At 42.9% G+C, this 288,358-nt stretch overlaps 2 protein-coding genes and 1 long non-coding RNA gene across 11 annotated transcripts; 1 reads left to right on the top strand and 2 right to left on the bottom strand.

Annotated features, from left to right (window-relative positions):
* Nucleotides 1-80,339: 80,339 nt before the first annotated feature.
* CDK5RAP2 (CDK5 regulatory subunit associated protein 2) lies at nt 80,340-186,760 on the bottom strand. Of its 8 annotated transcripts, none has more exons than XM_090022380.1 (38): nt 186,455-186,755; nt 186,298-186,365; nt 183,343-183,410; nt 177,171-177,281; nt 174,832-174,908; nt 173,239-173,362; nt 168,413-168,558; nt 166,223-166,385; nt 164,578-164,631; nt 164,054-164,173; nt 163,347-163,439; nt 161,097-161,315; nt 154,908-155,078; nt 154,023-154,196; nt 144,436-144,533; nt 140,271-140,401; nt 138,637-138,752; nt 136,505-136,633; nt 129,930-130,025; nt 127,695-127,885; nt 124,021-124,483; nt 118,594-118,870; nt 117,040-117,156; nt 109,995-110,598; nt 107,777-108,009; nt 104,326-104,374; nt 102,837-103,024; nt 101,512-101,637; nt 96,952-97,068; nt 94,589-94,778; nt 94,255-94,376; nt 92,228-92,488; nt 90,762-90,842; nt 90,358-90,617; nt 88,043-88,189; nt 85,750-85,888; nt 81,332-81,378; nt 80,340-80,439 (listed from the first exon to the last, which is right to left on the bottom strand). In XM_090022380.1, the coding sequence occupies exons 1-38, from the start codon at nt 186,505-186,507 to the stop codon at nt 80,380-80,382; spliced, it is 5,883 nt and encodes a 1,960-aa protein (XP_089878506.1). In that variant the 5' UTR covers nt 186,508-186,755; the 3' UTR covers nt 80,340-80,379. The 8 variants fall into 8 exon arrangements, 7 of the variants coding, with proteins under 7 accessions (XP_089878506.1, XP_089878507.1, XP_089878511.1 ...); XM_090022381.1 differs by having other exon boundaries at nt 124,021-124,480; XM_090022385.1 differs by having other exon boundaries at nt 124,021-124,333.
* On the top strand, nt 186,280-190,104 carry LOC149855448 (uncharacterized). 2 transcript variants are annotated; one of them, XR_016438526.1, is made up of 3 exons: nt 186,280-186,386; nt 187,263-187,345; nt 189,968-190,104. It is a non-coding gene; the product is annotated as an uncharacterized LOC149855448 (long non-coding RNA). The 2 variants fall into 2 exon arrangements; XR_016438525.1 differs by lacking the exon at nt 186,280-186,386 and adding an exon at nt 186,912-186,978.
* A 1,855-nt stretch (nt 190,105-191,959) lies between these two features.
* MEGF9 (multiple EGF like domains 9) lies at nt 191,960-283,910 on the bottom strand. The gene is made up of 6 exons (XM_090022387.1): nt 283,359-283,910; nt 229,355-229,556; nt 207,375-207,514; nt 204,023-204,166; nt 201,894-202,166; nt 191,960-197,521 (listed from the first exon to the last, which is right to left on the bottom strand). The coding sequence occupies exons 1-6, from the start codon at nt 283,744-283,746 to the stop codon at nt 197,067-197,069; spliced, it is 1,602 nt and encodes a 533-aa protein (XP_089878513.1). The 5' UTR covers nt 283,747-283,910; the 3' UTR covers nt 191,960-197,066.
* Nucleotides 283,911-288,358: the final 4,448 nt, after the last annotated feature.

Here is a 288,358-nt window from a genome sequence, read left to right as displayed (position 1 = left end):
CCAATGTGCTGGGTTGAGTAGAATGTCACTGGGTCATATTGCATTGAAAGATAGAGTGGAAAATACTGATCACCTATAAATCTCAATGACTGAGTCTAGGAAATACCACAGAACAAGAGAGAGTTTGGATGCCCAGCCTGTGAGATTGTGTCTCATTTAAGGGACGTTAAAAGGATGCCATTGATCCTGCCAATGTATTTCTTCTATCAGCTTATTCGGATTTTAAACCCAGCCTCAAGCTGTGATGTGTGCCTGCAGCTGTCAGTCCAGGACGCGGAAGGTTGTTGAGCATCTTACCAGATAAAACCTTTAAGATTTCTTCTTCAACTCACTGTAATATTTTCTAGCACTTGTGTAAAGCAATCCACCTTAGGTGCAGCTCCTGATACGAAGGGGTTAAGCGGACTCTGCTGCCTGTTGCAGGTGGCTCTTGACTGCACCTGGAAATAGCGGAGAGTCTCTAGGGAGACATGATGGCCAGGCAGTCCTACGGGAGTAACCCTAGGACAGCCCTGCCTGGGGAGAAAGCTGAAGGTGAACTTCACTAATTCACTGTTGATACCAGGAAGGGGTGAGGGGCCTGGTCTACACTGACAGAAGAGAGCAGTCAGACTTGTGTGCTCACTCTCAGGCATGCAAAAATGCTTGAGCAGGGAGTGGCTCAAAAGTTGCATTGTGAACAATTAACAAGATTAATGCAAATGGCTTTATAGAGTTATACAACATATATATGCCCTTCACACAATGACAGATACCTTCTGATACAATTTAGTTTGCTAGCAATCATCAGTAGCACTAATAATTAATCTTGGAGACTGATGAATAATACATAGCAGCATTCTGTTACCAAAACAAGTACTCAAATACAACCAGATTTTGCATTTTAAAAGAGCTTTTCATCTAAGCTAGCTGAGTTGCTAGTTTTTTGAGGCCTTAAAGCTACACTAGCATTGAGTCATTAAGGCACAAAGTATTGGAAACCATTTTTTTAAACCAGTAACACGGTACATTTTTATTTGCTAGTCACCCACGGAGAAAGGCACCAATCACTGTTCAAGATGGAAAAATGCTCCAGTAGTTAGGGCAGTAATTTGGGGCTCAGAAGGCATGGGTTCAGTTCCCTTCTCTGCCACAGGCTTCCCTAGTGAGCTTGAATAAGCTCATGGAGCATCTACACCATGTTGGCAGTGATTGCTGGCTGGGGAGTTCTTGACTACATCCTGCCCATCCACTTCCATAGGAACCCTCCAACCCTAAAAAGGCTCTTGTGAAGACACACTGGGGTGCTCCTCAGTGAGCAATCTCAGCACCTCTATCTCTGGGTGCTTCAGAGCAGCCTGTGTTGATATGGGGTCTGATTAGTGTATTTCTCATATGGAGTATGCAGGAATGGGTGGGTGGTGCTTGCTCTCTACCATCTCACATGAGGCTTACTGCTGCCATAAGCCACGTACAGACACCCAGTTTCTACTGACAGAATCACTGTTCTTCTGGTAGAAAACAAAAGTGTGCAGACATTCAAGCTCTTCCTCCCAGAGCAAAAATGCCCACTCCAAGCGAAAAATAACCAGGGTTCAATCACTCCCAGGAGAGTTTCTCCCAGGAAATTGAATGTCCATACACTTTCCCGCAGCTTAACTCCTCCTGGAGACCAGGAAGAGTGGAGCTGGGGGAAAAGCATCCATGTTTGCCCGAGACCAGAGTCACCCCGATCTGGAGAAGGCTTGGGGAACAGCTGCTCCCCTCCACCCATCAGCAGGAGGGAAGAGGAGGAGCAGTCCCAGATGTTCCCCACCTGCTTCTCACACCAGAGTCCCCAATATAAGACTCAGGCAGGGGCTCTGCCATGTGGCTCCTTCTGCTGGACACTTGGAACTGAGCCCAGGGAATACCGCCCCATGCCTCTTTCCCTTTGCCCCCTGCCCTCCCCCAGCTGAGTGTCAGGAGTGGTGATTAAAAAGCCTCCCAAGCCAGCTTCTAGCCCCACCAGCTTCTCCTTGCTGCCCAGCTGACCCAAAGCAGTACAGGGCAAGGCAGGCTGTTGTGCCCCCACAGAAGCAGCTGAGTTCTTGCCCCCTTCCCCACCCCAGCTCTTCCAGGTCAATTCAGAGGTGTGCAAGCAGGACTGTCCTCCTGCCCGGAAGAACCGGGAGGGTTCCCATCATGGGAGAATGCCCCCCTTCCTGCCAATCAGCTGATCAGTAGGATGGGGTGGCAGGGGGCATCCTCTCAGGGCATGAAGCCTCCCAGGGCTGTCAACTGCTGCTTTTCAGCAGATGCCAGTTGCCACTTGAGAGCCTTTCCTCTTTCCAGATGGGGAGAGACCAGGCTATCAGGCCAGGCGTGGGCTCCCCTGATGGCAGGAGTGGCCCAGGGAGCAGCCCTCTAAGTGCCCTCTGGCTGGAGAGTTTTCCTGTGAAGCTCTCTAGCCAGGGGGCTGGAGAAATGTCTGTACAGTGTAGCTCCCAGGCCGTTATTGTGCGGGAAGAGATTTCTTCCAGTAGAAATGAATGTCTGTACTCAGCTACAGGGTAAATAAGCCCCAAGGATCTGCTTTCTCTGGCCCCAATTTTTTAAAAGCATCTAGGCACCAGGAGAGGCAGGTCTGATCTACAATTAAATAGTTTGCTGAGATAGAGATGCCATCAAAGGCCCTCTTGCAGATGCAGTAATACAGACGGAAAAAAAGTCCTTTCACCAGCACAGTTTACTCCGTTCAGGGAACTGCAGATGACAGCACGTTCTGTTTTACTGCTGAGTTAGCATGGGGAGAAGGGAAAAATGCCTATTAGAATGTCCCTGCTTACACTAAAGTGCAATGATGTGGTCACTCTCAGACAGCCTTCAAAGAATAATTGTTTGTTAACCGGTCCTGTGATTGAATCATTACACAGAGGTTAGAGCATCTGATGCCTGAGTGCACGATACATCTGGGGGCTGAAAGAATAAATCATCCATTCCCGACTACAAAAGATATCCCATTACTGCAGATTCCTGAAAGAAGGAGCGCGGTGTAATCATGTACCACTTAGATTTAAACATCATGTCTCGAGTACGTTGTGCTGGGTCACGGTGCTGAGCATACTCTGTCAGACACTGGAAAGGTAAATGCTTCACACCCATTAGTTCTATGCATAGTTCATGTGGTGCATCCTCCCAATAGATGTACACTCTCACTGGGTTAAATCCTTATGCTTTTTGCTGCACGCTATATTCAGGAGCCAAGCGTATTAAAAGTCTAGTTGCCTGCAAGCTCATCGGGTTGGCCCGGTGAAAGACTAACAAACAAGACTCAGAAACACCTGTCTCCATCTCTGGGTTATAAATGCAGAAAAGAGTAAGCAGATTCAGTTCGGCCTGGATGGATCGGGACCCGGCACCAAATAAGTTGCAAAAACGTAAGGCATAGCCCTGTACTTCCAAAACATGTGCTCAGGAAACTCTGGGAAAGAGAAGGGCAGTGGTAAAAGAGTAGCTAACATTAAGCCTGATGCTAAAGAGCTGTGTCTCAAGAGCAAGCATAATTCTTGGTTTGGAACATAAGAAAACGGCCGTAGCACTTTGTAAGGTACCAGTGAGACTCTGTTCACAGCCCTCATCACCTTGTTGCACAACGGATAATGCAGAAATGGCAAAAGCACAACAAAGGGGCCCCCGGACACTACTGCGTATATCAATTGCTTGAAATGGTTAGAGTAGTTGGGTCCAAATTCTTTGGAAGAAAAGATTCAGAAGGTACCTTGAGATGGGAAGGAGGGGAAAGCAGCTACACGGGGCATTTTAGAGGGAAACTGCTGATAGGAATCTGAGCTGAGACCGAACCAACCAAGGCGAATTTTGTTTCTGTTATTCAGACAATAAATATACTAGGAAAGGCAACAATAGGAGCAACTAGTTTAATCAGTATAATCAAATACCACAGGGAAGAGCACAAGATAAATAACCCGATACCACAGCAATGAGCACGGCATGAATAACGCAATACCGCAGCAACAAGGCCAACATAAATAACTCAATACCACAGCAAGGAGCTCAGTATAAATAATCCAATACCACGGTGATTAGCTTAGCATGAATACCATGATACCATTGCAATTAACCAGGCATAAATAACCCAATACCACAGTAGTCGGCATGGCATGAATAATTGGAGACCATTCCAATAAGCATGGCATGAATAAGAGACGAGAGAGAGAGACAGGTGCAGGAGGAGTGAGATGTGTTTGTTAATTGTTATTACATACTTATGTGAAAGCCTCAGGGTATGTGACATTTCACAGCTCTTCTGCAAAGAGAAGATGAAGATTGCGGACAAAGGAAGAAAATAGGACATGGAGGGATGGGCGTTAAAATGGAGGTGACATGAGGTGCATTATTTTGTCAAGGAGCGTTATGCAACCTACTTGCCTGAACCGGAAACTGAGGTGAACAGAGAGGCAGTAGTTGACACCACAAAAAAAAAAAATCAATGGAGGAAAGTGAGGCAGAAGAAGCTGCTTTTAAGAAGGGTTATGTAGTTGGGAAGCAAGGTTTGGCACTTGGAGGATAGGGAGACCGCTTCAAGAAGGAGGCAGTAAGCATGAGCAGAGCTTGAAGGTGAGAGTGGAAGACGGAGGCCGAATCAGGGTTGGATTTTTTAAGACAAAACTCTGCTCCCGTTGAAATCTCTGGGGGCAGTTGGGCCAATTCCAGGTTTTCTGAATATCCCAGCGCAGTGTGAAATGAATCCCATGCTTTGGCCAGCCTGGAGATAGGAGGTGTAAACATTACCTAAGCCTTGTGCCAGCACAAAGGCAGCAACAAGGCAGGAAGGACGGGGCAGACTGCTGGGTAAAAAGAGTCTGAAACACAGGTTCGGGTGCTAGGGCTGGGAACGATGCATGCTTGGAGGGTTTGCAAATCTGGTCTGAAACAAGTCCATGAATCCCAGTTCATAGCCGTAGGGGATCCATCTTCTAGCAGAGCCTCAGAGACAGCTCAGTCTCTCTGCTGGTGCTTCTTATGCTTATGAATTTGGCAGGGTTCCTGCTAAGACAGTCCAGTTAAAACACTTAATATCTGAACACAGAATTTATATGCAAGTCACAAATGCGTCTTTTTATGCACTCTTAAATACCAGAAGCATAATTACTAAGGTCAATATATAATGTTTATTTCTTTTATAATAGACATTTTAATTTTACTTGGGGGGGAAGCTATGTGCATAAAAATAATGACAAATATTAAAGTCACCAAAATAATGGAACCAGATCACCCTCCTAATCCTAAATTTAAATGCATTAACGATCCCTGTAACATTAAAGGTCTGATAAGCCAAATTAGGTTTCTTGTAAGCATAATTAATCTTCTTTTTCAATGAAGATATTACAAGGGAGTTAATTTGAATCCCAAAGGCATTTCTAAAATTGAATTATATAGATAAAGCAAATATTTGACCTTTTACTGATAATTACTGTAAAAAAAAAATCAAAATGCAAAGAAGGCTTCTGCAAATCTCTCCCTGAGAATGGTGTTGGGGTAATGAAATTCTTTGTAACAAAACTAAGAATTCCTGGGTTTAAAAGACAGGTATCCCCTGCTCTCATTTATAATTCGGGAACATTAAATTACAATAGCAGGCCTTGTGTTTATTAACAAATAACTGAAAGGAATCAGGCACCGCTGATTATCTCAAATGCACAGATTATCTGGTTTCATTCATAGGTCGTTAAATTTAAAAGACTGCAAGTATTAGTTCACTTTCTCTTCTTAAATAATTTTTTACTGTCATTAAATGATGTTAACATTTATTGATTTAAATTACCCTCTGATGGGAAAGTGTTTTTTTCATACCACTGGGCCAGGGATTTTTTTTTTTTTTTTTTTAACGTCATCTCAGTTCAGCTCAGTAAAAGCTGCATTTGCTTCTCTGACTGTCACAAAGGGTCACTTCCTGACTAAGACGAGAACCCGCCATGTGTTTCCAGACTAGGACCCACTTGCAGCCCAGGGGAAGGTTTCACTGCAGATCATCAAACAGATGGTAGGATAGTCTTGGGGTCCTGTTTCTGCCGTGGTCCATGTTTTGTATCAAAACATGTATGGTGCAAGATGGGGACCGTGGCTTCTCTGGGTGTATGCAGCACCGCAAAGAGGCTCTGTTTGGAGTGACTAGCTTTCTTCCATTCAGTCGAATGCACACAAACACATAATCTGTAGAAAAAATAGGAAGTTCGGGCACAGTGTCTAAATCTGGATGCAGCAGCAGGTTTGTGGAGTAGTTTCATGAGAGGCAGTGAAATTAGGGGAACTCCTGATCCCACTGGACTCGGTGGGAATTTTTATCACGGACACGAACAAGACTGTGATGTAAACCTCACTCTGGATTCACACCGGCATAGCTGAAATAAAACCCTGGCTCTTTCGCCATCAGTTATCCAGCACCACTCACCCACAGTAAATGTGCTAGATAAAAATGTTTCAAAGGAAGCTGAAACAAAGGCATGAATTCAAAGCATTGTCTGGGTTACACTCTGGAGATTACAGCTTCAGCCTTCCAGTCCCTCTGACCATCCTCTTCTATACCAGTTTTACAGGGTTGCATCCCAATGGATTTGAATGCAGTCACTTCTGATTTTAATGAAGTTGCTTAAAATGTGTTCCCATAGGAGACCAAAATAATCTGTAAGTGTGTCATTTCTGTGGAATTAAGTGGGGAGAGGCCTGCTGAATCCCTGGGTTTTTTTTCTCAAGGCTAGTATATCACTGGATCATTATTCACTTTGCCGTGGTATATTCTTCAGATAACTGCTCAAAAGTTTGCAGCTCTGGTGTGCTGTAATGTGAAGGCTTATTTCCAGTCCTGCTGGGGCTGAAGTTTTCACAAGAATCCTGTGGCATACAATGGCTAGATGTGTTGCAGGATTTAATAAGGCGGATGCTGAAATGTTGCATAAGTTCACAGGAGCAGCCAGGAAGTGTCATTTACGGGTCGGTGAAAACTGGTGCCAACCACCAATTTGTAAAGCCTCATCGTTCAGACCCAGGCAGGGTTTCAAACGGGAATGGTTATTAACTTAATTAGAAAGGAAAAGCTGGTGTGGAGATATGGGTCAAAACCAAGGAGGTGCTGAGCCCCCTGAGGTTCAGTGGGAATTGTGAGCCCTCCACACTGCTCAACATTTAGGTCTACTTTGGAGAGCCTAGCAGCTGTGCCCCCAAAAACCCCTTCTGATAAGGTCCAGCTTCTTGCTGCTCTTCCTCATCACATGACGAATTTAAGCTCTTCAGCTTGACAGCCATCACACACGCATGACGGCTCTGTCCCTTTGTCCTTGTAATAGTCTGTGTAAGACAGCATCTCCTGATTGGGTTGCCAAGTGTTTTCTGTTTGGTAAGCAAGCTGTTTCTGGGAGGCTGGAATGAGCTACGGGAATGTGTCACAGTGACAAGGTCTTGGTGTTTCAGGAGCGGGGAAAAAATGAATGCGGTTTCACATGTAGGTCATTGTCGCTGGCCCTGATCAGCGTACCGGTTGCAAAGCAATAGCCCTGGCAGGGCTCTGGTGATCTACAAAAATTGAGTGAATCCTTTCACTTTTGCAGTGATTGGACAACCAAAAGGCTTTCTGCCAACCTGATTGGCTCACGTGCTGGCATTCAATGGGGCCAAGAGGTGGCTGAACCATTGAATTTCCTTCCCACACCTGCAGTGATACGTCCAAGGCAAGGTGGAGGCAGGGAGATGGTGCACTGCAGCTTGCACTACCACTAGTCAGCCTGTGCCTGTTGTATTCCTACATTAAGGACATCCGTATGTGGAGCTGTCAGTCCATAACCTCTTGCAAATAGAAAATTGATTTGAATGTATAAAGAAAGGGCAGTGCTTCACAGATCCTGGATGAACACCAGGGAGAGACAATGCATGTTGTAGTGCATGCAGAAATCCTTCCCAGTACATTGCCAGGTAGTGTGAGGATACATCCTGGGTGATGCATATCTCCTCTGGTTGTGGGCTGTGCCCCACAGATAAACTGGATAAAAGAGGTTTTCTTATCCAGGCCAGTGAAATGTGCTTTGCAGCTGCGCTGTGGGAGGAAGGGGGGGGCGGGGGTCACGACTCTTCAATTCTACTTTTGGCTTGGCTACTGATTAACCATGCGACTTGTCATTCAACTCCAGATTAACACAACCTCAGTATTCAGGTGTGTAACATATAACACCCAGGGTGAAGCACTCAGTGCTGGTAAACTCTGCTCCCATAGAAAGCTTTTTACCATGGTTTTCTGTTGCAAGCAGTTAGGCCACATCCAAATACTTCTGCCAGTCTCACCACAGCACGACCATGGCTGCAAAATTTTTCCTGCACAGTATTGTCCTCGTGTTTACAGCATCTAGCACAATAAGGCTCTTGCCTTTCGTTGAAGAGCCTCAGTCCCACTGTAAGTAATACAACTTTCAAAAGCACTAGAGGGTCTTAATTGTCTAAGTTACAGTTTCAAAACTGTCTTTGGGTGCCCACCCTGCAGTCATGGGTGGGATTGCAACTCCTATAAAAATAGCTTGGCTACCTTTGAGCTAGTTAGCTGGAGTGCCAACAGCCGTGGGTCTAGGGCAGCACCTGCTACAGCATAGGCTACAAAACTCACCCAGGGTCCTGAGTAAACATTCAGGTGGCTAGTTAATACTGAGCTCCAGGTTGCCATAGCTGTGTTGCTTTTAATGCCCAAGCCATCTTAGCAATATTCTCCAGGACCTCCCATGACACCTTCAGACTCCGAGGTATTTAGAAGCCTATATCTCACTAACTAATAGCTGTCTGGCTCCTAAATCACTTGGGCTATTTTGAAAAGTTTATTCGCTATTAACCATCAAAGAACAAGACCTTCACATGTTACCGGTACTGCTGGTGGCTTTTGTTAAAATAGTACTTTGAAGTGAATTCAGTGCTTTCAAGAACTATTGGATTGATGACCCAACATCAGCTTTTAATCTGTTCAAGGTCACCGGAAGCCTACAGACTAGTCATCGTTTCTTTAGAGAGAAGCTTTTCTTAGCTGACATTAGCGGCTCTGCACTATCTTCTGCCCCTAGCCTTTAGATATAATTGCTTTATTAAATGTCACAAATGCTCATTTGACTTAGATAGTTTCTCTCTCTCTCAAAAAGAGGGAGTGTTAATTTAGGCACACAAAATGGTCCATTTGCTGTTGAATTCAAAGCAAATACCCTGCCTCTGATTCTAAACACAGGCTCATCTATTGTAGTAAGGGACATTTAAATGGCCTGAAACAAAGTCATTTTCTTTGTCATTATTACACTGGAGTTTTCTATCTCTCCGATTAGATTAGAATTGAATCGGGATGAGAGAAATTGAATTTGTATATTTCCCTAATCATACAATCTTCAAACACTGAACTTTCTAGTACCAATTAGTCTGTCCTGATCTGAGCTACCTTCCGAGATGTCCCTATTGATGGGAACAAGGAATGAAGACTTGTTGCTGAAAGTGATGATCGATTGATAAACTGCAACCTGAATAAACACTCTCACACTCCCCTTTCCAGCTCACTGCATTTGTGGCATCTCCACAGCCTGGGTCTCTGAAGCTGCTTGCTATCAGCAGCCCTGCTTCCACCCTGTGTTCATGCAAAGTCTAAATCCTGCAGCCTTGTGGTCATTTTTATCCTAATAATGCATTATGATCTCCTACCTTTGATTCAAATGAGGTCTTAAATCCTGAGATCTTAGAATCATAGAAAGTTAAGGTTGCAAGGGACTTCAGGAGGTCATATCCAATTTCCCTTAGCCTCTCCCCGTAAGTCATGTTCCCCAGCTCCCTAACTATTTTTGGTGCCCTCTGCTGGAGTCTCCAATTTGTCTGCATTTTTTATGCAGTGAGGGTCCCAAAACTGGACACAGTACTCCAGATGTGGCCTCCCCTGTGCTGAATAGAAGGGAAGAATCACTTCCCTCAATCTGCTGCCAAAACTCCTACTAGTGCACCCCCGTATGCCACTAGCTTTCTTCACAGCAAGGACACACTGCTGGCTCATATTCAGCTTATTGTCCACTGTAATCCCTACATCCTTTTCTGCAGAGTTGCTGCTTAGCCAGTCAGTCCCCAGCCTGCACCGGTGCATGGGATTGTTCTGTTCTAAGTACAGGACTTCTCTTTATTGAACCTCATGATATTTCTTTTGGTCCAATCCTCCAATTTGTTGAGGTCTCTCCAAATCCTAACTCTGCCCTCCAGCATACCTGCTACTCCCCCCAGCTCAGTGTCATCTGCAAACTTGCTGAGGATGCATCCCATCCCATCTTCCACATCATTCATGAAGATATTGAACAAACGTGGCCCCAGAACCGACCCTGGGCACTGCACTTGAGACTGGCTGCCACCTAGACATCGAGCCATTGACTACTACACTTGGAGCCCAACGATCCAAGCACCTTACAGGTTTTGTATCCATCTTACAGCCCATTCATTCAGCCTGGACTTCCTTAGCTTGCTTGCAAGAATGTTGTGGGAGATGGTATCAAAAGCCTTGCTAAAGTCAAAGTATATCACATCTACTGCTGTTCCTACATCCACAGAGCCAATCACCTCATTGTGGAAGGCAATAAGGTTGGTACGGCATGACTTGTCCATGGTGAATCCATGCTGACTGCTCCTAATCGTCTTCTCCTACTCCAAGTGCTTAGTAATGGATTCCTCGAGGACCTTCTTCATGATTTTTCCAGTGACTGAGGTGAGGCTGACCAGTCTGGATCCTGCTCCTTCCATTTCTTAAAGATGGGCACTTTATTTGTCCGTTTCCAGTTATCTGGGGCCCTTCCCAATTGCCACATGTTTTCAGAGATGATGGCCAGCAGTTCTGCGATCACATCAGCCAACTCCCTCAGCATCCTCCGGTGTAACCCATCACTCCCAACTGCAGCTGCTGGGGGCCCCCTTCGGCAGGGTTGGGGTTGGCAGGGAGCCAAGGGTTGGGAGTGAGGGCCCCCAGCATGGCTCAGGGGGCACCACAAATCCCTAGAAACCCAATTTTCTTCCACTGTTTTTCCCCTGGTCCTTGAATGTCAGCTTCTAGCCACACCTGGAAATGCCTTAACAATATTGAGCACTTTAGTGCCTGGCTCACACCAAATGTCAAAGATCTTGAGCATTTGGTTTGTTGATTCTTATGTCATCTGCAGCACCACATCTGACAGGTATTCTTAGAGCTCAGATCAGGCACTGTGCAAAATGTAGTGGTCTGCGATGCTGTTCCCTCCATCCCTGCCCCTCTTCCCCCATTGTGCCCATGAATTTGTAACAGGGTCCTGACTGAAACCCTGTTACTAGAGGGTCGTGGACAGCTGAAGACAATTACTACTTAGGGGGGAGAAGGCGGGCCATACCCACGGAAAGCCAATGAGGCCTGGGCCCAAAGTATATGAGGGAGAGAAGGCAGAGGAGAAATTGCCTTCGGGCACTGCAATCCACGGAGACGCTGTGGAGGATGCGGCTACAAAGGATCCCAAGGGTGGACCCTAGACGCGAGAGTCCATACAAGGACGATGAAGGAATTCCGAGACCGGCTGCCCCTTCCCCCCCCCCCATACCTGGAGTCGGCACCGGCAAGAGTCGGAGAGAAGCGGAGCTGCAGCGCAGGAAAAGCCACGGCGTCGGGCCGGGACACGGCGAAGGTACCGGGAGCAAAGGGGAGTGGGGAACTCCCGACCTGACCCTGAGGAGGCAGGGATCCAGCACCCCACACCTGAAGAGAAGGGGGTCAGGGACAGGAGACCCCTAGTACACGGTGGGCCCCAATCCAGCAAAAGACACAGCAAGGGAATGCTAAAGGTGCCGCTAACAAACCGCTAATGAGATAATTAGTGGAGGATACTGGGACTTTGCATGGTACTTACCTATTGTATAAGTGGACAGGGATCGACCAGGAGGCCTGGGGGATCCCCGAAATCAGTCTGTCGGACTGTTTCCTCCTCCAAAGGGGGTGCCTGTAAATAATAGAAAGAAAGAGCTTAATAAAAGCATCTGTATCATAACCCGATCCAGCATGGTCCTTCCCACGGGTACTCGCTTGAGTAACACCTCCTTCCTCCCTATTTCTATTGAGATCAAAGTCATGGCAGGCGAGAATCAAGAGGCTTAGGGGGTACTCGGTGCAGACACGCTGACACTGGAAGAAAGCCTAGGGCCCAGAAACTTTCACTCCCAGCTGAGTGCCCTAATCACTTGGTTCTGGAGACATGTTCATTCACTCATTCTCCCTCTGTGTGGCCCAATGATTTTTTGTCTTCCAAGCTTCAGCAGAAGGAATGAACACAGCCCCTTACCAAAATATCTGGTAAAGATTAGTATATTCACTTGGGAAAGTGGGTTAAAATCTCTGTGAGTAAAAGAGGGAACTGAAGCCAGGCCTCCTAAATCCTGGGTCAATTCTATAGCCATTGCTCTACTGGATAAAAAGAGGGGAAGGGCATTTCTTCCTGCAGTCAGGCATTGTGGGAAAAGGACTGGCTTAAGAGAGGATTCAGGGTTGTCTGTGCAAGTGGTGAGAGGGGTCTAGGTCCCTGGGCAGGGATTTGGCCCAAGTCTAACCCTTCTAACTAGCAGCCTGTTGTGTAGAAAGCTTATGGGCTCCTTGCTCAGGGAGCTGCTTCTGTGAATCGCGTTCTTGGGCTAGTTGACTGCTCCGAGCTATGAATACTAGTTGGCAGGGCACTTTAAGTTGGGTGTTATGTTATGACCCCTGGGTCCTTCTTGGGATATAGCCTTTAGTTTTTCTTTGCCTCGGTTTCCCCAGCTACAACAAAAAGACGAGAATACTTCCTTTTCCTCCGCTCCATGTCTGTCTTGTCTATTAGATTGTACCATTTCTTTCTATATGGCACCTAGAAACCCTGGCTGCCGTTTGTCTCTGACTGTGCAAAGACCTATTGAAATACAAACATAACAGCCATCCCAAAGGGCAGGGAAGTTGCAAGCACTTTGCAGGGGGTCTGACACACTTTCCAGTAGAGGGCAGTGGTTTTGCAGATGCACATACATAGCCATGCTCCTATTGCTTGCTTTAAAATAATCTTCAAAGGCCAGCACTGTTTCTCAGTCTCGAGTTGCCTTCTGTTTTGAATGCAGAATCATTGGTATCATTCAGAGTGTGAGAGGTAGAGCGGGGGAAAGCTGTGAGATTGTTACAGATTATGGAGTTATTGATGGGAAGTTAATGGCACGTATGCGAGGCAAAGGAGATGGTTTCTGACAGCCAACCAGAGTCAAATGACTGCAAAAGTGACATTAAATTAAGCTGTTTTTGACACGGATGCATTTACCTCGATGCAAGCGGAGAATCATCTCATTCAGGTTGGGCTTTTTTCAAGGGAAGAGTGGAGATATTAAGACAGCGTTAGAGTCTCCCTGACTGCTCAGACGGAATATGTTTTTATATTGCAAAAGGTTGTTTCAAAGAAGGATCTATCAAAGGGGGGGAAAGGGTTTCTGTGGCAAGTGGAGATGCTGTCAGATCGGGACCTGAAAGATGAAGTACAGGATCATTGTTAGTGGAAGAGTAAAAATAAAATAAGAGCATTTCAGCTTTGAAACATTTGGCTTCATTACTCTTCATTTCTCAAACAATCAGAAAGTGCCTCGGGTCATCTTCACACCGCTTTTTTCTTCTTAAGCACTATTCCCCTGAGACATCCCATACTGTAGCTCAGATTTTGGTTGCCTTGTAAACCTCACTGTACATGTGGAGATTGTGTTATACCTGTACATCTCTCTCTTTGCTGTATGCTCACAAAATACACCTGTGACATACTGCAGGAAAGAGACATAAAGATCACTTCTACCACTATTGCTGAGATTAGAGCTCCGTCTAGGTAGCTGCATGCAGCAGTTATTTAGCAGTTCTCAGCTCAAATATACAAAAGCTTGAAGACAGGAAGGTAATAGCAAAATGACATCCTCTTTAAGCAACTCTGGGACGGAGTATTATTGCATGGAGTCTGACCAGGAAACTAGAGATGAGTTTAATGCCCTGTTCACCAAATATGTCTTGGAAATTTTGAGGAGCACAAGGGTGAGGTCACATTAGGGTTGCATCTCAGACTGCTTTGCTTGGGTTTCTGGTTCATTTCCAGCTCATGGCACAGAGTGCTGTTCCCATCGCTTTCTGGAGCACCCAAGGGTATGTCCCCACAAGCGCAAACATGCATTCCCAGGGAAAACTAGCAGTGGGACATACTTGTGCCACTGCTAGTTGACCCCAGGGAATGCCCCTGCACACATGCTCTGATGCACGGCAAGTTGCCGCAGGTTGGTAGGGGAGGCTGGAGCTAGCATCTGGGCTGGCTCCAGCAGCCTTACCTGAGGTTCTGGGGACCTCCTGGGACTCCAGCAGTGGCGATCTGGGAATGTAGAGACTGGCTGGCAGCCAGAGCATGGTTCTGGCTGGCCAGGCTCTAGTTTTGGGAGGTGCACGCTGCTGCCATGTGCACCACCCCACTTTTTTCTGGCATGGGTTTTTTTGACACTGGGCGATCCCAGCAACACGATGCATGGTACAAATTAGCAACATAGTGAATGCCTGCATGTATGGCATGTGTGGTTTGCAGTGCCACAGATGGGTCTGCAGTGCCACAAACTGCACATGCGTGCTTGTCTGGACATGCCCCAAGTGTTTTCCAGGAAGTCCAAGCACAAGCCTTGACAGATGTGGTTGGTCTGTAACAGCTGCTAAGATCACCGAATGAGATAGTTTGACTGATGTTTTTATTTAATGAAGCAGGCGTTATCATCACATGAAAGGACCCAGATTCTCCACCATTGCTCTGACTTGGACATTGCCCCTCCAGCATTGCAATGCAGCTGAACATAGTGAGGAACCTGGTCCCATGTTCTCAATGCACTGGGTGAATCTTTGTGTTCAGTTCCCTGTGAAATGGTTTTTTACCCTCCTTGGCTGTGTAAGCCTTTGTAGAGACAGAATGTCACTGCTACCCTGAGGGAAGGTGCTGTTAGACATCTCTCATATTGCACTTTGACCATGTTTTAGTGGTGGATGAAATGATCCCTGTGCATAGCTTGTATATTAGTGTCCTGAGATCCTTTGAGATGAAAGGCCCTATTTAATGCAGTCTACAATGATGGTTATTATGGGCATGAATTTTTTGCATTGTACATTGCTTTTTATGGTCAGCTGCTAAGACCGTAATGAATGTTCAGCTGCAGGAGGTGATTGTAAAAAGGTATTTTATTTGTCAGCTGTAGGCAAGAGTTGTTTTGTCTCTTTTTTTGCACAAACCCACCCAGGTCTTACAACAGTGGCTGCCATGTAAACTTGCCAAGTCACATGAATAACAAATGGTTCATTTAACAGCCGTCTGATCACTTTTGGAAACCGGAAATGCCTGGTCTACCATTGTCAGCTTTGGAAATTCTATAATTCACCAACCCATTGGGTATCCCCTTGAATAATGATAACTCATCTGCGTTCACATTGCTAAACTATCATATTTTATGGAAGGAGTTAATTAAATGGTGATTTGCACTTCCTCTGAACATTAAACATTTAATGCAGATGTTCTAGTCATTGCCTGAGCTCTAAGCTGGGGAATGGCTGCAAAACTTTATATTTCCTTAAGATGTTTAATGATGCCAGATAAGGCTATTTGCATACATACATATGGGGGCATATTTTATTCCAGCATTTATTGCAAACAAACTGAGCTCTTTTCTTACCACATTCTCCAAAAAATAAGTCAGGATCTACTGACTGCAACCCAAGGGTTCTATCTGAGGCTGATTTGCCCTAGTCACCATTAAATTAATAGGCTCATTAATGGGAGAGTTTCCAGGAAGGCTTTGGAAAGGAACAGTTATCTACTGCTGGTTGCTTCTCCTATAACTTAGAAGAAATTAATTGGTAATAAATTAGGAATTCTAAAAATTCATCCTTGTACAGCAGGAGAGGGGATTATATACACTGCCTTCAGCACAAGTGCCACACTGTAAATTCTTTCCAAAAGTAAATAATCAGTGAGGGGAAGAAGAGATTAATGGTAATGATCATCGAAGGGGACGTTACCGAGGTGAAATGTAAGCTGCACTTTTGAATCGGGCGTAGAATATGTTCCTCCTCGTTTTATTAAATATGAATCTTCACAGTTAGTAAAGCAGAGCACTGCTGGGCATCTTCAGTCCTTCATCTTGCAGCCTGGCCTAATGATATTGCAGTTCTGTTATAGCAATGGTTACAATAGCATTGCCCTGGCAGTGAGTCATATTAAAGGAAACATCATTGCCTGCTGATCAGGTTGGAGACAAAGCACCATACCATATTTGGGCTCATTTCTACAGTCTCTGTGATTTCGACAGGAATTTGGTGGTGGTGGTTTTGAGAAGGATTGCAAAAATGTGCTGAAACCTCACATTTTATCAAAAAAGTGGAGGGGGACACTTTTTTCACCATTATTTTTTGGGGAAAATATTCTCTTCTCTTGATTCATTTTCCTATGTTTATCCAGGAACTTTTGTGTCTTGCCAATCCATATTATCCAGAAAATCAACCCAGTGAGGAGACTATAATATTGGCAACCTCCCATATATTAGATGATCCATGTTCCAAGGAATTTAGGGCACCTATACACATACCCAACACCTGCTCTGACATGTTCTAATTAAATTAATTGTGTCTGCTGGAGCGTTCTAATTAGAATGCTCCAGCAGCCTCAGCAGCACATGTATTCAGTGTCCCCACATTTCAAAATGGCAGCCGGGCTGCTTTAATTAAAGCTCATTGAACAAGCTTTAGTTAAAGCACCCCGCCACCATTTTGAAGCATGGGATGCTGAATACATGAGAGACTGCAGGCATTTTAATTAGAGTGGCTCCCGAGATCCATTCTAATTAAAATGCCCCCCTTCCCACCTTGGAGCACGTGTAAAGATGCCCTTAGATTCTCAGGCCCTTGGTACAAGGCCTCTCTCCCTTTGAGTGAAGCCTATCAGTTGTGCTGAGGCTGGATGTCAAAGAACAAGTAATGTACCATACTCAAGTGATAGGTAGAGTGCATTTCCTCAAAAGTGGTGCATTTCCTCCAATTGCTCTTTTTTTCCAAAAAAATTTGGCCAAAAAATTGAAATTTTCCATTTTTCAATGAAAAGCCTAACAGCAAACTTTTCTGTTCTTGTTTATGGGGTTTTTTGTGCAAAGAGTTTAGGGCATTTTGAAAAAATAAAAATAAAAATAAAAACAATTTTCATAGTTTCCTGGGTGCTGTTGCTGTGTGGAAATTCTGAAATGCTTGCTCACCTGTCTACCCTTGATCGTAAAGACGCAAAGGTACTAATTATAATTCTTCTTGGATTTTTAGACCTTAACTTCTTTCAGGAATTGCACAATAAAGTCATTCTCAGAAAAAAAAACTTAAAGAAGTTATTGTGGCATATAATGAATGTACTTGAAGTACTAGATATGCATTAACGTTCAGGAATTACAGATCTGCCAGTTCTTTTCTGACTAAACCTATTTCTAAATTATTTTTAGACTAGACTATTTTTATTCACAGATATGCCACACACCAAGAAAGTAGATGAACATAGCTTTGCCTTCAGTTTGTTTTAGCAAATCATAGTTATAATGAGTATAGTGTAACACAAATTACTACACAGAGGATGCATCTACACGTCATCCTACGGTGACTTGGTTACTGGCCGTGCTTTAGTACTTGCTGTTGGCAATACTGCACCTGTACTGCACAATGTGCATGGCACATGGTTATTTTTCGCTGCTACTTTTCTGTAGCGGCAAACTAAAATTGGGGGAGTGCACCACTATGGCGAAGTAGCTGCTGGTCACATGTAGACCCATATGATCCCTATATCGCCATAACACATCACTACGGTGATGTAGGATGATGTGTAGATGCACCCAGATTTAGTGTCTGACAAAACTTTAAGCTAGTTTTTAAAGTATCACTAATTCTAAAAAAGGTTGAATCATCATGTTTTTGTTTAATAATTGTCAACTCTAGCATCATATTCCATCACACTTAACTCACATGCTGCTACCATACTGGCATCTTCCCAACATTTTTTCTACCTCCAGGTAGTGTTTTATTCCATGACTAATCTTGGCCAGCTCTTTTGGATACAGATATGCAAGGCCTTCATTGTATAACCCACCTATGAGTAAATGAACACTGCCATGTTCATAGGCAAATGCCTTCACCTGAGAAATCTTAAGCATCCATCACTACTCTCCAAGACTCGATGTCTCTCGCAAACAGCCTCAAATGTGAGCTGACCAAATAACCTTTGAAATAAAGTTTTGGTCAGATTTTTTTCCCCTGACTTCTGCCCACTTGACAATCCAACTGGAGCAAAACGTATCACTTCACCACAGGTAGAATCATATCATATCCAAAATCATATGCTTAACACTGGCTTGGGTTGGGTTCATTTCCTACAGGTCACAGGGTGGTAGTTCAGTCCCTAACTACAGGACTGAACCTGCCCTTCCTCCTCATTTAGGTGTGTGAATGTGGCATCCTGGTAATGACAGACCCATCTGGGAAACAATGGTCAGTCCCTTTTGTACTGGTTGGCAGAGGCAAGGACAATTATGACAATACTGCTGTGTTCCCTAGTGAGCTTGGCCACACCGCCTGGTGATGGGGAGGGAGCAGCATGTAGAGGTTTATCACTTAGAATGAGAATACCAAAGTGCATGTACTGACAGCGGTGGAGGAGGAAGGTCTATTAAACATGCTTGGCCATGATGAGTAATCTCAGTTCTACTCCCTGGAGGCTTTGATTTTTGTCATAGACCTGTTGCTGCTAGTTGTAACCACGACAGCTGGCTACCCCAAAAAGATCAAGGAAGGAGGTTGGGATAGGTGGCTGTTCCCAGTCCTGTAGGGAGGGCAGATTAGGTGGATCTCCTACTGTTTCATCTACTATAAAAGAAATTAGATGCTCAGAAGTGAATGTTGGTACACAGTGCTGCAAAGTGAAACAGCTGAGTTATGGAGACACTATTTATGCAGTGACCCCTGGCACCTCTGGCTGTATTAGTCTGTCAAGGAGATAGAGATCCAAGGCTTTCAGCCTGTCCAGCCAACTGAATAAAAACAATTCTTTGTGTTCATTACAGTAAAGACCCGAGTCTTCTGTTCTCCGTGACAGCCCTGCATGTGGGAAGCTGTTCCTATATAAAAACAAGTCTCTGAAATTTAGTCACCTCCTTTGGAGATATATGTGCTACAGAATAGCTTTGGTGACGGTGACCTCAGGAAAACTGGACAGCTCTCAACAGATGGCAAATTTCCAGTGCCAGACTTCTCACTGAGCCTTAAATCAAACTACTCATACTCTGTAACCTTCATTTAGCTCTTCTGATGAATGTATTAGCTGCTACATTATGTTTAATATATTGCTGTATTCAAAATACGCTTATTTCTTTCATGGTTTCCCCATACTTCCATTCAACGACAGCATCGCTAATCAGCTATTTTGTGCCAAAAGCTGTCAGCAAAGCTACCCAGCAAGAGATCTGCTGGGAAAATGCTCATGACGGCTGGTTAAGCCCTAAATCTAATCCCAGTCCTGCCGCTGGCTCCCTTTGTGAATGTGGGAGAGAGCCCCATTCTGGCCACAAAACTGAGAGCTAGTTTTCCAAGAGGCACCTGATGTTAGATACTCTGGACCTGATTTTAGGTGTGTGAAGCACCTACACATCCAAGTGACTTCAATTTGAGCAAAATCAAGTTGCAGATATATAAATGTAGGCATTTGGAATTGAAAGCCACTTGTAAAAATATTGCCCACACCCGTAAATGGAAGCAAGGGAACTTCCTACAACTTGAAAGTGTTATGAGGATTAGTACAAGAGGTCCAATTCAAGACACGCGGTTCTTTGGGTGAATGTGATATCTCTTGTTAGACCAACTTAAATAGTTGGAAAAACAAATTGCAAGCTTTCAAGTTTAAAAACAAACTACACCCCAGTTCAAGACAACATTGAATCATGTGCTTATATCACGCTGATTCCAGAGAGCAGCTTGATTTGCTTAAAGACAAAAGCTAATGTTCCAGGCAAGTCAAAGATACAGTCATTGTTCTTGTCATTACTTATTACCTCACTTGGCTACAACATGGCAGGTAGGTATGAATATGTTGGTGCCATCTTTCATCACAACTTTGTTTCCCCCAGTGCATACTATGGTTGCTCCATACAGCATAAGACCAAAAAAGAAGGGACTTTCTATTAAGGAGCTTAATTAGTTCATATTTGTAAATCAACTTTGTGGTGTTAGGGCATCCTCAGTCCCTAACCCTGAAATATGTACAGCTCTTAGACCGAAAGCTATACCCATATGGTGTAAAATATTTTGTGCAGTCTCCTAAAATGCACTTTGAAACCTATAGTTGTCAACGGTATAGAGTGGAGTCTTGAGGAGGGCCTCAGCACCAAAGGAATAAAGACGGGTTCCCAGACCTGGAAAAATCCTAGGAATCCCACCTAGGTTGTTGAGGGGGAGGACTCCATCACTACCCAGCCCCCCCACATTACAGCAGCAAGCAAGGAGACAGACTAGGGCAGGATTGGAGCAAAGGATGAGGAGGGTCTATAGCTGTTCATCCTTCATTAGGGATCCCAAACACAAGGCAGGTGAGATGCTAGTGCAAAGTGTGCAAGTGCTGCCTTCACCCAGAGTTTACAAGGTCAGGCTATGATGTTCATTGGATGCTACCTGGAATTGTGAAGCAAAGAAACAGCAAGGCCAGAAGGGAGGATTCCCAAGGGCAATAATGTCCTGATAACTAGCAACAGACTCCGATGGATATCTGCTAGGGTGCTGCTCTAGGCATGCAATACAGATGTCAGAGTTGAACCTGTAGCATTTAGGTCAGGCTCCTCTTTGGATCTGTGGGATGGTTGTGTCACTGAGGAAAATCTCTAAATCCTACATAAAGGACTCATTTTCCTTGGGTGGTGCCCCTTCTAAATGCACCTGACATGTTCCTCACAGTGCTGCGGGCTGCAGGCAAAGAGAAGAACAGCAGTGCCCACTTGCAGAGCAACCAGTTTGAGGGGATGTCACACAACTAGCTATTTCTTGCTGGGATGTGCTGCGCCCTGGAAAGGCCAGGTTCATACAGTGTCATACAAATGCTGAACACATTACTGCCTCTTGAAGTGGTAGGACTTGGGTGTTGTTGTAGCCATGGTGTTCCAGGAAATGTGAAAGCAAAGGGGTTTTGTTTGCAAAGCAGGGAGAGGCTTGTGGTATCTTTTACCAGACCTGCTGTATAATTGGGAGAGATGTTACACAAGCTTTCATGCACAAAGTGCCTTTCCTCTGCCCTGACCTCTTGAAATGAAGACACCTGATACAAAACATCACTGTAGCTGTGTAACAGAATTGGGTAAGAGCCATATCCCTTCCCAGAGACCAGACCACATGAAAAATAATGGTGTGTTACAGCGAACAGTTATCGGAGCTTAAGTGGCAGAGGCCAGTGCTGAAGTTAGCCGGTTCAATTTCTACCAATGACCCACGAGGGGGAGGCCATTACATCTGAAATCAATGGAGCTACATCAAGGATGTATTTAAAGTCCTATACATTTAGAAAAGGGAAGGGTAGAAGAAATGTAGAACTGCTCTGCCCAATCCATGAGGCTCCCTGAGTAAGCATGAGAGCACCACTAAACCCTTCTTAAAGTAGGCTTGGCATCCACTTACATTTAGTAGACCCTATTCCATTTTCACTATGGAAAAGAACAGCTAGCAGCAACCTCACCCTAGCATTTTAAGATTTACAAGGGGCAGATGAAGCTGGGTCCTAACTAGTTCATTATAATTAACAAAACTGGAATTGCACTGCACTGTGAGCTGTATATCAATGCTAAATATCTCATTACCGGCATTAAATATTGATGTCCTATAGTCCCTATCACAAATCTAGCCTTGCAGTTAGCATGTCCCACTTCAGAAGAGGAATTCCAAGGAGACAATAAGCTGTTTTGGTTAAAGGGCTGGGTGAAATTTTGTCACCTATCCCATCAGTGCTGGACCCGACCTCTAAAAAGAGGGCCACAAATGCACAGCCTGAGGTCATATGTCTTCAGTCCCCTATCGGCAGCCACCATACTTCGCTTTTCATGGGCCTTCCTCTTTGTCAAGCCAGATTTGTCCTTAAATTGGCACTTGCCAGCAGTTATGCACCTCTCCTAATTGTGATCAGCATGGGCTAGAGCAGCACTTAAGACTCCCATTCATTTCCTACCTGCTTCAGTGAGTCTGGAGAACATCTCTCTGGTGTAACCATCACTCCCTCCCAAGACTGCATAGTCCAGGTCATAGGATTTGGAGAGGTCCTCAGTGGGATAATATAGGATCATATGAAAGCCACCCTGGGAGGCACCTTACAAGGTCATCTAGTCCAGCCCCATGCTCAAAGCAGGATTATCTCTGACTAAACCGTTCCAGCCAAGTGCCTGTCTAACCTGCTGTTGAAAATTCACAGAGATGGAGACTCTACAACTTCTCCCGGTAGCCTGCTCCAGTGGTTGGTCACGCTCATAATCAGAAAGTTTCTCCTAACCTTCAACCTAAATCTCCTCTGCTGCAGCTTGAGTCCATCGCTCCTAGTTCTGTCCCACATGGCCGCAGAGAAAAGCTCATTTCCATCCTCTCTATAATCGCCCTTCAGGTATCTGAAGATTTATCAGATCTCCTCTGAATCTTCTCTTCTTCAAGCTAAATAATCCTAGTTCATTCAGTCTTTCCTCATAAGTCAAGCTTTCCAGGCCTCTAATCATTTTTGTTGCTCTCTACTGGACTCTTTCCAGTCTGGTGCCCAAAACTTGACACTTTGGGATACCTTGCTCCTATGCCCTTAAAAGTCCTGGACTCCTTTTCCCTTCAGACTTGCCTCCCAGGGGATCCTGCCTATCAGATCCCCGAGCTGGTTGAAGCCCGCTTTTCTTAAATCTAGTCTCTTTATTCCACTGCTCTCCTCCTTTCCTCCCCTTAGGTGGGCACTCCATCATTTCATGGTCTCTGTCATTTAAGTTACTTCCCACCTTCCCAGTCCCAACCAATTCCTTCCTGTTTGTGAGCAGCAAGTCGAAAAGAGCCTCCCCTCTAGTTGACCCTTTTACCATCTGTCTCCAAAGTTATTCCCCAAACGCTCCAAAACTTTGCTGGACTGCTTGTGCACTGCTGTGGTTTCCTCCCAGCAGATATTCTGATCATTAAAGTCCCTCGTGAGAACCAGGTCCTGCAATTAAGAAGCTTTCATCAGTTGTCGAAAAAAGGCTTCATCCACCTCTTCCTCCTGATTCGATGGCCTGTGGCAGATGTTCACCATGACATTTCCACTGCTGCTCTGACCTCTGACTTTTACCCAGTGGCTTTCAACAGGCTTAGTTTGCACTCTGTACTGCGTCTCAGAACATATGTACATCTCCTTCGTAGATAGGGCAATATCTCCTCCTTTTTTTTTCTTGCCTCTCATTCCTGGAAAAGCTAATCCCATCCATAGCAGTACTCCAGTCATGTGAAAATAGTGTTATTAGTCAATATAAAACCAAGATGCTCAATCTAGGGGATGGAGACAATTATAGAGGCTGTGTTTGTTCACCATCTCAGTAAAAAAACCCAACAACAACCAACCCCAGTTTATCTCCCGTATTACTTCCTCTCCTATTGGGAAAGACACTGCCTTTGTGAGCATGGCATTTGCTAGGTGCAACTACACTCTGGCCTCATATGCCACAGTAAAGATCTTGCACAAGCGCATGGAGTGAACAAGAAATACAGGCAATCCCCGCTTAACACTGTTTCGCTTAGCACTATTTTGCTATAACGCTCGTTTTGCATTGATACCCTATTCCACTTAGTGCTCAGCCAGTTTTGTTATAACACCGTCTTGGTTCATCACAAACTTCTGGTTTCGCTTAATGCTACTCTGCTTAAAGCTCAGCTTTTTGGGAACCAATTAAGAGCACCAAGTGGGGGTTGCTGTAAATACTGACTGGTCTCTATCAAGCCTTACATTACAAAGTTTATGTTCAGATTCTGATTTATGCTGAGCAGAAAGTGCCTGGCCTTCCTCTGTTGCTCTGTTGGTGAAAGCAGTGGATTGAGACCCAGAAGATCAAGAGCCATTCCTGTTTTTGCCATAGCCCCCCTCTGTGACCTCACACAAGTGTCATCTCCTCTGTGCAGTATAAGAGCAAGACAAGCTCAGTCCTGCCACTGAAGTGATGACCCAGATAACCTGCTCCTTTCCATAGGCATCACCCTCAGAAATGATGGTGGGAGGACACGGGTGCACTGCACTCAGGACCTGAATTTCCTGCATGCTCAGGTGTGGCAGGCTGGGGTGCTCCCAGGGCATCCTCACCACCTCATTTCCAAGGTTAGCAACTGCAGAGTAGTAGCAGGTCTTAACAACTCAGAAGCAAAACTGAGCACTCTGCTACAGCAGTACACATCTACCCTCTGCATGCTTCTGCTTCCCATGCGCAGCCTGGAGATAATGAGCCTGCCTCACTGCTATACTTTGTCTGTCTTGTCTTTATAGATTTTTAGTTATATAAAAGGCATGGACTATTTCTGACTGTGTACGTGCAGGGACTAGCACAGTGCAGCTCTGATCTCACTGGGACCTCTAGGCACAACCATAACACAAATAATTTTCCTCTCCACTGCATGTTAATATTATATAAAAACATAAGATATGACATGAGGCGAGATCAGGTAATGAAAGCGGAGATGCCTAACAAGAAATCAAGCAAGCATCAGGTGAGGGAAAGCCTGCTAGAATAGAATTTGCCAGGGAACAGGAGAAAAGGGGAAAGCAGACATGGCCTAGCAACACCAGCAACTAACAGAAGCCAGGCTGATGGATCACAAGTCCAGGTGACGTCTACTTTTGGACCCAAGGGAATAAAAGCCATGTGGGTCCTCAGCCAGAAGTGGAATTGGGCAGAGAGTAGTGGAAAAATGGAAACCGTCACCCAAACTGCTTTCACCAGTGAGCCCCTACACTATTTAGGTCACCTGAGTTTTAGTCTCTGAAAGCACATGCAGTTGTTGCCAAAATACTATTCTGATTGGGGTGATTTCCTACATTTCAATTAGCATTGTGTGTTTATGACAGTTTATTGGAAAATTAGCACCCCCTAGTAAATATGTATTAACTAAAATCTCTGTGAATTATGTTCCTAATTATCATTTAATTTACAGGGGGATTATATGTGTTATAATAGGCTTTGGTGTACTTATTATACCAAACACTGGGCGTGAGAATGAGAATGCTGAATAAATGAGCTAAATAACAGAGCTAATACATATGCCAGGCTGCAAAAATGTCATTGGATGATGAAGGTGAATTTGCTTCATTCATATCTTTGAATCCTTCGCTTTTCTGAAACACGAGATGGATTCTAGCAGGCTGTACATGCTTTTGTCCTGACCCTATCTCCCCTTGATTGCTATGTCTTCCCAGACCTCGTTTAATCCTTTCTTTGATTTCCTTCTCCCATACTCAGCTGTTGGTTTGACTTCCTCAGTCTAGCAACCTCTCTCTCTGCAGTGTAGTTAGTTATGTTATTACGACACTAATTTCTCTGTAGTGTGTCCTTAAATTTTAGAGGCACCTGCCTGCAAGCAGAAGCAGAGCAACCAGGATTCCCCACATACTGCTCCATCATCTAATACAGGACTGAGATAACCATGACTGGTCTGTGTGCATCAGGGGAAACAGAAGTGTGTCACAGGGGCTAGAGTGCCAGACTAGAAATATGTCTACAGGCCTTAGTCACAGTTGTGGCAAAAGTCTAGTATCACAGCTAATACACCAGCTAATTTGACACTGCCTAGCTCAACTATTGGTAGCAAGGATCTCAGCATATATTTTCTTACCCAGCTTCTTGATACGGATTCAGGAGATCTAGTTTTAGCCACTAACCTGCTATAGGACCTTAGGCAAGGTATTTCACTGCTCTCTGGGTCTTTGTGCTGTGGTGAGGATGATACTGGCCTGCTTTGTGAAACTCTTTGACGGGATCCAGAAGTGCAGGCATGTATGGTTTGTGGTGCCAAAAACCACACCCTTTGCATGTTAAATCTTGTGTGGTGCTGCTAATTTGCAGTGCCATGGCAAAATTTTCTGCTGGGATTTCCCCAAAGGAAACCCCAAAGAAAAAAGCAGCACAAAGCACACCAAAATGGCATGCTGGGACAAACAAGCTGCAGCGCCCCTGCACTGAGGCATCCTGCACCCCCGCCAGCCTCTCCCCAGCTGGCTGGGGCACAGCGTGCCTCGAGATGGGGAGCAGGCAGCCCTCGAGATGGGAGAAAAGGCTAGCCCACGCGCTGTGGCACCCTGTGCCCCAACCAGCCCCCCAAAGCACATGGAGCAACAGGACCATGTGTCCCACTGCAAAGGTCACAGGCAGAAGCATGCACTGCGGCACAGATTTGTGCCACTACTATCTGTACTGCTGCAAATTCACACCCCTGCTCATGTGCATGCAGCCTTTGAGATCTACTGACAAAAAGCCAGGAAAGAGGCATTATCAAATTTCCCCTTAACAGCAAGTCTCCTCTCCCCTTGCCTGCCTTTTGTCTTCTGTTTTGCGAATCCTGTCTGTCTTAGACTGCAGTCTGAGTGCTGTGTCCGATCTTTGTGAAGTGCCAACTTAATACTGTTATAAAAATGTTGTGTAACAATAATTATCTAACCCATTGACTCCTGTTCTTCTGGCTCACCTTTTAAAAATCATAATGAATGCCAAATTCTATGTGCTAAGAGCCTTCTGCTGCCTTTGATGCATTGGTGTCACCTAGTGCTGTGCAAAAGCACACTCACATTCAAGGCATTATTTATAATCTTAAGTAGCTGGAAAGCAGCTTTCTACATGCATCATACGGGGTGCAAGCAGGCTATGATTTCACTCGCACTACTAGGGAGTAAATGAACACAGGCTAGGCTCTGCTTCTGCTCAGCGAAACGTAGCCCTTGCACGTGTGTGTAAAGTGTTCCCTAACCCTAGAGTTCAAGCCTTTTTCATATGTTCAGGGCTCTCTTCTTTTGGTCTGTGAGCTAACAGGCGGTTGAGTGTTTCTCAGCACTATGCCTACGTGTCTATGCGAAAAAGCTGAGAGATACAGGTTCTGGAGCTTTCAGAGTCACCAGGGGTCTGGTTTTCTCTGATTTTTAAAAATCCTCAATTTCTGGTTTAAAAAAGTAACCCCAAATCCACATTTTTTTGTGATTTAAAGAAACCACCACTGGTAGTGTTTCATTTAACTCACAAAAAAATGTGGATTTGGGGTTAACACCACTAATATATGTCTATATATTATATATATCTATATATTAGGGGTGTTTCATTTAACTCACAAAAAAAAATGTGGATTTGGGATTAACACCACTAATATATGTCTATATATTATATATATCTATATATTAGGGGTGTTTCATTTAACTCACAAAAAAAATGTGGATTTGGGGTTAACACCACTAATATATATCTATATATTATATATATCTATATATTACTGGTGTTTCGTTTAAACTACAGAAAAATAGGGATTTGGGGTTACTTTTTTTTAACTGAAAGTAGGGGATTTTTTTCAATCGGAGAAAACCTGATAATCACGTTTAAACTTCATTCTGAATTGATGTTTCCCAGGACAGAGTTGTCTGAGTGAAAAGAAAAGTTTGGCTGAATCAGCTTTCCCCCTGGACTTACGTACACTCATTTGGTGTCGTTTCTTGTTTGGGACTCCAGTTTTCCTTTGCGTTTCTTCGACTCGGTGTATTCCCAGGGGGAGCCCTTTACGTTACGAGGGGACAGGAGTTGGTGGAGCCGTCTGGTGGGTAATGGGCCACCGATGACTACAGAATCTTTCACCCCAACAGTTTCACAAGTGCTGGGGGATGTTTTAATGGCTGGCTTTCCAAAGCAGATGCAAATCTGCAAACCGGTAAGTCTGTAAACTAAACCCATCAAACCTGATTATTGCCAATTTGTGCCCTGCCTCTGGCTTGGGGAAAGCTTTAGCCTGTGGTTTACTAGCACTTGTTGTTGTTTACATGTCTTATTAGCTTGTACCCAGCATATGCTTAATGACTCTTCTGCTTGATGTTTTGCTCTGGTTTTTATCTTTGTTTTTACAAGATGCCGCTGCCACAACAGCTGCAGCCTCTTTCTTCCTCCCTGCGTTCTGTTGGCCTTTAGCAAGAGGCCCCTTTGGTGCCTGGCTTTGAACTTTCTTGCTATTCTCGAGCACTGCTTTTGCCTACAAATTTCCGGAGGAAAATGGTCACGATCGTCACTGCTTCTTGTACTCCAGAGCTACTGCAGTGAGGGTGGTCTGGAAGTAAACATTAGCGTCTCAGAAGTGGTTACTAGGTTTAAGTACCTTGTGGTTAGATCTAAAGAAACAAACCAACTTGGGCCCCTTAAGTAGGACTTAGGGAGAATTTAGGCCCCCTGTTGCCAAGGCAGTGATCTTTTAAAAAAAAAACCCAACCCCCCCCACTGAACAGCCGTCTAACTCCTGCTCAAAACCAGTTTCTTGCTCTTAAAGGCATTACTCCAGGTACTTCTGCTTTGGCCCATGCACAAAAGTACTTTTGTGTCCATCTCATGCCTACATCCTATCATGAACTGAAAACTAGGAGCCTCCTCACTTAAGCCCCCACAGGCTAGTAGGTCTTCTCAGAGCCTGACGGGCAAGAGCAGGTTCCCTACAAAGCACAGCAGTGGTCCGAGGTGGAAGAGGAAGGGGTGCGTGCACGGCTGAGCCACTGGGCAGAAAAGATTTCTAAGGTTCGCTGGGCCAGAAAAAGAGAGCAGGGGGGAGGATAACTAAGTTGTCTAGTGGTTAGGATGTATAGAGATAGAAGTCCTAGGTTCTGGTCTCTGCTCCCAAAAGTGTCCATCTGTTCAAGCAAATGGCTGCTTCAAGTAAATGTGTAAGAAGTCCTTGGAGCAGGGCCCAAGTCTCCACTTCTGAGGTTACAGACACTGCATCTCATGCATGCACGTTTGTGCGTGCGCTCTCTCTCTTTCTCTTTCAAGGTCCAGTCCTCTGGTTTTTAAGGCATTAGGGGGCCTGGTTTGTAGGGCTGTGCGAAGCTTCAGTCCCTGGTTCGATTCAGAGAAGATTCGGCCTGATTCAGTGGTCGAACCTCCGAATCCAGACTGAATCAGGAAACACTTCAATCTCTCCAGATCAGATCAGAACCCTCCAAATTGATTCAGAGAGATTTGGAAAGATTCGGCAATTTGGACAGACGCAGCTTGAAATGTTTTCTCTAGGTAGCTGGTGGCTCACAATCGCTGCGATGCTGGGGTGCATGGAGTGTCCCACAGAAATGCAGGGGGCTCCCCAGCGTGCTTGGCAGCTGACCCAGAAGTGGATCAGAAACACTTCCTGTCCACTTCTGGGTCCACTGGGGAGCATGCTGGGGGGGCCAAATCTGAATCAAATAGGGCATGTTTTGCACACCCCTACTGGCTGGTCGAGATGCTGAGTGTATGAGTAGGGCTGGAGAAATCAGAGACCTAATTTAGGATGGTGCCTTGGACTTGGGTCCAGGAGGTGTGCAAATATACTTTCACATCTAAGTTTGTAGCAAGGGGTGCTCCTCAAGCTTAATAAAAAACTTTCTGTACCTCTGCCTATCATACCCCTTCCCCAGAAATGCAACTTAAGTCAATGGGAGCTGCAGAAGCTTAGCACTTCTGAAACTCAGACCCAACATATTGTCTCAAGCTGCAGCCCAAGTGAGTCATCCCAAATCAGATGCTGTTTTATAAAAAATGCAATGTGAATGTGCCAGCTTCACAGCTTAGCTCTGAGCCGGTCAAAAATCTTGGTTTGCCTATTCAGATCCAAGGGGAGCTGAATTATTTTTCTTTTAATGCTCATCCTTGAATGGCAATTTCAAGAGACGTTCTATATCTTAACAGGAAAACTGGTGCTTCACATTTTAAACTGAGTTATAAAAAATGCAAACTCTTCCTTTGGTGCCCGCTTTTCTCTTATGGGGCTACAGAAATGTTACCTTTGCTTAGCTGTTAGAATAGATAGATTCCATAATTCTTAGGGGAATTAATATTCATGTTATTAATTTTAACATATTGCTCTCAGTTCCACATCTTTTTGGTTTAACAAGCAATCACAGTCTTAAAAATGATGAGCTTGGATGAAAATGCTACACCGCTCTCGGGTCTGGGGATTGGTTTTTACCAATTAAAGTGGAAATATGTTTGAACTACACAGTGGAAAATCAACACCCAAATTAGTGGCATGTTGGATTAAAAACACTGTAGTGGGAGGGCCTCATTGCAATGCAAGTGCCACGCCTCTGGAAGAGGTTGTCTGAATCCAGGCTCCATCTGGGAGAATGAAGGGTGGGAGGGATCTCCTTGATAAATGAATTCCCATCACACAGAGGCATCCCAGAAACTAGTCTCTGACCTTGTCTAAGAGCAGCCCCTGAAGGCTGCTGTGCTGTGAGCAGTGCTGCCAGTGGATTTGTTCAGGAGGAGAAACTTGGATGAGGTCCTTGTAATGAATTCTGTGCTGTCAGACCCCTGTGCCTACATGGACCCTCACTAACATTAGCAGGACTCAGTCCGAGTGCCTTGGTCTCCTACCTCATCTCCTGTGGAGCTCATTGCAAGATCAGGTTCCAAGAGAAGAAGGTATTTCTCATCCCAGCTAGAGCTTGCAAACTGCTTCAAGAAGTAAGCAATGACATTAGCGCTCCTGGTTTTGCCTGGATGGTATTGGTGTTCTTGGTCCTGTATGATCATTTGCCATAAGCATTCAGGACATGACTTTCATGTTTCGCAAGGATGTTTGAGCAAAGGAGAGCTCTCAGATATGATGCTGGTGCCTAAACGTTGTGGTGATCCCATTTTTTATGGCATCAGTGATCTGTGGACAGATATACATTGAAGGCCCAAGCCAAAAGCATCAAAGGAAGTAGTTCTGAAACTTCTTTTCCAGCCTCCTAATTTATAAAACATTTTGGGCATTTATACACGTGCTCGGGGGTGGGGGTGGGAGAAGGCTTTAATTAGCACAGCTCCACTATTTTAATAGACAAATTAGCAATAGGCTACCTCTCGAAAAAGTTCTTCCTAATCCTAGGCTGTTGTTATTTAGGCTTTATGCCAATAGCTGAGAGGTATTAGTCATTTGGATACCTTCAAGAAATGCCTGGATGCTTATCTTGCTGGGGTTATCTGACCCCACTGACTTCCTGCCGTTGGAGCAGGGGTCTGGACCCAGTGATCTCGCAAAGTCCATTCCAGCCCTAATGTCTATGAAATCTATTTAGGTTAGGGACAGAAATGACACATAAACCAGATTAAGTAATCAGAAACCAGCTGAAACTTCTAACAGAAGTTCGGTGCACTTAAACTGCTTTCAAAATGGCCAAAACTGGTTTAAGATAGACCTGGATGGATGTAGTATCAGACTTAACTAATTTAGGTCAAGCCAGTTTATCAAACTGGTTGGACCTTGTCCCGGATCCCCTCCCAATTCAAGTTAAGTCACAGTCCCCCAGCATCTCAGGGTTGTCTGCCCTGCCGCTCTGCTCCCTAGCCAGAGTACTATCACTGCTCTGGTTGGCAGAGGAGGGGCGTGGAGGGAAATCCCCAGCACGAGACTCCAGCTGGGGTCTGCCTGGTGGGAGGAAGGCAGAAAGGAGGCCCTCGGAAGTCCTGTCCCCCACTTTGAGCAGAACGGGGAGGAGTGGCCAAGCCCTTCTCCCCTCAAGCAGGGAAGGGGAGAAAAGCCTCCAAGGGCTTTCCTCCTCCCTGTCCCATGCCAGGCAGTCCTACTCCATCAGGCAGACCTTAGCACCCCCGCCCCACCCCACCAAAGCCGGGATCAGAGGGTATGTCTCAATTGCTCCGGCAGGAACAGGGATTACAGCCTCTGCTCCCCCCCACAATATGTGCATGGAGCAGCACCCAGTTGGGGGTCCAGTAGGGGTAGGGGTGTTTTCTCCCCCCCACTCTAAAGTCTAATATTAAGTCTGATAGCAAGATGGGAGTCCCTTCTCTGCAGCAGGGCCAGGGCTGGGAATGGTTGGGGGGGGACACTGCCAGGGGTGGTTAATGACCTCCGAAGCTGGGGGACCCAACCAAATCCAAGCTAGAGGGACTGTTCCCCCCTGAGGAGGGGGCTGAAAGGTTTTAGGGGGCATGTATGGGGCAGCCAATCAAGAATAAGCTCCTAGCTACTGGTATGGGCCACTGCTCTGGTCTGGCTGCCTTTCCTGTTTCAAAAGTGAATGTCTGTTCACCTGCTTCTCAGTTCAATCTACACAGTTTAGACCAAGCTGCAAAGATTGAATCGATTCAGTCCGGGGCTTTTTGACTGTCTGTATCTAGCCATGTTATCTAAGTCCAGAAAGCACTCTGAAATCATGGCAAAAAATGGCATAAGAACCAAAGTACTAAGGCTGATCTCCTCAAAGAGAAGGTCCTCAAGGGATCCATTGTGAAGCCCCTAGAGGAGAACAAGGTGACCAGGAAGAGTCAGCATGGATTCAAGAGCAAACGTCTAAGTAATCTGATTTCCTTCTATGATAAGAGTGACAGGTATTATAGATGAGGGGGGAGAAGTGGGTGTGGGTGGTATACCTTGACTTTAGTAAGGCTTTTGACCGCGTCTACCACTATATCCTCATTAGCAAGCTAACGAATTTCAACTAGATGAAAATACTCCCTAGGTGGAGATGTAACTGGATGGATCATTTTACTCAGCAAGTAGTCCTTAAGAGGTCAATGTCTAGTTGGGAAGAGGTATCAAGTGGGGTCCCCCAGGGACCTGTCCTGGTCTGGTATTGTTTAACATCTTCATTAATGATTTGGATGATGGGCTCAAGTGTACACTTAGCAAATTTGTGGATGACACTAAGCTAAGTGGAATTGAGGACACTTCAGTGGGCAGAGCTAAGATCCAGAATGACCTAGATAGACTGGAGAAATGGTCCACAATCAACCAGATGAGATTCAAAAAGAGCAAGTGCAAAGTCCTACACTTGGAACAGAATAGTTACATGCACAAATACAGACTGGGGAATGACTGGTTTAGTTGCAGAACTGCAGAGAAGGATCTGAGGGTTACCATGAAGCTGAATATGTGCTAAGAGTGTGCTTTCGTTGCAAAAAACCCAACAGCATCCTGGGTTGTATCAACAAGAGTGTCATGTGCAAATCAAGGGAAATCAAGGCAAATCACTCTATTCAGCACTGGTGAGGCCTCACCTGGAGTACTGTGTCCAGTTTTGGGCCCCACACTTCAAGAAAGATGCGTGAAGTCTGAAAAGAGTCCAGTGCAGGTCAACAAAAATTATTAGAGGCCTGAAAAGCAAGATTTATGAGGAAAGGTTGAAAGAAATAAAGTTTATTTAGACTGGAGAAGAGAAGACTTAGGAGAGGGGTTGATAGCAGTCTTCAAGTACCTGAAGGGTGATAGGTTTTTCCCCGTTACTGTAGGGGACAGGGCTAGGAACAATGGTCTCAAGCCGTAGCAGAGGAAATTTTAGGTTGGTGTTTAAGAGGAACCTTCTGGCTGTGAGAGTGGTCAGGCATTTAAACAGGCTGCCTAGAGAAGTTGTGGATTCTCAATGCTTGGAAACTTTCAAAAACAGGTTAGACAGACGCTTGGCTGGTATGGTTTAGTCAGGGATGATTCTGCCTTGCTGAAGGGGCTGGACTAGATGACCTTGGGAGGTCCCTTCAAGCCCTACTTTCCAATGATCCTATGTTCTCCAGAATAAAACATTATCCTAGGTTTTTTTGCCTTAATATCACCATGTGGTAGTAAATTCCACTGGTCAATTCTATGATGCATTAAAATTGTTGCCTTCCGTCAACTTTACATAGGTGCTTTTCAGCTTCCTAATGTCAGCAGAGGCTGTGAGCACTTTGCCCCTGCCCTTCTTGACCTTGCAAGCCCTTCATTTTGGAAGCAGGACTCCTCCTTCTCACAACCCAGACACACACAGTTGCATAAGTAAAGAAACAGTAAGTCTCTCCACCTTTAAATCCAGGGAACTGGTGCATTTCAAATGCAGAAAACAGGCAACTAAGAGTCTTGCTAATTTTTACACTAATTTACACCAGAGGGAATAAGAAGTCTCTTAAATCAGATGCTAATTTTGTTTACTTAACTTCCTAGTCAGCACAATGACCTTTCATCCTCCAAGTAGGAACAAATTAGTACAAAAGTTCTTCGTGGGAGACTGGAAAGCTTGCCTTAACCTGATACTGAATAATACCCAATTAAATCTACTTCTAAATGACTGCCTTTCCTCCTGGAAGGAAGTTTCAGACAAAAGAACAGAATGATATGCCTTTTCTTTGTCACTTTATAAAATCTCTTCACGTAATGCAAACAACCCTAACCCTAGTGCATCTGATACAGGATTTGCTACATTCACAGTTATTGGTAAGAGAATAAGAGGCTTATTGCTGTTTATCGGGGAGAAGATAAAAGACTCCCTGTTCCCCATGCTACAAGGAGAATGGATTTCCATGTTTATCACTAATCAGGGAAAGGTGGGGGGAATATTTGGTGTCACTGCTGCAAATATTAAAATGACTTTCTGGTAGGTGAGAGAAGGAGCTTTCTTCATATTTGGTAAGAGGATAAGAGACGTCCTGTGTGCTTTTTGGTTAGAGGATAAGAAGCTTATTCTGAAGAGAAGATGCTTTCTGGTATCAGTGCAGAGTTTCAGAGGCTTCTGATGATTAGGAAGCTGTTGTGAAGCTACCTGGGGATTTTCCGATGGATTAAAAAAGGTTATGAAGGTTTGGCACAGGAGCTGCGAGCTTTCGCAACTTCAGTAAGAGAATGAGGCCTGGTGGAGAAAACTGTGCTATTTGGTGGGGGAGCAAGAGGCTTCTCGAGAGGTGGTTTCTGCCGTTACCTGTTTAAAGGATGGGATTACTGGTCCTTCCTGGGAGGAGCTCAGAAGACATGCATCTTCCTTGGTGGTGACAGGACCCTCTCCCCTCCAGCATCAAGGACACTTTTCAGACCACCGCCCACTGAGAGACTTCTGTTGCAGTCCAATGTCATTACATTTATTTACACGATAAAAATATGCTGTCCGAGCCAATGGTCCTAAGGAGAGAGGATTTCAAGCTAATCATGGAGTAGATGTGTTGTGCATAATATGATTGTTTTGCAATGCTCTCCATTTCTGGTGTGACGGACAGGTGAGGCAAGAGAGAGAAGCCACAAGAGGGGAAACCCATAGGACTTGGTGCAAACATTTCCCTCTGATATTGGCTTGTACCACAGAAGTGCCAAGGGGCCCCAGCGTAACGTGCAGGTCCTGCATCCCCTCTGCTCCCAGCCCTACCTTTGCAGCCGTGTTCAGTGGGACGTGCAGCGCAGGTGTTGTTTGTGCCCAGCCCTTACTCCAAACTGCACACCGTTGCCACGAATCCTGACGGTAACAGAAGTGCGCGTGACCGGGGACTAGGGAGGCATGGCCACTATGTGTGATTTTGGCATGCGGGCTGAGGGAGCACATAGGATAATGAGAGGAAAAGAAGGGAAAGACCCAGTTTGCCTAAGGAAAGAAAACCAGTGGAGCTAAGAACGGGAGAAGCAGAAGCTTCAGCAACAAGGGAGGATGCCGCAGGCTCCATTCCCAAGGTTATAGACCATTGGGAATCAAATGATAGAACAAATGTGTATTTAAATGTTCGTTTGTGCATACAGAACCCCATCCATGCTCCATGTATATAAATTAGGGGCGGGGGGGGCAGGTGTTTTACTGCGCCTGGTGTTATTAGTCCCCCTCAGTGCTTATTGATGAATCACCCCTCTCTGCCCTTGGAATTACATACACCTTCAGGTCTGTGTTGCAATGGCACCTAGCTTCATTAAAACTCCACCTCATGGGGCTATAGAGGGGAGGAATCACCCTCTTCATCCCCATAGAGTGGTTCTGTTTCAACACCCACAAACACTGAACACACCAGCTGCTTGACAGATATTTGCCTGGGTTGTTTCCACCTGCCAGTGCAACCATGATCCAAACTGTGTTCTCCATCCATCCTGCTTTCCTGAACCCCAAGGCAAGATTGGGGTGGGAGGGTGAGGGGCTTGTACTTAATAGGTGTGCTGGGGCGGGGGGGGGGGGTTGGAGAACCAGAATCCTATTAGCTACCCCAAGGGAAACCTGTCCCTTCCACTCTCCGGAACAAACTTTTCAGTTCCTTAGCTGTGGCTTTATTGTTGGTTTGATGTAAATTTAATATCCTTGTGTTATAATGACAGAAAACCAAACAATTTTCAGTCATTTGTCACACCGTAAATGAAAGAGACAACACGGCGGAGTGCAGAACGTTTGATGCAGTGAGCTGTAAAGGAAGCTGCCGGTAACACAACAGTCAAGTTCTTGTCTGGAAGAAAATTGACTGAAGCAGCCGGCAAAAGGGCTAGAATATTGCAGTGACTTTTCCTGGCAGCGCTCGGCATGCTGAATATTGAGATGCTCAGGTCTGGGGTGGGTATCAAGGGAAGGTCAGAGGCTAAAGGTACTTCAATAGGAAATCTGTAATGCGAGCCTGGTTTAAAATGGGATAGCTGTGTTATTGCAAGCTAACAGCTTGCATTATGTATAATGGCCTTCATCTGCAGCTGGAATTGGAAAGGTGCGACCTCGAAACCAAGAGATACAGTAGCTGCCCTTGCTGCACTGATGGCACACGATGCCTAACGCTTTCCTGAAGCTGGTTATATTGCCAGCAGCATCTCGTTTCCTTTACAGAGCTCACAGCACAAGCCCAGTGCAGAGCACAATTTCCCCTCTTGGTTCCCGTTGGAAGGATCTGTGAGACGCAGCAGAAATAAATCAATAGGGTGCCTGGGAGCTTTCCTGCTCTCCACACTGCAGTCCCCAGAAAGATGTTGCCTTTTTCAGAAATGCAGATTCAGACACAGTTCTCAGGCTGGGCCAGATGTGATGTCGGCAGGATCTCCTTGAGCTTGGCCACGACTGCTTCTTCTTCTGCACACAGGCACAGCTGGAATGAAAACGCATCAAAACTTCTTCACCATTGTTGGTATTGCATTCGTAGCGGTTTAGAAGAGCAAGTGCCAAAATGCTTCCCTTGCTGACCTGCATGTTGCAATGAAATTCGTGTTGTTGGCATTTGCTAAAAGTGATGGCATGGGTTTTCAAAGGGAGTTAGGCACCAAACTCCCACTGAAATGGAACGGGCAGTGGACAGCCTTTGAAAATCTGCATCAAGGACTTCGAGTTCACTGGGGACCCCTCCTCTCAGACCTGGCCCTGGCAACATAAGCATTTTCTGTCAGACTTCCAGGAATGCTTTTTGCAGTAGAGTAGGAAAGAAGGAGCCAAATCACAATTAAAACTGGCCTATTGTTTCCAGCAGCAAGTGGGAACCCAACTGGGTGCCTGATGACAGGGCCACTTGTTAGAGCCATTGCACTGTCCTTTGACTGCAGTGAGTCTCTACATGACATGGGTGATCACATGCAGAGTTTTTGGCGCCATTTATTGCTGAGATGCCGTGACACTTCCCATTGTAAGACCCTGTTTTTATTTAGTAATAATTTTGTCACGCTGTGATTGTGTTAAATTCTGAGAGTCTGCCTCAACTTCATGTCTGGGCAGAGGCCAGCATGAAGGTTATTCATCACATAAACCTTCCAGATACACTATGCAGGTATGTCTGCACCATGTCTCCAGTGCTCTTGCAGAGGTACAAACACATGCATCTCTTTCAGTACTTTCATCAAGTCTCATGTTCTGAAGCAAGTTCTTTACATGAAGCAATGGGTGTATTTTTTTCGCTCCTTTTGAGGAGAAAGCACCTACATTTGGCCAAACTTACAGTCCTTTGAAAAATTTCAGTTCACACAGTCTTAACAGAGAGTTGTTAAAGTCTGGCAGAAAGGCCTCTGAATATTTTGTCAATTGACGCTCGCTTTTCACCCGTGGCCACTAATTGCATGCTCCTTATTTTCTGGAAGCCTAATTTAAGACCCCAGCACCTGCTGTCCAGAGGTGCTGAGCGCTTGTAACCACAAGTGACAATTGCCCTCTCAAAAAAATCAGCTTAGACAAAGATCCTCCATGGAAAATTTCAGCCCAGACAACTTGTTTGGCAAAGGCCTATATAACTGAAAAATGAGATCTTATAAGGGATGTGTCAAGCAACCTTAACTATAGCTGTCACTATGTGGCCTGCCTATAATAAATCCCCACAGATACCCCTTTAGTTTATTCTCCCAACGGCAAAACACAAACTGTTTATTGATCTGCTTTTCTCTTGCAATGTGTCCTCTTCCATTAGGGATCAGGGACCGGCATGGAAACAGCCGTGGTGTCACACGGGGAGATGATTTTCCAGTTACTAGACACCCCTGCAGCACCCTCTGCTTTCTCTCAGACGCGCTTCTTTTGTGTCTCAGTGAAGGACGGCAGCAGGCTTCAGTGCCTTTAACACCCAGCTTGCTACGGTTTCATTTGAGACAGGCCTCTCCTGCATTTTGATATTTATATTGCAGCAATGCCTAGGTGTCAGTCAGGTCACGGCCCCATTGTGCCAGGCTCTGGGCTTTCATATTATAAATGGGATCCCCTCCTTGTGATCTAAATGCTTGAATCTATACCCACCGATTCCCTCTTTCCCCTTCCCATGCCCCCAAGACGCTGATCCAGGCTTTTGCCACCACCTATTATAGGGGGAAAGGCCAGCCGGAGGGATAGGTCTGGGTCCAAAGTTCAGGTCTTTACAGATAAGGATTTTAGGTTAAGCTTCTCTCCAGTTGGTCCAGGGAACAGATTCATGCTCCGCTTACCCTCCCCTGAACAAACCCTCCAGCTCTGAGGATAAGCTGCTAATATAGCTAGTTATCTCCGGGACCCAGATGCCAGCCAGTGGAGCATTTCTTTCTGGCAGTGACGGGCATCCAGGTTTGGCTTCTCCAAAGGCTTGGAATGGGAGTTGTGAAACAGGCTGTGCGGGGGCTGGCAGAAGTTCAGGCTGCTGGGAGATTTATTTATTGGTGGTGGCAATGTGTGTGCTGCGTCTATTGTGCACAAGCTCTTTTCTTCATGGGCATTGCTTTGGGACTCAAATGGGAATTTTTAGTATTGCAGAGCCACAAAATAATGTGTCTGCTGGTTTTATATAATGGTTTGGGGAGAAGGCAGGAAAATGCCCCCTGTCCCCTCCAGGCTATATTCCCTGAAGTTACGTGCATGCTGTTTGGCTGGGAAGTTGCCGCAAATGCCCTAGATTCTTTGTTTTCATGCTCGGTCCCAACTGTACGGAGGAAGAAGTTGGGAACATGGGGTATTGTGAAGCAGACAGAGAAAGGATGAGCCTTTTGCTGCATGCACCAAGGAGGGTGAAGGAGACTGGGGAATCACTGCTTCCCCAAGCGGTGCCATCTCACCCTCTTCCCCAAGAAGAGTTGGGGGTGATTTTCCACATGGCGGTGACAGCAACATTCCCCCTGTCCTCCAGTCTTTGTGCCTCTGTGAAGCAGGGAGTGAACATGGCTCACTTTGCTAGCTGGAGCAGAAGAAAAGAGTCCTGGCAATGCCTCCAGCATCTTCCCGAGGTGTCAGAGAATCGAGCACAAGAACTGTGGCCCTGGGTAGGAGGTAGGACTAAATTGGGTGACGTTTTGCCCTATTGTCTTGCAAATTACTGCAAGGTCAGTCCTGCCGTTTTGGGTTGAGACACATGCACCCTCTCCAGAAGAGAACGAATTATTGCACAAATAGGCTGGGATTGGCAAAGGAGCCTACGGGAGTTAGGTTTCTTCTCCCCAGGGCAGACATGCATCACCTGCCGAAAGTCCACCCGCCTTAGTCTAGGGGAGTTGATGGTCTGAGCACATCCCAGTATGAAGTTGTTGGTGTGTTTCCCTGCCCTTGTGCCTCTGGAAGGCGAGGGAGTTGACATATCCCAGTTCCAGATGAATCTGCCTCTCAGGAGTTTAACTTTAGCAAAGGAATGATTTGCTCGTACAGCCTGTTAATGAATTTCTGAAATAAGGAATTAATTACCGTCTGTCTAAATTAGAGTTGTCCTATCCTTTGAGATCCATCTTTTTGATTCTAATTAATTTTAAAAATTACTTTTAGAGTCTTCAGTAGAGATTCTAATTTATTTTACTTTAATATTATTTCTCTGATAAGCAATTTAATTTTTAGATCAGAATCCGCCTAATCTCAAATTTGTCACACAAACGCCACTCTCTAAGATACTGTTTACTGCTTTTTTAGATGATAGATCATGACTCAGGGAAGACTTTTAGAAATACCTGAATGTGTCTGCTCAGGGAAGATTAACTGAAAATGCTCTGTTGTCCAATGATTAGGGAGAAAAAAATAGTTTATAACTACAAACAAATACTAGTTTTAAAGCTTTTTAATTACACTTTTTATGGAGAAAATGCACGTCTAATTCACTTGTTTAAACTAACATTTATTTTTGCTTATGATTATTTGCTTGAGTTTGACACTTATTTATCTGGCTGTTTTTATTAGCTGCTTGTCTGAGCATCGGGTGCATTAGTAGCTGGGGAAAATTCAAATATCTTTTTATGTGCTTATCTAAGCTTCCATCTCACATACTGTGTAAATTACATAGTAAACTTCCTTCTCATCCCTGAATTTAATGCATTTTACTTTGGCCTTTTGGATTATTAATGCTTCTATAACGGCGGTGCCAAGAGGCCTCAGCTGAGTCCAGAGCCTATGGTGATAGGGCTAGAACAAACAGCTAACCAGAATCAATCCCTCTCTCAAAACGGTTACAACTTTGCATGGAATGGACTGCAAAACATAGAGGAGAAATTTGAGGGTAAAGTTACATGGTGCATGTGGACCATACTAAATTTGTGGAAGGTTAAGTGGTGCCAAAGTTAGAACGCAGTATGAGCAGTTGCATAGTAAGGGTTAACACTGTTTCTTGCTTGCACAGTTCTGATTTGCCACTAGAGGGCTGGAAAGCAGGGGCATAACTGGAAGTCAGAGTGCCTGGGCTCTATCTCTGATGGAGCTGGAGGGGGAAGGTGCACGGTGCATCCTGGGATGCTAGAGGACTGCAAATCACTCATTTTATGTCCATGGAGCTAACTAAGGTTACCCTAGCGCAAGCTAGATAGCGCAACCCATGGTTAACCCTAGCCTGAAATGGCGTAATTGTGAAACACTCAGGGCGCATCCAGACAAGTGCAGTCATGAGGTATGTGGTGCTGCAGACATGTTTGCAGGATATCCAGGGGTCAAAAAAAAAATGTAAAGAAAAAAAACCAGAACAGCACACACTCGGGCAGCAGGCTCTGCTGAAAAGTGGAACTGGTCCACCTAGAGCCATGTTGCAGCTGCCAGCCGGGCTCTGCCCGGCAGGATCACCATGGCTGCAGCCCCGGGAGGCCCCAAGAACCCCAAGTAAGGCTCCTAGGCCCAGCACCGTGCTGGCCTCAGCCTCCCCTACCAAAGTGCACATGGTATCAGTGTTCCCCCGAAACAAGTCACTGTGGCTCAAGGTGCACTGCTGTTACTTGTCCCCAGGGAACCAAACGTCCACGCACATCTGGACGCACCCTCAGAGGGCGCTTAGCACAAGTTAATGAGTTTTAATGTGCAGACGCTCATATTTTAAGTGCCCTTAGTATGCTCTAAGTGTAACTTCACCCTAACTTGATACAAACAATTGTTTTAATCATTTTAAATACAAACAATTTTTTGGTCTTAACTAACCAGCAACCAGAAGGACTGGGTAACATTCCCTGGCAGGCAGAGGCCGACATAAACATCATTCATCGCTAAAGCCTTTTGGCCAGAGCTCAGCTGTTACCAGTAGACACATCTCTCTACATGGTGTCCCCAGTGTTTTTTGGGAGGGACACACCCATACATGCCCCATTCACCTGTTCCCACTTGCACATGCCAAATCCAGAAATGCAGCAGGGAAGCCGCACAATCGGCACGTCACCCTGGTTGAGACCTCTGCCCCTGTGTGCTCGAGAGTGGCTTCTCCACAGGGTCTCTGGGTTTGGTGCGTGTGAGCAGAAGGGTGAGGCACGCTCAAACATGTCCCACCCCGAGAGCAAGGGCATGAGGTGTGGGCGCGCTCTAGATCTCGAGCTGCCTCCCCGCATGGAGCAAACTTCAGCCTGTTAGTATTTAAGTACCTCAAAGCATATTAAAATGCAAGTTATAAAGTAAACTCCCTTAGTCATTTTGGACAATTTTGTAATATAGTTTGTTTGGGTTTTTAAGCTCTTTCTATTTGTATTTTTTTTTCAATTCCCACCTGTGTATGGTATGGATCTTTGATTCGAAGAATCCCAGATGCTTAGCAGATGGTTAGCTTGAAAAAATAATCAAAGAGGCAGCAAAATTCTGTGTTCATGAGCTCCTATTTATTTCAATCTGGTGTTTTGCCTCACAACAAGACTAATAAGCAATTACTCTAGCATCTCAAATGCTTATGCAGTGTAAATGCATCTGTCAACCAGATTCAACATCATCAATAAAGCTGCCAAAGCGGTTCATAATTCAATGATATATGCTTTGAGCATCTTTTTCGAATATAATTTAAAGATTGCAGTCCTATGATTCTGACATTATTTCGTATGTGTTTAAAATACCTCCAGCTGGAAAGATCCATGCCTAGGATCCCATAATCACCTCTGCCTGTTTGGACTGGTAGAAGCCATGTCATTTGGCTTCAGTGCCAGTCTTCCTTTCTGGCTGGGCGCAGGCAGGATTCCCGCTAGGATTAGCATTGTGCTAGGTATCTTCCTGGGACTTACTGGAAGGAATGCTGCATTTCCTTAATCCCTTCCCTTCTGGTGAAATTCACCCCTGTTCACAGGCCCAGCAAAATGTCTGTGTATGGCCATGTTCCAGCTGAGCCCAAGGGATGCATCAGCTTTGTGCTGGACCTCTGTGCATGAGATGAATTTCATTCTTTTTGGGATCAGTGGCCTCAACTCTCTTGCGTTCGTTCCCATAACCTGCATCCCCACTGTTGCCTCTGTGCTGGGTTTCCACCTAATGCCGGGGCAATTCAAAATCCTTCAAATATGCAAACCAAAGCTTCCTCTTTACCTATATAACAAGTATCCGTTGACCTGGTCTGACAGCAACATAGTCTAGCACTGAACTGGGAGAGGTGGGTTCTTCTGCTGCTGCTGATCTGCTGTCTGGTTTTGGGCAAGAAATTTCACTTGCTGGCCCTCAGCTTCCCCTTTGTGTCTTTTCATATTACACTGTAAGGGTCCATCTCACTCTATGTGTCTATAGAGTACATTACTAATGAGGCCTGCATCTCTAGTGGGGGTTCTGGGACCTGCTATAACATGAATAATATGGCCTGCAAATGCAAACAGCATAACCAATGAGGCCTTGTCCTGGAAGAAGCAATGGTCTCTCTGCCATTGCTGGTTTGTGGGCTCCATAATTCTCTTGGGAGCAGATGAGGTGAACCTAATTGCTGGATCTTGGAAACCTTCATATCCTATATACACACTAACTCTGAATCCCTCATATTTCTGCCCTTCTCCCCCCAAAAAAGACATTTAAAAAGTTGAAATGTAACTGTAAGAAGGTACCAAAGCTATGTAGCAGTCCTGTTCCACCACAGCTCAGAAAAACATGAGATATTGATTGTTAAACATAATCTGATAAGCATTCAGTGGCCTGTAGGAAATGAGTTGCTGGATCTCAGTCCATGCTTCCATCAGGCAGATGTCCATGTTACAGAAGCCGGTGACATAACTTGTGACTGATATGGGTTGGCAGTCTTGACAAAGAAAGCCACTTCCTATTGGATTGATCCCAGAGATAAATCAACAGTGCCATGTTGAGGATGTCTTTTGGTTTAATATGTGTTTTTGGTCTTTGCATTTTGTTCTTCAGACTTACACATGTGATTTTGGTGCCCGTTTTTGAAAAGCAGAGAACTAAGAAGAGAAGAGAACTGAGCATGAAGTAAGAGGTAGAATAGTTGGGGTGGAACAAGTCAAGTCAGTCCCAAGGCTGCTGTGACCACTGGGGGACCTTAGATGCCGTGCATCATTGGCAATTCTTTGGGCAAAGAGTGTAACAAGGTGATTTAAAAACCATGGCGGCGGAATAAAACTGATGGAAGGGAAAATCATAGTGACCATTAGGTGGAAATGACCTAATGTTGAGAGCTGCTAGACACAGGAGTAGCCTTAACACTAAAATATGACAATGCTTGAGAGCATTCCTTGGGGAAGTGCTGTGCTCATGCAGCAAGCTGGGCTACATGTAACTTGTGTTCACTCCTAGTTCAAACCAGTGCACCAGTGGCATCACTATGGCAATTTCTACCTCAAGCTGGATTTTGGCATAAATGACTGAATGGGCTAAAAGGAATGAAACCTCTTATTCCTACAACAAGATTTGCAGCAGATCTAAAAAATAAAGCATAATTCATTGCAGGATGATTTCCATTCAAGTATAGTTCCACTATCCCATCATAGCAGCCACTTTTTTCTTCCCAGAGCCATCGCAGAACTGAGGATAGTAGCAGAGAAGCAACAAATAGCAAGAAATAAATGAGGGTGACGAGAAAGACGCAAAACCCAAAATAAAAAAAACTACAGCTTAGTGTATGCACCAAGGAGGCTGAGGGGTAGACTGCTTGCAGAGGTATCTAATATATGGGCTAGACTAGACAGCCCTTGTAAATGCTTCTAATCCAATGTCTCTCTGAAGTGTAAGCACTATAGTGGCATCAATCTCACTTTTGTGGCTTGTTTAGACAGGAAAGTGAATGCTCAATAAGCTAGGGGCTCCCCACAGGACCAGAAATTTGACAGCAAGGAGGTGGGCTGGATGACCTGAAACCAGGGGTCATATCAGGCCCATGAACAGAGGATTGAGCACTTCTGAGCTAGAGTGAAAATATACAGCGCACTAGCTATTCTGCACTGACTCCCCCCTCCCCCCCCCCATTTATAGGCTCTTAGTGCACACTATGACTAGGGATAGACATTCAAGAAGCCAGAGCCTGAACTGATTCAAACTTTTCAGGTTAGTCTAACCTGCCTAGGTTGAACCGATTTGCAACTGCACAGACATTCCCCCTGGACTGAGACACACGCCTGCAATTGCTCAGGCTAGGTGTTGGGGGGCGCTAGAGCACACCCTCGGGTGCAGGGAAGCTGTTCTGGGGTGGGTTTGGCCAGCCCGGGCAGTAGCCTTGGCTGGACTGGCCAGGGAAGGGTTTAATTCCCCACTCCTTGTCCCACTGGCAGGGACCGAGCCGGGGGCGCTCCCTCCTCGCTGCTGCAGCAGCAGGGCTGGGCATGGCCAGCCAGCCTGGCCCTTGAGGCAGAGGGGCAGGGAACAGGGTTATTCCTCCCTCTGCTCCCTCCCCTACAGCAGGGTCTGCCCACCCCAACTGTCACTGCCACTGCTCCATCTGTGCCCGGGGCAAGCGGCAGAATAAGCCCCCTCTGCCGGACGCTGATGGCAGAGGAGACTTATTCCACCACTTGCCCCAGGCACAGAACAAATGGCGGCAGCGGTCAGGGCAGGCAGACCCTACTGCGGTGCCCTGGGGGCAGAGTGGAATAACCCTGCTCCCTGCCCCCTGCCTAAGGAGCCCTGCTGGAGGGGGGCTGCACTGCACGGTGGGGAAAGCTGCTGTGCACCGTGGTGGCAGTAGCAGCGGCTTGGAGGGCTCTGAGCCCCCCTGAACCCCAATGCTGTTGCACGCACTTCGCTGCAGCTCTGCCCACCGTGCAGTGTGCTCCCCCCACATCTGGGAAGAGGCTTGCACTCCGCAGACACCATGACAGGAGCTTCTGCCCCCATCAAGAGTCCTGCCCCCTTGCTGCTGCAAGAACTGGGCAGAAGCTGGCAAGGCCTCTTAGGCAAGGAGGGTTATTCTCCCTCCCTGTGGTGTCTGGCGGAGGACCAGCGAGGGGCTTATTGCCCTGCTTGCACCAACCAGGAATCAAGCGGCAGCAGTTTGGGTGGGCAGACCCAGCTACTCATCCCCAGGAGGCAGTACAAGTAGAGGGGGGAATAATCCCCCTCTGCCTCAGCGTGCCGTGCAGGCTGGCATCTGGCTGTGCCTGGCCCTGCCATTGCAGCAGCAAGGGGGAAGCACCCGGCAGACAGACCTGGCTCGGGTCCCTGCCAGGGGGACAGAGAAGAGGGAATCTAAACCCGCTCCAGCCAGGTCAGCCAAGGCTACTGCTGGGGCTGGCCATGCGTCCGCCGCTGGAGCAACCAGCACAGAGAAGCGCAGGTCCATGCTGGTGGGACAGGGGAGGGAGGTGGGGAATAAAGGTCTTCCTTGCTCCCGGGCCAACATCCAGCCAGACCCCTGCCCCTGCCTGTCCCTGCTTGGCAGGGGAGTGCAGGGGCAGGGGCAGGGCCAGCCCTGCTCAGCTGGAGCACAGGGCCCAGACTAGAGAGCATGCCGGGATGTTGGGGGACTCCGGTTTAACTTAAACCAGGAAGGAGTCTGAGACAGAAGTTGCATAAACCGGTTTGAGCTCAGTTGGTTAAGTCTGATACTACATTCAGCCAGGTTTATCTCAAACCGGTTTTGGCTATTTTGAAACTGGTTTATGTCTGTTTAGTTACAGGTTTAAACCAGTTTCTGATCACTTAAACCAGTTTATGTGTAATGTGTGTTCCTAGCCTATAGGTATATCCAATCCATGGAGCGGTAGCACAAATGGGGAGCGCACCGTATATTCAAACCCTAGTTTACTGAGTTCTGGCTTCCCCGTGCAGACAAGCCCCAAGTGCTTTCAAGATTAATTAAACTATGACAGAGACAGGGCCTTACTAAGCAGGAGGGTTACAGTCCAAGAGCTTTAATAAACCTTGTAATATCCTACTGTGTGTCTTATAAAGGTAACAACGTTTTAATAGGAGACCTCTCTGCAAGGACATGAGCCATTAAATCTCTGTGGAGAAGTTGGGGAAGAGGGCTGCTCTTAATCAGTTAATGGGGTATGCAGATTCACAATTTGCTAATAAACTTTTTGTGAGGTAATACCTTCTTGTCCCTTTTGGCAGCTCTCTGCTTGACATCCTAGGTTTATAAGTTTTGTATGGCACATATTAGCTCAAAGTTCCTCCAGAGAGGTATCCTGGTTCCTGGGCTATTATTCCTCTCTCTATATAATGGCAGCGCTGGCTCAGATGCTAGTGGGAGAGACGGGGAAGCAGAAGTCCTGCCTGCTGCTGCAGCCTTATCAGTGACCTGCTACAGCTCTTGGCCAGGGTGTGATTTATTATATTACAGTGGTGCCTAGAGGCTTTGACCAGCAGAGTGCCTGTTGTGCTAATCACCGTACAAAGCTGTAGGAAGAAACAGTCCCTACCCTAAGAGAGCACATACATCCAGACATGAAGCAACAGGTGGGGGAAAGCTGGAAGCACAACGGGTGAAAATAATCTCATCTTTTTTCTTTTTTAGGTAGAATAGCTGTGAGCACAACTGGTAGATGTAATGAGCCAAATCATTAGCAAGTCGTCTTGGTTTGCCACCTGCCTACCCATTATTATTTGATAGTATGCATCCCATCGGGGTCTCTACCATCCAAATGAGAGCCAGTGGTAGACTCCTGTTCCCAAACCCATCTGGATGAAGCTCCCTCCAGAACATATCAGTGTCACTCTGTGCTGGCAAGAGGCTTCAACAGAGAGCACCACGATGCATATTCCTTATGAAGGACTTGTTGAGCTGCTCGGGCAGCCTCCCAAGAGCCAGCATTCAGATCTTCCTCCAAAATGGCACTTGCTGCCTGATTGCCACCTTGCTGCAGAACTGGGAGTCACACAATTCCCTACAGCAAAATGTGGCTGAAATTAGTAATAACTGTCGCCTGGCATTTGTCACGCTTCTCCCTGCCGGGTACCTCCCCCTTCCCTCCCCAACCATTCTGTCGATGAGGTTGCTAATGCTCAAAATCACCGAATCTTTCTGGATTTTCTTTCCCATCCCCCCAGGATGTGTCACGTTGGGGTTTTATCATTCTAGAGATTCCCGTCAGCTTCCCCAGTAGGTTTTCTCGCCGGGGTGCTGAGACCAACTTTTGTTGTTGTGTAACTGGATTATTGCAATTTGCTATTTGCTGGCTCTCCATCAGGCATTTGTCGGTGGCGCTTTGCTCTCAAGATGTTCACAATACTGCATTTTCCAAGCGTGTTACCACTGCGGTAACACACTCCTCTCCGGTTCTCAGCGAAATGGCTAATTCATTTCAAGAAACTGTTGCTTGCTACAGTTTGGTTCCTTCTTATCTCTGCTACCTAATTCACACACACCCTCTTGGACATCTGCTTTTATTTGAGCTCTGAGGAGGTATTGACTGTTCCTCCCATCAGGACGGTTTTATCTGAGTCAAAGTCCTTTGCTCATTTTTGCACATTCAGTATGTTAATGTACTCTGCTTCTGTTTTCTGACTACCCACTGTTGTGGGTTTTCCTTTCTGTTGTTTCTCATTGTGCCTTATGCCAGAGTGTTAATGGAATACAGATTTCTGAACAAAAAAGATCCCGATGCCTTTTTTTTTTTTTTTTTTGGTTGTTAAGCCTCCTTGTAAATAAGAATCTGAGTTTATGAAGCCAGGAGGCAATGCTACACAGTTTAATTTCTCTGCTCCCTCAACTGTGTCTGCTCCTGGAGAAATGTGAATCAAGGTAGCTAAAGCAAGAGAACCACTATCCAAATTTAAAACATGAAACGTTGGGTATTTGGAAAAGGCCTGTCTGAATTCTAGAGGTAACACAATAACTTTTTGAAAAAGCCTTATGGGTTGAAGTGTCTAAGGAAAAGGTGGATGTTTCAGGTTACAGGAGACTTCAGTTGTCCTCTCTGGCCTGTCTGAAGTGAGCCCTGCTCAAAATGGTTTTGTCCACATTGCACAAAAGCACCCTCCCAAGTAGCGCCACTTTACCTTGGGTAGATTCAGGCTAGACGTCAGGAGGCGCGACTTCACGGTCAGGGCGGCTAGGGTCTGGAACCGACCTCCAAGAGAAGTGGTGCTGGCTCCCACCCTGGGGGTCCTTTAAGACAAGGCTAGACAAACCCCTTGCTGGGGTCGTTTGACCCCAGCACTCTTTCCTGCCATGGCAGGGGGTCGGACTTGATGATCTGCTCAGGTCCCTTCTGACCCGACCGACTATGAAACTATGAAACCTTTTTACCGGTAATTTCAGCTCACAGCTACTCTACCTAAAAAAAGACAAAATGGACTGGGGGCTAGAAAAGACCAAAGGGACTCCCTTCACCTTAATCTCAAAGGATCTTCTGTAGAGATATTGCACAGTAGATACTAGTAGGTTTAATTTCTATCGCTGACAGCTCAGCATTTTTTCACCAGTGCTGTGTTCATTTTGAGAGGAAGAACTGGCTGGGCTGATAAGGCAATCTGGTAGAGAAACTCCTGCACTTGTTCAGATGACCTAGGAGGTCTTTCTAACCTATGAAAGCTGCAGACTCTAGCTCTTCGCATCTCTGAAGCACTGGATCTACCTGATGAACCTCTCATACGCTTTGTATGGCTTAATTCCAGGCAGAGCAGTCTTCCCGGGGACACTCTGTTAGCATTCATATCTCTGCTAGCATGCTGTACAAGGGTAGCTTATACTGTAACAGGCACATGGCTAGCCAGAGTTTCACTTCATTTATGGATATGCACCCCAGAGCCTCTTGGAGTTTCACGATGGAGAAGCCAGCTCTCTCCCATTCAAAGCCTACAGGATGCACAGGAAGGAGATTCCAACAGCCAGTCTGTGCAGGAAGGATTACCGAGACTCATCCAGCCCTCCGACTACTACCCCATGCTGCTCATCCATGTGGGCACCCGTGATGCTGCCAGGGGTGACCTTGAGCAGATCAGAAGAGATTGCAGGGCTCTGGGTGCAAGGGTGGAGGGCACAGGGACTCCGGGGGTGTTCTCCTAGGTCCTTCTGCTCAAGGGGAAGGGCTGAGGCAGGGGCAGACACATCCTACAGATCAGTGCATGGTTACACAGACGGTGTCACCAACAGAGCTTCAGCTTCTTTGATCAGGGGATGTTGTTCCAAGAAGGATCGCTAGGAAGAGACAGGATCCACCTGATGAAGAGAGGGAAGACTGGAGTTGTGCTCTACGTAAAAGAGCTGCATGATTGCTCAAAGCTCCAGTATGAAACTGGAGATAGGCCTGCTGAAAGTCTCTGGGTTTGGATCAGAGCAGAGAGCAACGAAGGTGACATCAGGATGAGTGTCTGCTATAGGTCACCAGACCAGGAGGATGAGGTGAATGCGGCTTTCTTCAAACAGCTAGTAGAAGTCTCCCAATCACAGGCAAAACAATCTCCCCTGGTTCTCATGGGTGGCTTCAGTCCCCCTGGCATCTGCTGGGAGGGCAATAGAGCAGCGCACAGGCAATCCAGGAAGTTTTTGGAGCCTGTTGGGGACACCTTCTTGGTGCAAGTGCTGGAGTGGCCAACTAGGGACCCTGTTCTTCTTGACCTGCTGCTCACAAACAGGGATGAATCGGTGGATAATGTAGAGGTGGATGGCAAGTTGGGCAGCATTGACCATGAGATGATTGAGTTCGGGATCCTGAGGAAAGGAAGGAAGGAGAGCAACAGAGTAAGGACCCTGGACTTCATAAAACAGACTTCGCCTCAGGGAACTCATGGGCACGATCCGCTGGGAGGCCAATCTGAGGGAGAAAGCTGTTCAGGAGAGCTGGTTGTATTTTAAAGAAATCTTACTGTGGGTGCAGGAACAAACCATCCTGATGCACAGGGAGACTAGCAAGTATGGCAGAAGACCAGCTTAGCTCAGCGGGGAGCTCTTCAGTGAACTAAAACACAAAAAAGAAGCTTATAAGTGGAAGGTTGAACAGACAACTAGACTTTAGAGACTATCGTTCTAATGTAACAACCAGGGCAGAAATTAATAGTGAATTAAATTCCTTTACAATAATGTGTGTTGATGGGCTTTATCAAACAACAGTTGTTTGACTTAATATGTAGGGTGTGAGAGCAATGTAAATTATTCTTACATTATCTCCATTCCCAATGCCGGATCCTAGAAACATATCCATGTATAGAGAGATAAGCCCATGGCCTGGTGTAAGATGCCAGTCTTGTCCTCGGAAAAACATGGTTTGTGTAAAGGCTACTCTGAGCAAACAGATGTTTTTAAGAAAATGATGAATTAGGCCTCTGAAACACGAAGGTTTTGCTTAAATGGCTTTGGTTTTTCTAGATTCTCTGCAAAGAGTGAAAGTTTTGCTAATGAATATTGGCAAGTGGTCAATGAAAAGGGGATATATATAGTCACTGTTTTTTTAATTCATCAACACTTGTGATAACCTCTGCTGTTTCTAGCCACAGTCATTTGGATTGGTGTTGATAGCATCTTCTGGAAGACTACAAAAGGGCTCCAAGTCTGGTCTAGAGATCTGAGTAGAAAAAAGACCTACAAACCTTGAGCTCCCCACAATATCCTTTGCTTAAGTCTATCAGATTAGCAAAAACAAACCTTTGCTTGCAAATACAGGAAGAAAAGTAATGAATCTGCAGAGGCAAGGTTGCAATTCCTGCTTTGTAGACTATGGCTGGTATGAGTCTGGAGATCAGACTAGATAAGGGTCTCTTTTACTAGGCAGTGGTGCCCAACCTTTTCCCCCCTCGGCCCAGATGGACAATGTTCAGTCCACAGTGAGCTGGATTTGGCCAGAAAGTCCAATCCAGTGCTTGGGATGGTGAGGCAGGGCCCAGTCCAGCCATGTTGTGGGGTTGTGGAGCAGCCCAACCCTAAATTGGTCACATGGGGAGGGAAAGGGATGTGGCCAGCCCTGACCCTCCTGCATGGGACTTGGGAATTTGGCAGCAGGGGAAGAATGGCAGTATTACTTGCCACTGTTCCCATGCCACCAAATTTCCCAACCCATGGGGAGCCCCATGGGCCAGATGCCATGGCACCATGGGCTGCACCCCTATCCTAAGGCACCATGGGTTGAGCGCCCCTATACTAAGGCTTTAATCTAGTAGTTTTTTTACTCTCATTATGTAGCTAAGTCAAGAGAGGTTGGGTGTGCTCAGCATATCAGGGAATCAGGCAGTGTACTGTGGTCCTTAATTTGGGGTCTGGTCTAGATGTCCAGTGTCAAGCATCCAATATGCTTACCATCACTAAATAAGATAGCCACACATGAAGTGTGTGATAAAATGCCACTACGCATGTCTAAATGACCTGTCTGCTTATTGATCACCATGCCATTTCTGCTATGACTGCTGCAAACATGCCCAACCTGCCAGCTACCTTGTATAGAAACAGTTATGCCTGCTTACTTGCATTTTTCCCAGAAGTGGCATTTCCATGAAACCTGTGCCGGTCCTGAGATTTAAAGCAGACAATATTCACTCCAGAATGACTAGGTTATGGTCCAGTGTCTTATTGGGACTCAAAACAGGAACAAATTAAAATGAGTCTTTGACTCTGCCGCTGCTTAAACAAGATACAACGTGAGAGATCAGCTTTTGAAACAGAGACACAAAGATGTAGAAAAAAATTCTTTGAGATAATTTTTAGAGGTTTCCAAAATGCTGTTAGTGGACGCATCTACATGAGATTCTAAATGTACAGTAGACTACTCATGGTGAAAGTCATGCTGTTACACTAGTGAGTAGTAGAATAAGTCTACTACTCGTTAGCGTCACTTAAAAGGCATGCTCCAGCACTACTGTGCAGTAGCACCTGTTACTGAACATTTAGTTAGTACCTGCTATAAGTTAATGCATAGTAACCACAGCACATTAGTGCACATGTAGATGTGCCCAGTTTCCCTTTTCTAGCAGGGTCTGTGCAGTTGAATGCAGTGTACATGGGCATTTTGGCCTTATTTCTGAAAGGATGCAAAGAATAATAACAATAGAAAAAAATCAAGCATGTAAAACTTTTACAGAAGAAAGAGGTGGCATATATAGACTGGTTAATAGTGCGATAGAAATGTTTTATTGGCGCTTGTAAGCAAGGCAGCCCCTACAAAGTCACTGTGATAAAACCTCTAGTCTGCTCTACATCACTGTGGTTTCCATGATCAAATCCTGTGCTCATTGCTCTGATAAATAATCCTGTAAGGATCAAGGGGGTTCCTCATAGGTATAAGCCAAGTCAGATTTGACCCTGCATAATGGGTGCCTCTAGAATGCTTAGCCTGATGGGTTCCCCGTCTGGGCGAGACATGCTGGTGCTACCACTTTCAGGACACATTAATCTCCATATTGCTTTGGTGTTACCCATTTTGGAAAGTAATTCTTTCAGAGAAGAGGTGGGGAGAAGGAGGAATGGGCACTGTAGCAAGGTCTTGGCTCTTTGGCTTTACTTATATGTAGACAATATTATTTGCATGAAATGAGGCTCACAGCCCTGGGAATTCCTCTTAGGGGTGTGCAAAGCAGGTCCTATTCGATTTGGATTCATCTCGAATCAGGGATAGTGATGCAATTCATTGATTCGGATCACTGTTCCTGATTCGATTCAGCTGAATCCAAATCTGAAGATTTGATGCTGATTCAGAGAATCAGTGATTTGGACGCAGACACAGTTTTAAATGTTTTTTCTACATACCTCAAGGTACCAGCACAGCTCATGGACGCTGTGATGCTGGGGCAGATGGAGAGTGCCGCAGGAGTGTGGGGGAGCCCTCCACGTGCTCAGCAGTGACTTGGAAGTGGACCAGAAGTACTTCCAGTCCACTTCCGGGTCCACCAGGGAGTGCACAGGCCCGCCTTCCCCGCATCCCCCGAATCAGCAGTCAGCCACAGGTGCCCCCCAGGCACCAGTTGTTGAGTCAGGGGATGCAAAGGGTCCCCCACGTGCTCCCTAGTGGACCTGGAAGCAGATTGGAAGTGCTTCTGGTCCACTTCTGGGATTGCTCCCCACTCCCCGCACCCCGCACGGCTGTAGGACGCTCCATGCGCATCAGCTTCGCAGCATTCACAAGCCCCACCTGCTATCTCAAGGTGCGTAGAAAAAACATTTCAAGCTGTGTCTGTGTCCAAATCACAGAACCTTTCCGAACCTCTCCAAATCAATTCGGAGAGATTAAAGGGTCTTCTAATTCATTTTGGATTCAGAGATTCGGCCACTGAATCGGGCCAAATCTCCACTGAATCAAATCAGGGACTGAAGCTTCGCACAGCCCTAATCCCTATCTACCGCAGAAAAGTTCATGCTTGTACAGGTGACCCTCGCCATTCGCAGGGGATCCATTCTGAAGATCCCCGCGAATGGCGAAATCCGCAAATACGGCACTGCATTTCATTCATGACTGTCACGAACGCAGCGCCCCCGGCAGCTCGGGGGGGTGGGAGGCACGGCTGTGCTGGTGGCGGCAGGAGCCCGGTGGCAGCAGCAGGAGCCCAGCGGCAGCAAGTGCGGAGCCCCCATGCAGCTCCTGAAAGTGTATTTAAGATGTGGGTTCAGCACGCACCAATACTTGAAACCGCGAATGTCAACCCCATGAATAGCGGTATATTCCTGTATATCAGTCAGACCGGCCTGTTGCAGACCACTTGCAGTAAGGCTGGGAATCTAAGGAGTTTAAGGGGGCTAACATGCAGCTCCCTGAGGCTGGGATCCCAAAGGAGCAGGCGTGCTCCGCTCTGCGGTGGAGGAGATGCCCCTAGGGCCCCAAGATACTGCAAGTCAGCAGGCTGAGAAAATACCTGCTGAAGGAAAAGCCTGGAGGGAAAATCATAACAGTGCAAGACCTTGAGGAATCATGGAGAGTAGATCATTAAGGTTTTTCTCTGGAGAAGAGAAAAGCTTAGCAAAATGCTTATGCTACCTCTCAGCTCCCCTGTATTGAATTGCGTGCTGTTTGCAGAGGTTACCAGGTCAGGTAACTTTATACCATTCTTTTTCTGCATTTGTGTCAAATGTAACTTAAAACAAGCATGGTGTGTGACTGTACATGAGTGTGTGTGTGTGTGTGTGTGCTGTAAGTAGGTGTTTGCTTATAAGTATGGATGATAGAGACTTAAAATTCCTTCTGTCGTTCTGGGATATTTCCAGTGAAGAGCACAGTGTTTCTGATGGTAGAAGTTGGTCTGACAGCCTGTGTCCTCCGTGTTTGAAGATGCTTCCTCCCTGAAAGAGAGGTGGGATTTTCAGGCTCTCGGACTGACTTTTGTATCTTTGCCTTTCCACCCACAAAAATAACCAGGCTGCAGTCAAAATTCATCCCTTGTTATCTTGACAGTTGCTGATGATGATGGATGGAGATGTGTTTAGGAGATCAAGCACAAGACAGTCTGTATCGCGTTTCAAACCACCTTGGACTTTTAAATGCCAGTATGACAGCTGGTGGACTCAAGAATTCAAGTCAGACTTTAAAATCCCTCCGCTTCCCCAACAGCCCCTATTTACCTTCTTCATAAATTAATAGATTTCTTCTAAGCTATATTAATTTATAATCCCACGTTTATTTTGTTTGCCTTTCTGATAAGAATGGACCACTGGGTGACATGATAACTGCAAGCTTCTTTTTTTCCCTTAACACCAGTATGGGTTTTTTTACAATAGTTCAAATGAGTTTTCTGCCTGGAGGAATTTTAGCAGAAGATAATTTTGAAATCTTAATAGTTCTTTAATATGACGCTTTAAGGGAAGTTTACTATATTTTTTCAGGATATAACGCATTCTTAAAAATAATGTATTCTCATGCAGAACAGAGATCCTACCAAAGACATTCAATGAACAAATTAGTGACGGGGAATATCACAGCTTCAGTGGGAACACATACCCATAGGCAGGCCCGGTGGGATGATACAAACGACTCTCCTCACTTCTTTTCCTCTGTCTTCAAGGCATGGGATATTAAAGGGATGTGAATTTAATACTGAGTTTTAGGAGGATAATGTTGAATGTATTGTTTGTTAAATAGCATATTGGGAGATTTGGGTGTCCTTGGAGGGAAATCACGAGAAAACAGGCTCAGCTTATGATCAGGGGAGCAAAGAACTTGCCTTTTCTGTTCACAGCATATAAAATGCAAGACTGGCACACAATGGAGTTGCCTAATTTCATGTCCTGTGGCTTCTGCAGGATGCATAATTTGGTTTGATTACTAGAAGCAAAACAGGTTGGTTTTTTTCACATCTTCTGTTAATATCACTGAAACCACCTACAGATTAAGGTCTAACTAAGTTTGGCACTCAGCCCAAAGATATCCACCCATTTTTTTTCATTAGCGTTTAATAAGAGTTATATACACAAGGCCTTCCCAGTTGCAAGAAATCTTAAACGTAAAAATGTAAGACAATGGCAGATTGGATTTGAAGAAGGCAGAGTTGGCGGCCACCTGCTCTAGAAAGAGGTTAGGAGCAGCAAAACTGGAACATTTGTTATTTGCTGACAATAATTACTCTCTGTTACAACTGGCAACTTGATAACGTGGCAGCGTTTGCTGTCACACAGCGGACAACAGGCAGTGTTTTTTATTTAGATGATTCAGTTCGTACTTGGCTTTTTAGAAGTTCCTAGATTAGCTTGTATTTATTTACATGCATAATTGCCTTATGGTCTTCAGAGATATCATACTAAATTATATCATGGCTAAAATTGAATGCGATAACAACTATCTCTTATGAAAACGGGAGGCTCTATCTGGAGCTGAATATCACAAGGAAAAGTCGGAAGCAAGAAACAAAATCAGGGACTTTTAAGGTTTCCAAAATCAACCGTTTTGTTTCCAACAGATACATTTCCCAGTCCAGTCTTCTAGTTTTGACCCATCCAAAGATCTGTTTTCCCCTTTATGAAAATAACCTTCTTGATAGGATGATTTTATTTTTCAGATAGTTTTGACAGGTGTGACGTAGGAGAGTCACACCTGCAAGTGAGGCAGCGCCATCTATGGATATGGATATGTCTTCAAGAAACAGTAATTTGATGTAATTGCACAGTTACTTAAAGAATATGGAGGATTTTTTGGAAGCAGAAATGTATTATTGATGCTCTGAAGGAATCTGCCAAAAGGCCATTAATGAATGGCATAGTTTTCCTTTGGCTTGAGACTGCCTGGGCCAGTGCAAACAAATTCATAGATTCATAGATGCTAGGGTCAGAAGGGACCTCAACAGATCATCGAGTCCGACCCCCTGCCTATGCAGGAAAGAGCGCTGGGGTCAGATGACCCCAGCCAGATGCCCAGCCAGCCTTTTTTTAAAGACACCCAAGGTAGGGGACGGCACCACCTCCCTGGGAAGCCCGTTCCAAATTTTGGCCACCCTTACCGTGAAGTTTTTCCTGATGTCTAGCCTGAATCTGCTCGCTGTCAGTCTGTGACCATTGTTCCTTGTTACCCCAAGAGGTGCCCTGGTGGACAGAGCATCTCCGATCCCTTGCTGCCTCCCCCCTAATGAATTTGCAGGCGGCCACAAGATCACCTCTCAGCCTTCTCTTGCAGAGGCTGAAGAGGTCCGAGTCCCTCAGTCTCTCCTCATAGGGCTTGTCCTGGTAAGCATTTTCTTTTAGCTTGAAATGGAAGAAAATGTTCAGCTTTTCGTTCCCATTCCTACTTTCAAATGGAGAAAGCACAAAGGAAGGTGGGCTTCCCTAGTCTACCTCAACTGGGTTCTGGCTATTGCTTCTACTGCAAGTTGTTTAACTCCGGAAAGGTTGCTTTAGCCAGGAATGATTTTTGCAGCTGGAATAGCATATAGAGTCTCCTAATGAATCATGAGAAATTGGCAGATCATATAAACAGCTATCACATATGGAGAGACTTCAAATTAGACTGAAGCAAGATCAGGCGATTGATAAAGAAAACCCATGCCAAATTAGTTCTCTGATTAGAATATTGGCAAGCCGTTCTGGAAAGTTATTTATGTGTGTATTTGATCAGGCTACACAGAATAGAAAGCATCCCGTACCAAGTTCAACGGATGAGCTTTAGTCATTCCTCAGTTGGAATGGGTACCGTTTCCTGGGGAATGCAAGCTGAAGACGAACAAATATATCGGACAAATTACCCCAAAGAAAGTGCACAATTATTACCTGGGCAAAAATAGTCCAAATGAAGTTATTCTCATTCTTGGGAACATGGTCAAGAAGGACATTATTTCTGCCCTGAAAGCTGCCAAGTATTATTCTATTATACTTGACTGCGCCAGAGACATTAGCAAACAAGAGCAGATGACAGTGATTGTTAGATTTGTTGCTACAGCAGAGCAACTGAAGCGAGAGATGGCAGCATTACAATCAAAGAACATACCCGTGGATGTTTGAACATGATAGATTCTCCTGGCTCTGCAATGAGAGAAATGTCCTTGAAAAGTTAAAAGAGATGGAAATCTCACTCGCCGATTTGAGAGGTCAAGGCCACAGCAATGGGGCAACTATGAAAGGCAAATGCAGTACTCGGAAACAATCTGGGTCTTAGTGAGGGTATGGTTTGTCCCATGCAAAGCCTACTCTTTGACACTCATGCCCAGTGATGCCAGGAGTCCTTGTACTAAAGTTAAGGTATTTTTAATATGGATCAAAGAGTTATACCTTTTGTAAACTCTTTACCGTTTGGGGATGTGATACATTATCATGTGACTGAGGATGTTCAAAACCCTTAAGTGGAACAGGATGGGAAAGCGGAATTGATGGGTTCTGCATATTTTGCTATCAAGATTCAGAAGTCTGTGATGCTTGATTTTCCGTTGCCAGTAATTCAAACCTAAAGGGACCCATGGGGACCAAACTCTGAAGCGACGCCAAATTGCAGGCTTGCAAAATCTGCATCTGTAAATTCTAGTGCAGGGCAATATTTTAAATTTATTATTTAAAGTCAAAATCACAGGTAAAATGTTTCAAGAAGCTGAAGTGGTTATCAAGCAAACTGCATCGGCTAAATGCCTCAAAGAAATCTGTAGTAAAGTACCATTCTGGTAAGGTATTCATGGGTATCTGGCTAAAGTTAAAGGACGGGGTGACAAACTGAAATTAAAACTACATAGAGGAAAAACCAATATATATATATATATATATATTTGACTACACAAGACTAGAGATGGGCCATTAACTAATCTATGAAAGACCTAAAGTCTCCATTTCCCTGTTATTTTTCAGATACTGCTATAGAGTCATTTAAAGGAAGATTTTTTACTATTTGAGCACCCTAAACTGCATGGGAATTTTGTAGAATATTCCTAGAATATTAAAGTTACCCTACAAAAAACCTCCACCAGCAGTGCGTTGCGATCAGCAACGCATTAGAAGATGGGCAGCATTGCAAAGAGACTTAAATGCTCTGGATCTTTTTAATGAACTTCAAACTCTTGGCAGGTGGCTGAAACTTGGAACGCACTCAAAATGCACAAAAATAAGCTTTTGTCCTGATTTCCAAATGTATCCATCACGTTCAGGAGTCTATTAGCCTTGCTTGGATCTGTTGCAAGTGGAGGGCACAGCTTTTAGAAACTTAAGCTTATTTGATTTACAGCAGACCTGGTGGGTGGGTCTGACTTCAATTTCATTGGAAAGTGAATTTGGGGGGGGGGGGGGTTGTCTGGCCCCTGGATATTAAAGGAAGAGAAGTGAACTCACCAAATACACTCCCTGCAAGTCTGAAATCATTGTGGGGGGAAAATAGGCTTTAAAGGACTTGTTATACTGGTAATGTTTCCACTTAGATTCATACACCTGCATTATCATCCATAGGCAAAAACGATGAATCTAATTGTTTTAGTATTCCACTGGGCAGTGAAAGAGCGATTGGGGAAAGACGGCAAAAGGATTCCTGTGTACTCTAGAATGGCGGTTCTCAACTTTTTTTGGACTCGAGGCACCCCTCAGAAAAAGCCAGCTTTTTTAGCTTTTACTTGTTTGTTGCCTATGGAAAAATAATAGAACAGTTCATGTGTTGCAAAGAGCTCAGAAAGAAAACAATGAGCTAGGAGGTTTCTTATTCTGTGGATTTCCCTTTGAAATTGCTGGGTTTATCTGACTACTCATGTGTAGATGCGTGCACCCCTCACATCACCAATGTGGTGCGGCACCCTTAGAAGGATCTCACAGCACCCCAAGGTACCCAAGCACCCCGGCTGAGAGTCACTGCTCTAGAAAATAGGCTTATGTTTGTCATCAAGTCCTTGTGCCTAGTCTTGGTGAAACACAAAGCGTTGTGCCAATTTGACCAGCAGGATGGCAAAATAGCAAACCCCCCCATCCAAAAAAAATGGCCAGTAAATCATCTCCGAAGCAGTTCACAATCAAAAGCAGGTTGGGTTCCCTTTTGAAGCCTGTCACTGAGAGGTGGCGATGCTTTATGGGGTTTGTGGGGTCCAGGTGCAGGACGAAGGATTTTGCCTTTTGAATATGAAACCATGTGAACGTCACTTGATTTCGGTGGTTTGACAGAAGTCCCACACAGCTCTGTTCAGCGTCCCAAGGTGGGATAAGGCAGGCATGTAATGAAATCTTGCTCACCCTACCACAGCTGTAAATGAAGGGAAAAATTGAGAAGAGGCCAGAGAGGGGCACAGCAGCAGCAGTTCAATTGTGCTACAATGTGATGCTAGTGCCGAGAACTTAGTAATCAGGAATGTGATGTCTCCACCTTTATTTGGAATTAGTGGATACTTAAAAACTAGCTTAAAATTTTGACAGACACTAAACATAAATCTGAATAATTCATGTCTCTGTAGCCTGCCTAAGAAAAATTGCAAAAATAAATTGATTTCAGACCTATATTTATTTACTAATTCAGTACAGGGCCTACTTGTGAATAACTTTGCATAGTTTAAAAAAAAAAAAAGGTTACTAGAAATAGGATGATGATTAGTTGTATTAATGTAGCTTCATGGCCGCATTGTGCTAGGCACTGTACCAACACAGAGCAAAGAGAGGGTCCCTGCTCCAGCTAGGTGCTCCAAGGGACATCATGGCCATGTCTACAGTGCCTCTGTAATGAGCCCAAGATTGCTGCTTCAAGGCACATCATGCCAACCCATTCCTGCACCATGCCTAGTTTTTGGACTTTGCGATGCAATACTGATGGCTTGGTATAGCTCTGAGACAAAGAGCCTGACAGCAGCTCTGGGCTGTGTGCTCAAGGCTATAGTAAACTGGCTATACTGCCTGACCTCTAGGCTTTGGCCCACAAGTGTGTCGGACACACTTCTCATCCCACAAGAAGGTGCTTCTTGGTGGCACCCCAGAATCACAAAGTCCGTGGAGATGTGCTCCAGATGGATAGAGAGATACAGATGAGGGAGTAAAGAAAACTGAGACAATATTGGCCAGTGTGATAGCGGCATCAGCACATGAGTGGCCAACCCACTGCCAGGTTTCGTTGAAGACATCAGGGGAAGGGAGAGTTTTCAGGACTTTATGGTGACGTGGCTTTGTAGATGCGTATGGGGAGCTGCTCCCAAGTGTAAGTGGTATCTTGGGGGAAAGCATAAAATTAAAGTGCGTTGAGGTCCTTGATTAATAAATGCCGCAGAAGCGCAAAGTGTGCGTATTTAAAAATAAAAGAATTAGCAGAATGTATTACTTTCGACTCCAAGCCTTAGGCAATAGGTGATCTGGATTTTCACAATGTGGAACTATTATTGGAAAAGCTAGGGAATGATCTGCAATGGAGTCATTAAATAGTCATCACAGCATCCCTATGAGGTAAGCAGATATATAGGATCATCTTCCTTTTTATAGTTGGAGAAAGCGAGGCAGCGAGGGGAAAAGAGCTGCCCAGGGCTGCACGGTGAGCCAGTGGCAGTCAGGGAGAGAAATCAAGACTGCATGGTTCCTCCCCAGCACTTTGGCTTCATTCTTCTCAGGCTTCAGCCTTCCTCTACCTACACGTAGCCTTGGCAATGGAGGCCGACGTCAGGAAACGACCCAGGCTGAGCGCATATAACACTTCTTTGCCAACTTAGTGGCATTTGCAATACCTGGAGAGGAGGAAATAAAGCCTCATTAACCAGCTATTTTGTGTTTCCTTCCCTGCTGAAGAAGGAGAAGGATGCACAGGGAAGTGGGTTTCTTTCCAGACACAGGAGTCTGTGCCTTTACGCACGGAGGAGTATATATCACAGCACCTCACCTTTTACAACCTGAGAAAGTTTCCCTTTCTATATATACCTACTCTATATAAAGTAATGATTTTTCCCTGTCAACAGAGGCGGTGTGGTAGCCGTGATGAAAGACTCGCCCTCGCCTCGTCACTACTTTCCACAGCAGATGTCCATCCCATTGATTGCAGCACGAGCGCTTATTTTTTTTCCAGTGCGGATATTAGATGAACACTGTGGTCAGCATTTCCCTTTCAAAAGAAAGGGCTCCTTCCTCGAGACTCCTTGCTTCTGGAGGAAACATCAGTCTTTCCGAGAGAGCATCCTCCTCGCACGCAGCCGCTTCCCCCACCCCCATTAGCTGCCCCCACTGAAGATCTCTCTGTCTCTGTCCTCACAGATGGACTCGCTTTCTCCCGGCTGCACGCTCAGCTCCGCTCGATAATATTTTATTGGCATGACAAGCTACACAAGTGTTGCCAAAGCGTGTGCGAGAGGACCCTAAGGTCTCCGACGGATGTAGTTACATCCACACTCTGCCTGTTTCCCCCCTTCTCTTGGAGCTAAATCCAGAGGCGAGACTGAAGGCTCATCTGAACAAAGGGATTGCGCTGCTTACACTTAATTGTTTCTGAAGCGGGTGCCTGCAGCCGGGGTTGCCCTTTTTATTTTGCCTCCCTTTTTAAGAGTGATTTATTTGCTTCAGCTTGAAACGTATTTATAACTGACTTAAGCTGAGTTGCTCTCACAGCTGGGTGCTGAGCGTGCGTTTCCATGCAGTGCTTTAGTTAGACCGGTGAAAACCTTTCTGTTTAAGCGAGGCCTGACCCCCTTCCACTCCCCGCCGCCAACGTGCAGGTCGCGCTAGTGGAGACGATCCGTAAGGTCTTCGCCTTTCTAGGTTAGGTTTTCTGGGCACAATGAGAAAGGAACATCCCCATTTTGCCCCCTTTTTGTTTCGACTGACAGCTTTTCCCACCTCCTTGCTGTGATGGTGGTTTGGCCCTCTGAGCCCTACACCCCCCAGCAGAGCCTGTGCCAAGTAATTAAAAGAGACTCGAGGCTACTAGTGTGGGGAGGAGGTAAAAGGATCTCAGCTCAGACTATGCTCTCTTTCCCCCACCCCAGTCTCCCTGTCCTGACCACATGCGCACAGATAACCATGGGTCCTGGTCTTTCAAACTCACTCCTGTCCTGCAAACCTGCCAGGATTTGCAAGGGTCAAGGCTTGGGCGGAGATAGCTAGTGACACTCCATTTAGATATGTCTGCCCCAAACCACTCTTTGGGATCAGTGGGTGTGTTTATATGTGCACTTGAATGCGCAGTTGACTATTTTACTGCGCATTAAAGTGCCACACAAAAAACTATGACATTACACTAATGTGCAGTGAAATAGTCTACTGGGCATTAAACGTCACTTTAAAACCATGCAAATGTGCTATTGTGCATTAGCACAGCCTAATGCACATTCCTTTAGTACCTCACATTGGAGGTACTACATTTTATGTGCATTAGAAAGTGCATTAATGCTCGAGTTGATGCGCCCGGTGAGAGGGAAGTGAGGGCCCTCGGGTGGACATATGAGGATTACCTCGGTATGTTCCTCCTGGGGAAAAGAAAGGCTGGGACACAAGTGGAGGAGGCAGGAAGAAGGGATGGAGAAAATTAGATCTGGGTCAGCCTCTTCAAGGGAGGGGCAGGCTGACTCCTCTTCCCCCACCAGGAATGGGGGTTTGAGGCAGGTACCCATTTCTCCTTCACTGCCACTAGTCTCCACCCCAATGCCACCAGCTCCTTCCAAATCCCATTAGCTTGCAACAGAGAGGTTTGCACGGAGGGAAGCACGTTTAAGAGAAGTGGAAGGTGCCCCATCTGGGGAGAAACAAGCCACAACATGCTTACAGGATCAGCAGTACTACACTTACCAGCACCACAACCAAAAGAGAGAGACCTGGGGGTCTTGGTAGACCACAGAATGAACATGAGCCGCCAATGCGATGCCATAGCAGGAAAAGCAAACAAAACACTAGCGTGCATCTACCGATGCATCTCAAACAAGTCCAGGGCTGTCATCCTCCCACTTTGCTCCACCTTGGTGAGGCCGCAGCTGGAGAACTGCGTCCAGTTCTGGGCACCGCACGTCAGGAAGGATGCGGAGAGGCTTGAGAGAGTCCAAAGGGGGGCTATGTATATGGCTGGAGGTAGGGAGAGGCTGAGAGACACGGGTCTGTTCAGCCTGGAGAAGAGAAGACTCAGAGGGGACTTGGTGGCAGCCTAGAAGTATATAAAGGGGACGCACATCAAGGACTGGGAGAACGTCTGTTCATCGGGGCTCCCCAGGGGAAGACTAGGACTAACAGTCATAAATTGCTGGCAGACCGCTTTAGGTTAGACATAAGGCAAAACTACTTTACAACTCAAGTGTCCAAGGTCTGGAGTAAACCGTGCCAGTGGTGGTACAATCACCTACTCTGGATATCTTCAAAAAACACCTGGATGCTCACCAGTCTTTCCCAGCAGTCTTTCCTGCCCAAGCGCAGGGGACAGGACTTGATGATCTTGAGCAGTCCCTTCCAGCCCCTGGCATCTATGACTCTATGTTTGAGTCTCTGGGGGCCATGGCATCTGCTTCGCTTAAATATTTGTCTCTCCAACTCAAGGAAATGGGAGGGGTATATATATGTATATGTATATGTGTATATATATATGTGTATATATATATGTGTATATATATATATATATATATATATATATATATATATATATATATATATATATATATATATATATATACACACACGTACCCTCCCACTCCCTCCTCTTTCTCTTGCTCTCTCGCTCATGGCTAGTATATAACAGGCATTAAAAACAACCCCAGTAGTTAGTAGGAAGAAATAAAAAAAATACTTTGTGTGTCAAAACATATTAATGCTTTATCTCTCTGTGGCCTAACCACTTGGGCACATGCTCCCATACAGCACAGTAATCATGAAGGATTGTAACCCGGGCAAAGAGCCCAACTAAGTCGCTGGGGACTCTTCTAGCTCGTTGTCGTCACCTCCCCTTCCTTTTTCTTTTAAATACCTGAAGTTTAAATTTCAGTGCATGTCATTTGAAGCAAGCTCTCTCTCGCTCGTCTCTTCCATTCTTAAGTCCCCTCAGAGAATCCCCTGAGTCCGGCAGATATTTGCTGTATTTTTAATAGAATTATTTTAAGAGTCGGTGTCTGATGGCTTCCGAGCAGAGCTTCTACTGGGGAAAATAAAAGCCTGCACTGGCCTCCGGGGGACTGGGCTCGGACAAGCGAAGACGTCGTTCCACTTCCCACGACTGCAGTTCTTTGATATGAATGACGTAAGAAAGGATGATCTTGAGATGACCCACCAGGCTCAGCCTTGGATACCTGAGCTCTCTTGCCCATTGTGCTCCACTGTGTGACCTCATGCTCATCACCTAGGGCCAGACACAAAACAAATGGAATTAGGCACCAAAGTCCAAGAGGACAACCCTGAAAACCCCTGCTCAGCTTCTTCCCATAAGCGCTTCAGTTAAAGTGCCCCAGACCCTTGGAGCCGTGCTTCTCCATGTACCCGGAACAGCCTCCGTCTTGACAAGTGCTGAGCTTGTTGTCAGCTCGCTCACACCCAGCCCAGTTAAGATCAGAAGTGCCCAGCTCCCCTGAGGAGTCCCTCCCAAATTCAAGTACCAGGCACTGTATTTTCCTTTATGTGGTGCTGTGTGCATGCCAATAAGCTTCACATCTCAGGAGAGCTTGTTGGCACATGCCAAGTGCCACACTGCGCTGGCTACACTGCTGTTGGTATGGGAGGCAGCACACGTGGGTGGGCATAGCATGGCCCAGTGCAGCACTAGCTGGGATGATCGAGAGTGAGCCATGCTCTACCACTCCCGATGTGCTGTGCAGCAAGCCTAGGCACCACAGTCAGGCTTTTGGATTACACCCAAGCAGCTATGCCCCTAAACATTGTGCTGCCTAACAGTCAGGCCCTTGATCACTCTGTGCCTCAGTTTTCCCATCTGCAAAACGGGGAGCTTTTGGTTTGCTTTGTCTGTATACATTGAGGATTAGGGACAGTGCAAGTGTGGTAGGTGCCTGGAAATCTCCCAATTTTATGATTCCTTTAATGGCTATTTTTCTTTTTCTTTTTTCAGTCTACTCAAATGCATTGGACATTGGGTTTTGAATGGGGTATGCTAATGCTCAGAGGTGCCTGGCGAGAAGGTCTTGCATTCCTGGCTGGGATCAAACTGATTGCCACATTTGGGGTCAGAAGGGAATTTTACCCCACAGCAGATTGGCAGGGACTGTGGGACTTTATGCCTTGGTAACGTGCAGCATGGTCATCCTCAGATCCTCTGTGCAGATCTTATCCAATTACTTCTCTGCCATTACAGCAGAAAAGCACTAACAGAGCCCTCGTCTGCCCTACATTTTACCTGTGGTAGGTTCAGGGTGTTCTTGGTTTTGTTTTTCAGTTTTGTGCATTTTGTAACTGTTTGAAGTGGACGACTTTTAGGCATTTTCGAGTAGACGGTTGCCTGTGAGTGCAGGGGAATGGATTCAATAACACCTTCCTGCCGTACGTTCTTAAATGCCTGGGAAACGGGTGATGTCTGCTATCCTGGCCAACACTGGAGTTTAAAGCAGAGCCCTCCAGGGCTAAATGCAGGGATCTCTGCACCTTTAAAGAGCTGGACTCTACGGCTGAGGCCGTAACTCTCTCTTCCGTGGATTGGCTGTAAAGAGGGACGTGCACTGACCAGCAGGCCACAATAGCACTTGGGGGGGCTCCATGCTGCTATGATTGCAATATTAATAAATAACAGCTCTCTTCCAAGCAACCTTCATGCTGGTGTAAGAAAATTGCCCTACATTGCAGGGAGAATTCAGAGTCCTTTATTATGAATGGAATAAAATATAATTAGGTGAGAAACTCGGACTGGAGGGCTGCAGGTAGTTAAATATTTCCACTTTTCTGAAGATTAATATAATGATTACTCTGTCTAAATAATGTCCAAGCCCTGGCCTTAATATTACCTATCTTTAAGAGCTAATTTATTACAGCGGTAAATCATCCTTAAGCCAAAGAATCAGAAATAATTGGCCTTATATGCTGCTATCCATTTTATCGTCTACTCTTTCCCCCTAATCCTTTGTCCTATTTTCTTTTCCCCTCTTTTCCACATCCGTTCTCTGGCAGGTCTCCTTAGCACCCATTTTTTCCTGTTCTGTTCCTCAGTAGAAACTGAGCCTTGGTTCTGCAGAGCTTGCTTTCCTTCTCCAGGAACCGCTGTGACAGGCGCAGCATAGAAATGCTCTGTATTGCAGTAGTGCTGTGATAACTTGTGGTCGGAGAGCAGAAGCCTGTGTTTCCCTCAAATAGCTGAGCTACCCACTACCCAGCAGGATAAGATCCTACCGTAGCAGTCTAGAAGAGGACTAAGTCCTTTACCAGAAGGATAAGAGGGTCGGATCATGCCCCTAATAGAGGGGACAGGGCAAAAAGGGAAAGGAAACCCCAAAGGATGGGGATTTCTGTGCAGTCTACCTCGTCGGCTGGGAAGTGAGATTTGCCCTGCTCTCTGTGGCATTTAGGAGAGCTGTGTGGCCCTTCAAACCTCTGCAAGTCTCATGATCTGTGAGGAAAAAGCTGAGATTTTAGGACACCCTGCAGAGGCCCCATTCTCCTGCCTCTCCCTGGCATCCGGACTTCAGAGGTTCTCCAAAAAGCCATTCCTGGTCCACGGGCTTCTTCCCCTGCTACTCCCTAAATTGTGTTTGCCACGGAGCCACAAATAAGCCATGGAGAGTTCATGCTGATGAGATTTCTCCCATGGTTTTGGAGTGGTGCAAGGCTATAAAGAGCAGCCATCCCCCAGCTTTATCTGCAATGGAGGGGAGAATGACACCGGATAGGTTCAAACACATTCAGTAAAGAAGTCACACCATTTTCAAGGGGCTTTCCTTGCTCTCAAGGTTGGGAGCGACTGCAAAAGAGGCCTTCAGAACATCAGGCTTTCCATGGAGAGCTCAAATAAAACCCCACCAAGTCAGGATAATGCATGGCAGTCCAGCAGTGTGACAGTCTCTACATTTCTGACCACGCGTGAGCTGTGGTAAGTGTTCATAACATCTCCGTTAGCTACAATTGGCCTGTCTTGGACGCCCATACGGGAATCCTCCCCTCAGCTGCATCCTCCCTGGTAGGAATGATGACGGCCCTGGGTGCAAGACAAAGTGACCGGGTCCTCCTAGCAATGGAGAGCTGAAGCAGCACCGGGTCAGGGCTGCATTCTCAAAATGGACTTAAAAATGGGGTGCACACGCTGTTTGGGGATTCGGGTGTTTTCTTTCGTCTACAAATAGATGCCTATGACCGAGAAATTTCATCCCAGGTTAACCTTCCTGCTTTATGACTCTTCTATGCAGTGTTTTGGGTGCAGGGGGGAATGGAGAAGGGCAGGGTTGGAGGGTCAGGTCCCAGTTGTATATAGGGGAAAGTATGTACTATGGGTTGTGGCGAAGAGATATGCCTTTCTAACAGGCTTAACTTGCTGTTCCCTTGGTCGTGTAGGTGCATCGGGTACGTGTATAGCAACCAGCTCTTTGGGGTACGTTCATCAATAGGATTTGTGTGCACTGGAGTTTATTTGTGGCCAGTCACTCTTCAATAACTAATTCAATAACTGAATAAAGTGGGCACAGCTTAGGAGCACGCGCTGCTCAGAACGTATAGGATTCAGAGTGCAGGGCTTTTTTCCTTTTAATAAACAGGCAGAATTTGTGGGGGTATACACCAGTGTTTGGTGTGTGTGTGTGTGTGTGAGAGAGAGTGAGAATCTAACCCCTTCCAAGAACGGACACCAGTGGAGTGCAAAATAAAGATTACATCTCATGAATAATGCATGCCACAGCAAACCGGTTTAATAAATTACCCAAGTACATTCTCCAGTCGGAGGGGGAAAAAATCATTACAAACATCTTTCTAAAGAAATGACAAGATAACCATATAAAAAATGGGCCTGAAGCGCTCTTATGAATAGGGGTCAATTTGAAATTAAAGATAAAGGTTATGCAGCCCAATAATGGCTGCGTATGGAAACGTAGCGTAATACAAAGTCCAAATACTGCCTACATTTACTTGATGCCAGTCAGGCCGGTCATACAGTTGTCAGGTTCGTCTCTGAGGTCTGGGTGCTGAGTGGGGAACATTTGGGATTGGGCAGGTGAGCTCGTCTGGGCGTGGACCTTCTCTTAGAGCACAGGTGTCAAATAAATGGCTTGCGGGCTAGATGTGGCCCGTGGAGCCCTGTGATCTGGCCCGTGGGTCTCAGGCTGACCCTGAGCAACTGCCGGGGGGCTGCAGAGTCTGTCTGACAGGACCTGGCACCGTGGGTGCTGCACATAGCACAGGGGGCTGGTCCGGGGGCACAATGCATGTAGCATCTGTGCTGAATCAGCCCAAAGCGCTGGCTCCAGGGCCAATCTGGATTGGGCCCCACACCACTCGTGTGCAGCAGAGTGCAGGGCCAGTCCAGTGGGGCACAACCTGAAACACCCCACACTGGCTCCCTGTGCTATGGCCCTCCATGCCACATATACCAGCTCTGGTCTAGGGCTCATCACTGCACATGGCATAGGGTGCCAGCCTGGGGCATATGCTGCCCTGCTGGGTTGGCCCTGCACACTAGCTGTGTGCATGGTCCTGATCTAGTCTGCAGACTGGTCCAGGGACCCTCAACCAGCCCATGGGGTGGGATGAGTTGAAACCCCTTTATTACAGAGTAGTGAGTTGCTTAAAACTGGCTGCCATCAAAATACGTCGGAGGTTCTGGGGTGTATCCTGGGCTGATGCTCCCATCTGTGTGTGTTAAATCCCCAGGGGTTGTGTTAGCCTAATGGCAAGTCCCCCAACCACTACTCTAAGCAGCTCCACAGTCCAGAATAAAGGACAGGATGCCTGGCCACTCTGTCTCCAGCTCTAGCTACGCTCATACGGCGGGGAGAGTGACACTGAACTATCCCTGAACTGGGGCTTTCATCTTGGGAAGCAGCTCCAAGAGCCATTCCACTTCCAGACAGGCATAAGTAAGTCTTAGTATGGGAGAAAATCTTACCCAGTGTATTTACTACTTATTCATTGCTAATGTTAAATTGCTCATTGGACTACAGATGTGACAATAGTTGGAATAGAAACTACATGAACCTCCTGATTCCGACAGCATCCCTCGGCTCCAAAAAATCGCTGAGATCTCCTCTGGAGTAGAATAACCCGTCCATTTTTAGTTCTGGATCCCCAGTGAACTAAAACTTTCCATTTTTTCGGAAGCGGAAAGCATCGTTGTTTGTGATTAGGTATCGTTCTCTTTCCACATCAGGGTGTCTCGTCTGATGAGGAAGTCATGTCAATAGTGCAGGCGCAAAGCACTTGCTCAGCGTTTCCACTAAAAAGCAAATCGCTCTTTGGTGGGAAGCCAGGTGCGTTTCCCCCCTTCCTCAGTGTCTGAAGCAGTTTATTTTAACAAGGCTATCTGAATACATTTCAGACTTATCTTTAGGATGATTCAGGATCCGTTTGAGGGGAAGAACAGATGGTGAGAGGAGCAACAGAACTTCAGAAAGCTCTCGACTAGATGAGACCACCCTCTTTCCAAGTAATTGAAGGAAGGGGTTGGTATCGCATCTTGCCAACTGGCTAGCGCTCCCAAAATGAGTCAGCTGTGGCTCTTACAGCCTGTTCTTTTAAAGGGGCGTGATGCTCAGGGCCGCACCTGAGCTGCAGGTAGAGAAGCAGAACAGCGACGCCTCCGCTAAGTCATCAGCCTGTTCTGCAGAGGTGATGCAAGCCCCCTGGTCAAAATCAGCCCAGTGTCATGCCCACCTTTGTAACAGCCGACCCCTGGGGCACAACGACTGCTGCTGGCTAACGGAGTTGCTTCTCAGCAGAAGCCAGCCCACAGTGGAAGAGGCCATGGGAAGCTCAGTGGTGGGCAATCTAGACCCCCTGCATAAATCCATTTCTGCATTCACAAAAGACAGTTTGGTACGGATGGGGGGCATGGAGAAGGGCAGGGTTGATGGTGGAGTTTCTCCATCAGAGGTGGGCAAAACACAGCCCAAGGGCCGGATGCGGCCCACCAGGCCATTCTCTCCGGCCTGTGGGGCCCCTAAAAAAATTTAGAAAATTAATATTTATCTGCCCCTGGCTGTCTGTCATGTGGCCCTTGAGGCTTGCCAAAAATCAGTAAGCGGCCCTCCACCCGAAATAATTGCCCGCCCCTGCTCTACATGGTGGAGCTCCATTGCTGGTATAGCGTGAGATGCTTGAGGGGGGCTTTGATACAACGAGGCTCCTTCTCTGGGGAGCTGAGCTGATGGTGAGTGCATTTGAGCAGGACCCCCAAATAGGAGCAGGGAATTAGACTGGACTTTGAAATGGTTGCTAATCTGCATATATATGCATCCCCTTCCCTACGAGCCCTTTAACAAAAGCCCATGGATCTGGGGCCCAACCTCGCGAAGAGGGATTTTATTGTTTTTTAATCTGGAGAGGAGCATACGTGGATGGGGAGTCAGGGTGCAGAGCAAGTCCACTGTGCTTGGGAATGTCACAGCAGGTTTTATTTGCTGTGTGAGATGGTGATCGGTACACAGCTTCATTTAACACCCTCCTTCGAAAGCTTCAACATGACTTTCTCAGGCAAGTGTAACGTGCTGTTGCCATCTAGCGGCTGAACAGGAAAGGCTTTCTGAAAGGCTAATACAACAGATGGAAACCGATGGGGAGTGGCATGAAGTCAGAGACATTTCGTTTTTTTAGGGAGGTGATGCCTGAGTTGGGGACCTGTGTCCTGTTGCGGTGGGCAGCATATGAATAAGTAATGACAAAACTGTTTTTTCTTTGGGGCATTTCCAGCCCACTAAGTCAAAGCAAACACCAAGTTTCATGTCAGTCTAAATTTTGGGTGCACGATCCATGACTCGGGAGCTTCAGAGTCCAGATTGCTGCGTGGTTCCTTACGACGTCATGCTGTGCCTGCAGCGGTCCAGCTGCTTTTCAGAACTAGCAAAGAGACCCCAAATCGTCCGCTCCTCCCCGGAAAAGGCAAGCAGATGTGTATGGATCCATAGCTCTTTTATGGCACTCGTTATCAATAGATTTATTGATAGATCGCAAAGCATTTCACAATGCAGATTTATCCCCACTTTACAGGAGAAAGTGAAGTACGGAGAGATGACGAGCTTTACTCAAATGAGAACTTGCTTGGTTTTCATAAAAGGGCCTTCTGTCATTGGGAGAGATTACAGTGTTTTGTGCTGGTGAGGGGTTTTTTGTTTTGGGGTTGTTGTTTTTTAAATACCCACTTAGGTGGGGGGTTTTTACTTGAAAACTCCTTCACAAACCAAGCTTTACAGCTTTTATAGTTTCTTTTGAACTGAAAACCTTTAAAATGTTAACGGAAGCCCTTACCATTGTCAACATTACTTGCAAAATAGAGCGGGCAGTTTTTTTTTTTTACCAGATTTCAATATCATTCATTTTTTTCCCTGTGCTTTAGTCCCTGTGATGAATGCCTTAGCTTTGATTTTGTGATACGATCAGCTACCCGCCTTTGTGAATTGTACTTTTGTTTGTTCCCCTCGCGTCCCTTCGGAGACTTTAATTATGAAATGGGCTTTTAAGCCGTTGAATGCAAAATGCCGCTGACGGGGTCTTTGCGGGAGTGGTCTGGAGGCAGACCCTAATAAGCACCACGTGGTACATGCAGGAAGCCACGGTGATCATTCAAACGACTTGCTGTACTGCAACTGATGGCAACCAGTAAATGCAAACTTACTTTTTACGTCGGTTAACTTAACCACTGCTTCTGCAGTGCGCTAGAGAGGACAGCGACAAGGAATGCTCCAGTTTCACAAGGCTAAATCATCATTATTTTTGTATTGCTTTACCACCTAAGCTGCCCCAACTGATATCAAGCCCCAGTTGGCCTAGTCAGTCCTTGAGCTGCAGAGTTATGGCTTACAGCCAGGGAGGGGAAGGAGACGCAGGCACAGAGAGGAGAGTAACAAGGTCGCCAGCAGAGCGGAGGACGGACCTAGGCCCTCCCGGTCGTGTCCACTACCTCATCCACTAGATCACGCTGCCACCAAGTCCTCTAACCACCTTGAACGAAAAACGAAAGCAAGACCAGAGCACATTAATCAGATGAGGCCCTCCTTTAAATCACTAGCTTATCCCTCCTTTTTTCCTCCTTCCCATGTAATTATTTTTAAAGAAAAATTAATTTTGCTTAATGGGAACAAAGTAAGCTTAACTTTCGATAAGCTTTGTCTGTTGCAACTCTCCATCTGGTAAGCTTTTTTAAAAATTATTTTTAAACTGGCCCAGTAAATTGTGTGTGCTTAAGAGGCACTTCTCATTAAGATGAAATACTTTGATCTCTTAGAGTCATCTCTTTTTAAAGAGGTAATGATATATTTAAATTTTTCTTCCCAGCTGACCCAGTTTCATCAGCAAATCCATCTCCCCTGTCAATGCTAAGAGATATGCACTTTTAAAAAAATTTTAATGGATGCGTCTCTCACAGCGGATCGATGGGAGTAAGGAGTGAAGAGGAATGTTCTGGGGATAAGCAAGAGGGAGTATTAAGGGGAAAAAAAGTGGCAAGGTGTTTTATTTGCCTTGCTTTTTTCCAGAGACAAATATACAGGTGGTGTGAATAAAGGCTATAGGAAGACCAAGAGCCATGGGTGCACTATATATAGATGTACAGCTGTTCCTTTCAGGTGTTGTAACTCAAAACCGTCGGATGATTAATTTTGGAAGTTGAAATGTATAGCAGATTCTGATTACATCTGAGTGTCTGTAATTTAGCTACTTAGTGAAATTAACTCAATGTTTTTAGTGCAGTGTGAGGACAATAACATGTGAAAAGCCTTAAGTGCAAGTTTAACTATATGCTCTTTTTTCTTCCAATTTGCAAAGTTTATTTTTAACTTTCGAAATATTTTTTTTTTTTCCCAACGTGTCTCCATCAACCCAGACAAATGAATTTGCTTCCCTCTGCTGTCAGCTGGAGTCAGCAACACTCTGTTCCCATTTCCTCGGTTGTGTCAGATTGCCATTTGGAGACAGATCCTAAAGACAGCCCGGCTACTTCTGGGAGAACTCGAAATAAGGAGCATTGGTTCGAGTCTCCAAAGCACCTAGAGTAAGCGACTTTAAGAGCATGAAAGTCAGTAGGGCTTTGTTCCTAAGTCCCTTAGATATTTCTGTGTCTCCCATCTCAAATTTTTCACAACTCTTCACTTAATGGACACCCTATGTTAGACTCCTTTGACAAATTGGGCCCCAGCTGTGAGCAGAGGCCCCCTCTAAAGAGTCTAGGCTCTCTTAAGAATCTTTCAGGTACATCTGCCGCTGTTGTCTTCCCATTTGCCATAGCTAGACGGCATGACCAATATTCGCCTGGTTTTAAGGATTTTAATATGAACATTCGAATATAATAAAAGGCTTAGTTTGTCTGCGTGTCTGTCTGTCCGTAATGCTTCTAGCCAACCGTGCATGTGCCGCCAAGAGGGTGGGCAGCAATTGGCTGGGCGGCCTGGGCTGCATGGGCCCAAGTTTGCACCACTGCTGGGGAAGTTTGGCAGTGGGAAACACACCCCAGCTGTCCAAGCAGCAGGGCTCCTTGCCCTCCTCTCTGCCTGAGGGCAAAGGAGGGGTTGATGGTGGCAGCACCCACCCAAAACAGCTGGCGGGGGGGGGGGGGGACTGGACACGAAGCAGGGGGGAGGGAGGTGCAGGGTTGGACCCAAAGTGGGGGGAGAGGGGAAAAGGGGTTGAACCCGAAGCAGCAGTGGGGGAGTGAAGTTGGACCTAAAGTGGCGGGGGGAGAGAGGGAGTGGGATTGGACCTGAAGCAGTGGGTGGGGAGTAGGGGTGGACCCAAAGCAGTGGGAGGAGATGGGGGAAGCAGGGCCAGACCCAAAATGGTAGGGAGGATGGGGGGGAGTGGGGTTGGACCCAAAGTGGGGGGAGAGGGGAAAAGGGGGGTTGAACCCGAAGCAGCAGTGGGGGAGTGAAGTTGGACCTAAAGTGGCGGGGGGAGAGAGGGAGTGGGATTGGACCTGAAGCAGTGGGTGGGGGGTAGGGGTGGACCCAAAGCAGTGGGAGGAGAGGGGGGAAGCAGGGCCAGACCCAAAATGGTAGGGAGGATGGGGGGGAGTGGGGTTGGACCTGAAGTGGCACGGGGTTGGGGGAACAGGGTCGGACCAAAGCGATGGGGGGAGGGGAAGAACAGGGCCAGATTTGAAGCATGGGGGGAGCATGGTCAAACCCAAAGTGGTGGGGGGTAGGGAGGGGAGCAGGCTCAGACCCAAAGAGGCGAGCGGGGTCAGGCACAAAGCAGAGGGGGAAAGAAATGGGGCTGGGCCTGAAGCAGTGGGGAGAGGGGCGCACGGTCAGATCCAAAACTGCGGGGCAGGGGATGGGACAGACCCAAAGCGGGGGTGGCGGGGTTGGATCAAAGTGGTGGGGGAGGGGACCTGGACCCAAAGCAGGGAGGAGAGGGGGAGTGGGGCCCGAACCGAAGCAACAGGGAAGGTGGGGTCAGGGAACCGAAAGGGTGGGAGGGAGTGGGGAGAGTGGGGCTGGACCGAAACGGCAGGGGATTAGGGGGGAGTGGGGCTGGACCCCAAAGTGGCTGGAGGGAAGCAGGGGGCAGTGGGGGAGTGGGGGGTCTGACTTGAAGCAGTGGGGGAATGGAGTCAGACTCTGTGTCTGAAACCACTCTCCCCCTCCCCCCAGTCACTAAGTGGCAGGGGGGTGAGAGGGAGCAGGGCTGGATCCAAAGTAGCAGGGATGGGAAGCAGGGTTGGATCCGAAGCGGGCGGGGGGGCAGAGTCAGACCCAAAGCGGGGGGCAGGAGTGGGGCTGGAACCGAAGTGGCAGGGGAAGCAGGGTTAGACCTGAAGTGGCGGGAAGGCGTGGGGCTGGACAGAGGTGGCAGAGGGGTGGGGGGGAGCAGGGCTGGAACCAAAATGGCCGGGGGGAGCGGGGTTAGACCCAAAGTGGTCGGGGCGGGGGGTGAAGTGGTTGTAGGCATGGCGGAGCGGGATTGGGCCTGAAGCGTCTTGGGGGGTAGGGGGAGTCAGGGGGGGTGGGAAGGTGTGGGGCTGGACCTGATGCAACTGGGGGGGAGTGGGGTTGGACCCAAAGTGGCGGGGGGAGGTGGGTCAGCCCCAAAGCGGTGGCAGGGGGCAGGGTCAGACCAAATCAGCGTGGGGGCACGGCGGAGCAGGGCTGGACAAGGAGCAGCGGTGGGGCAGAGGGTGGACTGGGCCGAACCTGCAGTGGCTGGGGGAGGAGCATGAGGCACACTGGAGGAGAAGGGGGGGTATGGGGTGAGATGTGGGATTTTGTCCCTGCTGTGCCCCCTTATCATTCTTGACGGGCTATTTGCTAGTATTTTCTGAAATTTGGGATTGAAAGTGCCTTCCGCCCCTTGCTTTATCCATGGGAAGTTAAAGGGTATTTTTGATGTTTAGTGCATTATACCTTAAGGCCCAGTACAGTACAGTATTTGTGCTGCTGGCTCCTGGGCGTGGTGAAGATGCTTTGTGCCACTCAAATGTGGCAAGAATCATATAAGTGCCATTGCAAAATACTGGCGAGGCCCAATCAGGCTGAATTGGAAGTGCTGGCATTATAGTCTAACTGGGGAAGAGATTTCTCCATCTTCTTGCCAACACACACGACCTCAGCCCCGCAACCCCCAGGACATGCATACAAATGCCAGCTGCACCAGGGCTTTAGAATGACTTGGAAGAATGACACTGGTGTCCTACATCGCCACTCTCTAAGCTACTGTTCAGCAACTCTAAAGGTTTTCTTCTGGTTTCTCGTGTTTCAGCTTGCACGAACTTGGCTGGCTGTCTTTCAAAGTACTGAGACCACCCACTCGGCATTCACCCTGAATGTGAATTTCTCCAGGGTTTCTGACTAAGACCCATCTCTGTTTACAAGAATTGAAAAAGGCCATTTCATGCTTGACTTCAACATTTCAATGTCCTGCCACCGCAAGGACAGGAAATTCTTTGGCCAGGTACGCTAAAGCGAGCCAAGAGGACCACAGCCCCTGCTATAAAGAAGGGCATTCCCCAGCCCCCCGACTTCTCTCCCCAGTCCATGCCATTCTATATCAATGAGCAAACACAGCATTAGGCATCTTCCAGCAAACTCCATCAGATTTTTGGTAGCTCTGCACAGCCTCCTACAACGCCTGCTGACACAGGATGAGCATTTAAGGCCCAGGCCAGCAAAGGATAGTGCCAAAATGGGGGCAGGGGAGCCAACAGCAGTGCCGCTCCTTGGCACAGGCTGGCTGAGTTAGTCCCACCCTTCTCAGCGTGCTTCTTTAGGTGCCTGTACCTCCTGGCTTGAGGAGGGCAGGTGCCATTGCTCCCGAGTAGCAGGTTAAAGGAGGGCAGCGAAGTGAGTGCTCTTGCTCTGGCTGTCAAGTGGGTACAGCAGCATGTGCAAAGACATTGTTGTTTGACTGTTCCATATAACACCATGTAGTGAACCTAATTCATTGATAAATAACACTAACTACATAGAGAAGAGCGAATACTAACTTAATTACATATATGAATTTATCTTTGGCTCAAATTAAAGAACACCTGTTGTTGCTTTAATTAGTATCAAATAAAGACACCATTCTTTAATTAACTAGTATCTAATTAAAAACACCATTCTTTAATTAATTAGTATTCAAAGACACCATTCTTTAATATTTAAGGAACTATTTTTTTTTATCTGTACTCTATTGTCCCCATTAATCTATAGAATGCCTAAAAGACCCTAGCTCTATCATTTCAAGCTTGAGCAGGAACTGAACTGCTATTACCTAGTTACATAAGAGCCCAATATTTTAACCACTACGCTGCCAGTGGTTTTAGCACCAAGATTTTCCGAATTAATATACCTCAATCTGTTGAAGCCACTTCTTTTAGTATTTGGTATCTAGCTCCCCAAAGAGCTGCTGTAGCATGGTGGTTCTAGTACTAACCTGCAGTGTTGGAGGCTGTTGGTTCTAAGCCCAGAAGTGGCACCTTGCTACTTTAAACACGAGCAATGGCTCCAAGTAAACAACACCAGGATTAACTTGTACCATGAGCTGCAGGCTGGTCTGGGCCTTTAGCAAGACTGAGTAGTCCTGCTAATACAGGTATGTCTCAGTAGAGGCTCCTTCCCTGGAACAGGCTGTCCATCTGGGCTCTAAGCAGGGGCTGGGAGGATGTGGGCTGCCAAGTACTCAGTGCCCCATGCAAGGAGCCAGAGCCATCCTGCACACACCTTCCCCCACTCAGAGCTGGGAGATGAACTCTTACCTGTTCAGGCTCCCTTATGTTTCAGCCTCTGCCCCATTAGCCTGTGGGTGCCAATAGAAGGGAAGACTGACACCTTCCGCTTCCCTCTCACGTGCCATGCAGGGGCATTTATGTCAGTGTGCCACCCTTGGGAAGCTGGCAGAGTCCTGGACAGCCCAGAGGCAAGGGTTTCTCTCAAAGCACTAGAAGTGACTATGGTGTAGAGGACATTGCCAAGGGCTCCAATTTTGCCTCACAACCAGCCTGGGCCTCCCATCCCTCCAGCACTGATGCAGCACCAGATCACCCCCTTAAGGAAAGCCCCTCACCTCTAATAGCCAAGAGGCCATTCCTGACCTGGCCTTGATAAGGAAAAATTGCTATTAAATGGCTCAAGAGACCTGGAGAGAAAGTGCCCTTGTACTCTTAAATTCTCTAGGCCCTTGGTAAAGTTATAAAACCAACAGTCCTACCCTCTGAATGCTGTGCACTGAGGTAGCATGGGAGTACAGCAGGGGTAGAGCTGGCACAAGGCAGACACAGGACCTCCCCAGCTGTGGCACAGGTCACGGGTGACTGCCTTGTGTACCAATAGGTTTCCAGAAGAGCTGGAGAGTTAGACCCTGCAACTGCATCACTCCTCACCTGTAGACTCCCATCCTCCTTGGAAAAGCCTAGCTCCCCTATGAACTAACTGAAGTATTACGACTGCCAGCTTCCACAAAGTCGTAACACAAAGATAGTTTGAGGAAGTCTTCATGGAGGGTCAGCTCCCTCAACTCTCCAAGAGCAGTGTATGCACTAGCAACTGGTCACGCATGTGCCATGCTAGTGCCAGGGCAGTAATGGGCCCTGATGGACAATGTGGGGACTGATGACAAAGACCACTCAACATCTGCACTCTTGGACTTCAGTTTCCCTGTGTGATGCTGCACTGGGCCTGGGAGCCATGAGCTCCTGCCTGTAGCAGAGAAAGGTGCGTGGCAAGCAGATATCGGGCTGATTTACTTCTGCCCAGGAACAGACCGGCGGGGGCATGCTGCCCTTCCAGCCCCACTTCATCTCTCTGCTCTATTGAGGGCAGCCATGACCTCACCTGCGAGTGGCAAGGACCAACCTCCCCTTGAATTCAGTGGCAATTCACAAGCCCCCCATGGGTATTTTTCCTTCCTGCCATGAAGGCCCTTACTAAGGGTAAGTGAGATGTCATGCTGCTCCACGCTCCTCCTCGAATTGCTGTCGTGACTGGAGATCAAGCAGCTCCCTGGAAAGCAGCATTCAAGTGGAATTCCTTAAAGATAGTATGACTGGCCTTCACGAGGCTGAACTGGGATTTGGAGCCTATGACTGAAGCTACGCCATCCGGTGGCTCTGTGCCTAACTCTCTTTGCAGCCCAACAGGCAGGCCTCTGAGACAATACACTCCTGTACTCAGAGCTTTGTTTGACTCAGCAAGCAGGGGCAATGATGGCCAGCCCTCTGTACTCTTGCCTCACAGGCCTGTTTTGTGACTAAGCTTGACTTAAAAAATAAAAAAAAAACCCCAACAACCACAAAGACTCCAGCATAACAAATAGAAAGATAAAGTTAAGACAAGAACAGTTTTAAAACTTTTCCAAATTTTTTCTTCAACACCTCCAGTACCCTGCATATGTAATAAATATTAAAAGGCTTCTTTACATGATAGAAAGTGTCAAATAACTTATTTCCCAATAGCTTGTTTTCATCAAAGGCTGACAGCACTACAAGAGCTAGAAGAACCTTTTACACCCATACATGCTAAGCCATAAAGAAACAAAAACAGTGATCGCGTAAGGGGATGGTCTTTATTAGTGGAACTGTCTCCTTCACAGAATCCTTTTTTTGTTGGTGTTCGAAGCTGCTTTTTGATTTTCATCTGGCTGAATCTGTTAAGAAAAGACATAGTTATTTACTATGCTGCTGCAGCACTTATAACAGATCAAAGCCTTGATCCTGCAACAGGTTCGGCAAGATGGGCCTTAACTCCAGCACAGTGATACGCTGAACACAACTGGTTTCCTATGGGAGTAAAGATCTTTTTGCACAGTCAGACTGTAACTTGGACAAGAATGAATCAATGCTGTACCTAGATAAGGATGAGTTTGAGAACTTGCTGGTGTTGAGGCTTACAGAGAAAGCATGCATGGAAGAGAACTGAAAGGGAAAAGCAATAGGAGATGTGAGAGGAAGGGTAGGGAAAGGTGACAGCAAGCATGTCATGGATCTCAGAAAGTAAAATCTAAACGTTCCTGGAGAAAATAAGCTCTGAAAGGAGAATGTCTAGAAACTGATGCTGGAAACCCTGCATTATCAAAGGCTTGTTTGCAGAAGCTTCGCCCAGCAGGGCTATAATTTTTTAAAAGCCAATTAATAAGATGTACCCAATAAACTAACACTGAATTAGAACCTTGGAGGTACAGAGCCAGATGATAAACTACTAGATTATGCCTTTCTGTTGAACATGAAATAATCAGTGAGGAAGAAGAAGATGCATACTAAACAATGGAAGGCATAAGGAGTGAGGATGGGGTTGAGCCAGTTACCCAATCATTAAATCCTAATTCTAACATAGAATTTAAACCTTAAATATTTAGTGATATTTATCTTAATAACTGGGTGTAACTATTCCCTTGCCAGTGAGAAATACAAACCAAACATAAAAGATGGCAATGCTGCAAGCTATATTAACACAGCAATATAGATTTCCAGCAAACAGACTTACTAAAGCATAATGATGTGTGCCACGCAGCACTTAATGTAACTAAAGATTTTACTTACTTCTAGGTTTCCTCTAGCCTTCTTTAAAACATCATGGGTTAAAGCCACTGCAAAGACAAGCCACAGATTAGACAGAACGGAACAGTACTTAGCAGTTTTATTTCTTTCTATTTAATTACACATGCTGTGTGCAAATTAAATAAAAGACACCAAAATCTACAATAACAGATAACTTTAACAATCTTCCCATCACTCAGCCTATCAAAGCTAATAATCCACCATTATCCTCATGACTTCAACTTTTCACCTTATCCCAGAAGACTGCCATCCTTTCAAGATACAGTGCAGTACACCTACAGACTACTCCTATACCTTAACAGATGGAAAAACAGCTCCAGAAAGCTGAAAGGCTTGCTCGAGACTCAGGGCAAATCAGTGGCCATGCCACAATTGGAACTCATAATTTTCTATTTCCCAGGCCCATGCTCAATCCACAACTGTTCTGCCTTTTACATACAAATATATATAGACAAAAAAATATTCTTCCCATAACAAGGCCTAAAATACAGAGAGGCCTAACTCCACAACTGTTCAGTCTCCACAAGAGAAGGCTGAGGGATGATCTTGTGGCCTGTTACAAACTAGTCAGGGGGGATCAGCAGGCATTGGGGGAGTCACTGTTCCCCCCAAGCACCGCCAGGAGTGACCAGGAATAACGGTCACAAGCTGGCAGAGGGCAGGTTTAAGTTAGACATCAGGAGGCGCTACTTCATGGTCAGGGCGGCTAGGATCTGGAACCAACTTCCAAGAGAAGTGGTGCCGGCTCCTACCCTGGGGGTGTTTAAGAGGAGGTTAGATGCACATCTTGCTGGGGTCGTTTGACCCCAGTATTCTTTCCTGCCATGGCAGGGGGTCGGACTAGATGATCTGCTCAGGTCCCTTGCGACCCTAGAAACTATGAAACTAACTGTATTTACATGGTTTATTATGTACTACCACAAATATGCATAGTTCTTTACATGACGAGGACCCTCTTTCCCAAGGAAGTGAATGGAAGGATTTAAGGGGAATCGACAGTCTAACTAAAATCATAGGTAGCGATACAAGTTAGCCAGCTCTTCCAGCAGGATTGAACCAGTACTTCAAGAATATAACAGCCTGCATACCCTCCAGAGAAATCATGTAAGTGGCTTATTCTTAAGGGTTCCAAGTTTTCTCGTTACGCCAACTAGCCGGCTTCTGTAGCAAGAGAACAAGACCCGAGAGCTAGGAGGGAAAGCATGAGGGAGGGGTCTATATAGAACTGATCTTTAGAAATGTCAAGTTAAACTGCGATTCTCTAATCTGTGTCAGCTCGGTAACAGCTGAAAAATAACGTTCACAAGTAGCAATTTAATATTCCAGTCTCAAAAAATAAACAATTTAGCCATAATAAACATTTTTCATTACAATAATAAGAACCCAACAATTCCAAGGGTATAGCTGTCATGAGATAATTATACCCCTGGCAGATTACAGCAATTTGGCACTGCATTGTTACATGTTTAGATGAGGTTTATCAGCACTGAGTTGTCTTGCCTTAAGAATGCGCAACAAAGATTGAGCCCAAGGAAAGTTCCTAGCTGTGTCTCTAAACGTATTTAGGAAGCTCAGGCAATAAGAATAATGGCCTGTGTATCCCCTAGCGTAGCTGGCCAGCTCAAAGAAATTTGGACTGGAAGATGAGATGGAAAGTAAGGTCACCCACTCAATCCCTGTGGTTTGTTACTAGCAGAAAGAAGGAAGGGGGGGAATCCACAACAATAATAAAAAAGGGAAGTATAAGCATGATGATACAATTTAACAGCTTCCTATGATTCACCTATCTTGTTGTATGCATGGTCAGGAATTTCTGTAGAGATGCAATTTAGAAACATTTGTGAAATTGCTCTTAAAGGCAAAGGTAACCTGACATCCATAATTCCCATAATCAATGAAACTTACAGAAAATTGTATCTAGATCTTTTTGTGTAAGAGAGAGCTCTCTGTTCATAAAGAACTCTGTTAGTAAATTCATTTTACCTGACAAAACTACATTTTTCTAAATCAAAAATATTAAATTCAGTACATGGGCAGAATGTAGAGAATATGAAACTAATAGTGACTCTGCTACTAGCCAGGCAGCATTTCGTATCAGGAGACTTCAGAATATGCCAACTTCATTTTATCAGGACCTAATTCAGAACAGTATGTGAGTTCCCTCTGCGTGTATATGTGGGAGAGGGGACTTAAGAGGGACAAGGAGGCAATTCTCTCAAAGGCAAATGCTTCACTGCTTTATAACCTGCACAAACCACTGAAATTGCCCTTTTAACCAGACAAAGTAGCTCTGATTTCAGAAAGGACTGAGCAACTGAACTTTAAAACTTGAATAAAACAGAAGCTTGGATTTAGCAGAATAAAAACCAACTTTAAAGTCGTTCGTTAAGATGCTTCTGATTGGACAGGACTACAAACTGTATAAATGCTGAATTGCAGGCAAAACACAGGTAACCTTTATTAAAATATATATTTTAGATTTTGGAATAAAGAAACATCACCATGTGTTTCATTTCAATGACTTAAGTAACTTGTGGCATTTATGTAAGGCCATTTCAATGTACATTTAGCTTACATAATGGATAACATTTAAAAATTCTAGATTAATTACTCATAAGAACATAAATGCCTTGCTGGAACAGGCCAGTGAGTCATCTAGTTCAGTCTTCAGTGGAAGTTAATGTAAAGCATTTCAGAGGAAGGTGAACAAATCCTCCCACGGTGCACCAAAATGTGCAGTGCTACAGCATTTGGGAAAGGAAGGGAAGGGGAGTGCTTCATTCTTGAGCTGAATAAAGCAGGCCCTGAAAGGTTGCATTCGTCTCGTCTAGGACAGCTAGAAGATAAACATTTTCTAATTCATTTTATCAAATGGTTAAGGTGAAAACTGACTGCTTCCATTAAAATATAACTTGGGACAAGGCAGGTTCCTCACCAATCGCATCATGGGTAGATGACATTCAAATCCCTTTAATTTAAAAAAAATCCAGTGGAATTGGTTGTAAATGTATCGTTTGGTAGCTGCACCAGATAAAAGCATTAGTGGGCACACCAAGGAGCTGCCATTTCCTTAAGCCACCAATAGTTTCTCTTTCTCTCTCTCCTTGCCCTGTTGCCTCTGTCTTTGCCAATCAATACGAGGTGCCAAAAGAGAAGCCACTAGTGCTGACCTCATCCTTTTGGAGTAAAGAGGCTTTGAGAACAAGAGGCAAGTTGCAGACACCCCACTATTTTCAAAAGGATGAGCAGAATGAAGCCACTGGCTTTTCTTGCAGTCTAATTGCTGCTGTTAACTGACAGAGGAAGGAAAGAAAAGTGGGAGGACAGCAGGGGACAGGAAGGAGGAGGAGGTTAACCACAAAAGAAAGGAAAAGAATAAGTAAGACTCAGGTAGTGTGCGCTGCGGCACGGCATTTGAAAGTTTCAAATAACGCACAGGCTAAGTGGTGCCGGATGAAGACTGTGCCTACTGGAAGTTGCCGGCTGGCTGCTGTTGCAATGCTTCCAATACAGGCAGATTTCCTCAATGGCTGTTGCACTTGTGTAATAGTTACAGTTGCTCAGTTTTGTACTTGACAGCATTTATTTGTTATAACTGCAGAATACACACTATGACCAATTTTCAGAAGCCACAGACAGTTAAATCAGGTAACTTCATGTTTCTTGTAATGCTCTGGATATGGCTGTTATGCTGTGAAATGAAACTTCACTTGCCCCAGTTTTTCCTATCCAAGCAGCCAAGTCTATTAGTACCCTTCCTTTGCCTATATGCTACTGAATCCCACCAGTTCTTCTGCATTCTTCCAATTTGTTCCAGAGACTTGGCATATCACCGTGATGCTCCTGCATGGTCAGTTATCACAGCTGTTGTGTGATGTGTGTGTAGCAAACATTCATCAGGAACTCTAAATGCCTAATCTCAGGTTAAACTAGGATTGAGGCAAAATCACAGTTTGAAAGGAGTAGTGGCAAAGTTCTGATGTCTCCTGAAAAAAAACACTTCTCCACGGTGAGCAACACTTGCAGGACAGGAAACTTGTATCAGACTGTAATAATATAAATGGAATAACTCAACAGATTAGTGAAGAAGGATCACTATTAACACCAAAGCAATTTCAAATTGTAGCAAATGACCTGCATACATCCCTTCACACTGCTCTTGTTCTTATACGATGCACAACACATAACCAAGCTTTATGCATTGGGGTGAATTTCTTCTTTGAACTAAGCTTCCAGCTTTATATTCTGTATAGTTTGGGTTCTATGAAGTATTTAATAATAATTACTGAGAACGTTACAAAGTGGCTACCAAGATAGTTTTTTTCCTTTCATTTCAGCTAGTTAACCATTTGCTACAGGAAAGATGGAAACTCAGAAGCAAATAATAAATATTCACTAACATTGATCAATGATGACTTTCTCCATGTTCTCCTTCAGTTGGTTTGTAGAGTGCAAACGTTTCACCATGCTGTGTAACTTCTTCTCCTGCTCAGACAGTTTCTTACGAAGTCTAAGTATTTCTGCTTTCACTCCTTCATCCTGAATTGAATTAAGAAAACACTACTTTAGAATCATTATATAAACTACAGTCGATATTAGTCAGTTGCCAAGCAGTTTAATACATGGGTGTCAAAGATGTGGCTCACAAGGCCAGATCCGGCCTGTGGAGGCCTAGGATCTGGCCTGTAAGGCTCAGACCAACGCCACATGTCCCATGTAGCACATGCCGGCCCCAGCATGCAGCAGGTGAAGCCGACCTGGTGAGCGCTGCATGCAGCATGTGGGGCTGGACCCAGCACTGCAGGTACTGCATGTAACACAGACAGCTGGTCCAGAGTGCGCACTGCATGCGGTGCCTGCACCAGACCAGTTGTGTGCTGACTCCAGGGCTGGTCCAGATCAGACCCGTAAACTCACCCATGCAGAATCAGGGCCCAGGGCTGGTCAATGCAGCATGGACTCCATGCTAGCTTTGCACATAAATCCCAGTCCAGGGTCAGCATGTGCTGCATGAAGCCCTGGTCCAGGGGACATGCTGCATGAGGTGCCTGTGCCGGACAAGCCCTGTGCCCTGGCTTCAGCATCTGAGGCCAGCCTGTGGGCATGATCTGTCGTGCAGATGGGTCCCATGCCCCTCATTCTGACCACCTGAGCTAATGCAACAGGCATTGATGCACCTGGGCTAATGCAACAGGCCTCAAACTTTCTCATAATGTTGACAACTTCTTAAGGGACTATCTCCCAATTTCAGCTGTACTGGCCACCTGCCTTTTGATTACAAAATATCCCAAAAGCAGCTACAGCAGTTACATACATGGAAACTAAAACCATGAAGTATTGGTGTATTTTGAGTCATCTATTTTTTTATTTAATCTACCCATCCTTTTCTTCTCAACTGGAAATCATAAGGACAGCCATTACCCTGGGCCCCAAAAGTGCTCAAGGACTACAAGCAGTCCACAGACCACAGTTTCAGAACTTCTGTATAACTATGTTCCTTTACAGGTAGTGTCCTTTAAATCAGGGAATCTAGAAGTGACAGGGCAGTTTTACTGCAATCTGTTTAAAATCTGTTCTCTTTAGGTAAATGTTTTATTTCAACAAACAATGCCCCAAATGTAATTACTATGTAACACTACTGAACAGAAGACGTATGGGAGCCTGTACCTTATGTGAATGCTCGCAATACACACTGATTACATATACATAGATGTCTATGCAGAAAAACAGCATTTAAACTCATTTAGAAACAGCACCAGCTCACAGCTTTCTCCAAGTACAGGATCACAACACAAGTGATTTCTACTGGGGAGCAGAGTTTATACCTTTCATTTCATTTACAGATACATTTTAGCAAAAGAATATTTTAACAAAAGAATATTATTAAAATGGTATATAAAATGTCCTTTTACCATCCAACACATTTTAATTTTAGTAATATCGTTTCCCTGAAAAACACACAAAAATACCTCAATAGAAAAAAGATGTAGATTTATTCTAAAGCCACAGTTTTAAACAGCTCATTGTTGAGTGGTAGTAGGATGACAGTATAGGTAATTCATTCTTCATTCTGTTTATATCAGTTCATTTGCATAGTGCAATGCATTTTTAGTTAAAATGTTATAAAACTCGTCTTGGGTTTCTGTTGCTCTTTTAAAAGGTATCTCATTTCATAGCTAAGGTGTCAAAGCAGTGAAGGTAAAATGTAGTCCCGTGACTATATCAAAGCCATGAGAAAAGCTGCTAGTTGCCGACAGACAATAAGACTTTTTTTTTTTTATTACTGTTTTAGACACAATCAGATTGACCATGTTTGTATAATGAAGAGTCCAAACATGAACTAGTTGAAGTTTACATTGAGTACTTGCCTAGATCTCAGAGATATTATGGAATACATTATAGCTTGTATCTTTAATACACAGATGAACCCCTGGTTACTAGAGGGCCCAGCATGCAGTGATAGTGACTGAGAGAGCAGACTGCCTCACATTAGGTCTTTTTGTGGTCTTGGTCTTCAGGGACTAAAGCTGTCTAAAAGTGAAGGTAGCTACAGCCTAAAGTTTGCCCGTTTTGGTTCACAACCTTCAAAAGACTGATATAGCCAACAAAAGAATGTGCAGGGCAAGTGTTTGTTTCAGAACACACCTTTAAACTTTTCACTGCTTTCAACTCCACCCCCCAAAAACCTAGTACCTGACTGTAGTGAGCAGTACTGTGGACAACTTTCATGGGAAGAGAAACTCTCCAGAGAAGCTTCAATAAACGTGCAGCCTCTTCTAAAATCTGCTGTACCGTGTGAATGTTTGCAGAAAAGCTATTCAGTGATGTCTGGGCTGGAACCTATATTGCAAGATCAGAAAACATGTTATATTTTATCTGAAAGACAGTATGAAAAAGTAAGCTTTAATTAACATTATAAATTTCCTTGCTACGAATTTCATGTTTAATACAATGAACTAGGCTAGTGTGTGCCAGGAAAAACTAATTTATTAGTTTAGAAAACCTGCTGAATTATACATTATTCAAGAAACTTGGGGTTGGGGGATTATCCTAATCAATAACAGTGATTAATAACAGGTTACATTTACTGTACCTGCTATGCCACATGGAAATACTTGGCAACTCTCTTCTTTCTCCATTTGCATTTCATGGCATGCTATTTGAAAGTCAAATGACTCCAGACATCAATTTAAGCAATATAGATGTTTCTTCCTTAGCAGACCCCTTAAACTGTTCCATTTAATGCTAAAATAACTATCAGGGCACATATAAAATGTTTTCCTCTGCTGACAGATGAGAAAACCAAATTGAAGAAATTGCATAAATGTGAAATAAAGGAGAGAAAGGAAGGAAAGAATGCATAGGGAGCAAATGAATTACCAAAGTGATGGTGATGGTGGGGGAGTGGGAGAAAAGCATTTGCTCTGCCTGCCCCAATTCAACATGCCATCTGAATGCTTATTTAGCATTGTTATCTAACAAGAAGCCTCTCATCATGTGAAATACCCCTTTTGCTAAGTAGTTTGAAACTACAGAAATGTAAAGCTTGGTAGTAGACTACAAATTGTGAAACGTATTGCTTTTATCTTTACACCAACAAAACAAGTTATAATCTTGCTGGGTGATTACTTCTTCAATCATCACTAGTGTCTTAACTAGGTCATCTGAAAATGGAAGCTACTTCAGAGAGCCTGGAGTATCAGGAAGGCATCACTGTCACAAAACAATGCTGTTTCCCTCCCCACCCCCAAGAATTGCTATGGGGGCTCCATATTCAATAGCTTTGCCAATTATAAAACAGGTAAAGAGTAGCACTGTAAATTTTAAAATGCAATTATCTTCTCCTATTTTTAAAGACCAACGGGAATTTTCCTATAACTTTTATAGTATAATGATCTCATCTCCTCCACCCCCCACAAAAATATTGCCAGACTACTGACTGTATCCAGTAATTGGTATGAATTGGGTAGAAGATTCTGCATAGAAAGACTACCTGCTGCTATCCAGTATATATAGCATCTTATTTCCCATTGTTCCCCTTGCTCGTGTCACTTGCAAAAATATATATGGAGAACACGAGGAAGGAGAACAATAGGAAATAAGATACTGTTTCTTTAAATAAATGTCTTTAAAATGAATATAAACTGGGACAGGCACCACTACTACACATCAATCACAACTGTGAGGCTTTTGCCTGGTGTTTCTGTAAGACAGGACAAAAGTTAATGGGATGCTTTAGTTGTGCATTTCCTTTCCCCTAGCAGGCCTGGATTTTTCAAGGTGAACTTCAGCTTAATTTTCTGAGTTTATCCCAAAACAAGCATTACAATTACAGAATACCTTATTTTACAGAGAGGCATTATTGATATCTAGTTTCTCCCTCTTTTAATTATGACATTTTTAAGTTTTCAAAATTCCAGACACAAATTCCCCTAATAAAAGCAGTTTCCCTCAGTTAAAGTCATGAATAAAAATGAGACTCTGCACTCTAGGACTAGCATTAGTTGACTGGCCACATCACATTAACTAGTTGTGCTCAGAAAAGCCCCAGCTTGTCAAGGCTGAGGTTCTTCGGCAAAGCCGCACCATTTGCTTGTTCCCTTGTTTATCTAAACCAGGGGCTGTCAACCTTTTTTAACAGATGTACCCCCAGTGGCTGGACACAGAGTGGGGCGGGGGTGGGGGTGCTGATGCACAGCTGGATGCGGAACGGTAGCCACGTGGGGAGGTAGGTAGCAGCTGCTGCACGCAACTTCTCCACCCCCCACCCTGCCCCTGGCCAGCCAGCCAGCCAGCGCCTGCATGGTCCGCAGGGGGGTGCCACTGCCCTAGCCTTTCCACCAGCCCTGCTCCTGGGAGGCAGTGGCGTGGGGTGGTGGGTGGCGGCACTCCATCCCCGCCCACGCGTAACTCTTAGGGCCTTCCCACATACCCCCGATTGACAACCCCTCATCTAAACCACACATATTAAGAAGATTCATTGCCCTCTAATCATTCTCACTGCTTACCTTTACTCCAGGCTCCATGTGTTTCATACTAGTTATCTCTATCAAAGGACCCTCCATTTCTGATAGCAGCTTTTGCCCTTCTGAGATCTGCTTCCGTAGGGCATTGTAATCCTCAATCAAGCCAAGGATATGGCGTCCATTTTTGTCTGCCCACATACGATGGCCAGGCACAAGGCGGGGAGTGCACGACGTACCAGTAGAGGAGATGCTGCTGCACTGTGAAGAGTTGTCTACATCTTCCTTACATGTTAGTTGGGTGTCTAAGGTAGAAAAAGTTGCACTTGATTTTTAAAGCCAGATCCTTTCAACGTGTAAAAAAAAAAAAAAAAAATAACATACACATACATATCTCAAACAGCAACCCTAGGATATGGGAGTTGAAACATTCTTGTCCTTGGATATACCTGCTTTCATTGATGTGTAATGTCCATGCTTCTGTAACTCGCATATATTATTGTCTGCTGCAGGGAATGTCTTACCAACTTCTACATGCCCAAAACAGAAGAAAAAAAAACAACTAATAAGTAAGATGGCATCATACTATTTATTTTTTTACTGAAAGATCTCCTTGACCTTACTTCTGCATGTCTTCGCTTCACAGATTTCACAGTATAGCAACAAAGGGACTCCCTATAAATCAGGGCCAGCTCGCTGGACGCCAGGTATTCCTACACTTTTCTAGCACATAGCCAGAATTCTGAGTACCTACCAAATCTATTGACCACTGGAAAAAATCTCCTTGAAAGCTAACAAATTTAGGTCTTAGCACACCAAGGAGGCTTCAGAGCTTTACATGTCCATTGCCAAGCAACCTAATCCCTCCCCACTCGCACCCTTCCAATCTCAACAACTCTGGCAGTATGTCAGCAGGAAGGAAATGGTGTATCAGGTAATCAGGTCCTTTACCATTTGGGGTAGTATAGATCAAGACCAGCACCTACATTCCACCCAGAAACTTACAGGAGCCAACACGATGCTTGGAGTGTCAATATTATACGCTCCTCACATAAGACCCAATATTGCCCAAATAAACCAGCTTACGCTTCTAAGTGTCCCCAAGTTGGCGCTGCAAAATGTAGAATATATTATGGTAATCCAGTCACGGGGTGATGAATGCATGGAAAAAAACAGCAACCCAAACAGTGTATAGACCATGGTATGGCTCTGCTGCATTCAGGCACTTCCTTCTCCATCAAGTGGAACAGAATTTGCACTGTTTGAGTAAATATCTTATATAAAACACAAGTCAAGTTGTGGTAGATGGGTCCACATGGGGGAAGGAGGGATGAAGCTCCCATTGTGCTTCAAGGCCTCCACAACAACCCACTGATCAGCACAGGCTATTTGATATGATGTGCCAGGGCATTTATGTGGGCCCCGGGAGAAGAAATGTGGATTCATGGCCCCTTGATTTGCTAGTGATTTAATAATGATGCAAATAAAGATAAAATATTTCTGAGCAGCGTAAAGGGGGCAACTGATTTATACAAAGATCGCCCAGCGCACTTAGTGATTGTTCTTGAGCAATGCAGTCACCTCTAACAAATGTCCTATAGTTGAGCATTAAATTGAGAACTTCCAGGTAAGCAAAATTTATGACAACTTAACCTGGCCATCTTTCCATTCCAACTGTCTGCAAACGTTTTGCTCAAATCAAAAGGAAATCACAGTGAGAGGCTCTGAGAAAGTGTGGTGTGCATTTCACCTCCGCATGAACTAATAACTTTAATAGGGAAGGGATTTGAACGGCTGCAGGCAGCTCCCAGTCACACAGCTGATATCATGCGTGGCATCAGGAAAAAAGGGAGGCATCTTTAAAGAACAGGGCACCACTTTTTGGAGTGTTATAAAAGCACATACTGCACACTACCGTTCATTCCTGTACAACGCTGCGATTCGTGTTTGAACAGGTAGTTGATATTCACAGCTGACACTGAGCCCACTTCCTCTCTCTTTTCTTTTGAAAGCTGCTCCTCTAATTTTTCATGCAAAGTCTTGTTCGTCTCTATGCTTCTTTCAAGCTGCACTCGCAAACTCTGTATTTCAGTCAATAGTTCATGTAAGTCAAGTGGATTATTTTGATCTTTTCGGAATTCTTCTGAAGCATCGTGTCCAGGATCTGAGAAAAACACTTAACATCTTTAACAATTAAAATAATGTTAACCATCATAAGAGTGCTGAACAAGTAAATTATAAAGTCAGCTTTATCCTCAATATTAAGAATTAACTACAAACAGTATTAAGATAATGGGTTGACAAAAAAAGCAAGTCTTAATTGCGTCTACCCTCAAAAGATTTAAAGAGCTGAAAATTATTTTTCACTTTGTCCATAAAAGCTAATAAAGTTGCATGCCAAAAACAAAATTGTAAGAGAGTACAATGAAAAGGATTTACAAAATCTGAAGTGCACAGTCTAGGGGAAGAAAAAGGAGCAGGTAATCCTGGAGCGAGGAGAAGGGCTGGAGTACTACAGAAAGTATAATTTCACAAGGCAAAAAGAGAACTGTGATCACCTGGCAACCAGAGAAACCAACCTGAGAAAACCTGAGGGTTCAGTTCTTCCTTTCATAAGGGGAAGCAGTACACAAAGCACTCCCTGTATTCCTGCACAATGAGATCCCAAAGTGTTCTTCAAGCAGTGGGAAAGGGCTTGCAATGGCCTGAGAAGGCAACTACTCTGACCCTCCAATTATGTGGAGACTTCACGTTCTGGAAGGAGATTCAGCTCTATCCCAAATCTGCCCACTCCATATTTCTTCTATCCCTTGGTCACATCAAGACTTTTAACATAACGATGATGGCGACAGATAATGTAGTAAGAATCAGCAGTTTTTTGCTAGGAAATGTTCTGGATTTTGAAGGAAGCATGCAATAAAGACTGACTGTTATCCAGCTTTACCCATCTCTCCCCACCCTACCTGTGTTGTGGTCATTTTGTCTGGCCTCTCTCAAACTCCTGAGAAATGGAGAAAACCCTCGTGCAAGTTTTACTTCCCCCCCTATCCACAAGGAGACAGGAGTTTAGGTATATAAAACATTTCAAGGGGCTACTTCTGGCAATTCTCTAACAGCATGCAGGAGGTGTTACCATGTAGGAGCTCTCTCTTGACAGCTACTCTGCGTTCAGGAAGGGTGGGTTCAACATAAGGAGGCACACTGCAGCTAGCTTCGGGAACACAAACAGTGAAGATGTGGTAGCCCATTTTCTGGTGCCCAAATAACTAAGACTCCCAGCAGCCTGTACTGCAACACAGGACACTGCATCTTCACTGCTATTGTTACCTAAGCTACCTAGATTAAAGCTTCCTTAAGGATGGCCTACTCAGGCTGCAATTGCATCCTTCATTTGCTGTGTAGCCATACCTCTACTTTTATTTATTTAGGGTATGCGGTTTCAGCAAACTCTTTCAACCTTCTCAAGGCAATGTCATCACCACTGTGAAGAACTTGAAGGCCACCAGGTAGAGTTGTAAATGGGCACAAGTCAACAATGTGGGACATGGTTTGAACTCGTCTATAAAGGCATTTGTTGTCATTGCGAAAGCCCCATTGGCACAGGTTTGAGGCACAGTGACCCTGTCCAGATCGAAAACAGTTGAGGAGTGCCCAATAATGGTATGACCAGCTAAATCCTAGTTGACTGACTGTAGGGTCAGAAATGATGTGGTGATTGATTGGTGCTTGTGCTGACCACACTAAGCTGACCTCTACTAAGAAGTAGTATTCTTCCTTTGCATCACTGCCCTCCTAGTTCCTGTGATAGTACTGGACATCTAAATAGAAGTAAGGAGCACTGATGCACTCTGACTCCTGCCTTAGGCAGCCTGACAAGGTCATAGATAGAGAAAAGAAGGTCTGCAGCAACAAAGAGTACAAAAACAATTGCCCACTTGATACCTGTCCTTCTTCTGCTGGCTTCCTCCAACTTTTCATACACTTTGAGTTCAATTCGGAGCGATTGCAGTAATTTGTCACTCTCACACAGCTGGTGCTGTTTTGAATTCAGTTCTGTTTGCAACCTGGTAAGTACCAATGGACGGGTAAATTACAGGTAGTGCATTCACTTATTCCATACTTTAAAATCTCAAATCCCCCTTGCCTTCACCATGTTCTCTCTTCTTGAGGGTACCTATGCAGCTCATTAATGTCAATGGCCATGGCCAAACGCTTGCATGTCATATTGACTATTTACTCCTCCAAATGAATGTCTAAACAGAGGCAGGACTGATACCTGTTTAATTCATTGCGATTGCTGTAAATCTCATGAGTCAGATGTCTGTTTTCGTCTTCCTTTTTGCTGATCTGTTTTTGCAGCCTTTCATTTTCTTTCTTCACACAGTCATAATCCTTGTGGAGATGCTCAATGACTGCACTCTTCTTGGAAAGAGACTCCCTCAACTTTTCATTTTCCTTTTGTTTATCTGAAAGCAGAAGAAATGCAAGGTGTTTGCAATACCTACAACATACTTAGGCCATGCTGCTCATCATCAGCTTTCTAAGAGCTGGCAGAGCAATAACAGAAATAAGATGCTCTTCTGCATTTTGTGATTGCCCTATTTAAATTTTTCTAAAGCCTTTTTGGTAGATAGGTTTCCTTGGATGCAGTGTCTCTGTAACCCTCAAAACACAAAAGGCCTGTTTCTAGGAGAAGTTAAGCACTACCTGTCATATGTCAAACACCCTTAGCCTCCTGTTGAAATCAGTGGGAGAGGGACTACTTAGCTACTTTCAGTAAGGCTCCAAAGAAGGTATATTTATCTTGATTACTCTTATTTAGTATTATACTGGTCTTGGAAGGAACGACGGAAGAGCTTGAGTAAAGCTACTACATGCCCTATAACAACCCCTCCCCCTCCATTCTCTCCACTAAAAAGTGAAGCATGTTGTCTTTCCTCGTATTACCAGTCTGCCATCAGCACCATGCTAACTCATCCCTCTCCTTGACATGCTCTGCCTTCCCCAGGTTGGCTCCTTGATTAAGAATTGTCACTAGAAGCAGTTGCTCTCATTGGAAATCAGTGTTAGATAGGAAGGAGGAATCATTCTGTCTCCCAAGAGTTAGAAACCCTTCTTTTTTAGCAAAGCAGCCAAGTTGAAAGTTTATGAAAATGGGTCCCAATCCAATCCATGGATCCTATTCCCTTTTGTCACAGGATTAGAATACTTCCCATTGAAGTCAATGGACATTTCATTGCAGCATGAGACTAGGAGGTCTAATCTTGTAGCCAGTGCCTAGAGTTTAATATCATTGGCATTTACTGGTCTTCTAGTTAATGTTAAAACTATTGAATGGCACATATTTTGACATGAGCCATAAGCAAATTACAAACACACAATATCGATACAACATGGTGAAAACAAATATAGGGCCAGATCAAAATGAGCTGATTTTCACCATGGAATGTGGGGATTACCTTTCATACATGTATGTGGTGTGACTGAATCTTTTTGATCAGCACTGAAAATATAGTGTAATTACTTCACAGATGATTTAGAAAGTGACAATTTGACTTCATCTAACACTGTAGGAGGAGAGGAAAAGGCTGAGACTGACCAGATTGACCAGCACTCAAGACCAAAGGTAGCCTTCCTTCTGTAGTCTGATTCTTAGGATAAAAGAAGAGACCTATGAATTCAAAGGAGGCTGGCTCTGTCTTAAACATAAAAGGCAACAATGCCTTGTTCTGATGGGCATCCTTTAGACATGCTTCTCACATAGCAAGCCCCAACATTATATACGTATTGCAGCGTAGCAACAGACAAAAACAAAAGCATCTCACGTTGGCCTAAAAAGTAAAACCTTGAATAAACTGATACACACCAAAAACCCCTATATCAGATGACAGAATAAATGACACGAGGGAAGTGCCTGTGTACTTCTGTTATACCGATAGTTCTAACACTGCTCTGCAAATAGACAGAACCTTATGACCTAAGGTTTAACCATACCTGCTTTTAAGAGCAGTTGGTTCAGAGGGGTCTGAATTAAGAGTATTTTGCTGCCTCGAGCACAAAGATGAGGAAGGCAAGCTAAAAAGTTGCAAAAGAAAACTGATTGCTCCAGGTCCTTTCTCTGTGTCTAATCAGCTTGAAGAGGGAAACTGAGTAGAGCTATCCAAGCTTCCCTGTGCTCTAGATTCCTTTGGGGAATGAGTCTGTTTTCATTTGCAGTCAGCTCCCTCTGGGAAGAAGTCCATTCAGAAGGAAACGGAACAATTGTAGTCAATTTCCCTTGGTCAGTTTCAGACACAGAGGGTCTCGGCAAGGAAGCAAAAAAGAGTTAGAAGGGAAGAACAAATAAGTACAAAAGAAAAGAGGAATCCACAAAAAACAGGGGAGAGGAAATGAACAAAGACACAAGAGGAAAGCTGTGGACAGGCAGAGAGAAAACAGGACTGCTACTCCAATGCCTCGCCTGGTATTAGCCCCATTGTGTGGGTTTTTGACTTGACACAACTACAGGAGTGAAGAGATCCATAAAGACAATTTGATGGAAGGACTGTAAATATTTTATTGTTTTCAGATTTGGAATAAAAATGAAAGGTGCTTTCAAAATTACAATCCGCTCCTTTAAAGCAAAGTTTCATACTTTACCTCTGGATCCTTTTGCCAGCATTATATTCAAAACCTGATTTTGCTTCCTCAGGAAATGAATTTCAGAAGTCAGGGAATTATGTTGCTCTGAGCCATGGATAAAAATGTTTGCAGAACCTATAAATATATACATAAAATATGATTTATGAGTCATCTCTAGGTCAGTAAAGATTAAACTTTCCCGACAAGAACAATTTAAACAATGCGGAAAAACATGTTATGAAAGATATTTATCCCCTATATATTTTTGAAGGTTATCACTACAGACTGAAAGGCAATTCAGGTAAACTCCAAGCCAACAAAAAAAACTCTGCATCCCAAGTAACTCACTCATTCTGCCAATGTCACCAAAATCGCTAAATGATCCTTGGTAGACTGGATTTTGAACTACAGAAGTCACATATAGCAGGCCACCAGCCAGATAAGGGAGCAGAACAAACTGCAGAAACTGGTAGTGTCCCATGAGACTGTCCTACTTTTACAAAGGTGTAAATGGTACTAAGGTTTACTGCATGATAAATCCCAGTACATCTCTGCTCAAATTTGGCTGTATATGTCCATACCATTTTAGGTGAGAGCCACTGAGATTCTACAAGTATTTGCCTGGGTTATTCTTTTTAGGAGAGGTCATTAAGGAAAACCTACAGTAGATGATGCTGGAAGTTGTGAAAACGATTCAGTTGATGATGCTTTTGCTTCTGTGGAGGACTGCAGTGCTGCTGTTACAGTCCTTTGAATCCACTTAAAACAAAGATCTTCCCTGACTGCTCTGGGTCATCTGAGATCCTGTGGCGCTTATCATATGAGCAGATGTACTAATCTTATGTCCCACCCAAATTCAAACTCAGGTACTCATTCTGTCCCTAACTTCCATGTACAAGTTTCAACAGCCTATACTGTTCTTCAGTGCCTAGCCTACACTGATGCACAGTGTTACAGTGTACTGTTAAAGTAGCTGTGTTCCACCCTCCAAGAGGCTGCATTTCAGTGCTGAATGAAGTAATTGCTACCTGCTTGTGTAAAATCTGCACTGCTGTTTACACTTGCTAAATGACTTCAGGGTCCACCGGAATTAACAGCGCTATTTAAAAGATATTTTAATTGAATGGTGGATCAAATATCTACTATTTTAGTAAAGATCAAGACAAGGAAACAGGTGCCAACTATTCAATTGATAAATAGAAAAATAACTGCCTGGCAAAGAATTAGCTGAATGCGTGAGGTAGATGCCTTTCAGCTATAGCAATTCAATTCAATTTGATGTGCTGTACTTTCTCTAAATAATCTCATTTTACTGTAATCCCAATTGAAGCTCTTACCCACTACCTAACTGGGATGCAGCGTGGCATGATATGTGCCTCTTGTCATTACTGAAAGACTCAAAAGGTACTAGAAGCCTGGCACTAATGGCATTTTACTATCTATATGTTAAAGAGTCAAGGTAGCTATGTGTACTCAAAGGGCTTTTGCCTTTCATATTTTTAACAAAGCAATTCAACCTGAAGTGGCAGAGCTTGATGGTCTCATCTCGATCACAATATAATTTATAGCCCATCACCCAGCCTCACATTATTTGACAGGTTATGCTATCAGAATTTTGTTGAAGGGCTTTTGAATATAACTTACGTAAGGGACTGTGCAGCCCTGATGTTACCAAGGCCACAGTCCTGCCATCAGACCCAATACTGTGAACTTTTGCATCCATGCAAAGCCCCACTGACCTCAATTACACTCTGCACAGGTGCAGGACCCCAGCTACCTGACTTAGGTGCTGAACCGGTGCTTATGATTGCAGCTGTTCTGATGAATGTGTCAACTGTTGTAAAAGTGAATGCAAAAAGGAGAGCCATAGAGGGATTCAATAAGGTGACTGATGGGTTGTAAGCACTATAATAGCAGCAGCCAGAGTGAAGTAAATATTACAAATATTTATTCTCAGTCAAAAAAAGTACTCTGAGGGTGATGGCATGTAATCAGTAATATAAGGGTTAAAACACTTGCTTTCGTTATTTATATATAGAAAGAGCAAAGCAAGCATTCAAAGCCTAGGAAAAACAGAATTAAAAGGTTACATTTTATTTTGAAGTCTAACATTTGAAACAAGCGGAAAAATATTTTAGTTCTGCTTTTAGTGCAAATTTCAGCTCAGTGCTAATGATGCAGTTATTACCAGCACCTCCATCAATTATAGGATGCTGGGAGCCCAGAGACTTTTGCGTACTTAGGATGATCTAAATATTACAAATAAAATAAAAAATTGTGTGTGTGTGTGCACGCATGTGTCTACACACATATAAAATATTTACTAGAGAGACTAGAGTAATTCTTTGGATTAGATTCCCATGAATAAACAACTCGATATAAAATTAATTTAACTGACTGTCACTCATCAACTAAGTATGTTATAACTCAGTTTTTAAAGAAAACAAAATAAGGATATTAAATAAAAAGTTTAAAAACATCTGCTTAGAAAATACAGCCCCAAGGCTAACATCTATTGCCGTTCCAGCCAAGAGTTTGTTTTACATCTGAATTCAAAATTAACACACAAAACATCTAGTGGGGGAAAAAAAACCCTTGACAAAAGTGGCTTCATTATTATTTCAAAACATGAAACAGATCTTGAAAGCAATACAAATATCAAATGCTGGGAGAATACAGTAAGAAGAGGAGCTTGTTGTAATGCATAGCTAGTTTTCCCTTTTCTCTCCAAATTTTCCATCCATGCATTGGTAGATCTACTAAAGTAGCAGGAAGACAGATGGAAGACATAAGACAGTTTATAAAGAGAATATACTTTCACTGCATTAATGGATGCCCTTTCCAGAATCTTTATGAAGCTGTAAAAGAGTTGGAACTGTTTCAGTGTGGTTATTTCATGAGAGAACAGTGTGCCTTTCCAGCAGCGTAAATACTTCATGAATGAAATGGGTGCCTTTTATACACCTTTCCATCAGCGTAAATTATTCTTGAAAGCAAACTGCCATTTGGAGGTAGTATCCATTAGACAACAACAGAAATGGATTGTAGGGATGATGTAAAACATAATGAATCTAATTCAAGCATTAGTGAAACTGAGCAAGAGGACAGAATGCAGGTACCCGTTCCTGCTTCTGATGTAACGCTGCAGATTAATCAATCGCTCTACGGAGAAAGAGTGGGAAGAAGAATGAGAAAAAGCAAAGTGTGGAAAAGTATGCATTGTATCATACAGTTTGAAAAGGTCCTATAAAAGCCTACTTAAAAGGTTGACTGATGCCTCGTGAACAAATTGAAATATGCAAGGCCTGGTTTCCAAAGGTGCTTAGCACCTACAGCTCCCTTTGACTTCAGGTTTACCTACATATTTTAAGAATTTTCCATCCACTACTTGGCATTAGCAATTGGAATGACAATGGGCTAGTTGTGGAAATTCCCATCAGTTTCTGCTACTTAAAGTTACTGTGATGAACAAACTTCTCATAGCAAGCAAATCTAATGACAAGCTGAACATACTAACCCAGATTCTTCATTCCACTTTTGGGCCCCCATAAAAAAATATTCTGGCTTTAAATCAACTACAGATTCCCAATAGGGAATGAATGCCTCCTCTGTAAGGGGAATCTCTACTGGTACACCATTAGCAGAGGCAGTACACCCCCCTCATGGATGGTATATCCATTAATAGTTAGTAAATAGAAAAGTAAGGGATATATCCTCAGCATGTCTAAATTAACGTCAGTAGATGCCAGGAAGGGTATGAGAGGGGATGGAGCTTTCTATACATACCCTGTTCATATGCTTTCCCTCTAAAGGATCCACTTTTGCCACTGTCAGAGACAGCATATTGGGATGGATGGACCATTGATCTGACCCAGTTATGTTCTTACCTCCCATGCCAACCACTCCCCCACAAATGGGGAGGTGAATTAGCTCCACTATGCTCAAACTTAAATTGGCATGAGGGATCTTATCCCATCAGTGGCAGCAGCATAAGTTAGACAGGATCCCTTCTGTCCTAATTATACTGGGGCTAGGAAACTCCAAAATTAGGAAGCCAAAATTTGTTCATCACATCTAAGCACACAGAGAGAACTCAGAGATGATATCTTAAAATCAAAGAGTCTCTTATGCCAACAACAAAACACAGACAACTAATTCATAATATCTAGGCTACTGAGAACAGAACTAGAAATATCTTTTTGATTCCATAGATAAAATTCGCCCATGCTAGAGAAAGAAAGCACAAAGACTTCCAGACTGCTTAAACCCACCTTTGCGAGCACAAGTGGGGATTCAAACACTTGGGACACCTGTGCACCACCGACAACTGGGGGCAGGTAAAAGGAAGAATCACAGTGTTTGTGCTAATTTACAAGAAGTGTACCACAGCTACTAACGCAGCACAGGAATAAAGGATAAAGTAGTGTTCCTGGTGGTGTTGTCATTACACCTACCTCATAGCCCTAGCTTAGCAGTGTGGTTTTACTGTTCCAGCCATACATATTTCTCCTGCAGAGCTCAATCACTCAGGCTTTAAACAGGAAAGTAGATTTCACTCGTGATGAAATAAGGTCTTACCCTGATCTAGTTCCACGTCTGTTACTTGTCGTTCAAGCTGCTTCCTCAATCTCTCATTAGTTTTAATGGAATCTTCTAAACGTTGTCTCAGAGTTCGAATTTCTTGCAGATGCTCCATTAATAACTCTAAATAAACCAAAAGGCCCCTTTTCATTTTGCGTAAACGACTGCATTCCTTTGCTCTATGTACTGTACCATAGGTAATGTATGTCAGGTGCTAAGAGCTAGAAACTCTAACAAATCACAATGATCTAGACTAAGTGCTTGGCATGCACTAACAGCCTTTTCAATACGCTATCCGGATCTCACCAAGTATTTAACATGGCGATTTAAAATGAAACATTCCTTTCAATGGAACTCATTATTCTATTTTCTTGCATAATCATGTGGCTGTTTTTTTTCTCTGCTAACTTTCTTCCATTTAAAAACAGCATAACATCACCCAATTTTCTACTTAAACTGCTCTATATATTTGGTAATGAATCTGAAGCTTTGTGATAACTTCGCTGCTAGACTCTGTGCACCAATTGTATACAATTCCCCGCATGACAACAGGATGTTCACTAGAGTAACTCAAGTATAAAATAAGACTTTGACTTAACACAATGCATAAGAATAGACTTCATGCCTTAATAAATAAGTCTGTTCACCCTAGTTTCATTACAGTACCTTTTCCTTCGTGCTTTGCCAGTCTACAATTTTTCTTCCATCTGCTGTACATTTCAGCATGAGTCAGGGACTTATCTGTTCTAACCGTCACTATCTTATTTGTCAGTTTGTCCATGTCATACACTGCAGGTTTATTCTGTAATAATTTTTTCCCTGAACACTGCGTGCTACTTCAGCTGTTAAACCTCCAGCTCTATCTGCAGCAAACTCCTCCAACCATTACTTGTGCTTAGTGAAACTATCCAGGTCAAATATGACACCACTTATTAATTATGCAACAGTTACAATTCTCAAGGAAACACTACACTGGCTTTTATAAAATTAGAAAATCGGTCTTTTTTAATGTAATAATCTCTTGACAATTGTCTGTTTCCACTCATAACTTGTCTGTTTAAAGACTGTCTGGAGTACTGTAAAAAATGACAGTCTAAAACAACAAAGGCACAAAATATCATAGTTAATTTTGTTTCAGAGAAGGAGGTAGCTTGCATCGATGTCATTTTTGTATGCATGATTACTGAAATTGCAATGATTATGTGAGAGACTAGAAAGCTGAAGCAGACATATCCCACATTATTTCTTAATTAGTTCCCTTGTGTCTTGTTTATCAAAATTCCCTCAATGTCTATTAAATCTTCAGCGGGAAAAAAAATTACCTGGGGGAAATTTATTTGGCAGAAGAGCCAGAGTGCCATGCTGTCCTTCCATCAGGTCTTGTTTAAGCTCAGGTGACCCAAGAGATGACTTTTCTGACATTTCAAAGTCAGAAAAACTATGAAAAGCAGATGGTACAGGTGACTCATCCTTAAGTTGCTGGTACATTGTGGTAGTCTTCTCATTGTCCCTTGTGTGTCAAGCAAAATATTTGTTAATGATTTCTAAGTGATTATTACCACTTGAGAAGCACAATGAATAGAGAAAGTGTGTAAAATTTATACAATACATGTAGGACAGCAGATTTTTAAGGATACCTGTGAAATACGGTGGTATGTCACAGTATAATTATCTAAAGCAGTGATTCTCAACCAAGATACCATGTCACCCTAGGGTGCCATGAAATCCTTTTAAGGGTGCCATGAAGTACCACTGTGAGGTATGCAAACACCTACACATGATCCACAAGAAAAACCCAGAGATTTCAAATAGGAATCCATAATGTCAAAAACATTCTGACTTGGTGTGGTCTTTCTGAGTTCTTTGCAACAAAACAATTCCTTTATTACCTTTCCTGTAATCAAGAAACAAATGCAAAGCTAAGAGCTGACCTTTTCCGAAGGGTGCCTCGAGTCTAAAAAGGTTGAGAATCACTGATATAAAACCAGAGATTTAAATCCTGACCTTACTAAACTCCATAGAAGTCACCAATGGACTTCAATATAGCTAGCATTCACTTGCCAGAAGAAATCTATCATAAATTCTCTTTGTGCCACAGGGACTTAAAGTTGCCTTAACAGGCAATTGAGGATTTCCCCAGTATGAGAATCTTGGCCTGGCATAAAACCACAATCAAAGAATCATGGAAAATTAGGGTTGCAAGGGACCTCAGGAGGTCATCTCACCCAATCCCCTGCTCAAAGCAGGACCGTCCCCAACTATGTCTTCCCACCCCAGGCTTTGTCTAACTGGACCTTAAAAACCTCCAAAACATGTTGTGTTACAGCACCTGCTCCACCACCTCCAGCATAAAGGCTACCTTGACAATAAGTTTGGAAAGAAATGCACACAGGTGATCCTGAACCAGTCCCTAGCTTTGTCCCAAGGTCAAGGGAAAGAGAAAGACAGCTATAAAAATACCTCTCCTATCTGCTATACTGAGTATACAACTTAAATATTTATGCTAATCTCTCTTAGTCTGCTGGTGAATGTTTTATAGTCACTAATGAAACTGATAGTCTTAGTAACATGAGGCCTCACTTGAAGCATCTCAACTGTTATACCTTTGTTAAGAAGTGGGGAGAGAAGGCTGGGTTTGTTTTCTATGAAAATTTTACTAGCATAATTGATATTAACGGAACTTGCGACATAAGCAAAAGCAACCACAAAGACTGTTGGAGTTCAAGTTATACTATAAAATATGCAGTGTCTTTATCACTTTATTACACAGCAACATCTTTAACGCTGGTCTTCAATCAGGTTTACTCTTACCTTTGTCCTAGTTCACAAAGTTTGGTAACTTCCATATCTATTAATTCTCCTGCAAAATAAAAATACCTGTTGAAACATTTCTGAAAAATTACTGCTTATCTAAGATTTCCTTGTGTGTTAAGTTACTTAAATATGTTAAATTGAATGAAAAATGGAATGGAAAATTGAAAAGCAGAAACTGGTACTAGCCTAAGTCAGAAATAAACTACCACACTATAGGGTGCTCACTCAGAAGTTGCCCACTTTGGATGTATTAATACCAAACCGTGTGCAGGTGCCTTGAAGATGTAACATGTGTACAATGGCAAGAGATAGGACTTTATCCCACAGTTGTACAGCAACAGAACAGTAATCCTACCAGGTCAAAAGAATGATAGGAGGAGTGACTGGCTATCATGCCTACTAGATTTCACAGCCTTTGCATCATGGTACAGATTCCTTAATGTTTTCTATGGTATATGGAAGGAGTATCCAACTCACAGCACATGTGTTACAAGAGGCACAGATAGCCTGTGAGTGTGGCACGCAGCAGATTCAGGAAGGAGCAAGGAACATAGCAACAGATAGGGCAAGGAGCAGAAAACAGTGCAGTAAATCAGACAGGGAGCACAACGCAGAGAGCAAAAAGCAGAGCAGCACATAAGACAAAAGAAGGGGATCAGAGTAACACTCAGGAAAGGTGCAGGGCTTATTTTACACTCGGGAGGTGCAGGGCTTATTTTGTGGCTCACCTGGTATACGATACAGCTACAGAATAAACACAGTGCAAGCCACTAACCTTTCAAATAAAAAGGTGGTGACAAGAACTCCACCCTTCTTGTCTCCTGGCTATCTTTAGTCTAATAAGAATGGCAAGGCAAGTGTGCTCCCCTACCCACAGTAGGTAAATACAGGATTTTGTCTTGAATAATCTACACGTAAATAGCTCAGTGACAGATTTTAATTTGGATAATAAAGAACAAGAATTTGAGGGTCTGACCCTGTTCACCCCACTTGTGCCCAATGGGCAAGTCCATGCAATTAAACCCAAGCAGCCGTCCTGGCTCAGGAGACACAGGACTGGAATGTCAGGGGTACGCGCTGAAGGTGAGAACTGAAGTGCAGAGATAGAAGAGTGTTTATGCTACTCCTTTACAGTCAATTCTTAGTAACCCGAATGTTCTTTATAACCCTACAGACATCATCTTATTTTAATGTGATTCAGTGCAACACCATTTTGTTAGATATATTGAATTGTCTTGCTTGTCAGTGACTTTTCATAGTATATAGGATACCATCTGTTGGTTTGGGATTTTTCAAAGGCATTTTAATGTTTATTCACTACTGAATCTTCTTATTTGTAATGCAAGGAATCTCCATATCCACTGAAATCACTGAATATACTCAATCTTTTGTTATACTGCTATGACACACTAGCTGTAATACCTTTTTCTCAGATATAGCCCCTTTATACGAGCAATCAAAATAGCAACATGCTGCTGCTTTCCTTGAAGACAGGTAGGACAGGGACCATTGTTTGATTGCCCTTGGAATGTTTCTCAAGAAAGGTGTCTTCTAGAGGCAATTACAGGAAGATGGAGGGGTCAGCGTCCCCATTTTAAAGGCTATTTCAAGCATTTGCTTGAAGATGATAACTTTGCAGCTGACACCTGCAAAAATATTGTCAGCCAAGTGGGTCAGAGACAGAACAGGAACAACTATCAGTGAGGAGAGAAGAGGGCTTTCATGATGCATTTTACTCCCAAAACAAACCTTGTCCTCTTTGCCATCACTTTGACACGCAATTTTCTTCAAGAACAAGGGGTGAAGGGAAGTACAGCATTCTCCTCTTTTGGGCATGACAAGTCAATTTCTGTGACTGGTTTTGGATCATTACTGCATTTTAAATCTCTGTTGTATAAATGTATCAATCGGTCTTTCACCCTGCTGCTGCCATGCTTGTGTCCCCAAGCATCATTCTACAATAAAATCCCAAATCTCAATAGTAGCCCTTCCTGGTTAAAATAATCTACAAATGTAAGGGACAAGTGATACCCAAGTGACAGCTTCTGCATCCTGCTTCTCAGACAGGCTCTGAGCCCAGTTGCTGAGTCCATGCCTCAATGCACCCTGGGTGCGTTCAGACTGAGATCTTTTGGCAACTAAGATAAACCCTTCAAATGAACAGACGTAGTTTTAGGTGCATAAATTCTCATTCTTCAGAGTAAAGTCAATATGCTCAGTGAAGAGGATTAAGTAAGTGTGATAACTCCCCTCTGCATGGGTTCAGACCCTAAACAAGTCTGGTGCTTTCCTGATAACTGGTTGCTTTCCCCATTGTAAGCTTCCCAGGAAACCTACAAGTGAAACTACTGTTCCTCTAATTTCAGAACTCATCTTTTCTTTTTTTAAGAACCATGACATTTTTATTTCAACCAGAGGTAAACATAAGAAAAAAAGGCCACTTGCAGGCCACTCTTTTCTTCCTTACATTCAGAGGAAAATCCAATTTTACAAGTGTTTCTTCTTCTGAATATCACTGTTGTCCCTTCCATCCATGTGGTTTGCCCCTCTTCAAAACCTACTGACCTTCTCTTCTTTAGACCTTCAGCCTTCCAACTGAGCTGTTTGGGTGGGGTTTCAACCATGCACAGGACGGTGTGCATCTATGCACCCAATGCCAGGAAGTTTGCATTTGTTGTTGAGCAAGGACACAACAATCAAACTATCTGCTTAATAACTTTTATCCTAGAAAATCACCTTTCATAACATACAACCCCAAACTAATACAGCCAACCCTCCATAGTAAGTGATTCCATTATTGCCCATCACTGGTATCTATTTGCACTGGGCACTCGAACAGGAACTGAACTTTCCTACATTGCTATGGAAAAGTTCCACATCTCATGAAATGGAAGTGGGAATCTGCATTAAAAGAATACAATTTGTAATTAAAAGAGTATTAAGCAAAATCTACATGTTTTAATAATTTTTAAATGAACTTTCCTGGCCCCAATCCAACTCTCACTGAAGCCAATGAAACGATTCCCACCAAAGACATGAGTGGAGGTGACCCAGCAAGGAGACATGATTTGAAGTCCTGCTGGGAGCTGGGGTGATTCCTAAAAAGCCTTGAGGTCCATATGCTGCTAAACTCATCATTAATTCAGCTGTAACCCTTGTGGCTTTAGTCTAAACAGTTGTGGCTGTCTGGTGCACTTACCTGAAAAGGTAAATTTGGGCATTTTATGAGCGTTAAAATTTAATTTACCATGCTTTGACAGGGACAACAGCTGCCTGCCTACCCCTGTGATCGAAAGAACTATCAGAAAGGTAACACTGAGTTACATGAAGATGGACAAGGAAAACGCATGCAAATGGTTTTCCAAAGTAAAGCCTTCTCAGAATTCTGCAGATTTCCAAAAAATATTTATGCACTCAAGACAGTAAACATGGAAGTATAACTACCTACCATAGAGAAACTTTTTTTCCAGCTTCTCAAACAGTTGCACACTTTGATTCAACTGTTCACGGAAGCCCTCGGCGACATAATAATCAACATCACTAGCTTGAAGCAGCTCTTCAAATGCTTTAATAAGGCTGGTCAGATGTTGATAGTAAGTGACAGAAATGCTGTGGATCTCTTTAATTTGCTGCCGTTGAAAGGAGAGTTCCCGAGCTTGGGAGTGAACTAATGAATCATAGCTGAGAAAATACAGTTATCCTTAAAAACAATTTTCTGACCGTAACTAACATTTATACAAAAATAAAAGGAATTAAAATTGCATTTCCTGGCTAAAATGTTATGTTTTCCTCTCAAAATACCATCAGCAACAATGACAAATATCTTCTTAAAATTAGGCTTTGCAATTCTGGAGACAATGCACAGGTTATTTTCCTTAACAATTAATTTCTAAGTCATGTTGGCACTGAAACTCATTTGGTTTGTCTGGAAATACCTGGAAATAATCTGATTCTGAGCATCTGATAAACATGCAAGTGAGGTGGCAGCTAAAAGAGCTAGAGTGAAATAAATTGGAAGAACATGCGAAGAGAAAGAAATGCATGTCCTCTCTACGGTGGTTGTCTGTGGTACATTACTAAGAGCCAGATGGGGTTTAACCTTCTTCTGGAGCACCGTGTATTGTTATCTGCCAGAGGCAGGATACTAGACTTTCCCAACTTAATGTTAGTATGACAAATTCTAGTTTTCTCCATATGCTTATTGCTACAGACGCAAGTATGACAACCAACCTACTGCCTAAACTCTTGTATTCACAAACCAGGATATAAATTTCAACTCAGATCAACTGCATTTATACTGCACTGGTGGATACAGATGTCCACTTTATATTGCACCTCTCAGTATCACTGACATGGACCTTTCTACAGGACCATAAACATCAGTGGGGAGACAAAAGAGAGGAACTGAAAAAGGGAAGGAGAGGGAAAAATGAACAAAATATGGGGTATAAATAAAATCTATGACAGCGTGGGTTGCTATAGCATTTTTATTGCCACTTGTTTCAGAAGAGATGCATAACTCACCTGGGAGTCTGTCACTTGAGAGTCATCATCCCAAACCCACGGCAATAAAAACTTTACAGCAGCCCATATCATTACATTTCACAGGTTACATAGTTTGGTCGATGTATGTCCTATGTAATATGTAGGATATTATAATAAAGGAATAATAAAGGAAGTGTATTTTCAAGGCAATCAAATTCTTATGGATTATGAAGCAGGAGAGTATTTTTCTGAGCTAACATTAAAGGACATACCAAGTGCCCATAATGTTAGATCTACTAGTACCAGCTACGTCAGTGGCTAGCAAATATCTCTCCTCATGGATTATGGAGAAACCTAAAGGTCTGAATACATTTTTATTCCATCTCTTACTGTCATATATTCCCCCAGGGGAAGATTAATCTTGCCACTACAGCAGAGGATTAGATATTAGAAGGCCCAGATTCTATGCCAGTGTACATCTGTGTGACATGTGAATACAGCATTTAATTTTTGCAGCCTCAGTTTTTCCATAGGTAAAAAAGATACCCTCAGCCTCACAAGGAGGATTCATTAGCTTCTGAGTTCCTGCTCTAAAGCTTCATTCTTCAATTTCCATATTGCTTTCAGATCTTTGAACAGAAGTCACTACTGTGCACAGTACTTGATCTTTATTATAATATTACCAATCCCTATGACTAGGGACACACAAAGCCAAAAAGATTTGCAGGAATTTGGTTACCAACTCTTCATACAAATGTGTCAGATTCTACTTCAGATATGATGCAGAAATATCCTTATCTTTTCCACAAAAGTTAAAGCACTGAAAAATTTCAGGGAGTGTGATTTTGGAAGTCAGTCCATCCCACAGAGAAACTGGTTTGCAAACAAGAGACTGCATCAAGCAGAAGTCATAGGCCTCCAAGGGAAAAGGGTGTGGGTGGCATAAAACCATCAAGGAGGTTGATATGGGCATTAATGAAGTAGCTTTTTGAATGTCAGTCACAATAGTGTGTACTTTAATGGAAAATGACTGAGTTTTAATAAGGGATTGCCTTAATATCAGTGAAACTTACAATAATGATGTGGTGGTATGTAAAGGAAAATGATCCCCACACTGGTCTCTTCACACATACTGATATTTCCACTTACAAGGGCCTGAAAAAAGCATCTGCATTACTCACTTGGATGGAGATGATTCTCTAAGCTTGGTCTGGAGGCAGTATACTTCATCAAGAAGACGCATATTTGCAATTTGCTCTTTTTCAAGTTCAGCCTCATTTTCTAATAGTAGCTGCTTAAGTCTTTCTGCTGTCTGTTCTTCAGGTGTCCCTGACAACTGGGAATTCAGGTCTTCTATATGGATTTCATAATCCACTTGCTGATGTACTGTAGAACACGTATTAAACTGTTGCCCTTCTGTATCCTGCATTTGTAAAACATCTCCTTCTGTAGCCAATGCTGCATCATTCGAAATGATATTGAAAATATCACTGGGTAAAAATTGTGTAGTAGGCTGCAAGTGAAATATGAACATTTTGTACCTGTCAAGCTCAGATTTCATATCCCTAATTCTCTGTTTCAATTCTTCTATGTCATCCATGACCTCATGGTCAGCAAATGCATCTGTACTTGTTACACTTAGTTTGTGAGAAAGCAGACTCTGGGAACCAGAATATGTTATAGCAGAGTCCATGTCCTCATTCTCCATGGAATCAATCTCTTCATTTAGCTCTTTCATTGAATGTTGGTTATTCGTGCTGCTTACGTTATGATGATTTTCTGTTTCTGAAAAATAAGAGGCTTGGATATGAGCATTAATAATTATTTATCTGGCATTCTGCTCAACAGCACTGGAACAAATTCCTTCACTTCGACAACAATGGAATAAAACATGGAATAATCGTGGAGTAAACTGCACTTGTTCTGTGCCTCTGACCACTAATCCAACTTACACTTCTACCATTTCAAGCCCCTAATCAGCTTTCAAATAACCAATTTTCAAAACATAAAATCTGCTTCTTTCCCAAGGAGAGATTTAAAATTACATTTGCTAATTTCAATGCTGGACCAATGACAATGCTAAATTCCCGCATCTTTCAAATACAAAGGTGAGTACCTCACATAAAAGGCATTAAAATAAAAGCATTACGATTCATAAGCAAGCCTGATGATTTTAGATCATTCTTTTTCAAAAACTTCTAAAAATTAATTTCATTTTTTCCTTATGCCATACAAAACCAACTGCAATGCAAAAGGAAGCAGGATTTTAAAAGATAACCAAAAATAGCAAAGTTGGAAAAAGAAGTTCCGATAACGTCTCTTCAAAAAGTGGCTTAAACAAAATCCATAGTGTTTGATCTTAAGCTTTCCTGCTGCTCACTTGGGATGCCCTACACAACTCATATTTGACTTCTCCAGTCATAAGCACTGCAATCACCCTAGATTAACGTCAGTAAAAACTTTATACCCCTAAAGTGTGTCGTCTATACTCGTAGTGTATCGAGAGGAGCGAGGGGTAAGTAGCAAGAGCAATAGTTGTGAGATAGTGCTTATGCTAAGCAAGGCCTAGCATCAAGAACAATGCACTAAAACTCCCAGAATGCTTCATGGAGATTGAGAAGTCAGCAACTGATATTCTGGTAATCACTTTCTGACCCTTAGATAGAAATGCTGACCTTCTGACTCTTGGACAATGATAAAAATAGCAGGCAAGCAGCTTATATTGTTAAAACAGGAAACCGCAGGGCTAAACTGCAATGACGAAAAACAACTGCATATTATGTCAGCCTTGACATTTTAACCCTGCTATAACCAGCAAAACATATAGATGTAAGAATTAACATAGGAAACATAAAAGTTATTGAGAATAAGCATAAGAAATATAAAGGTCATTAAAAATTAACATAAGAAGCGTAAAAATTATAATACAAAGCGTATCACCTGATATTATAATATAGATAAGTTAACTAAATAACCAATAGAAGTAAGAATTAGAAATGCATACGTATAAGTGTTATCATATATAAGTAATAGTAAAGTTATGTTAGATGCCTCACTGCCAACATGGGGACAGTTTTGTATCTTTTGTCTAAAAAAAGATAAGGGACTCCTTTTAAATGAGCTGTTGACCAGTTCTGAGACTACTGAATCAGGCAGCCGCACCTAGCCTCCAGGTTAGAAAGCAAGGGCTTGATTTGGGAACCTCGTGAACCAACAGACCTCCTTTAGCTTATGGCTTTGTGAAACAATAAAAGAGTTAAATTGAACATCCAGGTCTGAGCCTGTGCTTAATTCAGTCCTTATACAATTCGGCATTGAACTCACACAATAGTCTTCTCCAGTTACCAGGAAACAAAGTTCTTCTCTAGGGCTAGCAATGAAAAACTATCACTTGGTTAGAACTTCCTCATGTTCAACTTTGTATATTAAATAAATCACGATGACTGACCTGTCCCTGGGAAGCCTGTACAAACTCAACGTAATCTAGCCTGATTACGATATTTACTCAAATACAAGATGAGGTGTCTTCCACCGCCCCAAATGGCACGGGGAAAAAAGCCCCCTCATCTTATAATCATGCATACAACAAAATCTCACTAAATACACTGTCTATCATTAAACTGTTACTAAAAGCAGCATATGCTCAGCAATGAAAACCAACTGTGAAGTTGACTAAATGCAGCCAACACTGACCATGACTACAACTCACAGTCCACATTAGACAAACATGCTGATGGGAGCCCACTACAAGAATAGGTTAATGTAGCTCATCTGAACAAGATATATGGCAGTGCCCATTAAGTGCAGTCCCCTCACCACCGACTCTTTTTCAAGTCATAGTAAGCCACAACAGTTCACCCAGAATCCCTCTGTTGCCCCATCTCTCAGCCCAGTGTATATTAGTGTGGCCACACCCTCCATAAAGTGAAGCTGGGCCAGATTGTCCTGTGCCTCATTGTGGCAGGCTCATGCCCCACTCACTGCAGGGCCAGCATCCTGGTGGCTGGTCTGCAGGCAAGGTGACCAGGACTACATGTCTGGAAGAAGCACCTCTGGTTGGTCCAGCGCCTGAAGGCTCTAGGCATAAAAGGAGCCCAGGAGCCAAATGACAAGGGAGAGACAAGGAAGCACGGGCAGCAGAGCCAGATGCTTCCTCCACAGCCAGAAAAAAGCTGGCTTGTCCCTGCTGTGGAGCATGCCTAGAGAGGCAGCACCTGCCCATCCTGCTGATGGAGTGTGCAGGGAAAACCTAGACATGCAGAAACTGTTGGTAGCAAGCCAGAGGCTCTCCTTGGGGCAAAGCACCCTGGAAAGAGTGAGGACACCCAGATCGCCCAGACAGCACCAGAAAACAATCCAGGCAGCAGCTTGGGGTGGCAGTTAATAGGGCAAGGGGCCAAGACTCAACCCCACTCATGAACACCTGGGACTACTCCCTGAGGAGTGCACACGTCAGCTGGGGCTGGGAGGGGGCAACCCAGTGAGCACTACTGGGACCCACAGAGGGGAAGACCCTGCTCAGGAACCCCCTAATCCTGCCCATCTCAACCAAGGTGCTGCGGACCCAAAGCTTCCCAGCAGGGAGTTGGCAGATCCATGAGTGTTGCGTAGGGTGAAGAAATGCTCCGTAGGATACTCCAATATGTGGCCAGGTGGTAGCCGGCCCAAGCAGGTTCAACATGGGGGCACCTATGATGTGAGAGCACGTGGGAACAGGGTACACCTCACCTCAAGCACTGAAAGGAAGCACTAGCCACAGTGGTCATCATTGCCTTGCCCACCACATCATTTAAGCTGTTTGGTTAAAGTATTTTTCCATTACCATTTTTGTTAGTCTAAGAGGCTGCAGCCGTACCCCTGCAGGCAGCCGCAAGACCAGGTCTTAATGCAAGAGCAAATGACACCATCATCAAGCCAAGACACCATCAAGGCCGATCAATAACATCTGAGTGGAATGGGATGGGGTGTAGGGGAGGAGGACCCCCAAAGAAGAAGTGCTGGCAGAGTTGCCCAGAGTCATAGGGAGACCACGGAACAACATCTTGTTGTATGGGATTTTACCTGGAGAAGTTGTGGCAGGAAAGTACACCCTGGTGTGGCATAACCAAAAGGGCAGGGCACACCATCAGCAGTGCAGCAATCAAGAGTCTGTCACACTCATTCGCATATAAACTTCTGGAACATCCCAGAACTTATAACAAGATCACCCAGTTCTGGTCATGAATAAGGGTTAATTAGCGTATGGATCCTTTGTGGAGAGTATCTGGAGTATACATGCATACTGAGCAGCGTTGAGCTGTGGGGTCACCGTGGCTTGAAATACTGTTGAATTGGGTTGGAGGGTTGAGGAGGGGGAGGCCCAGTCCAATGAACTATGTGGTATATCATGAGCCTTTGGCTTTGGACTAATAACATGTGTAGTACACTCTATTAATACTCTTTTGAGCAGCACTTTGGCACCTACACTTATGTAGGTGCCAAAGTGCTGCTCAAAAGAGTATTAATAGAGTGTCTGTACTAAAACTTGCAGCAGTTTCAAAACAAAAAAAGGAAACACGCATCAATTCTGGACAAATGAAGTGCATGGGTACTACATACAAATTGCCATAGCCATGTTTAATTTTAAGGTTCTTGTTTTCAAATTTACTCCTTACTTCCATGTGCTCAGGGAGAGCAGGGTCTCACAGTAAGGAGAGGGGGAAGTGGCTGCCAGGGGAAAAACTGGAGGCGGCACAAAGCAAAGGGCTACTTGACACTCCTCCCCCCCTCCCAATTTACTTTTCTTGCTGTAATGGGAGACCAATTCAAGGCAAATCTCCAATAATTAGATTTTATACCTGGAAAATTACAACAAATTTATAAATTTTCCATATATAGAATCTAATTTTGGGGGGCTGTCTTATAATCAGAGTCATCTTCTATTCATGTAAATATGGTATTTACCTCCCTGTTTGGTGTAGCTGGAAGAGAGATATAGGGCCTTTCTATGGGTAGTCTACAAATCACCAGCTTTTCTTGCATACCACATACCCCGAAGTATAGCACACACCTTGCTGAAGGCAAAAATAAAGGAAAAAATGTATTTTCAGTCATGACCACAAGCAACATGGAGGCCACATGGAACAGGGACAGTCTACTCTTCATCATCACTTACTCTCTTCTTGCAAAATCCACAGCACGAACTTTAACCCAGTCACAGCTGCTGCTGAATTGGTAGCAGTTTTTGGCTGCTGTGTGAAAACCTGCTGCTAATTCAGTAGAAACTGTGACTGGATTAAAGCTTGAGCTGTGGATCTTACAAGGAGAGAATGAGTGACCCTGGGTTGCAGTCTCCACCCTTCTTGCTTGCTGCCAGGAACCCAACATGGAGCCAGCTCCTGGCAGCCATTCCAACACCCCCTCATACATCTGTTCTGGCACAGAAAACAGCTTCTCATGTAAAACAGGCCCCTAACTTTGAAGGGTGATTTTTGGGGAAAGGGTGGGTGCGGTATATGAGCTTATTATTACTAAATACGAGAATGACCATGTGCCAAAAATGATGGAATAACATATTGTGAAAGCCACGTTGCTTTAGGACTAGAACGTTCAAAATAGAAACATCAGGGCTTCAGTGGCCAACTGTCAGATCAAAATGAAGTAAGACCTAAACATGGAATTTACTGATAAAATAATAAGGAATTCTAAAGACTAGTGACAGACCAGATTCCATGAGCTTGCATCATGCTGAGAAGTCAAGCTCAGACAACGTACTTTGAAGACCGTATTGTAGTTACTTCCATTTATGGTACGAGAGCCAGTCAACCACTCATATTGGTCTGAGTCATCAGAATTTGTTTTCCTTAACTGAGGTGTAAAGCAGATTCAACAGTCTACCGACTAAACCTTTAAAAAGTTTGGAAACAGGCATACCAACAAAAGAAAAGGCACGTAAAGTACCAAGGCTTCCAAGGAAGAGTTTTCATTCTAATTCCTTAAGGGCTTGACCCTACAAAGTGCTAAGTACCTTCAACTGGCACTGCTCCCACAAATTTCAACAGCAGTTGAACATGTTCAGCTATCACACTTTAACTCAATCCAAAACTCAAACTCAACAGATTGCAAATAGATTGGTCTAAGGGAGCGGGATGAACATGGAGGGGCGAGTCAAGCTTGAGCACAAGAAAACATAAATAATTCTGCCATCTGAATCAGAGCATGAGAAAAATCACAATGTGCTTATCTATCCCATGCATACTGAAAAACAAGATGCTGCACAGCCTGAGACCTGGAATGTTACATCATTGCTTACGCTGGAGAACCGACTGTTTCCTAGTTCACTGCCTCCTCCTGCTTATTCTCCACCTGAAAGGCATAATCCCCTGACTTTGCAGTTGGTTGCTGTAATGATTAAGGTGTCACAGAAGGTTGCAGATTCAGATGACAAATAAACCGTGAGACCAGATGAACTCAAACTCAATAATCCTGCTCTCACACAAATGTCCCATATAATAAAAATGAGAAATAAAAACAGAAAATATGGAAGCACTGTTTCTAATTAGAATGCTTGTAATCGTTTTTCATGAGTCAGTAACTGCTCTTTAACTAAATGCATATGATTTGATTCTCCAACTCTTACTGACTGACTTCAGCGGGACTACTCACAAGTAAAAATTACTCACATGGGCAAGGGTTGCAAAATTAGTCTGATACTCAGTATTCTTCATGCAGCTAGATAAATAGGTCATTCAAGCCCTCTCAGAAAGACAAATGGATTATATAAAACCACATACTACACAGTATTAACCCCATTTACATTTTCATTAAATGATTCAGGTTTCAGGCAAGTCAAATGCCTTCATATAAATTCAGATAAGCAAAATGCTATCGTTCTATCGCTTCATCCTTGCATTTCATCATGTATGCAAAACCACACCGTAATGAATATATTCAGTTCGCAAAATGAATCAGAAGAATTGCGGACGTTTGCAGGAGAGCGTATAGGGAGTTAGGCATGCAACTCATTTTTACTGGAAACTGGTCATACATCCTTGTGACTCTTCAGAAAACATATCCCTTAAGATACTAACTTGGAATTCTTGGGGACAGTAATTCTGTACTAATTAAGTAAACGATACTGAAAGCCCCCCATACAGTAAATATGAAATCATCTACAATTTACATTTAAAATATTAAGCTTAGTAGCTTTCAGAATCCTGCTCTCATTATTTTGTTGTCATACTCTACCTTGCCTATCTCTCTGACTGTTGTTGGTTTCATTTTCATTCTTGTCATGGGTATCAAATCCACCATCCAAAGCATCCACCTGGACCTCTTTGTAGTCCAAAAGGATCGCTGACTCAGCTAGAAGGAAAAATAAAACAGAAAGCTGGAAGTGACTGGCAAAAGAGAGCCAAAAGTGGATAATAAAATAACCAATGGTGCAATAATTCAGAATGGCAAAGTCATCTAAATAAGAACTGCCATAGTAAATATTCGACTGATGTGAAATAGCCTATGCACACATTTTTAAACATGTGAATCAATTATCAGGATAATTACGAAGAATTTGAATGTCAAGGGCTTCTTACTCAACATGAAAACACCAAATGTTAGGTGGGACATCACCTGACGAGTACATACAAACTTTCAACACTCTTCACAATACAGCCAGTAGTTGACTTAAAGTGTGGTTCTTAACCTACTTTTGTGTCTATTTACAATAAAGATTCAATTAAAATCAATAAACATTCAATAACATTACTTATTTTTTAACAATATTTGCAACATCATTTTCTATAAACCTCCAAGAGCCCCTTAATCCCAGCATGTGCTGAATGCTGCTCTTCACTCAGGCACGTGTGCAGGGTTACAAGCAAAAGGATTACTGAAGCTCCAATAGGTAACCAACTATTTCAGGATCCACGCCAAAATTTGATCTGGCTCACTCTACAGACCACTGACTAGGTCCTAATTGCACTGAAGTCAGTGGGTGAAGTCCCATCAACTTCAGTAGTAGTTCAGAATCTCTTGTCCCCATCTGCTTCTTTTCATACTCACTTAAGTACAACGTATCCATCTCATTCTCCCAGTCACTGTTGGCAAAGAAGACTCATCCCTCTGAAGTTTGTGCCTTCTGGAACTGTAGACTCGGTCTTCCATCTCATTTCAGATCGTTAAAATATCTCTTTTCCTCCATCCAGACTTTATAACCCCCTCACTTATTCATCTTATAGCCAAAAGCATTTTTCACCAAACTGCATCTTTCTTTAATATATATTGTCCACAGTCTCAATCTGTAATACTTTGCTGATACAGATATTTTGTTTACTGCTGGATTTAAGTTAAACCCAGAACACTAGAAACAGACATCTGAGAACTTGATTGATCAATGGGAATGTTAGGTACAGTCACTTATGCAACAAAGGTAGTGCATCTATACTTTCAGACTTACACGTTTTCCATCAAATTCAAATTCTTTAAATGAATACTTTGGTTTACCCAAATATAAATATAAACATGCTCCAAAACTCATTTATTATATATTTATGCCAGGTATACCATGTACCTTTATTGCCTACCAAGCTGCATTACACTACAGCTATAAAGATAAATTCAACTTGAAAATGCCACTAACGTATTCCAAGACGTATTTGTCCCCAAGCAAACTGTAAGATTAAGCAGTATCATATGTATGTTAAAGTGATCTCCCTTTTATTTCCACTTTAAGAAAAGAAGCTAATATTTCAAGCTATACAGCATGTTATTCTGTCTGCTCTTTAAATGCAAATGTTTATTTACCTCTCACTGATGCTCTTTTCTGTTCAGGAGGCGTCTCTTGAAAATTTTCAATTAGAGATTTGCTCAAAGATAACTCTTTGTCTCTTGTTGTTTGTTGCTGAAGTTGGTCATTTTGCATTTTACTTTCCTTGAGACCTTCATCAACAGCCACGATCCGGTGTTGTAAATGCATATCTGGCTTGTGTGTGCAGGAGGCTAATGGAATGTTTCCTAATGATCTAGATGACTTTAATGGAACGGGTAGACGGGACTTCTTGGACAGGTAAATGGAATCACTCTGAAACACACATTTAATAAATGTGGGGGTTGGCCATATGTAGTCAACATATGGCTTAGCCAGTAATAAGCAGGTTCTCACCAGGAAAAATGCAAATAAAATGTTATGCATATGAGTTAACTAATCTATTATGCAGCTTTGAAAATATGATGGTGATATCCTTGCAAAGAAAAAGAGCATTTGTAGGGAACAGAGATATCCTCCTAGCCTAGTTTTTATGATTTTCTAAAAATAACGGCTGATTGTGGATCCATAGCCCTGGGTCTTCTGGCTTCTAGTGGTGGAATTAAGACAGCAGATTGACTGTCTATGCACAAAGACTCATAATCACCAGGTATGTTAAGTGCATATGCCTTAGAGGGATACATTTATATCTCCCGTTTTGTCTAACCAGTCACTCACTTATTCAAGAGATACCATGAAGGATCTTTGAGCTTAGTATCTTAACTTCTATTCCTCTTTCCCCCCACTCTAAAGGACCCTCCTAATTCTTCACACATTGCTGAAGGCATTACCTTTGCTTCTTCCTCTCTTCATGCAAATAGATCCAGCCTTTCAGCAACCTCCCCAGGCCTCCTCCCGACCCCCCCACCTCAATCTTTCGAGCCAACGAGTGCCACTTGTTGTGTCCATCACAAAGGGACACTAGTGCATAGGGATGGTTTCTTCTGTCGCACACCTAAAAGATGAACAACACTGCCTCTGACGGGCTCCAATTTCCTATATTTATGATCACGTTGCATCTCTCTTTCTAACAGTCTAATATTATAAAAACCAACGTCTGTCTGTCTGTAATACTTCATTCGCACTCTGACTGGCTGATGGAAACAACCAATCAGAGTGCTCCAAGTGTGGGGAAGCGCTGCCAAGGACCGGATAGAGGGTGGGGGAGCTGAGGCCAGGAGCGAGGCCTTGGCTCCCCCACCCCGCTCCCTGCAAGAGGAAGAACAGCAGCAGCATGGGGCATTACGTGGCAGCACTCCATTCCAGCACCCTCCTCCCCTGTCATTCTTGACGGGAAATTGGCTAGTTTTATCATAAATTGTAAACCACCAGGGCAAGGAAAATCGGTTAGGGGGCTGGGGCACATGTCTTATGAGGAGAGGCTGAGGGAACGGGGCTTATTTAGTCTAGAGAAGAGGAGACTGAGAGGGGATTTAATAGCAGCCTTCAACTACCTGAAGGGGGGTTCGAAAAAGGCTGGAAATGAACTGTTCTCAGTGGTAGCAATGGGCAGAGCAAGAAGCAATGGTCTCAAGTTGCAGCAAGGGAAGTTTAGGTTAAATATTAGGAAACATGTTCTCACCAGGAGGGTGGTGAAGCACTGGAATGGGTTACATAGAGAGGTGGTGGCATCCTTGGAGGTTTTAAAGGCCTGGCTCGGGTTATCTAGTGGGGGACAGTCCTGCTTTGAGCAAGGGTTGGACTAGATGACCTCCTGGAGTCCCTTCCAACCCTAATTTTCTATGATTCTATGATTTTAGCCTGTCCCCTTTTGGGAATTTCCCAAACAATAAATACATTTTAGTTGTCAACATTGTAAGACAGAAAGAATGAGATCTGTTTTCAAACTCACACACTCTGCTGACAAGAACTACAGTACTGTGTGAAATAATAATAAAAATCAATATTATCCTCTTCAAATAAACCTAGTTTACACCTTCTGTTATGTATTTGCTCCACTAAGTGTGTCACGAGTCCTGTAATTTCTTCTACCATTTAATGTATTCTGAAGTACTGTTCTATATTCATTTCCTAGCAATTATAGTCTTTACACAATTTAAAATAATAAAAAGCAAGTTCCATTTTTGCTAATGACATACTCAATTCCTTTGGTACATATGAATGCAGTATCATTTGAAAGCTGGAAAATAAATCCAATTGTGGTAACTTCCTCATTCTTTCATTAAAACGTGCTTGAAACTATTCTCAGATCCATGTTAGGGCTATGGTATGACACCTGTTAGTCTTAACTGCCCAGTGTGCAAAATCCAACTCAGCCTATTGCATAACACTGTTTATACAAAGTTAGCCAAAAAAAAAGTTAAAAGAAATGCTGAATTAGTGCAAACAGGAAAGATTTTTGATGCAACTAAATCAAGAGTTGTGACTGATCAACAAGAGGAAGATGAAATTGGAAAATAAGGAACCACAATTAGCGTGTTGGAATTCAGGCCTAACTAATGAACGAGGGTACTGAAGAGGCGATAGATCACTCTAGACATCAAGTTCAGTGCTCTCCTGCTAAAGGATCCACTGCTGCCATTATCAGAGACAGGATACTGGGTAAGATGGGCCACTGGTCTGATCCAGTATGGCACTTCTTTACATGTTCCCTCTCAGCTTTTTGCCTGCTCCTGAGACCAGGTGCACTTGATATGGTCTGCCACAGCATTCTTGCAAGCAAGCTAAGGAAGTATGGTTTGGATGACAGGACTGGAAGGTGAATAAAAAACTGCCTAGATCATCAGGCTCAAAGGGTAGTGAATAACCAATGGCTTGATGTCTAGTGGCAAGCCAGTATCAAGTGGAGTGCTCCAGGGGTCAGTCCCAGGGCTCGTTTTGTTCAATATCTTTATCACTGACCTAGAGGATGGGATGGAGTGCATGCCTCAGGAAGTTTGCAGATGATACCAAGCTGGGGGCAGTAGCAGAAATTCTGGAGGGTAGGGCTAGGATTCAGAGAGACCTTGACAAATTGGAGGACTGGAGCAAAAGAAATCTCATAAGGTTCAATAAAGATCAGTGCAAAGTCCTACACTTAGGACAGAATAATCCCATGCACCAGCGGTACAGGCTGGGGACCAACAGGCTAAGCAGCAGTTCTGTAGAAAAGGACCTGAGGGTTACAGTGGGCAATAAGATGAATTTGAGCCAACAGTATGCCCTTGTTGAAAAAAAGGCTAGCAGCATACTGGGCTGCATTACTAGAAGCATTGCCAGCAGACTGAGGGAAGTGATTATTCCCCTCTATCCAGCACTAGTGAGGCCACATCTGGCATACTGTATCCAGTTTTGGGCCTTGCACTACAGGGGGGATGTAGAAAACTTGGAGACAGTCCCGTGGAAGACAACAAAAATGATTAGGGGGCTGGGCCACATGACTTCTGACGAGAGACCAAGGGAACTGGGCTTATTTAGTCTGGAGAAGAGAAGACTGATTCAATAGCAGCCTTCAACTACCTGAAGGCAGGTTCCAAAGAGGATGGAGCTGAACTGTTCTCAGTGGTGGCAGAGGACAGAATATGGAACAATGGTCTCAAGTTGCAGAAAGGGATGTTTAGGCTAGGTATTAGGAACATTTCCTCACATGGTGGGTAGTAAAGGACTGGAACAGGCTACTGAGAAAGGTGGTGGAATCTTGGAAGTTTTTAAGATCTGGATAGACAAGGCCTTGGCTGGGATAATCTAGTTCGGGATGGTCCTGCCTTGAGCTGGGGGTTGGACTAGACTAGATGACCTCCTGAGGTCCCTTCCAAACATACGTTTCTATGATTATATGGTCACCAGCATGACAGCATAAGATGGCACATGGACTGCTGCCCAGCCTGAGAATGACCCGTAAAGGAGAGGGACCCTACCAGACTAACCTGATAATGCCCTGGACCAAGAAAGAAAGTCAAGGTCCACAGCAACAGCTGCTGTAGCTCACTTGCCCGCCTTACGCATACACATCCACGGCTGACTAAACACCGCTTAGCATCTTGAAAATTAACAAAACTTTTTAATGCCCTACCTCTCCTCTCCTTTTGTGTCTGCTCTGTAAAAAAGCAAGAAAGGTAACACCATTCTCACAGTGACCAACTTGAAACTCACCAACAGAGTCAACCAACCTTTTCCTCTCCACTAAGAAGGATTAACAGAATAAATGACTAATTGAAAAGCTTCTCTCTCACGAAAGCACTTATATTTTGATCGCTGTTCCTGTTTAACTGCTCAGCTTCAGTTTCTAAGGGCTTTATGTTTTGGTTCTGATTCTTTTTCTCTTACGTAGCGTAATCAATTCATTAACGAACTTGGGCATGTTTGTTTATATCACGCTTGCCATGAAATGAAGACGACCAAAACCTTTAATCACATTTGACTCATTAATACTTTACAGTGACACGGTCATAGGAATCTTTTTGATTCTCTGAGCCCAGTTATTCTATTGAAATAAAAGGCATTAAAGGTTTTGAGAGAAATACTTGATGTTGGTGATAATCTACTACTGTTGATACTGCTGGTCCATACAGAAAGCTCTTTCTGTCTGTTGATACTGCTGGTCACAGCAGCTCCTCCTTATTCGGAGTGGACTACAGTCCCCCTTAGCTGTTCAGCATCTCAAAAGCAGAGCTCTGTCCCTCCCTGTTCTGCAGGAGCTAACGTCTTCAGAGGGGCTTCCACCCAGATTCTAAAGAGACTGTTACAATTATAAACGCATGTTTTTTTAGGAGAGGCAATGTTTCATACCAGGTTTTAACAAGCATTGTTGGGGGCCACTAACCCCATCCACGTGCAAATCCAGCAGTTACATGCCAAAAAGCTGAACTTGAACAAAAAGTCTATAATCTGCCGTCAAATTAGAGTTGTAGCAATGTTATATACCAATATGGGTGTGCAAAAATGTAACAAAGAATTGGGGCCACTTTTCAAGATTTGGTCTTACTTGTCTAAGAATAAACAGCAATGGTAAAACTTAATGAAAGGAATTTAGGTAAGGTGAAATATATTTCTAACTCTCCAGTGGCTCACTGGACATTAGGCAAACAGCAGATTTTTCAGAATTCATTCTCAGACTGACATTGCCATTTCAGAATAGTATGCTTTCAGACCCATTTTACTCTCTTGTGAACAACTATGGCAGATTTAAGGGAGTAAAGAATCAGGCCCTTGGACTATAATTTATCCATCTGTCCAACAGTTATAATATTCACCCGTATCTACTCCAACTGAGCAGCGAAGCCCAATTAATTAATGTTTCTTAGGCACATTGAAGTATAGGATGAAAGGCATTGAATAGCAAGTATAATTAATCTGAAATATATTTGGCAGAAACCTCATCAACTGATTTTTAAAATTACACAAAACCAAGATACACTTTAGAAATAAAGCACTTTGCTGTATATCTATCCCCTAAGTGGTAAAGAGAGAATCTTAAACAAACTTACTTTATTTGTTCTACTTGCACAAGAAAGTCTCTCATGCTGCTCATCTTCCTTAAACATGTTTTCTTGCTGGTGTTCTTTTTCTGCATTTAATCTTGAATATTTTTTTTCTTCTAAGGCTTCTTTTTTGCCTTCATGTTTGAATCTCATGACATTACCCTCTATAGTCATTGTTTGTGTAGCTGTGTCTTTCAGTTCCACTTTCAACAATTCGATATCCTTATTAATCTGTGGCGCTGTATCTGGATAAAGCTTCTCTTTCCCATCAACAGTTGACTTCAGTTCTTCTTGCTGCTTTAAGAATTTATTGACCTGCCTGAAATATTTGAGTTCAGTTCTTAGTTGAATAATCATTTGCCTAAGATCTTTTTCATCCTTTTTCTCTATTTCTTCAATTGAACTTTCTTCCTTAGTTGTATTCAGATGATCTAACAGTTCACTTACAATTTTCATTTGTTCTTGTCTGCTTTATTCAGAAAGGAAAAAAAAAAAGCCTTTTGTTTAAGAAAACAAGAACACTGAAGAACCACTTTTGCAGAGCTTGGACATAACCGTATACTCCTAGGAGATTCCATTTTACCTCCTAATAGATTAGATCACAGTATCTCAAACCATATCTTGGTATGGACCATGCCAGAATAGAGAGATCACCTTATGGATGATTCCCCTTTCCATTCCTGATCTTGGAGACTACATCCCTTCCTCCCATTCCTGATTATCTAATTAGCCTGTGACAATTACAGCAATTGTTTACCCCAAACAACACAATTTAGGGTCAGTTTTTCAGAAGAGTTTACCCTCCCATTTGGAAACCTTAATGAAGTGGCCATTGAAAACACAGGAACTACTAAACGTTGGAGTCTATTGTGAAAATTTGGCCTTTCAGATACTTCAGCTGTCTTTTAACAGAGGGTAGAAACCCGAAGCACAGAGAAGCAGCCAGCAGCATGCGCCAAACTAGCTCTGCAGACCCCCATCGTATGCGCCACAGATAATCGTGGTCCATGGGCCACATTTTGAAAAGCAATGTTTTAAGAGTAAACGTAAGTTAAATAAGGGACATTAAATTATACACAAGGCCTCAAATTCCAAGGCTGATTTAATGAGTCCAATAAAGAACTGTTTGAGGCACTACATATATAAACCGGCATTTAAAACAACAGCATTTTTGTATCTGGCATTTGAAATGGAAGATGCTAACTATGCTTTTTATATCTTTTTTTCTGCCATCTAATATCATTAATGAGAATTAAGTTACCCAACAGTGGAGACTCATCACCAGTCAGTCTGGTAATTTATACTAGGACACAGAAAAGATTACACACTAGAGTGCTAAAGATGATGGTGATGGAATTGCTCATTAGCAGACTTTTAAGTAAGGTTAAGAAATAAAACAACATTATATATTCATCTTTTAAGACAGTAATATCTCCTCATCTGCCACTAAGTATTGTCTTGACAACTAAAATCATTTATACTTCTTGGCTAGCTTGAATAATAATGGAGATGCATAGGACTGGTTGAGTAGTTAACTGCAGAAGGCAAAACTAGAGCTTTTGTAGCTACACAGAGGCAGAGTAATATCTTGAACAGGTGAAACAGAGATTGGGTCTCGTATTCATGGACCTGCTCAAGATGCTTTACACAGAAGATAGGTTGTGTAACCTTCCAGAAGCCCCTGTGGCTACCTGAAGAAATGAGGCTGATGAGTACCAAAAGGAGTCACACTAACCTGCAATCCAGGTCATGATAACCTGGACAGAACCAATAGAGGAAAAAATAATAGAGGACTCCACAAAGCAGTGGAGAGAACGTAATTCAGTATCCTACAGCCAGATGCTTTAGTCATTTAAGTAAGGACTTATGATGCAAAACTACTTGGTTCCAACTCAACCAGGGACTTGCTATGTGCGGGTTGCTTAAATTGCTTAGCACCCCAGTTTCCCCAACTATAAAGTGGGGATAATAATCCTTATCTATTCTACCAGGTGCTGTGAACCTTTATCTGTTGTACTCATAAAAAGTGTTTTGAAATCCTTAGGTAAAGTGCACTATATTATCAACAGTATCTTTTTACCACTCTTTCCGGATGGCATGCTGGGGAAGAAATAATTATTTCCAGAAATCTTTTGTCAGTCTATTATCCTGTAGGGCCAACTGCAGGCAAAGGATAGCATGGACCATTCTACATACAATCATGTAAGTGCCTGGAGTAAATTCAAGGCTGTAATTCATTTGAGGAACAATGTTTAAAATGAACTGCACAAGTGCAGACTGAGCTGCCGATGTTCACCTCAGCTCTGAGAGCAAATACAGCCAGAGAACACTTGGGGCCATCTGCTCTTACTCAGAATTAGAATTACTTTTCAAACAAATATAATTTATTTCAAAATACCCTCTCCTAATACCTTAACCTTTTGTGTTTTTTAAAAAAAGATTTAATGCTTGAGCTTAAAAAGCTCATGTTCTGTTGAAAAGAAACTACAGTTCTAAACTTCCTTTTTCAATGATGTCAATAAAAACAAGCACTTCCACAAGCAAACAGGATAAGCTTCCCAGTCAAGCTATGGGAGAGGGAGGGCTTTTGTAGAAAAAGGCTTTATTTTATCTCCCACTTTACCGACTTTCAACCCAGAGCCACAGAAGCTAAGGAAATCCCATTTTTTAAGAGGCAAGGAGACTGAGAATCAAGACTGCTAAAGGTTATAAGCAGCTCTGCAACTTCTGTATGACCTTGGGCGGGTCATTTCTTGCTTCCTCAGCAAACCACACTATAAGTTGTTATGCTACCTACCCAGCTTAGATGGGTGTTATGAGGTAGCCTTTAGTCCTACAAACTAATCTCAACAGGCAGAGAGCACCCATTTCAAATGGACAGCATTTGAAAACAAGCATCTCTTGAAACAGTCAGATTGCAAGACTGCTCCCAAGCACACCATGTGAACATGCGCCTAGGACTGCAGCACACTGAGCTGGGGCAGAGCAGCCCTAGCCAGCAGGGGATTCAGGGGGCCAGCCTGCCAGCCCAAGGCCACTCCCCCAGGCTTAATGTGCTGCGGAGGGTCTGGCTGGAGCACAAGGGTGCTCCAGGGCAGGGCTAGCCAACAGGCAGCCCCCGCACTGAAGCACCCTCATGTCCCAGCCAGCCAGCCAGCCAGGACAGCATCTACACATGCAATGCTGCACAGAAAAAACTCTGCAGTGGAACAGTACTTGTATTTAGAGTTAATTAGTTTACTCCAGCCTAATAGGGATGCAGGTATAGATACAAAATGTTTACTGTTGAGCTAATTAGTATATTCTGCAGTAAATGTCTTGTGTAGACAGACTTTCAAATACCTGGATTCAAAAAAAAAAAGTGAAAAGCATTATTTTTCCCACTTTATTCCTACTAGTCCTTCAAGCTGAAGAAGATGAGTTTCTACAGTGTGGCTCTATACACAGATACCTTTGGAGAAACTTCTCTTGAAATGGATTTTTCATAAGGATTTTTTCTACTGATAGTATGTTTCCTAATTACTTAATTGCATGATAGACTGAAATGGTTCTGAAGGAGCCTTGCCAATCTCTCAGGTAAATTAGACAGTGCCATTATCTAAATTCACTTTAGCAAAATTACTTTATTCTCTCCTCAAATAGAAATACTGTCAGAAGCAGTTTATAACCCTCATGCTTACCTAGATTCAAGTACAGATGTTCCATTTTCATTCAAAAGAGATGTGAACAGGCTCATCTCCGCTGCTTCATGTTCGCTCATCTCTATTCTGCCAAAGTGTTTGCCAGCTCTATCATGTACAACCTGAGGCTTATTTAGATTCCTATAATGTCTATCTTTGCAGAAACCCTCTGAAGTGTCTGCAGGAGTTATCTGTTAAAAAAATTGCAAATATTTTCTTATTAGGCAGGTATGCGGGATTCTATTATGTTCAGGCCTGTAATCTTCTTGTAATCAGGTTTTGTAATTTTTGATAGTCTTAATCTACTTTATAAAGCATACACAGACATTCTGCTTACTGTTTATTAATATAAAAACTAACGAACATCAAATTGGATACGGTTAATTCATACAGATCAGCTGTTTACCAGTTAGTAGATTTCCCTGAAGGAATGACATTCCTGGGAGGTGGCCTCTGACTGGCAGCCAGCTCCATGACGGGGTCTTATTTGAATCACCTGTCTTTAAGAATTAAATTGTGCTCTCAGATGCTAGGTACAAACCCTTCTTGTAGGGGAACAGTCCCTCTACACAGGGCATTTATACACATACTTTTCTGTCCTACGAAGCATCAGAGATCTCCTGTTTTGAAGCAGACGCGATTAATCAACACGCAAGCTAAGGCAAACTGTACTGTGCCGTGTGCAGTAGTGTAAGTGGAGAAATTTGCAACAGGATGCAGAAAATGGTGGCAGTGCACTTTTGAACTAAAGCACCTCCAATGCATTTTAATTCAAAAACACGACACAGCCGTTTTCTCAATTTTGTCACTTAGCACTGCGACGCTTGCAGTTGTACAAGTGCTTTTCAAAGCACTCAGCGGTGCTTGCACGTGTAACAATGCCCATAGTGTCTCCACTGGTTCATGCTGTCAGTCCAGCTTTTATCACTAGCCACAAAACCATGAAAAGCAACAAGTGCCATTAGACTACATCGATCACCTATCCAAATGAGATCTATAAAAGGCTTCTCCAAACTTCCATCTCCAATTCCTCTCCATTCAACAGAGTCCATGTAGGAGATGTGTAGCCAAAGGGTCATTGTGAATCTGCTGAGGCACTTTATTTACAGCACTCAGCAAAAATGGAGCGAATAAGAGTTAGAGATTTGGTTCCATGAGTCTTCAGGGTATGAGAAAGGAAAAACTGACAAGTATTAGATAGCTTTCCATAACTACAGGCTCTCAAAAAAGGCACCATCAAAACCTCACTCATTTAAAATGGCCCTGCTTTTTACTAGGCATGGCACAGAAACTACACTTAGGATCAGAAGGGGCAGCTCTATTATTCTCTATATAAATAACCTGCACAGATGAAGAGCATACCTATGGAGCACGATGCAACTTCTATTTACATCAATGGTAGTTCTTCCATTGGTTACATTAGGGTTTAGACTGAGCTCATTTGAATTTACTAACTCAGGAGACATCATCAGTGAGAAACTTAAAAGTGTGTATTATAAGCTTGTAAACATAACTGAGAGACTATTTATACTGCATCATTTACAGGCTTGTAGAGACGAAGATGAAGCTTCAAGGACAACTGAGAAGTGTACCTAGGTATATATGGGTATGGAGAAATTACAGACTTTAAAACATATCACACGGTATTCTTTTAACTGAAATTTTTGAAAAGAAAAGGTAAGTTTGCATTTGTTTTTAAACATTTTCCATGATATAACATCTCTCTTTTTAATTACACATAAGGGGATGGCATATTCTAGGACTGAATAGGAGTGCAGGTTCTTCTAGTGGTTCACTATGTAATTGTTTGAACCCTGAACAAAGATACTCAATGATTTTTGCTCAGAGATGACAGCAGATGGATATTACTATGAACCTGATTGCAATGGCCACCTATTTTAAGGGGCTTTACTTTAAGGCCCTGTAGGACTGGTTGAGTACCTCTCTGATACAGCAAGAAAAAGGACTGAGGCAGGGATTTCTGAGTATTCATGCTAAGGATTAAGTCAAATACCAAGAAACAGTTAAGTGTGCATGATGTCAAGAGATACTACATTCACAGTAAAGAAGGACTCCACCTATTTACAGAGAGCTTCAGAGGTTAGTCTTGCAAACTAGAAATACAGCAAGAAGAAATGTCTCTTGAATATATCAAGTTAAATAGCTGTAATTGTGCAACCAAAGCATGTAGCCCACCAGTAAAAATTTTATACAATCTTTTTGACATGATCCTACCTCACTGGTCTTCTCAGAAGGCTGACAGCTCTGTGTATTCTTATCATTTTGAAAATCTTCAGCTGGCGTCATGGTCTCTTCTGTTCTTTCAAGAAACTATATAAAGTATGGAATGATGTGAAAACGGAGCACAAAAAAAAGCATGGTATGAAATGTGCATAAATAAGTCAGTGACATGTCTTAAAAGAAAACTAAAAAATGCCTGTAATACAAAGTAACAAACAGTAGATTAGCTTTCTCCACTAAGATCAAAAAGGAATCAATATAAAGAACAGGAATAATTCATACTGGGTACACAAAAATGTGAATTTTGTGTGTTGACTCACCACTGCACATCCCTCTAAATTTTACAAAATTTCTCCTTTTATCCCTTTCTGCAACAACCCATGCCCAAAGCCATATTCTCATTGCGCCTATTTTATTTTGCCTTTTAAAATATCTTTTATAGCCTAACATTTTATGCTTTTCTTCAGTAGACAAGAAAAAGACACTTTGCTAAGCTGTCTGCTATAATAAAGACAATTATTATTGCTCTGAAGGTTAAGTTCTGCCCTGTGTTACGTGGATTTGTCAGGGAAGGCGATGATACCAGAATCATCTTTCCCCAATTCCCCACCATCGAAAGAAGTCAGGGAACGTGATGCCACAAACACTCCTGGAGCAGGGAAAAGGAAGGAAGAGCCACTAACTAGCATGTCCAGTAGCACTCCAAGCCTCACTAGAAGCACAGGAAGGGATTGGACTTTCTGAAGCAGCAGTGAAGGTGTTGTTGAGTGCACATCACCTCCGGGCATAACAGCATGGGTACTGTTTGCCTCTCCTCGACAGTTCAGCTCCCACAGCCAGTGTGCTTCTGGCAAAAGAAGTCAGAATTTAACCCTCTCTGTAGAGGCAGCTAAAATTGTTCAAATAAAAACAACACTAATTAACAAATGATTGCTCTGATTACATTAAGGGGCCGCATTCTGGAAAAGGCGCTGAACATAGACCACGCTTCGAAAGCCTTCACATAGCAGCTGGAGAGTAAAAGAGAATTGTCTACCCCTCAGTTTGGCTCCCTGACAACTCCCAGAGAAGCAGATCCACTATTCTTCTGTGCTCGATGCCTCTGAGTGGGATTCCAGGCAGAGGGCTCAAGTCCGTGTGTTTTTGTTCACTAACAACAAAGCATGTTTTTAATTCATAAACCCCCACACCATTTATTCACATTCTGGGCTAAAATACTGGGGTGTTGGAAGAGAAAACGGAAGCCACTGCTAAGCAGATTACAAATGCAGCTTTATATGGCTTTAGCAAGACACACAGCAAATTTTGTGGGCATTTCAGCAGTGAACAAGAATTTGGTCTACAATATGTATACATGGCATCTCATTCTTATCTAAGGCACCACCTCTCAACTCAGTAAAGACCTATTTGTTTAGGATCTTTGGTGATAGAAGCTCATTAAGAAATCGCAGTGAGATGGAAGAGAATTGCTTACCCACAAACAAACATTTTCTGAAGGTAGTAATGTCTGTCTAATCCAGCGGTAGGCAAAATGTGGCACATGGACCGGATCTGACCCATGGCGGGTCCCTTGGTCTCCTGGCCCAGGCACAATCCAGCCGTGGACTGTGTTGCCACCCCCTGGGCATACAGTGGGGCTGGGGCAACTCTGCAGCAAGTCTGCCTTTCTAGGCAGCCCAAGTAGCAGGTAGTTCCTTCTGGTTGCTGCCACTGCCAGCCCCACAGTATCAGCAGGGACCCACGCTGCACAGCCCTGACCCTGCACATGCTCCAGGCTTGCTCGCCCAGGCTGAGCAGTGGCAGCGCAAAACAGAAACTGTGGCTCAGTGCAGGGAGGAAGCCCAGAGCCCACGTGGGGCTACCCTGCATCTGCTCTGTGCTGCCACTCCTGCTCCGCAGGGTGACCCAGAGGCAGCGGTGACGGCAATGGAGATGCAGGGCAGCCTGGCCTGTGCTCCAGGCAGCTGCACCAGGAAACACCGGCAGAGGGAAGGGAAGGGGCTGTTTTCCCCCTGCACTAAGCAGCAGCTTCTGTCCTGTGCTACCAATGCTGAGCCTGGACAGGCGAGCCCAGAGCAGGCCTGGGGTGCACAGGGTCAGGGCTGTACAGCACAGATCCCCACCAGTACTGCAGAGCTGGGGTCAGTGGCAGTCAGAAGGAGCTACCTGCCACCTGGGCTGCCTAGAAAGGCAGTCCTGCTGCCAAGCTGCCCCAACCCTGCTGCATGCCCAGGGGCAGCAGGATGTGCCACGGGTGAGCAGTGCAGAGCTGGCACAGGGTTGAGGGGCCAGGTTGGGGCTGCGCGTGGGTTCCAGCTGATCCGCTCTGCTCTTGCCAGGGCCAGTAGATGCCTTGAAGGCAACAACGTTAGAAGAGTGTCTCTAACAGCCAAGTCCTTTCTTAGGGTAAGCTAAGGAAATATGGCTCTAACTCAAATAAAAAAATTTAAAAAAGAAAAAGCAGAAACTTGAGCAGGGTCAGAAAAGCATTAATGAGCTGAGAATGTGGACAATAAGCATCTGAGCTGATGCACTAGACGAAAAGGAAGCGGTGACCGAGGGAGTGTGGAATAATTGTAACCCGAGTTCATGCAAAACGTAATTCTAATAATTCTGAGAAGATAGAAAACTTCTCTCCCAATATCACACCATATCAAGGCCATGGGGACCCAGTCTCAAAGAATTCTGAGGACATCGTGGGGACTAATAAGTTTTGTCTTCTAAACGTATTGGATTAGAGTATTAGTGGGTTCCTTTCTTACTGTATATTTCTGTAACGTGCATGTGTGTCATAAGTGGTTGAAAAACTCAGGTTTGCCTTGTACCTTCTAGCAGTGTAGGACCCCCTCCACTGGTTTAAATATAAATTTTTAAAAAAATGCAAAACAAAGGGGAAGCTAAGTGCTAGCTATTAGCTTACTTCCCCTTCCAAATTTTGCTTAAGATTAATATTTGAATTATTGGGGGTAGGGGGGTTACTAAAATGCAGATTTTCCAGCCTACTAAAAAACTGAGATGGAGTGCCAAAACTAGGATAGCATGAAGGCTACAGATCCGGATGGTGGTGAACTGGCAAAGATCCGTATTAGAAAAGCCCATACTCTGATCATAGCCATTGATTTCATGAGTAACACGGAGCTTACTCACAAATTACTTTAGACAGAAAAAAGGAAGATATTAGCCATTTATCACATTCAAAACAAGACTGTAGTCCAAGCTTATTTTTTAAGCAAATTAAACCATCACATGCACATATCAACTGCCAAGTGGTTGTGGTTGAAACCACACAACCACTAGTTTTTTTTTTTAAGATTTTAACATTGTTCTGGTGCATCCCTTTTTTCAGACCAGTACCCAGTTTCATAAACAGTGCTGGTCACAATGAACCAACTGACGCAAGGTTCAGAAGACTGTAGAGTACATGACTGCAGCAATGGGCTGCAATTTGAATTTTTTGCTCATCAAGTCTTTGAGGTTGAAAAGAAAACTTTCTGTGCTCCAAGGAATACAATCTAATGTTCAACAAAATATTAAAAGAAAATAAGTGGCTTAAGGCCAGAAGGAAATCTATTGAGAATAAGCTGCCTATTTAAAATATTTCCTTGGAGACTGAAAACCTTGAGAATGTTTTTCCTAAATGAACCACTGATACGCTTGGTTTGCAAAGATCCCTGGAGCCTTGAAGGCTGGAATCAGTGAGGCTGCTTCTCTCAGAGAAAGCAGTTGTTCAGAGGACAGTGCAAAAACAACCTTTTTATCCCTCCCTCCCTTTAATTTAAGAACCAAGAAACAAACTATTAAAGGCTGTCAGGCCTTTGGGAGATGCTTTGCAGGGGAACCCAAGTGCAGACTTCTCTGGCTTGCACTCCAGCTTTGTTAAAATGCACGAGCCTTTCTTTTCTTTAAGAAGCACCTGAGCGGGCCCTACCTTGTTGCATCCTACCCAGTTTCACTTGGAGGATGCTGACAGGTAGGCCTGTGTGAAGCAGCTAGTATCCGTTTCGGATTCAGATTTGGACGATTTGGGGGACAGTTATTTGATTCAATGATTCGAATGACTGTCCCCAATGGATTCACTCAACTCTGATTCGGAGATTCAGCCATTGCCGAATCTCCAAATCGGACAGGCCCCATCCCCCAGCCCCATCAATGGCTGCCCCACCTGGCCCCAGCTTCTGGCTCTTTAAAAAAAAAAAAAAAAAAAAAAAAGCCCCAGACTTACCGGCTCCTGCCAGGCAGTGGAGTGATCTCCAAGGCATCCCACTGCTCCACGCTGCATGGGGGGGCTCTTCCATGAGCCCCCAGAGGCCCCAAGGCTGCTGCAGCAGCCAGTGAGTGGTGACATTTTTTTTTTAAAGCATCGGGAGCAGGACAACCATGGGAGGGGCTGGGAGAGCAAGCGGGGTCAGGGATGCTCAGGAGGGCTGGGGGAGTAGGCAGGGGATGGAACCTGGTGAGGGTCCCCCCATAGTCCCCTTCCCTCTCCTCCAGCCCCCCCTCCCCTAGCCCTACCCCCTACTTACCAGCACAGAGTCTGGGTCTAGCTCCCTGTGGCAGCAAGTGGGGACCTCCCCAATCTCCGGAGTTCTCCGAATCTTTTCCGAATCGATTCGGACCTTTTTATTGGTTTCCTGACTCGATGCAGATTCAGAGATTTGGCACCTGAATCAGACCGTATCACCTCCGAATCGAATCAGCACCCGAAGCTTAGCACAGCCCTACTGACTGGTGTCCTCTTAGCAACCCATGCCAACACATTCTAGCGTGGTACCAAGAGAAGCAGAATTCAATATTTTTTGCACTGACTTTCAATTTACAAAGTGCACCCATCGTAACCCAGAGCCAGAAAGCCATGAAACGGGCTGTTTACTGCCAGGATTAATGATATAGTACCTTTAAAACTAAAGGATTAGATTGCTGAGCCTTTAACTTTTGAGTTCAATAGCACCTTAATCATTCTGGCGCAGCTTTGAATATCGTGTTTTATTTGCCTCCTGACTTTACCAGAAATCGTGGCTTTCATTCACAGGTTATTTTACAAATTTCACTCTTGCCTGTTCGAAAGCTGGGTTCATGTAAATAATTCTTTACTGAATAGCCTTGCATGTTCCAATCACAGCAAGACAAGAGCAGGAAGGTGCAATGTTCTTGCTTTGATTTTCTCCGTGCAATGCCCTGATACCTCTGGAATCTGTGAGGGCACAGCAGCCTCTACAGGACTGCTAGGCAAATTGCTAGTAATATTCACATAGGCATCCTGCATACACTTTCTGCAACACAGATTTATGTACTACATTTTCAGTGCTAACCTAGTCTATAAATCTGTAACTTAACTATTTTAAGATATTGGACGTTATCCCAACAGGCCAAAAAAAACCTCCTTCAATCTATAATTAAAATATATGTGTAAAAGTAACATGAAAGGCCTGACTTGCATCCAGAAAAGCAAAAACATTTTGTATGAATTTTGACAATGGTCTTTATCCCATCCGGAGTACATATGATAAACTGCATCCTGATTTGGCCACAGGCTTCTGCAGCATCCAGTCAATACAACACCTACGCACAAGTAAATTAAATTATTTCATCATGTCATTGTCCTGTTCTTCACCACTTAAGCCTGATTTAGAAATTCAGTACAAAAAGTAAAGGTGGTGAGCTTTTTCTCTTTATGCTTGATCTCATTATCATTTAGTGAGTAGTGCATAGGAAAATTACATGAAAAAACAAAAGGTGCTAGCCACATTTAAAGTAACAATCACAACAAGCCATAAAGGTGCACTGGACAACTACAGTACTCCACTGAAGTACTACCATCATGTAGCATGTGACACGGAGGGATGCACCTAGAAATCTGTCCATAAATCTGTGGAGCTTCTTTGCAGTGGCTTCTTCAGCTCCACTGCTGAAATAGTCATTGTGTATCTTAGCCACAAGGAAAACAATAGAGGATCCAAGCATCAGTGAATACAACGGTCCCTTTCTTGCGTCTCTCCCATTTGACTAGGCCACAATACTGCCCCTCCATTTTACACGGCTCTGTGTTGCACAGAATGGGTGCACAGATGCCTAAAGCATTGTTCTCTCTCCTTTGTGCATAGTGGAACCACACCACTTCTGAAAGACAGAGAACCTTTGTGGCCTCAGAAGTGACAGCTTTGTACAAAGCTTTCATAGGACTACACACCACTCTGGGAATGAATCTCAACCTGTGGGATTTACAGGCAGCAGTAACTAAGGGACGTCTATATTTTATGGAGATGTACCTTTTTTGAAAAATAAAGGTAACTCCATGTTGCAAATATAAAAAAACACAATCCCAATTGATATCTTAATATGCGTGCTGCTTTCTTAAAATAATTTAAAATATTGTTGACTACAAAATATGCCGGTCTTGACTCTCAGTGTCTAACCTCATACAGCCATTTACATCTTTTAAAAGAGTAATTATAGAACAATGTCAGTCTGACCTAGCAGGGTTTCACATCCACTTGGTACCCATGTAAATGATTGTGCGAGATGTGCTGGAGCTGAAATTCAGGTCCAGTGTTTCAGCACAGAGATCCTACCTCACTCTCGTTAAATACTTTCAGAGTTTCTTCTCCCCGAGAATCAAATCTGGAGAATCCAAGTTGTTCTTTCTTCAGATCTTGATTAATTGACTGCAGGTCCTTTACCACTGACAGGAGTTCAGTAACCTAAAAAAAAACAGGAGAAACAAACAATCAGAAAAGGTAAAGCTCATCCTAATGTGTAAAGAAATGCAGCGAGAGAAACATCTTTCTGTAAAGCTACACAAAGTGTTAAACTTCAGAACTGTCATGTTCATTATTTCCAATAAACCTTAATGCTTTTGTCTCTGCCCAAGGGACTGTATATGTTTGAAACCAGCTCAGTTATATATTAGGAGCTTGTGCTCAAGGAATGCTAATTTGGAGGACTATAGTTTCAACTTCAATCATTAGGTTCAGGTTCCATAAATCACTTATAAGAAAAAAAAAAAAAGTCAAGGCCTGTCATACTAGCAGACTGATTTGGGAAGCAGTATTCAGTGCAAGCAGAAGTTGTATTATTAGGACAGGGCAGCAGCATTCACCAAGAAATATTAAAAAAAATCAGAAGTCTCATTTTCTCTCTCTTATACCCTTTCAATGCATTGTGGATAGCACTGGTACAAAAGCAGCATACCGGAGTGGCGAATCCAATCTAAAACTCTTGAAGTCATTAGCCTCCAAGACTCGCATAGTGTATCAAGTTTTGCTAATGAGTGCACCTAAATTTAGATAGGTGACTATAAATTAAATACAAGCAGGCACAGTGTGAGCCTAACACTAAGAGTCAATCTTGATGCTGCCACGGGCTTCCTGCTTGAGGTAGGGCAAGTCATTTTTTTTTGTTTTCAGTTTACTCATCCTAAAGGTAAATCTCACATTCACCTGAAGTCAGACATGAATGACAGGAAGCCATTGATGGATAGCTGACAAAGGGCTTTGATACCAAAAATGCTCTTTATGATGAAACTGTGGATGCATAACTAGCTAAATGCTAAAGCATGCGATGAGAAGTAAGGAGATATGGATTCTACATCATGACAGTTACTTGATGTGCAACCGTGGGCAAATCTAACTTGCGTTGTCTTAGTTTCTCCTTTTGCAGTACTGGGGTAAATTAATTTAGCTCATGGGATGTCATACAACATATCAAGTTTATTAAAGGCCATTTAGAACCTTTGTCTGAAATACACTATATTAGAGTGTCAAACATACAGCCTGCAGGATGGATCTGGCCTGTGAAGTTGCTCAATCTGGCAGGCCAGGCTTCCAACAGTCCACCAGAAATTGGGGGGGGGGAAGGGTGGCAGTGGCCTGTTGCATGATCTGGTGCCCTTGGGTCCCAGTACACACAGTGATCCATGGCCAGAGAATAAGCAAGGGCTGATACTATCCCAGTCACCCTCTAGCCACCCCACGTGCCATCACCGGTCCCACTGCCACCACAATCGCTGCATGCCCTCTGCCCCATGTCAGTCAGAACTGTCATCGCTTTGTTCCCTGTGCCAAAACCAGTGCTGCTGCTGCCACACCAGGCACATTGCAGTGACAGTAGCTCCAGCTCCAGCATGGGGCATGTCAAATGGTGGGAACCAGGGCTGCCACCGCCACAACCGCATGCACTGGGCCGGACCTGAAGCAACCACTGCTGCCAGAGCCATCTGCAGGCTGGATCCAGCCCAGAAGGAGCCCTGCGGTTCAGATTTGGCCTGGGCCACAAGGCAAATTTGATACCCCTGCACTGTAGCAATGCAAATCACAAAGCTACCAACTTCAGTATGATTAAGGATGGTAAGTCCTTGGTAATGTGTTTTTTAGAAATCTCACAGACACTAACTGTTCTTTGGAATCAATAATTTTGATACTGAAGGAATACATTACTGGGTCTTAAGTTTGGATCCAGATGTTTCAGTATAATAAAACTTTTTCTGCAACTTGGCTGTCCTTCAGGCAAGCCTGAAACTCATATATTGTAACAAAAAAGTCTACAAAACAGGGGATCACAAACTACACACACAAGAATTTTTAAATCCTTTCAGAATATCCCAACTCTATGTAAAAGATCAAAATGTTTGAGAGAGAGAAAAACAAATTGGAAATGTAAGGGAATTAAGTGATTAAAACATTAAATAATAAAAACAGAACAATACCTTTTTTTTCAGTTCTTCAAGAGACAGATGGTCTACCTGCAGGCTTAAAAGACTGTGCTCTCCTAGGCAAATACTCATGTAAGACGTTTGATCTCCACAATAAGATAAGGTTTCCTCTGTCAAAGTAAGCAAGGGCCAGTATTATTTCGGAAACATTACTCCTTTGTAATGCATAAAAATGTTAAATAAGGACTTTTAAAATAAGTATCTACTATTAAGACTGCAAGGAAATGTTTCATCTTCCTTACTAAGCTTTCCTGTTTAATTGAAAGAACTTTCCCCTTCCATTTCTTTGTGCTTGTGACATCCAGACATGCTATATGTTCTGTGGTTATCAGCACGCTTTGTGAATCTAATTCTGAATTATAATTTGCATATTTAGCATTACATTTAGAAATAATTTTCAGGGAGGATAAGTAAGGCATGAATAGTTATTCTGTTTTAGCCAGAATTTCAAGCAAATGAACTCTGTGTCTCAAGGGTAAAAGCCAGGTTAAATAAAGATACTGAATTTTATGTTGCTGTTGGCTCAACCGGCTATATCAACTGAACAGACAACAGCTGCTGCTTCTTTTCCTTTGCAATTACAGTAAATACTTGTTTCACTTGTTTGTATAAGCACCTGTTCATTTCTAACACGGATTACAAACCATACACATCTGAGTTCTATTTAGCCCTCAGACACTGGGCCTGGGGCAGTTGAGTTGCACGGTATTCAAGTGGCTGGGTGCCCCACTAGAGAGAGAATAACCTCTGAGAATTAGACCCAAGACTACTCCAAGCTCTTTTTTAGCTTCATTATTTCTGAAAAATCAGACCCTATGGGTCTTAAGCTCGACACCCTGAAATGGAGACAACCAAAACCTGTGGCCACATTAAAAAAATGTGAGCCTTAAGCTCTCTGTCTCACGTCTATATAATGAACAATAACAATAATGCCCATGCATTTATGCCTATCAGTTCCCTGTGGAAGACAGGTAGACAAGTTTGTGTATATTCAGAATACCATTTTCAAAGAAAACAGCTCATATTCTTCTTTCTTTACAGGTAAGTATCTGCTAACAGTCCCTTCTCAGAGATATATTAGAAACATTAATGCTATATATATTAAAAAGCTGTATCATGCTTGAAGTAAATTACAATGCAATAAAACTGTTGACTCTTTTCTTTTTCTTCTGAAAATGCATGTAGTATTAGGAAGAACCCATCCATTTCTCTAGACATTGACTGCTTATCAAAGTATTGTGAAAGAATTAGATCCCATGTCCAGGAAGTGATCCCATGGTCACAGATTTATTCAAAACCAGGGACCCTTGACTTCTGCAGAAAACAGTAAATTCTGAGAGTATGGAGCTGGAGGCAGCTTGAAATGATCACTGCAGCAGAATTGCCACAGAATTACTAACATTCATTGCTGCAGGGGAAGAGAAAAGCTTTCCTCCTGTATATCCTTGACTGCTTAAAGCCATTCAGTTACAAATCCCCCAAATGATCTTTACTACAAGAAAAAAGACGAGAGATCTTTTCACACACCTTTATCTACTTTCCAAGTTTTCAATGCATTTGCTAGAAACCGAGTGCAATAGAAGCAGTTAAGATAAAGGAAAGGGCCATGTTCCTAAAGATATACAGACCTCCTTTGTTTTTCGTGTCCTTAATTTGATCCTCCAGGACTTTCCGCAGATTCCGATTAGCTAAAATATCTTCCTCCAGTTGTTTTCGCAACAAAAAAATGTTGTTCAATTCTGCTTGCAGACTATTTATACTAAACACAGGGAAAGAATCAGAAATTTTAACAGACACCTTTTAGGTTTCAACTCACACATTCAAAACATTTTGCTGGGTACCTCAGTATCTTTTATACATCAAGGTTTCCATAAAGAGCCCATTCCACAGTAGCAATTGCAGTTTTTCATCACATACTTATATCATCTTGATGCACAGAATAAACAAATACCTACACAGCAAGATGAAAATAAACCTTTATGTATATGCCTCCTTTCTAGACGTTTGGAGGACTGTTACTTCTAAGTCAACTTGAGCATGATAGATATATTCTGCTGGCCAACTTCTGCATAATTCTTTTTCAGGAAAATCAAAATGACTAGCTTATGAAAAGTATGTCAAAAAATAGCACTACTGTGTTATATTGATGGCTTGCTGTGTTTCATCATATTGTGGCCATGAAAATGGTGTCCCCTTGCCACAGAATCATACTATAAAATTTAAGCCATCATTTTTTTTTTAAATTACGTTTCTGTTCCTTAGGGCTAAAAGATAACTCTGAAGACACAAACTAAATGTAAACTGATAGTGCTTTCTTTCTCAGTCTACAGACAGATTGAAAAAAATCGCTTCAAGTCTAAATTGTCCCATTTATCTTAATGGGGTGTTAATTCCAAAACCTAAAAAATGGCAGTTTAAGTATCAACATTAACTAATTTGTTGAGCATTTCAGCTGAAACATCAGCCTAACATGCTTCTTCTAGAATCCCAGATTGCCTCCTAAGTGCCAATATAGCCAGCTGTCCCCTACCTCACTGACAGAAACCTGCAGTTTCTCCCCTACCCCTCAGCAACTTTTACAGAGCAGTTATCAACAGTCAATCAGAAGGCCTCAAGCACACTGAAAACAGAATAGCATAGAAGAAATAAAATTTAATATTAAAGACAAAAAAGGTGTTGTGGCACTGATTTACTTATCTATTTTCATATTTAATTCATTCCAAACCAATACAAATGAAGCTGCTGCACAATTTCCAACCTACTCCACAATTGTGCCTGAGAATCCCAGAATTTTTTTTCAAGAGTTCAGGTCCAGTTTATTGGAGATTATATCAGAGCACGTGTCAAATAAATAAAACTGTTCTTTCAGCTAAAGTTATGCTATTAAGGATATGTGAATAAAAAGATTCCCATTCCATCTTGTGAAAGAATAATAAGGGGACTGCTGTTAGGATTTCTTTTACAACTACTGCTTTAACCAACTGTCCCTTGCTCAAGAATATCTTCAAAAGAGAAAGGTCTTGATACTATTTAAAACTCAGAAAAAAAGAACATGCTTCTAAAAGCTAAGTAAGCACACCTCCTCCTCATAACAACTTAATGAATTGACTAGAAAAAACATTGATTCCCTGCTGTGGAGAGACAAGGGATGTCTTGGTACTGGCCCCGAACAAGAAAATGTAATTGTTCAAATGGTTTGGAATAAATAATACCTTAAAAAAAGAGAGATACCAACAGAACTCAGGATATTTTCTTTATCAAAAAGTTTGATAATGGTGGTCATTAGATGACTAAGTTATCTGCAGGACTTGTTTATCAGCCCACTGGCTCTACCACCACCTCATTCTGTGATCTGTAAGTCATTTGGTCTCTGAGCTACCATATCCTAATCTAGAAAGAGAGCAGAATCAGAGCCATAATCTGCTATCTCAAGTCAACAGGAAAACTATTGGCTTGAATGGTGCAGGATTGGGACCCATGATGTTTCTTTTTTGTATGACACTTTGAGATGTATGAATTTAAGATACCCCAGAGCTGAATAATAGTTGTTGTTCTTGTTACTGCAAGATACTGGCATGAAATCCTGATATTGCAGTGTGGCAGAGCACTGTTGGGGTGCTCACCACTTGGAGGGCTGGTGCAGGCTGCAGAGGAGAAGCCTGGCAAGGGTAGCAGCAGAGAAACACCCCCCTTGGAAGGATCCTAAGGGGGGAGGTGTGTGGCAGCACACCTGTGGGTGCTTGCCACTTTAAGGGCCTTAGCAGGCTGTGAAGCAGCCTGCAGGTGACGGCAGAGCCAATTAGATGGTCACATGACAGCCACCAGGCCACCTGATTGGAGCTGGGCTGTAGAGCCTCAGCATAAGAGCAGGCCCTGAGGGGGCAGACCTAGCAGTTGCTGTTGGGATACTGCTAAAATAACATTGCTAGGTTGAGATCTGTTGCTCCCAGGACTATCTGGAGGTCTAGGGTAGGACCTATGGAGGTGGGGCCAGAGCCTAAAGAGGCTGAAAGTCCCTTTGACTTGAGGGGGGGGGGGGACACACAGGACATCACTGTCTAAGAGAAGAGCTGGATAGGAGGCGTCTGATAAGGGGTCTAAGCAAGATGGGGACAACAAGAGGAAGCCTTGAAACAGGCTGCAACAGAGGGCCCAGAAAAGTGAGAACAGCTCACCAGGAAAACCAGGAAGGTCCAGAGGGGTGAAGAAAGACCAAGGCCTAAATCAAAAGGTGGCCTAGTGACAGGCTGAGAGTGAAGTCCAGGTATGTCTACAGATGCCTGAGTGGGCAGTAGGCTGAGGGTGGGGTCCAGGCACATCTACAGACACCTGAGGCCCATGTGTTGTAAGGCTGCGTAGCCCCAGTGAGGGGTGGAATAGCAACTCTAGCGAGAGGTAGAGTGGAGGGCCTAGAAGCCTGCATATAGCCCAAAGTACATGTGGGAGTAGAGGCCCCAGAGAGGGGGCTCACTGCCAAGGTAAGTCTCTGGATGCCTGAGGCCGAGTATGGCCCAGCAACAGGGCCAGGGGAATTAGGAGTGATTTGGATGCCTTCTGCAAGGCATGGGACATGGTAAAGGGAAGGCTGGAGCTGTGTATAATACCCTAGGTATTGAGGCATTAAATGGGCAACAAAAAGCCCTTCTGAGCTCCTAAATGAATACTTCATGTGGGTAGTTCAGAAGGCTAATAGGAGCTGGGCATCTATGTGCAAACTGTATAGAAGCTCCAGGAAGGTTAGATCAGCCTATAAATGGCTGACCCAATCTAAGTTAACCTTACCTTGGAGGTAGTTCAACTTAGACTGGGTTGGCCATTTTTTTTTAAACCAATCTAAATTACCTGAACCTCTGTTCAGTTCCCAGCATATCCCCAGGGTTGGGAAAGCTGAACCACTGGCTGTAGTCCCAGAGCTGACCTTTCCCACCCACCCCCTGGCACCAGGCTATTTTTAGCCCCCCAGCACCTCACCCCTTTCCCTAAGCTGCTCCCGCTGCCAGTTTGATCAGCATTTGCCAATGCTGGAAGCCAAGGAAGTAAGTCCTGCTGGGAGGAATGGTTTGCTGTGGGGAGGAGAGGTGGGGAAGTCAGAGGACTTAAAATAGCCCCAAGTCCTGCCCCCCACCCCCATGGACCCCACAAGCTCCTCTGATCCTGCCAAACCCTCCCAGGCTCCAGCAACCTCCTGAAGTCCCTGTCTGCTCCCTTGACGCCCCTGTAAACACTACCTACCCCCACAATCCCTCCCACAGACCCCGCCTGCCCCCCAATACCTCAAAATCCTCCCATAGACCCCACCTACCCCCAATCCCTCCTGTGGACCCCACTTGCACTGCTTATCCTTCCTGCAGACCCTGCCTATGCCCCAGATGTTTCTGTTTTTTATAAACTTCTGGATTCCCCACTGAGCCTGCTTGCCTTCCCCCCCCCCCACAGATCCTCCAACCTCCCCCACTAGCCCCCATCCCAACTTACCTTAGATCAAGTGCCTATTTTTAACTCAACCTAACCTTGCCCTAACCTCCCTGAATGTCTGTATGCAGCCACAGTTACAATTCCCTTTCATTTCAAATGCTTGGAGGAAAACAAAGCGTTCACACAGTCCTGAAAAATTATCAGATTGGGTTATTTTTAAAATATGCTCGCTTATTTTTAAAGGAGATAAATCTGGGCCAGTTTAGGCTGAAGCACCACTCTACTAATTCACACTTGAATTGTGCCATCTTACACAGGTTTTGAATTTTAGTGATTTTGACCTTTTGCCTTTTTAAGGCAAGAAGATACAATATTTACCTGTCTGAATCTTTCAGGGCCTTCACTAGTGTAGAATAAATATGCTGCTCTTTTCTTAAAGCAAGAATAAGCTCTTCATATTCAGATTCCTTTTTCACCTGAGTTAAAAAAAATTAAAAAAAAACGGGTTTTTTGGGTCCATATAAGTTTCAGATTCTAGGTACACAGCTGTATTTGTAAACATGTGTTCCACAGAGATAATTACAACAGTCTCTCCCTTTAAGAAAAAGTGAAAGAATAATTAGTGATTACAAGTGCAGGAGCTGCAGAGTGAGACTGCCCATCACAAAATACAGTTGAGTATGGAAGCCATTCATGCTATTTAAAAGCAGCTATTATTAAAGGAGGCTAATAGTGCTCTGTTATTTACCTGCCATAAAAGAGTCACATCTCTAAGCAGTGGTTCATCATTTTTACCACAGTAAAAAAAGTAAGCTCTTTTCCCAGCGTCCTTGCTTCCAAAAGTTTACAAATTAACAGCCCAAGGAATGATCTGGTAGACAGGTATTTGAGGGGTTTTACACTCCAAGTAAAGACTTCCGAACATTGCTCCAAAAGCACTCTCTGTATTTTGGATAAAATTAACTTTCTATTTGCAGGGGTTCCAGCAACAAACTGTACTAATACCACAGGAAAGGGATGGTATAAGGCTGACAAATAACTGATGAACGTGTCAGACATATGCATTCATTGAGTCAAATTTCACAATAATCAGTTTGGTCAAGATGAGTCAGCTGGGGAAAGAAAAGTATTTATCTGCAATCCTTGCTCTCCAAAGGTATATTGTTACAATACATGTGCATGCTGGGTCTATGTCCCCAGTACATGACTGTCAGAAGTTTCTACAATTTTTAATCTCTAAGACAGAGGCTCAGCTAACCCCCTTCTGCAGGTGGCAGCGTTACTCAGATTTAAGTCAACATTTGCCTGAAGTGGTCACATAAAAGTATTTGAGTGATTAGCATGCGCAAACCAGAATATAACAGGAGTGGTTATAGGATACCTCTTGGCAAATTCTGATTTATTATTGGCAAGCACTGTATTTTCCATGCCTGTTTAGGGAGGGTAATAAGTCTTACTGCCTCTTATCATCAGTTTCTTTTTCTGACGCAGAGGTGGAAAAAAATATGTATCCCCAGTTCCTAGGGGAAATTCAGTGTGGATCTAGGATGGCAACATACCTCTAGAGAACACGACTTAAAGGTAATTCTATTTTCTCCATATTAGATCCTCAAGATTGAAAACTAAGTTCTCCAGAGATACTGTATCATTAGTGAACAGATCATTAACAGAGAAGAAACCTACACCCATGAGTTTCAAGCAGCTGTTAGTATTCTAATTGCAATCCCAAAGCAGAGTAACACAACAAAAACTCAGCTACAGTAGAACCTCGTTAATTCACACTAATGATGCGAAGACTCATTGTTAATCTGAAAAATTCAGCAATCTGCAAAGTAAACAATACAAGAAAAAAGACAACTGCAATTTACTTTTAATTATTTATGCTGATACTTCAAATAAGCTGGTAAACTGTACTATACAATATCTTGTAAAAGCAATGAAGTTTTGATCAAATTAGCCCTCATTAGAGGAATCTGCTTATCCATCCCTGCTGACAAGACAGGCAAGGTCACCTCTCTGCTGATAAAAAGTGAGAAGAGCTGGAAAAGAATCACCCCTTTGCATGCATTTGTTCTATGGCCTACGACAATGGTAGCCTTTTCCAGATGCAGGTCTTTGGGCACTACTGAAAAATTATTTTATGAGAGAATGACAAAATATTCAGATAAGGTAGCTCTTCTTAAAGAGGCATCCTATAGTTAATAAGGTAAGTAAATAGGTGTAGCAAAGGTGGCGTCTCAAACAAAACAGAGGATTCTAAACTAAAAAAAGGGTGAACCTCCACTTACAATTAGGGGTGCATCGATAGAGATTTTTTGGACTGATACCAACAGCCAATTTTTAAGGAGCCATATCAGCCGATACCAATATGCACCCAGGCAGATTTGAGAGCAACGCCTGGCTGGTAAGTCTGTTGTGGGGAAAGAGGAAAGGGGGAGGAAAGGGGTGTGGGGGGAACAGATCGAGGTCCCTATGGTGAAGGAGGGACTGCGTAGCTGGGGTGGAGCGCAGGAAGAAGCTGCAAGTGGCTCGTCAGGGGAGGGGGGCAGAGGGTATTGGTGGCTCCTGCTGCTTTATGCACCCCAGGAGTGCACAGTGGGGGGGTGCCCCCAGATCTCCATGTGTGTGAGGTCAGGCTGCTGCTGCAGGCCGCAGTGATGCTGGGCTCCTCTCGGCTGGAGCCTGGGCCGGGTTGCACTCAGGGTGTGTGGCGGCGGTGCTGGGAGGGAGGTTATGGGAGGCGGCTACAGCCATACCAAAATTCTCCGTAGCCCCCACTCCCAGCCTAGAGTACAGCCCAGCCCAGTGCCCTGCTGGGAAGAGCCCACTGCTGCCCCGGCCCCCTTCTCCAACCCACAGCAGCAACCTGCCCACCCCCACCATGCCCTCCCAGGGTGCATACAGGGACAGGAACCACCCTCCCTCCATGCCCCCCAAATGAGTTACTCGCAGCCCCGTCCTGTGCCCCAGGCATCCCAGCTGGGCAGCGTCTACCCCTGCCCCAACCCCACTCCCTTCCTCAAGACTGGGGCCTCAATCTGCCCCTAACCATGCCCCTTCTCTCACAACACACTTACCAGCCTGGCTGCTCTCCACACTGCTGGGCTGCACTCCTGGTTGCCTGCGTGCTGCACTGTGGCTGCACACATACACAGGGTACTTATCAGCGACATTATCAGCCACATCAGCCAGAAAAAGCCAACTGGTGATGTCAATTTTCCTTATATCGGTGCCAATCCGATATGGGACAGATGTATCAGTGTACCTCTACTTACAATATATTATTTAAAAATCTATAACAAAACATCATGTAAATCATGTAGGCCAATTTAATTTGGATAACAGTTCTGCATGGATAATAAACACAGGGTATGTACAGACATTCACTGCACCTGATCTACAGTCCCACCGCTTGGTTTACTTACTGTCCTGGGGTGGGGAGGTTCGGGGGACTGAAAATAGCCCACTCAGTTTTGGGGGAAGAATAGGAAGAACACAGCCCCAGGGCTAGGGGCGGCTAGGGGCACCTGTACTCCAAACTACTGCAGACATACCGAGCTAACACAGTCCTGACCTAACTTAGTTCTCCTCCTCCAGTGAACTAATTTAGATTGGGCTGACCATTTTTTGCCTGATTTAACCTTCCTGAATAGCTGCACAGTTCGGCACACAGACTGACCGAGGCCTAGTTTGGTCAAAATAAGTGTAATATCTGCAGGTACCCATTGTGATCAGACAATATTCAGACCATCATTTAAAGAAAAACTTAATTGCCAAAACAGTGCAGGAGGTAACCTGAATGAATATTCAGAAACTTTAACCTGCTGTAGGTAAATGTCTAAAAAAAGCATAATCTTGATTACGGTGGATGGCCACAAAATTTTGATAAATGTCTAGATAAATATTTAGGGACTTTTACACATCAGATTCTGTTAACACACGAGGGAAGGTTTTGCTGGATAGTGTATGGAGGGAAGAGACTATTCTTTGCTGAATAATCCTCTCTGATATTGCAACAATTCAAAAGGGAAAAGATTCAGTATCTGTGTTTGGAAGCTTCCTCACTCTATTGGCTGAGGACTTTGCAACCAACAATAAAAACTATTGTGACAACTGAGCTGTACAAATATGTGGGAAGTGCAAAGGAAAGGTTCATTAACTTAGTAGGACTCATCCTTGTTATTGACAGATTTCAAAAGAATAAAGGAATATAAAGCACAAGCCAGAGGGAAACTAAAATCTAGAAGACAGGTAAATTACTAACACAAAGTACTAGTAGAATAAAAAGACTTTTCATAGGTTGTGCAGATTTTTCTTGAAAACATAAAGAAGTACCATAACAGATGAACCAGTCCAAGTCCAAAGAATTCTCAGGTAAGACTCAAATTTCTTAAGGTTAGTCCAGGACCCTTTATTCCCAGAGTGAATATTACATATGACTTATGATTAGGCATTTAAAAAGGGATGAAGTCTCATTCAAGCAGTCCTAATCCCAAAATAATCCTGCGTATCCGTTACCAGGTGCCTACAGGTTTCTTCAGACATTCTTATTGCCAGATAATGGTAACGGGGTGACTTCTCACAGCTGAAAACCACACAACAGCACAGTTTCTCTGACAGAAGTTATATATTCAATCCTTATCTTTTTAGCCACCTCTGAACCTATATGTGCCTAATATGTCTCTGCAATATTAATGCATGTGATACAAAACTCTTTCCAAACTGAAAACTCTCTCTATGCCACTGCCAAATTACCGTCCTCCTGGGGGGAAGACAGTATACAAGGAAAACATGAGACTCCCTGAATGATCTGTGACCATTATAACCCGTAGCTCAACAGAGAGTTGTCACGTGGAAACACGCTTTGGTTCTATGAACACACTCATATTCATCTGGTATCAATATGTTGTGTCAAAATCTGTGTATAACATTGTTGATTTCAGAAATTCCTGCCAAATCTTCCTTTCCTGAATTACTGGAGGGCAAGGACTATTCTGAGCTACTTTTTCTTATACCTAAATATCTTGTGAGCAAAAGTTAGGACAATGGGCAGTTTTATTTGACCCCTAAATTCAACTAGCTAGCTAGAAGTTACTTGAAACTACGCAAAATTGTAAAAAAATGCTTTACTCTCACAGTATTTCTGAAAATCAACAAGGATGAAGAAACAAACAAGAACCATCATCTCTTTTTTGTATATTATTACTGTCACTCCTATATAAGGTGTAGGAGTGAATTATTCTGATCAACTTCCCACAGATTTACGAAAAAAAAGGCAGGGATGTAGCCTACATACACTGTAATGCTGTGGGAGTTAATGAAACATTAAACCTCTTGACATACAGTGTTAGGGAGAATGTGTTAGAGGAAATAACTGCTAGACGTATAGGGCAGTCTTGTAGTGAAAGTTTTATATTCCAATATAAGGAGGCAACCTAATCCATTACGGTCTGAATCTAAAGCCTGAAATTCTATCGCTAAATAGACGAGCTAGAGGACTTGGAAAGTTATTTCCACTTTAAGCTTTCTTAAATGGCAAGTGATGGAAGGAAAGGGGGTATAGTTCTATACTAGGTAAATCAGCAGCATAATTGAATCTGATTTGCTCATGCACGCAAGGCGTTTTCAACAACGTCTGGGTCATTTTGAAAATCTCTGTAGGTTTTAGGCAGAATCAGTGACTGGAGGCTAGAACCTAGACTTTCCTTTAGCCCCAGAATGACGTGGCATCACCGGTGTTTGGTAGCTTCTTCCAAACTTGCACTGAACTAAGAGTTCTGCCATAAATAGTCAGAAGCCCCTACAAGTGAGACTGCTAAATGTCACTGAGCCATGTATCTTAAAAAGAAAGGTAATATTGTAATAGTCCCTACTGGAGACTTTTCTTGGGATCTCTCTCTTCCACGGTTGGAGATGTTATAAAAATGATGGCTTTAAGCATAGTCCCCTGTTGCTGCTCTGCAAAGGAGGAATAGATTACAAATACATATCAGAGGTGCTACTTCACTGGACAAACTTCTTTGAGCAGAGGTTTCTGGAAGCACGTGAATGGTATACTGCAGGGTGTCAAACTCTTGAAGGCTATCGGGCTGTCCACAGGCCGGGTCAGGCTCACAGACCTGTCACCTACAGGATCCAGCATGTCTTGTACTGGCCCTTCACGTCATGTGCATGCCAGACAAGTCTCGCATGCTGCACATGGGGCTGATTCAAGACACACATGAACCACCGTGGGCCTCATTTAGCCTGCAGGCCAGATCTTTGACATCTCTGGTATAATGCGTTGGTTCTGCTCATTTCAGTCATAGGCAGGGTAATGATGAGCAAACAGCTTATTCTAGGTGTGTGGATGGCAAGGACATCAACCTCAAAAAGATGGCAGTTTTCAGAAATGATGTCAGCTCATCTAAACCAGGGACCAAGTTACTCCTCTGGATGCATGTTCCTGCATCAGTTTCAACAAGACTGCAAGATACTGATTGCAATTTAGTAGCTAGCATGCAGGCAAAAAAAGTCAACTGCATCACTTGCAACAGCCTCAGCAGCTGTGCGTATTCTGCATCAGTTTCAACAGCTGAAAAACGTCTGCAGTACTGCAACACATGCATCAGTCTCCATTCTCAGGAAACGTATCAAATGCAATGCTCTGGCTACATCAATATCTTTGGTGCACTGACTATAATTCTGACTGCAACAAATTAAACATCACAATCGTATGCACATAGTATGCTTCAATTCCCTGATCATATGGTATTAACTCCCTAAATATTGGAGTAATTATAATAAAAGGCAAACAATGTACTGATGATACAGGAATTGCAATGTGTTTTGTGTCTGCAGAGACACTGGATTTACCTTGGAGTGTATCAACTAACTGGATTTCTTATTTCAGCATCAAACACTGTATAAGGTTGCTCACCTCCTTGGAAAGGTACATTATTACAGAAAGGTTACACTGTAATAACTAGGACTTCATACAAAATCAATTTAGAGCCATAACAAATGCCACTAAGTTACCAAAGCATGTGCATTGTGTCAGTTAGCCTAAAGGACACAATAGGGCCCAGAATACAACTTAAAGACTGAGTAAGAGTGGGCTGTCTAAACTTTGTTGCTTTTCTTGGTACTAAAGTAAACTGCAAAAGGTCTGAACAACTCAGCTAAAATACATTTGTGTGATAAACACTCCCACTAAAAAGCTTGTTTGGAGAGAGTAATGGAAAAGGGTGTTATTAAGCACAGAAATAACAAGTTTTCTAAATTACAAGGCAGTCCACTGCACTTCTGCATTTACTAGTTGTAAAGCTCACGATGCCTCCTTCTGAGACTACGCAGATATCAGAAGAATCTAGCAGTCGCATGACTAACCCTAATTACCAGTGTTCATGTTTGCTCTCTCTAGCCCACTACTGTAGCTTGAAAATCCAAACTTCAACTAGAAAATGTTTTTTATTTCCTCCCCCCTGGCCAGTGCACCTGTAGAAATGCTTCAGATGTTGTTGCTTTTAAAATTTGTCTTCATATGAAAAAAGATAAAAAGGTAATTGAGACAGAAGATTCAGCACCTCCTGGTTCAGTTTCTTAAACCTGAATGCAGCAGATAAGCTAGAAGAAAAGATTTGGCTTCTTTGCTTTTGGGTGATGAGGTTCCAGCTGCGCATTTGCCGAGGTGGTACAGCACTGGAATGTCACCAAAGAGGCCAAGCCAGCCAATCAGAATGCAGCTTTAGGTAATCAGTGTCCAAAGGCTTATTATTAATATACCACTATGGGATCCTACAGGGCCTGAGGATGGTGGTTGAGCAGAGAGGACAATGAGTTGTGATTAAGTATTGTTCTCAGTCACTGAGTGAACCAGCACAAAAGAATGGATTGTGATTATAAATTAGGGGTGGGTTATTGCTATGCATGGCTCCACTTGCCACTGTTCTCATTTCAGGCTGTACACTTAGAATGGGAGGAAGGTGAAGAGAGGGCGGTTAGTTTTTCATCTTCATTAATTCTATGTGATTTGCCACTCCTGTAGCATCTCACTTTTTCATAATGGTAGGAGCTATGTGAATACGCTGTAGTTGATTTCATTTGATGACTTTCTTTTGGAGCCAGCTGAAGAGGCAAGCCCTCTTTAACTAATCTTTTACAGGTTTTACTTTCTCTGCATGTAAGTTGGGAACATCCTATATCAGTTACATAACCAACAGTGATGTTTCTTTGGCTGTGTGGGTACTAATCATCCAGTCTGTATCAATCCATGCTTATATGCTCCTGTTTCATTTCCTGCTGGGTTTGCCCGGTGCAAATAGCATTGTCATGTGCAAAGTAAATGAATTCAATAAGGCAAATGAATTCACCTCCACATGTGCTATTAATGCATGGGGTTTGCTGGTAGCTGCCCCACAAGCAGGACAACTGCCAGTGACCCCCCAAATGAGTGGGGAAGCAGAGAGCTCACCAGTCCTGGTGCTACTCAGGGAGCTGAGCAACGCCAGGCCCAGGGACAGAGAATTCCCCCTTCCTCTGTGGCCCTCTGCTGGTGTGGCTGACCAGGAGCAAATTTGCTCCCAGGCAGCATCTACATAAGTGCTACTGCAAAGCAACTACTGTGCGGCTAATCTAGTAACTGCATTTACACGTACTAATTTACTGCACAGTAAATGCCACACACATGTAGACAGTGACACTTAACTTTAGTCTACTGCACAGATTAGTCTACTGCACAGAAGAGAGTCTCATACAGATGCACCCACAGTAAGTTACATATCTCAAAAACAAGTACAAAACATGTAGCTTGTGTTGCTTGGTTAGCTGGCTTCTGGTTTATTGCTGGTACCAAAGTACTGCAAATTGTAACTTATGATAACTTCAGTGTTTTGAACTTGGGTTTCTCATGAGGTTTAATTCTTTTTTTTATTTATACTGTCATATGACACCCATGTTATCCACCAATATTCATGCTTCAATACTAATTTCTCCTTTTCTTTTGCCTTTAGTACACATTTCTCTTCAGTGCAACTCCTTTTTTATTTCTACCTCCATCTCTTCTGAAACCAGCTACACAAAAACCTTCTCAGTGTTTCTGTCCCATCCTCTGACTCTACTGTGTATTTTCTCTCCTTCCCTTTTACAGGTATGCCTGGCTCCCTTCTATAACTCCTTTAGAAATACCCATGCTTCTTTCTTCAGTGAAAATTTTCAGCCACAGTAACTATGCAACTATTTGTCTGAACTGTGTTATACAGTATTTTTCCTACTAGTGACTTCTGACTATAAACAGTATGAAACAGAACCTTGTAATTTCACATAATTCATTAGTGTACAATAAAATGTATGTTCATGGCACTACCCATGCCATAACAACATACAGTCTTAGGAAAAAGCAACCAGAGATAGTATATGATGAGATGATTAATAAAGCAATGTTCCCTTTCCTCTTCCTATTTACAAGTGGCAACTGTTATCCAAATCATAGCAATCCTGATTTGAGTTAGTTACTGAGTTAATGACAGATTCCATTTCCCCCAGGCCAGTGAATATAAATGTATAGGTCACAACTTCTGCAAGGAGTGGTCACTAAAGGCGATTAGGGGGTGCTCATGAGGCTTTAAAATACAGTTGTAACGAAAAGCAAAGGAAGTGTTACTTTGTTTACTTCTCCTAAGGTCAACTGGTGTTTTTCAGCCCATCAGAACATGCAAAAACAATATATATAGGCCTACTGCTATCAGTGATATATTTTCCACAACTACATAGACTATAGATACAACCATGATTTTTTTTTCATTTCAAATGAGGAACTACCAATCTGAAAGTTGAGAAACTGCCTTATGTTATCTGGCAAACGATAATAAAACACTTGGATCCCATCTCTTTAAAATCAAAAGGAAAAATTTTCACCAATTCCAATAGAAAGATCAGGTCCAGTGTTTGTATCTCATCTATAACAGCCAAGGTTAAATCAAACTCACCTCCACTTCTTTGACTATCTTGGCGATTGACCGTTCAGACTCAGCGGCACATTTTTCCTTTATCAATCCTTCATTCTTCAACTCAAGTTCTTCTTTCACTTTTAGAAGGTTTTTATAGTTATTTAAAAGATCCTGAAATTCCACCTCCTTTTCTTTAATTGTGCCATCAAGTTTCTAACAAAGCAAAATAAAGAATACAGAAAAAAATTCTGAAAACTTTTTTTAATTGTACTATTGTTAAAAAAAAAAAAAAAAAAAAAAAGAACAATAGATACAAATTTCAGAAGACACATATTTTGGGGTCATATTGTTCATACTCTTTGTTGTCTGGAGAAGTCCAGCATGAGACCAAAATAGAAGCAAAAAATAAAAAACAGTAGTTGCCTGCATCGATTATCCAACTACCTCAATGGTAGTTAAGCACAAGTTCCAGGATCCTGTCCGTTATCCACAGACCAGGTTTGAGATGCACCATAAGCATGCCACTGATTTCCTTCCAGTATACCTTTGCCCCATTTTAAAGGGAATCCTTTCTAAGGATGAGAAGGCATTTCACTGTCTAGCCCCAATCCTTAACCTCTAGTTTCCAGGGAACAAATTCCAGGCTGTGGATGCTTTGGAGCTTTCAAAGCATCTTGTTACAACAGCAGAACTTCTATGCAAGCATTGGATCCTTCTGCTCTATCACCCCCACCAGGTCCTAATAAGAAGTCTTGCTGAATGCCACATCTATGTAACTGTATATCTATTCGGTAAATACAGTATTACAAAAAGTGAAGGATTATCAGAGAAATCAACATTAATTTAAATACAAATGGGATTTTGTAATCGTTCTTCATATAAAAATCAAAAGATGTTTTTTCATTTTGGCTTGAGTCTACCTACCTGAAGCAATAGATCCTTTTGATTGACACTGTCTGTTAGTTGCTTGATAACTAGTTCTTGGCTCTGTAACTTCTGATTGCTTTCACTCAAAAGAATATTGTAATGATGTTCCACTGCTTTTTCTTTCTCAATCATTTCACCATGTAATTTCTCTAGCTGATTTCTAAGGTCCTACAAAAAGTGAAACTGAATATTTAGTAAATCAGCTTTACAAAAAATTTAAGATTGACAACCTATGTCATTAGCTTAACTTCCCATTGCTTTAAATTACTCATATCATTGAATGTTCTAAAGAATAGATTTAAGCTACTGTCTTCTTCTTGACACTTTAAGAATAAAGTTAAAGAAATGAAACTTTTAAATGAGGTGTCAATACTGTCCTCTATAGATCTATGGTATTATTGTTTTAATGCCTTTCATACAGAATGACTGGACTCCAAGGCTGCCGAGGATCTCTCACATACTTGCTTTGTCATTGTCAGTCAGAAGGAACGTTCGTTTCTGAATCAAAGCAATTTACTCCTTCACCAGAAATAGAGGAAAATTGCTTTAGTAGTAATTCAGGTTGTCATCTTTTCCTTCTCCTCTTATACAACAGGAATTCTTGCACTAAAATTTGTATTACTACTTGCCCTTATATTAACAAAAAGAACAGGAGTGTTAAAACCTTTCCCCTCCCCACTAACAGAAACTTTAAACTACCAACCAGGAAAAAAAGGTTAGCCTTGTGATTACAGTACTGGAAGGGGACTCAGGAGACATAGGTTCAACTTGCAGCTCTGTCGAATATTTCTTGCACAATCCTAGGCAAGTTAGTTTATTTCTTCATGCTTTAGTTTCCCCTTAAAAACACTTCTTGTCTATTTTTAAGCTTTAAGGTAGGCCCTCTTTTTATTTTATTAACGTGCAGTGCCAAGTACCACGGAGACGTGATCTGGACTAGAGCTTCTAGACACTACCATAATTCAAATAATAATATTCCTTATTCTGCAAGCTACATTTCTATTTAAGCCAATGCTATTTTCTTTCTTAACCCTTATACTGTTCCTTAATTTAAAGATGTGGCTTTATGTGGGGTAAGACTTTAGACAAGCTGTGCTTCAAGCAATGATATAATAATCCCTTCTTCAATGTCTTCTATTAACTGCTAATAGCTCAGATCCAATCATGAGGCCAAACAACATACACAGGGAGCATTTGCAGAAGTGAGCTCCTACAAAGTACCTCTTATTAACATTTAGATTCTAGTGACAGAACTGAGGAGAGGAGCATAGGGCAAGGAAAAAATTAGTAAGAGTAACTTCATTCGTCATAGGCTTCCTCTCCCCCATCGCACTTCTCTTTCATCACCTTTCATGGGTTGCTGCCACGTAAAAAAAAAAAAATCTATTTATTGTAAAAGACGGTGTAGAACCTCCATTACCGGGAGTTTTAAAATGCAGGTCTAGCATGGGTTACATAGATAGGTGTGTGCCTGGAGCAGGGAGTTGGACTAGATAATCTCGAGGCCCATTCCAGGCCCATTATTCTTTGATGTTAAAGGGGGAAGGGTGGGAGGCTTTTGTTTTCTGCTAGTTTTATAACCTTTATACTTCACAGTAGGGAGAACTAAAATACTTGGGATAAGTATTTTATAGCAGAAACTAAGCAGGGACTTAAGATAACAGAAGAGCTGACTAAAATTGAAGAGATATAAAGTATATACAAGAATGTGTATACAATTATCTTCTCATAAAAGTTGGCTTTGGATAAGTTTTAGGTACATTTGTCTTCCTTCCATTTCTAGAAGTAGCAAAATATGGAGTATGAGTTTCAAATGTTGTGTATATCGCACAATCAGTAGTCACAATTAAAGTTAGTATTTAACAACAGTGAGAAGATAGCATAGATGTCTCTGAAGTGTAGGGAGATATTACTGGTGACACTTTAATTACAGTCCCTTTACTGTTGCATGCTATTTTCTTGATTTTATGACTTTGCATTATGCAGGTTCACATCAAAGCCTTAACGTTATTTTAATTGCTTTGGTGTTTTACTTCTATTTGCTTCATCCAAATTGTCATTTAAACTGCCTTTCTCCATATGTTAAATGTAGTTTTATTACTAGTCAGTTAAGAAATCACTAATAGCTGCTTCAAGGTAAACAATTGCTACGACTGAAATACTGGGCAAACTCATACCCCATTTCTACAAATTAGTTAATGCAGAGAGTCCTGTGGAGAACAATGGGGCAACTTGCATGAGTAGAACTATCTGAATAAGACTTGCAAGGTCAAACCCAAACTTGGTCCCAGCTTAAGATACCATCTGCATCACTTGCATTTGGGGGATTGTGTATGTTTGTACTTTCATTTCATTATTACAGACTGCACCGTCATATGGAAACAGCACATTTCAGAGCTGCTTCAAGAGCCTTTGGTTCCATGTCATGGAGCTCCTAAACTGGGTCACATGTAGACCATGAACTGGAATTCGAAGATTAATTGAAATATGCTTTTCACTATACCTTCCAAGAGTTCCTTGCCTCTTATTTTTACACTAAGGCTTTAACAAATACATTGCTTATTTGACAGCTCAGACTTTAAATAGTTACAATCTGGCTCTTTTGTGTAACCCCAATGGAATCCAGCACTCCATATCTTTGACGAACACAAGTTAGAAAGTTTTATGGAGAGAAGCTGTAAGGATGCCTGGACAGAAAAAGAGATTGTGGTAGTAAAGATAATGGTACTGTTCCCTCCACAATATCAGCACCAGTATAGGTGTAAAAATCAGTCCTTGTGGAAGAAACATAGGGACTCCTTGAGTGACACAGATGTTAGGGCCAAGGAAGGGGGAAGGGGGGGAAGGGGGGGGGGAGGAATTGGACAGAAAAGGTGTAATCATTTCTAAAAACAGAGGAGATGAAAGATTCTGTGGGACAGCCATTTTATAGATACTTTGGAAGCCCTTGCTTTGCCTATGAGAGCCCCAAATTTTTGCCAGACTAAGCCAGGATTGGAACTGAAAATTATCGTCTTTGCATGAGTTAGTTTGCTGTAACACACAAAACTATCCATCACTGTAGCAGATGGCCAATTTGAGTGGTCAATGAGTTCAAGCAAAGAGAAAGCCTATCGGTTTCTATACATTGAGTTGCAAGGACAATATAATACCTATATGCTCTCGTTTATGCACTGACAGCATATTTTCGCAATCCTTTCTGCAACCTCTCAGGGGACTTTTCTATGATTCATGATAGTTGAACTAAGAAAAAATGAACGTGAAACACTATAATGTTAGGTGAAGACTGGAGCAGGTGCCTCCCCCTCCTTGTCCGATAGAAAAACAGATTGGTGAATAATTAAAGCTTGAAGTGCCAAAAACCTCCCTTTCCATATAACAGAGAGAGCAGATGAGGTAAATTCTGGTTAACAAGTTTTTCTTCATTTCCCAACTAACTAATATACCTTAATCATGAATTTAGGCCAGGACAGAAAAGCTCTGTAAGATATTTCATCATCAAAGGCTGAACAAATTCTTGGATTTTAAGTTTTACCGAAGAAATCCTGAGACCATGTTTCTATATGCATATGCAGCATTAGGCACACGTGGCATTTTAAATGTGCTGATCTTTCCTCCTAGTCAGTTCTATAGGAAACAGCTTGTTAAATAAAAGTTGCATCTCATCAGTTAGTAGTTTTAGCAAATTACCAGAACTGATAATGATGCTGATCTAAAAAAATGGCTCCCCCTAAGGAGATAAATCTATAGCTACAGAGGTGCCTGCAACTCTAAAGGGACTATCCGGGGGACAGGAAGGAGTGCGTTTTTTAAATAATCCTGTGAACAGCAGAGGTGCAAAACCAGGACAGAGTAGCCATTTTGACGAGAATAGTTATGCCAATTATTTAGGGAGAAAATTTTTAGTCCTGTATGTTGCCAGTGGTTTCAAAAATAGATCCCATCCAAACAGGCTTGCACCTACATTTAATTTAGCTTCTGCCCTCATTGGTAGAATGGGGTAGACTTGTGCAAAGTGGTGACCTGGCAAGTTCAGAATGGGAAAGCAGGGTGAAGGAACTTTGCTGGGTTTTCCTCTCTGTCACAGAACATCATAAGCCTGTCTCCCTATACAGTTCTGCACAGAAACAGATATCATTACAGTTATGCCGTGCAAAAGATCGTAAAAAAAAAAAATCCTAATAAAAAACTGGAAACAGCCGAGATGGCATCTAATTAAGGATTTGGAGGAAGAATGTCTCTGCCTTCCACAACCATTTTCTTAGGTTTAGTTTTATAGACTGATATACAGTTAAATAGACGTATCTGAAAACATTAACAGAACAGCATCTTTAAGGCTGTTCCCATATAAAGTTTGCATCAGATCACTAAAAGTGGTTTTCGATTTGTCAGAGAGCAAAATATCATAGTACATTTTTTACTCCCACATACCACCTATTTAACGAGTAACATTTCACAGGCACTGCTATATCCAAATGTACTTGCAGCTCTGAAATTGAAGCAGCCATTGTGCAAGGAATGGAAGATAGGTCAAGGATGTAATTTTTAGAAGATTGCTCATCTTTTGGCAGAGACATTTTTCCCCAAGGAATTAATCATTTACATGAGGAACTTGGACAGAACAGAGTTGAATAGACATTTGTAATGGCTCCAACTTTGAAGCCCCCTGAATCCTGCCTTTCCTATTTAGATTTATATGCTAGCTTCCTTAAAAAAAAAAATGAAAGAGGGTTTTGAATAGAAAAGAGAGTTAAAAGTAAAATGATGTAAATCAATAAAAGTATGCTTTTTATGACTGCTGTACTGACAGGAGTCATCTGCTCTTTTTCCTAACCTGAATACCCAGAAGAAATTTCAAGGAACAGCATGCATTAAGATACCATGATGGCAGCTTAACCACACCTGATATCCAACCAAAGCTGTAACTCAAATAACTAGATCTTGTTGGTGAAAATACTATGTTTGTAAGGAAACAGACCCCTCTACTGGATTTATGTAATATTGCAGGAGACCAACTGCAACTTTCATCCAAACCTAGTACATTGAGAGGTCCTTGCTTAATAAATAGAATATAAGGCTGAAAAAATAGCATTCGCCACCAGAAGTTGTTTTAACACGGAGCATATCTTAACAGATGCCCTCACGTGGTTAGCCTCTGCTAAAACACAACTCTTCTTGTAAAACTAACCATGATTAAATCTGCTTAATGAAATCTTTTTTTTTCTTTACAAGTATAAGCTCATTCTGTCTTATGTTATTCAACATGGTTCCAAGTAAATCTTATTTAAAAGGCAGTGCCAAAGCTGTTACAAGTCAACCTTCCCTAAGAGAGGAGTTCGGTTCATCCCTTTGGTTGATGCTGCTGCTACAGCTGAAGAACCTGGTCTTTGCTCAAACAGGTGGTGAAAGGACTTGAGTAAAATCCATGTGACAAGACACAGGGGAAGAGGAAAAAAGTGTGCTTTAAGACAGGCATTCAGTACAGCTCATCTTTAACGTAAAAAGAGGAAACCTGATCTTTCACCTTGCTGCCATGCTTGCTGAAGCTGAATGTGCTGATCCTGACATTAAAGAAAGGTGAAAGGTGCCAAACATCAAATAGAGAGCAGCAAAGAAATTAATGAACAGAGCTAGTACTTGAGGCTCGCTCTGTATCGTGACTAGCCAATCCTTTGCTCTTGAGGTTTTACAAGTAGGAACTGAGATTGAAGAGTACAGGGTTTACAGAGAACAAGGTGCACTAGTAATAGCAAGTGGGAGTTTGGTTCCCAATGGTAACCCCTGGCTAACTCATTCTGACATTACATCAGTGGTGGAAAAAAAAAAAAGTTTAAATCTGAGCAATGTCATTTAAGATAACTTACAAAATATATTTAGCCTGACAGGTATAGTATGATTGTTATAAAATATACAATACTAGAGGAGCTAGAGATTCCACCCGTAGCAAGACTGAAGTTGAACTTTTCCATTTCCTATTTTATGCAGGACTCAACCACAGGCCAAATTAAAAATCTTCAGAATGTGTTCCAGTCAGCTAGAACAATTTAAGGACAGGCAAAACACACACCACTTTTGGGCTTTATCCTTTGAACAGTGAATTAATTCATTACAGAGGAAAGGACATGCTAGAAACTGCATCGGCTCTATTAAAACTTTAAAAAGGTAGGGAAAAAATGTGATAACAACATTAATGGTTTTGTCGCATCTGCTCTTCTGGAGTTGAGCTTCATCCAATTCCCTTTCCATTTTCTCTCTTTCTAGATTCAAATCATTTAGCTCTTGATCAGTCCTCTTAATCCTCCGTTGTAGTTTACGATTCTCCGTGTCTTTTGTCAGATTTTCTGAACGCAACTCTGCTAGGAGGGCCTCTTTTTCCATCAAGAGCGCTTGATAATCTTCAGCCCCCTAGAATAAAAAGCAACATTCATAGTATATAGTTATTTCACATGGCTGGAAGCCTATACTCCTACCTACTTTTCTTCCTGAACTCCCTTCAATAGTTTCACCTTTAAACTGAAAAACACAGTGCAATCTCAATTTCCCAAACAACATGGGAAATACATCAAATAGTCTCTTGATTATCTAAAATAATGTGATAAAAGGACTCCAAATGAGATCTAGGATGGGATAACAAGAATTCTGAATAATTAATGTTTAAGAAATAAAGTCCGAGCTGCAGAAAGTACAAAGTGAAAATGAAATTATTTTGGGGGCTTAGGGAAAGAATAATAATGCATAAAGCTTTTCATCTTTACATCGCTGGTTTGACTTTGGTCAAGTGGTTACCAAGTTAAGAGCATGCTGCATATATGAAGACAAAAATATGGTCTCTGTCCGCTTAACATCATGCACACTATTACAGTCAGCTTCCTTACTGATGATCACAGCACTGAACACAGCAAAGGAGTGGGACATGGAGCCTGACCTACTCGCACTACTGGGGGAGGGCACAGGGGCTTCTAAGTCAAGAATGAAAATACTTGGCAGGATAATGAAAGGAGAAAGGCTTGGCCTGGCTCCCACTTTGCTGTGTTGGTTCTCTAGACAGGAGAATTTAGATTTCAATTCAACTTCGGACCTTGTAGAGAATAATGTGCATTTAAAACGGGAAGCGTGAGGGTTGTAGATCTCCAAATAAGACTTTACTTGTATAAAACTGAAATAATGAAACTCTTAACCCACCTATTTACTCAGATGCCAAGATTTAAAATGGATTTAAAAGACATTTTTTATTTAACCCTACTGATGGCGTTTTGTTAGTTTTCTTCAATTTGCATGGCATGTCTTTGATGCATCTATTCATAAAGCAATACTAATTTTAAAGCTGCTGTTCCAGTACACTACAACTGACACATTTCAATCCAAAAGCAATGAAGGAGGTAGTCACAATGATGCGAGCCATTCAGAAAAATCTGATGCACCGACATTAGCGCATCTAACATGTCCCATAGCTTTCCACTCTGCTCATGAAGAAGACCAGACTATCACGACAGAATGTCATCAACTTCTTCCTCTATAAATGTTATTTTAGTTACTCAAGTTGAAAAAAACACTAATAAATCATTATCAAGACAAATCCAAAAACACAAAAGCAAATACATTACTCAAGTTGTGGATTCCAATTCTCATTTTATGAAGCGCCTACTATTTCACAAAATAAGGCCTTTAGAGTGCAGAACTACCCTTCCTCCTCTGCCCACATGGAAGTGTTATTAAATCACTGTTTTCTAACAAATGTTCCGCTGTTTTCTAACAAACATTTCACATTATTACAAAAAAATAAAATAAAACCCAAACAAGTCTCACGCACCCACTCCCAGTCTGCTAATGAAGAAGAGACAGCTGTGTGCTGTCACTATACTTACGGCAATACAACCCCAAATGTTGCATTGTCTCCCCTAGTGGTCTCACATACATGGAGAGAAGCAATAATATAGCCCTGCAAAATCCCTCAAGAGGCATTTCCTGGTGGATGAAAAAGCCAGGAAAGAAAAAGTAATAAGAAAAGCCACTAAAACAACCTCCCCCATCATGGTACAAATTGGTGTCACTATGCACACTAAGTTTCACTCAACATTTCTGAGATCAACAAACCGAGTCTGAAATAGGGGTTTAAATTTTGGAGTTACCACAATAATGTTGGCGATTTATGAAAGTATATTCTTATTTTGCATTTAAGAGGTTCCCTCTCCCTCTGAATTATTTATTCTCAGAGATGCTACTAAGAAAAAAAGACACATGAAGAACACGATAAATAGTAAGAAATCTACTTTCAATAGTCTATCATTTAAGTTGAATTACTTTAGGCAATTTGCTTCACAATGAAGACAATAAAAAATTTTAAATTAGTTTTAATTTCTTCCTCCTTGCTGTTACAGTGAAATGTCTTTCAATATTTCCACGCAAAGGAAGTAATTTAAATCATTTGCATCTTACCTTGAACTTCTGGATTTGAGCTTTGTGAGTCGCTTCTCTTGCGTTAACCAGTGAAACATTTAGATCTTCAATTTCAGAACCAAGTTCTTCATTCTTAAAACAGAACAGAAAAAAGAATTCATGAACCCATGAATAGTCACAAGTAACACTATCAAAAAGCTCTCTCTAAATGGCCATGGTTCAATTATAAATTAAACTGCATTCTCCCTTCACCCTACTGAAAAAAACTACCCAAGAACTTCATAAAGCACTGAAAATGTCCAACTGAACTTGACATGTAAAGCAACAGTATTGTAACTGTACATAAACGACTACAATTTTCCATACACATCTGACCTTCATTTGAAGGTAGTCTCTCCTAATGCAGCTTTTATTAAGCTCATATTCCACTGGCACCACAATGGAAAGTGCATTCTTCATATTTTCTGCCAGCTCAAAAACTGTTCTTTTCTCATCCTCAAGACCAAGGCCATCAATTCAGCCATTTAACCTTTTTCCATAGCCAAACAACTAAATCTCTAGACAGCACACCATTTTAAAGTAGCAAGCCATTACATATAAGATTCCTCAGAAATGCAGATTTGCATTAAAGGACTGATTTTCAAAGCCTTCTGAAGTCAAATGAAAGACCTTAGTGACTTCAATAACATTTGATCAGGCCCTAAATAGCCTGACTTTTTTTTTTTTAAACAAACTAGTCAACATACCTCTTTCTCCTTTGTTTTTAATGCAAGCGTTAGACCTTGAATTGTTTTATCCCTTTTCAAACCATTTTTCTTTTCAACAGCAAGCTCACTCTCTCTCTCCTGCAGTTCTTCTTGAAGAGACTAAATTGGATTACATGGAAGCTGCATTATATTAGGCAAGTTCGTACTAAAATATAATGTAAATGCAGAGTTTCTGTTAAGCACACCATCTTATTAGTCTAGCCACAAAAACAAAATACAAAGCCAACTCTGCTGTCTTCACAGACTTTTGGAACAGAAATACGAAGGGAAGTTGATGTAGCAGAATGGCATGAGTATCAGACATGCCATCTCAATATCTAAGGAGTGCTGCTACTTACTATCCTGCAAACTGCTTGGAAAAAGTCTGAAGCTGCAGTCTGCCTCATAATGCAAAAGGGTTTTCTTTGTTTCAACATGAATCGAGACCACTCTACCTTTGAGTGCTTTACAAAAATGCTTTAAGTTGTAAAAGCTCAAATAAATAGGAACAAAATTTAACATACCTGGATTTTTTTTTCAGAGAAATTTCTCTCATTTCTAAGTTCCATTTTAAGAGCCTACAAGAAGAGAATAGCCGTTACCCAAGGTAAAATTACTCAAAGTATGCAGATTCAATCGTTAAGGATTAAAAAGAAGAAGAACGAAATAGAGGTTCTCTTTTAGAGCTTAAGAGGAGTATTCCTCCCAACCAGCTCTGACTGTAATATTTATAGTTATAGTACCTTCAACATTTTGACAAAAATATATAGCAGACTTCCAGGAAACAATTATAAGTCTGACTTCTACAGAATCATTGTAGAAAGCTTTAAAAAAAAAAAAAAAGCCAGGTTTCTTGATGAGACATGACAACTCTGCTTGACAAGTTAACAAAAATGCATTTTTAAGGAGCGGTTATCTATGACAACAGGATACACTTTTCAAGTAGATTTACTTGAAACTGCTCAAATTTAATTAAGACTCTTCCTTTTCTAGTAATTTTCCCCAGAAAACATAGAAACTTAGAGGCAAGAAAGGATACACATCCACACATCTTTAAAAAGAGAAGGGCAAAAGTTATTTATTGTTCCAACAATACTAGTAATTGTGAAGAGAAATCTGACATCTCAACAAGAGGATCCTTGAGGTGGACAAAGGCAAGGTCATAAAAGAATAAAAAGGTACCAACTTCTGCCTATTTCCCCATAAACTGATTTTAAAAAGATATCCCCCCTTAGGCTTTGTGGGCCTCAAAAACAATACTTCCCATCAACCAAGACAAGTTAATGAAAGCTTTCAATCCTTTCATTTCAGTGTGCCTCTGATCTTTTAATTCGTTATTCACACCAATCCTGAGAAGCGTTCCACTTTCCAGTTTTTGGCAAAGGAGGAGGAAAGGTTGCTTTTCTGAACAACATACCCAAAAATAGTATTTTGCGCACAAAAATGCAGAAACAAGATTTCTCAGGAGCTTTGACAGCTTCCATGATTTATTATCTGCATTTCATCGTCAATCTTCATTTATATTATTTGCAAAGACCCAGGGAAAAGATGGGGGAGGGAGGAGGAAAACAAGCCTTAAGTTCACTTCTGATTTTCAGTCTCCAAGATATCAGTCTTTTTCTTTACAGAGAAGTAAAAATAGACAGGTGCTGGTAAATCATTTTTCACTGCAGAATCTGGATCTACACCTTCCCTTTATTACAGGAGTCCTACTTATGCCTACCTCCATTATCAAAACCTCTCCTCCAGAACGTAATAGTGAAGAGACGCTTTAACTTTCAAAATGATTTTCTATGTTACACAGGGAAAATGATCTACTGAAGAAGAAAAAGTCTTAATAAGGACAGAAGCTTATTCATTTCAGTTTAAAACATTTAAGCAGATGTGTGTTTCTATTATATGATAATTAAACAAAAGCTGTAAATTGTGTGCAAAAAATGTAAAAATACAAAATAAATTAATAAAAACTATGATCTGGACAGCAAGGAGCAATACTGGCTGCCAAACCACAATATGAACAATGAATGGAGCAGGATGAAGTTGAGGAGTCAGGGACAACTCAGAGGAGATCTGTATTACAATAGAGTCACTTGTTTAGTGTTATGCTCAAGACCTTTAAAATCCTAGACCATGTGAGACTTGCGATGTACAACTGTTTGGTTTCCTCACCTCTATCTCACTATCTTTTTCATGCCTCAAAGCAAGAGTAAGTTCTCTGATTTTTTCTGCTGACAAGCTCCCATCAAAAGGTCCACTTTGAGACTTTTCCGCTTCAAGGTGCTGAATTATAGCTTCTTTACTTTTCAAAGACAGATTCAGTTGCTCTATAAGTCTAAAATTACAAGATTTAAATATTAATCGTATATCATCATCATCTAAAAATCAGATCTCAAGCCATTACAGTAGATTTTTTGGAGCACCTCCCAAGGTTCAAACTCCAAACAGCATTTCTCGACCATCAACCTCACTCCTCTCCCCCTGTACAATAACCGAAAAGAGTACCATAATTTATAGCAAACAGCTAAATAACAATCAAGTATTCTCCATTTTGTTTTTTTGGGAACAGCTTTCCCCAAAGCAGCCTGCTGCTTAAGCCTTTTCTTCTTGACATTTTCAAAGCAAACAAAACTGTACTTCAAAGCTTTCTAATACTTAACAACCATCAGCGCGGTTCACTTCCTGCCAATTGCCAACTTAATGCTGAACAAGCCACTCAAACATAACCTGAAAACTTGAGCAAGAGTCCCACTTCTCCTAGTTAAAGCGCAATAACAAAGCTCAGTGACAACCCTTCCTTTACCCAAGCACTCGTCTTGACACCCAAATCACTTCCACGGATAAAAATCACAGCAATCAACTTCTTGGCTTAATGAGGCAGCAGTTCCCAACTCATAGCCAGTTGGCCACCCAAGGCCCATAAAGTCTTTCCTATAAATATGCAAGAATGAAATTCTTTAAATGTCAAAATAATGAAGGAACTAAGACTAGAGGTCCAAGAGATCCACTCCACATATTACATCATAGTACAATGTACAAAGAACTATTGCTCTGTAGCTTAAATCATGGGTCACCAGCAGCGTTTGATCCTGTAAGGCTTTGAAATTTAGTTTACTGCAAGGACAGAACTATTCAGCGCTCTCGTTTTCTAGCCTTAAAAGCACTTACTCTGATCCACCATTGTCTAACCGTGGAATATCGTGGATACTGGATCACATAAATGAAGACATTCCTATCACCATCATCATCTCCCACACAAGCTACTCTCTGCTTGCTATAAAAGCTGCAGTTTAAAGTTTCCAAAGTAAATGTATAACATGACAAAGTATTTGTTTCCAATTCAAGTGACTTGGGACAGCGGCTGTTAAAATCATATAGGCAAAGAGAGGTATGGGCTGAAAGAAAGATGATAACCAAATGATTTATGCCATAGGAGAGTTCAGATCTACAGCTTTCAACACAGTTAATGGAATAGAGCACCTAAACTTGTCACGAGTCCCTTAGCACTCACCGTCCCTTTTGGGCACTACTCCGAACACAGGACATTTGACGTTTCAGACCAATGTAACTTTCCACCTACTACTATTGTGAAGCATCTGCACAGTTTAGCTTACAAAAATCCTTGCATGCCTGCAGAGAACAGGAAAGTGCACTCTTTAAGGATTGGTAGGCCCTCAAGACAGTTCTGAATCTACCAAACGTATGGAGTTGTGCTAACTGAATGCATCTTCCACTAATGCCAAAAGGGAAAAAAAAGGCACAGAGTGCAATTTTCTCTTCCAAAAGTTTACACACAAGTTCCAACTGCTTCTTGAGCACCAACTCACTATGCAGATACTTTTTCACCTACCAACAACTCACATCTAGCGCTCTCCAAAAAAACTAGAGCAAAAGCATTAAAAATCCTGCCAATTTCTCCTAAAATTATTAATTTCAATGGATGCATCAATTGGACTGAATAGCACATGAATACATGAAAGCAGCAAATGAATGCAAGCGTACACACTGCAATCCCCATTCAACAATGGCAAAATAAGCATTATTTGGGCACAAAAATAAATAAGAATAACGACCACCACAGCCAGCTATTTACTTAAAAGCATTTTTATATCACTTGTACATCCACTCTTCCATTTTCAGGTGCATTTAAGCTTCTGTTTTGCTACCAAACATGTAGCTTGTAAAACCAGCTGCTATATTTTATTCAATAACTGATTTAAAAGACACGTAGTAACATTCATGTATCTGAAGGTGTAGAGATCAAGGCTTTAAAAATCTATATTTTGTATCGACTGGTCTTCACACTTTTTTCACCGTGAATAAATTTCCATGGATCAGAAACATTATGCGGAAGCAGCTGACCTGTCTTTTTCATTTCCTGCAACTGTATCCAGATCCTTTAGATTTGAAACCAAAGAGAGTTTTTGCTCAGCAGCCATTCTTAGAACTTTTTCCCGCTCCGTCATCGCAAAGGCTTTTTCCGCTTCTTCTTGGGCAGCTTTAAGATTCTGTAATCAAAAACAGGCACGCATGATGCAAGTGGGAACAGTAAAACTAAATGTTTACAAAGCTTTTCCATGCTAACGTTTCCTCCCCAGCATTGTATGCTGTCAGTCCCTAATTAAGTTTAGCATCTTTCATATAATTTGTATTTAAAATATTTCACTAAGGCTCTCCAAATGCTTTAACAAATATCAGTGGATTAACCTTCAGGAGACACAAAAATCATGCACACTCTTTTGGACAAGCGCACATTATCTGCCTTTCTTAGTAATAAGAAAGGTTGAGCACAGAGAGGTGAAGTGGCTTGTCTAAGAGGCAACAAGTATGTGGAAACAGAACAAAAGTGACCTAACTCCCACATTTAAACAGTGAGCAATGCAGCCTTAGCCTATCAACTTTTACCTTAAAGAAAAAAAAACGTAAAAATCAAAGCCAGAATGGTTAAAGGGATCTTTATTTCAATAAAAGAACAAATAAATATTCATAACTACAGTGCAAAACAGGTGGAACACTTTCCATCATACAACACTTGTGGGAACTAGATGATATCACCATACATTGGCCTGCAATTTCTCTGCAACATAAACCAAAATTCGGGCAAGATGCAAAATTTAAGGCCAAATTCTTCTGACAACCTAGGTTGTCAGGGAGAACATACGTAGTCCAGACTCCACAAATAAAACCCATCTTTTTTAATGTATCAAAAATAGTTAATAGATATGCTGGATTACTTCTCATTTAGTAGACCTTGGTTTACCAGTATGAGTTGGTGACATTGTGAATTTCCAGGTCTATGCTCACACCCTCTCATGACTGGGTTACACAAGGCCATTTGCAGGCACCTACTCCTGGGAATTTGGACCATAACCATAAAGCCCTTTTGGCTAAGATCAAGTGCCTGCTACTCAATGGTGCCCTCCGGTACAGGAACTGCAACAGGAGGTGCCAACACCGGGGCTACAAAGCAGAGACTCTTGCCCACATGCTGTATACCTGCAAGCCCCACGCAAGAGCATGGTAGCTGTGCCACAACGCTGTCCAGGACCAACCGGCCTAGATCACCCTGGCCTCAGCGGGGACCGCATCTGTCAACCGCACCATTCCAAGCTACAAGAGCCAACTGCACATGGACATCATTGTGACCAACCAAGACAGCAAGCATGTCACGATGACAGATGTCACCATCGCCTCGGAAAACTGGCGACAAGCTTTCATTAAGGCCAGCGAACAGAAGCAAGAGATGTACCAGTTACCAGCAGATGTCCTAAGGAGCCGGGTATACGACATGACGGTCACAGTGCTGACTGTTGGGGTGCTCAGAGCATCGGACCCCAGCAACAAGAGTGTCCTGAGCACCTGCTGAATATCCCACTGCTGCACCAAGCTGATGCACCACCTCATGATGTCTGACACCACCTGCTGGTCCAGGGACATCATGAGACAGCACCAGTACACGGACCCCACCAGACTGCCAGCCAGAAGCGATGCAGAGGGGATTGCCTGACTGCTCCCCTGCTGCTACACCTAATGGACTCCAAGGACTTTTGAAATCCCACACTCTTCCCTACCCCACACTGTATCCCACATGTCATTATTTGTAATTGTGTGTGCGCTTTACGAACCATCTCCCTACTCAAATGCGATACTCTTGTGCGGGATCTCCTGCATGTTCTTTGCCATATACACATCACATCCTCTCCCCCTTCTTCCCACCCCTTCATCCCCAGGCTTAGTTGACTGCATGTTTTATATGCAACTTAGTTGTGTTCACACCCCTACACCCATCCTCTACTATGTAACCCCTGGCTCAGGTCTTCTGTATTTCCTTGTGCCTTGAACTTTGTCATCCTAAGCTTTAATATTGTCTAATAAATTATAAAGCACTTATTCCACACACCCTTCCTCTCTCTATACCCTCCCTACTCCTTTCAGTTTTGCACCTTTGTTAATATTGTTCCCCGTGCCCAGAATAACCTCCTTGTTATATGCCAACACAAGCTCTCCTTCCTTCAAACTACTATTTCAAAAATTAATTAATTAATTAATTAAAATAAAATAAAAACACTCTTTTAAAAGTAATTCTGCATCACGGTAATCACCAGGCCGTTTCTTAAGAGTTGCTCTGTATCTTTGTGCATCTGTATTAACTAAAAAAAATCTTCAGGACGGACAACATCATACCTAAGCTGCACAAATACACAGCACTACATAAACACACCTATTAATAACGTATGTCTGGTTCATGAGCATTAAGAAAATCAACCTCAAGGCCAACACTAATCTTTTCAATTTGTAGGAAAACACTGACTAGGTACTCTTCACATTATGGTATTTGCTCATCTGCTCTTTCATGAAGTTCTAGACAAACACAGGTCTAATAGACCCCTTTGGTGTAGAGCAAAGATTCTTTACACTCACCGGTATTAAAATGACTAACACCAGTGAATCCCAAGAGACAACTATCATGATCCTCATGTTAAAATTCCACCAAACAGAAAAGGGCAGAGTGATTTTTCTCCCACTGGAAAACCTCACTCCTTTAGGGGTGCTGCTTGATCTTTCTGGCAAGGAGCATTAGCCTCAGGACTATAGCAATAAATATTAAGAACAATTATCCCTTGTAGGGGTAAGCAAGTGCACCACCAACATACCAGTTGGCACCAAGTACCTTTTCCTATAGAAGAAAGCTCTACATTACCCTTCCTGTACACAAATAGCACCCACCCCCCAAAATCCATCACCCCCTGACAAATCACCCCAAATTAACCTTCCAGCATATTTTCAATACATGCACCTCTGAATCTAGGTACAAACATTCCCAGCAAAAGAAAACTGAAACATCATTTCATTTGCCAGGTGATGCTGCTGCCTCCCTCTTTTCTTAAAAGAAAAATCTTTCAACGTCTCTCCCTTTCCATACTTTCTCGCTCAAACCATGTGTGTGCATGTGCGTGCATGTGTGTCCCCCTGAATAGCAGATTTATCATGGATTAATTGGAAACTATACATGCCCCTGGTTAACATACCAGCAGCACCTCTGGAACCAATATTTGCCATAGGTAATCCCAATCATTGAAAACAAGTTATTCAAGAAAGCTTTACTCGGAGTTCTCTCAAAATAGTTATATACAAGTTAACATCTTCTCATGCTGCTGCAGACAATGCCTAGCATAAGCTGATTCTCTTTACCACTAAAGTAGGTATAGCAGTAAAAGGCAAGTTGGTAGAATACCAAAAAATACTTTTTAATCCAAATCCCTGGGAGCAAGTGCATGCAAATGCCTCTCATAATCCAGTCACTTCACAAAATGAACACTAACTGGGGGCGGGGGGGAAATCACCATATCACCAACTCATACTGGTAAACAAAGATATATAACTCCAGTGTGAGCAGGCTTGGGGATGGGGCAGGCGGCATGGACCATTACAGCATGGCTTCAGTTCCCTAAGTCTAGGAACAAACATTCAAAAAGCCTGAGCCAGAATTGATTCGATCTTTGCAGGTTAGTCTAACCTGCAAAGCTTGAGCCAGTTTGGAGGTGCATAGACATTCCCTTTTCATTCCAGAAAACGCCTGTCTAGGCATGCAGTGGCTCAGGCTAGAAGCCAGGGGGTGCTAAATCAGCACTCCCTTCCCTTCCACAGGGCTGAGCTGAGGCGGGGGAGGTGCGTGGCCAGGCCCCAGCAGGACCTCCGATGTTCCCCACCTTCCAAGCAGCCCAGCAGGTAATGTTTATCACCCCTCAGTGATAAACAGTGTTTATCAACCCATTAAGAAAACAAAACCTCTCTCCACTAGTTCAAACTCTTCTTAAGCAGCTTTTCCAAGGAACAACATTAAGTTGATTAGCTCCAAAAAGCCTGTCTACCTTTGTGGTCTCCCACAGCACAAACCATAGCCAGTATGTGGTCTGCTAGCTAATGCTGAGGTGTATGCATAAGGCAGAGGTAGGGGGAATAATCCCTGCTTAGCAGAGAGAAAGAAGGCAGACAGACGTTCTGTGCTTGCAAGTCTCTGCCAGAGCTCTGTCCAGGGAGCGGGGGCGGGGAGGGCCAGCTCTGCTGTGGAGAAAGCCCCACCCAGCCCAGACAGCATGCTGGGATGCTTGGAGAGTCTGGTTTACCTTAAACCAGCAAGAGGTCTGGCACAGACATTGCATAAACCAGTTTGACCCAAATCAGTTAAGTCTGCTACTACATTCAACCAGGTTTACCTCAAACTGGTTTCAGCCATTTTCAACTGGTTTATGTGCACTAAATGTCTGTTGTTACAGGTTTAAACACTTAAACCAGTTTGTGTGTAATGTCTGTCCCTAGCCTATGAACACACATGACTAGTAAAAGCTCGTAAAGCTTGCATTATTTCAAAGCCTTCTCTCTAAAGTCTAACTTGTTCTGAATGTACTTGAAAACGATTTAAAATACGAATCTGGTAGAAAACTGCCCACCTTCTACATTTATAGCTTTTAATAATATTGACAATGCCTCTCTCCTTCCATTGCATTTATCCTGTTCTCATTCTAACCACCTTTCCAATCCCTGCCACACCTCCCTTAAAGCTGAAACAACAGCTCCACAAGAAACACTTAGGCAGGTCATAATCCTGTATGCCCCAGAAAGAAAAATAAAGGCGCCAGGGTAAAAGCAATAATGAATTCAACCATGCACCAGGACTGGAAACTTGCCTCTTCCAGAAGGTTGATTCTGCTGGTAAGGATTTCTTCCACTTGCTCCACCTTCTTCCGAGCCGCTTCTTTCACACGCTGTACTTCAGTGTCACCTCCCTGAGCCAAGCTCTCAACTGCTTTCCTGAAAGAATAAAGAAGTTAAGACCAAGATGACATTTAAAACAAAGATAGTGAACAGTGCCGTTTCCTAATCTTGAGCCTTTCAGTTACGTAGAATAAACAGTTTAGTAGATAGTCTTCCTATTCTTGCACAAGTGACTTAAATTCACATGTAACAGGATATTGTGGCACATTATTATGGAGTTAAAATATGACTGTGTAAGCAAACAAATATACGTTATCTGTATCCATGTCACTGTATGAATTATACGACTGCAGATAATTATATAACATTATTTGGGTAGAGTCTGTTTGACGTAAAGCAACAGAAGAGCTACACAAGCACCTTGCCACTACTGTTAAGCAAGGGCCCTTTATCATTTTTTGTAACATAGTATTCTATACAATGTGGTATTCCCCTGAAATTTTTCAAACTCCAAAACAGTCTCCAGAAAACTACAATTCACAAAGAAAGCAATGCTACCAAAAAAAAAAAAAAAGGCATAAGCCAGCTGAATGTACATATACATATCCTGAGACTTCCCCAACTGTCTTTTCAACAACTGCCAATGCCTTGTGAGGAAAGAGTTAATTTTTTTTTTAAACATTTATTTTAGAGAGACGTAGCCACTCCTACCCATGATATACTTAACCTATTATTTCCCCCTCAAGCTGCCCTACAGTAATCCAGCAATAGACTTGGACAACTGCCTGGAAAGACCATACTGAAGAGTAATTCAATCCTGGCCCCATCTGAACCTTGGCCTCTCCAAGGCTGCTGGCAAGTGGGCTAATTAGTGATAATTCGGTGCTTTCTAAAGTGAACTGCAGAGAAGCCTAAACTCAAAGAGGGCACGTAGCAGCTTTTAGTCACTAACATGACAACCTAGAATGGTTATAAACCCCATCATTTTCTAACTGCTTCTTTTAAGCCAATGACTAGTGCTCAAAGCAATCTAGTCTGTCTACAGTATGTATCCTCTACAGCTCATACAGAAATGAAGTAGCATGCACAATTAAGAATTAAAAAAAATCAAGCTTATTAACAACTGAGAATTGTTTTTAAGCGAACACATGTGTTTAAATAAAGCAAGGGGCATACTTCATTCTGAATCAACATTCAACTAATGCCCCAGCAGTGTGGTTGGTGATATTTCAGGTGCTGTCTTTTGGAAGCCAAAGAGTGCCCTGACAAAAAACGCACCATTAAGAACCTACATCAACTTTATACAAGGAATGGGATGTTAACCTGGGTCCAGTTTAAGCAATTACATTCTCTCAAGCTGAAAATACCCATGTACTTGCGTTTTTATGTTATTCTTCACTGTCTAGCTTACAAGTAAATGTTACCGCATGCTTTTAAGAATTCATCCCGAAGGGACGAAAAAAGACATTTCTTGACATGCCGCGTGTAAAATACTCTGGGATTATCATATGGAGAAGGCATCAGAGAAACTCATGTTGATGGCAAATTGTTACAGTGATACTCACGAGGCTTTGATGAGCAGTTTTTCCCTCTCCTGCAGTTCATGTTTCAGACTTTGTACCTCAACCTTTAGCTCAATGTTCTAAAAGACAAAGTTCAGTAAGAAGACAGTTAGGCAAGATGCCAACAAAACAAAATTAATCCAGTACATTAACTACTCTTTTCTTCTTTTTACAGCCAATTAACAAATTAAAAAAACAATTAGAGAAGGATGAAAATGGGAATTTCTGACTTGACCTTCAAAAGAGTCCTTATTTTGCAGTTCTCCAACATCTCTAAAGCTTCTGAAAACCATGATGTTCAACCACAAATGTCACATAGTTATCATCTGTATTTTCTCAACCACACTTGCAATTAATTTTGTTACACTTCAAACCACTTCCTGCTTTCAGACTGAACTGGCAGTATTGTCAAAACCATGCAAACAGGAAAAGGTTCACAACTATAAAAAATAGTGGGCGAGATGCTGTCTGGGATTGTTGATCAGCAGCACCATATCAATTTTAAAAGATAACTGCTAAAAGATTGATAAGGGGAATTTCAGGATAGTCATGCCTTAGTCATATGCAGGACAGTCCACTAGGGGCACACTTTTGCTCCAATATAATGAAAACCCCTCCCCAGGTGCTGACATGTTACCTGCTTTGATGACTTCTTGGCCTCTGTATAAGCCTCTCATTTCTATTCTCCCAACTTTGGTGCAAAAGAACAAGACTAACAATTAGGGAGAAATAAAAAAGCTCTCTCTAGATGCTTATAATTAGGACCTACCAAATTCATGGATTTCCGTGAAAACTGTGAATGTGGTAGGTCCCCCGTGAAAAATCCTGGTCCCTGCAAAAAAGCAAGTGTGTGTGTGTGGGGGGGGGGGGGGCGGCAGGGTAGGCAATTCTACACAGAAAAGGGCAGGAAGACCTGGCATCCTCGAGCACACGGAGAGGGTGCATCTGTCAATCTCCAGGGAAGGACAGGACTTCTGGAACAACTCAGCCAGTCGGGGGGGGAGGGGGGACACAACCTGCCACATTGCCACAAAAAACAATGTCCAATGTTGCACCAGGACTGTGAAATTTGGAGGCAGCCTCTGTGAATTAGGTAAGTCCCTATTTATAATGAACCAATGAGCCACAGATGGACTGGCACAACGAATGTTTCAGGCAACAGATTACATAAAAATAAATAAATAAACAAACAAACAAACATTACTGATGAGACAGCATAAGACACCAGACAAGAATTTCAAGAATTAAATAAGCTTTTCCCAGGAACATTAGCAGAAGAAGAAGAAACACACAAATGTACACATGTTGCAGCAGCCAGGGAGCTTTCTAATAGTGTTAAAGGCACCCAAGGCAAAAGCAAAGGGCTTGAGTCCATCTCCCTGATGACAAGGATCAGTTGTTGCATCAGAGGTCTAAATCACAGTAACTTACTCCTTCCATTCTATTCAGGCTATAATTTAAATTGTGTCTGCCAAACATTCATACCCACTTGAAATGCAACAACCACCATCTCTGAATTTCACCCAGAATTGCAAATGTTGATAAAACTCATTCCCAGAGTGCGGAAGAAAGAGCAGCTAGCCTTTAGAAGAAGTAAGAAGGTGTAATCAGTGTATGTCTGGCTTTAAATTTCAATACCACTTTGATCGGTCTGGAAGGTTATATCATGAGCAATGACAACCATCAGCAAGACAACTAAATGAGAAGTATCCACTCACCACGGTAACATGCAATTTAAATTAAGCACTAGGAGGAGGAGGAAGCTCCAATTTATTCTTCTAGTAATTTGCTTTATGTTAGCTAGCACTGAAAAAACTTCAATCAAAATTAGTCTTTCACATCTTATAAAGGTTGTTTTAATCCCTTTCTTACCACATATAATTAGACGGGAATAAAATGAAATGGCTATATTGAAATTTCCAACACTAAAGCATGAATATCAAGCAGATCTAGAACTTGGAGACAGAGGAAACTATGGCAGGACTGTCCAACTGGCAGCCCACAAACAGTTAAGTTGCAGGCCCCAGCTCCTGCCCAGCTGCCACTCCCCCATCACTTGGCTGCAACAGGCTCCTCATCCCTCTTCTGGCTTTTGCTACTTGCCCCTGCAACAGCGCAGCACAGCACAACCAGGGCAACTGAAGATGACCCTGGAGATATGTGGGTATGTGGGGCAGCAGGGAGGGAGGAGGGGAGAGTGGGGGACATCTGTGTGGCATACAGCTCAGGGTTCACCGTGGAGCCCCTACTGGGCATTTGGCCCCCAGCTGCTTAGAAGTTTGACGACCCGGCATTACGGAAAAAAAGTTACACAAGGCCTCTAAACGAATTTAAATCCTTACAATTTTGTAGATGTCTTCAGTGGGACCATCAAATTTCTGCTGCATCCGCTCCTCTAGAAAATATATCCGAAGCTTCAAGTTGAAATTCTCTTTTTTTAGGTCAGTGATTTGCTGCGAAATAAGAGGAAAGATCAGTACACTATGCTACAAGTCAGGAGTGTGAAAATTGATCTTGCATTTGCTCATCACACTATAAAAGGCAAATAAGATAACAAAATTAACAAACTTTATAGTTTTATGACACAACAAAAAAAACATGAGTCCCCACTTAAAAAGGTCATCAGTGAAAGGGAAAGTTCAAGTCAAAATTAAGCACTTAGTCCCCTAAACCATCCTCCATTAGGCAAATTCCAACAACTTTCTAATGCTCCAGACAGCTTACAATCCTCTACTCCTCACTGCACATTGCCCAAAGAGACCACTCCTAATGTTTAAGCTCCTCTCCCTCTCTCTCCTACAGTGAAAACATTTTTCCGCCCACCTCAGAAAAGAGAAAAAAAAATTGGTCTAGCCTGGGACACTTGCTTTATACCTACAGTAGGCATCTAGAAACCTGACTTTCTTCTAATGGATACAGCATGGTGCAAGGCTGATTGTTTTAAGTCCTACCTAGCCAGAAGACACTAACCCTTAAGAAAAGAAAAGCAAGACAGTCACAGCTTTTAAAATTCATCATCATATTAACATAACGCTTTGCAGACAAAAGCATCTGCCCTAAAGAGCTCACAGAACAAGTACTAAAGCATCCTAGGACTAGTGACAAAATGATGCAAGAGTTTTTAAACTTATTTTTTTTTGAAGTAGGTATTCCCTTCTATAAAATGGAGCTTGAACAAAATACATGAAAATGTGTTGTGGCATGAAGGTTTTGTTGGCACAAACTTGGAGTGTGTGCCCGAATCATGGGGGGAAAAGACCCACATCAGTAAAGCGTATCATCTGAATCACACACCCATAAAAATGTTAGCCTGTGGCATCACACATTTTACAATGGCATCACTTGCACCAACCCCCCCCCCAAAAAACCTGTCTTCTTGCATTATTTGTCCTTCAATATGTACATCTTTTAACCCTCCTGATAGGAAAAAGATAATGAAATCAGCAATTATTTTAAAGAGAAAGAATCTCCCTCTAAATTTTTTAAGACAGCAAGCATGAAACATTCATTCAAATAAAACAAGTGTCCCCTGCCAGAGAAATCTAATGTTACCAAGCTACTGATGAAATATTTATAGAGGCTTCTGTAGGAAGACAGTATTATACCGCAGGTGGAAACTATTAACAATACATGTTTTTTTAAACGCTTGGTTGATGAAAACCAAGTAAAAGATTTTTAGACACTCCATGATCCTCAACATGAAACGTCTTCCTCAATCGAATTGCCCTTGTGAAGCAAGTAGCCCCATCCTTACCAACACAAGTGGGGACAAGCTAAGTGACCAGGGAGTTGCAGTTTTAGGCAGCAAGTTTGCACGTGTTGGAACAGGAAACCTACCTCCAGCAGGAGAGGAAACAGATACATCTCATTTATCATATTTTGGAAGCTTTCCCTCCACTACACCACAAGGCAAACTGAACGAGCGTGACGAGTAAGCTACCTAGGATGAGATATTGGGAGCACTCAGCTGGGTGTAAAATGTCCGTGTACAAAGTTCCACATGTTTAACTAAATCACCATACCTACCCTGAAGAACAAAAACTTTGTATAATCCAGGATGTGGTCTAAGACCCAAAGATGCAGAATGACAACTCATTCGTGAATTTATCTGCAGCCATCCTGGCAGTCTCACGTGAAAAGGATGCTGCAGTATTAAGCCCCAAGGGCCAAATACTGCTCATCTTATCCAAGTGATTTAAACAGAGACAATCCTGCCTTGAACAGGGAATTGGATAAGATGAGGTCCCTTCCAGCCATGTTTTCTATTATCCTATGAAAAGCTTGACTTCTGTGGACCTATCTGCATCAATACTGCAAGCAGGAAATACCACTTGCGTGCTCAAACTGTCACCAAACCAATATAAGTAGTGGCAATTTGTTTACAGGCAACCCCCACTTAACACTTGATTTTTCAGGAACGAATTAAGATGCTAAGCGGCATAGCGTTAAATGAAACCTGCTGCCAGATATCCGATGCCCGTGAGCATTACAATGAAACTTGAGGAGTGCTAAGTGGAATCGGGTATCAACGTAAAACGGGCGTTATAGACAAATAGCACTAAGTGAAACAACGTTAAGTGGGGGGTGCCTGTTTTCTTGCTGTCCAGCCTGATAAAAATACAAAGTTGTGTTACAGAAATATTTCTAATTCTGAATTCTTTAAATCTGTATCACAGTTCCATGTTAGGACAAGGATTTTTTGTGATATCTTTTATTGGACCAACTGTATTGTTGGCAGAGCAAGTAGACAAGTTTTCAGGCATCAAGTGCCCTTCCTCCGGCTCTCAAAAGTACTCAGATAGCATTGGCCTCACTATATTCCTAAGTCAACAACAACATTCCCAGTACAAGTCAAGGAGCTTTATGGTACAATTTGCAAAATGCAGGAAGCATCTATAACTAAATACTACACCAAAGACTTACAAAAAAACCAAAATGACATCCAGCTTCTCAGAGCAATTAAGTATGGCTTTGTAAACTATGAACTAATTAACACCGACTCAGGAATTTAACTTTACATCTCTCTACATCTATACTTAAAATTCTCAGTTTTAACTTTTATCCATGTTCAGACTTCAACATTTGGAAAAAAAAATGAAAAAGAGAAAGGGGGGGGAAAAAAAGTCTCTCTCAATACTGAGTGCACAATTCGAATATAATCTATGCAGGAAGACTGTACCACAGTTTCACTGCAGAAAACAGCTCTTGTCTAGATAAGTTTAATAGTAGTTTCATTTTTGCATAAAGCAACTTATGCAAAATGACATCTGTCAGCACAGGCTGTGGTTTCACTGCACAGCTTTTGCCAGCAGAGGCCATTTTACAAGAAAGCAAAACAGCAGTTAAATGGGTCAAACAGTATTCCTTATGCAATGTTGCTGGACACTCTGATTTTTTTGTGTTTTTTTTTTCTTCCATACACCCTTTAACTGAATTTTCATCTGTGTATCCACATTTCCAGGTACATCTGCAAAATCAGGCTTGGTTTAAAAAAAAAAAAAAAAAAAATCGTCGGCAAAGAAAGCAGGACACAAAAGCACCAACACTTCTACTTCTGTACACATTCAAACATCAGACTCCAGCACCTGAATCTCCTTGGGTGCTGCACACACTCTAGGCCTGCACAGAGCAGATCTTTGTGAGCACATCTCCCCATGCATAATCCGGTGTTGGCAGCTGCCTCTGCACTTCCTTTCCTCCCTTCAGAGTTAGTGTAGTTTCAAGACAAACACTCTTGCACTAACTTTTTGGTTGGGGGCAGGGGGGAGGGAATGACGGGGGTGGGGGCGGGTTACAGAGCACCTCTTCTAAGAGAGCAGTAACAGAAGAAGTCCTCCATAGCCATGTCTGAACTAGGCTTAAAACTGTGATGCACTCCAATCTAAACAAAGCCTGTAGCTGTTGGGAAGCCAGGGAGGTAGGACCAGAGAAAGAGCATCTGGGAGCCAAGCTGTAGGCCCAGACAAAGATGGCACTAACCTCTAAAACAGTGGTTACCAACCAGTGGATCTCGATCCACCAGTAGGTCTCGGAGCCTCTTGGAGTCCTTCTGAGGCTGGGGCAGGGGGCTAAGTGCCCGCGTGCACGCACGCACATGCCCCAGCCCAGCAGGTCAGTTCATGGGGGAGGGAAGGGGCAGGGGCCAGATCAAGGTCCCCGTGCAGAGGGGCAGTACTGCAGAGACAGAAGCAGGGGTAAGTTGAGCAGGGTCCCAGCCAGGTGGGACTTACCTGCTGGGGAGGTGCACCCCCAAATAATTTCTTCTCACTCTACCTTGATCAGCCCCCCCTTCCTTCCCCACAGACTTACCTGCTGGGCAGGGCGGTGGGGTAGCAGCAATACACAGTAGATCTTGGAGTTGCTTTTAAATGACAACAGTGATCTCCTACCTTAAAAGGTTGGAAACCACTGCTGTAAAAGAACCTGGGATCTATAATGATCTCGAGAATGGGGGCCATGGACCAGAAGGAGGAGGAAAGACTGCATCTCTCATGCCTTTCCTGAACGGAGAATACACTCATTCCTTTTTTCCACTCTTGGAACAAATCTGGGAGGCACTCAGCAAATTTTCCTCCTTCCCTACACCTTTCTTCCACATAAGCAAGCAATCTGATTTTTTTAAGAATTACTGAACCACACCAATCTTCACAAAGCAGATATTCCTCACTAAGGCTAACAAGCATCATATAAGACTTCTTAGTTCTTTAGTGTACTAAAAAGTAATGTTTTAAAGCAGTTTTTCTACCCAATGCAATATCTCAGGCCTCAGAGAGCAAAAGATACACACAGATAGTATAAAGTACCATTTGCTAAAGTTCTGAGAAACATTTCATCTTTGGATTCAGATCAAGCATGAGACCTTTCTGCTCTGAAATAAGGTTGAGCAGCTGAAATAAGGTTTTAGGACAGAGTGCTCCATTCAATCAAAACAATGCTACAAAACCAAACAGCAGCAAAGGAACTATAGTAAAAAAATAGGACAATTTAAATGGTAAAAGATATAACATCGTAAGCCACAACCTCCCTCCATAGAAAAGCCACCTTCAGTAGATATTAAACATGAGAAAACTTTAATCACTTCTTCCTTTAGAAGTTCTTCAAACAATGCTGAGCACTTCAGTTAGGCATTTAAAACTTAAGCGCACAGCGAGTGGGAAATTAGCTATCATTTCTGGCACCAAAGGGATAAGATACTTAATTGGCTTAAAACCATTCAGACAATAGAATCGTTAGATTTCCTGAATACAGGTAAGTAACTTCTCTGATTATAAGTTACCGATATTTGGGCAAAAGGGAAAAAAAAGTGAGTGAAGATGAAACCATTTTCCAGCAAGCTCCAAGACCATGCACTCTAGGCTAACTCTAGCACTAAGATTCTGTTTATGAGCTGTGATGCAATCAGGGTCGTCCTTAGGGTATGGCAAATTAGGGTGACCGCCCTGGGCCCCACACTTTGGGGGACCCTGCAGAGCAAGGCAGAGTGGCCATGGCCCCTCCCACGGGGCCCACCTAGTGCTGGCGGCTCTGCCCCATGCTGCGGAAGAAGTACAGAGACCACCTCCCCCTCCACCACCCAGGCACAGGGGAGATCCCTTCCAGTGCTCTGCCTTTGCAGGGTCCCATGGGCCCTGTGCAGTGTTAAGGGAACCCTGTACAGGCTAATTTGCCCCAGGCCCCACACCTCCCTAGGGTCAGCCCTGAATACAAATCAAGACAGCATCATCACATTAAGTCAAAGGCATTTTTCTCCCTTCAGACTTTCTAGCCAAGTATGTTTGTACCATGAAGATGTGAAGATATTGATATCAGAACTCATGGTGATAGCTTTTATTAAACCAACTACATTTTTGTGGGGGGCAAAGAAATCTTTAATTTTTTTCTTTATTTTGTCATTTTTTAATTTTGCAAAAATCTAGTTGGTCTAATAAAAGATTTATCACCTTTACCAAGAGTTCCGATTCCTTTTGCCTCTAGACCAATATGGCTACAACCTGGATGCCTGAAGATCTGGATATAGAATTCAAAGAACTAAAAATAAAAACTGAATCTTGTGACCTTATCTTGAACCAAGATAGTGTCAACACTGATACACAAAATTCCTAAATTAAGTCAGACAAGCATCTTGTGGACTGTGGAACAGATATGTAGGAATAAAAGTCTTTAGATGGAATTTGGGATGCATACTGCTATTCCGCAACTAAGGTGGGCAATTTGCTAGCCTCAGTAAGAGGATCTTGCTTCAGCCTTGAAAGAAGTACTTGAAAGAGCAGGTACTAAAAACAGATAGCCAGATCCCCAGATGGATCATGAAATTCAAAACAGATGCACTGATTGAGTGAGAATAGAGTGAGAATCTGACCCAGAAAGTCAGCACTTCAACCACTGTGAATTAATTTATGCATCCCTGTGGTATTACTATACGTCCACGTACTATCAGTACTCAATTATGTAACATACTGCACAGAACTTGGATAATCAATTTTGTTATTGATTTTATAACACATTTGCACTTACATTTTCATAATCCTTCATGGTCCGAGCCCTGGTTGGTGAAACTGCATCTTCTGCCATGTCTGGTAACACTAGACATTGGGGAAGTAAATTAAAATAAATTAAGACACCAAAGGAACTAAAGTTCTGCTTTTAACTGGTGAAAGCTAAGGATTAGTATAATCATATAAATGCAATAAAAGCACTAAGCTAAACACAATTATATCTTTATGACCATTTTTTACATTATGTATTAATCCATTTCATCTGGATAGCTAAGCTTTAGTTGCATTAGCTTACCTATGCACACCCCTGGGTCAGAAGTCTCAGTTACACCTGTAACACCCATTCAAAGCAGCAGATGCCAAGGGGATTCACCAGTGCAACATTTGCAGGCTGGAAGATGAAGCAAAGAAATACCCATTGTTTGTCTATGGGTAACTCGTTACTAAAAATGTGCCATTTCCACATAGCCAATTCTGCAAGTCAATTTTATTACAAAGTGCAGCATTTGCACCCAAGGTTTTTCTGAATAAAATCTTCAAAACACCACACTGGGCCAGGGGGAATTAGTTCTAGATAAATGCTTAAAACAAATCAAAATGACACACAAAACATAACATCTTAAAATAAACCAACCCAAGGAAAAAAGGTAGAACTCAGAGACCATCGAAAGGACTGAGGTCCTAGATTCAGCCTTGTAGCTACTATGGGAAAAAATAAGTATCTTCCAACTTGAAATAATTCCACATATACCATTCTATATGCACAACGCAGTCTGAAAAACCCCTGGGAATGCTCACTTTTGAGATCTTAAAATCCTGAAGTTGTTTTAAGAATGATGTCTCATCAGATTAATCACAACTAAGAGAATACAGCCACCGCTATATTGTCATTCAAGCATGTTTTTCAGAAAGTATTTTTGTTTCATAACCTTAATATGCTCCCAGGATAAGTATACATAAATTGCTTTAAAAACTGAGCAGCAGTAGTTGTTTGAAACTCCATCTACAATACACTTTAGCTAACTGCACAAATACATAGTGTCCAGACTAGCCTCCAAAAATCGCACAGACCAGAAAGACGGTCCAAGATGCACAAGACTGTTATAACTGTGCAAACAGCACTTCATAAAATAATAGGATACATTGCTTTTGAAGCAAAATGGATGTATCAGGCTATATTTTCTCTAAAACCTGCAATAAGACGAACATTGCAGCCACCACAAGGTCACAATAAAGCTAAAGATGATAAATTATTGTCCTTGATCAATACAGGTCAGTAAAACTTTATGGAAAGACTTTCTTTTCCCTTTAGAAAGGAACCTGTAGCAGGTGCTGACTCAGCCACCACAGCAGAAAGCAAAACTCTCACAACTTAACTAGGCTGCAGCTGGAAAACCCTGCATGAAACTTTAATGCCATTTTTCTAAGAAAAAAAATACCAAGTATGAACCATCAATAGTGCTAGTTAGACTAAGCAGTTCAGAGCCTGGTCCTCAGGACCTTAATGGCAACAGAAACATAAATGTTTTGGACTAATACTAGTATCTGCAGGAGTAGCTTGAGTTTAGAAGGTTTTCTGGATTTTTAAAAAAGGGACAATCATCATCATGTTATCTGTTTGGCAGGTAGTGGCCTTGTAATCTGACTGACAGTTCCTTGCCACTGGTTGTGGTTTTCCACAAGGTGCATAACTTCTGCTGATAACAGGGAGCAGGCTGGATTTAAGGAGGCTCCCAAATTGTTACAGAAATAGCACGTCTTCTCTGCAGCTTCCCAGCCACTGGGGCAGGCCAAAGAAGTAGGCAAACACACTTGTGCACCATAAATAAAGAGATTTCTTTGCCTAGGAAACAATGTAAAAACCCTCTAACTCGTGAGCATCCAGGTGCTTCATTAAGCTTGTGCCTTTCCTCCCCGCCAGGCTAATGCATTCAGCAGCACTCCAGTCGGTGGGCAAGTTTCACTTTCAAAGTCTCCCCAGGTTTGGGTTTCAACAGACCAGGGAAACAGGTTGCAATTTAGAGGAAAAAGAAAAATCAGCTGTCAGCTATGAACGTTAAACCCCTGCTACACATTGCCTATATGCCCAAATCACTGATGAAATGCATTATAAGTGTACACTGGCCAAGCATGCAAGTAATTACTGTGGAATTCACTGGTGAAACACACATTATTTATGCAAAGCAATTACCATACAATTCACTGGTGAAACACGCTATAAATGTATACCGGTCACCATGCAAACCAATCGCTATGCAATTCACTGGTGAAACACAAACATACTATAACATGTATACCAACCACACACACAAAGTAATTATTGTGAAATTCACTGATGAACTGTGCCCATGTACACTGGCCACCCATGCAAAGAAACTATTACACAAATCACTGCTGAATCGCGCAATAAACGTAGACCAGCCATCCATAGAAAGTAATCCTACAACTAACTGACTGGCAAACCGTGCCATAAATGTGCCCTCACCTCCCGTGCAAAGTAATTATCACACGCTTCACTGGCGAACCGTGCAATAAACGTGTGCCAGCCACCTGTGCAAAGAAACCATCACACAATTGAATTGTGCCATCGATGTACCCCAGCCTCCCGTGCAAAGTAACCACCGCATCGCTTATGGGCGAATCGTGCAACACACGCTATGTGCAAAGGCACCATCGTGCAAAGAACTGGTGAATCGCACAATAAACCAGTCACCCATGCAAAGTATCTGCCACACCATTCAGTGCCATAAACGCACCCCGCCACCCACACAAAGTCACTGTGGCAGGAGATGAAAAAAATGAGGGTCCAGTTTTAAAAAGAAGAGCCGACCCGCTGCAGAGCTGGGGCTCACGCACAAAGCGCCCGTGCCGGGGCGGGTTTCTATCGCTCGTCAAGTGAACGTGTGTGCGGCAGGGCGGGCCCGCGGGAAGCGCGGCAACTTTTCCCGGCGGTGTCCGGGCAGCCCCCGCTCACCTGCGCTGCCGGCCGGGCCGGGTCGGGCTGCATCCCCGGGCACGTCGGCCAGGTCGGCCACGTTGACGCTGAGGGAGAAAGAGACACGGGTCAGCGCGGGCGGCGGGACGCGGCGCCACACGGGGACGAGAGGGTGACACCGCGGTTAAGCTCCTACCTGCCGCCCAAGTCCAGGGGCAGCGTGGGGTCGTCCCCCGGCAGCGAGTCCATGGCGGCGGCCGTGCCCGGTGGTTATTGTGCGAATTTGGCGGCTCCACTGGAATTCAAACGGCTGCAGCCGCTTCCGCCATCTTGTGGCCCTGACCGTGAAGCCGTTGAAGCCGCCCCGGGAGGGCCTGGCCCCCGGGCACCATAGGCATCTATTGGGAAGCCGCCATTTTTGCTGAGGGAGCCGCCTGCGGAAGCAGGCGAGGACGCCCTCTTAACTGAGGGCAGACGGGGTGGAGAATGCCAACTGGGCTGAGAGCTGGGTAGGAGTTGAGTGTGGGCAGCCGCCATCTTGAGTGAGGGAAGGAAGGTCGGGGGAGCCTGAGCAGCGGTCAGTTTGCAATAGAAGCTGGTTAAGGAGGTGCCATCTTTACTAAGGGCACGGTGTTGCGTCGTTAGGATGGGGACACGTGTGTGGGAGCTGCCGTCTTTATTTAGGGCCCCGTGGTGCACAGTGTGGGGAGAAGGTACAAGGTATTTTTGGGGTCTCTGGGGGGGTAAAGTGGATATAATTAGGGGGTTGTGTTAAGTCACCAGGCGGTGCCCTCAGGGATCCTCTAGGTCACCAGGGGCTACTACCTGCCCCACGCTGTCACTCCCTTTCCTTTCCCCTGGCTGATCTGCCGCTCTGCTTTCTGCTTCCTTCCCTGTCCGCCCCTCCCGATCTGCTGCTCTGCTGTTTCCTTCCCTGTTGGCCCTTCCTGATCTGCTGCTCTGCTTTCTGCTCCCTGCTCACTTTCCATGTGCTGGGTTTCCAGGTCTGTCTGAATCTATTCCAGGAGGTTTCATCACACCATGCAGTGACATGAATGACTGATCTACTGCACTCAGGAAGGCAAACGTATGTTACTCTTACATTTTAAAACTGTAAGAAACCATGGGACCGCAGTATAAATTGGGTTCGACATTTAATATTTATTTTAATGAATGCCCTATCATTTATCTCCTGGGTGACTCTCAGCCGTCTCCTGGAGATTGTGTCTCAATCCTGGAGACTCCAGGGGCTGGCAGTCCCTAGCCAGGTGCCATGCACATGGGCTGCCTCTGCCACGTGTGGCAGATTGGCCAGCCCTGGGTTTGGGAATGGTGGCCACATTAGCAACAGCTGGCCATTTTTTGAGGCTATTGGGTGAATTCCTGCTTCTAGGAGTGGGCGGCACAGGGCCTGACTTTCAGAGGCCTCGAGCCCCAAGATCGGCAGAAGTGGGTGGAATTGGTGGGGTGGGGGACAGCACCTCTGACAGGCAGAGCCCCAGCTCCCCCCCACAGCCCAGCTGCATCGGTTCATCTGGACACACTGCATCTTCCTTGGGTTACGGGCACGGCCATCCACATTGCACTAACCCATGCATTTAACTGTGGGATCAAGCTTATGCAGACCTGTGTGTCAAATAGAGCCTGCCAACAAAAGTAGAAGAATTAGAGCCTGTCCTTTGACTCCCTTGAAATACAGCACATGGGTTTGGAAGGGAATGAATGCAAATAGCATGAAGCCATGGGGAGCCTTTCCCCTGCCCTAACACTACTTCATCTCTGCTTGGGAGCCTGTGAGAGAGCCTATTGTCTGCTCAAATAAAATGTGTAACAGCAGGTGCTCAAGTACTAGTGATCTGGAATATGTGTTTACGATAAATAGGTAGGTAAGCAGGTATGATGGATAGAATAAGTTTCACGATTTAAGTTTCTTGTTATTTTAAAAGCAAAATGTATAATTCATGGATCTAAAACCAAGAATCCTGTCCATCATAACAAATCACCCTTGAAAATACCACCTGAAATAAGTTTATTGAATACATAAGCTTGCCCAGTGCCGAGATGAAAGCTACAAAAGAATTGGTATTTTGCCAAAGTAGTATACTTAGCCATACAGTGCATTGTTAAATCGAGTTTTATCGCCCTAGGGGTGTTCTTTCCTCAATATGTGCGTGCAATTTCCATTACTGCTGCTTACAAGCAGCTAGGAAATATATACTCTTCAACTGTATTCAGGTAAGAGCCTGTTTTTAAGATGATCCACTCCAGAAACATCCACGGTACATTTCTGCAAATGGATCATTTTATCTTAAAAATAAAGTGACAATCCATTATGAAATGCCATATTTTAACATTATATTGAATTTCATCATTGAATGGTATTTGTATCAGCTTGTACAAGGGTAGTATCCCAAACTTGATTTTATTCTAACCCTATACAATATTTCCATTTAAACAGCGTGAAATGCGCTATGTAGGCCTGATTCATTTTTTCCTTCATTAAGAACAACGCATTGACAGCCATGCTGTACGATTTGCGAGTTAGTCACTGACACAGGCTCAAATCTTACAGTTTGGTTTGACATTTAATCTCTAGAATTCAGAGCTGGTGGTTGAATTTTTCAAGATTAAGTCCAGGGGAAACTTCAATCTAAGCCACTTACGTAGCCCTCATCATCATAGTAAATAAAAGTGGCATCTGGAGGAGGGCAACAGAAACAGCCGCCCCTGGCACTGGTGGGGTGGGGTTGGAGTGCAGGAGGGGCAGAAAAAAATAGCTGTCACAGCAGCCACACAATCACACGAGCAGCAGCAATGACCAGAAGTCATCACTACCCCTGTGTGTGGCAGGTGCCCCAGGCACCTGACCACACTGTTACACCGCTAAGTGAATGCTTCAGTCTTTAACAAGTTTATGCTCACAACGTGGATGTAGCGTGTTTGTCCAGGGTCCCTCAGAGTCTGGGGCAGACCTTAGGAGAATGCAGTTATTCTAAAGCCCAGACTGGCATCCTACCTGCTGGACAGTCCCTTCTCTCACCTTGGTCCTACCCTTATTAATAATGTTTACATAACAGTAAACCATATTTGTTATCTCTGATGGAGACCTAATGTGTCCAAGGATTCCTGTCTTCTATTACCAGACAGGCAGGACTATGTTACTGTATGCCAGTTGCTTTCATTTGTCAACACCTGTCTTGACTACTTCAGCTGATACGGTGCAGAACAGGTACTTTGGATCCCAAAGCTGGATTATGTTATTCTTCCATAAGTTTTTCAAAACTTGGTTAACATGCTTTTATAGTTTTAATGAATTAGTTGAATCTTTTTGGTAGGATTTAAACATTCTCCTGCAGTGTTTGCAATCTAAATATTGCACCACTAGCTTGACTGATCATATAGCGAAAGCGGATGACTCTACTTCTATCATCCCAACTAAATGAAGGAACAGGGTAGGAGTCCCCCCAAGTGTCAACAATGAAAAAATGAATACTTTCAGTTTAATAATCTGCAGTATTACCTATAGCATAAGGACAGAGATGATTTCAGTATCTGATGAAGCAAGCTACTGCTTATGAAAGCTTATGCATCTCTAGTTTGTCTATAAGATACAAATGTACCCTGTTTTCTGAGAGATGGCTGCCTACGTCAAGTCTACAGGATCAGCCCGTGTCTGTTTATTAGAATATTTTCTCCCCTATGTTTGTAGTGCTGGATTACACTTATTCACCATAACCATCTGGACGATGTCAAGAAGATGCTTACCTCCTCAGTGTATTGGCTTCGGATCAGTACCAGTATGTGAACCTGCCTATTGTTATCACCTTATCACTCTGGAAATTTCTAAGGCTATGCAACTGGAGTCTGAGTTTTAGTGAGAGTTCATGGTATTGATGGGACCCGATTGTCTCAGTCTTTCTGGACTGATTGGGAGTTTTAAAACTGCATCTGCTAAATGGTAGCCAGACTAATCAGCCCGGTCTAGTTTGAAATTGTTTTTCTTCTTCTTTAAGGTGATCAGTCAGAGACAGTGACATTCATCTCAATGCCCAACATGACCCAATTGTTCATAAACAATAATGAACTACCGTATACAGTATTTGACACGTAGCATTAAAGTAGTGACAGTCAGCCACAGAGCCACTAGGCAGAACATTTACTACCTAAATGATATAAGCCAGTATAGCATGTGCCCTGCAACATCTCTTGACACATGCTGTGTCCCCTGCTATTGAACTGAAATCAGCAGGCCTACTGTTAAGAAAGGCACTGCCCTAAATGGAGGTGGATTTGTGTCTTACAATGAGAGAACCCCTTTGGATCAAACAAAAAGATGCATTCCATCAAATGGATCAATAAGAGCTATGATGGTAACTGGGATGTCTGCATTACAAAATCTGCGGTAACACCATGGAGTTGTAAAGGGGAAGAAAATTATCATTTTGAAGTAATTAACAGCTTGCCCTCCGCTAATCAGATTAGCATTGTTTAGCCTTATCTTAATTAGCAGTGCATGTTAGGAGATTATACTAAATCCTTGTACCAGCAATTTGTATTGAAAAACTCTATTATCTGTCCTACTCCTACATGGAAGACTAGGATGACAACTGAGATATAGAGACTCAGGCCCTCCATTACATAAGCCCCAGGTCAGTAAGACACTTAAACTTGTGCCTGGTTTTAAGAACCTGCTTAATTCCTATCAGCCCATCCCTTTGCATAAAGGCTTCATAGAACTGGACAGTAGGAGATGAAGGTAACTTTCAGTGACAAAGACAAGTGTTATCATTTATTTACTTCTGTATGGAAAAAAGGGCTTGATTTCCTAACACTGACAAGAAGGAAAGGTTAGGGTTCTGGAGGCAAAGATCTGAAGGTTTCTTTTGCACATATAAACACCTACTCTAAAATGAACAAGGCCTCAAATGTAGATTACAGAGAACTTGATCCCCTCAAATTTCCTTTGTCGATCATAACGAGGATGTGGAAAAACACGATAAAATTGCTCTTTGCTAATTTCTAGCCTTGTTTCTGTTGTTCTCTCTTTTTTTTTTTTATATGACTTGGTACTTTCTAAGCCAAAATAAACCTGTATACATATTATATCACTCTAGTAGAACAAATTTATTGACACTGGCCATGTCTATACAAGCAACAGGCTGCACAGTTGTTACTGCACAGTCTTTTAGTACTTGCATAACCCAAGTACTTAATGACTGTGCAGTAACTGGAGTTACTGTGTAGTAGCGTCCCTGCACAGTTTTTTGACACTACTGCGCAGTAGCATCACGCATCACAACTAGTGCCCCCCTGCTACTGTGCAGTAGCATCTCAGGTACACACTGCCACTGAACTGAAAAGCAAGTATATGTGAACAAAATTAGCTAGAAGCCCAGGATAGTTAATACTAAGTGTTCAAAAGATTTCTCATGGCTTGATTTTTCAAGTGGTTATCTGGCATAATATAGCAGATGTGTTAGCAAATGACATTAACAAACAGTTTTAGGGCCACAATTCGTAGACTGGTGTAGAGCAGGAAGAACTCTGTTGGCATAAATGGAATAAGTCCTCCCTCCTCTGGCCAACGCATCTCTGAGTGAAGTAAATGGAAAGAGTCCTATTTGACTTAAATGGACAAAAACCAAAGCAAAAACACTAGCAGCATAGGTACAAATTATATACATTTATTCATTTTTAAATAACATTCTTCTGTATAAATTCTGACATATATTCAAATCATACACTTTTTTTTTAGAAATGCATTTGTAAGCTTAGCATATGCGTAAGAAACACCTTATTGGGATGTGTGATAAGGCTGATGAGTTTTAGGTGGGAGCAAGCATGATGTTAAATGTTTTAGGCCCACATTTTCCTTATTAAAATTCCATCTGACACCTAAATAGCAGAGTCCCTTGAGAGCTAATTTTACAATTTTATTTTTAAAAATGTTTTAGGCTTCATTCTTCGGTTCTTGTTTTTAAAAGGAAGCTGTACAGATGTTCTGCCACATATTGCATCATTTATATTGCATGTAATATCTGGAATAAAAATGCTGTACAACAAGGGATCAACTGGCCCAAAATGCAGTAGAATGCTGAAAACATGCCATCCGGGCTCATAAATGGTTTCTGCTGGCCTGAGTGTGTTTTGCCTGGTCCAAGAGAATGACTGTTTCAATAAATGACTTTTTATGACAGTCCCCAAGGCTAAAACATCACGCATTTTTTTTCTAGCTATGGTGATTTGGTAAGAGTTAAGACCTTGTATTCACATTAGCCGATTATACTTTTGCACATTTGGTGCATCCTGTGCTTGTGGAGTAACATCCCTAGCTTTTGACCCAGCCAGGCTGCCCCTCTTCATTTTACACATGGTTGATTGCATCTTTTTATCCATCCCCTTACATATGAGGGCTTTTGTCTTCAAGTGTTTTACTATGGGATTTCATTTGCTTCACCCAGACCAGCTAAGCTATGTGGCAACATGGCTCTCACCTCCTCACGGCATGGGTTTGAGATTATGGCCAGTAGGAGCAAAAGCCATAAGTGTCTCACCATCATACTTCTCTGGACTGCCATGTCCCCCTGTTTGTTACTCCAGCTACTCCATGGACACATAGCTACTGCACCATGCCACCCACTTCCTTGCCTAAAATCAACCACCATTGTCCTGCAAGACTGATGTACTGCTTGTCTGCTAGGAAGTGACGCATGATGGACCCCACCAATGTATGTGCAACAGTCCTGACTTCTCAGCCTGACACCCCTTCTCTGACCTGATGATTTTCTGCACTGGGCCCGATGAACCTCTGCAGTCTACATCCTACTTAACTGGTCATTCTCATTCTCAAACCTGCCAGTGGAAAAACCTCAACATTACAGAAGTTTGATGGCAAGTTATAATACAAGCAACTGAATGTAGAAGGAGTCCTGCTGGAAAAACCAAGGTCTTTGGTAGGATGACATACTTGCCCATAAGAATTCTCTGGCAATGAACTACAACAAGGTGCAGTCCAACCTGGCTGAGAGATGGATCTCACTTAGCTTCTTCCTTCTATTGTACAGGTGCTCAGGTAGAGGCTATGTGGGTGTTGGAGGGAAAAGAGTCAGGTTTCACACTAGTGGATCATAGGATGAGGTTGAACACAAAGCTGGGAAGTTTCTGTTGAATCTTATTTCTCTAAACAAGAGACCTGACTGAGTACAACTGATTTTGTTTCTTCTGCTGAATCGTTTTGTCGCATTAGATGCACCATCCCTTGCATCCCTCTGATGCTTTCATTCTCTGCTAATCAGAAGTTAGTGTCCAAACAAAGCATACCATACATCAGAGTTTCTCCAAAACTCAGTCAGTCGAGTTTTAAAAAGCTGTGCAACTAAAGCCCAAAGAAAAGACTTAAATTCATTTCTGTGGGCTTCATGTCAGACCCACAGGATGGTCTCCTAGCCCTCTCTGTCCAGAACCATTTGCTGTCAGCAAAATACCCACAAAATCATACTGTTGTATGACAATGTGTAAAACAGACTGACATCTTCACCACTTCAGAGCTGGGCTAATATTCAGTGCTTGAATATTATTTTTCATGTTTATTTTTTCAGCTACAATGGGGCCAATATCAAAGGGAGCTCAGCAACTGAACTCAAAACCAAATCCTGCAACTGGTCACAGACTCTGTAATGTAAGAGAATCAAAAAAGCCAGGACCTGAAGTCCAAATTAAACTGGCCAAACCCTGTTATATTAGATAGCCTGCAGACTTTCCAAGGATCCATGAAGAAATGTTTTCTTTCAAAGAATATATCTGCTAATTTACCTCAACCCCTCAAATAAAAGAAGAAAATAATTCTGACATGCTCAAGTGGACAATCTTTCCTTCACTTTGCCTGTTGCTTTTATTGCTCTAGAGAACTAGGCCCAGATGCTAACACACTGTCACTGAAATCTCTTATGAAACATCATCTCTTCCCAGTGTGTATAAACACCAGGGAATACACTTATAAAAATGAGCAGTGTCACGTAATTATGTCCAGATTATACTGCTTTCTCTACTTTAATAAAAACTGACCTTTAAAGCCTGGTGTATGATAAAGGCTTGCTAATATCCAGATTTTCTTTCTCTTTCTATTTTCCAGCTAAAACTCAAATCTTTTTGAATGACTTGAATGCAGTCAACTGCAGACTTGAGAACTGACCTCAAGTTCAGTGCAGGCAATGTACCTCTTTTCATTGGCTTCATTGCCTCTGGCTGAGGTCCATACACAGTCCATCACATCTTCTTCAATTAGAAGATAAGCTCTTAGATACAGGGACTGCACATTATTATTATAACTATGTACAGCACCTAGCAGAATGCCATTCCCAAGCCAGAGTGAGGCCTCCCAGTACTTCTGGAATGCAAATAAATAATATCTTTCTACAGTACTTTTCCCTTCTGTCACATAAGAAATATGTATTTCTGCCTTTGTTTTTTTAATTGATGCAGCTATTGCTCTGCTTTGCTAACTTCCTTGTTTATCACTGAAGTGATTATGAACTGGCAAAGCACTGGCATGGCTGCATTACAGACTTTATCCCCGAGGTTACCAGAAGTTCACTTAATTAACACATAAGACAGGAACTAATTGCCCTGCTCAGAAGAGATCAAACAAAAGGTTTGATTCAACCTCACTGAAGTCAGCAGGAGGATTTCAGGAGGCTTTCCACTGGCTTCAGTGGGAACTGGATTGGGTGCAAAGACACACTCAGTGCAGTGAAAGGAATAAAGCAAAGAGACTGGATCTGGCACCTAATACAGATTACATGCCAAATGGCAGCACTGAAAAAAGGCAAGGGCAGAGCTGAAGTTCTCCACAGCACTGTTTATTGCACTGTACAGGTGCAAACAAAATGCCCCAGTGAAGGTCTAATGTTCTTTGCACCTGGTATATAGCACTGCCTTCTCCCAGGTGTTAGGAAACAGAGCTGTACAAGGACTGCACGTGCTTTCAGATGTTCCAACCTGTGCTCAGCCCGCTACAGTCAGCAGTCTGCCTGGGGGCTATGTCGGTGTGCATTCAAGCAACCTCGCTGCACCCTGCATTCAGACCTGTACCTCAGAGTGGAGGAACAACAAGGCAACTTTGCCATACAGCTCTTTCCATTTGACAGTGCTCCTTAACTTGTACTCCCCTTGTTAAAAGCCAGTCTGCCTCTATATAAAAGTGGTAGGATTCTGCATAACCAGTGATCCCTTGTATGTTTCTTAACAATGAGTAGCCCCACCTGTCCAGCGTACAACTTTATACTACATGAACTTTCAGAAATCAATTACTTGACAGTGTCCATATCATTTATTATTGTATCTAGAATTTTGAAACCAGGGACCTGATCCTGTAGATACTTTGCACGAAATCCTGGTTCCACTGAAGACGAGGGAAATTTTGCTATTGTCATCAAGAGAAGCAGAGATAGGCCAACGTGCAATAGTGCAGCACTATTGGCAATTTTACTCATAATTACATAAGTAGTCCTTACTTGCCCGAGTCGGCTCATGACTCCAATCAGACTACTCCTGTGAATGCTGACAGCTCTTGTTAAGTCTGATTGATAGGATCAGTCTTTAAATAACATTGCTGATACATTTGCATTTTGTGGGGAGATTTCAGAGCAACCCTGATCACTGGCCCTTCAGATGTCTGTTCATGACATCACCGGATATTTACTAGGGTCAACATGGATAAAGGAACAGGGAGGTTGACAGTTGCAGAGACAAGTAGGAAACACTCAACTTCTTAAAAAAATTTCAGTGATATCAGAAGAGGAACTTTAAATGATGGATGTTTGCCAGAGACCCAGCTCCAGCAATATTGCCATCTAATTTACAGTATTTTAAACAATCCTCATATTTTTTTTTACAATGCCACTAACTGCTGTACAGATAAAATCTAGATGATAAAATATGACTTATGGCTTTTCTTTTTTTACAAATAGTTACAAATACAATGCCAAGAAGTTATATTACATTCTATATACAGAACACACCATTTCTGTCAGGGTAAGATAGTAAGCCTAGCATGTATTTTTACAGGGCAACCCTGAGATGTCTGGTTGTCTTCCCTTGTACAATATGTATACAAGTTCATTAACTCCTTCTATAAAAATGGATTCCTGTATTTTAATAGTATTGTCACCTTACATAAGGGAAAAGAGTTATCTCCCCCAACAGATATTTTCATGTTTGATTTTTTTTCTGCTCCCCAAAATCAATGGGGTGGTTTTACTGTGCGTAACATTTACTTATTTAAATGTCTTTTAGTACTATGGTGAAGTGAATGAGATTTCCCCTTTCTTTAAAACAAATTTATGTAAGCAAATAATATGAAGCTTTTAGAAAAGTCTATTTCCTGAAAATCCACCATTCATTCACAGGCTACTTTTCAAAATATTGGACGCAGGTACAAGCATTAGCTTGGCTGGAAGTCAAAGTCACTTTTGATTAATCACAGGGTTCTGCTTGCTATAGCCCTACCACAACTCTTCATACAAAAATATATTTTAAGATCAGCATTATTTTATGTAAAGTCTTTATCAACAGTGAAGTCTATGGATCTTCATGGGAAATGACACACTGAATGCATTCATTACGTTACCTGAAAACCTGATGCACTGCACACCTTTCCTGTTCACCAGCAAGCTACACCATGCCCAACATAAAAAAATATCTGGGTAGCAAATTCCTTTGCTTGAAACCTTGGCACAGATTCTGATACTCCTTGAATGAGCAGAGTCCTTTTTTAAGCTAATTTTGGAATAGCTGGATAAATTCTTCCTTTATGCCTTATAGTTATGCATTGGAGTTGTCAGCGTCAGCTGTCCATTAGGCGCCACTTCATTTCCATCATCCTCCAGTAACCCCGAAACATCAGCATTGGGTATACTGTCATGGTAGCTGCTAAAACTGATGTTGTCCTCCTTTAGTTCAATGGTCCAAAAAGGAGCATTAAGTTTTCTGTTTTGATATTCACGATACATATAGACAGCACCCACAAAGCCCATTAGTAGGACCACAACAATGATAATCACCGTCAAAATAATTATGTTAAATTGAGTCCACGAGACATCTGCAAAAGCAGATGTACTATTGTCAGAGGAGCTTATCGGAAATACAGTCTGCACAGTCGGTGGTGGTAATGTACTGTTTGTCACTGTAGTTGAAAACGATGTTGCCTTGCTGGTGCTTGGAGCAAAAGTTACAAACTCTGTAGCTTCTGGACCGGGAAAGATTTCTAGAGATAAAAATACAAATACAAATGTAGTAAAATACATGATAAGCCACAATCAGAGATCAGCAAAACCCAACAACACAATCAATACCTTGCCCTGTTCATAACAGTCACTACAAAGGCAACAAGCTCGGAAATGTTCGAAAGTTTACATTCCTTTTATGCATCAAAATGAGTGGCCAGATTTTAAAAACAGTATGACATGTTGCATGACCACTGGACACCAAGTTCCCTTCAGTGGGAGTGCAATGCTTTTACAAACCTAATTTACAGGCCAAAAAGGGGGCTGAGCCGTTCTGAAAAATCTGTTTATGATTGCGTGTGCAGAGATTTAGAAAAATCTGGCTCCTTACGCTCAAAATGAATACAAACCATGTCAAATATTCCTGAGTAGGAACCGCGTGGTTCCACTGAAGTCAAAGAGTTTTGCCACTGACTTCAGTGAAGCCAGAATTTAATGTCACGTGTTAAAAGTTGTAGAATCAAGCTGGGACAGTTAGATCTAAGGACAATGATTTGCACATTTTTGCACTACATTTTACTATATACATTCACACTTCAGGTTTGCTTCCAGCTCAGCTGCGCAAAAAGTACAAAAGCCAAGATAAAACAACAAAGCCTTAATGGTCTATCATTAAATGTTTCTAAAGTGACACTTCTGTATGTAAAAAGGCACAATTCCAAACTGCCTTCACATGAATCTAAAAACAAACCTCACTGAAGCCAATTAAATATACATGCACAACAGAGAGTACGATGTGGCTCGGTAACATTTAGAAATAAGAAAGCACGTGGATGTTGTAATAGTCTTTTAAGCAGTATGACAATCAGTTGCACCATGTTTCAGGTTCAGTTTATGGCATAGGCTAACAGGCAAAACACAGGATTTGTCAGTGGATGAGACCACCTCATCCAGCACCTTATCTTCAACACTAGCCAGCACAAGAGGCTTTGGAGGAAAGTACAAGAACACCCTCCCATAGGTATATAATGGGGAAATCTGACCTCCATGGGGAGTGTCCCCTTAGCTTCTAATACGTATGGAGGCTTAAGCTCTGGAGCATAAGATTTTCTACCCCTTCCAACACTTCTGTAGGAACTATTATAACCCTAGTTATTCTTGGTCTCCATTTAAAATATCCAATCCTTCTTCAGTCCTCCCAAGTTCTTGGCCTCAGAGCAACATAAGGTCCTCAGTGTTTTCAGATATGTGAATAGTATGACAGGAATAACAGGATATTTTAGATTGTCATGTTCTTGTAGGAACATTCAGGTTAAACGTGTGCTTTCAGACAATACACGTTCAATGCAGCTCGCTTTAAAGGCCTCATTATATCTCCTTTCTGTTTTGCCCTACTCTCATTCTGCCATCCTGTGCTTTAAAAGCTCTGCCTTCAGTTTAAATCCACTCACAGCTGAATTAATTACTGATGATGGTGCCTCACTATATGGATTTGGCTCTTCTGCAGAAAACACTTGCTGATAGGGACAGAGTGGGGAAATCAATTTTGGTGAGCTGATTCCTGATGGAGCTGTATCACTACAGGCAATCAGAATTATGATTACCACAACTTCTCGAGCAAGCCCTAACTGCCAGCAATGGGATGTTACCAATGTTAAAAGGATGGACGGATTTATAAATGGAGTGATGCTAATCAGTATATTTTACACCTAGGCAGAGGATTTGGATGGCCAAGTGCACTAAATGCACCTGTTCTCATCTAGTCTCAACAACTAAGCAGCGCTGGGCCTGGCTAGGATTTATATGGGAGACCTACCTTGGAAACCCAGGGAGTCCGATGGCAATATATTGTTGTGAACTATGGCCAACATACATAATCGCATACACCAGCTGGATAATGCACATTCTTGGTTTTAGAAGCAGTTAAAATCTCAGGTACTAATCTTGCTCCCATTGAGGCCACGGGCAAAATTCCTAGCAAAATTAATTATGCTGGACTGGAGCCTTCAACTCTAGGCTAATGGAAACAGTAGTACTTCACTGTAGTAGTCAGGACCAGCTCCACTAGAACTTTACTCAGTCTTTGTGCCAAGTTGCTCAGAGCCCTGTGCCCATTTGCTATCTGATGGAGGCCAGCATTGCTCAGACAAATCTTTGGTGTCAGCTGTTGCTCTTACATCACTTGTCTTGGTCTTTCAGCCCATGAGTTTTTGAGGGCCCACAAAATACCAGGCTATATCCTAGTGCTTGAGGAATCCTACAGTAATCTGCCCCTGTGTCCAAGTTGTGGTATATAAGCAGTAATAAAAAATTAGTTTTTCAAAATGGGCCAACTGGAGATTCCTTAAAAGGATCCTGGTTGCCATACACCACTGAGTACCTGCCCTCTGAAAACTAGAGCCCTTTAAATTGCTTCAAGTTAGACAACAACTGAGGAATCCAAATTAAGTGGCTACTTTTGAAAACCTTGGCTCTAAATCAGATAAAACACGGTGCCTCCTAGGCACTGCTTTAAGTGGCCGGGGGGGGGGGGCATGAAGGAAAGAATGAAAAAGAAACTGCAGGTTTTCTTAATTATTAACATGAAAGAGAAGACAGATCTCAATGAAACTGTACAGCTGAATAATCACTTGGCCTCATCCCTATGAAGCAGGAGAGGAAGCTTTCCTGCGTTGTAAATCAGCATAATCACAAAGCTCATTCAAGCAGCAGGATAAGTGCAATTGGAAATGTTTAAGAAAGTGCAAATTCATGAGATACTGGGGAGCAAGGTCATGCCAGTCATTTGTATACAAAACCAGCAGGTGCATTTACACATGTACTTTACTGCCACGTAGACTAATTAGCTCTACCACAAAACATCACCATCTAAATGTGCACCACTATTAGGACGCAGTAAACTAATCAATTCCACTGTAAGACAGTAGTGTCAGGGACACTGCTACCTTACGGTGGAATACTTACCTACAATGAAGTGCACATGTGGACCATGAGCATGGCTGCACATTGCCCCCAGTCAGCAGAGGGCTAGACCCCTGCCTCCTGCCAGCCGCTCCGCCATCTGACACCACCATCCAGAGCCTGGGGCTGACCCCCCCCCCAAGCCCCCAGCTAGCCTGAGCCTGCTCCTCCCTGGCTCAAATTGCTGCTGTTCCAGGTGCATGTGTAGATGCTGCATCTGGGAGCAGCTTACTCTGGCTCAGACAGCTCCAGAATTTATTGCAGCATATTAACTGCATATGTAGATGCACCCAGTGAGTTATAGTGGGGGGAACAAAAGTAAAATTGCTATTAATATCCCTGTGGAGGCTGAGATATATTAAATTAAAGCAAATAGACATTAAACTTTTTAGTAATGTACTAACAACTCCTGCAGCACTGTGAGAGAAGCCATTTCTAGCACACGGCTGCACTCTTACAAAGTGGCATCTTCAAGCACCACAACCAACTTGTACCTGAGAATCGTAGACACAATGCACAGAGAAGGTATATGACCTAGACAATTCCTAAAAAGCCTTGATATTTTGTAATGGTCAATTCCAAACCCCAAGTGACAATGATTTTCTCTGCCCCTTTGACTAAATTGCTAATTGGTTCATGCCTTGGTTTTAGCATCCACAAAATAAAGATGATAATCCCCCAAACTGGTTTAAGTAGTTGGTTAATATCTCATTTAGTACTTTGAGGTGCTAAATGTTATTGTAAAAAAAATAATGTTAATGTGTATATGGAATGGGTGATGGAGTTTGCACTCAGCTACATCAACCCATGTACTCGTTCAATTATGTACACTGGAAAGAATCTTTTGGTTTCAGTGCATTTCACAATACCTCCTGCCACAATTCAAGGAGCAGAAAATTGCTGAAAAACCCAAATTAAGCTCCAATTCATAGATTTTTAGGCCAGAAAGAATCACTAGATTTAGATAATCTGACCTTCAAACCCTAGCCAAATAAATCTGTTGCTTTTTTTACCTTTATAAAACACCCACACATACACCCTCACCCACAAAGAGGAAAGCTGACTTCAAGAAAGGAATTTTCACAAATGTTTTTCTGTGCTAATTGTCTACAGGGAATTGTCCGTAAGAGCCACTTCCAGAATGCCAAAGGCTAGCAGCATGTCATAAATATCGCCGCTGCTCATTTCAATGTAGACAATGGTCAAACATGCTTTCTTTAATTGAAAACAAGACTTAGAGCGCATCAGAAATGGTCACATGAGAATCTCTTCTGGCTGCTATCTTGAAAGAGTGCCCACGTCCATCGTGGATGACTTAATTACTGTGTCCTCCATCAACTGCGTGCCCCTCCTTAAACAAATACAAGAAATACCCCTCCCCTCCCTCAGAGAGCTTGTAAGCATATAATCCATACAATACACATGGACACCAATATAAGGAGAACATTTTACCTTTCTTGGTACAGTTGGTTCCCTCAGGGTCTTTGATATAACCTTCCTGACATTCCTCACAATGAAACCCAGCAGTGTGGTATAGACAGCCAATGCATTCCCCTGTCTCTGGCATGCATATGCTGGGTGACTGAATTGGGTCTACATTCCCATTACATTTGCATCTTATGCAGATACTGTCAGAATTGTAATAGCCATTGTCACACTGGTTACAGTTTGGACCAGTGTATCCGGTTTTGCATTTGTCACATGTTGGGACATGCTGTCCAGGTTCTAAAAAGAGAAGAGAAAATACAAATAACTTAAATAAGAAAGCTATTATTTTCAGTCCTGCATATCCTACATATTTCTACTGCTATTAAAAAAAAACTGCTGGCAAACTGAGGCTCTGTATAGACATAATTTTAAACTGCTTTAAAAGAGGAGGGAAGACCTGCCACTCTGAAGCAAACATCAGCTGATTAACTGTTAGGTTACCTTTATTCCTATAACAGTATATATAGTAGATACGAGATAAACCATTGTAACTTTAAACTTGAAACAAGTTTAAAGTTGCAGCAGCTTAGCTCCACTTACACTGGCATGAAAACATAACAATTACACTGGAACATTTTATACCAGTATAATGTAACTTCTGTATAACTGAAGGTAGGGTAGAGATGCACCTTACAGACTAACTGAATCAAAGATGTACACACTCATGAACAACAGCTCACTTCATCAGATGCTCATGCATCCCTGATTTCATTAGTCTATAAGGTGCATCTCTACTCTGCTTTCTGCCTGACTTCCCTCTGAGCTGTGCGGCATGCAACTGGCACCACAGCATGAGCACGCTTGTGTGGCCACGCACACCACACAGCTTAGAGGGAACACTGCTTCAGACTAACATGGCTAATTACCTATGTCTATATAAGTCTTATTTCTGACCACACCCCGAGATCATTACTACAGGAGGCTTTTGTCTTGAGTGACCAACTGCAACAAACAAATGGCACACTGCGATTACACCATGAAAGTTAGGGATGCATGAGAACTTTTTAGATTATCTAAACCTAACAAAGGATGACAACAGGCAAGCAAGGAGACACTGAGCATTTTATTATCATCTAAAGCAATGGAAATCTTGTTCCCCGTTTCCCAGAATAGCGTTACTCCTCAAGGTCAAATATTTTCTGTTTCTCTCAAAACACACACACACGTAAATTATATAGCTTTATTACTCCATTTTTTACTCATACAATTTTTAACTTCACGTAATAGGTTGCCAACCTGAAAAAGCTGAGAAAAATGGCCCTCGTCAATCTCTTTGCTTACTCCAAGTCAGATCTCTGTGTTATGTTTTCTAGCATTTTTGTCAGATTAATTCTAAAAGCCCCAAATAAACCAACCTGCCATCACTACCTTTAGGAGTCTCCTTACATAGCCAGCTATCTCAGTGTCAGGACATTTGTCATCTTAATCTTATCCTTTCTTAATTTCAACCCACTACCCATACTTATACCCATTCTTTGCTACATTTCTGGTCATCTAGTGCTAAACAGTCAAAGCAACACTGCAGAAATTTTAAGGCACAGATATCTTCACAAACTCTACAGCGCACCAAAGAACAGAGTATGTCTGTGGCAGGCTGTATTGTCTATGACTTGAGAGAAATTCAGCCCCTACAGAAAGTGAAAACATACGGCCTCTGCACCACTTATCTACTATACAAGAAGGAATTAAGACTTGCATACGTCTGCTGCACATTTTCTGCACAATTCACCCTTGGCAGTATCACAGGCTAATTACCTGCAGCATCAATATCTTGTCTGAAAAACTTTAAATACATTGTAAAAGTTCAGTGAAAGCTACCAGGAGCTTTGTAATGAAGTTTGCATACAAAACAGCTAGTTCCTGCAGTGAGCAGCCTTCCAGTGGTCTCTGTTGTGCTGTTGCCCTCCGAAACACTAATAAATATTGGGCTTTTCCTGGCATGTGTCACTTCCAGTAATACACTTCAGTTCCCCTGAAAAAGCTTAAGGCAGGCTTCTAGACTAAGATACCAAGATGATCAACTCTGAGGAAAGTTTAGTTATGAAAAACACAGGAAGAAGTTGTTCTAACTAGCTTAGCATAAACAGGCTTACTTATTCGGCAGCTACCAGTAGATGCTACAGTTGAACATGGGCAGTGGTGGCATTCATGGGCTGGGAGGGTGCTTCTGTAGAAGCCAACCTTACATTTTTCACATTGACTTCCTTCCGTATTTCCTTGGCAGTTCAAACAGGCACCTAAAAGAAATCAACACAAAAAATATACAAGTCATTTAACAACAGCAACAGAGGCATACAATTTTAGCAAGAACTGTTCATGTGTACACACACACACACACACACACACTTTTGTAAATTTTACCTTGATGTTACTGCAAACACAGGGAAAAAAATGTCTCTAGCTCTGACAATACAGGCCCTTTTGAAGAGTCATCCATCAACAGGAAAATCATGTACTTCAAGATTTGCAATTGCAGCAAGAGCGAAGGTGACTTGAAGGAAGCTTATTTGATTAAAACCCATGTACAAGTCTCTTAAAGAACTAAAAGCAACCTTATGAGAAATGACAGTGCCACAGAGCAGTGTATTTACAGCATAAACAAACACAAGAGCAGACTCACTGAGCTAAGCTATTTGTGTTTTAGTAGGTGGAAAAAAATATTGACACGAATCAAGCATGTAAAATCCATGAGTCAGTCAATATTGAGATTCTAGTTCAAACAAAATATTGTTCGTTATAACATCCATCAAGGTTGCTTGCACATCATGCAAGTCTGACCCCAGATCCACTACATTCATCATCTTTCTTCCCCAGTGCAATGGTGATTCTGCAGACAGAGTGCCAGAGAAAGTCCGATTTCTCCTTGCATCTGCCCCTCAGGTTAAAAGGAGATGAATAACTGGCTGGCTACTGCTGTTAAAACCAGTTCATTTACATATATGGTAGGGGTTGGTAGTTCCTGTGATGACTAAAGATGTTTCCTCCATTCAGTATTTCAAGTTTCTCTTCAATATTTGATCCTTCTCTGATGGCAGGTACGTGGCCAGTGATCTTTTATGGGGGAAATTACCCTATCACTATTTACCATGGATGAAACCCTTTATTGGCTACCTCAAAAGAAAGAGGTCAAGGACCGAATGAATCATGGAAAACCAACTCTGAGAAGTGGTTCATCCTGGTCAACATTAAGGCTCAGGCTTTCAGTTACACCAGTATAAATCTGGTATTACTGCATTTTTCTGGGTAGCCTGTTCAACACCCAACTTCTATCAGCAGTCACTTTCAGCATCTTTGTCTATCAATATCCAAATGTCTCCCCTGTCCTGGACCAGTAGGCTGCTCAGTCATATAAAGCATGCTATGTGTTTTTCATCAGGCTTCATTTTCTTCCCTGTGGAAAAGCATTAATCATTAACAGCACTTTCCATTCTCAAAGTGCCTGGCAGGCATAATTAAGCCTCTCAGCACTCCAGTTAGGTAGATGTTGTTCCACTTATTCTAAAGGTGAATAACATAAGGCACAGTGGCAAAGTGACTTGTCCAAAGCAACACAGCCACTTCCACTTATGTGGCTCTAACTACTGCTTCTTCAATGGACCAAAGCCTAATACAGTGGTTTTCAACTTTTTTCTTTGCAAATCCCTAAAACAATTGAATGGATGTATGGACCCCTTTGAACTGTAAGTGTGGGTATTCACATACTTTTGATTGATCATAGTCATTTTTCACAGACCCCTTAGACAGTCTGCAGATCGCCAGGGGTCCGTGGACCACAGGTTGAAAACCACTGGCCTGACAGACCTGTATGTAAGTGTTCAGTCAGCCACCAGAGGGAGCCCACAGCACAGCATCAATGCACATAAAACCTTGACACTGACAAAGAATACATTTTTTTTAATACAAGTCAGAGAGGTCAAGAGAAGTGCAGGCACTAGTTTATACCAAGAGTTATCAGCATATATCACTTGACAGAAATCAGGTCTAGTTTACTGTCCGTGTTTCATTCTGCTTCAACTAATACAGAGGCAAGAAAAAGAAAATGCATTTTCTAGTATTCCACAACAGGGCACGTTAGCAACAACACAGCCTGGCTGCAATTCTGCAATATGATCTGTACACACAGACCTCTGACACTTCTGCAGAACTAGACCCAACAGCAAGGTCAAGGACTTTTCTAACACCCTTCTCCTCCACCCACACCCACCCACCCACCCCCAAACCCACACTTTTTTTAGTATGCAATCTTACAGCCAATAGTGCTCTCTCAAAAAGCTCATATATACAATCTGGAATTCCAGAAAATACTTAAGTGCATGCTTAACTTCAAATGTATCTTGCGAGTTAAATGGAAGTTAAGGTTAAATATATGAATAAATGCTCCGCAGAGTCAGACCAAAACAGAATTAAATTTTAATATCTGCTGTTACCCTTGCTGTTTCCCATTAATTTTGTTCCTGTCAAATGCCACAATGGTGTTATCTGGTTTGAATTAATTTTATGATTTATCAATACTGACCTTGCTTCTTTGCCACAACTATGCAGACAATACAGTAATAAATATGAGGGTAGAGAAGATAATGGCTAACAAATAATTCATTTGATCAATTTTGCCTTTTAACGTTCACCAGCAAGCTGCAACCCCTTTGGACTTATTGTCAGTTTCTAAGCTCGTACACAAAAGTCAGTTAAATTTTATTTTACTCTATAGTTCATCATTGAAAGTTTGAATTTGAAGCCTGCAGGTCGGTCGCTTAGTTGAGATTGGTCATACGAGTTATATTGTTTCAATCTGAATTTCTGGTGTGAAATTTTTTTCTGGATTTTTTTTTCTACACACATTCAAATCTGTGCTATGTGAAAATCTATGCATGTGAAATATAGTTGTGTGAATGTTCAATGAAAGTGAACACATGAGACATGAAGCAAATTCAATAAGTGGAAATGAGTGCAAAGCAATTTCTCACCGACCCTCCCAACCCCAGCTCTTATAATGTTACTTGTGGCAATCCTGGCCATCCACAGCAAGCAAACAAACACTTGTACTATACATGTTTCTGGATAAACAAAGTAAAAGAGTGAGCTCTTCAAGACAAGCATTATGTTTTGTTGTGTTTGCACAGTATGTAGAACAGAAGGCACACTGATTCCCAATGGGGACACCTGGGCACAACAATAAAAGCTGAGGACTGCTGCCATTACTGTGAATGGCAAAGCTCTCATTGACATCAATGGGAAGAGGATCAGATCAAATCCTACATAATTCAATTAAAGATCTAAATAAAGGAGCTGAGGCTGAAGGAATAATGAATTAAACTAGCAGAAACCAAAGACAGACGACAAGTCTCCAGTCCAAAAGCACAACTTACACCATCACTGCAGTCTAGCTGACATCAGCAGAGTCCCACCAACATTAAATCTGGCCCCAAGTGTGCAAAAGGAATTTACCTGTTAAGCCATCACAGCTCTTGGAATGGTCATTGCACTGGCAGGGTGCACAAGTGGTTTTGTTAAACCTGTAGTATCCATCATGGCACTGGTCACACTTGAAGCCGGTTACACCAACTTTACACTGGCATTTTCCATAACTATAAGAGAAAAAAAGAAAAAGGAATATGAATGTGCTACTAAATGACTCAACTAAAACTAGTCCTCCGCCGCTCTGGTATAAAAAGAATTTAGTTCCTCTTATTATTTCATGCCCCTGCACTACTGCTCAATGGAAGTGTAGTGACTGTATTATAAAACACAAGGGTCATGATTTCCAATAAACATCTAGTGATTTTATTTGTGGCCATCTGCACACTTTTAACGCTCTGATTTTCAAGAAGTGCTAGCATCTATCCTCTGAAAATCAAGTCCCTTTACAGTCTCCCTCCCTTGTGCACGCAAAACACTGAGGCACCCCAAATTACAAGTAATTTTTTTTTTAAGTCCTGGCCATAGAAAGCACCTTCCACTGATAAGACATTGGTCCTACTCACCTGGGACACTTCTAGCCATTACTAGGCACCACAGTCTGTGTACCATCTCTCCATACAATGGCCATCAAGTATCTTTATTTGTTGATCAGTCAGGCCCATATGGAGACACCTACTTTTCACCCTTGGAACTCTTCCTCAGGGATAAGGAGAACGCACCAAGATGGTGGATGTCTTTCCCGCTGACTAACCTCTCACCCAGTGTCCCGTCAGTCTCCTCTTGCTTCTGCTGCCTTTCAAGTGAGCATATATGGCAATTTTCTAACCAGCTGAGCATCTGAAGGACCATTAGGCAGCATGTTAAGCCCTATTTTTCTGATCAAATCCCATCTTGGGAAGAATTTGGCCCTTTCCCTATACCTTAAATTTCCTGTAGTTTTAATCTGGAAAACAGCAGCTATTCCCGCCTGTCCTAAACTTTTGCACCGGCTACTGTACAGTTGCCATTTTGTATCCTTGGAAATAATTGCATTCTACTGCATCCCTTGTGTGGCTGAAATATCATCATCCTGCTCTACCTCCCAAGCCCATTTAGTGAAGTAGAGTGGAAGCCACCATAGCCCCTGAACTGTAACAACACAAGTGACTAAGTAGGTGCCCTACAGCCCTGGGAAACAATCCCATCACTGCTCATCCTTACAGATAACCTATTTCCTTGGACATTGTGGGATGAGTACCGTGGGGGCAAAATCCTTTCATAACAAAATACAGTAGGTAGGCAAGGCAATTGTTATTCTCATATGTATGATCAAATACTGGACTAAAGCAAAGATAACTCATTCCTTGGACTTTTAAGGACAATCATCTTATTCAGGGGCTTAGGAAAATACTGACTTCGTGGAGCACTCTCTAAGCACTTAAAATTGGGTCATAATTCTCAAAGAAATTGTATGCAACAATGAAAGTTCTCTCTTCTGTCAACCCTACTGACATCATTTTGCTTCCTGTGCCCCTGCTTCCCCATTAGAATAAGATATATGCTCAGGAACTGTTAAAGACCAAACAACAACTTCTAGAGAGGAAAAGTGATCTTTCCATTTTTTGATGGTCAAAATGTAAACTGAGTTAAATTGCCAAACAGGTTTGCTGTGAATGGAATGGATAAGTCCAATTAGCAGTACCCTAAAAAGCATAACTCATAGCAGAGATTGTTTCCTCCTTTGTGTTTGGAAAGCAGCTAACATGTTCTAAACACTACTAAAAGGCAAACAGAAAATAAATGAGACTCCAACGATGGTCTGGAGTTGAGTTTAGCACAGACAAGAAACCCTTTAATATCAGGGGCATCCCTGAAAGCTTCTTCAGACCTCGATGTACAAACTTGGTCTGAAAACTATATGAGAAAAGGATTATTTCGGTATTTCCAGTTCTGGTCCAAGCTAGAAGCTAAAAATGAAAAAACAAAGAAAAAAAAACTACAAGAAATTAAACCAGCCCTCCCCACTAACAAAGCATCTCAGAACTTTTTTAAAATGCTCACTTTGAGAAATGAACAAAGTTCTCCATTCTGGACCAGCTTATAAACCCACAGCATTGCTAGCACAGCCCTATAGGCATTCTGAGATTCCTCAACACATAATAAGGGCTACACTGGTAAAAACCCCAGTTGCTCTTAACTCCATACATCTTTAGTCAGTGTTTCAGCTTTGCTGTGCCTCTGTACACAAACACAGGTAATTTAGTATTTTTAGTCTTGGTTTACTTACCAAAAAAGCAGGAAACACCCAAAGCTACATACGCACACATACACATGCACGCACACTAACCTAGCCAAAGAGGCTAAACAAAGAAATAGCTTCAAAACATGAATTACAGGCATGTTTAATGGACTGATTACAAAAAAGAGCAAGAAATATGATGTTTCATTACCCTCCAGGCCATTATCAAGAACTGCAGCAGGCAGACGCAGAATTTAAAGGGATGCTGTGAGGCTGTTCAGCCCCAAAAAGGAGGCTTGGCAATAAAAAGGGTTTTCACAAAATCTAATGTTTATTGAAGTACTTTTGTGATGATTAACTCCAAAGCAAATGGGAACCATTTTTCTTTGCATCTGAATGCTCTCGCACAGCATTTGTAGCATGCAATAATAGCACAAGGCAATGAGCATCGCTGTAAAACATGAAAGATTAGACGGGTGGAATCATAAACCCACACCAACTGGTCCAGGGGCTCTTAACTCTTTCCACATCAGGATACTCATCTCATCTAGCAATGTGAGCATGGGCATATCCTCAGCCTGAGCATCTTGGAAGTGTAGTTTAACTGTCCATAAGGGGTGAGATGCATTCATCCAGTGGACCACTGCTGCTTCAGACTTAGAGGAGGAAGAAAAATGGGTCACTTTCTGCCTTCTCCGGTCTTCAGAATAACATCGCAACCTATCTTCACCAACACGTATTACAAGATACAGTTCAAAATAGCCTTCATTTCTTTAGTTTTGCTAAGCTGAGCTAGACCCATCACCCTTCCCATCTTTTCCCATGCAGAACAATCACTTTAAAACCAGCTTTCTTGGCATCATGGCTCTGGATGCCAATGGACAAACCAGGCAGATCTGCCCACTAAAAAATACCTTTTGTAGACTGGTAATTTCCTAAGTGGTGGGGAAAGGGGAGAAAGCTAATAATTTTACCCTGATCTCCTCCTAGAATTGGGGCCAGAAGAAATGGGGCAAGTCAAGAACTATTGCCAGCTGCTAAAATGGTCCCACAGAGCTGTGGGCAGATGCATGAAAATTAGAGTAGCCCTGAGCTGTTGTAACTTGAGCCACAGACCTGGTCCAAAGAGGCAGCATAAAGATGGTTTTGTCTCCCCATCAGTCTTGGTACCACACAAAGCATAGCTTGGACAGAAGAGAGAACTGGGATCCTGTGTCTCCCACTTTTATTACCCCCGTTCATTTCAAATTGCTGCTAAAAACACATTTTCCCCTGCTTATTGCTTATATCAGATTTAACCCATTAGTATTTTATTGTAGGAACTACTGAAACATCTTTGAAAACTCATGGTGATCAGATGTCCCAGATGATTGAAAAAGGGCAAACACCGTGCCCATATTTAATAAAGGGAAGAAGGATGATCCAGGGAACTACAGACTACAGCCTCACCTCAGTCCCTAGAAAAAATCATGGAGCAGATCCTCAAGGAATCAATTTCTAAGCACTTGGAAGCAGGGGTGAATGGTGCCTCCTGAGTCTCAGGGAGCACCAGATCACCAACTGGAGGGGGGGGATCCCCCAGCAGCCCATCACCAACCAGTTTCACAGCTGGCACTTCCACGGGGTGCACAGCTGATCTCAGGGGGTCTTTGTACACCCACATGCACCCCCTATGTGTCGCCAATGCTTGGAGGAGAAAAAGGTGATTAGAAGTAGTCAGCATGGATTCACCAGGGTCAAGTCATGCCCAACTGACCTGACTGCCTTCAGTGACAAGGTGACTGGCTCTGTGGATGCGGGGAGACAGGTAGATGTTGTGTACCTTGATTTTAGCAAGCCTTCTGATACTATTCCCACAGCATTTTCATAAGCAAGCTAAGGGAGTATGGGCTAGATGTAAGGTGGATCGAAAACTGGCTCGGAGAGTAGTAATCAATGGCTCAATGTCTAGTTGGCAGCCAGTATCAAGTGGAGTGTCCCAGGGGTTGGTCCTAGGGCCAGTTTTGTTCAATGTCTTCAACAACCCGGAAGAGGGGATGGAGCACACCCTCAGCAAGTTTGCAGATGACACCAAGCTGGGGGGAGTAGACATGCTGGAGGGTAGGGCTAGGATTCAGAGTGACCTAGACAAATTGAAGGACTGAGCCAAAAGGAATTTCATGAGGTTCAACAAGGACAAGTGCAAAATCATGCACTTAGGACAGAGCAATCCCATGTACTGGTACAGGCTGGGGGCTGACTGGCTGGGCAGCAGCTCGGCAGAAAAGGATCTGGGGGCTATAGTGGACAATAAGCTGAATATGAGCCAGCAGTGTGCCCTTGTTGCCAAGAAGCTAATGGCATACTGGGCTGCATTGGTAGGAGTGTTGCCAGTAGGTCAAAGAAAGTGATTATTCCCCTCTGTTCAACACTGGTGTGCCCACATCTGGAGTACTGTGTTCAGTTTTGGGCCTCCCACTACAGAAAGGATGTGGACAAATTGGAGAGTCCAACAGAGGGCAACAAAAATGGTGTGGGGGCTGCGAGACATGACTTACGAGGAAAGACTGAAGGAACTGGGCTTATTTAGTCAGGAAAAGAAGAGACTGAGAGGGTATTTAATAACTGCCTTCAACTACCTGAACTGAGGGAGTGGTGATCTAGTTAGGGATAGTCCTGCTTTGAGCAGGGGGTTGGGACTAGATGTCCTCCTGAGGTCCCTTCCAACCCTAAATTTCTATGATTCTATGAAGATAGCATAAAATTAAGCAACTGCTCCTATACTCTTTACTCATGCCAGTAATCTTTACTCAGATGGGATATCTTGGGAGTAGGAGTTAACAAGACCAGGTTCTGAAGCTATATTGTATTAAGCTTTCCATGTTGTTTTCCATTATTCCAGGGAAGGGTTCCCCATCTTATTTTTCCCTCTTTGGATACTGACATTTATTTCAACGAGAGCTTCTTCTCTGCCAGCATCTTTCTACCCAGAATTCTTCATTTTAAACAGTTTTTTCCAATGACTTGCCTATAGTTAAATGTAACGTTTTGGGGCAACATCCCTCAATTTTACTTGTTAGGTTAAAAATAACAGGAAAGGAAGTTATTAAAAAAAGGTTTTGGAAAGTTTGGTTTTAATGCCTCCCTAGTAGGGCTTTTCTCAACATGTTACACATGGCACAAAGCCAAATTCTGCATGTGCAAGAATTAAATCACTCAGCAAATATAAAGCTTTGCCTGTGGTCACTGCTTCTATAGAATAAAGCCCCTTACAACACTTCCTTTCATAGCTCCAGCCCAGTAAAGACTGTCAAACACTTTTTGAAGCAAAGGTCAATGATATAAATGCACTGAAGCCACAAAAAAGTCCTGTTAACAGACCAATTGTGCCCATAAAAATCCAAAGGCTTGAAAGAAAAGACCCATAGTTTAATGCTTGCAGAGTGAGAACTGAACTGGATTTTGAATACAAGCCAGGATTTTGGGGGGGGAGGGGGGAGAGGGAAAGGAGAAAGGAGGCCAGGGGAGGGGGAAATATTACATGCAGCAATGTAAATTCCTCAACTAATGTTAAATGATTATTAACTCCACTGAAGCCAGCCAATTTTTTTAGCTCTCAATACTTATGCATAGGTCAGTAATAGGATGTGCCGGAACAAATGCTGACTTCTGGTACCAATGGTTTATTGCCAATCTGCATTTCTCTTTACATCTGGGCAAGTATGTACTTTAAACAGTGTGTGCATTTTATAACACACTTGCATCATACATCAACTTTATGGATATTTCCTAAGGATTAAAGATTCTTGCAGAAGTAGGACAAGGCAGTAATTAATGAGCTAAATGGGGTCTGCAACAGCACGAGGTTTAAAAAGACTAAGCCTGACTCCGCTTCACTGTATGCTGCTGGAATGGCACTGATTTAATTGGAGTCGTTGTGCAGAACCAAGTTAAACACAGAATTGGGCCCCTCTCATCTCCTGCAGCACTGGAGTGATGGAGAATTTGGTTTAGACATCTGAGATTGGAGGGCTGAGAATCCAGTCCACTAGGACTCCCATGGAGGAAACAACACAAGACAAAAGGAGATGACCACAAAAATATTATAGTCTGTGGAGCCCATTCTTCAATGAAATAGAGACACAGACATTGAATATCTTCAGGAGTCACCAGAAGAGATGTAAATAAGATAAAATACTTGCAGGAAAAAAAACAGCCCAGCACTCAAACCAGAGGTGCCTGTAAAATCTCTATTTGATTTTGTTTCCATTCACCAGGGCCACGTGCTACCACATAGCAGAGGAGTTAGCCTGGTGGGATGCAAGAAATCCCACATTTTTCCACTGGCTGGTTTGCTTCTGGATTGTCTCATTGGGCAGGGATGCCTCGTCCCCTTCACTGAACTACCAAGGGCTCCCACACTCAAGAAGCATCTTGAGATCTCTGAACTGCATCAGAGGCTTAAGCACTCCATCGTGGCTTCCTCTTCTGTGCTGTCCAGGTTGATAGCAACAACAAAACATTCCTCTCAGTGGGAGCAGTAGAAGGTAAGTTCACAATCACAGGAGTAATGAGAAGGAAATGGGCAACCCAGGACACTTCTAGCTTTCTTCTGGTTTCAACAGGCCCATCTGGATATCTGCCAAAAGTAGCATACCCCAGTATGGACCCAGAGGAACAGACATCCACCTTCAGCTTCCTCTGTGCAAAATTACATTTATTTTCTACCTATGGGAACTTTTACCATCTTTAATTTCCCCTCAGTATGAAGAAGGGCACATGTACCTGAAAGCCTGCCAAGAAAGATTTTTTTTTTTTTTTTGCGATTTCTTAGTTGGTCTAATAAAAGGTATCATACCCCATATGCCTGTTCTTCTCCCAAGCGCTACCCCATCCCATGTCCTGGAGCCGTACAGCACCTGTCATGCAAAGTGTATTCTCCAACATATGATAGCTAATGAAGGAAACAGGTTTTTAAGTCTGCTACTGCTAGTCCCATCTTCTAGGGGCTTGGGCAATGTGGTGTCCTTTCCGTACCATGTAGTGTGGAATAGGATGGGCACCAAAGAGCTTGTTGGAAAGAAAATAGCATTAAAACGTGTACATCAGCCATCTGGTGAGCTATATGATGGGCCTACAGTCTTTACCTAGGTACGACTCCTATTGAACTAATTGGGAGATTTTACCAAGTCAAAGGAGACCTCCAGATGTGATGAGTGCAGAAAGAAGGAGATAATGTATGAACATGTCCTAAACATCTTTTCATACACACATCACATACACATATTTTTTAGGTAAGATATGCTAAGATGGTCTGAGGAAGTAGACCATGCCTCATGATTCAGAAGAAATAAAATATCCAAAACAAAACAATGGTCCTTGCCAACCTGACCTGGATGGAAATTCTTTCCTGAGCCCAAGTCTGGCTTATGTGTAGATAGGGTGATTATGTATATATAGTGATGGGCTACATTTAATCCAACTCAAACTGATCCCAATGGGAGTTTTTCCTAGGTTAAAAAATGAAGTAAAATTGAGGAGAAACCTTGCTAAAGAAAAAAAAAGTGAATATAAAAATAGAATTTTAGTAAATTGAGGAGAAATCTTGCAAAGGTTTCTCAATTTATTAAACTTTTATTTTTATACTCACTTTATATCTATATCTATCTATAGACATATCTATCTATATATGTATCTTTAGATATATCCATATCCAGAGAGAGAGAGTAAAGTCCCAAGTCCCATTTACTAAAACCAGGCTGCTCAGAGGAGGAGGTAGGTTTGTACACAGCATGATACACCAGCACTTAGGAAAGTTGTACCCTACTCCCAGCTCTTTCAGTAACCTGCTATGGGACTCAAAGCCTCATCTCCCCATGCAACTGTTTCCCTCTCAACCTCTGTCGTGTCTATTTTGACTGTAAAGTCCTTGGGGCAGATATTGCCTCTTTCTACATGTGTTTACAGCACCTAGCACACAAGGGTCCCAATGATCTACTGTAATACAAGCAACAACAACAGCAGCTGTTGTACTCCACGATAGAAGAGGAAAATGGTGTCCCTGAATGAATAGCACCTGTAAAGAACTGCTGAGAGAAAAGTCCTATAATACTATGTTGGTAGTGGTAGCAATCCCTCACAGCTGAGGATGATCACTTCCATGGGTCAAGTAAAAACAAACAAACAAACAAACAAACAAAAAACAACACTCTGTAGGAATGAGGAATGGGGTTGAGACAAATTTTTAAAAGATTCAAAAGAGAATGCTCTAGGAACCTACAGGATTTACCAGAGAATAGATGCCCTTTCTCCAGGCTTTTTGAAACACCCAGTAGAATTCTGTTATTTGTAAGAGATTTCAAGCAGCCTTGTGAAAAGCTATAATTTAGTATTGAAATGATATCAGACATTTTCATGGTGGAATATCACTATTAATACTTGCCATAAGCAAATTGAGCCTTAATAGAATCATTACAACCTATATGCTGATTTTCAGGTCAATTAATCTAGATATTAAACAGATGTGGAAATAAAGAACAAGCGAGCCCATAGCACACAATTCAGTTTCATATCCTTGCTCCCTTGATTCCACTGAAGCCATTAGGAGCCAAACACTTTCCTGGAAGTGTTAATTTAATAACACTTTATGTGTTCCGATTCAGCCGGTGGAGAAGCCCCACACCCATTACACAGTCCCAGTAAGAGCTCCTTTTGTGGAAGGGAGAAGAAGGACGGCTTTATTGTCGTAAACATTGGGTCATTGTGTGAAACATTCCTTGCTTTGTGCCTGTGGACAAAATCTGTTTATATGGAATCCATGGATGGAGCTGGAATACTTAACAGCTTTGAAAGGGCATTTTATAAATGTCAAAGGGCCAGATCGTCTGGCCAATGTTACCGCCTCCATAACACCGTTTCCCCCATCCAGCCACTATGAGGCTATAGGAGGAGGGGAGCTAGGCATTGTTCCCCTCAGAAAACCCAGCAGACTTACTGCAGCCTGGGGCAGCACCTAGCACATACAAACTCTTCTGTGTGTCCCTCTGCACTGTTACCCAGGACCATATGGGCATTAGTGCTTGGGGGGCGGCGGACAAGAGACAGCGGCAGTGCTGCTCCACAACAGCCATGCTGCAGGGAGCTGCCACAGTGCCCCCAAGGTTCTGTAGATTCCAAGGGATCAATAGTCATTGCCCACTGCGCAGGAAGGCAATCCCCTAACCCCATAATAGTGATTGCAGAGGGTTAACTCCATTTAGGGATCTTTTTAGGGTTACACACTTGAGTCCCAGACTTCCTCCCAAGGGAGGACAAGGTGACCCTGATCAAGGGCCCCATGACATGGCTCACATGGCTAGAGACAAGGTTAGTAAGTAGCAAATAATCCATCTCTAACAGAACATCAGTATAGAAGCGAACTTTAAAAGATAACATTTGTGATCTGTCATGGCCTAGACTATAGTCTTAAACACAGTCTCATCTGCCTCTTATAAGCCTGGGTAAATGGCCCACACAGACACAGATAGAGAGTCTATATGTGTGTGAACCTTTTGGAAACTCCATACCCATTGAGACAAGCCTGCACCTTTCTGCATGCTCATCTGGGATTAGCATCTTTACTTTTTTTTTAAAAAACACCCTTTTGGCAAAAACCCAATTACCCAGATGTGTCCTGATCAAGTATTCTTGCAACACAAAGGAAGGGCCCCAAGATTGCAAAGATGATGCTCTCTCTCTGCGAGCTGGAATATGCGTTATACCAGTTCTTGAGTGTCCTGTTGTCTGGGGAAAAAAATGTTCCTTCATCAATGAGCCAGATTCTGACTAGCATTAGTCCAAACTAACTCCACTGAAGTCTGCGGAGTTATTCCAAAGTAATCAGCATCGAAATCTGGTCCCTGATGTTCCAGTCACTCATTATTGTCTATATTATGGTTGTCCTTAGAGGTCCCAGTGTTGATCAGGGATCAGCAATACTGGGCTCTGCATAAGTGTATGGTAAGAGGCAGTCTCTCCCCCTGACACCTTACAATCAGAATCAAAAAAGGGTGGGAAGGGCAACAGACAAATGGGAGGTGAAGTAAGTTGCCCCACGGCTGGCTGCATTGCTAAGAACAGGATCCAGGTCTCTCAGATCCCAAGCAGGAATCATACACTGGACTACACCACCTCTCCATCAGTCAGAATTCAGATTGGAGGATTTTAAGTGTGTGGTGTCAAGAGTTTTCCAGAATATTAATTCATCTTTCAGGTAATGTCTAACTACACAGCTGGTCTAAGATGGAAACTAGCCTGCCAGAGGGGTAAGAAAATCGTCTGGGCACAATTACTATTTTTAAAGGTATGATAATCTGCCTTTTAATGCTAAGGCATCAATCAGTCAATTCCTTCCAGGCAGAGAAGTTTGTGAAGGACTCCTGTCCCCAAACAAGTGTTGAGGTCCAACATGTACTTATTATGGGGGAGGGGGGTGTTAATAAGCTGAACCAGATAAGTGAGATTATAACTGATACTTAGCCAAATTAAGCATGGAACAACTAATAATCTCTAGCTGCAGCCTGCTGCTTTTATATTGCCCTCATGTAACAACTTCCATTACAAAAAAATTCAGTCATCCACAGAGATGCTGACGAGGCATTAGTTAGCAGACAATGAACCATCGCTTCTGCTCAACTGGTCTACAGAAATGGGAACAGTGTTTCTAAAACAGATAAACAGCATTTGGGCTAGCATTTTTTTTAAAGGAGTCCAGAGTAGCTGGTCTTATAGGGACAACCTTTCTAAGGTATTTTGCTAATTAAAAATATACAGTATAGTGAGACTTACAAAAGCACCTAACTTTGTAATAAATGAAAGTGAGAAAATGTGTTCCCGCCCTGCAAATAAGTACAATTTAAATGCTGTTCTAATTCTACACTATAATGAAACTAAGACCCTTTGATGAAAAATGAGAGGGGCCCATACAGGTTCGCCAGTATGAAAGGGGCAGAACACTGGACTCAGACAGATCTCCAAGATCCTAAGCAAGGGCTCTAGTCTTAGCCCCACCAGGTCATTGGTTCTGGGGCAGGTCTCCCTCCAGTTGTCACCATAGATTCTCCCCTGGACCTAAGAAATCTTTCCCACTGATAGTGGCTGGATACCTCATGCCCTCATGAAAAACGCAGTAAAGCTTTCTTCTAAATCTTTGGGCACCTAAATATCCAAATCTCCACTTTCCCCACCCAATGCCCCCAGGCTTCCTTAAAAATCCTAGTTTTCCTAGACCTGAACAAATGTTATTGTGAGATGCTGCCGGTCTTACTCACATGAGTAATGCTCTTGTAATTCACATGAGCAAGAATCTCAGGATCTGCTTCCCAACAGCAGACCACTGTAAAGAGGGCATGTACAGTACCAAGGCTGTCCATCAAGTGGATTTCCCCTTTTAGACTCTTGCCACGTCCCCTGCAGCAGAGGATGTCATTGTACAAATGTGCAGAGAGGTGTGCATTTTAATTTCCTTTCCTAGGACTAGAAGGCGTGAGATCCCCCTCAGGCAGCAGAACATCTTTAGGTTAACACATTTGAGATTTATAAGTATGCATTACAATTTTTTTTAAGTGGCACTGAATGACAAGGCAGCCCTCTAACAAGACTTACACAGAGCCTTAGGCGACATGCATGAACTGTGGTTCTACACTGAAGAAAAAGCTCCCTGGAAAGCTAGTGATATGAACAGGCTGCCCAGTTAGCTAGGCAAGTGCATAGCAAAGCATGGGAATAACAGGATGGTGGGCAGTTCTATAGCACGTTTCATTTAAGGATTTCAACGGGATATAAGTAAGTCTCACAACCCCTGTCAGAGAGGGGAAGACTGCTATCCTCACTTTGCAGATAGGGAAGTGGAGGTACAGACAGTGAACTGACTTGTGTAATGTTGCTTGCTAGATAGATGACTAGGTAAGAGAATGAGCCCAAGAGACTAGTGTCTTATCCCTGCTTTAACCTTTACACCTCACTTTCATTAGGAAAACAATGTATTTTTAACCCAGGTTGAGCTAAACCAAATTACAATCCTAACAGAGCCAAGACACTTTCAGTTTAAACCTAATCCTGATTAAGATGAAGATTACAGGCCAAAATTACTGGTCAAAATGACCACAGCCTTTTCTTCACTAGGATTGCCAGGGAGGTTATTGTAACACTGAAGATGCATCTTTTTTCCTATTGGAAAACAAGCTAAAAACTTACAGTCCAAAAGGAAGTTTGCCCAGAAGATCTTCTCTAGCCCTACATTAGCCAACTTCAATAACACAACAACAATAGACTGTATGCAAAAGAAAAAGCAGCAGCATGCCAGACAGAGACACAGGCAGTTGAACACTATGGAGTTTTGGCCCAGTCGGCAACATTTCTGCAGGGGGAGTGGGAGGCCAGATCCTTTAGCTTCTATTCTAATTCTTCCTACTGCTGCATTTTAAGCCCAGATGCTGTAAGACACAAAAGGAGTCATTCATAGATAATTTTGCTTATTAAATTTACTGTCTTTGTTGCTGTTGTGCCAAGCTCCATAGGAAAACCATGGCATCCAACAAGCCTCAACAGGAGAGCCCAACACATTGTAATCTGTAACGACAGAGAGCTCAACTGCTCCATCTCTGCCCATCACTAATAGCACAGAGTCAAATAGGATGCGGAAAAGAGGTATGGCTAAAGTCATCACCTCCCCCAAGTGCCCAAGAGAGCAGAGGCCCTCAACCCTGCCCTGCCTGGAGTAGAGATCAGGACCAAAATACAGAGATGGTACAGGGTACAGCTCCTTATACCTTGTCCTATGTGCGCAGGGAGTTGACAGCAATCCCATCTTGGGATGGAGCTGCTCTACATTGCAATGTACTCAGTGCTCTTTGCACTGGTGGTTCAAAATAAAGAGTCAACTGAAAATTAATTCTAGCCAGGGATTTATCCTAAACTGAGTTTTTAGTCTCAGTTGTTACCATCTGGAACCCAGTATCTTGAAGTATACCAACCTAAGGGCAGGTCTGCACAAGAAGGTTATACCAATATATCCTGAGCAGCAACTTATATAGAAAATACTTAACATAAGTATTTGGTTGGGTAGGAGGGTTAATTCTACCAGTATGACTATAGAAGTTTAACTGTTCAGTATATTGATACAACCAGAACAAATTTCCCATATAGATGAGCCCTGAGTTACCAGCCTCTCTTTCCTGTCCTGAAACACAGCACACTGTTCAATTGGGACACACCAATACTATCCCAGGACACCTGCACTGCATAAAGACAGTGTCTAAAGGAAGCCTGGAGTTGTGACTTGGTATGTATGGGGTGTACTGAGGTGCAACACTTTGGGATTCTGTTCCCATTATCAACCATGCATGTCACAGAGAGCAAAAGGTTCACTGGGATGAAGGTCCTTGGCAAAGGCATAAGAGAGGGACAAAAAGCCCTAGCCAGCTAACCCTCATCATAACTGGAACTCCTCCATCAAGACCCAGAACTTCCGTTGCTCTGCACTAAACCATGTTGCTATAGACAGGAAGACTGGAGACAGATCTCCCCCAGGCTGCTGTTCCTGCCTTCTCTCTTGGCTCTCTTCCCAGACACAGAAAGTGGGAGATAAGAGTTCAACCAGAGGACTTGTGAGGGAATCTCAACCACTGACAAAAAACCAAAACTACAAGACCAAGGGATCTGACAAATTCTATTCAGTTTTAACAAACCAGATTTTACACCTGGACATCCCTGGTTCCTCTGCATATGACAAACAGGCTCCCCCTGCCTTGCCTGGCTTAAAAAAACAATGGCAAGTTGCACCTGACATGTAGCAAGAGATACAGCTGGTATAGGATGCTACAGCAGGAGGCTGCAGACTCAGAAATCTTTATCCAGCAATTAAGACAAGTTTTTTTTAGAGAACAGGGACTCATGAGATACAGCCCTAATTCCCTGTGCAAATAGCTTCCGAAGCCAAAATTAAGAAAGTGGTTGCAAGGTGTTACCCCTGCCTGTCCCGTACTGGTTTCAAAGTTCAGTTCCTTCCCAGTTTGGCAGGGAAAATAGAATATATAGGTGGCAGTGTGCTCTAGGGGATACAGTTCAGACCCAGGGGTCAAGTGCATAGTTTCTATTTAATAATAATAATAATACAGGTATTTTGGACTTGTTTCTACAGTCCAGTTAAGATGTCTGTCTCATGAGTGTTTAGAAAGCCATTTACTGCCACTGCAAAACAAAAAGGAAACATTGTTGCCAGAAGAAATTTTAACTGAACAAAATGTCAGCACTGTTAAAAACAAAAACAAAACAACCACCCCTCCTAAACTTGCCAATGGGCAGTGTATAGAAATGCGCCATCCAAAAAGAGACACTGTGCTGATCTCTACAGATAATCAAGTCATAAAGGCCTTTGATTAGTTAGTATCAGCAGAATCCATTCAAAGTGACAGCATGTCAGGTCAATGTTCACTCCAAAAATCAACAGTATGCCAGAGGAGAGGGGGTTTTCTATTATTTCTATTTTTTTTTTTTTAATTCAGTGGTCTGTTCTAGAGGTCTAGTTAACGATTAGTGTATTGGGGCAGGGGACAGAATGACATGTTTGTTGGTAGAGTGGTCTGTAAAAAAAAAAAAAAAACGGATGCAATCTTAAAGGCAACCTTTACAAGTTGATTCAAACGTATCAGATATGCTCCGTTTGCCCTTAGAGCTCAAGCTCCAGGCATACTGCTTCTCAAATCAGGAACTGTCTAGACTGGTCAGAGTCCAAAAGTAGGTTATTACTTTACTGAGAGAGCCCTTTGTTTAATAAGCCCTTTTAAAGCCAGTATATGGGCATTAATTTATACAACATGCTAATTTGTTTTGAAAACAAAACCAGCTTAAGATATTTATTCTCTCTAAAACAATAAATACTGTGGGGCTTATTATGGGCATTACAGAAGTACTTACATTCCACATCTCAAACTGGCTGGCCACCATGCTACCTGCTGCAAATACACATAGCAAGAAACATTTCTTCCTCCAAAAGCCATCACACCCTCCTCACCACTGTAGGAAATATCCTTTTGGCTGTCTTGTCTATTAGGAGCATAAATTCCTGCCCCAAGACCTTTCTGATGCTCTGTCTGTACAGTGCCACACACAATGGGATGCCATTCTTGTTTTGGCCACAACCCTTTCCTAGAGATTAACCATGTTGCTCATAGCTCATGCATGCAACTTTGATTGAACTTTTACACCAGTGAGAACAGCTCTGGGTTCTAGAGTTTATACTGTTCTCTTGGAGTGGGGATTATCTTTGTATTAAATGAGTGGACACTGTCTAGCATAATGGGGCCTATTGGAGGTAATGAATAATAACTACTAGCTCAACAACCCATCATATGAAAATCCCAGAGTCTTTCTTCCATTCCACACAGTAGCTAGAGAAGGCAAAAGGACTCAGTAAAATAGTTTTGTAGTTAATGGGCCCAAGTCACGCCTGAAACAAGGGGAGTATTTGGCCTTTTGGTTTTTGCCTCTCCTTTAATTTCACCCAACCACATCACAACACTCAAGGCTAGCTGTCTGCCGCGTCTTGCAGCAATATCAATGTCCCTAGTTCCATTACACAGACAACTGACCTAGTTTTTTCTTTAAAGACCTGGCGGTCGTTTCTGTCTGTGGTAGAAATGGCTGTGCGTGGAATTAAAATCAAAGAAGATTTTTATGAATACCCTTGCAATGTCCCCTACCCATCCTATTCCCCCTCCCTTTGCTTTACTCCCTCAGCATGCTGGGGGTCCCACAACACCCTCAGTTGCAGGACAGCTGTAACAGGCTGCAGTCAGAGTATGAAATGATACACAGCTATGCCACTTTCAGAGCTCTGTCCAGACTGAAAAGGGAGATTTTCCAAGGCACAATGCATAGGTAAGAGTCCAACTCCCACCTAACTTCTTCTGTGACTTAAAGAATGTTACCCTAAATTTCCATAGGCTAGCCCAGGGGGCAGCAACCCCCAGCACGTGTGCCAAGCATGGCATGCAAGGCCATTTTGCTCAGCACACCACTGCCAGCCTGGGCTCTGAGTGCTGCTGCCAGCCATGGAGCCCAGGCTGCTCCCAACGGGCGGCTAGGAGGCTGCAAGCAGATTGGGCTCCATGGGCCAGCTGCAGCTGGGAGGCTGCAAACAGCTGCTCTGGGCTCCAGCATGTCGGCACTCTGGCACCTTCCAAGGTAGACATTGTGGTTTTTTCGGCACTCTGGCCAAAAAACGTTGCCTGCCCCTGGGCTAGCCTATTTCATTTAATAAGGAGCGAGGAATATATGGCCTATGTTCTTGCTTATTCTAGGATTGCAATATATGAACTTGGACAAGTGACTCAGGGCCAGACCACGAACCCTTCACTCACATACATCCAGATACTCCCATTCACTCTACTGGTATTACTCACATGAGTAACAGCTGAGAAGTATTAGTTGGATTCATGATCAGGCCTGAGGGGACTGATTTTGTTATCCCCACCTGGATTTGGGATCTTTTTTGTCCATGAATCATGCCACTGCCATTGATTATATGTGATATGAAAAGTAACCGTTTATTCAGCCTTTGTCTTATAGTATCAGAGCCTTTTCTGTGATTACTTTTTGCCTTAACTTCCCTCAAGAAGATAATATTTGCTCGTCCTTTCTACAGCATTTTGACTAGAAATGCTTTCCATTCAGAATTTCCAGACATGTCTAAATATATTTTCGTTGTAGGGTGAAATGAAACAAACTTGAGATTAAAACATTTAGAAAATAAAGGTAAACTTCTGATCAAATCAAAACATTGTTTCATTTTTTATATTCCTTATAAATCTTTAACCAAAAAAGCTGGAACCCTTCCAAAACACTTTCTTCTCTAAGCAATTCTTTTTTTAAAATCAGTTTGTTCCTGCAGAAAATTTCAGTGCTGGCACAGCATTTTCTGATGGAAAAATGTCTCATTAAAAAATGTTCACTCAGGTCTAGCACGGAGATCTCTGGATGGAAAGTAATTTAAAGCACAAACTATCACTATTACAGGGAGCTATGGGATGGATTTTCGCTTTTAGTTCCTGAAAGGTGAATGCTGCCTGTATCTATTGTGGTGAGAGGTCACTAGTTTCTTCTCAAGTTATCAACAAGTCAGCTGTTTCACTTCTCTGTGTACCTAGTACTTCCACAAGTATTGTAAACCTAAAACAATTCAAACCTTTCCCACCATGCTAATTCCAAACTAATGCTTAATTCTTTGAGCTGATCTGCCCGCTGATCCCACAGAACTCACCCTCTGCTACACAGACTAATTGACTCCCCTGGAGCTACCTCCCACTTACTTGCTTTATGGTATTTATATGGCCTCTGAATCCTTAAACCCCTTCCCCTACACACTGAAATTATCAGTCGTGCTATTCAAGGTTCCAGTTGGGATCCAATAGTCAGTTCTGTCTTTTGTGCTGTATTCCCTTATTTATGCATGATTATGCCTGATTAGTTAACTGAAACACTTTTTAAGAGACAGAGAAAAAAATCAGGATACACCATTCTTTTCCTTTAACTCTTAACTTGTGTAAATAGAGTGAAGGGGAATAACGCATCTAATCAGAAGCTCAAATACTGTTTCACATGCAGCACTCTCTGTGAGGCCAGTAATAACTCAATGAAGACAGACTGAATTAGACCCTGAACTTGCAAACAGAAAGGCTGATCCCATACTTATGAAATTAACACACTGACAAGAGCATCTAATCTCATACAGTAATGTGCTCCACACTAAATCAGTGACTGGTTTGGAATCACTTCATAGGAGATTAGCCTAGCCACATACTGTTTCAAGCCAGTACTATTGATGTGCTGGACTGCACTGGCCTCTTATAGGATTCCAATGAAAAGAAGGCTGCAGCTGCTTATCACTTCCCCAAATGAGCTTCCCATTGCCAGGAAGCCTCTTGTTAGCATCTGCTGGTGCGGAAGCCAGCGCAGACTTCAGATGGATGCAGCCCATCATGACAGAGTTCCCCTTTTTGGCCTAGTATTTGTTCTACCAGAACAGAACACAGCTCCATCAAGTCAATCTTTCTCTCTCTAACTGAAGCCAGTGCATGATCTTTCACAGTATAAAATAAAATTTTGTATCACCTAACCAGTCATGTACTGCTGAATGTATAAGGGATGGAGCTGGCTTCTTTCTGTCCCTTGTGGTGATCAGCTGGCATTTGATTAACCTTGAAATCAAACATGCAGTAATAAAATAACCAAGTTGAACATGCTGGCAGGGAGTGGGGAAAGAAGCGGCATAGAGAAAGTTGCTTTATTTGTTTGGTAGCCAATCTATGTTGCTAGGTGGCAGAGAGAATCAGGGCAGAGTCATGACTGGCAGCAGGAAAACAAATTCAGTGTATGCTGGTAGCAAAGGGTAAAAAACATTTAGGGTAGGAAGGCTGTGGAACAGAATAAAAGGAAAGGAAAAACAGAAGACTTCATTGCTACTGCAGTCCACAAAAAATAACTCCACATTTTTTAGTCAAATAGACACTCTTAGTTTCATGCTTCTTTCAAACCAGGACACACAAGAGCAGAGTGTTAATTCAGCTGAAATAAGAAGAGATGTTCTTAGAGTGCAGCTACAGGAAGGAACAACTCCTACCCCACCCCTGTACCATCAGGAAATTGTACAGTGATTGGCAAGGTACTTTGCATCATCTTTAACTCTCAGTGGATAAGATACTGCATGCTAGAAATCTTCTAAACCATATTCTCATACCTGGAACATTCAGCACAGGTTCCCCAAAATATTCACTGAATCAATCTGTAAAGCTGCAGCTAAGTTAGTTTAGGATGGCTTCTGGTTTCACACTGAAACAAGGAACACTTCAGCTATTTTGACAAGAAGTGCATCCACAGCACAAGTCTTCAAATAAAGTTCCAAGCTGGAAGCAAGCTTTGCAGTAAGCTTCCATCTTCACAATGGGCTAAACAATCCAACTTCTTTTTCCCAGCGCATGACCTTGTGACCAGTTTCACATACTGTAAGATGGTCTGATTACCTTTGCAATTCTGGACTATGGCTAGTTCCAAATGCATCTTGCTTTGAGGGTTTTTCTGTTTTGGGGGTGTTTTTTTTTAATAACTCCTCCAAACTCAATTACTAGAATTGAATCACATGAATTTACAACAGAAAATATAGTTACTGCTGCTTTTATGGGTTGAACCAGCTGTTTTTAATGGTTCTCAAGTGCTCCCAACTGTGTAAAATATACTCCAAAGAAAGAACACCTGAAGTCACCAAATTTCTACTGAACATCCAATTACAACCCAGCAGCAACAAGCATAATGCAAAATGACCTTTGCTCCTGGGGCTGCTAAATCTCTAATGAGTCTCACTGGGAAGTTATGCTCTACTGGGAACTTCTTCCCAGCATGCTTGTCTGCAGATGGCCCTTTATATTTGGTAAAGACAATGAGTATTATCCCAATAAAGCTATTTCATACCTCGATGCCACCTCTTTCTTCCTCTAGCCAATATGTTATTGAATCCTCTGAATGTTTTCCTCTTCTCACTGCTGAGGGGCTAGCACATTCTCAGCACTTGAATTTTCACATGAGAGACCAAATCTTGCTTGCTGAACTTATGTGAATGGTCACATTGAAGCCAGCAAGGTGAACGAGACTTGGCCCAGTACATTACAGCTTGATTGTCATGTGATATCAAAGAGATACAGACCAACACAAGATGGGGAGGTGGGTGGGAAACCACTGAATGCAACAGAAAAGAGAGACGGGTTTATTTTTAATCCCATTGTTCATTTCACGTGCTGCGTTGTTTGCATAGTTTCTAAAGCTGCTGCTAGAGCAGCAAGTTACACTGAATTTTTTACAGCTGCTATCAATGTCACCAGCCTGGGTGTAATCCCCCAAAATTTAGCTATTACGTACTCATTAACAAACATCAGTTGTTTGACTGGGCCACATTATTATGAGTAAAATCTCCCTCCTATTAAGTGTTGGCCTAAATTTTCAAAAGTTACTAATGATTTCAGATGCTTCTTTCTGGGGACCCAACCTGAAAGGCTTGGCTTCAGGTGTTATGATTGTTCACTCATCCACTGGTGAACATCCATTCAGGTCCCTTTGAACTGAGTCAAGCCAATTATTCAAAAAAATGTAGTACCCCAAATCAGTAGAAAATCTAATCTGCATAATTGATATGTATTCTGTCTATTGCAGTGACATCAGGACTCCCAGACAAAAATTAGGGCTCTGTTCAAGCAAACACCCAAGACAATAAGTGATGGACTGTATATATCCCAGATTGGCAGACACAGGGCTAATGGAAGCCTGTAAGCTCAATTAGCTTTGTGGCTGCATCTAGGGGGCAAGTCAGGGAGTTGAGTTATTGGGCATAGCTGTGAGGGAGTTAACTGCCTCAGAAGGGGGTCAGGATATCTCAGTGGGGTGAAGGCACAGGCCTAGGCCTAGGTCAATTTGTTGCACAATGGCAGTGAGCCTGGTTACACTGGGAACTGCAAGATATGCTCTCCACCACCACCACCAATGGCTGGAGAGCCACTAAGGGAACAACTACATTCTTGGGGCCACAATGACAAAACAGGAACATGAGAACAGGTTAATGACCAGGAGGCCAAAGGAGGACACCAAGCAAAGAATTCTAGCTGCCACCACCACCAAGGGTTCCGCCCTTGAAGAAGAGGAGGTCTGAAGCCTTACTGAGTGAGACTGAGAAGCAAGAGGTATCCAGGAAGCTCAGGTCTGATATGGATACATGTTTGGTTGGGTGATGGGTTAGGTTTGGCTGGGTTGGGTGCTCCCTCAGCCCTGCTGGTAGACTCCAGGGAAAACCCCCATTTTTTTTTACTCCAAAAACAAAAGTGGAATTGAAGAGGCACCCAGGAAGGAAAGCTGTGGCATGGAGGCCTGGTACTGTTTGGGAATCTGTTTCCATGGGATGTCTGAAAACAATGAAAATCTATAATGCTGAATGATGAAGGGGGGGATGACCCAAGCAGTGGGTCTCTTCCATACAGTCCCTGTCCAAAGAGCTTATAGTGCTTAAGAAGAATAGCTGCACTTCAGACTGAGCCCACTGGTGGGCCTGAAGCAGCAGGTCAGAAGCATTTACCTCCTAGGCAAACCTTTGTTTCATACAAGCCAGAGCATTCTCCCATAAGAGGAGAATACTTCAAAAACATCACTTGTGACATTCTTTAATAAGGGAAGGGAGGCAGGGGACTCTGAGGCAGGGTTAGATACCAGATAAGGTATGGCCCTGCTGCAGGTCTGCCACTTAACTATTTTTTTTTGTGGCACTCAGTCAATGCAGGCTATGCAGTTTTGAGAATCCAGACTTTGATGCAGTAAGTAATGTTTGACAGAACCTCATCCAACCCCTTATGGTTTGCCTCAATCCCCTCACAATTTAAAGGCAAGAAGTGAATCTTGTATTATGAGAAAAAACAGATGCACATGGTATTAAAAGAGAACCTCTGTGTATATACAACTCAGAAATGAAAGTTAACTCCCTTCCAAGCTGCCACATCTTTTGCCACAGCCATGGATATTTTTTATAATCCAAGCTTTGAAAGAGGAGGAGAATATGCTTCATGAAGTTTTATAAGCTCGGCTTCCTTCCTGCTATTTTTTACACCAGCACAGTGTGACAAGCTCCATTCTTGCCTGATCCATACCCCAGATCTTAAAATATATCCACATTACAATGCATGACACACGCACCCTCTCCCACCCCCCCAAGGGAGGCTTATTTAAATGTCTTGTTACTTACTTGTCACAAAGGGAGTTGATGGAGCCTTTGGAACTACAGCCACACAGAAGGCAGAGCCCACTAGTTTGATTCAGGTAATACCCCTCCTTGCAGCTGTCACAAAACAGACCTGTGTAGCCCTCGTGACACTCACACTGTCCTGTTGAGGTGTTGCACTCATTCACGCTTACACTCCCGACAGCACTGCAGTTACACAGATAGCCTGCAAAAGGAAAGAGAATGTGAAACTAATATGCTCTGGTCATAAAATGAAGCAAGACTATTAAAAATATCTAAACAATTCCTATGTTGCCAGGAGTAAACCTGTTCACACTGGCATCTAGTTCTGTGTGTGTAACTTTAAAATGGGATTGGGCAACTCATATACAGTGCAGGACCAAAAGCCGTGGTCTAAACTCATGAGATTGGCTTTAAAAATCTGAATAGTTGTGAGCGCCTCACAGTTATTAATGGATTTCTCTTCCTAACACTCCTATAAGATGAGGTAGTATTATCTCCATTTTATGGATGGGAACAGAGCACTGAATTCCCAGAATAAGGACCTAAGTATCCAAAAAGAGAAGCACACTGCTTGCTGAACTCTTCTTCAATCCTTGTTGTACGTGTCACAACGAGAGCTGCTTGATACTGCAAGTTTCAATCCCTGGTGCTTATTCTGGTACCTGCACAAAAGCTGGGGACCTAAGAGTCTAGCCCTAAATGACCTGCCCCTAGTCAAACTGGAAAACTAAACAAATATCTGCTAAGTCCACTGCTGTAAATACAGTCCTTCCTCTTATTAACTAAAATATAAAACACCCATTTTTAACCTGGGTGTCAACAGGCATAAGTTCACTCCAGCCAATCGAATTACAGCAGCGCTGTCATCTTATCCTGCTAGACCCATATGCACACAGCTCCCACTAACTTTGGTGGAACTTCTTCACTTTGGAACATTTCTAGACTGAGGCCAAAAAAAAAAAAAGACCATGCTTCCTGGTTGGAAATATTCAGTCCATAGAGACGTCCGTCCCTATAAATCTTTAAAAGTGTTTACTGTAAAAAGAAAAGAAAAATTAGCCCCAGCAATTTTTTTTTAACTGACATCATTATTTTAGCTCCCTTTCTTTATTGGAAAATATTTGATGCTTAATAATTCAAAGGATTTATCTGCTAAGACTGAATTAAATATAAGGTTTATTTTCAACCATGGTAAATTGATTTTCAAGGGATTTAAGGAGTTCTGGATTATTATTTAATATTTACTGGGAACAGCAGGTGTGTTTGACACTGTACAAACAGAGGAAGATGCCTTAGCTTCTTGTCTCAAGAACCTGAAGCTTACTGGAACTTTGCCAGAGTAAGGAGTGCTCAAGAGAACATACATTTAATGATATACTTCATTATTAATATTTTACAATGTTATTGCACACTTAGGCCTCAATCCAACAGTTTTCCCCTATTCAACAAAGCACCTTAAGCATGTATTTAGCTTTAGGGACATGCCTGAATCCTGTGGACTTCACTGTAACTTGATCTAACTAGCCACATACATAAATGATGTGCTGAATTAGGAAGGTTTTAAACATGTATTTATAAATTTTGTTGACAGGAGACTTTCCTGAAGACCTCAACATACCTTTAGAAACAACAGCAGTAAGTTTATCCATTTCACAGATGAATTTACCCATTTATCCATTTTGTGATGGCTCCTCTTGAAATATTTATAGGATGTGAATTATAGATCTATTTGCCTAATAAGCTACAAATGTTCAAACAAATTTCTGGTACATTTTAGATTCAGTATACAAAGAGCAAAAGCATTTAAAAACTCTTCTCCAAGAAGAACCATTGAGAATCTTCTATAACCTGAATATCCAGACTATTACACTGCCAGACTATATCGTCATTAGAACATCATGCTACTCATTTACACCCTTGCCAGGTTTTGGCAATTTGGGTTGGGTTTGAGGCTGTTCTGTTTTTTGTTTCTTTTTATTTTGGTTTGGGGGGCGGGGAGGGGGAGGGTTTGGTTGTGCTTGGTTTTTGCTTTACATTAAAAAGATCAATTTTGCATCCAGAGCAAAGGCCATACTGGGGGGGGGGGGGGGGGTTATCCCTACCCAAGTAAAACCAGAGAAACTGCACCAAAATTCATGGCTTTTCTGCATTACACAGAATTGGGCTTAATTTTCTTCAGTCAGAATTAGCCGATAAGACCAACATCTAGCAATCTACATTATCCAGTGTAGCACCCACTCCACAATATAAACCAAATCCCACTGAATTCAAGGCACATTGCTTCAGTTTTTACAGCATGTGTCAAAATATTAATTACTTTTCAAAACTCATTATATATTGTCTATATTTAGCCATCACAAGCTTGATAAAAAAAAAGACACCAGATCAAGTTTAACAGTACTACTAAATGCTAGGAGGGCCATTAAAGTGTTGCAGAATAGAAAGACAATGATAATATATTGCTCCACATTCAGACAATCTCATTGCTGCAGCAGCATAACATTGTAGATCATTGCTTGTCGTTAGTCTACAAGTCTAGATTTCATATAAGACTACAAAAGTGTTCAAAACCAAATCAGCCTGTTTGATATTCAAACATCTCTACAGGAAAGCCAGGGGTAGTAGTCCAATGTTTTCTCTTATTAAACAGATATGTTTTGGCTTAAATAATGTATCTAGTATTAGTTCTACTATTTTAAGGAATCAAAAAGGTGTCAAATGCAGGACCCTGGCCCTATTTGCTGTCCAAACTCATGCCAATGAGAAAAGATTTACAGCTTTAGTTTTATGACTGGAAGGATGGCTGAGTAGGGTGCTAGCCTAGGACTCAGGGTACTACTTCAGGATCAGTCCCCTTCTGTATTCCAAGACTTCTAGTGGGACCAAGTTGCTTAGTTTTTCTCAATGCCTCAGTTTGCCATATACAAAACTGGGATGGTACCACTTTCCTTCTTCACAAGGATTCTACAACTATAAATACTCTAAAGACTATACGGTGCTTAAATATGACAGTAATGAAGGCTAGACAAGTACCTTTGACACACAGGTCTCAAGTACTACAACTAAAAAAAAAAAAAAACCACAGGCAAGCCATCTTTTGTGTTATATTTAGGTCCATACTATAAATGTTATGTCTCTTAAATCAAATTTCAAAATTACAGAAATACCACCAAAGGCTTTGCCTAAGATACTCAGTGTGGCAAAAGAGATCTGTAGTCTTTCATAAACATTTCCGTACACAAAACATTTCAGCTACTCCCGTTTCAACACGGACTGTTTGTTTCACATACATTCTGCAAAAGGGGATATAACCAGTGACAGCATCTATCTGGGTTCAAGAACTTGCAGGACCAAAACCTATATAAAAAAATTATTCTTTGCTCTACTAGGTTGCATCATCACAGTACTTGAATGCTCTAAGCAATATGCAGTATATTGCAACTGGCCTCTGTCCCATACAGTAATTTCCTTCTTTATCCCTTCCTCTCCTGGCGAGAAAGGGCAGTTACATGTAGATTTTGTCCAATAAAGAAAGTGGTGTATGTTTATCTTGGTAAGTGGAAGATGAATAAATTGTTCTGGGTACAACAGGCCCAATTCTCAGCTATAAAAACTGGACTAGCTCCATTAACTTCTGTGGAGTTATGCTAATTGACAGGCGCTGATGATCTGGCTTAGCATACCATAAAACAGCTGTAGGTACAAAACACAGAAAGGTACACAAAGAACTTGCACAAATCCCCTATCAGTTATTGATATCAATCATATTCACAGTATACTCTTAATACGCCAACCTGAAAATTATGACATGTAGGAAGGAGATCCTCAGAGGTATCTGTCTAAACGCAATTCATCTGAGTTGATGGTAATCATAAGATTTCAAAGACCACGGTCCTTCAACTGGGTGCCTCATGTAGCTTTGAGACACCGTTTTGTTCAAATGTCTCATCAAATATCTTTTGCTGTCTCCCAACAGAGGAACACATGAGACAAGAACACAAAAATGACTGTGGGTGTAGCAGGAGCAAGATTTTAGATGGCAGGAATCTGGGCTTAGAAATCCAATTCTCACTTTTTAATCTAACACATTAAAATAGATTGATTTTGCTTTGTCAAGAGCCACCAGAAGAGAACTTGGAATAAACATGAAAAACCCTGGACTGTTTGATGGCTAGATATTTTGCTTTTCAAGTTAAGTGCCCTTAACTACCCTAAGATCCTGGACAGCTTGTTTTTTAATATAAAGTCATGCTCGGGCCCATCCACCTAGAAGGGCAGACCACTGTACTGAGTCAGTTATATTGACATGAACAGGAAGAATTTATTTTCTATCATCTCTTCAATGAGACAGCATATTTGCTTTTGGAAAAGTTAGCCACAGGAAAATTAATGGAAGACAGGCAATGTGCAAAAGCCTTATGCGTCTTCCATAATTTATTAGAGAAACTAAGTCATCTAAAAAAAAAAGTCTTTGGTCCTCTCCAATCACTGAGGATAGCCCAAATAGTTGGAATACCATCATCATTCAATAGCCTGCCACATCTCCACACAGACTGCAGACCAGCAGAGAGGTACTGGAGCAGTGGTTCTCAACCTTTTTAGACTCAAGGCACTCCTGAGAAGTCTGGAGGCACCCCTAGGAAAACGCCAGCTCTTAGTTTTCACTTGTTTTGCTTTGTTTTACTACAGAAAAAGAACAGGGCAATTCTTCTGTTGCAAAGAATTTAGAAAAATCACAACCCCCACATCCCTACTTACCTGGGACACAGTCTGGGTCCAGATCACCGCTGCAGCCTTGCCCCACTCCTATTTGTTCCTATTTGCTGCAGTCTTGCCCCGCTCTATTTGCCCCAGCACTCTGGGGCAGCAGAGCACAGTCCAGCCAGAGATGCTCTAGCCAGGTGCCAAAGTGTCTCTCTGGAGGACCCAGCCTCTGGGCATGCTCCAGGAAGGTGCCCTATGCTGCTTTTTTTTCCAGCAGGGTTTTTTTTGTTTTTTGTTTTCTTTCATATCGGGATTTCCAGGTATCAAATTTAGAGTCTGTGCTGCAAATATGCAGTGCAGGGAACATTTTTCCATTCCCAGAGTGCCTCTTGTGGCATCTCAAAGCAGTTTGAGATGCCACAACAGGCACATCGATGCTCATCTGGACACACCCTTTGGGCTTATCGTATGAATCATGTTTGCACACTTAACAGTGCTAACTGTGTGGCACTCTTCATCCTCCTTGAGAGAATCTCAAGGGCTCCCAAGGTACTACGGCACCTGCTTGAGAATCACTGCTCTAGAGCAATGGTTCCCAAAATGTGGCTTGCAAACCAAAAAAGCAAGCCCTTTTCGTGTGGACCACCTCCTCAGGACCGCCCTTTTGAAATGGTCCTTTGGAAACCCCTGGTCTAAAGGAGGAAGATGGCTACACCAAGGCACTGTGCTACTCTATGGGAAAGGAGAAGAACACTCTTTAGGAAAAAGGCTGACTGACACAGTCCCTTCCCCCCTGGAGACCAAAGACTGACTGCACTAGGTCAAGTAACACATCACACTGGCCCATACAGGATGGCTCCCTGCAGTACAGAAAGATGCCCTACAGCGCCTTCAGTCTGACAGTAGGAAAAAACTAGACAGCAGCTTTAACATCAGTTTGCCAGTGTGTCATCAGAGATTTGACACTGGTGACTTGCCAGACTGGAAAAACCTGGGGCCTAATGTTAAGAAAATAAATAAATATTTCACTGTCCTGACTGTGGTCTGGTTTGAGAAGCCTAGAATATTTCAAAGTCAAAAGAAGAAAGTAATAGTGAACAGTCTACCTTACTTTTGAGAATACGTATGTCAAAAGAAAAAAGGGAGAAAAGATCCTGGAACATTAGCCTGGCCTCTGCATGCAGAAAACCTTTCTTCTATTCTGTCAGGCATACATTTTGTTCTTCAACATAACCTTCAGAAATATCTGAAAAATGAGCTTTTTAAGTGTAAAGGAATTAACAATGAGCAGGAAAGAAAGAAGATACTAATACTTCAAAGTAATGATCTTGATCCTGAAAGGGTCTGAGCCTGCCAGTTGCTCCATGCTGGGCAACTCGGTATCAGGCTGATGTCTTTTGTAAAGGTATATTAGACTGTAACACTAGCACTGCAAATGGACAAGACACTGCCACGGGATGCAGAAGCCCTCGCTCTGTCTCCAGTTCTGCAACAGAGTTCCTATAGATGAGACACTTCATTGCTATGCGCATCAGCAAAACGGGGTTTTTTTCCCTGCATGCTGTGCAGCACAGCACATTGTTGGAGCTGACAAAGAACACTTCTTACTTCATGGGGGTGCTGAAAGTTTTAATTTATTAATCTCTCTAAAGCACTTCAAGACCCTTCTGTAGACAGCATTATGAAACTGCACATCATTCTGACAACCAAAAAGAAAATGTGCTGGCTTCATGAACTGTATCCTAACCTTTATTTTCCAATTCTGGATTTTTAGACGATGTGGTAAAATAAAAGATTTATGCCACTGTAACAGTGGACACAGTGTTTGCAATATTTCTGGAAAGGGGCTGCATTTAATATGCCATTTTAATTTGTGCCAGACCAAAATCAGATAATTATTATGCAAAATTCATAGATTACCAATAGGAGAATGCCTATTACCTCTATTTTTTATTATACTGGGAATGTGCCACACTTAGAAAACTATACGAAGCTCCCCTTAGCAGCACCAATATAATTAAGGTTCTGCGAAGATTTACAAGTCAGCCCTTTTATAAATCACATAGCGTGTGTTGCTCAGCAATTGCTCAGAGCCACAGTCCGCTTCAATCAGTGGCTGAGTTCAAACTGATCGGCATTGCGCAATATGAACCCCTGCAGTAAAAAAACAACCAGTCCCAACTGACTCATGTCAGAGCCTCTTAAAGGTTTACATGGAGACGTAATTCCACATTCCAGTTTTCATACAGATACAAGCAACAGGAGAGATAGCACCAGTTCTGGGTAATTACAGAGGAACCAGCCAGACTGGGTCTATAGCAGCATCTGCCACAGCTTGCAGCTTCCCATCTCAGTCTCCACTTGTGGCAGCTGTAGCAGAGGATTTGCTGTTTGCAGCTGTCGGAGGTCAGAACACCAGGGTTTATCAAATCTCTCCTGCCACATTTTAGATGGAAGAGGATATCTTATTGTACTCGGGAGTATTTCTGACAATGCGTCAAATGTGGAGACAAACTCCCTTCTTCCTTCAGGAGGCTGGGACTATCACAGCAGTGGGCCACTGCAGGCCGCTGGCTTATCTCCCTGACCCAGGAAAGACTCAGCAAATACCCAGAGTCTAGCTCACAACCTTTTCATCAGGATTTCATTTAGTCTTAACAGACAAACCTTACAAAGTTTTAAGTAGCTTAAAAATGAATCAGCTGCTCGGTCCTTCCATAGGCCCTCTGCCTAGGAGTCAGCCTGCTCTGTACAACTATCTCCCCATCTGAACTCTTTCAGCCTTTAGAAGCATCTCACTTGACCCCTTACCAGCTGGCTCTGTTAATCCCGTCTCCCAGCACCAACAACCTTTTCCTACAATGGAGCTGTGCCTCAGAATAAAGCTTACACTCCTCGGTTCCTTAAAAAGAGGCAAACCATGCTGTGACTGTCACCAGCGATATCAGAAAACAAAGCTACCCTTGGGAGGAGGAGGAGTGTGCCAGAGTAAGGCAGACTGGACATCCGCCTTTCAAGAGTGCGTGTGGTTGAAGCAGAGCTTGACAAATAACAAAAATAAAATGTTCACTTGAGCTTTCCTTTAAAATGAACTGACATCAGCCAGACTCCCATCCTTTTTGTGTTGACTTCCTGGGCACGCTGGAATGTTTGAATTTTGCTGATATAGGCGTTTGCAGAAGGCACTTTTCAAATCCTCCCGGAAGATTGTGCATTGAAACAGAAAGTTATATTTGTATTCTGTAGGCCAGAAGTGCTCTCATCCAACTGGGAACCAGACACAAGATCTTGCAAGTTTGCGACCAAACTGACTTAACTGTGAATACCTGCCATAAGGCCAAAGAATGAAAAATTCAAAGATACAGTTGCCTACACTGAATAAATGTGAGTAAATAATAAGCTGCTCATGGACATTCAACCAATAGGAAAAAAGCTGAATGGTCAAAAGTTCTCTGGAAATGATTTCGCTCTAGGGTGAAGTTTCCCAGCTTTCTTCTTATTAAGTTTTTAAATGAATGAGGCCAGTAAGTCGAAATGTAATTAAAGACCAATAGAAATACCGGCATTCAGAAGACAGGTTCTTTCTGCTCTTTGCTACCTGGTTCTGATTTAAACTTCATAATGTGAGAAAAAATGTGTATAAATGTAGGATCAATATTCTGCAGCAGGAAATCAGGACCACAGCTAGTGCAGACAAGAGCAGCGATGGCTTATAGAGCATAGGGCAGCAGGGGTATCCAGGCACCTTCCCTTTCTTGCACATTTCCATCAGGGCTCCACAGAGAAAAGTCTGAAAAGGCAGAAGAGACTAGAACAGCGACAGAAGCAGTTCTAACCAGGATATGCAATGGTGTCTGGAATGCAGTTCAGAGTTAAGATCTGGTTATATTGTAAACAGGTGCTGAGCTGAGGCTCCTGGACATGTACACACCCTGTAGGTGTTTGTGGTTCACCATCTCCCAAATTAATAGCTGATGCTGCTTAGTGTCACTTCAAAGTCCGTCTTTGTCCAGGTATGGACAGCCAAAGAAAGGAATGTATGCTACACAACAGTGCCTTCCCCACAACAACTCCCAGCTGATGAACTGCCTTTTGGTCACGGAAGGAAAATGCACATCATTCTTAAGTAGTGGAGTACAAGAGCAAGCTGCTCTTAAAATTACAAAACACATCATACTAGGCATCTTCCAAAGTCATCAACTGCACTTGTACACAAACATTCAAAAAGCTGATTGAGCATAGAAATATTAGAACCCTGAATTTAGAAAGGACTTCCTTACATTTATATGTTGCCAAGTTTAACAGCATGATCCACAGGATAAGACTAATGCTCTGAATTATTTGTTCACATCCATTTTGACTTATGCTGTTTAAGAGTTCAAAAGAAATCACTAAGTACATATTGTTAGGCATGATTTCTTTTTTCATATAGACCATTTAAGCAATGAAAGAATAATTTAAAATAGTTGCAATGTTCACAATAAGCAGAGCAACAGAATATACAATATGCGAACAAGAGTAATTAAATACCCTATTTGTGGGAGACGCTCCAAAAGGATTTAAATCATGAACATAACTGTGTACTGGTTATGCAACTGATATATAAAAATCTCGGATGCATGATGTGTGATTTAAAGAATGCGAAGCTGAAAGAGAGAGCTCTGAAATTCAAGTGATGCTATTTATTATTCAGCTTCTAAATAATTCCAGCAGGATGGCCACTTGCTATTCTTTGGACTAGATGAAGGGAAAACACTTTAAAAGACACTGTGATTTTGTGGTTAAACCAGTACAATGGAAGTTAGGACTGGTGCATTCTATTTGTTGGTCTGCTGCTGTCTATAATGGTAGTGCTCAGAGCTAGAATTATTTTTATTGTGGTAGAGCCCACAAGGGCTTGTCCATGAGCCAGGATCCCATATTGCTAGGCTGTGTACAAACAGAACTAAAAATTCAACCCGAGTTGTAACAAAGGGAGAAATTCTGGTAGATCCACAACAGAAATACTGATGACAGGGCTCAGGCACTGCTTGGCTGAGGTAAAGCCAGAGATCCTCACCTCTTTCAGCAGCCAGTTACTCAAACAAATTGTCATACCAGTGCCCAAGCAGTCAAGCTAGATGCTGAGCAGATCCATAGTCTCTTCAGTTCTTAAACTCTTGACAACTGTTTGATCATCTAACCTGAGCGTCTACATATCACAGGCCATCCGTGAAGCTGAGGCCATAGAAATTCACCACCCGTTAGATCATGGAGCTGTTCCACAAAGGCTATGCCAGCTTGGTCCCTGAAGTGATTTAACACAATTTGAACATACTTCACATCAGGCACCAAGCTCGATGATATCTGCACAGTAGTGGATTCTCTGGCAGTCTCTTGTCTGAGCTCCAGATTTGATGCCAGATGCAATGCCATGATATTTTCTCACCCCTCCACATATAAACTGGTATTATGATTCTCCCAGAGGATCTCATCATTGAAAATTTCTCAGCATAAAGCACAAGTAGTTCATGTGGTTTGACTCACTCACTGGATAATAGATTAAAATATACAGAAAGGGAGAGGGAGGTTCTACATTATTAAAACACATCCCAAAAGTAGACTACCTATACATGTGTTGGTTCACACTCTAATAGTCTACTCCCTATCTAATCAGAATGCTTCAGCGTGGCCTCATCATCATGCGTATAACCCCTATGGGTTAAAAAAATGCCCACTGGGGTGCTTGATCTAAACCTTGTCAAATGAGGTTTAGATAAAATGTCCTGTGGCCATTTTTAAACCTATGGGGGCTTAATCCACCTGATGGTGAGGCATTTAAAGTAGAGCAGCTCCCTAGGAACCGCTCTAATTAAAACACCCCATCCCCACCCCTGAGCACATGTATAGGTACCCATAGCAGCCAAATATTTCTGTTCCTTTTCACCACATGGTATCACCAGTGAGATAAACTACGGGTCTGGAGAGAGAAACACATTTACATCAATATAACAGACATTAGAGACTGATATAACAAAGGTGGTGAGAGATAACACAATATCATAACATCACAAATAAGAGTACATACACCCAATCTTGTGGACAACTATCCTTGAAAGAATCAAGTGTAGCATTCTAAATATATATAGGTCAGACTAGTTTAGGTGTCTTCTGCCAACATCCATGGCAGCATCCTCTATGGGATAATTTCATGTTTCTCTGCTCCTAATTCCAGTGAATTTACATCACTATGGGCATCTTTACATGTGTTCTGGGGGTGGGGAGAGGGGCTCTTTAATTAAAGCACCCACAGCATCTCACGTATTTAGCCTCCTGCATTTCAAAATGGTGGCGAGGGTGCTTTAACTAAAGCTCATTCGATAAGCTTTAGTTAAAGTGCCCTCACCACCATTTTGAAGTGCAGGGGTGCTGAATACACAAGACGCCAAGGCTGCCAGAGCACACTAATTAGCACGCTCCAGCAGACTCATTTAATCAAGTATGCTCCGGACGCACTGTAATTACAGCGTATCAGAGAAGCAGCCCTGCATATCTACAGGTACCCTATAAAGTCAAAGTAATTTTCACTGGGGTACATGTACATCTGTTCAGGACTTAGATGGTAGGAGATCAGTTCCTGTTAAAGTCAATGGGAATTAAGAGGCTATAAGCAGTTAATGTGCTGCCATCATTTTGCTTTTAGCACTTGTATTCTCAAAGTAATAGAGATTTTATAGGGTACCAAAGCATAAGGGAAAGATAAGAAATTTGGGCCCATTTGGTGTACAAAACTTCAGAGATAATAAGTAAGCTGAGGAGGAAGTGGCAGAGATGGTGGTATTTAAACAGATGCCACTTCAAAATATTTTGGAGTTTGATTCTCTTCTTTCTTATAGGTCTCTCAGTATTTGCTGTTGTTCAAGAAGCCACAACCCAAGCCACAACTGGGTGAGAATCTCAACTTTCTATATCAGCCTTTACTTTCCTATGTGAAAGCACAAGTTTCCAAACTGCATGCTTAAAACTAGAGCATGTGAACAAGAAAGTAAATAAAAAGACCTAAAATGTATTTTCTCCCTATTTTAAAATATTTGAGTGAAGCTCTTCATCATCTGGGTGCTTAGCTCACAATCCGTTTGATACTGAAGTTATACAGTGAAAGTAGTACAAACCCAGCACCCACCGATTTTACCGCCGCCTTCCCTGACTGACTTCAAATTGATATTAATTCCTGCTTTATACCCATATGTGTGAAAGAAAAATCAGGCCATTTATTTGCCACTTCTTCAAAAGCTTTGGTATTTCCTTTTAAATGGGAATGTCCATGTTTGATATTCATTTACCTCTTATCTTCCACATGGCCTCCCTGACTTCTCATCCTACCTTCTGCCTCCTTCACCACATTCATATTCTCCTTTTTCCCCTTCTCTCAGTTCCCCCCTTTCCCTGCAGATCACCTCTTCCACTGCTCTTTCATCTTTACTCTCCCCAGACTTGCATTGTTTCTTGCACTGAGAATTTTTTCATTAAAGTCAGAGGCAGTTGTTTCATAGTTTCTAGGGTCGGAAGGGACCTGAGCAGATCATCTAGTCCGACCCCCTGCCATGGCAGGAAAGAATACTGGGGTCAAACGACTCCAGCAAGATGTGCATCTAACCTCCTCTTAAACACCCCCAGGGTAGGAGCCTGCACCACTTCTCTTAGAAGTTGGCTCCAGACCCTAGCCGCCCTGACCGTGAAGTAGCGCCTCCTGATATCTAACCTAAACCTACCCTCTGCCAACTTGTGACCGTTATTCCTGGTCACTCCTGGCGGTGCTCGGGGGAACAGGGACTCCCCCAATGCCTGCTGATCCCCCCTGACTAGTTTGTAACAGGCCACTAGATCCCCCCTCAGCCTTCTCTTGTGGAGGCTGAACAGGTTCAGGTCCCGTTGCCTCTCCTCATAGGGCCTGCCCTGCTGTCCCCTGATCATATGAGTGGCCTCCTCTGGACCCTCTCCATGCTGTCCACATCCCTCTTGAAGTGCAGCGCCCAGAACTGGACTCCAGCTGCGGCCTGACCAGTGCCACATAGAGAGGGAGGATCACCTCTTTGGACCTGCTCGAGATCCATCTGTGGATGCATGACAAGGTGCGGTTGGCCTTCCTGACTGCCTCCCCACACTGCTGGCCCATGTTCATCTTGGAGTCAATGATGACCCCCAGATCCTTTTCCGCCTCCGCGCTGACAAGAGGGGAGTTCCCCAACCTGTAGGTATGGTGCCGGTTGTTCCTCCCAAGGTGCATCACCTTGCACTTGTCTGTGTTGAAACCCACCCTATTCTTGTCCGCCCACCCTTGTAACCTGTCTAGGTCTGATTGTAGCCCGTTGCATCTTTCCAGTGTGCCCACGTCCCCCCACATCTTAGTGTCATCAGCAAATTTGAACAGGGTGCTTTTTACCCCCTCATCCAAATCACCGATGAAGATATTGAACAGTGCGGGCCCGAGGACCGAGCCCTGGGGAACCCCACTGCCCACGTCCTTCCAGGTTGAGAAGGACCCATCCACTACCACCCTCTGGGTGCGGCCCTCCAGCCAGTTGGCGACCCATCTGACTGTGTGGGTGTCTACACCACAGCCCCCCAGTTTCTTAATGAGAACGGGGTGAGAGACAGTGTCAAAAGCCTTCTGGAAGTCCAGGAAGACTATGTCCACTGCTACCCGTGCATCTAATGATCTGGTGATCTGATCGTAAAAGGCCACCAGGTTGGTCTGACAGGACCTGCCACTGATGAACCCATGTTGGTTGCCCCTAAGCATGCAGTCCCCTGCTGGCCCCTCCTGGATGTGTGCCAGCATAATTTTCTCGAACAGCTTGCCTAGGATCAACTATAACCGGCCTATAGTTTCCCGGGTCCTCCTTCCTGCCTTTTTTGAAGATGGGGACCACGTTGGCCCTCTTCCAGTCCTCCGGTACCTCACCAGAGCACCACGAGTGCTCGTAAAGCCGTGCCAGGGGACTTGCAATGACCTCGGCCAGTTCCTTTAGAACTCTAGGGTGGAGATCATCCAGACCGGCTACCTTGAATACGTCCAGCCCCTCGAGAAGCTCCCTAACTAAATTCTCGCTAACCTGTGGCCCAGGTGTGCCTCCCCCGGGGCCCAAGGGGGGCCCAGCAGGAAGGTGGCTGTTCTGGTCCCTATTTAGGAAGACGGAGGCAAAGAAATCGTTAAACATGTTAGCTTTGCTGTCTGGTGTGACGACCAAGTTTCCCATCGCGTCCCATTGTGATGCAACACAGTTCATTTCCCTTTATCTATGAACCAGTTCATTTCCCTTTATCTATGAACATGCAATTTTGTCTGCCGTCTTATAAGAGGTGTAATAAGCTCCTTAATACACGTTGCTGATTTGCTAAACCATCCTTCTGGATATAAATTAACTAGATCAGAAGTAATATAATTCTGTCATAAGATCAGTGAAGATGCAAGTAACTGAACTTTTGAAACAGAGCTAATCCATTTTAAAAAGTACATTAAACTTTTAAATCCAGTGGGCACAATTCTCTGCTACTCTACATGTCAGACAGTCATTTAAAGCAGCATATAGGGGGCAAAAAAACTTCCAAATTGGAATGGTGGAGTCAAAGGACTTGCTTATGCACACATTTTTGTGTAGCCCTTACCTATATTATACGGTAAAAGTAGTACAACCCCAGTGTGAATGCAGTTTACCAGGATAAAGATGTTTACATTTCTATAACTAACTTCACTAGAACTTATACATATTTAACTTCAGTAATTTTAAATTACATACCTTAACTGAAACACTTAAATCAGTATAAAATTCAGTTTAGAATTACATTAGAACCCCTTTACACCACTCTGGCACCACTCTGTGAAGCTGCCATAGAGCACGTATACATATAATATGCTCTCACTTGAAAGCTGCTTTCTAATGCCAGAGTGGTGCAAAGGGACTTTAGCAGAAATAAAAATCTGGCGCATAGTAGTTTACACTCACTTTGCACCAGTGTTAATGACTACACAAAGCATAGAGCACCAGAGAATCAGGTCGGTGGATAGTAAAGACAGCAATATTGTTTGTATCAATATTGTTGAGTGCTTTACAGAAATCCTTTGTGTAGCTCCATAAAAAGATTATGTAGGTCAACAGGGGAGAGAGGAGTAAGGTTTCTTAGTACCAATACAGCCTAGGTAATGCTGTTAAAAGATTTCTTTTAATGTTTAAATTTAAAAGAAGGAAAAAAAGTTCAGATCAAATCTATTTCATATTATTTTGCAGGTGATGTAAAACCAAGGTGTCAATGGTTTGAAGTCATTAGAAATTCTGTGGCATTTTCATTAAGAAAAGACACGCAATTTTGGTATCTGGGCTAAATTCTAGTCCTGACAATAACACCTTGCCCCTCTGAATTCCCTTTGCAGCTTCAAATAGATACAATAATTCATTTTCATTTCTCACTGCACATTGCTGCTCTATGCTGTTAAGCACCAGTCCCATTCCAGGCAAGGAAGTAGCTGCACCTCAGTGGTGGCTGAATTGATCTTTCTATATCCTTTATCTGTCACTAGGATGCTATGTGCTTTAATTAGAATCTATAAAGCCTTATGCAGAAGTGAATGATTGCTATTACTAGGTTTACAGACATTTTTACATCTTTATTGACCCCTGTGATGGAATATACCCAAGACTGTTGTAGGGCGAGAGAGTTGTTTCATTTGTTTTGAGATTTTCTAAAGACTCCTTAAGCACTCACATGTTTTCCCTCTCTTGTTTGATGCTAAACATGTTAGAAATCTGTCAGGCTCATTCCCAAGTAAACAGGATCAAAGAGGACAGACTTGCAGGTATTAACGTTGGCTTGTGAAACTAAAACATCAAACACTGTAACAACACTCCCATAAACCATCAACTCCTTTTATCTTAATATTCCTACTGCACTATGCAATCTGCTGTCCATGCCACATCAGTGGTTAGAATAAACTGAAACAGCTAGCAAAGCTGATCCTGAAGGGATCACAACATGTTCCAGTGGTTAGAACCCCAGTCTGAGAATCGGGTGCCTGGACATGAGTCGGAAGGTTACTCCAACCTGCTGCAATTACAGCACATCAGAGACATGGCAATTACCACGTTCCAGCCGGCCTCCACATCTCATGCATCAGCATCCCCGTGCTTCAAAATGGCAGCAGGGGTGCTTTAACTAAAGCTCATTTGATGAGCTTTATATCTAAAGTGCCTCAACCACCATTTTGAAGCATGGAAATGCTGATACACAAGATGCTCCAGGCATTTTAATTAGAGCAGCTCTTGGAGTCACTCTAATTAAAGTGCCCCCCCCCCCCGCCCCCATCCCCATGTGTAGAAGTGCCCCAGAAGATTTGGGTTCCATTCCCTGCTCTACTTTCAATCTCCTGTCTCACTTTAGGCTGATCCGGCTACAAAAAGAAGAAGTCACATTTGCCCTGGTATAAACCATGTTATCCCAAGACAAAGTGCAAACTTTCAGACCTCCATATCTGTTATCCCGAGATAAAAGTTAAAAAGGGTTCATGGGATAAGAAGTACTAAGAGTTTATCCCAGGACATTGTCTGTTCAGCTGTACTTTGCCGTCCCAGGACACGTAACTGCATCAATGGCAGAAAAGCACAGTGCATTCAACTACTCACTAAATCCCGATTGTAAGGGTGGTACGTCTACTTGCCAATCCCAGAATATTTGTGTTCTGGGACATATGTAGCCACAACTTGCCCAGAGGCAAACGCAATGTCTGTTCTTCACCTCATTTAGTCTCTCGATGCCTCAGCTCCCCAGGTGTAAGATATGTATTTCTCTTTGCCATGCCAGAGCATTATGAGAATTACGTTAAAGCTTGTGAGGTACTTGGATTCTATGGTAATAGGGCCTATGTAGGTATTTTGGCACCTAAAATTTAGCTAGCTGTGGAGGAATGCTGCTCTTCCCAAACAGGTGGAAAAAAGGTACCATATTCCTCTGCTATTAGCAAAGGAGAGAAAGATGTGCTACAACCTGCTCCCTCAGTATTTCCCCTCCCCTCCCGTACACCCCTGCATAGCAAATGCCCTGGCAGTACTAGTAATAAACACACACTTTAGAAAAGCTAAAACTTAAAACTGCATAGCTCAACAGCAGTAGCTCCCAGGTCATGTGGGAGTTCCTCCATGGTCACAAGCAATCAGGAATCTGACCAGACCATTTAAGGACATATCCCAACCGCTCCTTATAAACTGGGATGGAAATACCATGTAGTGATTCAGACAAGGGGTCTGAGAGTTGTGGGTACTGGGTTCTCTGGGCTTCCAGATATGTTATTTATTGATATGAACTTAGGTAAGTCACACACTCTGTGCTTCTATTTCACCATCTGTGTATCAGGGTAAATAACCTACTTACCTCTATAGATGGTCTTAAATGTTTGTCACACATTAGGGATTACACAGGGAAATTACCCAGTATAGTTATACTGGAACAATTCTCCACTATAATTAGACCTATAGAAGTCCTTGTGTGGATATTCTCTTCTACCATGAAGGTGATTTTTATTGGTCTAGAGCAAAGTAGTTATTCTGGAATAAAAGAAAATCACTGTTATGCTAGAACAGAATGTTCCTACAAAGATTTATATAACTATAGTAGAATAATTATTCCTGTATGACTATGCTGGGAAGTTTTCCAGTGTAACAAGTCCTGCATGTCCTTTGCATTTTATTCAAGAGGTGACTTAGTACAAACATCAAAAAGATCTTAATATGGTTAGGAAAAAAAGAAGATATAGAAATATTAAATAAAACAAATGAAATACCCTAGGAATGAAGCATCAACAGCTAAAATAGTTCCTTTCCTTTTAATTAATTTAGAAATAGTTTGCTGGCATTTACTATAGCAGATTACATTTTCCTACTAATATTTCCATGAGTGTCTGCAGTCATATAAATATCCAGTTGTTGCTGTTTAAAATTTCAATATTTTTAACCACCCAGTGTGTGACAAGGCAAACCAAATGCTTCTTCCATTGTATACATAAACAGTATAAGACAAGATAAAATGTAACATTTGCAAATAACCCCAAAACAGTATTAGGCAACCCCCAGATTCTCAGCCTACGAAAGGTTCAAACTGTGCTTACAAATATATTGCATTGCCTGATACCCCTCAAGAAATGTAATCACCTTGTCAACAAAATTGTTCTCATAAAAAGATCAAGGCATCTCTTAAGGAAGAAGGCTGAGAATTTATTAGCATGCTTCAATTTTAGTATTTATCTACCATGTCCTAAACAAGATGGGATAAACAAATTCCATAAGTAAATGTGGACTATAATCGCCTGTTAAATTCTGTGTGCTTAGTTCCCTGCAAAAAGTAATTAAAATCACAAACTTTTCCTAGTGCTTTGGGGAATTGTAGCTAATGAAAGAATGTGTTAATTTATACAACCACTTAAAATGAGCTGCAAAACCTGGAGTGAGAATGTTCCTCTCAATCATTTGTATTTGGGCTATAAAGTTTGTGCATGAATAAACAGGGAGAACACATGAGAATTAGGAGATGGGTTAAGGAGAAAAGATCTCAAGTTCAGCCTACAGCTGTTCAAAATATTCCAGTGAATAAGCAGTCAACGCATCACCAGTTTGCATCAGGAAAATGACTCCGAGCTCTAATAAGACAAGGCTTTCTCTAGCCTAAGATCTGGAAGGTGATAACACACACTGGGTGGATAACAAACCAATGTACAATGCATTGTCTATGCTAACCTATTAATGCATTAACTAATCTTCCAAATCTCGCCCAAGAGAAAGGTTGGAAAACAACCCCCCTTGAAACACAAAATTCAAATCCCAGACTACATCAGAACTAGAGTCCACCAATGATAAAAATCTTACTAAATGATACTCATGAAATTTTGAGCCAAAACATAATAATTTTATCAGGCTAGCTCATTTCCAGATCTCTCCATCCCCAAAATTCGACCCAAGACCTTAAGAAAAAAAATCACCAAATAAAACGTAAAGGGTAGGTGACTGAGTGACTAGATTGCTTGTGGTTTAAGAATAAGCTGCAGAGGTGATGTGATATCAGCAAAGGTAATGCAGTTATACTATGTCCATATTTAGCCTTAGGTTTCTGGAGCAAATCTAGTCCATGTTAATACACTTGAAACAGCATGCCATCTGCTAGCTGTTGAGTAGCCTTCATTGGAGGGGCAGTCTACACAAGCAGATTTCTGAGCAAAGGAGTGGTCTGTGATCATTTGTTTCTACCACATTCAAGAAAGCTGGGACTTTGTGTAATTATTTAAACTATAATATATCAGACATTACTAAATTTACATTTGAAAAGAAAAGACAACTTACTTTTAACTAGGAGAGAAGTGAGGTGCTGAAGCAGCTTTTTAAGTAGAGTAAATGGGGCAAGAAACCTACACAGGTTTTAATCAGCCTCCACCTTAATTTATAAAATGGACTACAAAGCATGGTCACCTGAGATAGCAAGTAGCCTCAATGATCCAGGACTATCCTTCTAGTCATATGTTCCCTAAATAAAGGAGTTGGGTATTAGTCTACCTCCTAGTGGAGATATGTCTACCTTAAACAAACCAACAGATGCATCACTAATAAGTAACCCAGCTGGTAAGTCGTCAGGGAGATGAAGGAATTGCAGAATCATAGAAAACAGGCTTAGAATGGACCGCAAGAGGTCACCTAGTCCAACCCCCTGATCAAGACAGGAACATCCTTGGCTAAATTATCCTGGACAATGTTTGTCTAACCTGTTCTGAGTGGAATTTCTGTCCTAAGAAAGTAAGAAAGGTCTGTTCTTAACAACATGGGTTAACTAGCACAAGTTAGTTAACTTGGGTTCAAATACCAGCAAAAACCAAATTACTTGAGTTTTAACATGGGTGAGTCTCCTATTCAGGCCTAAACTCAAGTGACAAATGCAAGTTAAAATCCAGGTTCCTTTCTCTTTACTACCATTTTTAAAGCAAGGTAGATGACCTGGCTTAGGACAGTGCTTTTTGTACAGTGCAGGCACATCTACAGAATGCTCTCTAAGTCAGGGGTTGTGCACGTTAGTGAAACAAAGTAGAGATGCCTGTTTTTTTATCACTTATGCTATATCTGTTGGTTAAACAGAGGGCTTGGCTTTCCCCAGCTGGCAGGCTGGCACCTTCCCTGCAAACAGTGAATTCACCCACACAAGGATTACAGCAATAACATCAACAAAAGAGAGGCAGATTCCTTTCTTAAGCCAAGACAGATCTCACCAATTCCTTGGATCACACTGCAGCTTCAGGCCTGTTTTAACTAGCCTGGAAACACGTAACTTGAAAAAACTTCCTAGAACCATCAGGTCTCAAACAAAAACCATCATGTTAAGGGCAATTCCAGTAGAAAAGAAAACTGAGAACTCTGGTCTCCTACCACCTTGGGAAACAAAAGGCAGCTAGGCATTTAAGCTATTAATTTCTAAGTAACTATTGTTAGTCTAGATAAGTTACTTAGTGAAGGAGGAAGTAACGCCTTTCTTGTTTCCTTGCCTGAAGACTCCTGGGAAATGTCAACATCAAAGGAATACGGGAAGGCTAAGGGATGTCGGAGTAAAGCACAAGTCTCACCTGTATTGTGTTCTACACCCTAAAACAGATGTAATGTAGTCACCTTTGTCCAGTGTTGGGTGTGCACCAGTAAGCACTAGGAACTCAATTGCTGTTTGCCAGCCCTCGTGCAGTGAAGTATCATTGAGATATTACCACAGGTATACTTAGCTCATAACCCATGAAACACTACCTTATCCTCACGAGTCATGACTCAAGTAAATGCAAGATATGTTGGAAGTCTCCTAAGAAAGCCTTCTTTATTCATTTTCTAATGCAATTTTGCTATATTGGGTGTTTCATGTAAAACTGAAAAAGGTTTTGATGTTTCCCTGAAGTGGATGTCCAAACACTTACAGTCTGCTCACTGCAATTTCAAGATCTGTTGATCTTTCTTGACTTCTCCAGCTGAGTAAAAACCTGCTTACTGTAAGTAAGAAAGATGATTTGTACGTCTATGTCTTATGTGTTAAGCTACAACCGCCTGTGTGTAACATCTCAGAGAAGGCACAATAAAAGCTTTAGGCAGAACAGTGGTTCTCAACCTGGGTGCTGCAAGACCCTCTCAGGGTTGGTTAAAGACATTTTTCCTGTTTCAAGCCAAATCAAGTCCAAATCCATGAGTCAGTCCAGAACCATAAGTGGCCCTACAACTAGCAAACATCCTCCACCCCCACCAGGGGTTTCAGATATTTCCAGTCTTTTGGCAGGCATCCTATGTGTAGACCCAAGCCTGGAAACTTGGGGTTCAGATGCCCCCAAGTTTCCCCTGCTCTCAGCTGTAAGGCTGCAGGAACAAGCTAGGGAGGAGCCTCCCATTTCCATAAAGTGGGCTTTAAGCCTCAAAACCTCTGTGGGTACTAAACCACACCAGAAAAACAGTCATCTCCAGGAGCACTTAAGGAAAACTGCCTTCATGGACCCAGATACATGGTGTTTCCCCTGTGCCTCAATGCAAGTACCACTGCCACTGCCACCACGGCCAGGTAAAACTGCCCCATGCATAGTGCTGTGCCACACATGCTCTTCCTGCATTAGGGTTCTTTGATCAGTCTAAAGCAGGCGGGATAGCTGACTCAGGATGCAGCTCTTCCCTGTCCAGTCCAGGCACTCCCTCGGCTCCCTCCACATGTCTTCCTTCTGGCCTGTGTACCTCTGTTTCCAGGAGACACTGCAGGGTCAGACTGAGAAAGTCTGGAGTATGAGCGAGCTGTCCTGACTACTTCAGGCTGATCAAAGAACCCCAATGCAGAAGGAGCCCATAGATATACCACAGCCCTTCCAGATCTGGCTGTGCAGCAGTCACACAAGGCAGTTTTACCTGGCAATAACACCTAGTTGAGAAGCACTGAGGTAAGCTGAACACAACACTGGTTCTCAACTGAAGAGGCTGCCACAATAAAAAAAAAAGTTGTGGAGGGATCCCCTGACACTGAAAAGGTTGAGAACCATTGAGTTAGAGTCATGAGAGCATTCCCAGGTCCAAGGTACTGCTGCAGAGGGAAGGTGTGCCATCTATTCCTAATGCTTCTGACAATGTCCATTTGAACAATTACCGTAAAAGGCATTACCTATCAAATATGATCAGGCATCATTCTGCAGCAACAGCTTGGCACAGAAGAAACATGCTGCAGTACAAACACTATCAACACCCACAGCTCCACTCCTCTGATGCAATCTGTCGTAAATGTCTCTTCCGGATGCTTCAAACCTGTATTCACTGTGCTCACCCTTACGACACAGCCTGAAATTTTTCATGCACACTCAAACTTATCATACTGGTGCAGACTCACTCCTTGCCAGGTTTTAAGCCTAAAGCGCTGATGTGTTGCATTCAAAGGATCTAACTGTTCCATCTCATGAGAGTCAGTTGGCCCACCAATAATGGATGCATCTAGGTAAAATGTCTTCCAGGTGTATGCCACCAGTGAACTGACTTGAAACAAAGGTCAACCAGAAAAAGTATTATAACAGCAAAACAAAATTCCATCTCTCCTCCCCTCAGTTATTCTGGGGCAAACAGTCAGCTTCAATGCAGCAGCAATAGTTAAAACCTGAAGGAGACATTGCATGATTGCCTTTGTTTTGCACCATTTAAAAAGCTAAGCCACAATAAAGGAAATATGAAAACAAATAACAGGATGCAGAATGCACTGCACACTAGGCTAGCCAGAAGATTATGTTAGAATAATTTAAGATTTCTGTAATTTAAGGTTTCTAATGTAAATTACAAAACAAAAGAAAGGCAGAAGGTAGGGCAAGGTGGCACCTCAGAGCCAACTTGGTTCAGAGAGGTATGAGCTCTTGTAGACAAAAACCAACTTAATGAAGTATAGCTTTACTTAACACAAATACAGTATACAGATGCCCAGGATTAAAACTAAATCTAGTCCAGAAATACAACTGTTTTAAAATAATGCACCATGACCTATTCCATGCTCTTTGAGGGGGCAAGTTAGTTTTTTTGGACCCTGTTACCCCAGCTGCCAGAGATGTGGGGCAGGAAACTCTCAAGTGTTTTATTTTTCCATGGTAAATTGTCCATTCCTAAAAATTTGTTGTTTCATAAAATCCATTAGTAACAATGAATGCATGCCAATACAATATTAGGCAAGCTTGGCAGTTTCAAAGTTGTAATTAATGTTTTTTCAGGCGATTATCCCTAGGAAGTATGTGAGAGAGTACATATATGTTTTACTGATTTGTAAACCAAGAGTAAATACACTCATAAATAATAATCGAAACCAAAAGTCAAGTTATAAAATCACCTAATTGGCTGTGCAGGCCAAATCAAAACCAAATGAAAACACCACTTGTCTCTATTTCTCAGAATCTCTTGCTTCTGAAGAATCAGTCAGAAGCACAAGTAGTGAAAAAGATGCAGTGTGATGATATGCTGTCCTTGCCCATAGACTTATTGGTAAAACCATCCTTTAGCAAAAGAGAATGTGGTTCAAGTAGTTCTGATTCAGATTTGCCTGAATCTGATTCTGAAATGGAACTAAGTAGTACAAGCGATTCTACAGACAGTCACAGTGAAACTGGGGGTTGCTGCAATGACCTTAGTGGAAGAGAGTTAAACTCTGCTGAAGTAGATGAGTGGACAACCACGGCATGGCATGCATAGTTCTTTGGCTGTGCTAAAATTAGTGTGTCAAGTTTTCAGTGCCTTTGCTTTTTTCCTTAAGTTTAAACAAACAATGTAAGGGAAGTACATGCTATTGTGTATTGTCCTTACATTTTTATAAGTATTCCAATAAAAATAATTTCTTTCCACATAAAGCTTTGAATTTGTTTGAATATAACTTTTAAACCACATTAAGTGTGCTGTATTTATTTTTTTTTCCTAATCAAACATTTCAGTTCAAATATGTGTGGCTATTGGGACATAAAATTAAAACTAAAAAGTACCCCCATGTTGTTTTCTAAATATAAGTCAAATATGCATGCTAAATAAGATCACACTCTAGGGCACTGGAAAATTTTCCAGTTCAAAATTTTCTGGAAAACCCACATCTCTGCCAGGTCATAGGCTCCTGGCAGTGTGATAAATTATATAAATATGTAGTATGTAAACAAGACCCAACTGGGATTTACATCCCTTTAACCTTTAACCTAACTTCAGTCTTCACTGGCCTAAACCAGGAAATGACCCATCCCTAACCTGAAAGAAGTCCACACACTAGGTTTGCACCAGTTAATGAAGCTGTTGTTTAAATTGATTTAAATATAGCAAGTTCAGCATTACGTTGGCTAGGCCCAATGATTACCAAAACCTTATAGTACAAGATGGTGTCACTTGTTATTCCTTAAGCATCTGTGTTTGTCATCCACTCAAAGACAAGAAAGATTGCCATGCAATTTAGCTGACCACTCGCATACCCAAAACAACTAGCAGAACATTCACTAACGACCTACTGGCTGTTTGATGGTAGAAACTTTCAGGAAATGTTTGCAGATAACAGGCACATCTGTAGAAAAAGGACCAGTTTACAAATGGGGAAAACGATGCCCATTTAGGAATAATTTCAATCTACTTCAGGGAGGATGAATGGATTACGGGCTAAAGCTCTACACTGGAGATCAGTTCAACCCAGGCTCTGCCACAGACTCCCTACACAACCCTAGGCTGCAACTTTTATCAACTCTATGCCTAAACTTCCTTGCCTAAAATATAGGGAACAATACTTTCCTATTAAATTGAAGTGTAGTAAAGATAAACCTCTGTGGGTGGTGCTTGCGTTTGACAGTGATGGGACCATACAGACACTTATATACTATAAACAAAGGCTTCTGGGAAGATTTCTGCAGATCAGAGCTGAGCTAGAGAGAACAAAGGCTGCATCCTTGGGCACTGCTCTCAGCTCCCTTGTATCCCCTTGCTAGAAAGTTCCTAGCAAGGAACAACCTCTGCTGGAGTCTCTTTAAGGCCACCTCAGCTGGCAAGATTAAAATGAGCTCACCCAGTGACCCGCCTTTTGGTGCCAAGAGGAGAGGAAATGATGTCACTTCACTGGATGAAGAGCCCTTTTATTCTTGCTAGCTGTCATCAGTCTAAGTGCTCACCCTATTGTTTGTGGCCTGCCAGCTCAATTGCTCCTCAATAGATCTGGCTGAGACAATAGCCTCTTAAGAGCTCTCTTCAATCTAAGTAGCTCATCCAACCCTCCTAAGAACAAAGGCCTTTTCTATGACAGTATCTCAGTTCTGGGTTTGGGTACACCAGTGCAACCTGTCAGCAGGAACAAGATTTTTACCAGATCAACACCAGAAACCAGGATAAAAATGCATCTGTATATTGTGTTGCACCACTGTAACTTGAACTTATAACTAGTTGGCAAACTGCATTGGTGTAAATTGCAATTCATCAATGGAAACTTTGGTCTATACAAGAGCTTTGCCCTAACGCTGCTAGGCCAGTGCCAAAAAGCTCACTGTAAGCCAAATACGGTTGCCTCTCTTCTGATTTTATGTGAAATGACAGAAAGTTCTTGAAGTTCAAACACCAGAGATATATGGGGTGAAATACAGAAAGTCTTCGGGAGAAACACACACACACACACACACACGTACGTGTGAGCATATGCCCATACCCCTGCTCTTACAAAGCACTAGCATCACAAGGAAATATTTTTCCTGCTTTAATTTTTTTTTTTTTTTTTTTTTTTTTTTTTTTTTGCAGATGGTGGGCACCAAGACAGCTCTTAACTAAAAATAAATGTTTTGTAACTTAATGGTAGGGGCTATCATGAGATCTGGAGCCAGGACAGCATTATATTAATCTCATTTGCATCAAAAGTATTCTCACAAGACATGTCATTTCTTTTCAAATCAGTGAAAGATGAACTTAATACCATGTAACTGAGGCCTGGCCTATCTTACATACATGCTGCTAAGGACTTTGCTTCTTCAGTGAAGAAAGGGCTATATGCATGGAAGTTAAGTGACAGAGGTGCAAACCATCTCTTCTTCTGCTTAAACTGCCAAATACAAACTCCTATGGCATCAACTTCAATAGGAACAGTTCATGGTTACCAGATGCCTTAAATATACAGTAGTTAAAAAAGGCACATACCTGTCTGTAAGAGCTATATTACCATTCCTTCCCCTTTGTATAATGTTACTAACATTGGGTAAACAGAGACATGATGGAAAGCTACATGTATGAGAAACTTTGTATAGAATCCTACATACTAACTGGTGGCAAAGTTAAAAATCTTGCATCCTTATCTTTTTCTTATGAAACTATTTTTTTGTGTAATTATAGAAGAATCTTGAAGCTCAGGATTTCAGAGATGCTGGAGAGATCAGTGCGGTAAAGACTTCTCACTATAGCTCAAGAAGCATACATTTAATCCCCACTCTGGACTCATGCCAAAGGCAGTTGACCTAGAGATTAGGTACTACCTGGTTATGCAGGCTGGGGAATCAAAAGTGGCCAGATACCACTGCTACTGAAATTGGTGCATCTTAACTAAATTAAATCGGCGTGGATGTTTAACTCTGACCTTTTGCAGAGATCAGGGAATTAATAAGCATAAAGGCTTCTATAACGTGTGCAAGCATTATGCCATTTTAACAGATAGAAGAAACTGAAGTACTAGTAAAATAAGGCCAAATTATTCAAATATAGCTTCAGAATTTGTTTTCTTGAGCCTAAGGACTTCACCAGGGGGAGGGAAGGAATCAATCCCCAACTGGGGCACCCACATTGAGACCAGAACATTTGAACTTAAAAGACTTGACTGAAGTTACATACAGAGGAGGGAACAGAATTCACATCTTCTGACTCTCCGCATTTTAACCATTAACCTATTTCGCTTTGTGACAAGGAAACATGAGCTAGCCACAGACAAAGTACTTTGCCTGATTGGAAAAGAAAATACTCTGCCTAGCTACAGACACCGCATTCAGCCTGCACATTTGTCTGATATCATTACATTTACTTTTTAAAAATACATTACTGCAAGGGGGAGAACATGGCTTTCCAAGCTCTTTCCCTCAACGGGTCTTGAGTGCTTGAAACATCCATGAATGCCACAGATTCAGTTACACTAAATCTTTAACTCCTGGGCTCTTGGAGCCAAGAAAAGAACAATGATTTTGTATCCAGTAAAAGAGAAGCATGTTATGTGCCTGCTCAGCTTGGTTTGTGTTAAAAGATTGGGTACCAGATATGGCCTCAGCCCTAGTGCATCTCTGCTCCCACTGAAGTCAATGGAAATTTTGCCAATGACTTCACTATGGAGAAAATGAGGCCAAGGCAGATTGATTTCTATGCCAAAGTCAGATTTTTAAATTTATCTTATTACAAAATTGTAGACAAACCGAAGACTGACCTATGCCAAAAATGCTATTTCCAAGCTTCAGCTCTGGGTCTGAGCTCTGAAGCACAGGTTCCACCCTGCTAAAGTGAAAATATACATATTTGCAGAGTTCCTACCGCCACACACCAAACAGATCTACCCCCACTTTCAAACAGTGTTCCTCTATAAGCAGCTTGAAGTGATAGCACTGATTTTCTGTGCAAAGTTCTCTTTACATCTTAATTATTCTGTGCTGGAAGTTCAAGGTTCTGGCACTGACCTAAAAAATCCTCAGTCCTTTGAAACCTAGAAAGACTCTCCTTTCTTCCTGGTCACTGTCACTAAAGTTACACGATACGCTCATGCTAAGAGGCTCAATTCCAATAAAACAATTAATTATACAAGTAATGTCACCACAACTGAGGGATGGTACTAAGGTTAGGAGTATTTAGCTTAGAATACAGGAGAACAGTGTTCAGTTGCCTCTGTTACAGGCTGCCTAGTTCAGACCTGAAGCACCTTCACATCCAGGTCAGAGGTTTTTCTGTATGGAAGGTAAATAAGTTTATGCTAAACCCTAGATAAGAGCCTGGGTTGACTGAGATTTGAAGACATTCACTTGATTGCCCTTATGTTTAGTGTAGCTAAAAAAAAAAAAAAAAAAAAGAAAGGGGGGGCTAACTAGTCTTAGCCATCCCTCTATAAAATTCTAGTGGAGGGAAGATGCAGGAAGCTTTTTACCATGGAGCACGGAAGAGAGGTTAATACCACGTACCCCCCTGAGGTTTGATTTCACCTAGTTCCAGTACAGTAACAACTACATGCATCTCCACTGGGACTTTACAGTCAGATAGCAAATGAGTGTTAGTTGCTTTATTGTGAAAGCAGATCTTCTGTAGCAGTGCAGATATAACTTAAGGTCTTTAAGCTAAATTTAACCTTGGTATAAGTGAAGACCACCCCTACTAAGAGTTGCATTTAAGTCAGCTTTACAATAACCTACCAGCATGTCAAAATTACAAAGGTTTTATCTGAACTAGAATTTCAACACATCTTAGCTAATGTGGTTGAAAACCACCCTTTACCTAGTAAAGATAAGGCCACTGTTACAGCATCAGTACAAAGATCTGAAAGGATAGAGAATCTAAATGCAATAAATGTAAACATGCCATTAACACACAGTTAAATATGAAAACAGCAACTGCTTCTTTCATCAATACAATGTAAAAGTTGAGACTCGGAAAGAGGGCCATTTTCTATCCTGAAAGGAACACATATTCTTTATGATTGCTGCCATTGTCAGCATACCACTCTGGAATAAGGCCCTCAACTTTCACTGTAATGCACATATACTGTCCAGGTTCTCTCTAAAGGAACCTGAGCAGCTTCTCAAAATATTATAACAACTCTCAGGTCTACACACAGGCTCAAGATATGAGATTCTGAACACCCCTAAAAAAAATAATCAGGAATTACTTAATCCAGAGACTTGTTTCAGTGCAGTGTAAATATGAGGGCCATCTGCAAAAATCCAACATAGATCAAGATTATCATTCCAGTGCCTCCTGAAATTCAAAGGCACTGTCATTCATGTGATTCATTGAGGACTGCCTCTTCCTAGGATACTAGCAATGGGATTTGATCTGCAGGCCTGTTACTTGTCCAAAAGGGTTTTAAGGAACTGTATCTTAATCCTGTAAACACTTCTGGTAGCCACAAACCACCCCACTTCCTCCGAGACTGCCCAAGGCCTAGCTGCTCCTCACTGCATCACGTCTTTCCCAAGAAGTGGCCAAACCAAACCAAGGGACACTTTCTGGCTTCACTCACACCCTTATGTAACGGAGAACCCCGCCAGTGTGCCCGTCAACCTTTCTTTAGTTGTCTACCATACAGTATTTCTACTTGATCCAACTCTTGTTTTTGAGATGAGAGCCTCAATAAGCCTTAACTGCTTTCTGCAAACATAGCTAAGATGAGCAGAAAAATAATGACTCTATTTCATAGTCCCTTTAAGCAATTTCAAAACTACTGCTGAAATGCTTAACATAAGCTGACATCCCCAGCTGTAGTGGCACCCTCTGTGGTTTTGCACAGAATGAAGAGTGTCCCTACCTGCAAAGGGATTTTTAAAAACTGAATTTGTAAACATTTTTTCTTCTTCATGACCATAACATTTCTTCCTTTGTTTTGAAATCTGCTTTTTTAGAAGCCTTAGAAAGATCAGGAACAAGAATACTTATTCTCCCTAATCTAACAGAGGAAAACAAAGCCGAGGGGAGTCAGGGGTGTCAATGTCTTCATTGAAGGAAGAAAGGTTAGATTCTTTAACAAAGGTTTTATCCAAACGATCAACTAATCACTGAACTTTTTCCAAAAAAAAGACCTTTTAAAAAACTTTTCAAAACATTTCTTCCCATGGGAAGAAAGTTAACCAACTTTCACTCCTGGGTCCTAGGATGCCATCATTTCAGTAAGTCCCTATTTCTCAGTGACTTTTCCAACCTAGAGATTTTTTCTAATATAATAAAACATAAAATTAAAACCGGGGAAGGGGGGAGGAAATCATTTTTGTCTATCATAAGAAAACACAAAGACTACAGGACATTCCCTCTGCCTTCCCTTAAAAAACATGCTTATCTCTCTGTAGGGAAAAAAGAAAGGGATGGGGGAGGTAGGCAGTCTTGATTATCTAATGCTTTATCTACTCATATTATTTTCATATTTGTGGATTTCTATCTTCAAGTTTAAGAAAGACATTTTGTCTTGTTGCTCAATGATTGGTATTACAATAATACAAATTCCACTGTGTAATACAGGGATAGCAAGATGCATGAATCATCAGAAACAGATTCAAGCAGGTTTTGCCGTTCTGGTCTGGTTTGAAGGGCATGATAACATAATGCTATTGGCTAATTTGGATGTAACCTTGCCAGACAAAAGGAAAGCTATAAAATGCTGGCAACAGAGACCCGCTTCCTTGGGACATGTGATTATCTAGGACACTGGAAGGAAAATGCCTTTTAAATTGGGGGGAAAGAAAGCTTCTGTAGGTTTTCCCAAAAGTAGCCAGTCATTGATATCAACCAGAAATTTATTCCAAACTCTTACGACTGTCCTTCTCTCTTTGATAATTTAATGAAATATCTACTTTTTTATCTAGAGACAATGGCACTAAATAGTTGATGCTGTTAGATGACACCAACTACTGGTCAGTTCTTCTGGGAGAAACTGGGCTGTCAGAAAGAGGACTGGTATACTGCAGTATAAATCCTGGGAGCACCACAGGAACCAGGAAGACATGATGCACTTAGTAGGCATGGTTGTACTACAGGAAACCTTTGTAATTGCTGTGGATGGGAGGGTGTAACCAAAGGAAGAATTTAGCCCTAAGTACTCAAACTACAGTTTCAGCCAAACATCACTTCTCATTTGTATTCTAAAGCTCTGCTGATGCCTCTCTGCATTCCTTTTACCTTTGTTGTTAAAAACTGGAGCCATGCACCAGATTAATGACTTCAATCAGGATTACATAACAGCTCCCACAGTCTCTCCTTAGTCTGTGTATTGCCACTGATGCTGATTGATTGATGTTGCAATGATGTTCAATTTTGGGTTGCTGGCTCCCCCAACAATCAATTATTACTTACATTTATCTACACAAAGATTTCACCTCCAGAAAGAGAATGTTTTCATTAAGCAAGCAACTTCAGCAACCTCAACCTCCAACTTCCCAATTTAAAGTCTGGATAAAATCCCTGAGACCTTCCCAATATAAACCAAGCTTTCAGTTTGTGTGTTCTGTTTCCCCCTTGCACAAAATGGTAAAATAGCCAAGCAAGCAAGAGCAAACAAATGTCAAGTCTCCACAAAGCAGCCCTTGGCAAGAGACAGAGTACTTAACAATGTAAAGGTGCAAGAAGGAGAAACCAAAGCAATGACGAAGCATTTTTTTTCTGACCTCATCACTATGGTAGTCCAAAGACTGCACTCTAGCAGACAAGCTCCTACAATGCAATACGCTTTGTACACGTAGTCTCCTGCCAAGGTTAAGAATGCAAGTGGCCGGAAGGCAGAAGTCTGGACCCAGGACGTCTTCATTACACTTTCTGCATTCTCTAGCATGGACTTGCTACGTGGCATTAGGCAAGCCACCTCACCTCACCATGCCTCGGCTTTCCCCTTTAGAAAACAGGATTAATGTGACCCACCTCACAAGGGGACTTGTGGAAATTCATTAGTTCATGATTAATGTATTGCTACTATATGCTCAGTGTTGATTTCCTGGATTATCTTTTGGATGGAAGAGATTCAAAGCCCTCTCTTGTACTTTTCTTTACTGTTTGTAGTACCACTGCTTAAGAAATGTGTCCACCAATAAGTTAAGCTATTTTCACACAACAATTGACTCAGTAGAGAAAAGAAGAGTTCAAAGACCGTACACTGCACCCACCTCAGAGTCACATTCTAAGCAGCCCAGTAAGAAGTACTGCATTGCGGGCAATTTTAAACAAACACTCTGTCAACTGCATACCTTTAAATCTACCAAATCATTTTTGGCTTGTACCTGTGTATGTAGGACAGAGATGCACGAGTGTTTATTGCACCATCCATTCTGCCTGCTTACTCTACTTTTCTTCACTGCACAGTATTGAAACTCGAATCAATCCTATATTTTTAAACCACAGCAAATTTTATTCTGAGATACCAGGATTTTCCTTTAGTTCCAGAGATACAGGGCTCCAAATCAGCATTCACTTTGTTTTAAATATGAATCTGCACATTTTTGTATTATGGGGCATTCAGAGGGCTCAAGGGGCACTAAAATAGACACTGGGCTAAGCTCTCTTTTTGGTTTTGTCCATTCAACCACATTAAAGTAAATGGGTCAGATGCAGGCATGGTACATGTAGGTACCACACTGCTGAAGTACCGGTGTAACAGAGTAGAATTTGGCCCTTGAACTCCAAAATATTATGTCTCCTGGTGTTTTACTGAACCTTAGTCAATCAAACTGAAAAAATGGATGCCTTGCATGCCCCTCAGTTTAAAAGGACCAAATCATCAGCTGATACAAATCAGCACTGCAACATGAGGACAGTAGTCCAGATGTCATTGCTAGTGTCTCCCTTGAAGTCAATGGGATAGAGCAGGGGTGGACAATTATTTTGGGCGGAGGACCGCTTACTGAGTTTTGGCAAGCCATCGAGGGCTACATGACAGGCAGCCAGGGGCAGCTAAATATTAATTTTCTAAATTTCTTAGGGGCCCCACAGGCCGGATAGAATGGCTTGGTGGGCCACATCCAGCCATCAGGCCACATTTTGCCCACCCCTAGGATACAGCCTCAATCGGCATGAATTAAAATAGCTCTGTTGAAGTACCCTGCATGCACTACACAGACAAAAATGGTCCCAAGCAGGACAGTGCAGTATCAGGCACAAAAAAAATTTAGGACTCATAAAGGCTAAAGTGCTAACGGCAAAGGTGCTTCCATGCTAAAACCGCAGGCAAACTTTTAAAGTGCGAAAGCAGTTAACTATAAAATCAGGCAGCCTAATTTTACTAGGGAGCGGCACTACCAGTCTTAGTGCCATTCCCATTGAATCCAATGACTCAACCATTGGGATTATTCATACATAATTCTATGGTATCCATCACCACAGACCTGCAAGCTTTATAAATGCAAATGAATTCAGGAGAGTACTGCTCTCAATTTACAGAGAGAAACCAAGGCCCAGAGAGATCTTTAGGTGCTCTGTTCCTTTGAAAACCGAACTAAAGTAGTAAAAAACTATGGGCACTGTTGATACTTAATAAGCTTCTTGAAAAAAAATAAAAATCACACCCCATAGAGCGACATCCAATAATACACAGTAAAAACATAGGCTCTTTAAGGCAGCAACCACCCTCAGTCTTGCATGTGGATGCTGCACCTCACACGAAGGAGCTCTATCTAATCTTTGATGGGAGCCTCTAGGCACTACCACAACAAAAATAATAAAGGGCTAGGAATGAAACCTGCTTCCCCTGACACCCAGACCAGCGCCCTAATGGCAGGATCATTCTTCCTCTCTAATTGGGCCTGAAGCTTGGTTGTTATGTAGGGAAGCCAGCTCCATGGATTCATTTATCAGTCTGTCCCTTAAAAGTATTTTGGTCACCAGTTTATTTTCATTTTAAATGGATTAGCCTCACACAAAAGAATCTCCTGAAAAGAAACAACTGAGATGTGAAAAGAAATAGACATTCCAACTGCAGAGCTTCAGTGATAATTAATGTCAAAGCCACATTGTTGACAACTTATAGCAAACTTCTAGGAGGAAAATTCTCTGTAAAACAGTTAAGTCCACACAAATGTTTGTCATTCATTACAGGCAGCCAGCCCTGGATTTCTCAACAGTACTCACAAGCTAACGGAAGTATGTTAATAATAATAATAATAATAATAATACATATTATGCAGTGAGTTTAAGCCCTGTGTGTCCTGTTTGCCCTTGAAGGCAGAAACTCTATAGGCAGGTGTTCGGTGTGTTTGCCTTTCTCTGATAACAGGTATTCAGTTTTCCACGTCAGTTAACTCTACCTCACAGCAAAACTTGCTGGAAAATTTAGCTCCGCCCACAGTGGGGTCAGCTGGGAAACAAATGACATTCATACTGCATAACTCATTGATAGGCTGACTGCACAGTAGCCTGATATTAATACACAGTAGCACTGCGTGGCAAAAACCATGATGCAATGTTACAGCCCAGTAGTATTAGGCTACTGCCCAGTACCATCACAAAAAAGGCATTCACCAGTGCTACTGTGCAGTAACTCAGGTCAAGCACTAAATTAATGTGCAGTAACCACTGCACAGTAGCTTCTTATGTAGATGCAGCCACGCTTTAGTTGATATTATGTCTATGTCTGCTCCACATAGGATACGAGCCTGCTACAAGCTTCCAGCTAGGGGGCAACTCCCCTTGCACAAAAGGCTTAGAAAAAGGCCACATTTCTTGGCCCTAGAAATCTGAAGTTCAAATCTCAAGTACGGACCAAGATGACAGTTGTTATATCCCCAGCACTGAAAAGCAATGGGGTTTAAGTAGGAAGTCTTTATTGAAGCTTATTAGAAACTGAATAACTAAAAGCAGAAAGACCAGAGAAAACCAAAAAAGAACAGGAAATCCACAGAGTGTAAAGACAAGCAGCCCAATGCAGGACTCCCCACAGAAGCAAAACAGTCACTGAAAGAAATTCTGCTCCCAGGTCTTGTCCACGCTAGGGGTTTGCCCAAATTATAGCCATCAGCGCAACCTCCAGCATAGACAGGCAAAACCACTATTTGCACTGAAGAAAGCTACTATGATTTCAAGTAGGTTCTTCAATTGTACAGACTACGTATTTCCTGGTCTGTGCAGTGACCGTCTTGAGGTCAAATCCCCAAGGTGGAGGCTCCAGTTACACTGATATAACCTGCAGTGACTTCAGTGAGAATTTTACCTAACAGTGCTTGAAGCAGGGAAAAGCCACAAAGAAAGGAAAATGCCAGATCAAGAATGTGAGAAAAGCAGAGAGCAAAAGGGGCTGCTATAAATAGAACAGACCTCTAGGGACTATGGTATATCAGGACAAAGAAAGAAAGAATCCAGCCTAGACAAGAACAAACAGGTATGCACACTCTGATTTAACTGAAGCATTTTTTGTTTATCAATGAGACAGCATGAATTACAAACTAAACTTTCTTCACTTAATATTCTGGAGCCAAAATTTAATTTTGCCTCACTGCCCCAGCCTTCTTGATGACAGATTGCAGGGGAGGAGGTTTTGCAAAAATCAAAACATCTTATACAATCTTTTATGTTACATTTCACTGATTGTAGGTCCCAGCCCCAGCACTGCACCGTAGTCTTCACTGGCTCTGGTGGGATGCAAGCATGGATTTTAGAAGCTGTAAACATGGGCAGTCAGGGTCTTGAACTGGCTCTAGTGCAGTCCCAGGGTGGGGACCAACAATCAGCTGATGGTCAGTGCCAATAGCTGAACACTGTGGTGTCGTGCAGGGACGGTCAGCAAAACAAAACAGCTTATACAATCTTGTCGTCTATTATTCAGTGCACTCTCTTCTGCTTCCCAACACACGGAAACAACAAAATATCACTAATGGCAAGCAAAGCTATGGAGAGAAGCTGGCAACCGTTTCGTCAATTACTTATGCACCGTGGAAGCTCACTGTATTTTGGAGGAACAGCTTCTCGAGTTTAGAAACCGACCATCCAAAAAGTCTTCTCCAATTCTATATAACCTATTTTGATGCAGTTAAAAAAGATAATCTGCCCTATTCCCCTTTCCGCCTCCCTCCCCCACAAGGCCATCTTTACAGTGTTTATCTGCACTACAAGTCCGCATCTCGGGCACAGAGAGCCAGTAAAAGCATTATTTTATGTTTTCTTTGTTCATGGTGACAAAAGGTGATGATTAGAGCTGTTCAAAAAATTCAGTGTCTGTCCCACAGGACTCTGACATCTGTTTTCATCACAAACTGGGGAAGGAAGGTCACAACATTAGATGTTTTCTTATAACAGAAAGTTCTAAACTCTTTTTTTTTATTTTCTGATTGCAAAAAACATTTAGTTTAGATTTTTCTTCAATAGAAAACTGAATTTAAAAAAAACAAAAAACAAATCTTTTCCTAAAACTGGCCCTAGTGCAGTGCCTATCCATTCCAGTCCCTGCACCACAGTGCCACAATGTTCAGCTACTGGCACTGACCATCACCTGATTGTAAGTCCCAGCCCTGGGACTGCACTGGAGCCAGTTCAAGACCCTGGCTGCCCATGTCTGCAGCTCCTAAAATCCATGTTTGCACCACGGCAGAGCCAATCAAGACTTTGGTGCAGTGCCAAGACAGGGACCAACAATCAGTGACCTGGAGACCATGTTACAGATCACAGTAAACCTTACTATGCGACTACTCAGAAGATGTTTTGCTTAGATAGCAGTAAGCATTATCGTGTTGTAATAAAAGTTAAAACATCTTCTAGAGTGCCCCACACAACAAGGCCCTAGGCTGCATAGTTCCTTACAACAATGCAAATGCAAGTATTGGTCCAGTTTAACCCATTTATCTGAAGCCTGTTCCAGTTCTCACAGCGAGGCCACACAGAATCTCCAAGTACAAATTAAAAAAAAACCCAAAAAACATCGTTGTCTGTTGGCAGGGGTGAAATCCCCTAGGGGAATGCAACAGTCTTTGCTGGCACTAGAAGATGCAATTTGCACCTGATGTATGAGTGTGCTGGGAACCAGATCTGGCCCATTACTAAGTTAAGCAGCTTGCCTGGGGAAACGTGAGGAAACAGAGAACATCAGCTACCGGACTGAGACTGATATAGGGCTTGGATTCCCCAACTCACTAGTTCACTCATCACCCCAGAAAATGATAAATGTTATTACATCTTAGAGTACTGATAATAATTATTTGTTCAGAATACCACAACATGAGCAACGTTTCTGCTTGTCACCTAAAATGTAAGCGAGCAACAGGAAATGCTTTGTTGCCACATTTCTTCTGAAAGGGCTTTAAGTCCATTTTTGCATTTAGAAACTGCCTCTAAACAACAGAATCACTGTGAAAACACTTGGCCATTTCCAATCCACTTGGAATCCGAAGGGGATTCCCAAGTCCTGAGCTGAGTGCAAAACAAAGGCAGGGATCTAAAGGCTGCATTACAAATTGTGGTCACAGAGAACAACTAAAATATATTTATTTTTGGAACACAAAAGATCTTATGACTTAGGTGGTGTCCTCAGGATGAGTCACTGCCTAACTATGGCAAGTACAGACATCACTGAGATACTTACTTGCCACACAAAGTTGTTTCCTTAGTATCCACTAACTTTGATTTTTAAATGTTGGACTATTGAAGACAATAATTGCATCCCCTGATTTAGATTAGTTTCCCTTTTTCTCCCTAGGAAACTTCTGAAGTTGTCCTCCCAGTCTTGCAGTGTCTGCTAAGAACTCGCTCAGTGTTATGCATGCAACTAGTTTATGACAAAATATCCTGTTATTGTAGTTACGTAACCATCCTTTCCACTCCAAACTCTTTCCTTGTTTGTCACAGTGACCTGCCATGTTTAGGAGACAAATTATACAACGTGGTTGTCTACAATAGCAGGGTCTGGACTTCAGGATTCAGGGAGTCCCTTCCAACCCTATGTTTTGTGTTTGACATTGTGGGCTCTTCAGGGCTCTTATTTTCACCAGTTTAGTACTTGGCACAATGGGTTCTCAACTTGGTTGAAACCTCTAGCTGCTACCTCGGTACAACTGACAGAATTTCTGTTTCTTTTGCTCTGTAATCTACTACTGAATGTAGGTGTCAGGTCATTAAGTGGTAGAAGAGGTGCTGATGCTGTGCTTGCTGCACTGGGTGGAAAAGGGGGACTGTTGTTTTGTTCTGTTTGCATAATCTAACACTGTGCCAGAGGCTCCTTCCTAAACACTACCACAACAATAATCACTCTTGAAATAACATCAGCTTTTCTAGCACAGGTTCATATCATACCATTCTACAATAAATTCTGCAATTGGAAGGTTGAGAGGGGGACTTGGTAAATTCTACCACTCCACCTGAAGTCATCCACTGAGAGGGTAGACTATAACAGGCTGTGGAAAGGATGGGAGAGAAATCCCTGTGCCCAGCTGTAAGGGTTTTGGAATAGCCAGAAGGGGGCCGGTCCTTCTCAGCTAACATCCAGAAACCTTTTCCTTCAACAAACACCACTCCACCTTTATTCCCCATATGCGGAGAGAAGACAATGCATATCAAAAATAAGTGCCTGACAATCTCAGAGGAAATATCAGCAAGAATGCAGAGAAGGTTTGACCCCTCCACCCAGCAGCTCTCTTCAGTATGCTAGAGCCCCAACTCCACAGGGCAGCTTCCCAGATTCTGGGCAATAGTGGAGAATATATCATGTACGGCAACCACCCTTCCATCTTCCTATCCTTTTTGCATACAGCTTCCTTCCCCTGGGAGATACTGATGTTACACAGGACACTATCTTGCTTCACACAGATGGGCAATAATCCTTAGTAACATGGATTATGGAAGTAGTGGAAAGCTCACAGTTTAAGACCTTCAAATCTAGACTAGACAAAGATGCATAAAAAGATGCTGCAGAAAACTGCCGTACACTTGAAAAGGGAATCATTAGGTAACCTAATAGCTTATTTTATCTTCTATATATTCTGTGAATCTAGCAACAAATATATGCTGTACATTCATGGTTGGCGTAATGCTGCTGCTGGCTTCTCAGTTGTTACCAATAAAACATAAATGCATCATGTGTTAATGGCAGTGACGAAGTGACCCTGAAAGGAAAGGATGTACAGAAATTGAAATAGTGTAAGAAAATATATATGATCCTTAAACATGGTTTTCATAAGCAACTTAATGCAGGAATGCAGCATGGTTTAATCATTTAGCACAAATCACACAGTAAAACTAGTACATTAAAAATACATGCAGCATTAATCAGCTACTCAGAATTATATGCCATCATTTCCATAAATAATATAGGATCAAAGCTGTCTTAGCAGCATTATCAGTTAATAAAGACAGCCAGTCACTCAGAATACAGTAAAGCTGCCTGAAAACTGACGTGGTGTAATTTATGAGGAAAGGAATGAAGTAGATTCTGTTGGAAGTAGTGTGACTAGTTAAACAGGTAAAGGTTATAGACAGCCTATTGATTATATAAAAGAGATGCAGCAAAAGAAACAGAAAGGATTCTTGCAAGTTTCTAAAATGACACATTAACTGCATTTACATCTTATTTAGTAATAATTGCTATGCAAAGCAGGGTGGAAGTGGGAGGAGGAATGGGTACCCTTGAGGAAAAAGCCATCCTTATATGTACAGATTCTCTCCTGTTTCAGAGCTTTGCTACATCTCTGGCTGTGGCAGAAGCAGCAGCTGCAGTCCCAGAATATAACAGCTGTCTTATTGATTTGGATAGGAAAATGTTTGTAAGAAATTCACCCCCCAAATGTTAGAATGGGTTCTAATCATGCCTGGCAGTGTTGTTGTGAGGTGAATGGTTTAACAATATCCATCTTATTGGCAAGATTAAAAAAAGCATGGAGAAATTAAGAATATGCTCGTTTCTTTTACAGTCTATGGCAAAATCCCATTGATTTCAGATGTAAACAGCAACAGCCCTAATTAACTTGTACAGGTCACAGACCAAGTGAGCAGCAGAACCAGAAATACAATCCCAGGTTCCTGGCTCCAAGTCATAGACTGCTCTGTCCACAAGACCACATTCCCCTCACAACTGTGTATAGCTCCACCCAAGCATAATATTCGAGCACCTCACACTCTCTAGTGGGTTTATCTTCACAAAGCCCCTGCACAGTAGGAAAATGCTATTATCCCATTTTAGAGCTGTGCAGTTGAGACAAAGAAAGGCTAAGAGTCCTCCCAAGATCATGCAGGAAGCCTGTGGCAGAGTAAAAAACTCACCTCATGCTTTCCAGGTCCCAGAGGAGCACTCTAATTACTAAATCATCCTTCCTCCCTTGTCTTGAGAGAGAGACCTTGGTACAGTTGTTTCTGTTATGAGAAACACGATTAACAATGCACCCTGAAAGCAAGGAACTGGGGGGCACTCAGATCTACTCTAAGAAAATGTGAACATCTAGTCAATGTTAAGGATGAGTACAAATAATTTAGAAACGCTTAAGGTGCTCGATAAAAAAGGTTAAAGTTCCTCAGTGAAAGACTATTATTTTTAACATTTTAACTATAAAAACTTAAGATATTGGACTGTGTACAAAAATGTTGCAGAGATTTTCCAGGGAACAGCATTCATCTCTCTAACTTACTCTGAACTGGTTACAATTTACAAGCCAAATTTAAAATTCAAATAGCAAGCATTCAGAATATACTTATTCTGAGTAGCGTGGGGCCAAACTCAGATTTGTTGTCAGTTTATCCAGCTCCAGTGAGATTGTGCCCATTTATCCCTGCACTGAAATAGAACCCAACTAGTGTGTAAGCAACAGAGAAGACCAATTCTGAATTCAGCTCTGCAGTTCGTTCTTGGGTAAACAGCCCCGCAGATCTCAAGGAAGCTTTTCCCGTGAGCCAGGCTTGCAAGATCAGATCCTTCAAAAACATTCTGCAATATTTTACATGCTGCTAACAGAGTGGAATTTTGTATGGTAACATCCGGAAGTGCATCAACCAGAAAAGGAATTCATTCATTAAACAATGGGCTAGTTTTGGAAAGATTAAGTATTCCTAGGCAGATTAGTGCTATGACAACATGTTTAGATGGTCTGTTCTTTGCAGGCAGCTATGTAAGATCAAAAAACCCCAGCTGCCAAACATCTACCTCCATTGTTATGCTTGGTGAAAACAAAGACGACAGATTGTCAAAGACCCCTTGTTACTCACCCATGGGGTCTTGTTCAGATCGTGACTTGGGCCATGGTCAGGGAACACCAGCTTGAAACTCCCCAGTGTGCGTAAGCAGACAAAGAAAGGGCAGAACAGGGAAGGGAGAGAAAAGAGTCCTGGCTAGAAGCACAGTGTGGGAAGCAAAGGGTAAATTCACAGGAGCAGAGAAGAACTAAAAACAAAATCAGTCCATAATTTTCTGATGAAACAAAAAAAAATGTTGATTTGTTGACCTAAACTGGTTCCTTAGCCCCCCAACATCTGCTTTGGTGACCTTTCGCCAACTCCAAAGCTAAGTTCTGAGAAAGCCTTGCCTGGATTTCAGATTGATCTGCTGCAAAGCCAGGCTCTCAGGCCTTGGGCAGTCCACTAACTTACCTGCTTAAGGTCAAGGAATACCAGGAGCTTCTTGCATTTGCTCAAGGATATTGGCATTCTTAGTATTAACAGTAAAGCAGACAAGAATGTCATCTTCACTGAGATGGTCCCGGCACTTTCAATTCACTGAAGATTTAAAGAACATTTGGTTTTGGACCAAAACCAAAACTAAAACCTTCCTGCAGCCTGGAAGCCTGGGTTATCAACTGGCTCTAATCAAGCCTTCAAAGCACAGCTGGTTCTACAGTCTGAACCTGGGGTGCTACAGCTCAGCACGGCTCCCTCAGGCAGGGCAGATGGCAAGGCTCCAATCTACTTCTCAGGTAGTAAAATATACGGAAGTCTCCAATCACTGGGGGTAACACTGTGCTCCCACCCTTTTCTTCATACCGAATGATGCCTTACTAAACAAGTAACCCCTGCTGGATTCAATGGATGTTCAGCATGAACCAGAGTGGCAAAATCAAACAGTGTGTGATGTTCTGGGCACTCTGAAGCTAGTCAGAGCCTTTGCTACAACCTCATTAATAAGCCAGATGAAGTCTCTGTTGCAATCTAATTTATGCAAGGCAATTCAGCTCCTTTAAACTGTTTAAGTATTTTTTTGCCATAGGTAAGCAGAAAGAACAATCCCCTCCAATAACACAGTCCCAAAAGAAATACCTACTCTTGGCAGGCAGCATGGAAATGAGTTTGTTTCTATTGATAAAAGATGTTTGCCATTTGCAAGATCCTTGCTCCTTCTTATGAAATCTATGGAAGCATTTCCTGTCCATCCTCTGGCATTAATGCTTCAGTTCTATAATCAGCAGAATTAGTATTCCACATGTTTGCAGGCTCTGGACCTGGTACAAAGTTTAATGGATGGCTTTGGATCAGGCCCTGTATTCCTCTCAGGCAACACTGGTATTTACTTTATGCATTGCCCCATGGGAATGGGCAGGTGGACAATACCTGCATACTCTTTTGTGGTGTGGTGGTTTCCCCAGTCTTCTAGTCTGTGCACTAGTGGTCAGGGAACAGTCTTCATTGGGCCATTAATACCTTTGGCTAAGCAGATAAGCAAGAAATAGGCCTGGAATAAAAAGTCTTTGATCTGCCTTCTCCCTGTCAACAAGGAATTCTACTGATTCAGAAGAGGAAGTTACCAGAATGAACCAATGGCAGGCTACTTCACTCTGGCAAGGGGGATGGGAGACAAATAAGGAACTGTGACACCAAGACGCCGTCTATGCTGCAGTCAGAGGTTGGGTTTGAAGCATATTCAGACACTCCTGAACAAGTTTTGATCTAAGTAGCTCAAGTACCAACAGCAGTGAGGCGCTGGCTGCAGAGGTTATAATGCAGACTGTACAACTCCACAAGGGACCATCATAAAAGACTGGGCTTGGAGGGACTTCTTCCTGCTTCAGCTAAGTCAGTCAGCCCTTTGGGAAGCTATTCTCTGGTGACTGAGATTTTATTATAGTCACCAACATTGAGGAGAAAATGCGCTGCTTTCTTTTCTAATCACAATTGGTGGAGAGGGGTCTGGCATAATTTTTTTCAAGATTAGCCCCTCTAAGGAGGGTAGTGGGTGGGGTACAGGTATAGGGATAGATGCGCAGTCGCATGGTGCAAACTGTGTAACATTTTTTTTTAGTGTGCTTTGAGCTGCCAAGTGAACCACAAGGGCCACTTGGCAGTGTTGGCGACAGAGTTACACACACACACACACACACACACACACACACACACACACTATTTTTTTTTTTCCAAACTAAACAAAATGCATTTTCTTTTCACCAAAATTATCTCAGTTAAAACTGAAAGAGATGTCAGGTTTCTTCGCACTAGCTTCAAATTTCAGCTACTGGAATAGTAAGGACCAAATCCTGCCACTTGGTTACACCCAAACTGCTTGCTCATGAAAAATTCAGCTCTAGGAAGTTCTGTTTTGTTTTGTTGCAGGAACCAAATAATACAAAGCCCATGACGTAAAAGATCCAAGTACATTTAACATTATCTCAGTCATCAATGAGGAAGGGGTGGATCCAGAAGACAGGTGAGCCAAATATAGAACAGCCTTTAAAGTCTGGGTGGAAAACCACATCAGACTATGGAAGGAGTCCAATATTCTACAATACTTCATGACCTAAGTTCTAATCTGTATGTGACATTTTCATCCACTTGCAGTGCTTCCTGTAATCAGCATTCAGCTATAGTTACCACTCTACAGTTTCTGAACCACTACAGTCTTTTCCTAGGCTCAGTATGAAACAGTAACTAATTTTCAACCAGGGTGCCACAGCATCCTAGGGTGCCTTGAGACTGGAGATTGGCACAGTCTGTTCAAGTGTGCCACAGGGTACCATACAATGTTAGTACTATTAGGTTTACAAACATGACTCACAAGATAAACCCATAAATTTCAATTAGAAATCCACAGCCGTGATCTTTCTGAGTTCCTTGCAACAGAAAAGCTGCTCTATTATTCTTCTGTACAAAAAAAAAAAAAGCGCTAAAAATTAAAAGCTGGCATTTTCCAGGGGGTGCCTTGAGCCTATCCAGGGCTGCCTTGAGTCTAAAAAGGTTGAGAACCTCTGGTACAGAGAGGAAAAAATAACCATTGGAGCCCCACTGTCAGGCAGTAGGGAGGTTAGCTAGATTTCCAGGAATCACAGGCTGGCCCAGAGGTATGGGCCTTCCATGTAGACCCACAGAGACTCTGGAGGACTCCTTGGGGGTTGTGGAATAGCATCGTGCCCTGTTCTGCAAGATGGGGCAAAACCTAGCACACTTCAAACCACCTGAGAGGGTAACTCAGCTGTGATTCCCCATGGCTAGTGGAAAGAATGGTCCGAGTGGTCAGGACATTTGATTCAGACTTAGGAGACTTCAATTCAACTCTGTTCTGCTACAGGTTTCCTGTATGAACACTGAGCAAGTCATGTAATATACCTCTAATATGCCTTAGTTCTGTCTACCTGTGCAAAATAGGGAAACTCACAGGGGAGGTAAAGGAGGAAAAGGCAATCAGATACTATGATGAGGGATCCCACAAAAGTACTTTGGCTAAATCATTAAGGCTGCTTTCTGGCTCAGGATTGCCAACTCCTATTCTCAGTCTTGCTGGATATTTTTTTTTCCTTCAGGGCCCAGCTCCTGAAATCCTGTGATTATGTCAAAATCTCACCTTTCCCTGTAAGTTCCTATGTTTTCCTGGTCATAAAGTTTGAAAACTAGGCCCCCCAAAGTACTTACAAAAGGAAATGAAATAAAAAAGCCTACCACACATCACACCTCCAAATCAGGGGATTTTATTTTAAGCCATGAGAGAGAGAGAGAGTATGTGTGTGTGTGTGTGTGTGTGTCCCCTGCTTCATGATTTTGGAATTTTTGAGGATTACAGTGCTACCAGTCTGATGCATCTGTGAGCTCAGCCTGGCATATCCTCTCCCTGAATGAGAACAATATAGGGTCATCACATTTGCTGCTGAAGGCAGCATAATTTTATTTTACTTGAGACCGAGGACACAAGAGTTATGAATTACAACATAAACGTTCACTCCCAAGGTAGTTCCCATTATGTTTTCATGTGCTACAATTGTTCCTTATATCCCACCCTATTCTACTGTAACTCAATTCCTATTTCCTTTTTTTTTTTTTAATTCAATCCTACTGACATCTCCTTGAAACCTTGATATCTCAGCAACCACACTGAACCATAGATCCTGAGCTTTCAAATGATACCAAGTTTAAGCTGCATTTCCAGGTGATTAGCAAGAGGCTGGGCCCAAGCCGCCACGCTGCAGTTCCCATAGGGCGTTCTAGATACCCTTTACATATCATTTCCCATCCTTTGTGTTTAAGATGAATGCCATCAAGCTTCCCCAGACTGCATTTAGCTAAGCTCCCTCTGCCTGTAAGCCCAGCAAGAGAGACCCCAAATTCTAGGAAGCAAAGGGGTGCACTGCTTGGAGATTCATAGATTTTTAAGGCAGAAGAGATCGTTTAGCCTGACCGCCTGTTTCACATAGACAGAGATGCTGGTTTTCCAGAAAATTTTCCAATGCCCCAAATAGTGCATGATCTGATTTAGCATGTTTATTTGACTTATATTTAGAAAACAAAACTAAAAAAGTACCCCCATGTTATTTTTATGTCCCAATAGCCACACGTATTTGAACTGAAATATTTGATTAGGAAAAGCATGAAATACAGCACACTTAATGTGGTTTAAATGTTATATTCAAACTAATTCAAAACTGTGTGAAAAGAAATTATTTTTATTGGAATACTTGTAAAAATGTAAAGAATACACAATAGCATATACTTCCCTTAAATTTAAACAAAGAATGTAAGAAAAAAAACAAAGGCACTGAAAACTGTTGACACACTAATTTTAGCACACTCAAAGAACTGCGCATGATATGCTGTGGTTGTCCACTCATCTACTTTAACAGAGTTTAACTCTCTTCCACTAAGGTCATTGCTGCACCTCCAGTTTCACTGTCACCAGAATCACCTGCACGACTTATTAGTTCCATTTCAGAATCAGATTGAGGTAAATCTGATTCAGAACTACTTGAACCACATTCTTTTTTGCTAAAGGATGGTTTTACCAATAAGTCTTTGGGCAAGGGCAACTTCTTCACCAATTGTGCTTCTGACTGATTCTCCAGAAGCAAGAGATTCTGAGAAACAGAAACAAGCTTAGTGGTACATTCATTTGGTTTTGATTTGACCTGTACAACCAATTAAGTGAATTCGTAACTTGATTTTTGGTTTGGATTATTATGCAAGTGTATTTACCCTCCTGTTTACAAATCAATAAAACACTCTCTCACATACTTCCTAGGGATAATCGCCTGAAAAACATTAATTACAACTTTGAAACTGCCACACTTGCCTAATAGTGTATCGGCATGCATTCATTGTTACAAATTAATTTTAGGAAAAAATGAATTTTTAAAAATGGAAAATTTCCCACAGAAAAATAAAGCACTGGAAAATGTTCTGCTCCACATCACTGCACATAGACCATAAATCTAACTCACCAATTATTGCATTGAACATTATAATGTACCCAAAGGGGTCCTTTGTGAAGTCACAAGGTGTTTCCTTGCCTGCCTGTGACATAAATGCTAGCAGCACTGGCACAAGGTAGATCCTGTTTTCTGCCCATAGAAAGACAGCAAAAAGTTTAGGAAAAAGGAGGGCAGTTATGAGGGCAGAGGAGAGGAAGGAAACAGAGCAGTCCCATCAGGCAGAAAGGAATTAGAATAGAAAAAGCAGGGAAAACACCTGTCCAGTTCTTGAGTTTCTAGACCAGCCTGTTTCCTAATGAATCATACTTCAGAACTTTTCCCTGTGGTACAGAGAAAACATTGATCGTTGGTTCTTCTCCAAGGTTGGGTCCAGGCCCAAACCAAGCCAGAAACTCACAGACTGCTCCAGTATCACTTTAGTGTAGCCCCCACCACATGCCAGATGATTGCTAAGTACTTATAGATCTATATGCAGGCTAAGTACAGACAAATGGGCAGAATGCAGAGGAAAGGGAAAGGTAGCAACAATATGCAAACTGTAAAAACAATATGAAAATATGCGAGTTTGATTCTCCATCAGCAGTGCAGGAGGGGTAGGCCTTTAAAAGGAAGGCAGGAGCTTTGCAAGTGAGCTCAGGAAGGCTGCTCCATCCACGTAAGAGGTAGCATACACAGAAATCACTGATTGTGTAAGAAGCTGACAAGGGAGCAGGCAAGGATGGAGGCTTTCTGAAGACACCATGATGCCCGACAAGGGAAGATGGATAAGTGAGGGTTAAAGAATTTTGTAGCACCTTTAACTAGGTCCAAAGGGGTAAAACTTTCAAAGGCAACTAGGTAAGGTGGAAATCCAAGCCCCACCAAGACTTGGACTTTTTGAAGTGTGTTACAGGAAGCTTAAATCTGATGTGATAATAGGTGGGATTCAGACTCATGTCTCCTTTAATACTGGTGTTTGTTGCAGTAGTATAGGTAGTTCTGTGTGTGTGCTCAATTGTCATCCCACACAACTTCCCTGGTAGGTGGACAGGTATTCTCCATCTTTTACAGATGGAGAAACTGAGACATGGGGATTCCTGAGACTTGCCTGGGTCCCCAAAAAGGAGGAGCTAGGAACTAAAAATTGAGCTGCTCCTTGTGTAACCTGGGTGGTACTCCAAGAGGTACCCCCTCTCCAATTGAAGGGATCAAAGCAGGTGCACAAGCACTGTGGGAGGTGTAGGGACTCTCCTCCCCCTATAGAGCAGAGCCAGACCACCAATGGGGACTTAACCATATACCTTTTAATACTGGAAACATAACAGGCATAAATCAGAGGGTATAGTGCCCCAACGGGGCAGGATTCAACAAAGGTTAGACACTTACAATCATTGACAAAAAACAGGGTTTTTTTATAAAATATAAAACAAAAACAGCAGAACAAACAATACTGGTTGGTGAAATATAAAAAAGGCACAAAATGCAAAATGTCAAATGACAAGGAAATATAGGGCCTTGCTACCTGGAGGGGGAGAAAGGGAGGGAAAAAACACAATGGCCCCTTTTCCCTGAAAGAAGATTTGCTTCTTGTTAGCTCACTCAGCCCAAGTCACCTCAGTTGGGACTTTAACCCAGATCTCCCACGTGGTAGGCCAGAATGCTGCCACACAACCACCACTGGTGGCGCTGCTCCAGCCTGCTAGGGGTCTTGACCCTCCTGGAGCCCCGGCCTCACGTTGAGCTGCCTGGCCTGTCATTGGAAGAGCTGGAAGCAGAGCTGGAAACCTCTCAGGTTGCTGCTCAGATCCTTGCTGAAGTGGAGGGGAGCCTCTCTTCCTGGCTGCATGCCACACTGCTGAGGGTCCCACTGCTGCCTGCAGGTCCTGCTCTTTCAGGCTCTTCTGGGGCACTGCTCCTACTCCGCTGGCTCAGCTCTTGCCAGCTCTGTAAAGCTCCTTCCTTGTTGTCCCTCACTGATGTCTCCTGAGTCAGCCCATGCTGCCCCTTTTATCCCCCTCCAGGTGACCCAAGGGGCCAATCAGGGGCCACGGGAGAAGGGGGGGAGTCTCTGGGGCCTGATTGGTGTGAAAAGGGAATCCCAAGTCCTCCAATCATCTTTTACCCCTTCAAAACCCCTGGGCCAAATCATTACCAGACAGGTGAGGAAAGGGAATCCCAAGTCCTCCAATCATCTTTTGCCCTTTCAAAACCCCTGGGCCAGGTCACTGCCAGCCAGCCCATCACACTTGTTTCCAGATATGTCTCTGCCATTTCCCACTTCTCCCTTTATTTTTTGTACATTACGCTTCTTTTTGAAATGCTCATCTCAAGGATGCAACCAGTGGCTAACCAGAAAGACGGCATGTCAAGACGGGTAAGAGAACAGAGGCCATGGACCACGGTGTGTCAGGAGGGGTAAGAGAACAGAACTGCCAATACCTTTGCTCTACAAATAAATCTTGTAAACAAGGCAATCCTACATACAGCTGATTAATAATACTGAATTGCACTGAACTGTATTCCCCCTGGGATTTTACATACCTCTGTGGGATTTGCCTTACCCTCCAGTTTGTGAGCCGAGACTATTAGCTAATCTTTGGCTGCACCTTTTCAGTCTGGGCAACCTACTCTAGTAGCAGAAGGAACTACGGTTCTGGTACATACAACATTTCAAAAGCAGCTCCATAGGTCCATTACTACTAGTATGTTTTGCTTGACTTCTACTCCAGATTTCAATGTAGCATAATATGCTTTGTTTGGGCACAACTCAGAGAGGACACAACTACTATAGGGGTCTTTAGTTCTAGATCCAGATGCTGAACACGCACATTTTTGGAGATGTACCAATTTAAAGATCCCACTTGGATGATTCTGCAGGTAGGGGTAATTTTCAAAATTTGGGATCTGGGATTTCAAAGACCCTCCAAGTTTCAGAAATATCTGGACCAGGCCTCTGGATTAGGTTCATCTCTAGTCAGTCATCAGTTTTCATCCTGTTGTAGGCAGCAACAAAATCTATTTATTGTGTAGTGAATATTTAAATGAATGGATAGCAAGGCAGGCAGATCCACTGCATCTGCCATAGGTGAGGCCAGGTCTGTGAATGGGGTGAAGAGGGAGCATCTTCCAAAGCAGAAGACATTTAGATCTGTGTCTCAGGAAGACTTTCCATTTGTTCTTTCTTGTTTGGTGTTTCCCCTTATCTGATAGCATTTGTCTAGACTGAAAGTAAAGGCTTAGCTCTTTGCTTGTGGAAAATCTACCACTGACTACCTACTATGAAGCATATGAACACTAACCTAAAGACTTCAAAAATCATGAGTTAATCCTTTCCTTAAAACCCTGAGATCTGCTGAGAAATTGTGATATTTAAATACATAAATGTAAAAGAGGTTTTCTTCCCACCCCACTCTAATGTAGCAGCTTTTAGGGGGGTCACATTTGCAAGTTTGTCTTAATAGTGACAAGGGCTACCAACTAACTCTTCATAAACTGAAATCCAGAGTTTTGATGTAAGCACAGGACTCAAGAAGCTGAGATGTTGAAGGGCGGGGGAAGGGGGAGGAATATTTTACATTTCTAAAAATCATAGGATTGGAGTAGTTGAAAACCTGTAAAGTCCAGAAGTGAACAATGCACTGACAATAAACTGGTAATAACAATCAGCACTTAAAGCTTGATAGCACTGAACACACTATGGGCTCAGAGCTTTTCTCCCACTTTTTAAAACCAGTATAAGTGTATTTACTCCACCTACTCTAATGGGCCTATTCCTGATTTTTACCAGACTCATCAACATCAGACTATGCCAGTATTATTTTACTGAAAATGGGTTAAAACAGGAGAGCTGAAAGTAAAATACAGCCTAGGAAAAAGGGTTACATTTATGTAATCAACCATATGATGCTCATTTGTTGTACTGGTACTCCTGTAATTAAAACCTCACGACTCCTTGAAAAATGAACCTCTTCTCCTAGAAGATTGCTGGTGATGCTTCGTATACTTGAACCACGTTAAAAAAAACAAGAGATCAGCTACCATACACACTAGTGATTCTGCATACCATACATGCTAACTTTGCAAGTCAAGCAGGCTTCTCTACATCAAATCAGGAAGATGCCTCTGAAATGATCCATAACCTGCCGAAAGTAGACAGATGTTTTTATAGCAGAACTCCGTTGGATGATGGATTCTGGAATCCTTCCTCTGAAGGTGGCCTACACCCATTATATCTGCCAGTAGGCAGGAAACCCAGCATCAATCAGTTCTAATCTCAACCTGCCATGCTAACAAATAAAGTATTAACATTTAGGCATAAGCGTATTTTTTTGCATAGGCCTTTGTTGTATGCTCATCATCGCTGTGGTACAAAGCCACAGGAGAGGAATAATTTATAGAGATCAACTGGCCATAGCTATTAATAATAATTAGTACTTAGAAACTACAAAACAGTTCACCAACCTCTTCACACACCTGCAGCAGGTAGAAAAGTATTATGATCTCCATTTTACAGATGAGGAAACTGAAACACCAAGAAGGGAAGTAACTTGCCCATGGGCACACGCAAAGCCCAAGAAAGAAAAGGGGTTAGACTCAGTGAACTTATCTGTGCGCCACAACACAACAGCATGCAGATATATCCCATGCCAAGTTTGCACACAATGACTCCAGAACCAGAACCTAAACAGTCACATTACTGTGGTGCTGTAACTGGGCTAATAAGCTCCACTTCCCAGGATTTTCTCAGCAGCAGCCCATGTGTAATGCCACCTTAACGCCGCTGTACTGCTTCTGGTTCCAGAGTTGGCACACACACAGCTAACATGAGGTATCTCTGCATGGTGCTATCTTGCTCCATAAAGACATGAACTCCTGGTGCCAGTCCTTTGCTGAAACCATCCATTTAGGTAAGCATGCCAGGGTGACGTATAGATTATGCAAGATCATGCAGGGAACAGGAAAGAGTGTTTCTTACTAGTCCTGGTCTTTCTTCTCATGCCGGGTGTCACCTATGTGTGGTCATTGTAATTTTGCCCACATAAGCAATGCTGGTGCCCTGCATTGAAAACATGAACACAAGGTCATGGTTTTCTTACTCTTAGCGGGTGCTGTTTTTACATTATTCAGAGACATGCTGCCTCCAAAGAACTGTCCTTCTAGAAGCAGTAACAGAAATGCAGCATCTTCTGACACTGCATTATCTGTCTTGAAGACAATACACTACTTCAATTAATGACAATAAAAATGCTGGCTGTTGGTTACATCCCTGCTACTAATTTAAGTCAGTTTCCCTCTTGATACATTTCAATGTTTGCAGAGGAAAACCTAAACCCAGAATCACATGGAGACTATTTACTTGACATGATTCAGTACAATGTGTATATTCACCCTCTATACTTGAGATCCTCATGCTCAAACTACACATTCTGGAGACTGCAACTTAGTGGATTAGTGTGTTGACTGAGCAGAAGTTTAACCCTAATGCAACAGAGAAAGCGGTTTTTGATCTAAGAAAATACAGCCGCTTATAGTCTTACCTACAATTCCCAATGTTAAATCATCCTGTATCTTCACCAGGACAGAGACAAAATGCAATAGAAAGAAAGACAGAAATTAAAAAAAAAAAAAAAAGTGAGAGCATAAAAAGGAGAGAAGCCATCAACTGATTGCACTTCTAGCCAAATCAGACAGATTGACTAATATCACTTACATGACAGCGATGAAAAGGGAAAGAACATATTTCGCTGTTCTTTCCCATCACATCAAAGAATGTTTCACATCTTTGTAATGAATTCAATACTCCTTGAAAAAAGTATTTTTAGTGCTAGGGTACTTAGGTATATATTGATCAAAGTAATCTGCATTTCTAAAGCTTTAGAGGCAAATTCTCTACTGGAATAAATAGGCAGTTTTGTCCATTTTAGATAAGGGCAGATTGGGCCTTCAGTTTTCCATAGAAGTAGATGAAAGCACAAAAGGGTAAGAGAGCACAGCATGGACCATTCTGCTGACACAGCACCTCATGTCTAAGCTAAGCAGAAAACAGAAGTTTTTGCCCTTGCCTTTGCCTCTTCATTTTTCCAACTCCTTACCTTCTTATTTTATTTAGTTCCAAGGCACTTTGGGGACACTGTTCATATGAAATGGGCAATACAAAAACAAGGACCAGATCCTCTGCTGGTGTAAATCAGTGTAGCTCTGCTTGATTCAAAGGGAACAGCTTCAGGCCTAGAGCCGAGCTAACTGTATTGTGATAAGGGCCTCCCAGAATGGAAAGGGCTTTAAAGTCTTCAAAAACACTTGGGTGGAAATCAGATATTGTATCTACAAAGGCCTCTCCTCCCTTCAGTAAACTGATCTTTTGCATATCCCAAACACAAACTCTCGATGTGTATCCTAGTTTATTCAACTACCATTAATCCCAACCCAAGCGCACTGATGCCCGTGTGTGGAGGTAGAGGGAAGGGAAAAGAACCACTTACTCTTAGATATCAGCTCTGCCTTTAAGGTACCAGTCAGGGAGTTCTCTAGGGGTCATAATGCCCTATGGAGCTCCTAACAGCAGCTCCAACATAGTCTCCTCTCTGAATCTACCCAGCTCTGCTGGCTGGTGTGAAGGGAGGGATGTGCTCTCCCCCTCACTCCCCTGTGCATTGTTCTGTTCAAGCCAAGAACAAATGCTGTGCGCACCACCTTCACTTGACTCCTGCAGAGTTGACTCAAGGTAAAGGAGAGGACTGCCTATGTTTTTCCTCTCACCTGGAACCAAACAGTCTTTACGTCCAATCAAACCAAAGACACGTCTTCCATGTCTCTCTATAAGCAGCTTGCTTCTCCCAGAGAATATTTAATTAACCATCACAGTGATACAGCTGTTTGATGCATGTTCGAGGGATCTGTTCCTTAACCCTCGTTGGGTCCACAACATTTGTCCTTAACAGGGTAGCACCAGCTTGACCCTGCTTCCCCAGAAGCAAGTGGGAGCTCTGCCATGAAGTTCAAAGGCGGGTGGACCCACGCATCTTTGTTTCGGGGGGGAGGGGGGGTCATGTGGCTATTTGTTCAGGAAACCATCGCTTGTCTCTAATCCCTCCACTGACCCCTGTGTACTTTTTCAAAGGCTCCAAGACCAGTTCCTTTCCAAATGACCTCCTATTTGTGACTCCCCACTGCCCCTGTCAGTGTGAAGTTTACTCTGTGCTCATACAAACCTTACTTCATCTTGGGTATGGGACCTGCTAGCACAGGCATCAGCTTCTAAACTCCAGCTGACTTCACCGTGAGCAGGACCAAGCCCCTTGTGAGGGTGAATGAAAGACTCCAGGCCAAATCAAACCCCCCTTCGCAGTTCCCTTCTCATACATACACCCATCCTAAAACTGCCAGTCGCACCATGTGCATACATTTGAGTTTAGTCGAGCTGCAGAGTATCTGAATGCCAGCATGTAATAAAATAAGCAAATAAACAGAGAAAGAAACGGCAGGTGTCTACCAGAAGAGGAAGCTTGCCCACGACCTGGCTTGCCATGGTTTCATCTAACGCTCACCCCGCTGGGACTCTTTGTATGCTCACCCCGCTGGGACCCTTTGACCCCAGCTGAGGAGCTCCTGCCCTTGGGGTGGGGGGCTGGACTCGATGGTCCCTTCCCGCCCTAACGTCTATGAAGTCTACGAAATCAAACATCACTATCGCCAGTCTATCCTAAACGAAGGTGGATTCACAAGAAAGCAGCCAGGGCCAGGCAAACAACCTTCACCCTCTGTTCAAGCATGACTGATAAAAGTTTCCACCTGCATATTTTTTTTGTTATTATTCAATGGGCCAGCCTTGCCAGCCGGATCGGGACTCAGCCCTGCAGCGCTCCAGGGGCAAAGACACGCACAGAAGCCACACCAGAGACATCGCAGCACACTCCAGAGCCCGGTTTTTACCGCCAGGGAGGAAGGCAAGCGAGAAGGCAAACCTGCCCCTTGTCTCTTCCCCCTCCCGGCTTGGGCCCGGGGTGGCGGTGCCCGGGAGCGCTGCAGGGCCTGGCAGACACTCACCTTGGCTGCTGCTGGCACCGGCCGCCTCCTCCTCCTCAGCCTCCTCCACCGCCCCCTCCTCCTCCTCCGCCGCCGCCGCCTCCGCAGCAGTAGCAGCAGCAGCACTAGCAGCAGCAGGTGTGGAGGCGGTGTCCGGGAGGGCGCTGGGCGCTGCGGGCTGCACCGAGGCGGGGCCGGCGCTGGGCTCCTGCGCCGCGAGGGCCCGGCGGGGGCTCAGCTCGTTGCTGTCCACGTCGGGGCCGGCGGGGGTGGCCCCGGGTTCGGCCGCGGGCGCGGGGGGGAGGCTGGGCGCGCCGTGGGCCAGCGCGGACACGAAGCAGAGCAGCGCGATGCCCGCCGCGGCCGGCGGCAGCCTCAGGCGGCGCCTCATGCTCGGTCGCTCGCTCATTCATTCATCCGTCCCCCGGCCGCGGGCCCCCGCCGCCCCGCGCTGCCCGGGAGACAGCAGCAGCCGCGGCGGCGGCGGCACCATGGCTCCGCCCGGCCTCCCTCAGTGACAGCGCCGGGCGCTCCCTCACGCCGCCCTCCCGCCCTGCCCCGCCGGGGCGGTGGCGATGGGCGGGCGCCGCAGCCAATCGCGACGCGGAGCCCAGGTTTGTGACGCGCCGCGGGGCCAATCCGCACGCGGCGGGGGCGGGGTGGCCCGGGCTGGGTGCGCTGCATTGTGTTCGCGGAGTGACACGGGCGCTGCGTGCGGGGACGCCCAACAAAGGGGCCCGCGCGGGCGGGCGGGCGGGCGGGCGCGGTGCTGTGCGGTGCTGGGGCCCCTTTGTTCCTCCTGCCCGCCTGTCTGCTGTACGTTGCAACGCGCTCCCCGTTCCAAACAATGAGGAAGGTGCCCGGATGGCATGGCAGGCGGACAAAAGCCCGGGCAAGCGTCTTCTGCTGCTCCCCTAAGGATAACGCCGATTTCCAGAGGGCGCCCAGGCAGGGCAGGGGGCTGCAGGGCGGCCGGTGCCGGGGTGGCGGCGAGTGCAGACAACGCAGCGCTGCCCAAATCTCCTCTGCCTGACCCCTTTCTCCTCACGCGCATCCCACCGCCACGACCCTGTCCGGTGGTGTCGCGACCCCGCTTTGGGTTTGGGAACTGTGGGTACCACAGTGTTACAGCCCGCAGCAGTGATGCTCAGGGATGAGTGGGGCCACTGGCGACGTGTAGGGGGTGCACGCGAGTGCACGTGCACCCCCTGGGTGTGGCGGTGCACCCCCTGCAAAAAGGCTGCCGGCAGTTTGCAATCGCTGCTGGTCACCGTCAGTGCTGCCAGTGGCCTCTGCCGGTGGTCGCCAACATCTGGTCAGCACTTGCCACCCGTTCCCCCGCCGCCGAGCGCACTGTGGCCGCACGCCTGCCGCCTGCGGGAGCTCACCGTGCCCCCCCGCCCCGCCTCCGGGGGTGCCTGGCGTTCACAGGCCTTAGGGGTGGGTGAACCGGCCAAGGCCCCACACTTTAGGTGGCCCAAATTTTGTTTGGGAGGGGTAAAGCTTTTGCAAGAAAGCAGCTCTATTTGCATTTTAACACTTTACTATTTATCTAGTTCCCCCAAAGGATATTCAAAAGATCCACAATACAACTCTGGTGGGTTAATATTTACCTGAGTATATGCCTCTGAGGGGCCCCAAATGACTCTCTTGCCCAGTGCCCCAACAACCCTAAGGCCACCATTGCTAGCAGGGTCATCGGTCCCAGAGCCTGTCATCGGTCCCAGAGCCACCCGGCCCCACGGGTATGGTGGAGCGTGCAGGGCTGCACTGCGCTACCACCAAGCTGCCCGTGGGTCTGGAAATTTGGCAGCAGGGGAGTGGCAATTAACACCACTGCCAAATTTCCAGAGCCAGGGGGATTGGCGGCCGGCTGGTGCAGGTCTGTGGCCCAGATCTGGCCCACAGGCTGCAGGGTGAGCACCCCTGGCCTATGGGATGGGTGGTTTGGGGATTACTGCACTGAATTGCCATTTAGGTTCAGTTCTTGACTCGGAGACAGACTCACTGTGCCATCCTGCTCCAATCACTTATGGTCTCCCCATCTCAATTCTCCTTCCATGAAACAGGATAAAGGCTACCCCTCTTCTACCCTTTGTCTCTGCTCTTTATTAAACCTGTAAGCCCTTCAGGACACCGGCTACTTCTCACTCAGAGTATGTGCAGTGCTTGGAAGCTTTTGCAGCACAAATAAAAATAGCCCCTTTGAAACAAGCCTTAAGGCTAACAAAACCTTGAAATGAGCATCAAGGTTGATAAAACGTTGGCCACAGATTGTCACCCAGGCTCTTTGAAACATAGGCGTGGAAATGACCTCGATGAAATTCTTCTGCCTTGGAGAGCTATTGGCAACGTGGTAGGAGGGAAAACACAATGGAATTATTAATTATTTATGGAGTATCAACAGCATGATTTCTGGTTCACAAACATAAAAGAAAGACACAGCCTTTTGCCTATAGTCCTGTGCTGTGCAGAGCTACAGGCAACCTTGTTATGTTTTGTCACTAATGAGGAAAAACAGCACCGTGATAAATACACCAGCACATGGCTGAAAGCTGGGATGTGCCCCGTGGCTGTATGTTATCAACATGCCAAAAATCACACTGATTACAGTAAAAGAAATAAGACCTTAAGTCCTGCAGGCTTAAGCTTCAAAGGGGGGTGGTGAAGCCACCCACTCCTCCTGCCACCATCCCTGGCAGAAGGTTTTTGTACATGGAAGAAATGACCAGCGTAAATGTTTTGAAATAATTATGCCACAACTACTATTCAGTAATAGCTCCTCATGTAGATCCTCTCTTCTGAAACAAACATGACTTTAGTATAATTATGTAACAATGAAGCAGGGATTTGATAGGAGCCTTTAACTACCTCAAGGGTGGTTGCAAAGAGGATGGAGCTAGACTGTTCTCAGTGGTGGCAGATGACAGAGCAAGGAGCAAAGGTCTCAAGTTGCAGCAAAGGAAGTTTAAGCTAAATGCTAGGAATAACTTTCTCACTAGGAAAGTGGAGCATAGGAATGGATTACCCAGAGAGGTTATGGACTCTCCATCCCTGGAGATTCATAAGACTCAGCTTGACAAAGCTGTAGTTGGGGATGGTCCTGGGGGGTTGGACTACATGACCTCCTCCAACCCTAATTTCCTATGTTTCTATGATATTCCAGAATAACTATCCAGTCAATTTTCATCATGTGGAAAAGCCCTTGCAAGTTTTGTTAGTTATAATCTCCAAGAATATTTGTGTTGGAGCAAATATAGTTGACACCAAAGGACAGCAAGTATTTCCTGTGCTTTTGTATACCCTGGTAATTCAATATGTGGGCTGGATGGAAATTGTTTGACTTTTTTGGGGTGGGGCTGGAAAGCCAACTTCCAATCAGCCAAGGAGCCTGGCAAGCTGGAAAGTGCGAATCAGGCAGCTGGAATTCATGTACCTGCTAGCTACTGGACAGGTAAGCAGAAAGCTAGCCAACCTGCCTCTCCTCCTGCGTTCATTTGAACATATTGATGAAGTCAGTATGTTTCCCTGGAGCATTTTGAATCTATCATATCAGCATGTTTAATAATGGAAGTGTCCCTCTGGAATTTTTTTTCCCAGCTCTGTCCCAGAACCATCCCATCCTATCACTAACTCAATGACACATATAGCTTACTTTTGACACCCAGTACAATACATGGTACACAATACATTTTTTATTTAATTCAACATTAATTGCAAAGCAAGGTAATGAAGCCTCTCCGGGAGTTGGTTTTCAAAGCACCCGGCAGCACTTGGCTGCACAACTCCCATTAAGTCAATATGTATTAAGTGGTTTTTGACATTGTAGAGCACGTTTAGGTAGGAAGATCTCAGAAATGACTGTGCTGAAAAATTTACAAATGTGCCTGAAGAGCAAGGCTAATTCACAGTCCAGCTTGTGAATGTAGAAGGAGGCATGTGGCTCTTCTGTTCTATAAAAAGCACGCTCTGTGAGTGCACAGTCATTTTCAAGCACCTTGAGATCATATTTGGAAGAAAATTGTTCTATAAATGCAGAAGATTATTATTAACATTCCCTACATTTTATCAGCACAAACAGCTTCTCTCACCCAGTGAGCATGAACAGCAAGCAACAGCACATTCTGGCTATTGCTGTTGTCAGGAACACTTCCTCTGTAATTGGAGAGACTGTACCTGTGGGAGCTAGTCGGGTTCTGAATAAATTGCTCCCTGACCACACTGGAGCATCCTTTCTTGTTGTTTCCTGTAGAGTAGAAAATGTAATCTGTGTTTAAAAGGAGATTCCCAAGTGGTTTAGCCTTAAATTTTATGTGGAATATCGCTCATTTTTATTATTATGAAGACATTTTTATAATGAAATTAACAAATCTGAGTTTAGATTTCAATATTCCTTCCCCCCTGTCCACCACATTTGAAACCTGTACATTACAGTTTTGTAGTATTGCCTGAGAATCAGACTGTGAAACTGGCTAGTAGTCGATTGGAAACAGGAGCAAGAAGCATGAGTCTGCTTTTTGCTGTTGGAGCTGAACAAAATGCAGTAAATAAACTGCATTAGTGTTGGAAAACAAGCATATTTTTAGAAGTCATTCTGGTTTTTTGTTTGGGAGTAGCATTAGTAACATGGAAGAAGAAATTTAAAACATATGTAAGCATTTTTAAACTTACCAGGACTCTGTAAATGCCATACCTTCTGTGACGTCGTTCTGAAACTGCATCCTTTGCCCCAGTTAAAGTCCTGTGCATGCTAGGGAAAAAAGGAACCAAAAAAAGCAAAATTAGAGCTTGGAGGGTTTCAAGCTATTCTTAAGTCTTGTCTACACTGTAGCTTGAGACACTTCAGTGGTTTAGGCAAAGTATCTGCACTACTAGAGACCCTGCAACAGCTTAAAAACATGACTGACATGAATCTAGAGGTTTGAGATTAAGGTAAAGTCACTCTGATGCAAGCCACCTTCTGCCAAAGCAAAATGTCTGGATTAAGAGTTTAAACTGGCTCAGCTACATTGGTATAGACA

The sequence above is a fragment of the Crocodylus siamensis genome, chromosome 11 (assembly GCF_052110815.1).
Source record: "Crocodylus siamensis isolate JL-2025a chromosome 11, ASM5211081v1, whole genome shotgun sequence".
Lineage (NCBI taxonomy): Eukaryota > Metazoa > Chordata > Crocodylia > Crocodylidae > Crocodylus > Crocodylus siamensis.
Note: the sequence above shows the minus strand (reverse complement) of the source record. Positions and strands in the feature narration are given on the sequence as shown.

Bases quoted from the DNA above. Each gene is read 5' to 3' on its own strand.
- CDK5RAP2 (XM_090022380.1), bottom strand. From the start codon at position 186,507: ATGGACTCGCTGCCGGGGGACGACCCCACGCTGCCCCTGGACTTGGGC. The intron at 163,440-164,053 runs GTATGTTGACTA...TTCTGTTTTAAG, and splicing joins TAAAAACAAAGGAGAAAGAG to AATGAAGAACTTGGTTCTGA. The intron at 104,375-107,776 runs GTAGGTAGTTAT...TTTATTTTGCAG, and splicing joins GGAAAAAAAGTTTCTCTATG to GAGAATTAATAGATATGGAA.
- MEGF9 (XM_090022387.1), bottom strand. From the start codon at position 283,746: ATGAGCGAGCGACCGAGCATGAGGCGCCGCCTGAGGCTGCCGCCGGCC. The intron at 229,557-283,358 runs GTGAGTGTCTGC...TTCCTTTTGCAG, and splicing joins CGGTGCCAGCAGCAGCCAAG to GCTATCTGTGTAACTGCAGT. The intron at 207,515-229,354 runs GTAAGTAACAAG...TTTCTCTTATAG, and splicing joins ATCAACTCCCTTTGTGACAA to TTATGGAAAATGCCAGTGTA.